The sequence below is a fragment of the Peromyscus maniculatus genome, chromosome 8 (assembly GCF_049852395.1).
Source record: "Peromyscus maniculatus bairdii isolate BWxNUB_F1_BW_parent chromosome 8, HU_Pman_BW_mat_3.1, whole genome shotgun sequence".
Taxonomy (NCBI): Eukaryota; Metazoa; Chordata; class Mammalia; order Rodentia; family Cricetidae; genus Peromyscus; species Peromyscus maniculatus.
Window position 1 is genome coordinate 80,675,259 of NC_134859.1, and position 243,793 is coordinate 80,919,051.

The window sequence follows — 243,793 nt, forward strand, 5'->3', positions numbered from 1 at the left end:
TTTTTCAACAACAACAACAAAAAGACAAATCCAGGCATGATGATAAATGACTATAATCCCAGCACTTGAGAAGTGGAGGCAGGAGAATGGAGTTCAATGCCAACCTCAGTTACATAGTGAGTTTAAAGTCATCCAGGCTATACGAGACCTTGTCTCAAAGAAAGAAAATTACAAAAACAAGCAAAAAATATATAAATTAATGATTTTTGTGGACTAGAAATACAAATATAGCAAATGACTGCCATTGGCAGTTTTTTTTTTAACTGCATAATTACAAACCTGCAGAGAGATGGTGTGTAATGAAGTCACTGGTACAACCTTAACTGGCTCCATGCTAATAGGAGTCACTGTCAACTTGCAAATTATAAGCTGAAAAATGGTGGCATGCCTGGAAAACAGTGACGGGAACTCATGAAGCTTAGCACCGAGAGTCAGAGAATGCCCACGAGAAGCTATCACAGGCAGATTTATTATGACATTAGGTAACATGCATATGGCATTAATTATACCCTCCGAGTTTTGCTAGACTGTAGCCCCAGACAGGGTGTCAGGCAGTACACCCCTTCCACAGTGTCACATAGCCACTTACCAGTGACATCTTTGTCACAGGCATCTTGCAGCACTAGAAAGCCCCAGGTCTCAAGGACAGAAACACTAAGTGTTTCATCTTGCTTTGGTTTGGTGGGCAGCCAGGTGACCTAACCTAATGATGAGTGAGTGGGACCTCTTCCCCCTCCCTCAAAGAAACCAACACCTCAAGATTGAAGGGAAAATGGAGAAAAACTAAAAGGCTGAAACAGGACCAGAAAAGGAGTTTTTTTTTTTCTAAGACAAGAAAATGCTAGAGATGGGAATAAGTAAAGAGGTATGGGAGAGGGGGTGGTCATGTCTGTCTTTTCATCTTTGAATCATTGACTGTCATGCCCAGGAGCAAACAAGAAGTTTCACAGCTTTGATGTTAGAGTTGATATAGCATCCTACCAAAAGGGACCCAGAGTCCCCACCCCCTTCCTGCCACAAACAAAAACATACAACTTCCATAGCAGCCTATCCTGGAATGGATAGCACTGATGATTAACAAATTCATTTTCTTATTGAGCTAAGGTCTATCTCCTCATGACTGACAGCTGCCAGAGGGAACAGGGAACCTCACCCTCTCCTTCTAGTGACAGCCTGTGAAGTGTTGGATAAGTCTCCACAAGCCACCTTTCCTCAAGGTAGAAGAGATCTGTCTATGACCCACTGAAATCTCATTATCAGACAATAATTTTACATATTTATAAGATACTGTACAATAGTGAGATATGTATTGTGCAGTGTATCATGATCAAACTAGGGCACAGCATTTTCAACGTGTTCAGGCAGAGGCCAGAGGAAAATCCTGGGTGTCCTCCTTTATTGCTCTCCACCTTGATTTTGAGACAAGGTCTCTCACTAAACCTGAAGCTCACTATTTCCAGCCAGACAGCTCCTGGCATGCATTTGTCTCTGCTCCCAACGGGGTTACAAACATATGAAGCCATGCCTGGCTTTTCACATGAGTGCTAGGGATCTGAACTACTAATTTAATAGTAAGCGCACTTCTACCCACCGGCCATCTCCTAGCCCCAAACATTTCCCATTTCTATTTCTTTCAATTTTATATGTACGAGTGTTTTGCCTACATGCATGCCTGTGCACCATGTGGGTGCCTACTGCCTATGGAGGCCAGAAGAGGCCACGGATTCCCTGGGACTGGGATTACAGACAGTTGTAAGCCAGTGTGTAGATGCTGGGAATCAAACCTGGGTCCTCTGGAAGGGCAGCCAATGCTCTTATGTACTGAGCCACCTCTCCAGCTACCATTTCTATATGGAGGGGATCATATGACTATTTTGAAATGTCATAAATTTTTGTAGACTATTATTTCCCTACTGTGCTACAGAATAGCAGAACTAATTCATCCTCTAGTAAATGTATTTGGGCTTCTATTACCCACCATTTACTTCATCTGCCTTCTTCCAGAATGTCCCAAGTCTCTAGTGACTACTATTAAAGTAAAAATATTTTTACAAATTAGAATTTGTTTAATTAATTAGTATATAAAATAAAATACATGAATTGTCTTCATTAGGTTTAATATTGCTATAATGAAACACCATGACCAAAGCAGCTTGGGGAGGAAGGGGTTTATTTAGCTTATGCTTCCACATCACAGTTCATCATCAAAGGAAGTCAGGACAGGAACTCAAACAGAGGAAGGGACTTGGAGGCAGGGGCCGATGCAGAAACCATGGAGGAATGCTGTTTACTGGTTTGATCCTCATGGCTTGCTCAGCTGGCTTCCTTATAGCACCCAGGGCCACCAGCCCAGGGGTGGCACCATGCATACTTGACTGGACCCTCCCCCATCAATTAAGAAAAAGCCCACAGACTTGCCTACAGACCAATCATAAGATCAGAGGCATTTTCTCAATTGAGGTTCCCTCCTCTCTGATGACTTTAACTTGTGTCAAGTTGACATAAAACGAGCTAGTACATGGATAAATATATGTGAACATGTTATAACTTTTACTTAACTCACCACGGAATGAGGGAACAAAGGAGATGTTACAGATGATTCAAAGGACAACATGAAAGAACAGACACGTTTACAAATAAAGAATATTGAACTAATGCGCGAACAGAACAAAGCTAGCTCTTTCCACAGTGGGAGAGGGACTAAACAAACATCCATGCAGACAGGACGAGATGCATCTCACTTTGCATTGCTCTCAGACACTTAGAATTTACAAAGTTTGCTTGCCCACACTGTGTTAAATTGCCATGATCTGGTGACGTAAGCAGAACACTGTGGCTGCTCAGCTGTGAAGGTTCAGAGTCCACTGTCAGTGCGGACTCGTGAAGCCTGTGGGGGAACCCATGTTGCTGCCCCTCCATTGACTCCTGGCAGCCTTTGGCATCCCTTTACCCTCACAGCCTCTGACCAGTGCCTTCATTTTCATCTACAGGTTTTTCTCTCTATGTGTGTCTGTGTCCATACTTCCCACCTTCATGGAAACACCGGTCATCTTCAATTAAGGGTGTTTCCTACGCCAACCTAACCTCATCTCTTAATTATATCCGCAACGACCCTGTTTCCAGACCAAGTTACATTCTAAGGTGCAAATAGTTAGAAATTCAACATAGAAATACAGGGGGAACACAATTCAGTCTGTAATAGCTAAAGAAACCCCAGAGAATCTGAATAAAACCACCCAAAAGTGTATATTCTAAAGTGTTTAAAATTCCCCCCTGAAGCACAAATTCCTTCCTTAGTGAACCTTATAGAGAACGTCCGTAAAACAATTCCAAGAAGCATTACAAGAATATATGTGATAGTCTGGATCTTCAAGTTTGAAAGTATTCTGCTTGGGTATGCTTTCCCTCTGAGATTACAGTTATTATTTGTAAATCTTGGTAGATCTGGATGTTTAAAGTCAGGTGTTGTGAACACTGGGGATGTTTTGAATCCTCTACCCTTCACTTGTAGAGACAATCTAGCTAGCAACTTTTATTAAATTCCAGGTTCTCAACCAGCCCACTATGTTCTGCCTTGGCTACCCATTAGAATCGGATGAGGACAGCATTAGTCAGCTCAGTCTGTAGAGCAAAGTACCCCAGACCAGGTAGCTTTCAGAACAAATATTTTCTCACAGACTGCGTTGTTTCCTCTGAGGGCCTGTGTCTCTATGGTTTGTGATGGCCGTCCTTGTTTAGTATCTTCACATAATCTTTGTTTCATGTCTGTGTCCTAAACAACTCTTCTGATGAAGATCACATTAGCTTGGGGTCCAGACATGACTTCCTTCTACACTCATATTCTAACAGGTTAAAGTGCAAGAACTTCAATATATGAATTTGGGAACATAATGAAAAATAACAATTCTGTCTAATAAAAAGTCCTGACCTAGATAGGTCCAGCATTGGAATTTCTTTCTTGCTTTTTTTTTTTTTTTTTTTTTTTTTTGAGACAGGGTTTTCTTTGTCTCCCTGACTGAACTTGAACTCGCTCTATAGACCAGGCTGGCCTTGAACTCAGAGATTTGCCTATCTCTTCCTCCTGAGTGCTTAGATTAAAGGCATGCACCCCCACCACCTGATCTTGGAATTTCTTTAAAAAGCTCCCAGGTGGGCCATTGAGATGGTTCAAGAAGTAAAGGCATTTAGCACCAAGCCTGAGTTCAACATGGGAGCCACATGGTAAAAGAGAACCAACCATACGAGTTACCTCTGACCTCCACATGTGTGCTGCGGCACATACATCCAAGCAGACCCATACAAATAAAAGAAGTAAAGAAGTGTACAAAATTGAAAAGCTCCCAGGTGATTCCAGTGTGCATCCACCAGGCAGGAGCTGGAGTGCTGGCTCTGTAGTTAAGAACACTGGCTGCTCTTGAAGAGGACTCAGGTTCGATTCTTAGAACCTTCATGACAGCTTACAACCATCTGTAACTCCAGTTCCAGAGGACACAGGTCCCTCTTCTGGCCTTCAAGGGCACTGGACACAAACATGGTGCACCTTCATGCATGCAGGCAGATGCTCGCATAAATAAATAAATAAATAAATAAATAAATAAATAAATAAATAAATAAATAAATGTTTTTAAGAGCACAAAGGGGACCATCAATGAAGATTTTCATCCCAGCTCAAGCTCCAAGTATGTGTACTGTAGTTCTCCAAGTTATAAAATGAACCAGGTGGATGAAACAATTTTAAAATCCCTTTCAGTATTGAAATTTCAAGACCACAGAGGGGAGAAAATAACACATAGCCTGATTCTTCTTTCATCCTGAACACTGCAACCTTTCATGGCATCCTGATAAGAAATGGTCCATTTGGGGTTCAAGAGGAAATGTAAAGAAAGAGGAAAGTTACCAGAGGATCAACTTCTAGCCAATCGGGCGCCCTGCAGTAATACAGTTGGGCAGGATGCTCATGGCATTCTGCCTAAGTGCTTTTGCAGCTGAAAGCTATCGGGAAAACATCAAGGGGCACCGTCATTAGCGTCTGCATGCAGCTGCAATGGGACTCCTCTGAGAGCAGATTTGCACAAAGAGTGTGGATGCTAATTAAAATGGAATTCTGTGTGGACATTTTGCTGGTGGATTAGTTAAATGCAATTAGCATCTGGGGCAGAAAGGCACTCTGGGAAAGAGACTGAGCTAGGTGCATTTTGGGTGGATTGGAAGAGTTAAGATTTGACTATGGTGCTTAAGGGAACTGATTCTGCAACTCTCCTTAAGGGCTCTCATCTCCCCAGTGAGATGACATTTTGCAAAGCATTCCAGGAGAATCCCTTACATCAGGCCACACAACAGACTCACTGCTTCTTGGCCTTACACCACCATTATGTTTCATGTCTTCCTCACTACCATTCGAGACAAAAATGTAATAGAAGGAGATGAATGTCATGTTCCTTGGTAGACAACCAGTTATTTGAGAAAACAAGTTGTACTTTTATAGGAAATTCCTCCATAGAAACTTCCAAAGTTAGGAAGGGAAGCAGGTTCCAAACTGGGCAGTAAAATACACTGCATTGACCAGGCAAGACAAATTACAGGAAAGAGTATAAGCTGAAACAATTGATTTTCTTTTCCTTCTCCCAGATGCAAGATGAAGAAGTCTAGAGTTAGGAGACAAGATAAGAAACGGAGGTATAACTCAGAGGCAGAGCATTTAACTGATGTGTGAAGCCCTGGGTTTGATCCCCTGCACTGAAATCTTTTTAATGTTGAAGAGTTAGAGGCAGATAGAGCAGGTTAGGAAAACGATAGTGGCTGAGAGTCCTGCAGATAATGAAGGGGAAGGAAAACATAAGAGGATCTCCCTGGAAGTTTGGGTTAAATGAGTGGGTTTCTGCTCTGTCTTAAATAACAGTAGGAAGGGAGCCTCACCACTGCCACACACGACACAGGACAATGACACAGAGGACAATCAAGAGACACAGAACACTGCCCGCTGTGGTGGTGCACACCTTTAATCCAGCACTTGGAAATCAGAGCAGGAGGATCTCTGAATTCAAAGACAGCCTGGTCTCCATAATGAGCTCCAGATCAGACAGAAACATAGTGAGACCCTGTCTTTAAAAACAGAGAGATCCAGAAGGTCCCCCACATCCATTGTGGGGTACACAGAAGGTAAGAATTTGACTGACACTGGCAATGGTTCAGATATTCTAAGAACATCCCCAGAAGTCCATGTGTTGGAGGCTTAGTCCAAAGAGTGATGACATACAGAGGTATGTCATCTTTTAAAAGGTGAGTCCTTGCGGGAAGTTCCTAGAACAGTTAGGTTTGCGCCATTAGAAGGGACATCAGTATCTCTGGTTTCATGTTTGAAATATGATCCTTTCTCCCACATGTGCTCTCCTCCATCTAGTGAGAAACCCTCGTTGGAGCAACATCATTTCAACTCAGCCTCCGAAACTAAGAGACGCATGACCCTCTTTTCTTTACAAAGGTTAACCTGTCTTGAATATTTCAATACCATCATGAACAACAGGCTTGAGCGCAGATTTTCATGGCAAGATGTCAAACAACCCTAAAGTGGAACACTTGAAGCATATCCTTCTCCAGACCCAGGGGATCCCCAACTCCAGCCAGAACCAAGCCTAAAATCCCCCCCCCAAAAAAAAATACCACTAAAGAGACTGTTAGTGTGTTGGATAGAGTATAGCCAGGGAACAGAAACCACACAAGTTACTTAGACACGAAGAAAAAGAACTGTTACCTGGGTAACTATAGATGCCAAGAGAACCCTAAAGTATCATGGAAGTCCTGAGCAGGGGAAAGTCCTGGGGCTCAGAGGACAAATCTCCTTAGTGTGATTACAACTATTTAAAGGCTTGAAGAAAGAGTCTTTCACAAATCTGAAACTTGGATCCAGAGGGATGGGATTTCATTTGATTGATAAAATCCACTGTACAGGAGGAATCTGGTTCTGCAACATTGAAAAAAAAGTACCAAGTGGATTCTGCTGCCACACAAGGCATATTGCTGCTGCCAGGGAGCAGAAGCATGGCTTGGGACAGAGACAGACAGGAGGCAGTCAGGAAGGACCACTGCCTCTCTCCCTGCCTCCTGCTGGTAGCCAAGTGGCAAACAAAATGGCTCAGAGTCCCAGCCCCAAGATCACAAATGCAGAGCACAGAAATTTAGGATCCAAGAGACAATAGCTTTCTGACAGCAATCATTAACCATAGATCCATAGCCAACAATGGCTGGCACAAGTCACAGCCTGAAAGAGGACCCAAGCTACATACTACAAATCACAGCCAACCTTCTCTAGTCCATTAGGAGTAAAGGAGACTTGTCTCTTGCTAAAGCCTACCCTTCCCTGGTCACAAAACTTCTCAGCAAGAGGTTCACCATCAGTTTGCTTTCAGTGACCAGCTAGAAATGTAGAACCCTTTGCTGCAAAGCTGGAAGATGGAGGTGTAAAGTCAGGCCACATGTCATTTGCGTGCTGTTCTGAATGGTTCCTATGCCCTAACTTTTTACAGCACCATCAGCATAATTTTATTGAAGATTTATTGATGGATAAGCAAGGAAATTTACCACATGAACAGGAAATGGCTCAAAATTGAATAGTAGATAACAGCGGTTGCTAAATTTTATCAAGTGTGGTCGATTCAGAGAGCCTGTGTCCTTGACAGCTGCCCGACAGCCTCAGGCACATAATTTCCCATTTTCTGTCCCCCTTCAGTCCCAGACCCCAAATCCATTATGAACACTGAAAAGTTCTGGCATATTCTTTGTTTCTCAAACCCAGAATTCACCTCAAGTCTCACTTGGCATAAGAAAAAAGCTCATATCAGGCTTCCTTGTGTGTGTTAGCTGAGGTTCTCTGAAGAAGCAGAAATAGTAGAACACCGGGCGGGCACACACACACACACACACACACACACACACACACACACACACAGAGTATTTATATATGTAATAACACGTGTGTGTGTGTGTGTGTGTGTGTGTGTGTGTGTGTGTGTGTGTATATATATATATATATATATATATATATATATATATATATATATATATATAATTAGATTGGCTTATACAATATGGTCCAGGTAATCCAACACTGAAGAGACTAAGAATCCAGGAGCTGTTCTGTCCACTAGGAGGGATGTCTCAGCAGTCCTAGTCTGTCAGTGAAGGCCCGGAGGATTCCTGCAGGCTTCTGGTCTTCAGTTTATGTTGGAAGCCTGAAGAAACTGCTTCTAATATCAGTAAAGGAATGCTGTTGCAGCAACAGAATAGATGAACTTGCCAGTAAGTGTGAGAGCAAGCAGGCAAAAAGCAAAGTCTTCTCCTTCCCTGGCCTTAGATTTGTGCGGCCATCCAAAGGTGCTACCCACATTTAGGATGGGTCTTTCTGTTTCAGATAACCTGATCAAGAAATTCCCTCATGGGAGTGCCTACAGCTTGTGTTTAGATCTAGATTCAGTCAAGATGACAACCAAGATTAGCCATCATACCAAGCAAATAAGCATTTTTTTCTTTAAGGAATATAATACCAGAAATAAAATACAGATGAATTTACACCCATTTTTCAATGTTTCTTCTTTCTTCCTCCTCAGTAATTAACCTGGGCCAGAATTTCCTAGCACATCATGTCTCAGAGCCTCCTGAATACTCTGAATTAAACAGATCACAAGCCAGTTACTTCTGCCTACTGAGCTTCTAACTCCTTCTTCATGAAATAATGATGTTGGGTCAGATTCAATCCAAGATCTCTCTGGCAATACAGCTCCATGATTATGAGTATAAATTGTGAAAGTGGATAGTTTTTCTTCACTCTTGGTTTTCAAAGACCTCCTAAAATGTTGACAGGTGCCAGATCTCAATAAATGTGTACTGCATTAACAAATGAATGAAATAACAATGGCAGTAATTATGTAGTCTTTCTAACATCTCTAAGAAAGAAGTGATCCAGCTATGAAAGTCAAGTATATGTGCTAGGCTACAGGGAGTCAGCCAACAGAAAGACACATCAGTGACCTAAAAAGAAAAACTGTATGATTACATCAATGGATATGTCAAAAAGTATACTATACAAACTACACTGATTCACTAAACAAGTAATTTGTGCATTAGGCAGTATTCTAAACATAGGGAACAAAAAGAGACAGAAATCTACATTTTCATTGGATTTTAGTACATTCAAAAATTAAAGTTTTTCACAAACTAGAAAGAAGAAACCTCTTTAACCTAATAAAATATTTCTGACCAAACATCCATAACAGATATTACAACCTTAGGAGTGTTCATGCTAAATTCCAGAATAAATCACTCACTATTTGCTTTTTCTATTGAACACTGTAAAACAGACCCGAGTTGACTATGTCTTAGTCAGTAGTTTCTATTGCTGTGATAAAATGCAATGACAAAAAGCAACTTGGGGAGGAAAAGGTCTATCTCATCTTACACTTCCAGGTAACTGTCCATCATCCAGGGATGTCAGGGCAGGAATTCAGGCAGTGCAGGAACCTGGATGCAGGAAAAGATGCAGAAACTACTGAGGATAGCTGCTTACTAACTTGCTCTCATGGCTTACTCAGTCTGCTTTCTTATAGCACCCAAGACCACCTGCCCAGGGTGGTACTACCCACAGAAAACTGAGCTTCCATCAATCATCAATCAAGAAAATGCACTCCAGGCTTGGCCACAAGCCAGTCTGATGGGAGCATTTTCTCAGCTGAGCTTTGATCTTCCCAAATGACTTTAGCCTGTGTGAAGATGACATAAAAGCAACCAGCACACTGATGAATTGAGAAAAAATAAACACATAAGAAAAGGAAAGAAAGAATTAAAGAAAGAAAGATGACTTTACAGATTGCCTACACAAACAATCCACTGTGTGAAAACATATTGCTATGATTGGTATAATAAAAAGCTGAATGGCCAATGCCGGGCAGTGCTGGCACACGCCTATAATCCCAGCACTCAGGAAGTAGAGCCAGGTGAATCTCTGTGAGTTCAAGGCCAGCCTGGTCTACAGAGAGAGATCAAGGACAGGCACCAAAGCTACACAGAGAAACCCTGTCTCGAAAAACCAAAAAAAAAAAAAAAAAAAAAAAAAAGCTGAATGGCCAATAGCTAGGCAGGAAGTACAGGTGGGACTTCTGGGCACAGAGAGAGGAAGGAAGAGGAGATAATCAAGATGCACATCAGACACCAGGAAGACATGGAGGAAGTTGGACATACAGAATGAAAGAAAGGTAAAAAGCCATGAGGCAAACATGTAGATTAATATAAATTGGTTAATTTAAGTTAGAAGAGTTAGTGGGACAAGCCTAAGCTAGGGCCAAGCATTCACAATTAATAATAAGTCTCTGTGTATTTATTTTGGAGTTGGCTGGCAACCCAAAGAAAATTTCAACTACAAATGGCATCCAACATGAGTTGCATACACAGAGACCACTGCTTGCAGTGTACAGAGGTGCTCTTAAAAGAGCCCCTACTGTGCAGCAGAGTCCTTGAGCTGCCAGTGTGCTGGGTATAAAAACACCTGCTGCTCCAACCCAGCAAATTCCCAGAGCTAGGGCCCTCAATGAGGTTCCTATCAGCTGACATGAGGCTAGACCCTCAGGAAACTGGGGGTGTTCCAGCTGCTAGAGCCAAGGTAGTGACTGCTTAGCAGTTTAAGTTTTGGCTCACAAGTCAAAGAATGCTGCAAGTGCTTAGTAAAATCAGGTCCAGATCGAGAAAAATCTCTGAACAGATATAGTATGTTTAAAAATATACTTACATGCTAAAGAAAGAAAAGAAAATAGGTATAGACAGTCATAGAAAAAATAGTTTAAAATAATAAAGCCTTTAAGGAAAGAATAAAGTAATATAAAAAGAATAAGCCTCATAAAGATGAGACATACACAGGGTGTCTGGATCCCGTATGGTGCTTTGTTGACTGAACTTTTTAAATGCTAATGTACAAAACACAATAGCTGCTGAGAGACATTGATTTATGGAAACTGCTAAATTAAACCAACCTATACATTTTAAGACTGTCTTAACTTCAAAGTGGAAGTCAGAAAATGTGTTGAGGGAGAAATTATGTCTTTGTTTCCACAGTAAACAATAGGTTATGGTTCTCTTCAAAATTAATAAAGATCAGATTTGATCGGGGAGACCTCTGGAGCATCTTGGCTACAGACATGAGGGAAAGAGTCAAGAAAGACTACGTGACAGGTGACATATGTGCTGATCCCTCGATACGGGAACAACTCTGAGACTGGATGAGACATGATAAGTCTTGTTGGTTAAGAGTCCTCATGACTTATTGTCACATGGCATCCTTTCATATGGCATGGACAGAGGTTTGGTTATACAGTCCAAACAAAATTATAAAGTTGAAGGATGTCTTTTACTTGCTCAAATATACAACATAAAACAAAAAAATCATCTTTGGCTGGCTTGTGTGCAATACAAAGTCCATATTTGCATTAATGCAGATATGTTTGAAAGTTTGTGTGTTTTCAAAGCAGACACCAACAAAAATGGGTAGCCCAGGTGATCCAGCCTTTCGGAGTGCTTTTGTGGCAGTTTTCTCAGAGTTCTGCATTCAGAACAACTTCAAGGCTGCTGGCTGAGATGGCCCAGCCTCACAGACTATTCTAGCCAGGACTGCAGAAAAGGCTTGTACAGAGACTAGATGACAAATGTTATGGCTAGTTATCTTAGGACTTGACCATTATCTCAATTTTTCTCAGGATCTCCTGGAGATGCTATCACCCCCAGATAACAGGAAGTAGTCTAGAGAAAACAGCACCCACATTCTCTAGAGGTGGGGTGGATAGGTTTTGGTCATTCAATGTATTATGGATGTTTGTCATCATTTAGGGGGGTTAGTTATAAGTTGTTATTGGTCATGGTCAGGAAAAAAGCTGAACAGAAATTAGATTCAAGGACCTCTTTCTAAAGGGGAAAGTGCAGGGATATAGCATAGAAAGAATGGGATAAAAGAATGGATTGTTGAGTCTACTTTTGAACAACCACTAGTCTCAAATATTTTACATTAGTATGGTTTTTTGTATATTGATACAAATTTAAGGTTATTCTTGTTATACTGTATATATGTATATATGTTTCTACTCTTGTTTGTGGTATTGTACCTATGCACTTCATTTAAAAATGTAATGTATAACTAAGAAATATAGGTTAGTAGTTAGTTGTCCATAATAATCAAATTTGTTATGTTAGATATGTTTTCAAGGTTAAACAGAGATATATTTTAGATAGATAGGTGGTCTCCAAATACTTCAGAGATCCAGAAAATATGTCATTTAAGATGTTTCAATAACCTAAGGCTTTTCATGACAGTGAGACATGTCTGTTCCTAGCAGCACTAATTTACTTCAAAAAAGGATGATGGGCATCAAACAACCTCCATATGGAGTTTGCTATTATTGTGGCAAAGTTGGCCACTGGTATGGTGATATTTTATTTGTACTGAAATGTGATTTTAATTTTATGTTAATAAATAAAGTTGCCCTGGGGTCAGAACTATTAGAGCCATAGCAAGAGCGTGGTGGTTAGAAGAGCTAGGTAGATTTCTGTGTGTTCAGGGATACAGCCAGTATTGGAGACATACGCCTTTAAGACCTGGAGGGCGGTACTTACAGGCAGTGACGAGGCAGTCATGTGGTTGGGTTTACAACCAATGAGAAGGCAGAACAGAAAGACTATTTAAAGACAGACAAACAGGAAGAAGCTCTCTCTCGGGGAAGCTAGGAGCACTGCAGGAGATAAGATTTTATCTCTGAGCTCTGACCTCTCGGCTTTCTCTTTTACATTGGCTCTGTGTTTCTTACTTTAATAAGAGGATTGGTTACATCTACACACTGGGCAAGAAATCACCCTTGCTTTGACTGCTGACAGTATGCTGTCCAAATTGGAAAAGCAAGACATAAAAGGAAGGGATTGTCGAACTTTACCAACACAAGGTAGGATAGTCCTTCAAAATTCCTGCTTCACAGAAAATTCTGTCTGATATTCTGGGCCTGTAAGCCAAAGATGGATGTCCCAACATTGCAGAGGAAACTTGGGTGACAATCTAGGCAGCCAGCTGCTTCTGTCATTTCTATAGTTTTGGGAGTTGTTTGTTCTGCATTTCCTGTTTACTCAGGTAGTATTACATCCTTCTTAGGTCTCTAATGGAGTTGAAGACAAGATCGTTAATAGTTACAGTTTTCATTGTTACCAAATTCAGAAAAGAAACTCACAAAAGAGATATAAAGTGTATAAGGTTGAGAAACAAAAAAGCTTAATTTTTTTAATCTAAGAAAATGTTTTCAGGTCTAAAAAGATAATTTTGGGCTGGTAATGCAAGTTAGGATAGAAAGTGAATTAAGTACAAAACTTTGGACTCACCAAGACAGGATAAATAACAGAGTAGTTACTCTGAATTTGCCAACACAAATGAACTAGACATTATAAATGTAATCCTTAATTGATAATTGTTCTTATTGCATATAATTTTACTGTGTTAGAGTTAAAACCTTGCATTTTTATTTAGACAAAAAGGGGAAGATGTTGGGGAATATTCAATCACACTGTAAACCCCAAGTTTACAAAATATGTTAATTAAATAAAATTAACCTTGGGTCAGGAGGCTGAGTTAGCAACTAGTTGACAGAAAGTAACCTTAAGAGCATCAGAGGGCATCCAGAAAAATCAAAGAGATACACAGGAAGTAGCTGTGGGGGATTTGGAGCGGTGCATCTTTTTACACTTTGGTGGAGTGGAAGAATTCTCTCTTTCAGAGATGCCATCAAGGAGAGAGGGTTAGCTAGTTGCTACTCTGCCTCTCTGAGCTCAGGTTTTCACCCCAGCCTTTGAATCTTGAGTCTTGTTTATAAATAAAACAATAGAGATTTAGTTAAAGCTATCTTTAGTGGCAGCAACAGGGCCAGTGCCTACAGGAACAGAATTCCCACCAGGCTGCAGTTTGAGTGGACAGGCCACTTCTGGAGAAGCAGGTCACTAACTGTGGAGACGTAATTGCTGACTGAAATAGCAGTAGATTAAGGCACAGCCACTGTGCTGAAGTTAAAACAATACATAAACATACAAATCATAGAGTAAATTAAACTTGATCAGATGGACACAATTGGTGACAGAATGAGAGAAAAACTTAAGGGACTAATGTAAATACTAATGGGTTTTCACCAGGTGATTCACGATTTTAAAAATTGCTCTAAACATCTTCTTTTTTCCTAATAATAAATCACTGAATGTCGACTGCAGATCACATGCTAGGCTAGAGACCAGAAGTTCTGAAGTAAGTAAGAGAATGTCTCCACCTTCAGGAGGAAAAGAGTCCATAAATGTAGCTCTTTGAGGGTCCAAGATGTTATCATTATGGGGAACAAAGGAAAAACACTTTTCTGAAAATAGACCTTACTAGAGTCATTTTTGATGAAGAGAGGGCATTGTGTGTGTTGAGGATTGAATGTTAGGTGAAACCTGTAGACAGCTCTTAATGCAGAAAAGGAGGGAGGGAGGAAGAGAGGGAAGGAGGGAGGGAAGGATGGAGTGAGGGAGCAACCTTGGGTACCTATGAGGACTAGGATGGGTAATATGGATTGAACGTTTGTGTCTCCATCAACTTCATATGTTGAAATAGTAATCCCATTGTGAAGGTTGAACTATGAGTGGTGATGATGTCATGAGTGAGATTAGTGGCCTTCTATAAAGATTAGTGAGCTTGTTTATTTTCTCAGCTCTTTACCATGTAATGGTATGATGAAAAGATGGCCATCAGCAATCAGAAAGTTTTGAGATCCAGTGGGTTTAGCCAGGGACACCAATACGACTTGTGGGTTTAGAACTCTTCATGTGAGACTGCCAGCAGACTCATCAGTGATTACTCAATTGATGGCAATGACTCTGTTTTCTAGAATCTATCAGTGCCACTAGTTCAGTAGGAGGATAGCAGGGCCTCTTGATCCCCTTCCCCATTCATGGTTGGCTGTTGACAGGCTCATTCTTGTGTAGACTCAGTACAGGCAGGCAAAGTTGCATTGGGTTCATAATTGGAATGGCTGTCTCATGCTCAGATGATGGCATTCCATAACTGATTTCATTTCCTTCTCTTTCTTTGCCCTTTGTATGCTCTCTCTAGAGACATAATCACTGCCATAAGATTTTGGATTACTTAGTAACTTATGTGGGGTTGTGTCTTTCTATCCATGAACTTGATATATTTCCTTATTCAAGTTTCTTGGGGGATTTCAATTTCTCTGTGAAACTTTTTCACACCTTGTTTATTCACAGATGTACAAAATTTCTACTGTGAGTGGTAATTGTTTCTGTTATAATTTCTTACTGATAATTTTTGGCATAAAGGATCAATTGATTTTAACATTTTTATTTTGCAATTTGGCAATTTTGAACTAATTTCTTATTAGTTCTTATATATTGTGGAATATTTGTTTAACTGTGCAAAGATGTGTTGCATTTGTTTAATTATATAAAGATGTGTTGCTGATTTACCTTGCCTGCTAAGGCACATGATTGGCATAATAAAACGCTGAACAGCCAGTAGAGAGGGAGGAGGTATAGGCAGGACTTACAGGTGGGAGAATAAGGAGGAGGAGGATTTTGGGCTTGGGGAAGAAAGAAAAAGACATTCCAGGGAAATGTCAGGTGCCAGACAGACAGACATAGAGGAAGCAGAATGAAAGAAAGGTAAAAAGCCCTGAGGCAAAACATAGATGGATAGAAACACGTTAAATTAAGTTAAAAGAGGTCATGGGACAAGCCTAAGCTAAGGCCAAACTTTCAAAATTAATAATAAGTCTCTGTATCATTATTTAGAGCTGGCTAGTGGGATAGAGAAAGACTCACTACAAATGGCGCCCCATGTTGGGTATCACTAATAGTTGGAATTTTCTTTGGGTCCCCAAGCAGCTCCCAAATAAAGACACAGAGACATTATTAATTATGACTGCTTGGCCTTAGCTTAGGCTTGTCCCATTCACTAGTTTTTATAACTTAAACTAACCCATTTATAATAATCTATGTTTTGTCTTGTGGCTTTCTACCTTTTTTTCATTCTGTATATCCGACTCCCTCCCTGTCTTGTCGGCATCTGATATGCATCTCAATTATCTCCTCCTTCTTCCTCTCTGTGCCCAGAAGTCCTTCCTATACCTCCTGCCTAGCTATTGGCCATTCAGCTTTTTATTACACCAATCACAGTAATACATTTTCACACAGTGTATAAATATCCCACAACATTTATGAGATCCCTCCCCAATATTATATGCTGAAATCTCATCCCCTAAGGTGGTGATATAAGGAAGGGTGTGAATGGCGGGGCAGTAATTAGATCCTGTAGGCAGAGCTGTTGTTAAGTAGATTGCTGCTTTTATAATCCAGGCCTAATGCAGCATGTTCTCCCCTTAAACCTTGCAAAACCACAGTGAAAGCTACTGTTATGGGAAACAGGTCCTTACAGCCCCCAAATCTTCTCATGCCTTGATCTTAGACATTTCAGTCCCCAAAACTGTGAGAAATAAACATCTGTTGTTCATGAATCCCCAGTCTAAGGCATTTTGTTACAGCAATTCTGAACAGGGTAAGATAAAGTATCAGCATCTTCTGTCATTTTCCACCATCTTGATGTTGAATGTCTAAACTCTCAGCCCTGAATTATTTCAGGAGCGTTAAGTTTAATTTTTTTAGAAAGCCTGCAAATAGTAAGAGCCACTTGTATGAAATTGTACATTTGACCAGTAATTGTGTCCTAAATTGATTTGGCTATTGCATTCAAATAAAGAGTACTCGAACTACCTGGCTTCTCCAGAAGAGCAATTAAACCTGTTGATGAGCTGATTCCCATGAGCAGGCTCCAAGGATTCAGAGGCAAGTTGGTGAACGCAAAGGCATCTTCCTAGGTGACAGCAAACACCCAGGTGTACCTTAAAAGGTATACAGCAAACACTTTTTCCTGAGACCATGGTGGCGGTGACCGAGTCAGACAAAGAGTTAAGCCTCTCCTTCCTCTCTGAAGTTCATGCAAACGTAAATGGGAAGTGGAGAAGTTAATGTAGCAGCTCATGATTTCCGTCATAAATCACAGGCGTGAGCAGCAGCCTTTGGTCTGGCAATTTGGGAGCTTATTATGTACTGACTCATGTAGTCGGGGACAGCACCAGCGCAGTCTCAGCTTTGATATATAAGGTGGTGACACCCTGACGGATGCCCACTCTTAGCTTCTCATCTCTGAAAGCCTAAATGTGCCCTTTCTCCCTCCAGATGCAGTAAATTTACATTGACTTAGGAGATGCCCTCCCAAAAATGTCAAGCTGTATTTAAACACATTTCTTTTGAGAGAACTGGGTGCCATCCAAGCCCAGCTGCTCTGCCCCTGTAGGCTTCTATGTGACTTGGACTTGCAGCCCCTTCTTAGCAATTGCAACTCTTGTTCTAAGGATGCTTTAAAATTCTTAAACAGCAACCCAACTGCCAGTCAGTGGAAGAGTTTTACCATCTCCACTTGCCCAAAGGCTGTGGGACATGAGGGAGTATCCTCCAAAAAAAATGCCTATGATCAGACTGAAGAGATAGCCCAGTCAGGAAAGTGCTCACCATGCAGCTTCACCATATGAGTTCAGTCCCCAGAACCCACATAAAAATGCCAGGCATGGTGATGTGCACTTGTAATCCCAGCATTTGAGAGGGGGAGGAAAAGACAGGCAGAGATCTCTGGGCTCACTGGCCAGCTGGCCTAGGCCTCTACAATCTCCAGGCCTGTGAGAAACTCTGTCTCAAAAATCAAGATGGGTGGTGCCTTAAGAACAAAACCCAAGGTTGACCTCTCTGGCACTGGCACACACACACACACACACACACACACACACACACACACACACACACACACATACACACATACACACACACACACACACACACACATACACACATACACACACACACACACACACACACACACACACACAGTGCTCATGATTAAAATCATAGCAGCTTACCTTCAAGATGGCCATCACTACTCTCTTACCTTTCTGCACATGTCCTCCAAGGGGAAGAGACTATTTCAGAATGCAGAAAACGCTTCTCTGGGCAGTGACTCAGAAGCAACGCTTACACTGAGTCTTTCAAGCTGCTGAATTTCCTCCCCAGGACCCAGACACACCATTCCTTCTTCCCTGGCAGCACTTTCCTTATTAATGCACAATTTTTCTGAATCCCCAGATTGCAAACACCTTGAGTTCCAAGAACAAGGGCTGAAAGGGCTGGAAAGTAGAGCACAGTGGTTAATATTTTTTAATTGTTTTTATTCATACATGTATAAGTGTTTTGCCTACATGTGTTTCTGTGTACCACATGTGTGCAGAGCCTGCAGAGGCCAGAAGAGGGCTTTGGATCCCATGAGATTGGAGTTAGAGTGGGTTGTGAGACACTAAGTGGGTGCTGGGAATTGAAAGAACCCAGGTCCTCCAGAAGAGTAGCCATTGTTCTTAACCCCTGAGCCAACTCTCCAGGCCCACGGTGACTAACTTTTAAAGTGCTTCTTTTAGACATTCAATGACAAATTCAAATCCTAACTCTTCCACTTGGTTTTGGTAAGTTATTTAACTTACCAAAGAATTCCCAAATTCTTGGTGTCTTTATCTGAAAATGGGGGTATGCATTATCTACCTCATGATTCACCAGAAGCTAGGAATGAAAGGATGGAAGAAAAGGAAGGAAGAGAGAGGATGGAAGACGGTTATCAGGTTATCACAATATAGGAGTTCCCACGTCATGAACAACTATCAACTAGATTTCAAACAGCTGCAAAGGGAGGGAGTTGGATGTGACCAAAAAAAAGGACAGATGTTTGAAGTGACAGAAATGTGAAACATGGGCTAGAGAGACGGCTCAGTAGTGAAGAGCATTTGCGAATCTTGTGAGGATTTATGTTTGGCTCCTATGTATCAGCTTGCAACCACCTATAACTCCAATCCCAGGGGATCTGACACCCTCTTCTGGCATCTATGGGTACCAAGCACACCAAGTCGCACACTTCCATACATTCAGTCAACACTCACAAACACAAAATTTTTTAAATTATATATTTAACAAAAAAATGTGAATTTGCTTGACTTGATCATTATATATTATATACATATATCAAAATAGTATGCCATATCTCATAAAGGCATACAACTATTATGTTTCAATTTTAAAACTGTAAAGTATCTTCTTCATAATGTTGTATGAGCATTCAATAAAATAATGTCTGTAAAGCACCCAGTCTGATCCAGCACAGCCTCCAATAAATGGTAGCTGTGGTTATTAGACATTCAGAAATACTATAAACCAGAGAAAGCACCTCATTTCTCACCTGCAGTCCTCTCCAGTTGCCCCTTAAATTATCTGCTCTGCTCCATAACCACATAGTGTTATTACCAAGGGGAGATTTTTAAAATTCTAATAGCTAAATAAAAAGTCAAAATGTAGATGTATTTATTTTATGTGTATGAGTGCTTTGCCTGCCTGTATGTATGTACATCACATTCAGTCAGTGCCCTCAGAGTTCAGAATAGGGCATTGGATCTCCTGGAACTGGAGTTAGGGATGGTTGTGAACCACCATGAGGGTGCTGGAAACCTAGCCCTTCTGCAAGAGCAACAAGTGTTCTTAATTGCTGAGCTGTCTCTCCTGCCTCATAAATAATTTTTAAAAGAATTCATACACACAAAAACTCTGATGCCCAGCCAGGGGTGAGCACCATGACCATAACCAGAGACACATTCTAACACAACTACTTGGTCCTCGTCTCCTCCTGACCCACAAGCTCTTCCTGCCAACTCTCACCCTGCCCATGCCTCCCTGCCATCCCTCGGGATTCTCTTGATCTCTCCTCCCTTTAACTCTAAATGTGCACCTCCTTCTGCTTCCTGACTCCTGCATCAGGGCCTCTCACAAAGTATGGCATCCCTGCCACCAACACAAAGGACATATGCAGTCTGTATGCAAACACTGTGACAATTTATGCAAGGGATTTGAGCGTCCATGGATTTGGGTCCCCAGGGGATGGGAAGGGTACTGGAATGTACCCCTGGGGATACTGAGGGGTGGCTAGACACTGTCAGAGAGCCAAGCGTACACACTATGAAGTCAGAGAACAAGCAAAAAGCAGTCCCTGGGAGCTGGTCATGAAACTCAGCATCTAAGGGGCTGGAAAGATGGCGCAGCAGTTAAAACCACTTGCTGCTCTTGCAGAGAACTTGAGTTCAGTTCCCTGCATTTATGTTGGGCCGCGCATACCTGCCTGTAACTCCAGCTCAAGGAGAATCGGACATCTCTGACCTCCAGGAATACCTGATGTGCAGAGAGGGAGGCAGAGGGATCTCTTCTACAAAAATTTAAAAAAATCAACATCTAGAAACACAAGATTTCTTTTAAAGTTAAGGTCTGAATGCTTAAAAACTGACGGAAAATCCCAACTGAGCTCCCACCCAGGCAAAAGCCTAAGCAGAGCAGATGATACAACCCGGGAGGAAACTGGAGTGTGGTGAATTCCCTGGTAGGAACAACTAGGCACAGGCGCAATCTCTCAGAAAAGGCAACCTTGTACTGTGTGGTGAGACACTGGCAGGCCCTGAGGCAGAGGACAGACTGACAGTGAGTCTCCAGGTGTCTGCTTTAGAAGCCAGCGGCTGCCTCAAAGCATCAAATACCTTATCCCTATGGCCAACTGCCTAACAGCACAGATACACACACACATACATCACCACCACACCACACCACACACACACATACACACACATACACCACCACCACCACACCACACCACACCAAACCACACACACACACACACATATCATAACACACACACACACCACCACCACACCACACACACATATACCACATACACACACATATCATAATACACACACACACACTACCACCACACCACACCACACCACACACACACACACACACATATCATAATACACACACACACCACCACCACACCACACACACACATATCATAATACACACACACACCACCACCACACCACACACACACATATCATAATACACACACACACCACCACCACACCACACCACACCACACACACACATATACCACACACACATATCATAACACACACACACACCACCACCACCACCACCACAGTACACCACACCACACACACATACACACACACACCACCACCACTACCACCACACTACACCACACACACACACAAAACACACAACACACACAATACACAATACACACATATACACACAACACATGCCATAAACACACACCACATACCATACCACCCACACAACACACACATAATTGGAACTGCAGGGAGAAGCTGGGATTTTAGACCCTGGGGCTTTGATTGTGCTGCAGAAATAGGAAGCAATCTCTCCAGCTGCATGCCCCAGAGAAGGCACAGGAACTCTGAGCTAGCCCCAGAGATTGTTTCAGCGACGAAGGTCTGACCTCTGGGGTCAGAGTTTAGGGACACGGGGTCAGCCCCCACCTCTGCCTAAGGTTCTCCACATAGATGAGCCATGGTCAGAGTCCCATTAATGAGATAAAACAAAGCAGCTCTGGTCTCAGCAAGGAGGCAGCATCAGGCAGATCCCAGAAGGAGCAAGGATTGTCAGCAAGGCAGGCGGTGGAGACTTGGGGTTCCGACAGCTGCCAGCAGGCATGCTTGGCCTCGGGCTCTGCGCACTCCAGAACTGGGGACACCAGCTGAGCACCTGCAGCCCTGGAAACCAGAAGAGCCTCCCAACACAGCGCTGTCTTCTTCCTCCAGGTACAAGTCTGTGTTCCTTGCTTTTCCTGTCACTCAGAAAATGTCCTTAGTTACAAAAGGGTTTTAAAGATTTTGTCTTTATGTGCATGTGTGTATATATATGTGTATGCCTATATGTGTGTATGCATATGTGTGTGTATGTGTATATATGTGTGAATGTATATATGTATATACGCGTGTGTATATACGTGTGTGTGTGTATTTGTGTGTGTGTGTGTGTGTGTGTGTGTGTGTGTGTGTGTGTGTATTTGTGTGGCACCTGTATGTCTGGTGCCTGCAGAGGCCAGAAGAGATTTCAGATTTACTAGAGCTGCGGTTACAATCTATTGTGAATCACTGGATCCTCTGGAAGAGACTCTTAACCACTGAAAATGTCTCTCCATCCCCACAGAAGAGTGTTCTTAATCATTCCTCGGGGATCTTTGGAAGCAGAGAACATGCAGGAACATGGTGATGGGTGGCTTTAAGGGACTCAGGTAGAAGTCATGGAAGGTAGGAAGGAACTTGTGGAATTCAAACTCAGATCATCATCCCCATGCATCCTCAATCATAGTAGGCTTGCCGTTATCATGATGCAGCAATGGTACTCGTTTTGCTTTGTGGGGCATTAAAGCTAAGTAGCATGTGGCCAGGTGACCTCGCTCTCCACCCTCAGGCATAAACCAGGGAAACCCACATATTCATAACGCTAACATCTAAACCATTCAAGCTGAACCAACAGTCCAACAAGGCCCCAAGCAGCACTGGTGTAGCAACACTTGAGTCATATCATGGTATCAGAGCTGCGTCACACACAAAGCTGAGTATTTAGCACAGACGTCTTCAATACTCCTCACGGGAAGCAGCCATTGTTCTAATCCCATTTTCAGAACCAGGAGTCTGAAGTCACACAGCAAGACCTTAAGGGAAAGAGTCTCCAAAGCTATACTCTTTTCTTCTATTTTTTAAGACAGGCTCTCATGCAGCCCAGGCTGACCTTGAACTTGATACATAGCCAAAGATGACCTTGAATTCCTGATGCTCTTGCCTCCACCTCCCAAGGGCTGGAATTGTAGGGATGCACGACCACACCTGATTTACGCTTTGTTGGGACGGAGCCCGGGGCTTTGTGCGCACCAGTCAAGCACTCTGTCAGCTGAGCCATACCCTCAGCCCTAGATCGATACTTTTAACCATTCCTCTGCATTGTCATTCCCTGAGCAGAGACAGAAAGCAGCCGCCATGTGTCAAGCATTCTGTGAAAGCTGGGCAGACACAAGTGAAAATAAACACTCTGCTGTGAGGAAGCGTAAAGTCTCCTGGAGAGAGCTGTGCCATGAAAATGACCACAGAGTAATGTGGCTTATGGAGCACTCTGCCTACCCTCTGATCAATGACCTTTCTGTCTTCCCTACTGGATTCTGAGCTCGGTCAACATCATGCAAACCCGCCACCTCCTCCAGACACTCATGTACTAGAGGGGAACTTACATACTGACTGTGTTTGTTCATTGAGGTGTAAGAATGGAGCAGAGACACCACGGGTGTGCAGGAAAGAACAAGAGCGGCAAGGTGGTCTCCCCAAAGCTCTCCCCTCTCGTTCAGAAGCAAGTGTAAGCACAGGTGGACAGAGCAGCAGGTGTAAGTCAGGGCCCCTGGCTAACCTGGGCACCTAGCAAGAGGTGCAGTCAGTAAGCTAAGCCCTGGAACCTCACTTCCCTGCTCACTAAAATGAGAACAGTCTCATCTACGCTGCCTACCTGGTTAAAGTGTGGTAAGGTTCACAGACCTCCATGCAGACAGGGAATTCTAAACCATGAAGGGCTACTCAAGAATTGGGAGCTGCCAGAGTGCTCATGTTCTCCATCAAATGGTCATAAAGGTCCCAGCAGGGCCATAAGTGGATTCAGAGCTGACTGAGACCAGACAACCTCTCTCAGCAGTACCCAACTCATGCTGGCCCCAAAGAGAACCCACAGTGCCCCTTCCTCACTGGGTCCTGGGCCTCACGGATAGAGTCAACTTGAAGCATTTTCCCCTAAAGTGAGACCCAGAAGATCCTTCACCTGTCTGGGCTGCAGAGATACACAGCAACAGTTCTTACATCAGAGAACCTATTCCTCCCTGCCTTGACCAAGGCCACTCCATGTGGCAAAAACATCACTCATCTGGTGGAGCAAATCTGGGCTCTGATCTGGTCTTTACCTCGCCTAAGCTGTGTTTTCTGGAGGAAGTACCCATCTTGTGGGAACTTGGTCCCCGCACCTGTAAATAAAGGGTCTCTGGGGTCAGTCTAGGCACTATTGGCACTTTATATCAGACGACTATTAGGAGAATGTGTAGAGTGTAGCCTGGGCTTCACCCACTAGAAGCCAGCCGTGTGTCCTCACCCTGTTATGACATCCAGAAAGTCTTCAGTAAAGAGTCCAAACCAAGATGATTCCTAAGGGCCTCCAACCTGCTTCTGCTTCTCTGATGCCAGCACCACATCTTCAGCACAAGCTTGCCATGCTGCCACCCTGGCTCTGCTGGGCCAGAGGTGTTCGATGCTGTCTGGTTGCATCATTCTTTGTGTTATCAAATAGCATCAGTGACCAGAAATAGCACTCATGCCACAAGACCCAAAAGACGGGACAATGGTGGGGTCCAGCAGGTCTGAATCAGAATCCTGACTCTTCTAGATGTCTTGTAGGATCCCCTTACAGGGTTGCCCTAAGAATTAGCGGTTAACAGAGCCTGTTGGATAGCTCCATGGTGTGGGGAGGGAAAGTAGATGCCTGTTCCATAAGGTAAGTCAGGCAGCCCTGGAGGAGAAAATAACATAAAACTTGCCTCTCTACCCTCAGGACAAGCCTGCAGCCCTCACAAGCCTCAAATCCAGTTTTGGGGGAGACAGTGATTGCTCCCGCAGATGTGCCAGAAGTAAAGATGAATCCCATTCTGACACTGACTCAGGGGACAGTAGCTGGGCATTATCTTAAAGAACCTGTTGTTCAAAACTGAGTGGCTCTGAGGGCTTGAGAACAGAAGACAATGAATGACTGAAAAGCAAGAGCCTTGTACTGTGGTAGATGCACATCCTTCCCCCATTGCTTAAGTGTGTCTGTGGGGAGGATCTCAAGGCAGGGTGTCCTCCGGCTCCCTAGTCTGCTTCCTTATTCCAACCTGACCTCAGACCCTGTCTGCTTCATCCCTATTGGCTGCACCTATCTGCATCCCTATTGGCTACACCTATCTCTAGCCAGTTTCCTTCTGCCCTGGGTAGTAGATACCTACTCTATGGTGAAGCTTCCCAGAGGAGCCCTGTTCATTGTAATGCCTAGTTTTATGTCAGCTTGACACAAGCTAGAGTCATCTGAAAGGTGGTAACCTCAATTGAAAAAAATGCCTCCATAAGATCTTGCTGTAAGCATTTTCTTAATTAGTGATTAATGGAGGTGCTCACCAATTAGCTCATTGTGGGTGGTGTCATTCCCTAGGCTGATGGTCCTAGCTTTTATAAGAAAGCAGGCTGGACAAGCCATGATGAGCCAGCCAATCAGGAACACCCCTTCATGGTCTCTTCATCAGCTCCTGTCTCCAGTCTCCAGCCTTGCTTGAGTTCCTGTCCTGAATTCTTCAGTAATGGACTACCATGTGAAAGTGTAAGCCAAATAAACCCTTTCCTCCCCAGCTTGCTTTTGGTCATGTTGTTTCATCATAGCAATAGCAACCCAAATTAAGACACTCATCTTCAGGGCTCATCAGCCAGGGTGGAGCAATTAAGTCCATCTTCCCATCAGCTCAATACATCCAGCTAAGTGGGAAACACCTCCAGGGAATCCATTACTTGTTCAGTCCTCTTTTCAAACTTGCTGCCTCTCCATTCCCACCAGCCCTCCCAGATCCTGGCAGTTCAGAACAGAAAGGGAGGCCCATCAACAGGACATGGGGCTGCCTGTCTATTTGTGATAAACACGACGAAATCTCACTTCAAGAATAAATAAATCTAGAAGCACAGCTGAGCTATGTCATGCCTACTGATGAAGCAAGTGCCTCTTTCCCTGCCTTGCAGCAACAAGGCCTTCCCAGAGATCAAGAGAGGCATGCAAAGGAAGCACAAGAATTTCACAGGGTGTGTGTGATATTGGCCTGGCTGCCCAGCCTTCCCTCATCAGAACCAGACAGAAAACATCAGAGCCGAGCCAGCACTTCTGGAGACAAATTATTCAACTGCTTTCTGCCTCAATCACTCATGCTCTAAGTAGAGTAATAAAAGTGCTGTGCCATGTGAGATGGTTGTGGGGAATCAGTAAGCTAATGTGTAAATCATGTAGGACAGCTCCTAAGCTGGAGTAAGCAGTGAGCAAGCATACTCTGCTGCTATTACTATCATTTTCAGTTTCTGCTCCCAGTTACTTACAGCCCCTAGAGACAGATGAGACCCAACACAGCTCCGTAATCCGAGCTTTCGTGATTGCAAATGCAATCAAAAGGGATGCTTATTGAGAACGCATTCTGGGTTTTCTTTAGCCATTAGAATCATTCTCTGTGGCTGGTCTTATTTTCCTCACATTATAGACTAGAAAAGTGAGGCTTAAAGAGTTTGGGGGAGTTACTCAAGGATGCCAATAAGCAAAGGGGCCATTGACATCATATCTGATTTGGCTTAAGTATGTCCACTCCAAAGCCTAAATATCAGAGGATGTCTAGAATCACAGAGAAAAAACTCTAGTCTCAAACTGACATTTAAGTTTAAGAGGAAATTCTTCAATATTTAGAGATCTGTGGTTGCAAACAGTACAAGTTTATTTCCCTAAGAGATGCAAAAGGAGATACCATGGGAGGAGATTGATGCTCTCAGGATCAACTGGAAGCCGGCTTCCCCCCACCCCATGCCTGGACCCTGATTAGGGGTACAAATAGTTCCTAAAAGGAGAAAGCCCAGGAATGGATGATCCCACTTCAAAACCAGCAGCTGAGTCAAGAGGCCACCTGTGGATGGTGCATCACCAGACACTTGTAGCCATCTCTGATTTACTTAGATTACAGGAAGACAGGAGTCATTTAGTTTGGGTCACAAGTCAGCTCCTTATATATAGGAGTTCCAGACACTGTCAGACTTGCCACCTGGGAAAGAGATACTCCCCTCCACCAGATGGTGTTAGGATGTTGTTAGGAAGAATTGGGGGCTGGATAGACCCAGAGCACACTCACCACTACTCTGAGTCTTTCCAAGTCACACACACACACACACACACACACACACACACACACACACATACACACACACACACACACACACTTTCAGAAACTAAGCCCGTGATGTCAGCAGTGTGTATGATGTTGACCAATCTGTCCAGTCTTTCCTGTCTCAGAGAAAACATTAGAATATGTTTCTTCGTGCATTACTGAATGAAATGTGAATTTCTTAGACTTTGAATTGAGCCATGGAATTGTCTCATGCACCCTCCTCCTTTTCTTTTCACAGACACAGAAACTAGATAGTATGTTATCTAAACTCTCACCATGGACAGTGCCAGTCAGAAGACAAAAGCCTTCTCCAGCCTCTCCAGTCACATTTACGTGCTCAAGTTTGCTTACCCTGTGTCTTAGTCACTCTTCAATTGATGTGAAGAGACATCATGACCAAGGCAATTTATAGAAGAAAGCATTTCATTGGGGGCTTGCTTACAGTTTCAGGAGTGAGTCTATAACCATCATGGCAGGGAGCGTGGGAGCAGGTAGGCAGGCATAGCACTGGAGCAGTAGCTAAGAGCTTGCAGTTTACCTACAAGTTGGTGGCAGAGGGAGACTGGGAACAGCATGAGCTTTTGAGAACTCAAAGCTAGCGAGCAAGGTTAGAGGATGTGTCTTAGTTATGTTTCAATTGCTGTGACAAAACACCATAACCAAGGCAATTTATAGACAAATACATTGTTTAATTTAGGGCTCACGGTTGCAGGTAGTAGAGTCTATAATCATCACGGCTGGGAGCATGGCATCAGGCAGGTAGGCGTGGCACCAGAGCAGTAGCTGAGAGCTTACATCCTTCCTGTTCCAGAGCTGAGGAAGGCAATAGTGGGTAATGTTAGTTAAGTTTACACAAACATAGGTCCCACCTCAAGGCGGGTGATATCTCCCTTTCCTTGTTAGTGGGTGGCTTGTCACGTGGGAGGTGCTGGGTAAATATAACAATGGTTTGGGGGATTTGTTTCATTTTGCTGAGGCAAGATCTTGCTTCCTGACAAAAGTTAACCTTCATCTCACAGCTTCAGCTTCCAGAATGTTGGGATTGCAAGCATATGCCACTTCTGCCCAGCAAGAAGCTACTTTTATAATGGTCACTGCACTCAGATGAAAAGATTGAAATTGCCCGGTACAATTCACTGGAACACAAATTTTCAAATAATTAAATCTAAGCCAATTATAGTATAAAATGTTCTTGGACTTTCAATGCAAATTTCAATGGATTCTTCAAATATAAAAAGCATTATCTAAAGGTGCAGGTGGGGAGGTGGGGAGGATCTTTGAGGAGTTGAGGGAGGAGAAACTGATCAGAATATATTGGATGAAATTTTTCAATAAAAAAGAAAAATGAAAAAATAAAATAAAAATATATTAATAACATAAACCTAAAATATCAGCTTTTCAGCAGAATTGAAGAGACATAGCCATTAATTAATTTTTGAAATAGAAATATGTTGAAGTATGCATATTGCATGATAAGTGTAAACACTGGATGACTATGAATTCATATTGACCTACCAGTTCACTGGAGTGGGGAAAGTGTAATGAACAAACTTCCTCAATTTAAGAGGCATTAGCAAAGGAGAAGTGGGGAGCTGAGAGATGACACAATAAATAGTACATAAAAAATTAAATGGCAGAGACAACCCTAACATCCTGGATGCTATTACGTGTGAGGGGGTTGAGTTCTACCATGAGAGACAAAGATCCTTAGAATGGGTTTTAAAAGGAAGGTACAGTTAACTACATGCTATTTGAAAGTAAGAACACAAATGACACCAGCAAGTTGAAAATTTAATTAGCAAACAAACATACATCAGACCAATGTTAACAAAAAGAGGTAGGAATAGAGACACCAAGGGCAAAGGACAGAATTTATACTAAAACTGAAAACCTTTTTAAGAAGGGCATCGTAGTGCCTGGTGTTGTGGGACATGCCTGTAATCCCAGCACTTGGAAGGTCAAACAAGGCGACCAGGAATTCAAGGTCATCCTTGACTATATGACTACATGAAGCTAGCCTGGGCTAAATGAGACCTTGCTTTAACCACAAACAAATAAATAAATGATCATTAGTGCAAATGAAAAGGATATGCTACATCAGGGCTTCTTAAAGTTTTCTGACTCAGAAATTTATTCTGAGAAAAAAATATTAAGGTTATATAAGGATATAAAACAAGCATACAAATCAAACATTTACTGATAATAAACCATAAGGAAATTTATTTTAAAACAACTCTTTGACATAAACATACAATTCAACCATTTATTAAATGCAAACTCAAATTCACAAACTAATGAAATGAGTATGTCTGCTTATTTTTACATGAAGAATTAAATATTGAGTGAATATCTGATAATGCAGAACATAGAGCATCTTCAGTAATTTTTAAGAGTTGATCAATATTTTAACTTTGTAATCAGCAATGCTGAAAACGTCCCTTTGCACAAATACATATTATAAAATGGCAGAAGTATATTTAGGGTCATTTCAAACATTGTTGGACATTCTGTCCTAATCCCAAACCAAAATTCATTTAATGTTATTTTATGAAACTCAAGCCAGCAACTCAAACAGCAATTTTAAAAGTCAAACATTCTGGCATGCTACACTCCAAAGCCATAGTAATTTGATACTTACCTGCTGAGGAATGACAGTAAGGAAGTATTAAAAGCTTTTGTTTTCCCTCATTAAAACATTGTATTTCTAGAGGATCAGAAAACACTGTGTGTACAGTAAAAAATGCTGCAATTTTTATAACATATAACAGTCTCAGGTACGAGCCAAGATGCTTCAGGAAGCACTCACGGGCATCGTGGGGCATGCACAGAGTAAAGTGGGCACAATATATGTTCAGACTCAAGGCTGTAGTGAGGTTACTTGGCACAACACAAGTGACCCCCTGCCAGAAACACCTCAAACTCATTGCACCTTTGATTCTGAATTAGTTTTTGGTCACTGCACATTCAAAAACCTTTAGCTGCTGCCAATTTTTTTCATGACCCCACATCCATTTACACAATTCCCAGATGGAGTTGTGAAGCGCGGTTTAAGAAGGTGGGTTCTAAATGAGAAAAGGCCACTCCGTGGAAGTTCGTGTCCGAACAATCAACACTATCAGATCATCTCTCAACAACACAGAATGGATGAGGGAGTATCAGAGCACAGGGTAACATCAACTGCCAACAGCAATGATTCCATCACTTGGCAGATGCACACATTTCTCCATTTTCAGGCCCTTTGGCTCATGTGGCTCTGGTTCAATTTTACAGCAGCATAGCACAGACTCCCCCAACCCCAGACACTGTACCCCACTGCCCCCATGAACTCACAGCCACCCCCTCCAATACACTCATCTGTCCATTACACCGAGCCCTATCCTGACCTGGGATGGGACACTGATTCTTGTCCAACCCTAAACATATACACATCTACAGCTATGTCTACTTTTGTGGAAATATATACTGTTATGTGGCATATCTACTTCCATAGGAGTATCCTGTGGAAGAATGCGTATGAAAACATAGGTATTTCTTTTGTCAGAGTTAAACAAAAACAAAGAGATGAATCTCTAATACATGACCTTTCACTTTAGGATAAATGAATAGGACCCGCCGGGCAGTGGTGGCGCACGCCTTTAATCCCAGCACTTGGGAGGCAGAGGCAGGCCGATCTCTGTGAGTTCGAGGCCAGCCTGATCTCCAAAGCGAGTTCCAGGAAAGGCGCAAAGCTACACAGAGAAACCCTGTCTCGAAAAACCAAAAAAAAAAAAAAAAAAAAAAGAAAGAAAGAAAAGAAAAGAAAATGAATAGGACCCAATGTAACACGAATCTTAAAAGGTCTTATTAATAAAAACAAACCTGGAGCCAGGTACTGGGGTCAACACTGGAGAATCAGAGAAACAGAACAAGCCACAGCCACCTCACCTTGCCAATTCCTCAGCTGATCCTGTTTCCTCAGGCTGCAAGCCTCTGAGTCCTCATCCAGAATGAATCTCAGCTGAACTGCTGCTAAAAGCCTAAAAGCTTAACCAGGCTCTAAGTCCCTGCTCCTCTTCCCTTTCTCCTTTCTGCCATCACTTCCTGGGATTAAAGGCAGGAGTTACTATGCCTGGCTGTTTCCAGTGTGGCTTTGAACTCACAGAGATCCAGATGGATCTCTGCCTCTGAAATGCTAGGATTAAAGGGCATGTGCTACCACTGCCTAACTTCTATGTTTAATATTATGGTTGTTCTGTTCTCTGACCCCCAGATAAGTTTATTGGGGTGCACAATATATCAACCACAACCCAGGATCACCATGTTCAGGCTGGGATGGGCCCCGTATGTCTGGACCACAAAGAGAAGGTGGGGCTTGTATTAGAACAGAGAAATCTATAAAGTTATTGTGAGTGAAGGTTGTTGCTTGGCACTGTGGTGATTGTGGGAGCTAGAGATCTTTGATTGGAAAGCAGTGGCAGCTGCTGTCCAAAGCTAGTCTTAAGGTAATAGCTAGCAGGTCTGTCATTACATGCTAGAGAGTCTTAAAGACAGGAGAGCTGGGGGGGCTGGAGACGAGGCTCAGTGGTTAAGAGTGCACACTACTCTTGCAGAGGACCCAAGTTCAGTTTCCAGGCTTGTTGACCCAAAACTTCCTGTAACTCCAGCTCCAGGAAATCCACACTACCTTCTGGCCTCTTTGGGAGCCTGCACTCATGTGCACATACACTCACATAGAGAGTGGCTGTTTGTTTGGGCAGGCATCCATGACACAAGCATGTATTTCCCTTTCTCTCTCATGGCCCACAATGCTATTTTAGTGCGTGTGATAGTTAACTTCTCCCGTTGCTGAGACAAAAGTACCTCTCAAAAGCAACTTCAGAAATTAAGTTTTTGCCCAATGGTTTGAGAAATTCAATCCATTGTAGGGAGTGGGGATGTCTCTGCAGCATCCACAGGAGGCAACGGGTCACACTGTCTCCACAGCCAGGAAACAGAGAGTGGTGAATGCTGGCACTCAGCTAACTTTCTCTTTTGTTTTTACCCAGTCTGGGACGCCAGCTCTTAGAATGGTGCCACCTATATTTATGGTGGCTCATCCTACCTCAGTTAACTCAGTCTCAAAAATCCCTCATTGACCTGCCCTGAGGTTTGTTTCCATGGTAATTCTATATCCATCAAGTTGACAAGATTAACCATTTCAGGGGCTATGACAAGAATGACTCCATTTTGTATACTGAACAGAGATGAGGGGACTATAGATGTGTGGTGTATCCCCTCCAGCAAAGTGTAGATGCCAGAAGTACAGAATTGTATTTGTCCTATTTGATATAGAAGACACTTGGAGCAGGAGAGACGGTTCAGTGGTTAAGAGTACTTGTTGCTCTTGCAGAGGACCTGGGCTCCCAGAGTCCTAGGCACCCACGTGGCAGTTCACAATCATCTGTCGCTCCAGTTCCTCATCTGACAGCCTCTTATTCCTCCAAGGGCACCAGCCAGGCATGTGGTTCACAGACATACATGCAGGCAAAACACCCATACACATGAAAACTGTTTAAGAGGGCACTTACTATGTGCCTGTTTTACGAAGGGTTGTGAATGGCACCCTTAGGATGGCCCCCAATGCTCTCTCCTAGAATATCTAACCTCGTATAGTTTCTCTCCTTAGATGTAGGTGGGTCAGAGGGTCATTGCAAAAGGGATGGAATGTAACTTCCAAGATTAGTTTACCAAAAGAGAGTAGTTAGGAGTCCTTGCAGACTCTCTAGGTCACCAGCTGAGGACATTCAGCCAACGTGCAGAGAGCACATACCACCGCTTCTCTGTAGTGAGAAACCACTCCTAACCAAATCATGGTCCCCTAGAATCCATCCATTGAAAGCCTACCCTCCCCAATGTGACTGTATTTGTAGATGAGTCCTCTAAAGAGGTAAAAAAGTTAAATGAAGGTATGGGAATAATCCAAGTCTAATTCAATAGAACTGGAAATTTCATATAGACAAGAGACACCAGGTGTGCTCAGGCACAGATAAAAAGGCCATGGGAGAGCATAGCAAGAAGCCACCATGCAGAAGGCAGAGCAGTCTCAGCTAGCAGGCTGCTGGCACCTTGGTCTTGGATTTCAAGACCCCGGGCCTGTGATAAGAACGCTTCCTGTTGTAAGTCCCAAAGTCCATGCAGCCACACTGGCAGAATAGTAGAGGGAGCAGGGGCATGGAAGTGAACCTGAAGGTGGCTGAAGCCACCATTGGGCCTTGAAAGGACTGCATCTTGGTCACAGCTTGACTGCAGGCCCCTGAGAGACCCAAGGCCAGCAACATTCAGCTAAACCCTGACCAGGTTTCTGACCAGGAGAAACAGGAACACAGTATTTGTTGTTTTACACTGCTAATTATAGTGTAATAACATAGTCATGGGTTCAACATAATGTGGGCTTAATTCTTTGAATTTGGTGAAGATGAAATTTTTACTACCCACTGTTTATTTGGCAAAAAAGTGAAGCCTCAAAGAAGTAGTCTTAGCTAAGGTCAAATAGCCTGGCAGACTCTCTCAAGAGAAAGTGGAGGAAGCCAAGAGTCATCTTGGCCTGCATACAAGTTTGCCTTGGGTCACCTGCCAGGCCTTATCAGCTGTAGGGACACTAGGCTACACAGAAGGTCCCTGAAATACCTCAGTGTCACCTTAATGGTCTCCTTGGAGTCTTTGCTGCTAAACAAAGTTTCTGTTTTAACAAGGTCCACCCTGGCACCCGACTTCATGTGGTAATGAGGTCCCTTGAACACATCCTGAAAGAACCCCTCTCTTATACAGAAGTGTGTCATTGAGGGTCAATGTCAGATAGACTCTGATGTGTAGGATATCATCCGAAATTCCAATAGCAAACAAAGACACAATACCGGCTGGAGTCTAGGCAGTGTTCACCTCAGGCTCACTTAATTCTCCGAGGTGCTTCTGCTACTGCCTTCCATTCTATAAAAGAGGAAACTGAGGCAGCCACAGGTTGGCTGGTTTATTCAAGGTCATACCGTTAACAAGTGGTAGGACCAAGACTGAATGCCAGGTTGGGTAGCTCTGGAGTGAGTATGGCAACAACCCTTCCTCTAGGTCTTCCCACTGTTTAATATCCTCAATATAAGTCATTAGTTGACAACTTCTTTAGCCCATTGCCTCACTAGTTTACAGATCAAAGTGAAAAACATCATTACAACACATGAAGGACACCTTGCCAGGCCCAGTGGAACACCATCATGAGCTCCCCACTTCCTCCGTGTGCCTTATAACCAGACAGATAGATGCACCTTGCCCCAGCCCAGGCTTCTGCTTTTGCCTGCAGCCTAAACTACCACTCCTTCCTCCACTCTTGAAAACAAATGTCCTCTTTGCTGTAACCCAGCCAGCCACAGTCCCGTGTCTCCCTACCCGGACACAGGCTCTGCCAGAGAAATAGCCCTCACTCATCTCTCCTGCTAACCACTACTTGGCCTTTACCTCTTCTGGGAATTTTGCTTTACCCTCACAAGGGCCAGCCACCGAGGCTCTGCCTCCACTGCCTCCATCCCTCCCTCTCCCACTAGACTCTGGTTTCTGCAAGGGACACAAACAGCTTATGTGTCTTTATCCTCCCAGCAATGAGCACAGCACCTGGTGCCTATTAAGCCCCAGTTTGTTGAATGAGCACACGGCCTCCAAAGCGTAAGTCACAATGCCTGGTTACTCACCCCACTGTCTCCACGAGACAGCACTGGGGCAGAAGGGCCGTACAAACACTTCACAGGAAGAGGCCCAAGAGAGAGCCTAGATTAATCCACTATCTTCAATACGCAGATGGAAAAGGGTGTTGTTGAGAGGAAAGAATTCACTTGCCTCAGCTAACCAAAGGCACCGTGGGACACAGGGCGGCAGGGGATGGGGGGTGTTGAAGGTCTCCAGATGTTTAAGCGCCTCTTCTAAACTCTCAGAGTCCTCTGTAGTCCTTACCTGTGGCAGATTATCCACATGTGGCACAGTTTATTATTTTATGATTCTGGATATCACACCTCTAAAATGGATCTCCCTAATTGAAGATCAAGATGTTGGCAGGGTTGCCCTTCTCTTAAGGCTACAGGGTCGATCTTCTTGCCTTTCTCACCTTCTAGAGGCCACCTGAATTCCTCATGACCCACTCTTTCTTCAGAATCAGCCATGGGACAGCTTCCAGTGCCCCTGCTCTCCAGTCTCTGTGCCTGTCACCTCCTCTCCTGACTCTTTTCCTTTACAAGGACCCTCATGATCTTCTACCAAAGTCTCTTGACCACATCATCCTGTTGAGTCGTCCACAAACTTCTATCACCACAGAAAGTTACACGTTTATACGTCCTGGAAATTAGGAACTGACCATCTCTGAGGAGCTGCTTCAACACAGCAGCCTCACAATCCTAATACAAAAATGCTCTGATCCGGTAACCCCTTGCATGAACAGGATGACAAACAGAAAGAAATCTTCACCAATTGTTTCCACTGTCCTTGGGAAAATGCTGTTTTCTGGAAGGGTACTGTGAAAGCTCTGTCTTTCTCACCATTGCCTTTCCAAAGAGTTTGCACTGTTACACCTAGAGTGCCCCAACGGATGGTGTCTTGTCTTCAGCCCACCTTCCTACTGTTCCTGTGCAAAATTCATGGTTTCTCTTCAATAGCATCAATCTCTAACAATTAGATAGGTTCTGTTCCCATCCACCCACACCTTCAGCATCTTTAAACTTACTCAGGCTCCTTTCCTTGACAAGCTTACACGTTTCACATCTTTCTATTCCAATTTTTGCTTGCTCTCTCTCTCTTTCTCTCTTCCTCCCTCCCTCCCCCTCACTCCTTGCCTCTCTTTCTCTATAAATGAGTAATAACCATGCCACAGTCTGAATGCTAGGCTATCTTAAAATTTCCCCTGCCAAATAAATTAGTTCATTATGTCTGAATTCATCCTCACTCAAATTTTTTAGGATACAGGAATAATATAGCCAGATGCTTTGCTAGGATGTACCATAAATAGCCTCTAGTCCAGTTTCCAATTGAGTCCTCTTTCTCCTCTGAAACCTCAGGAGCACAGCCTTGAATGACGGTCCGTATTTCTACTGGCATTCTGGTTCTCCACACTTTCACCAGGAGATGCTCTCAAGCTCTACTTACACATTCTAGGGCTTCTCTAACCTACAGTCCCAAATGCTTCCACATCCCTCCTGCCAACCAGTTCGAAATGCCTATGAACCACACGGTCAGGTTGATTGCAACCAGAACCCAACTACGCAGTACTAATTTGCTACACTGGTTACTTTTCGACTTTCCATAAACAAAGACCCAATAAAGGACAACATAAGGGAGCAGGGATTTATTTTGTCTTATAGTTGGAGGAAAGCGGGCAAGGCATGGCAGCAAGTGTGGCTAACAGCTCTGGTGGTGGGAGTGTCAACGGATCAGGAAGTCTAAAATACAAAATTATGTGTTAATAACCACCATATATTTCTCTGTAATATTTGTATTTTATGTTACTACGTGATTGAGCCCATGAGAAGAAATGTCAAGAAATACCAACATACACCAAGCACTTTGAATCTCATTTTATCTTAACTCCATGGTAACCTTCTGAGCCCACCTCAGTGGGATGGGAGCTGCTAATGCATCCATTTTACTGGAGAGAACCTGCAGCTCAGAAATGGTAAGTAATGGTGATGACTTGCCCAGAGGAAGTAGACGTTAAAGACAGGACCACATGATCAAATTCTATCCATGCTTTACTTCCTAGTTCATTAATGAAGACAGTGACTCTTAAGTGAGGTAAATTATTTAACTCATTATGGCAGAATGGTTTGGAAACTCAGATTTGATTGGCTGCAGAACTCATGGTCTTTCAGGTAGATCTTGTTCTTTCACAGAAACTCCAGCTTTCTTTCACCTGCCTGCTTTGTTAGTTGGAATTTAAAAAGAGTGAAAAGGAGTGAGGGAGAGATACACTAGAGAGGGAGGGCATCATAATGTGGATGGAAATATTCCATGAGTAAGCAAACTTGGAGGAAACCCTTCACAAAGCAGCAAGAACGAGGGCAGTCAAAGTATATGGCGAGGTCTAGGAGAACGTTGGTTGCTAGGAAACTCCTTCCAACCATATTCCGTATCAATCCAATTAGCAGATTTCACCTGCGTTCCAATAGTTGCTAGGTAACTCTCAAAGGAAAAACAAACAGCAACAAAATAGCTGGGTATAGTGGTGTCTACCTTCAAACCCAGCACTGGGAAGACAGAAGTCAGCAGATCTCTAGGAGTTTGAAATCAGCCTGGTCTGCATAGTGAGTCCCAGGACAACCAGGAAAAGTAAGCAAGCAAACAAAACCAAACCAAAACACACACAGGGGTGAAAAGGTGGGGTGGAGGGGGGTGGGGGTGCTACACCTCCTCCAAGCTAATTCTGATCCCAAAGGAATAAGGACATGGTGGTTGTGAAAACTCTGTTCAAGATATACCTCTACCTAACACTTCCTTTTTTGTTATTTCACTACATTTACAAAGAGTAAGAAATTCAAGCAGATGAGTTACAAAGACATCTTGATAGATAAAATGCTTGTCCCATAGATGTGAGGATCAAAATTCAAATCTCTAGAATCCACAAAATGCCTGACTTGGTTGCATGAGGATCTGGAATCCCAGCCACCATCCCCCCATGGGGAGATAGGAGGTGAGGACAGGAGACTCTCACAAAACCCATGAACATCTCCACTGAAAAAGCCAACGAGAGATTTTGTCTCAAACTAGGTGGGAAGTAAGAATTACCAACACCTAGAGATACACACCATGGTGCATGCATTATTCACATGCACAAATATGTGCACAGATATTACACACACACACACACACACACACACACACACACACACACACACACACACGTTTTCTTTTAAATGAAAATCCAGGACATATAAGTCAGTGTTGATGGCATTGTAAAAGAAGGGGTTCCATAAACAGAAAACTGGTTCTTTAAGAGCAAAAGACATGGTAAAAGAAGAGCCAGGGGTCAGGATGAAGCACCCCTGGAAACCCTGCCAACAAGGGCTCTCACTAGAGAAGCTGCAGGGCCTGCTCCTTGCACAGCCAAGAAGGGAGGAAAGGGGACTGAGGCAAGGGGAGCACCTGCTGTATACATGGGGCTGGGCTCAGTCCCTCTATAAGCACCGCATTTACTCTTTATGGAATTCCAGAGAGGTGGTCGCTACTGCCATCCACATTTTACCGATGAGGAACTGACATTTGAAAACAGTAAGGAAACGGAAGGCAGGACCGTATAACCAAAGTCTGTGCAGGAACTTCCTGCTGGCCCAGCAGAGTCTCAGGTCTCCACGGGCATCTCCAGAGGACGGCAAGTATGTAGTAGAACATTTTAAGGTGTGTTACTTTTGTTCATGTTGCGTTTGTTTAACTCTGTGAACTTGTGTTACTGTGCCAGTATAAAACACCTGTTGTTCTAATAAAGACCTGGCCAATAGCAAGGCAGGAGAAAGGATAGGCGGGGCTGGCAGGCAGAGAGTATATATAGAAGGAGAAAACTGGGAGGAGAGATCTAAGATCTAGGAGCCAGAGGAGGAGGAGGAGGACTCCAGGGGCCAGCCACCCATCTACACAGCAAGCCACGGAGTAAGAGTGAGATTTACAGAAGTTAGAGAAAAGGAAAAGCCCAGAGGCAAAAGATAATTGGGATAATTTAAGTTAAGGAAAGCTGGCTAGAAGCTAAGCCAAGGTAAGACCAGGCATTCATAATTAAGAAGAAGCCTCCGTGTGTGGTTTATTTGGGAGCTGGGTGGCGGACCCCCCAGAAAAAGACCAAAGACCAACCAACAACGCAAGTACTCTCATTTACTCCATGTAACCTCAGTATTAAGGCAGAACAGTGGAAATGGAGGTGCAAGCAGGAAAAAAAAATGTAGATCGCCTCTGCTTGTGCATTACTAAGGACTTAAAGTGACTTTACCACAGAACTCTCAAACTGTCTAGTCCCAGGATCCCTTTACACTCTTAAAAATCAGTTAAGAACCTAATGAGCTTTTGTTTATGTAACTTAAATCTATTAATACTTACATATCAGAAATTAACACTGAGAAATCACTAAAATATTTATTTAACTAATCTTTAACAACAGTAAACTTATGACACATTAATGCAAACAATTTATTTTATGTAAAGTAACTTTAAAAAGCAAATTTCAATGGTGAGAAAGCGTTATTATTATTCTTTGTTTTTGCAGGCGTATTTGATGGCGGACTTCTGCAATCTGTCTGGAGTGTTACCACATGCCAGGCAGCTCCTAGAACGTTTCCCTCTCTCCCACTAGCACGCTCATGAAAGGATGAGAGTGAAACAGCACATAATGGCTTATTAAGAAACTGGTTTTACTTTGAGGACCCTCTGAAAAGGGTTTCAGAATTCCCCACGCATCTCTTGGCCACACTCTGAGAATCACTGGCTTGAGGTATGATAGATTAAACGCCCAGAATGTGTTTAGAATTTAACTGTGTTCCTTCTGGGTTTTTCAGTCCACTATTTAAGATTATTCCACCTCTTTCTTGCCTGGAGCATTTTATGGTCTCTGGGAAGCCCAGTCTACCTATCTTGTTTGCAATCTTTGCAAGGCAATTTGGGAGAAACAAGATACACAGGCTCTGTGCTGGGCAGAGTAGACAGAAATACAGAATGAATAGCCATTGCCTGTCCTGAAATCGTTCCTCCCTGTAACTGGTAGAGAAAGAAGCGTGAGAACCTCTGACCTTTGTGATTGGTGTGAGGGATAAGCATCAAATTCTACCCAGCCAATCAGAATATTTCTCTGCGCTCTCTCTCTCTCTCTCTCTCTCTCTCTCTCTCTCTCTCTCTCTCTCTCTCTCTCTCTGTGTCTGTCTGTCTCTCTCTCTCTGTCTCTCTGTGTGTGTCTGTCTGTCTCTGTCTCTGTTTCTGTCTCTCTGTCTCTGTCTCTCTCTCTCTCTGTGTGTCTGTCTGTCTGTCTCTGTCTCTGTCTCTCTCTCTGTGTGTCTGTCTGTCTGTCTCTGTCTCTGTCTCTGTGTGTGTGTGTCTGTCTGTCTGTCTCTGTTTCTGTCTTTCTCTATCTCTCTGTCTCTCTCTGTCTCTCTCTCTGTCTCTGTCTCTGTCTCTCTCTCTCTCTCTAACTTGCAGGGGGTTTTTTTTCTCCTGCAGTGTTAGCACATTATACTGGATCATAAACTTTTATGATGGTGCTTTAGAGTTATACATCCTACCTTCACACTTGAACCCCATACTATGACTCCCATAAGCTCACTTCTAATAGTATTTTGCGTCTGTCTGGGTGGGTTACAGGGTATAACTGTGACTGTGTGAGTGTGTATGTGCTTTGAGAAAGGTTCTCACTCTGCAACCCAGACTCTCCTAGAACTCATTATGTAGCTCACAGCAATCCTCCTGCCTCAGTCTCACAAGGGCTACAATTACAGATACACACCACCAGAGCTTGCTTCATTATGGTGCTCTTAACCCTGAGTTTCTGCCCTAAGTTTTCTGCTGAACATGTGCCTCATTTTTCCCTGATAAGTCTCACCTTGGTGAACTCACCTATCAACGTCCATGGTGATTGGCTCTCCTCCCGACCTCCCACACATTTGTCTCAATTCCTTTTCCAGGAGCGCAAGCCCTCTTAGCAACCAACAGAGTTGAACAGCTCAGGATGCCGCCACCCCACAACCAAGCACTATAGTGGAGTGTGCCTTTCATCCCCACACCAGCCATTCTCTGTGCCTCAAACTCGGTGTAGCCTAACCAGCATTTCTTCAGCACCGGCCAGGAATGTGACAGACAATATACTGAGAAGACAGAAATATCAAATGAGTCTTGACTCTCGAAAGACTCACACTTAGTCAGGAAGACGCCGTAACCAGAGAGAATAAGGAGAGCCGGCTCGTAAGACGTGTGCATCCGGCAGCATGAATGACAGAACAACCACCCAGTGCTGGCTTGAACAAGAAGGGGCAATGCTGGCTCTCTAAACTAGCAACACTACCAGAACATCAGGAGCATCTCGATGCTGCTTTTATCCATTTGTCTCCTCCGTCTGCCTCAGACTGTCTGTCCTTTTCTGCTAGGCTGCACACCCAACAGACAGAGCTTCATCTCTAGCTTTGACTTTGTCCATCCATGACAGGCACCAGCAGGAGATGGGAAGAACACCCAGAGAAAAGGCTAGATCATTGGCTTCCCCCAAGCCCATCCCATTTCCTCCTTGCCTTATACCTGACTGTCTGCATTCCACAATAGCCAGTGGACCTCGTGGGTCAACTCTTGCCTGTCTCTAGTAACACTGCTGTCTCCCCCTGCAGGTCTGAGGATTGCTAATAGCTCCCCACCACTGGTGGTCACCAGGTGCCTCCCTGTGCTTCCTCATTCCTTTCATCCTTTGTGAATAATCCCAAATCATTGCTCCTTCAAGTGTGCTTCTGAGTGTCCCATCTTGTAGTACAGCTGTTTTCTCTGGGTTTAATATATGATCAACACTATCCTGAAGCAGAGACCTTTGCCCACAGTCACGGCAACAAAATGAACATGACTAGACAGCAGAGAGCTAAGTCTATGGTAATGAGGCTGTTAACATTTCCTCTTGAAGAAGCAGAGAGAGGGTCACAAAATCTTCACAAGACCTTCCCCTGAGATTTCAATCAGCACTCCTTCCCGCTCCAGCTGAACACAACCAACGATGTAAAAGGTAACAACTTGACGGGGAAGACAGGACCTCTCTACAGTGCGGCTGCTGTGAGTCCTCCATGCCCCTGTAAGGAAATCCAATAAACCCCTCTGTTCGCTTAGTTGGACCTCACCAACTCTTTCTTTGTGCCGTCATCTCCTTCCCTATTTGTTGTGAAGAGATCATTCTTTTACATTTCCCCAGAAAGCTTTAGACACACACCTGTGTCCTACTAGGACCCTGGCATAAGCTTGATGCAGGGGCTCAATAGATGACGTCAGAAACGAGTCTCTTTCTCTAGGTTGTGTGACATCTCTTGGCTCTTTTCTCAAAGAAGTTCTCCCCCTCATGGCAGCAAAGCAGATGCTGGTGGTGAGAGCCTCTTATTTTCCCAGTGTCCAAACCAGAGGAAAGAAAGAGAGCCCTTCTCTAGAGCCCTGACAAAATCCAAGTCATGTGTCTACCGGTGAGCCAATTACTAGGACTAATGGAATTCAGTGAGTCCAATTGGCCACTGATGATCATATGGCCCACCCGCTCTTCATTCACATCTTACAGCTCAAGTGTGAGGGGAGAGTAGTAACCCAAATGAAACCCTGCATCCTGCTACCATAAGAAAAATAGCTATGGGTTTGCATGACTCCCAAACACAGGATGTCTACAAGAGAGAAGCAGATGAATGGCAGAGAGGGTTAGACGTGAGAGATGCCACCAGTAGTAGATTGTTTCTCTATTGTCTGTCTTTGCCAGAGAGGTCTTGTTTTTTTCCCTTGGCTTTAAAGGTAAGTCTCAGCTATTCATTCTCACCAAAAGGGCGCCCAGCCCATGCTCCTCTGTGACTCTCTGTAGATTTTTCTCTCAGTGCTGTTTACAGAAGAAATGCCTGCTGCCATTGTGTTCCAAGATCATTTGGTAGACTTCCAGCTGTGCCATGGGGGTTAGTTACTCTTATGAACTTCACAGCAGCTGTGGCTATCTAGACAAGGCCGGCACAAGACTGGATAAATCAACATTGGATCATGGATGAGGCCAGGTCCACAGGCTCCTTCCTACCCCTCCCTCGGGAGCTATAGGCAAGTTGGTGGATGCCCGGGAAGGATGAGTCATCTTTCTTAGTAGTGTAGCTGCTAGTAAGTTGCCCTTGCTCAAGTAAATAACCCCTCACCCCTGCTTATGCAGGCAGCCCTAATTAAATACAGTGAGCAGATAAAAAAGACAAAGTTGGAGGGGAACTTGTTGGGATAAAGAAGGAATTCAGTGAGAGGGAGAAGAGAATAAAAAAGGATAATGGGAGGATTATAATCAAAGTACATTTTATATACATATGAAACTGTGAAAATGAATAATTTTTTAGAATAAAAAAAGGACATAAGCAAACCCAAAAGTTAAGGCTGAATTACATCCCAAACTTGAGCCGAACAAAGAGTTCTTCCAAAATGCCACAGTGCATGTGGACATGCCGGAACCTCTAAGTCACACATGGCAGCAGGGTTTCCTTCCATCTAATGAAATGAACACTGACGATTGTAAACTGAGATGCACTGTGAACACTGCAGACATCATAAGGTCGTAGCTAAGGCATGTGATGGGCCCTATCCCAGTGGTTTAGCCCTTTGAGAATGCAGTCCTGTTCCTGTGCCCAGTACCGCCATAGAAAGCCTTCATATCTACTCTCCACTCAGAATATCAGAACTGCCTTCCACTCAGAATATCGGAACTCTATCCATACCACATCCAAGCCTGTTCCAAGCATAAGGCCTTGTAATATTATTACTCTCTTGCCTCTCCTGAGTCTTCCAGACAGGACCTTTTCACCTGCCCTGTGTTTTAAAGATTCCCCTGGCTATAGTGTGTCACACCACTTCAAAGATATTTCCCTCTGTCTCAGAACAGGCAAATGCTCCCTTTTAAGATGGGTTTTGGAGTCAGGCTCGATGGCTCACACTTCTAATCCCAACATTTAGAGGGCTGAGCCAAGAGGTTCACTTGAGCTCAAGAGTCTAAGACTAGCCTGGCAACAAAGTGAAACTCCAACCCAAAAATAAAAATAATGTTAGTCCTGTGCTCTCTTGACTCCTAAGAAAGGGAAGGAACACAGATGGACACGCCTGTAGTCCTGGAAGGGAGACACAGGAGAATCAAGGTATTCAAAGCTAGCACGGGTTTCATAGTGAGTTGGAGACCAGCAAGAGCTACAAGAGAAAGCAGACAGAGACACAGACAGAGAGAGAGACACAGACAGAGAGAGAGAGAGAGAGAGAGAGAGAGAGAGAGAGAGAGAGAGAGAGAGAGAGAATGCTAAAGTCTTGGCCCAGAAGAATATATGCACTATTTTCCAGGATACTCATGATGTCACAGAGTGGGAAAACATGAGACACTGTAACCTCTAAAGAGAAGAGCTTGTCATGAGACTTTGGCTCCCGTGTCCATCGGCTCAATCGAGTGTCTAAAATGGATAATCTCATAATAAATTAAACCAGGACCTTCTCCTGCCAGCCTGTTGCCTTTCTGCCCTCAAGCAGCTCCCTTAACCTTTCTGAGCCTTGGTAGTAAAACAAGAACAACTACAATCGCGCTCTGTCTCCTTCGTGGATGCCTGAGGAGTGAAGAGAATACAGCAGGTCCTCTCCAAAAAAACAATGTGTAAGCTTTTATTATTTTACAACTAGAACTACTATTGGTTCAACCCAGTGGATGTAAGTTCCCTTTTTCTCCTTTTTGGATAACCACAGGACACTCCTCAAACCCAGCCACAAACTCCACCCAAGACTTGGTACCTCCCTGACCAAGGGGCGGGGATGAAGCGGGGAGCAGCTGTTTTCTTCACGCATCCCACTTTAAAGGATCACCACTCAGAGCTCCGCTCTCCATAGAAACCCACAGAATAAATAGAAACAGCAGGTTTTCTGCGGTTTCCACTCTGACTGTTTCAATTAAGTAAGCCCACGCGGCTCTTCCATTAGCATGGGGGTGGAGAAGCCGGCGGTGGCACAGCGACCCTCGTTCCATGGTTGACAAGGACCTTCCAATTATTTTCAGCCAATAAATCATCGCCTTGGACTAGTGTGGTTACAAGTCACCTCTGCGAGGTCCGCATGAAGCGATGCAGTTGGGACAAATCTACTGTCACCTTCACATCTCTTTCAAGTGCTGAAATGAGAAATGTGTTTTTTCCAAATCCTTTTTAGAGTCCTTTGCTTTTTTTCTTCCGGTGAGCTCTCTCCACCGTTTCCTGTGGTAGACTGAGCAGTAAATGAGCGAGAATGCTCAGCTTGAAGGAGTGTTCCCAACATAAGAAGTGCACTCAGGATTCCAGGGCCGGGGTGGGGGAAGGGACGCCAGAAAGCGGTCCCCCAGAATGGAGTACAGGTTCCAAGCTCTTTGTTCCCATGAGACACAGGTAGGTGAGTACAATCCCAGCATCCAGAAGGCTGGGGGAAGAGAATCCAAAGTTCAAAGCCATGGGGCTACATAAGGAGACCCTGTCTCAAAATTAAAGAAAAAAAACAAACAAAAAACCAATAGCTTACTGGCTGCTAGGAGGAAGTTAACCTGCATGGACCACAAACTCTAGAGAATAAGATGAAACTCCCGGTCTGAGAGTCAGCACGAGCTGAGAGGGAAATAAGTCTGCATTTGGATTCAGAACGTTTGCATGTGAGTACATTTTCATGGGAGGTAAAGAAGCCAGTACCTTAGGGGTGTGGGGGAGGAAATGCAGCCCTTTAAAAAGAATGAATCAGGCCATGGCACTCTGACAAGCACCTATAGTCCCAGAAGCCATAAGGCTGAGGAGTGAGTAAAACTGGTCAGGTGTTCAAAACCAGCCTGAGCAACACAGTGGGAACCTGTCATAAACTATTTAAAAATATATACATAAAAAAAGAATGAATCAGTTATATGCAAAGTGTTAGGGTCCAACCTCCAAAAAATGCTGAAAGGGGGAAAGTCTGATACAGTTTTTCCCTAGTGCTGGGGTTTGAACACAGGCCTTTGTGCCTCCTAGGCAAACCCCATGGGCTTTATCACCAGCTCTAATATTTTTCTAAGACAAGATCTTAGAAACTGCTTAGCCCAGACTAGCCTTGAACTCATCTTGCCTTGATCCTCCTCCCTCAGTCTCCTAAGTGCTGTGATTACAAGCATGAGCCACCACACCCACCTTCAGTTATAACTCATGCACAGTGTCCCATGCATGTAGAAAAGGCAAGCATGCATGAAATAAAGCTTTATGCATCCATAGAAATGTGTGTGTACACATGTGGGGGAAAATCTGGCATGTTAAACACAGTTAGCAATGGAGAATTGGGAAAAAACTAGATTTGGGTTGAGGAGAAAAGAACTCAAATCCCCCCCCCCATTTCAGACACTGGCATCAGGTTCAAGCTGATAACCTGAATTTTCTCCTTGGGACCCACATAGTAGAAAGAGAGAACCAACTCTTGCCATGGCACACGTGCCCACACACATACACACATGCCTGCACACTCCCTTGAATGCACACACAAAATAAATAAATGCATGAATACAATAAAAGTCCTCTAAAATATTTTTAATTGCTCAGTGTGGGCTAAAAACATGACTCACTAAAGCACTTGCCTAGCATATTCAAAGCCCCAGGTTCAATCCCCAATACCACATAAAAACCAGGTGTGGCCCTCACATCTGAAATCCCAGCACTTGGAAAGTGCAGGCAAGAGGATCAGAAATTCAAAGTCATCTTCAACTACATTCAGGGCTAGCCTGGTAACATAAGACCCTATCCCCCAATCAAAAAAAAAAAAAAATCACCCAGTATCTCTAGCAGTCTCTTGCCTTCTTTGTAAAACTTGACCATCTTTCCTCTTACAACTGCGCCAGTGTCTTTTGCTCTCTGCTTGAGCACGTATGCACAGTATATATGTACTGTGTATGCAGACATCCTGTTAGCTGGTTCTCAGACAGCTGTCCCAGTGTTCACTCACAGACGGCTGCTACTCGGGTCATAGCAGCATCTATGCATCCTGCCTTATCCTTCTGTGACCAGATTGTCCTCAACTACTTACCAGTATTACTTCAAGAGCCTCCCAAGGGGTCCCCTGCCTTTATCTTTTCTACCCTATGTTCTGCTGCAGGGGGAATTGTCTAGAGCACAGATTTCAGTCACTTGAAACTCTCCAGTGACTCTTGTCTCCTTCTGTAATAGTCCTTAACTTCAGGCAATGGCAGAATCCCGAGAGCTTATTTAAAATACAGGTTCTGGGTGCTTTCTTCTAAGGTTCAGATGCAGAACGTCTGGGCTTTCTAACTGCCACTGCAGACAGCTGTGATGTAAAGACAATGAAGATGGAACTTGCTAAGCACTAATTGTGGGCTAAAGGTAACCCTGGACCATCAGTATAGCCTTCGGGGCTCTCTCTCAGCACCTCAGCTCCTGCCCCACCTCATACATTGGCGGCCAACACACAGGCAAGGCTCTCACTGTCACTCCCTTACTTCCTTCAGTGCTATTTCCAACTATGCATCTTGTCCTCCTTGTTCTAAGATCATTCTTCTTCATTTGGCTGGTGTCTACACATTGTATGAAACATCCCAGGCACTACCTCCTCAGAAACCTTCCAACCACTCCTAGGATGCACATCCCATGTCCCTGTCTCATAATTATGGTAAGCAAAAGGATGTGTCTAGCAAAGCTCTTACTTGACTCTGTGGATTTTCTAGATATTGCTACTGACATCCTTACAAGACTAACTCTTGTGTCACCTCCCCCAGGAGATGCACAGAAACTGCAACACCAAGTGCAAACCACACGGGGACCTTCAGATATCCTGCTGGTGCTTGGATGAGAAACAGCAGAGGACAGTTTTCCAAATGGCAGCTCCTTGAATCCACAAGGGCAAGTTGGCCAAGCGAAGACACAAACATGTGTGCCCAACACTTTCTCAACCAGAGGATGCTATTAGGAGGTGTGGCCCTGTTGGACTAGGTGTGGTCTTGTTGAAGGAAGTGTGTTACTGTGGAGCTTTGAGGTCTCACATATGCTCAAGATATGGCCCAGTGTCTCAGACCACTTCCTGTTGCCTGCAAGTCAAGATTTAGGACACACGGCTACTTCTCCAGCACCATGTCTGCCTGCAGGTCCCCATGTTGCACCATAATGATTATGGACTAAACCTCTGAAAATGAAAGCCAAGCCAATTAAATGTTTTTCCTTTATAAGAGTTGCTTTGTTCATGGTGTCTTTTCACAGCAGTAGAAACCCTAACTAAGACACCCCCTTTCCCCACAAACAGTTATTGCTACTCAATACATGGAGTAATGGGAGTAGAAATGGCACTAATGGTTTGCCTCTAAAAAGTCAGCAATTGTTGCTACTGAGGGAAAAAAAAAAGCATTTCACCCATCCCTCTCATTAAAACGGCCTTTCCCTGAATGAGATCCTTATGCATGCAGGTTGTTGCCATTCTGTCTACTGATCCCATCCTCAGATTCTGGTAAGCAGTCACACAGCCTTCACTGTCTGAATAGCAAGTGCTACATGTAGGGGCAAAGAGAAAGAACCATCTCTCTTCCCTCTCTCCCAGCTTAATGGTCCTGTGTGGGATCTCATTACTCAAAGATTGGCACTAGCCAATCATAGCCCTATTCAGCTCCAGGTCAACAGCCTCTGACTTTCTGCCCCACCCTGTCAACAGAAGACCCACATTGTGTTTACTTATTATCAGCATAAAATGTCTAGACTTCTTCAGAATATTAACTACATCTGTCTTTGAATAAGACAAAGGCCTTAGAACACTTCACTTCCAATAACTCTTCCCAGCATGTGTGCTCTGATTATCTGGCTCGCTCACTGTTCCTTGCTGTTTTATTTACTATTCATTCCTTCTTGCATCTCAAATCCTTTTCTGAATCAGTTTCCAGAAGTATATTCATTAAGTGCTCTTCTTTTCTTCAGCACACACAACTCCTTTCTGTTGTTTTGGTTGAAACAACCATCTATAGCACAGGTTAGCCTAAAGAGATTCACTTCCTCCGACTAGGCTCCACCTCCCAAGAGTTCCACAACTTCCTGGAATAGTCTCATGCTGTGGGATATCTTTCTGTATGCTATGAATGTGTGTTTCTCTGATTGGTTGATAAATAAAGCTATTTGGCCAATGGTAAGGCAGAATAAGGTTAGTCAGGATGTTTGAACTGAAGAGAAGGAAGAAGAAAGGAGAGTGAGAGGAGACACCAGCCTGCTGCCCAAGGAGCAACAAGATGCCAGGACACCGGTAACGCCACGGCGACATGGCAACATATAGATTAATAGAAATGGGTTGAGTTAAATTATAAGAGCTAGCTAACAAAAAGCCTTACCCATAGGCCATACAGTTTATAAATAATAAAAATCTCTGTGTGTTTACTTGGGACCAATCGGCTGTGGGATGTGGGTGGGAAAGATTCATCCCTACCACCTGTGCGGGGAAGGGCAGGACCAGAGAAACTTCCGGCTACAGTCCCAAGAGGTGGAAACAAAATATTCAGAAACATGAGCCTCTGGGGAAACATTTTACATCCAAACCATAATAATTCCTACTCATAATAATTCTTAAATGAGTGAATTTCATCTCCCAGGAGTGAGTTCCCCTCTTGGGACTCAATTGTTACCATAAGAGGAGGTTGTTACAAAGTGTCCATTCCCCTTCCCCCTTCCTTCTGAAACCACCTGTTCTCCCTTTTCCCTTCCTGAGCCGATGAAGCATGAATCTCTCACCTGACATTTAACAGATATCCCACCCACAGTTGGACTTCTGGCCTCCAGAATCATTAGCCATAATAAACCTCTTGTCTTTACAAGTTACTCAGACTCAAGTATTCTGTCACAGCAACAGAAAACAGGCTAAGACATTGCCGTAACAAATGACCACAACCTTGGTCTACCTTTTAGCTCTGGAGTTTAGATATACAAAAGGCAGTCTTGCAGGGAATCCATTTCCTGACTTTATACTGATTCCAGGTATCACTACGGTCCTTGGCTCATGGCTCCTTTCTCCATCTCCAAATCCAATTGATTCAAAGCAAGTTAAATGGTTCTCACACTGCACTTCTTTGACCATTTCCACCTCTGTCTTCCAGTTTTAAGGATACCTGTGAATATGCTGAGGTCACACAGTCTGTAATAAGCTCCCAAATTAGAGATCAACCTTATTTAAGATGAGTACCAGAATTCCATCTACAACTGAACTCCCCTCCCCTAGCAAAGAAGGCAACATAGTCACAGGTGCCAGAGATTAGGATGAGGACATCTGGGATGTGGAGAGCATTTTCTAACCGTCACAGCATCTTTTCCATCTCCTTTCTGCCATGGTACCCCCTCCAGTCCTCACCGACGACTCCTGTTATCTTCAGAGAACAAATTTATTATTGTGCTTATATTTTCCTCTGCCTCTGAGTCCTGTTTCCACCCTCACATTGTCATATCTCTCTGGTGCATTTCTAGCTATCTACTGAAGTCTTACTCAGATTGCACTGCCTCTGTGAACATTACCCTCCTCTGGGTGCCCTAGCACACCTGGACACTGTCCTTTTATAGCATTTGACCCATGACACCAGGATAACACTCATCACACTACACTGTACTCATGACAGTTAAGCCTAACCAGCACTTACTGATGTGCCCAACACTAGCTGCATGCTTTACCTGCACTGTCCCACTTACTCTCCACAGCAGCCCCATCAGGGAAGCCTCACTGATTATCCCTCTTTCTCCTGCCCCAGCCAATGAGTACACAAACCCTCTGGGTCTTGTTCATCTCACATTGCCTTACTCTAGGCCCAGCACATGATTCCAGCTCATTTGGATCAATCTAATGCATGGTTGGTTCTCAGAGACAAAACAGCGCTACTGGCTATTCTTTCAAGTGATGGATCAAAGGTTTCCCAAAGGTCAAACTAGAGGCATGTGACTTCCGATCGGTTGCAGTCTTGGGGGTCTGTGTTTGGTGCATGATGGCTCACAGTGCAGCCCAGCTGTTGGAAGGTGATCATGCAAAGTTCACAGTGACCGAGAGAGAGCAGCTTGCAAGGCAAGTGCTGTGTCAGAAGCAGGCTCCTGCTGCAGCATCAGCAAGTACCACAGGATGTCCAGCTGGTCACGGACTCATTCTAAAAGAACAAGCCACTCATCCCTAGCCACATCCAGCGGGTGACTCAGTTCTTAAACCTCCTGTGGGGATAAACATACTTGGTGGGTATACTCCATTATGAATTAATATTAAGTAAATTCACCAATTGATAAACATATTAATAGCCCGTGGCTACACAGGCTCGTGCAATAAACAGTTCCTGAGACTTTGTCATTATTTCAGGCATAAAAGATGAGTCGAACCAGGCTCCTGCCTGAGAGGGGCTCAGGGGTCCATAGAACAACAGACTGGAAAAAGATTAGTACAACAGACTGCTACATAATATTAAAGCCCTTGAACATTTGCTTTACCTCACAAGCCTCGGGTTCCTCCTCATCTTTGAGTTGGGGAGGACTGACCTCATGAAGTGTCAGTGCTTGTGAAGAGATCAGAATTGCATCTGGCACATGGAAAAATCTGGCTGACGCCAGCAAGAGACAAAGAGCTATGGCAGCACAGGAGGAAGCATGGGCCACCCAATGCTTTCCCAGGCATAGCCTGAAGGGATGAGCGAGGTTCACGTGCCCAGAAAAGCTGAGGAGAGTGAGTCCGTGCAGAGAAGACAGCCAAGACAAAGGCACAAAGGTGTGGGAGATAAAAAGACACCATTTGTCCATCAACCCTACATCTGTTCTCTTGGGCACACAGCTAAACATTCCCTGGCCTTCCCTCCAGTTGGCAGCAACACACAATGAATTTGAGTCAATGAAACAGGCCAGAGTGACCAGAAGATAGGACTCCTAAAATCTCTTAAGCTTCGCTCTGTGCGTTTGTGCCCCTTCACCCGCTGGCTGGATGACTCTGGGATGAACCTGAACTCACTTTTAGAGATGGAGGGATGTTGGATCCCTGAGTCATCACACAGAGGAAAGCTACCCAGGAAGGGCACCCAACCAGAAACATCACATTGGACTGAGCAAAAACAGTATACAAAATATCATTGCATTAAAGCCCTGAAACTTCATGATTTATTTGTTACTGTAGCACAGCCTACTGTTACTGGCCCTAATATAGTGTGAAAGCTCATGATAAGCTTGAACAATAACAAGGATTTTTTTTTCACTAAAATGTAGGTATATGGGAGAAAAGGCAAAGAAGTAAAATGGAAATTGGTTTACAAAGATACTTAAATTCCTCACTAAAGACTCTGGACCCTGTTCTGTAGATGATGGAAAATTATTCAAGAGTTTTAACAAGGAGACCAGCAGAATCATATGTGCACTTTTGAAAGATCACACCTGGCTTCCACATGTGTACCTACACACATACACACACACACACACACATACACACACTGGAAGGTGTGATGTGATCATCCTGCAGAATAGGAAGAAGAGCCTGGGTAGAGTGAGGCTGAAAGTAGAATTCATTTATAAAAGGCCTCTAGTTAGTGAATCCTTAGGGGTAAGGCTCATGTTATGCTCAGCTTTGTGTCTCTGGGCTTAGCCCAATACATGGCCCATGTCAGACATGTAGTTCAAGTAGGTGATGAATGTAGGGGTGGATGATTATATAGAGGGGAGGATGGATAGGCTGGTGAGCAAATGGGTAGATAGTTAGGCAGATAGATGAGTGGAAGGGTGGATGTACCAATGAGCATGGGTTATCATAGTAATCCTAGTAAGATGCTAAGGTATGAACTAGGACTAAGGCAGCAGAGGCGAAAAGAAAGGGACAGACTGGCAGTATATTTAAGGAGTAGGAGTAGGCAAGGCTTAGGGACCAATTGGCCATAGACAATGATAGATTTGCAAGTAACATCAAGTTCCAGATCTTAAAGTCAGAGCCCAGAGGCATGGAAGACAAATAGTGGACGAAAGCCTTGTCGCCAGCCAGCTTTCAGAAGGACCATCTTGAGACCTGGCCTTTTGCCAGCTACTCAACACATATTTCCTCATAATCTCTGCAAACGGCTTTGCATCCCCCACAGAGACAAAGAAATTAAAGGAATCAGATTTATTGATTTCCTAATACTTGCTGGCTCGTCTTTTGGGGCTCTTGCTGGGTCTGTGGAAGTCTATATTCTTCTTTTAGTTTCCCTCCTTTCCCTAAAAAGTGCCGTTTCCTCCCAGATCTTTTCTTCTCTAACCTCTTGGTAGTTTCTTTGCTTTTATGGCTCTATGATTCCCCCACTCTGAAATTCCTCCCATCTGAGTAGGAATTAATGTTCTTCACCAGGGACCACTAAGCTTTTTCTATAAAGGGCCAGGGAGCCACTTTTTAGGCTTCATAGGCCATGCAGACTTCCACGACTACTCAGCTTTGTTGCCCTGGGCAATACATCAGTGGAAGGATGTGGCTGTCTGCCAATAAAACTTTATTTTAAAAATATGAGCAGTGGGCCATATTTGGCCCCTAGGTTATGCTTATCAACCCCTGCTCTAAATAGACACAAAGGTGTATTGGAGAAAGCAGGGAACAAGACCAGAGTAGTTTTGCTGTGTCCGCATAAACAAGGACTGTGGTTTCCCTGGATTATGTTATTCTTGCCTTCCTTGACATTGTGGACAAACAAGAGGGAATTGCTATTCCACACACAAAGCAGGAACCTCATGCCCTATATCTTATGTGATCCCTAGAGGACATGATGTTTTATTGCGTCCACTTTACAGATGAGAAAGGCTAGTTTCAGGAAGATTAAGTCAGCAGCTCAGTGTCCATTTGCTAAGACATGGCAGAGCTAGGATCTGAAGAAGGGCCTACTGACTTCCAAATTCAAACCCCTTCCAGCATATCACACTGTCTCCAAAAGAGAGATGTCTTGAGGGAAAAGTCAGCTGACCAGCTCCATACAGAGAGTCCCTCAACCTTGTCACCATATCCCTGGGGTCTTACCCTTAAAAATCACAGGCCCAAGAGTTGATTGATAGGTCACTTTTGAACAGGCTCCCATTCACCATGTTCAAAAGGAACTCACTATACATGACCGCCAAAGTGACTGTTTCTCACATTCAGCAGAATGGATTTGCCATGACATGATGGCCTCCATGTTGTGTAGGTTCACCATGACGGCTCAGGAACAACCCTGGCTAGTTTTCTTCCATAGTTTCCCAACAAACCATAAATAAATGAAACAGAATAGTACAGAGTCCCCAGCTCTGAGTTTGCGCCTAATTCTTTGATACTAGCTCTGAGCCAACCAAATATCAAGGATTAAGCCTGCCCCTACTTACCCAAATCACTGATCTAGCTGCTGCTCAGAACTTGGCTTCCATAAGCAAATGCTTTAACAAAGTACACTCTGTCCAGTGCTAAATCTACCTGCTTGTCCTTCTGCTGCCTCACAGCACCCTGAGGCCAGTCCTACACCAAGAATGGGTTGCCATAGGGGTGCCTCTTGTTCTTTACATAACTAGAATATTCCCTATGTCAAGACATTATAAAGCTCAAATTAAAAATCCCAGTGAATATGGACTTAAAACCAGGAGGCCAAGGTGAGGCCTAGATCATGATTCATCGCTAGACATGACAAGGCCTAGAATTCTCATGGCTCCAAATTCAAATCTTAATGGCCAGGACATTGCAGTAAATAGCTATTTTCTGTTCTCTCTCTGTGGTTCTCTATTTTCCTGGAGTTGGTATTAAGTGCCTCCTTTTTAGTAATTTGTTCTTATTTTCTTTAATGAATGTTTATCTGATTCCAAATTCAGGTTCACTACTGAAAATTTAAAAGTAAATGCACTTTTAAAAAAAAAAATCTAGGGGTTGTGGATTTATCTCAGTGGTAGAGTGCTTGCCTAGCAAGTGCAAGGCCCTGGGTTCAGTCCTCAGCTCAAAAAGAAAAAAATCTAAACCATTCACAAACCTAGGATAAGCATACTGAATATTTAGAAATATAAATATCCAAGTTGTTTTCCATACATAATAGTGCATGAACAACATAAATAAATACTACACATATGTGTATATGTACTTTTATAAGAATGGCATCAGATGGTGCATACTTGGTGGTCATACTAAGTAATATATAGCAACTAACTTCTCATGTCACCAGATATCCTTCTTATCATTAATTAGTGGTTGCATGATGGCCTGTTATAAGTAGTTGCCTTAATTCATTTAGTCTATTCCCCTGTTGCAAGACTCGCTCTTTTTTTCACTGCATTAATACCCACCGATTAGACTACGGCTTGGCTTGGGAACCATTGAGTCTCTTAGTCCCTTGGCTTATTTTTGTTAGTCATGCTCCCTGCCTCCCCTATCTGAGCCCATTCTTCCCTCGCAGTACGCTCTATAGTCTAAATGAGGTGTGTGCATTAAAGCTGCCCTGTGGTGTGGACCATGGTCCCCAAGGAAGGATGTATTCAGCCTGCATGTGAAGAGCCCGACCGAGAGCCTGAGATGAAAGGCATCTGGAATGAAAGATGGAAGAGCTGTAGGGTTGGAAGTAACCTTGAGTCTTTTCTCCTTGGCCTGCCCTTCCAAAACAGCTCCAGAAACCCACGTTAGAGAATGGACAGAGGGACTGGGCAGGCCAAGCCCAGGATGACCCAGAATCCAGACTAGCAACCGGGATGACCCCCAATGTTTCAATACTCAGAGCAGCTGCCCTTGGACATCCGTGTGCATGGGTGCTTACACTCATGTGCACACACAGCAAAATGTAGGCTTCGTCAATGTCAAAATGAGGATACCCTCCTCTTCCTGTGGCTGTGGGAGAGCTGGGAGCATTTGAACTCTGGATTCTAACTGTCTAAATTTGAATTCCCAGCTCAAATCCTACCACATGTGTGGCCTCCAGGACACCATTTAACTTCAACCTGCCTATTTCCCCAGCCATTCGTTTGTGGTAAAATGATATCCACCTTAAAGGACTAATAAACAGAACAAAATAATGTATGGTGAGTGTTAACATATGAGCCAGGCACATAGTAAAAGTTAAGCAGGCATGGGCCATTTCATCATCATCATCATCACTGCTATTCCTGTTGTTATTTGCACCATCTACTCAAAAAGGAACCTGAGCCTTGATAAATTCCAGCTCACTAGGGCCCATAACAACTCCATTATCATAGCCATAAACCACTGAGGGCACCTTCAGCACACTGGCTGATATAATGCTGTGCTCTGGGTGACAGAGGCCAACCCGTAAATACATCAGACCAAGCCTCAAAGCCACAGTACTCAGACTCTTAAAACTCAGTGATGTGTTCTCTTCTCAGTATATACCCTCTTTCCAGAGGCAGAGTCCCATGGCCTAAATTCCCATACCTCACTGATATTCACAGATTTAATCCCAAGAGGAGACGGGAGGGATCAGGATGGAAATTCAGTGTTATTGGTGGCACACATGTCTGAGGACAGAGTGATCATAAGACAACAACTATCACAACCTTTTGAAGGCTCAGACCCATTGCTATTCATTTCCATGGTAATGAGAATGTGCAGGAAGAAACCTGAGCACAGCATGAGAGATGTGAGTTAGATCTAAAGCAGAACAGAGGAGGAGAAGAGAGAGAAGGCAGCGAGCACAGTGTGAGGTATGCAACCCATACCTCTTAGTCACATTCTCACTCTGCTTCGGAATCAATTGCATAGCAAGTTTATATGCTCCACGGTCAATCATGACATTCATTCCAAAAAGAGATTTATTTCCTCACCCATGCTGAAAGTCCCGTATTGACACATGTCTGCTACTTGGCACCTTTGTTGTAAATTAGTGCCTCTCTCCATCGGGGTCTGCATACTGATGAGAGCAGGTGGTTTTTAGTAGCAGAGTCAGGCTCCTGCTTCATGGTCTGAAATCACAGTCAGGGTGCAGCTGGATCCCAAGCTGTTTGCTTGCTCCAACTGACATCACACCAGCCACCTCACTGCCAATAGCTTGATCTTCCTGGGCCCTACAAGATGGAGGTGCTGTCCTTACCCGTTTCCTTACCTTCTCTTCCCACACCCACCCTTTCCTGAGTGACGGTCTTAGGAAAAGCAGGACAGGACTGAGGACAGAAGCTTTCCAAGTTCTCTTGTAAGAGGCTGACAGTAACAGCAAAGTAAGGTTTAGGGTATCATGGAGGTTTTATATCAAGGACTAGGCAGACACGGAATGCCCAAAATGTGTGTGGTGAAGTCCTTCAGGGTGGAGCCTTAACTCGAGGGGGAGAAGAGAGAGCCTGGAAAGACCAAGGGGCTCCTAGATGGACAGGAGAAAGGAGGACAGTCACACAGGGTCTTCCCAGCAGGAAGTGTGCATTGCACACTGATGGGTAGTTGGGTAGAACAGCAGAGAAATGATTTGCTCTCTCTGGCCTCAGTGTGATCTTCCTGGTTGGCTGAGGTTAAGACTTTCTTTCCGGAAATAGCCGAAGTTACCACACTACTGAAAATGTCACGGACATTGCAAGGATCTGTCCTCTCTGAGATTGCCTGCCTTTTCCTGACAGCCCCCGAGAGCCCAAGGACAGAACAATCATACTCATGTGCATAATCATAACTGTGGCAAAGAGGTGTTTAGTCTGCTCTAAAGACTCTATTAATCCACATACTCTTCTCAATGGTCCTCTGACAAACACAGCCCATGCCCTCATTTTACAAATGAGGAAGCTGATGAGAAGCTACGGAATTTGTTAGACTATAAAGTCATACGTGAATGAGGCTGGGATTCAGATCCAGGCATATGGCTTTGAGAAAGACCATGGCCATGATGAATGCACAGGAAGGGGAATTGTAATCAAATCAAGGACCTTGGGGCAGGAAGGAAGATAAAGGGGAGAGGTAAGGTGCAAAGCAGAGAGTTATAAGCCTACCTGGAACACCCTTGAGCAGTATGAGGATTCTGTTTGAGGGATATAAAAAATATGGGTTGCGGGAGTGTCTGAAAACAACACGCCCAGCAAAGTGTCAATCTACAAGAGGCAAGAAGGCAGTTCGGTTCAGCATGGCTCAGTACCTGAAGTCGGTTCAAACTTCAAGAGTCTGACTCTGGGTAGTTATTTTAGGCATATTTAAGCACAGCACAATTTGCTGAAAAAAATTCCTGGTGGTAATTAACTCAACTCCGTATGCACAACAAAGCTTAGAACATGACTACATTGAAACTCTTTATAAAGTACAAATGACTTCTTCCACAAGGTTCTGTAGATTGACTGAGAAAAGGGCTCAAGATAAGAGTCTAGGGGAGGACAGTGCTATAAATTGACTAAGACAAACAAGTTCAAGAAAAGAGTTTAGGGGAGAATTCCTGTGTGGCCTGGCCACACAGTTAACACAAAGGTCACCAGGCTATTAACCATGCCCACTCCTAGCCTTCTGGGCAAATTGGTTATACGCCTCACCCTTTGAAGAGACAACCCTGTGTGTTTAGCATTCCTGGTTCTTCTAGTGCTTATCTGTAAGTTCAAGGACCTACATGCCTCCTACAATGGAGCATGGAATACAGATGGCATGGTGAGTCAGGAGTGGTAGACAAACCATACAGACAGAATCTACCTCCTGGGGTTTATATGTTATAGGTTCCCACATCCCCACCTGTACCTTTCTCCCTTCCCATCTGATAAATAAGAGAAGCTCTGCCAGTTGGTATTATCACATGCCTTTGATTCAGCACTCAGGAGACAGGGGCAGATGGATCTCTGTGTATTCAAGGCCAGCCTGGTCCTACAGAGCTAGTTCTGGGACATCCAAGGCTGTTACACAAAGAAACCTTGTCTCAAAAAAGGGGGGGAGGGGAGAGAAATAAAAAGAGATGGGCCTCTCTCAAATATTAACCAAAAGTATCCTATGAGCTGTGTACTGTCCCAGGTACATGTTGCGCATAGCCTGGGACAAGGTATTGTTCCTGGTCCCCTTCATCTTCCTGCCCACAAATGGACCTAGGGGAATCAGTGTGGGGCAAGAAAAGGAGTAAGTGAATAGGTGAACCCATTATAGAGAAGCTTTGAAAATAAAGTTCAAATGCTACCCAGAAACAAAGCCACATTATATATCCCTTCCATGACTGTGTGCAGTGAAGGTCAGTGTTAAGGAAACCAATCAGAATTTTCCTGCATGTAGTAAAGTAAGTCTTTTAAAGTTTTGCTGAACACCAATAGTTTGTCCCAATAAACTCATCATAATCTGTCATTTGTATCATCCTTCATGCGTTCTAGATTTTTTCCCCGTTTCACCTTTATATGTGAAGTTGAAAACACCAAGCCCATCATTTGGGGTGAAGGGAATAGAAGTGACAAGGTGACACCAGCATACATATGTGTTAGATATGATGGCTTGGGGCTCCTCCATCCCTCCATATTCAACAGGACAAAGCAAGCAGGCATACAGATGCCCAGAGACTCACACAGATGTGCGCACCACACACCATGGACTGCCCTCTCAAACGCCCAGTACCTAGAAGTAGACAGCATTCTTGATGTTTCTTGGGGTGTGTATGAAGGGATGATGACAACAGAGAAGAAATGACCTTGAACTCCGGCTCTTCACTTCCTGAGGTTTTACAGATTTTTAAATGATATTTGGATATACTTTGTGAATTACAGGGCTATCCCCAAATGGTACCTAAAGTTCATAGTAATTCTCATGACAATATTCAATAAACAATTATGCAGAGTTTTACTTAGTGCTAGACACTCATCATGCACCCTTTGCTCTCAAGAAACCACTGCATAGAGGGACAGGCAATAATAGCATCATGTGATGATACATGCTTGGCTTTGTGTAGGATGAGCACCCAGTGTAAGAGAGAACCTAGAAATAAGGAGTAGGCAAAGAACACATAAGGAGGTTGATACCTAAAGGATGTATGATGATCAAACACTCAAATAAAAAACAAGGTCTATTACTTACTTTTCTCACTGTTGTGATAAAAATGACCAGCAAAAGAAAGTTAAGGAAGCAAGGACTTAATTTAGTTCATAATTTGGGGGGTATACTCCATTGTGGTGGGGAAATCATGACTCCAGGAGCTTGAGGCTGCTGATTAAATTGCATCCACAGTTAGAACACAGAGATAAATGCTAGAGTTAGTGTTCTCATTCTCATGCAGCCCAAGAACCCTGGCCAGGTGATAGGGCCACTTGCATTCAGGATGGGTCTTTCCACTTCAATAAACCTAGATAATCCAGACAGACATGCTGGGAGTCTTGTTTCTTGGGTGAAGTTGACAATCAATATTAACTGCCTTACATGGTATCATCAGGTATGGTGAGATGCACTTGTCATCCCAGCACCAGAGAAGCAGAGGCAGGAGGATCACAGGTTTGAGGTGAATCTGAGCTATAGATTAAGACTTTATCTCAAAAAACAAAAATTAAATTAAAAACATCTGAAATCAGAGCTCAGTGGTAGAGGGCTTTCTAACCATATACAAGGCTCTGGGTTTAATCCTCAACACCTTGAAAGGGAAGAGAAAAAGAAAGAATAAAGCTGATCCCACTTCTAAAAGGAATAAAATCGCCAAGGTCAGAAAACCCTGGCTTTAAATCCTAGGTCACGAGTTGTTTGTTCCTATCGTTTATCTGGGCCTGTTAGCAAACAGATTTGTGAGGCAAGCTAGCAAAGTTTGTTTGTCGTGCTCAGCTTCAGGGTCACTTGCAAGTGGCCTAGCACAATGCCCGGCACAAAGTGCATGCTTACTCCATAGAAACCAGAAGTCTGATGCTTGTAGAAAGTCAGTCAACTTGTATTCCTTCAGCAGCGCAGGAGTAACCCTGAGCTGAGAGGCATAGGCAGCCAGGGAAAATATAGTCAAAACATTACCCTATTTCCTCATTAAAGCCTGAATTTGCTTTGGACACAGGAACCACTTCCCTCCCTCTTCTCCCATATATTATGATTAACTAACCTACTCCAAATCGAGAGAAATGCTGCACTCTCTCCAATAAATAATAAGGTGACATTTCCTTACATGCTCCAGGCCATGCCTGGCCTCATCTTTGTGAGCCAGCGGGAAGCCTCTCTTGAGTGCTGAGGGTGACTGTAATTGAATCATTTTGGCATGAAATTGGGGAGTGCTCCACAATAAATCAGACCCACTTCTCCATCCTAAAATAAGCAGGCACCTAAGTGATCCTGAAGCCAGCACTAGCTGGGAAGGGCCAGCTGCTGCGGCTCTGGGGGAGTGGGGGGGTGGCTATAGGCATTTCTACACAGTTGTTGACAGGAAGAATATTGAAAGATCATCCTGCCTAGCCTTGTGGCTCCAGATAACCCACTAGTTTCACACAGAGTCTTTGATGTGTTCAAAGGTGTGCTTGGGAAGCAGATGATGGAAAAAGCAGAGGTTCTGAATCTGACAGTGTTCGGCCAAATCTTTGGTCCATCTCTCTTACCTGTGTGATCTTGGACAAGTTACTCAATCTCATTGAGCTTCCTCTTTTGTAAAAATGGGAAATGAAAGAACATTGTATCACTTTCCATTTGATACTATTACAAATACTACAAGTTACTGGCTTGATATTAGATAACAGGATTTATTCTCTTATGATTCAGGAGCCCAGGAGTCCGAATCCAGCCACACTGAGCTAATTAAGGTCATCAGGGATGTTTTGTCTGGAGGTTCTGAGAGGAGAATCAGAGAGCCCACTTCCGTGCTTTCTGATGCTTTTCATAGATGCTCCTATTTCTTGCCTCATAACCCCTGCTTCCATTCTCAAAGCACATGTGCCAACTTCTGCTTCATCATGTCACCTTTTCCTCTGAATCTGGCTCTTCTAAAAGATCCCCTGTGGTTTCACCTGGCCCACCAACTAATCCTGGAAAGACCCCATCTTGATATCAGCTTTCAATCACATCTGCAAAGTCTCCTTTGTCATGCAAGATGGACATTCTGAGATCCTAGAGATTGGGATTTTATATTGATTACTTTTCTCATCACTGTGGCAAAATATCTAACTTAAGCAACTTAGGGAAGAAGGGATTATTTCAGCTCCTCGCATCATGGCAGAGAAGCATGGCTATAAGAGCCAGATGAATACCAATGCTCAGCTGGCTGCCTCCATTGTCCCTTTTATTCTGTTTTGGATCCTGGTCCATGGTATGATGCCACCTACACTCAGGGTGGATACTTTTTTCTTTTATTTCTTTAGCAAGTTAATACAAGTACACCATATAACTTGATCTACCCTCAACTCCCCCCTTGGATCCCTCAGGGTGAATCCTCCCCACTCAGTAAAACCTCTCTAGAAAATGCCCTCACACATACACACACAAGAAGTGTGTCTCCTTAGTGATTCCAAATCCAAGAGAGCTGGCAATGGAAATTAACTATCATAGATGTGAACATAGATTTGTGGGATCACCATCTAACCTACCAGAACTACCAAATGACTGCAAGATGCACATGTAAAGCAGCTAGCATGCTGTCTGGCCTGTAATGTCTGCTGTTGATTTTCTATCCTTTGTTCCTCAGGCTTCCAGGACATTTTATACCCAGAGGAACTATTTCTGTGGCATACTTGGGCTTCAGGGAAGATTCATCTAAACCTAGCTCTACACGTCTTCTCACTTGGACCTGTTTTTAACTCTGTGATGAGTCACCTCCAGTCTTCATGGGTCATTATTCGTGTTCAGGAATGTTGGCAAGAAAAAGAAACCCTCTTAGGATAGTTAGAATCATTGCACACCAAGCAACAAAGCATTCAAGGGTAGAAAGCCAGTCATAGACGGAATATACTCTTATGATTCTCTCTCTCTCTCTCTCTCTCTCTCTCTCTCTCTCTCTCTCTCTCTCTCTCCCATGTCTCCCTCACCTCCATATCTCTCTGTTCGTTCTCTTGAAGAGCAGCTTCTGGGCAAGCTTCTGCTTGCCAACATGGCTGGCTACCCTTTGCACCAATTCTGGCCTCAAATTTCATGATTGTCCCTTGTCCAACCCCAACTCAGCCAGCTGGTCTCTCTATATTTTTATTTAATTTATCAGTAGAGAGAATGGATTCACTCAACACAACACAGATCCTCCAGGGCTAAGTGTCCAGTCTGCTTCAATCAGCTGAGTTTTGGTTTTAAGGGCTAAGCTCTCACAGCATAGACCTAGGCTCTTAGGTCCACACCTGGGGAAAAGAGCAATATTCAAAAAGGCAATTTGTTGTGGGCAGTCACTCAGTGTGTATTTCCAATCACCTATTTCTAAAAGGACCCAGAACTCTACTAATATTCAAAAGTAATAATCAGGACTTACAATATCCAACAACCATTAATAGCAAACTGCTGGATCATTAAGAATGAGAATTCCATGAACTGATAAGTCATGAATTTCCACTTTTGGCTGGTTTGGAAAGTATAGAAGGTATCACATTCACCTCACTAATTCCCATCACTCGTCCTATAGCTAGAAGCTTCGTATGGTAAAAGATACCAGACCGGTCCAGAATCTAATGTTACCATATGCTGTGCCATTAGGGGCAAAACATGTTCATTTCCTCTAAGGGTGTGGCAAGGCCACACCTTCAGAGAGCACACAGACTCCTAAAGCCAATAGAAAGTCTTTATTTCATGACCCATGGGCTACACGGGGAAACTTGCCCAAATCATGTAGCCACAAGCCTTACCGTTCTTGGCTTCTATGCACAAAAACCGTATCCTGGTTGACATGCTTCAATTAGCAAGAAGAGTTAGCAATGAGCAACGCTACAGAAGCCTAAAAGCAAGGTGAGTACATTTAGAGACTGTCTTCGCTAGGGTTTCTATTGCTGCAACAAAACACCATGGCCAAAAAGCAAGCTGGGAGGAAAGGGTTTATTTGGCTTACACTTCAGCATTGCTGTTCATCACTGAAGGAAGTCAGGATGGGAACTCAAACAGGGCGGGATCCTGGAGGCAGGAGCTGATGCAGAGGCATGAAGAGGAGCTGCTTACTGACTTGTTTCTCATGCTTGCTCATCCTGCTTTCCTATAGAATCCAAGAGTACCAGCCCCAGGATGGCGGCACCACCCACCATGAGCTGGGCCCTCCCCCACTGATCACTAAATGAGAAAATGCCTTACAGCTGGATCTCATGGAGGCAGTTCCTCGACTGAGGCTCCTTCTTTCTGACGACTCTAGCTTGTGTCGAGTTAACACACAAAACCAGGCAGTACGGAGACTATGGACTATGATGGATTAGGTATTTGGTCTCATGTTGGCAAGTGTTGGGATCTGCATGCTGGGTATTTAGGTGAGAATGGTGTCTTGGTGCCTCTAGCATGGCAACAGTTGTGCTAAGGTCGGCAGGGGATGGTTATAAGGGTTCAGGTGGCCCAGAGTGTACATGAGAAAATCTGATTGGTGACTTTCAAGTGTATTTCTAATTGTGATGTCCAAGACAACTCTTCAAGGCAAATGACACAAGCCCTGTTGTCTGAGCTTTCAACAATTATGAAAAAAACTTAGTCCCCCAAATCTAAGACTTAGAAGGCAGGCAAGAAAAAGAATCTGAACAATGAAAGACTTCTGCCACACCTTAGAATTATGAGGGTCAGGGTTATCAGGTCCCAGAGCTATCACCATAACCTAGATCTTGTGGACATTGTGACATCCTTTGATGTCCTCTTGAAAAGGTGAGCCTTTCCCACCCCAGGCTCTAGGGAAAAGGAGCCAAGTGAATATCATCTTCCTCCCATCAGGGCCCCTCTGGATGCCATCTACCAAACACACACACACACACACACACACACACACACACACACACACACATGTTTAGGGGAGTCTTCCCTGGGATAGGGGGACTCCTACCCAGGGCAGGCAGGGGAGGGGTGATCTAGGCCCCAGTTGGCTGAGTTCCACTTGACTGCCGAGCCCAGCGTAACGAACACAGAGGGGATGAGAGTGAGATTCGTGCTGTGTATGTTTATCAGCCCGTTTCCAATTTTGTGTCTGAAATCAAACAGCCAAGGATCTGCATGCTTTGAATTTTAATCTGTCCCTTAAGGGCAGTCACAGGTTATGAATACAGAGAACTAGCTCCAGGCATGGTAAGCCAGCTTGGTACACATACTTATCCCATGTGCTCCTCTTTGCCATCAGCCTCAGCAGAATGGTCCTGCTGGTCTTAGCCAAAATTCTTGTGCCAACAAAATAGAAGCATTTTTATTTCCATTCAATAAGACCATCTGACAGAGCTCTGGAGGCCACAGGGGACCTGATGAAGTCTCATTTCCTCTCTTAAACACTCATCTACTCTGACATCTCAGGCCCCAGGTGATGATGAGGAAAGAACTTTGTTTATCGCTGGAGCTGGGCCACCATGAAAATGATTCTTAGTTTAAAAAAAAAAATCTTCTCCATGATGGCAAGAAGACACCAAACATGCATTCTATGATGTCTCAAAATTGCAATGGAGTCAAAAATGATCATCAAAAATAAAATCCGAGAACCCTGTGAGTGGCCATTGGTTTTAGATACTTTGAATTTATTCATTCCTTTTATAGCACCCTGTGTTGCTCAGTCAAGTGTCTTTGGCCATGCTCTGCATGTTTGAAAGCTGTGCCCTGTCCACCCATGTGAGGGTCTGAGTTCTACATTTTGAGGATTAAAGGATACCTCTTACCAGCAGGAAAGGATGATGTTAGAAGCAGTTCTGAAAGTTTCCTATAAATCAGAGCAGCCGATGCCCACCTTGGACTTGATATTTGATGCTCAGCCAAGTCTAAGTGTACATATTTGACAAGTGTGGAGTGAATGTCTGATGAGGATTTAATCTTGTTTAACTCGAAGATACAAAGAAAAATAAATTGAGATAACTTTTTTTTTGAGGCAAATTGGTTTGGTTCTGCAGAATCCAATCCAAGGCCCATCTCTAGCTCTATTGGAGATGTCCCTGTAAGTCAATCAGAGGCTTCATGTTCAAAAGCATAAAAATGTATCCTGTGTTGTTGTTGTTGTTGTTGTTGTTGTTGTTGTTGTTGTTGTTTGCAAGTGTTTATAGACAGGGTCTCCGGCCAAGCTGGACTCCAACTCACTATATAGCTGAGGATGATCTTGAATTTCTGATCCTCCTGCTTCAACCTCCTGGGTGCTGGAATTATAGGCATGTGCCACCACTCCTAGTTTATATGGTGCTGAGGATCAAACCCAAGAGAACTTCCTGCATGGCAGACAAGAACTCTACAAACCAAGCTTCATGTACCTCAGCCCTTGATTTGCTTTTGAAGCTCTGGTTTGGTAAAGTCATGGGTGAATCTACAACGTTCGTGTCAGCTATACTTCCTCTGAGAATGCTAACAAAAATAAAATCCTTCTGTGGAGCAAAATCTGGCCATGAGACATTTGCACACAGACATCTAGCTCTGTACCTTTCCCACTTTAAATCAGTCTCAATGCTAAACGGATCTCTGAAGTTCATTGATGCCTTTCTGTATTGCCTTTAAGGACAAGAGCTGCTATAAACAGAGCCATTAAGAGACTCTGCTCCACCAAACAGACTGAGAAAGCTAAGAAAAGTAGATTCTCAAAGGGGATGGGCAGCAGGGCACAGAGCTAGACTGGGTGGATAATCTCAGTGGACACAGACACACTGGCAGCCAAGCCCAGGTGCATAACATGTAAAAGATTTATATGCAAGCTCCCCCTCGCTCTGCATGTTGGCTAGTTTTATGTCAACTTGAACAAGCTATAGTCAGTGATCTGAGAGGAGAAAGTGTCAGTTGAGAAAATGCCCCCATAAGATTGGGCCTGTAGGGCATTTTTTTTTAATTAGTGATTGATGTTGGAGGGCCCAGTCCATTGTGGGTGGAACCACCCCTGGGCCACTGGTTCTGGGTTCTATAAGAAAGCAGCTTGAGCAAGCTATGATGAGCAAGCCAGAAAGCAACGTTCCCACATAGCCTCTGCATCAGTTCCAGCCTTCAGGCTCCTACCCCATTTGAGTTCCTGTCCTGACATCCTTCAGTGAGGAACTATGATGTGGAAGTATAAGCCAAATAAACCCTTTCCTCTCCAACTTGCTTTTGGTCATGGTGTTTCATCACAGCAATAGTAACCCTGACGGAGACATGCTGCCTCCAATGCCCTTTTTTTAGTCTCTCTCTCATCTTCTGCAGTTGAACAAGAAGAAATAAACAGCCTTCCAGACCCAGCCAAATCAGCACCTTCCATTTATAGACTATTGTACTTGTCATCACCAGATGACTGGAACCTCATGAGGATGAATGAGAAATAGTCTGAAAGTGGCAGGAGGTTAGGAGGAAGGCTGGCATTTGTGCTGTACTCCCTGTGACAAAAACCACTAGACGGGTGTATCCACCCAGGTGCTTTGTATCATGCCATGACTTAGATCATCTTCCCCACCCATTCTGTTCTGTTCACTCATCACCTTAATAGCCATATCTAGAGCCCCAAAGTCGAGAACCATATTCCCAGATTTCATATATAATAGAGCCTGGGACATCATCAGTTCTCAGAAAATGGTGGAGTGGTTGGATGCTGAAGGTCCTTACTGAGCAAAAAGAACATCTGTATGTCAGGAGCTCTTGAATATCCCAGCATCCAGGATATATCCAAAGGCAAGAACTCTTAATGAGTCCACAATTACCCCACCATAAAGCATCATTTGACATGTAAAGTGATTGTGACCTACTACTAAGACATTCAGTCTTCCTTTCCCTTTATTCACCCTCCCTCCTCATTTCAAAATTATGTATCTAAGCCAACTATATCCAAATACACCAGCCATAACACAACTGCTACAGCTGGATTCTACACCATTAAAATCTATTTGAAAATGCAGGTTCTTGTCCTTGCCATTGAAACGGAGCCAGGTATTGGTGAGTATCCATGTAAGACCTTCAATTCTGAGTACCTCTGGCTGAGCTCTGGATTCTAGAATAACAACACTCCAGTCCTTGGGAGAAATTTTTATGTTTTAAAATTTAAAAAAAAAAAGCAAAAAGAAAAGAATGTTGGCATCCACTGCTCCGTGCACCCAGTGGGAAGGTTGGAGGGTCTCACAGTGGTTCTCAGGAAAGGTGAAGTAAGAATGAGAGTCTCCACATTTCAGGCCTAAGAATAGCTCCCTGCCCCCTGTGATTCCCCTTCCCAGCTCTCCAGTTCTCACTGTCCACACATTCTCTCCACAACCGCTGCTGTGGTACAAGTGTGCGTATGTACACATATACACACATACACCCACATGCACTCTTAGAAGTTCCTTGCAGCCAGAGCTGCAGCTGAACAAGAGCAGTATGTCAGCTCTATGGTGTGTCAGCTCATCTAGGCTGAATGTGATTTCATAAAGTTTCATTCCCCACGTGCTTCTAATCCAAGTAAACTCCACGAGAGATTCTTATGAATGATTTTGGGAATGAGGGAAGAAACCATCATACTGTGTTTTCACACCTGGAAGGCTGAGGTCATCACCAATTGTATTGTTCTCTACATCAGGAGCTCTTGAATATCTGAAGATCCCAGAATATTTTATTATTTTATTTTTATCTCAGCAGATTGTCACCTGGCACAGGGACAGCTTTTAGATCTGCAACTGCCCTCACCTTTCCCTGGATCCTCTGTCACATCCTCCTACTCTTAGCCAGCATCTATCTAGGTCTGCAATGCAGAGCCCTGCTTCTCCTACGAGATGCTCATATCACCAAGGTTGGAGGCCATGAGGATCGAAACAGGTTCTAGTCTATCCTGAGTTCCAGTGCAGGCTCATGGGCTCCATATTGCCTTTACTGTCCCCACTTCAAGCTCATCCTCCCCTCTCTCCCTCCTGCATTTCTGCCCCGAGAACTTCAAGCTCTAGTGTGTGATGTTAAACTCAAAAGGAAATAGCCTAACTCACCGGTAAAGCCACTGACACAATTCAGAGATGTTGAATCCTGCAACATTATGAACATCTCCAGGGACTCTGGGTCTCTGACTGAACCCTGTGTTCCTTGTGATTTTCATTTGCTGTGTATGGCAACATCTTGAAACAACTTTCTGGCTAAGTAGGGGTTGTTTGTAGCTGGAGGTTTTCTGTGTCCCACCCAGTCCACAGCCGCTCAGACCCAAGCAAACATACACAGGCTTATATTAATTAAAACTGCTCAGCCATTAGCTCAGGCCTACCACTGACAAGCTCCTACATTTAAACTCAGCCCATTTCTGTTAATCTATATGTTGTCACATGTTCTGTGGCTTTACCTGTGTGCCATTACATGCTGCCCCCGGGTAGTAGGCTGGCATCTCTCTCTCCGTTCTGCTTTTTTTCCAAGAATTCTCCTTGTCTGCTTATTCTGCCTATACTTCCTGCCTGGCTACTGACCAATCAGCGTTTTATTTACCAACCAATCAGAGCGACACATTCACAGCATACAGAACACCCCACAGCAGTTGTTTCTCCCAGAGATAGTCAGTTCTTAGAGACAGCAAAATGTTCAGCCCTAAGCACATATCTGACAATGGACTTACCAGTCCAGAGCTGTACCTAGTCTACCTGGTCCATAGACTCCAAAGGCAACATTCATCTGCCTTAGACATCCCAGGGCCATGTACCAGATAAACAGGTGCCACCCCATACCTTAGAACCTTTAATAATTATTCAAACTAGCCAAGCCCTAGACTTGTCACCTGCCTGCTTTGCTGGGCCTTGCCTTGTCTATGGAAATGCCAATAAAGGCATGACTGAGGCACTCCCATCCTCCCTGCCTCTCCCGCTACCTAACCACTCTGTTGTTTTCTCATGCAGCTCTGCATAGTGGGCAGTGCCTCCTATTTGTAGGATGAAGTTAACTTTTCTAATCCTCTGCTGTGGCTTTTCTCATAGCCACACTTGATTGACCATCACACAAAAGGACAGGTAAGATACGGATACTAGAAGACCCTGCCCTTCCGTAACAGCTCTGCATCCCCATGGGCTTAGGCCTTCATCTTTTGCTTTGATGGTCATAAAAAAAAAAATGCCAGTCAGCTTGAAAAGGAATGAAACCAAACACAGCTAAGCAGAAAGAGGTTGAAAAGATGGAGAAAAATTGAGACAGAGACAGTGACTGAGTCCCATCATACACTTTTGATTTCCATGACATCCCTGAATAGTAATGGATAGTCTATGGTCTTTAGTATAAGTCTGTACCTCTTCACGGCTGTGAGCTTTTTATATTATTTTCAGAAGACTGTTCCCTAAACCACAAATTTCTCAATATTTTAAAGTTCCTCACCAACACTAAGATGAGGAAACACTATTATTTATGGGCTAAATTATGTCCCTCTGTAATTCATACACTGAAGTCCTGACTGCCTAGACTTAAGCGTGATTACACTTGGATATAGGACCTTTATGATGTGTTAAGTTAAAATGAGTCCTTTGGGAATGTTGCTAGTGTCCTTTTAAGAAAAAATGTGGACGCTCAGATAGACATCATGGATGGCTATGTATAGAAGAAAGATCGCAAGAGCATGGAAAGAAGATGGCCATCAGTGAGCCAAGGAACAGATCACAGTAAACACCAACCCTCCCAGGACCCTGCTCTTACACTTCCAGCCTCCAGAACTGTGGAGAGATAGATGGATGGATAGGTGGATGGATAGATAGATAGATAGATAGATAGATAGATAGATAGATAGATAGATAGATAGATAGATAAAGATGTGTACTATTTGAGCCATCCAGTATGGAGAAATTTTTATTTTTTCATGACTATGGTGTATGTGCATGTGTGGGCACATGTGTGGAGGTCAGAGGTTGACAACAGATGTCTCCCTCAATCACTCTCAGCTTTTTTTTTTTCTGTGTCATGATCTCTTCCAGAATACAGAGTTTCCCAACTTGTATTTTCCAGCTAGCCAGATTGCCTTGAGAGTCCCCAGTCTCTACCTCCTGAGTGTTGGGATTCCAGGCAGGCCTCCACACCTGCCTGTCTTTTATATGGGTTTTAGAGATCTGTGCTGGGTCCCCAAACCTATACAGGAAGCACATTTTCCATGGAGCCACTTTTCAGCCCAATAGTATCTTTTGATGCTGCCAAATATGACTCATATGCTGACCACAATGTCTCCATGAAGTACCACCTTGACACAGCAGAGGGATGGCTCTGAACCAAGACCCTGGAAGCATCAGGAAGGACCTGACAACCAAGTCAGGAGGAAGGTGGAGAAGCACTCTGGTAGATGAACATCCCAACTGTGGATGGATTCAGGGCACAGAAGATACACAAAAGGGCCAGGAGACAGGTCAGAGGTTGAAGGTGCTTACGGCACAATCCTGGTGATGAGTTCAATCCTTGATACTCACAAAGTAGAAAGAGAAAACCAACTCCACAAAGTTGCCCTCCAACTTCTACACACCTGCAGTGGCACACACACCCAAACACACATCATATGTGCTTTCTTTCGTGTGTGTGTGTGTGTGTGTGTGTGTGGTTTTGTGTGTGTGTGTGTCTATGTCTGTGTCTGTGTGTGTGCATGCACAATGCATGTGCACATATACATACACATGAAAGAACTACATGTTTAAAAAATTAAAGAAGTTAAACAAAGAAGATAAAATTTGGACTAGCCAGACATTTCCCAGAAGGACATCTGGTTCAAGATGGTTACCATCTAATTCCTTCCACCCGCTTCCTGCCTCATAAACCAACCCGAAATAACATGCAGAAACAAAAACTCCAAATGAACGAGGCTAGCTTTCAAATCAAAACATCACATACAGAAACGGAAGAGTAGAATGAGAAGGTCTACAGTCGAGCAAGGTCACAGCAGGGCGTCCAGAGACGGTCATCATGAGAAGACAGTGAACTTGGAGCCTCAGGGAAGCAAACAGAGCAGAGACGACATGTAGCCTGACAGCTGAAGCTCTGAAAGTGAGAATAGTGGAAGGTTGTGGTAAGAGCAAGAAGGTGGGACTAGAGGTGTAGCTCAATGAGGGAGCACTTGCCAAGCATGCTCGAGGGCCTGGGTTCAGTCCCCAGAGCCGGAAAATAAAGAATGCATACCTTTGACAGGCTGACGAACAGCCCCTGAGAGGAAACCCAGTGATTTCACATTTTCCTTGTTTCCTCATGGCACCACGATCAGGCTGCGTGACCCACAGAGTACAGAAGAATCAATGATAAGTTCCCCCTGAAACCAGGCTATAAAAGCCATGGTTTTATCTAGCTGGTGCTCTCTACCTTCCCCTTTTTTCTTCTCCCTCTCCTTCTCCTTTCTCCTTCTCTTCTCCTTCCTCCCTCACTCTTTTAACATTAGCTGTATCAAGAAGTGCAGAAGCTCTCAAGCTGAGGAGATAGATCATTCAATAAGCACAAAGACTTGACTGTGATCCCCAAGACAAAAGCTGCCTGTTTATAATCCTAGCACTGAGATGGTAGTAGGCCCTGGGGCCCACCTGCATTTGCACACACACACACACACACACACACACACACACACACACACACACACACACACACAAGGCTTCTCATGAGCAACACTGGAAGCTAAAACAGAATGAAGCAACAAATTAAAATTCTGACTGAAAATTATTCTCAGCCTAAAAGTTTTTCACTGGCCAAATTATCAATCAAATATGACTCTAGGGGAAAAGAAAAAAAAAAAGATGCTGTCACACACTCATAGACTCAAGAAACTTACCTGTGTGCATCCCTGTTTTAAGAGGCTGCCAGATGCCATCCTCCACCAACAGGAACAACTTGGTCAGAAGAAAAAACATGGAACTAAGAGACTGAGAAGGCAGAGGTTCCAACACACAAGAGAAATAAGGAGCATCTCTGAGTGAGGCCACTCAGCAGGTTAAGCACCAGGACAGTCGGAGAGGAACACCGAAGGTCCCAGAAAGATATCTAGAGTAGTGCAAAGAAATATCTGCCTACATGGAAATCTGTACGACAGATTGTATGTCAGATAGGAGGAGACTTAGCCAGAAACACAAGAAACAGAAAAGCTAATAATGTCAAAATGTCACAATGAGTATCATTCTAGGGGAGCTGATTCCGGAAAAAAAAAAATCATAATGCATTCAAAAGTGACCAAGAGTAGGACAATTATGAAACACAAATATTGACCAAAGCATATGACACACTGGGTTGGAAAGATGTGAGAATGGAAAGGGTTGAACAAAAGGAAAAAAATTCTCATCTTCCACCCTAAGAGTTAAACAGAGAATGTCTTAAGCAAAGAAGTCAAGAGAGAGCTGTGTGCACGTATTATTTATGAGCCTGGGGAAACAGCTTTTTAAAAATGGAAAGGGATGGTTCTGAGAAGAGAAGGAGTGAAGGAGGGGGAGGGAGTGGCCTTGTTGCTCGTTTTTACTACAAGACTTCGAGTATTATTTGTCCTTCATGGATCAATAGTCAAATGAGGAGAAGGACATCTCGGGAACAATGATAGGGATGGTACGAAGTCCTCCAACCCCAAGACCTTAGCATAACAGAAGACTCCTAAAATCTGTACTACCACAGGGGGAGAGAGACAAGGTCCCCAAGACCAAAAAGTACCTCTCACCTAGAACAATATGAGTCTGAAATAAATACTAAATTTAGTTATAAATATGAAAATCACACTTCCTGATGACCTAAGTGAATGTATGTTCACATCTCCTGGGACAGTTCTGGAATTGGCCACTGAGATGGCTCAGTAGATAAAGGTGCTTGCCACCAAACTTGCAACCTGAGTCTGATCTCCAGGACTCACAGGGTGGAAAGAGATAAGCAATGCTAGCAGGTTGTCCTCTGATTCACACACACACACACACACACACACACACACACACACACACACACACACACACACACACCAAATAGAAATCTTTAAAAAGAACTTTATGGAATAGAGAAGATGTTCTGCTCTGCCCGATGCAGTGACAGCAGAGAGGCTGCAAAGTGAAGAGATGAAGACTTTCAGGGGTTGCTCAGGGGCAGTGGGAGGAGACACAGAGGCCTGCCTTCACCAACCTGCGAGAAGCCCAAGGAGTGTGTGAGTGGGTCCCAGGTGTTTGGGAGAAACCGAACAACAGAATGGTAGGTGGGATGTGGAAGCAAATAGAAAGAGTAACAAAGGCAAATGCTGAGGGGGCCATGAGATAGGGAACGAGCAGGAACTGATCCCTCCAGGCATGTCCTCCAGGAAGGGCACAATCTTGAACACTGGGCTCCATTCTCCGCCCAGTCCTGGAAGGAACCAGAGAAGCGGGGCTCATTCCTTTCAGCTCCTGATGGGTCCTCCAAGGGCCTCAGTACCTGCTTGAAGCTCATTCCCTCCACAGCTGCACCTCAGGAGGCCCAGCTTTCTTCCCTCCCTCCTCTCCCAACTCCCCTGTTACCACTCTAATTCCAGCCTAGGTTTTCACACAGGTTTATGCCTTATAGCCAGCAATGGCATCCCTTCACATCCCATCTCCTCCTTCACGAGTCTGTCTTGTGCTTTCAAAATGAAGACTCCATGCTCAAGACAGGGCTGCAGGCTCAGAGTGAGGCATTGGTCCAGAGTGGGCTGGATTCAGAGTCAGGATAAGAGTGTGATTGGATAGATGAGAAAGAGTCATTCCCTTGGAGTCCACCACAGAGAGAATTGAGTCAAAACAGAAGCCGGGACCAGTGAATGTGGAGGAGGCCACAGACACAACAGCTCTTTGAAGGGAGTCCTTAGGAAGATTCCTCAGTTGGTAGAATATGCACAACACAGAAGAGTTCTGAGCTGGAAAAGAGACACTAGCACAGCCTCAGAAAAATGCCTCCTGGTTAACTTGGCAAAGCTGGGATGTTCTGTACTGTAGGCACTGTGCCCCCAAAGCCTCTTAGCAATGGGCAACATAGCCTCCATATCTGAGACCCAAATGAGTTCAGCATGCTTGGAACTCTAGGGATACCCATCACCCACTATATCTTTCAGATCCAGCCAGTCCACGGGCACAATTGTGACCCCAAAGAATGCCCAGGGCTCTCCACAGGATCCTCCTCAAAGTTTTTTGAATTTATATGAGTCTTTTATTCTTCCCATAACCTATTGAATAGTGGGATCTCTCAGGTCTATATACTCTCTCCATCTAGAATGGAATCCCCATCTGAGTGGCTACCTTGAGGGAGCCCTAGAATTGAATAAATTCTGAGGAGTTGGAATGATCACTCCCTATGTAAATTGAAATGGCCAAGATCACTATGCCCCATGGAAAGCAGAAGTACAATATATCAATGTTTAGAAAGAGGGTTTTTTTTTTAAATATTGGCAAGGGTGGGATGACTCTACCACAGTGATGGGAAGATGAGCTGACTAGAACAGCAGCTCCCATGTTCTAACAATAGCACCTTGTACACACTATCCAAGGTGTTATGAGTGAAAACCTGCCTGCTTTACAGCCTATATCCCAGGCTGCCCATGAGACCCAAACAGTACAGGCATCAATGTCACCTTCTCCATAGGACCTCCCAGAACCCAAGACAAAGTAAAATCTCCTAGTATATATTCCTTCAAGGTCCTGTGCACCTCTCTCTCCACATCTGTGAAGTTACTAACAGCTTTCTGTTAGTTACCAATGTCCCCATTGGATGGAACGACCATGAGACCAGGGACCAAGTCTGTCTTGCCCACTGTTGCATGTCCAGAACCTGCAGTGGACCTGCCAAATCATAATACAAGAATAGGGACTTTCTCTATTCAATAAAGAATGAAGGTCTGACTATGTAACTCATTGGTAGAGGACTGGCAAAGCCCTGGATCCAGTCTCCAGTACAGCATAAACCAGGTATGGTAGAATTCCAGCAAGATTTAAGAAGTAGTAGCAGGATATCCAGAAGTTCAAGGTCATCATAGTTACATAGCAAGTTTGAAGCTAGACTGGACTAAATGAGATCTGGCCTCAATTTTTTTTTTCAGTTTACGTTTCTTATTTATTTGGGTAGGGTTGTATTCATCAGGCACATTCATGCCACAGCATGTGTGTGGAAGTCAGAAGACAACTGTCAGAAATCAATTTTCTTCTTCCACTATGTGGGTTCTAGGAATCAAACTCAGGAGGTCAGGATTGGCCCACAAGCGTTTTTATCCCCAGAGCCATCTCAAATAAAGCTTCTTTAAAGCTGAACAGTAGTGACGCAAGCCTTTAATCCCAGCACTCAGGAGGCAGAGGCAGGCAGATCTCTGTGAGTTCAAGGCCAGCCTGGTCTACAGAGCGAGATCCAGGACAGCCCAGGACAGCCAGGGCTACACAGAGAAACCTTGTCAAAAAAAATAAAATAAAATAAAATAAAACCTTTTTTTAAAATGGGGACCAAGTTCTTTTTTCAGGAAGACACCTTTGTTAGCCACTGCCCTCCAGTAGCAGGGACCTCACTGAGAAGCTGTCAGGAACTCAAAGGCTGCTACAGCCTCCATGGTTCTGCAAGCAGGAATAGAAGCAAAGAAAGCCAGCAAGTGTACACCCTGAAATTGACCAAGCTAGGGTACCACACACACATGAGCATTCTAGGGCAAGGCAGAGGTTAGGATCCGAATTCTTCCCATTGCAGGTTAAATAAGTGTGTGCTAAAGGGCTACAGGCAGTCCTGTATTTAGGTGGAGGTTCACAGCGGCAGCATTGCCTAAGCTTTACATGCTGCCGCATGTCATTACAGTATTCATTGTCTTTCCTTCTGGCTTAAATCATTTCCTCAGCCTCTAGTCCAGAGTCTGACGTACAGCTATCAGAGAGAATAACAGACACTCGCTGCTCCAACCTTGAACCCTCAAATATGATAATAATTCTTCCACCACCTCAGAGAACATTCCATCAATTGGTCAAATATGAGTGAAGGCATCCAAATATATATCCAGGACTTAGCAGGAGCTGAGTTTAGCACAATTGCTTTTCTTTTTTAAGGGGGAGTGGAGATGGCTGATTCTTAAACCCAGAGAAGTCATGGATTTACTACTTGGCTGCAGGCTAAAACCATATTAATTTTCTTTTAAATGTATGTATCCAAGCTAAAAGAAGTTGACATGAAAGGTTTAACTCTTAAATCAAATGGTCTTTCCAATAAGGTCAGTAATGACAGGCTGAAATGTTGCAAGGGATGTATTACATGATGAATGTTTGTCATTTATTCAAAGGAAAATGCTATGGTGAGCCTGAAGGGTCATTTCCTCCAACTACAAGGTAGTCACAAAAGGCAGAGCTCCAAATGGTGGAGTCCAAATTGCTCTCCTCCCCTCTGCTGTGTTAATTACTCTTGAATTTTGCAAGGACAAGAACCTTTCACATTGCCTAAGCAGCTTGGAGACAGCATAGTTGATCACCAAACCCTGAGAAAGGGAAAGGAAGAAATGGTGCTATGGACATTGCTAGATTCTTCTGTATGGGAATAACCAAGGATAGCACTAAGCCAGAAGTGGGTGTGGATTCAAGTTCCTCCAGGTGGGATGAGACTGTAAAGTAACGACACCATTGCTAGACTCCCAGCATCCTCACAGTGATCCGCAGAATCCCTGGAGTCACTTTGAACAAGCTAAAGTTGCACAGAATCAAGGTCAAGGTCATTGAGGAATGTGTTTACATGGGTGTAGACGGGTTAAAGCTTGCCCCTCCACTTTCCAGAGGGTGACTACATATAAAATGTATAACAAGGAGCTGGAGAGGCAGCTCAACAATCTAGAAAACCCATTGCTCTTACAAAGGACTCGGGTTTGGTTCCCAACACCCACACAGTAGCTTCACATCCATCTGTATCTCCAATGCCAGGGATCCAGGCATGCACATGGTGCACATACTTACATGAAGCAAACACTCATACATTTAAATTTTTAAAATAAGTCTTTTTCTAAATGTATAACAAAGTAAAGACCCTTTCCTTAGTGAGCCCCCCTCCTCCCAGCACTGGTGACATGTGTGTTTTCATTGATCATTGTTCATTATTAACTATAATAATCAACTAGCAACCATGGTTGCCATGACCAGAATGTTTCTCATATCCAGAGAGGAGGCTATATTGCTCACAAGCATTTTAAACTCACACTGTGTCAACCCTCTTCCTGGCAGTCTTGCATAGTAGAGAAAGGACACGGGGATACTTCCTTACATTACAAACCAACAAGTTGACATTCAGGGGGATAAAAACAAGTAGTCCAAACCCACACAGCTCCAAGAGAGACGTGCCAGGATGGAGCCTGGAAGTGCCCATCCCTAGACCCACTGTTATCTCCTCCACACACTGCCAACCTTCTCACTTAGCACCCAGCAGTAACTGCAGGTCGCTCAGCACACACACACAAGTATATAACTATGCCTTGTGTACTCCAAGAGATCTACAGGGAAAAAACCTCCTGCTTAGCTGTCAACAGAGCCTGCAGCGGATACTACAGACAATCGAAGATGCTAAAGCCATTCTCCTGACCATTTCTCAGAAGGTGCCTTTTTCAAATAGCATCACTGGGAGTCTCCATCATTAACCTGTCACTATCATACCTTAGCCTCTTTCCTCTGACTTTAAGAGACCAGCCAATTTTCAAGACTTTTTTGTCAGGAAAGTGGAAAAGAATCTCCGGAGATAGGAAATGGGGCAAAGATCTAAGAGGGACATGAGATTCCAATCCATATGACCCCCAACTGGCACAAATGCCCTCCAAACCACCTGCCTCCCTTAAATCACAGGCACCAATGCTTCAGAAGACTGCTTGCTCACTCAAAAGAATGGCAGATTGCCTCTGTGTGCTGGGGGAAAGGAAAGCAATTGATTTTGTTTGGAAGAATTTTACGTTAGTCCTTTTTATTATCTCAAGAAGGGCCATGAAATCCTCTAAAGCAAAATCAATTACAGCCACGCTTGGGGAGGCCAGAGCAGCCCTCTGGCTTATGAGCAACAGGCAGGTCTCCAGAGGAGACGCCCCAGTCTCAGAGTTGCTGCTGGTCCCACTCCCTGTTAGCTTAGATCCATGTCAGCCTCTGCTGCTCTCCATAAAGCTCCTTCGTCAGCATTCAGAGAGCACTGCCCTGAGACCTCAGTATGGGGCAGGGGTGGACACCAGTCAAGCTGGACCAGTAGATTTACTTTCCCAGAAGTTGGGAAGTGGGGCCCAGGGCCAGTTAGCCTCTGAATGTGGAAAGAACAGAAGGGACATTACCCTACTGATTAGGGAGAAGGCACTCTGCCATGTGTTCTGAAACAATGGAAAACCCCATCTGAGCAGAGAAGAGCAGTCAGCAGGCAGAAACAAGTAAAAACAGAAGACCGAATTCCGGTAAGTCTTCAGAACCTGGTACCAGATTACCCAATTTGGCATGGCTTCTAGGAAAGAACTCAGGGAGATCCATAACACTTCTTTTTCTCAGTCGAGCTAGTCCAAGCTGGCTGGTGTGTGCTGTTTGTCACCAAATATTAGGGGCTTGGTGTGTGTGTTTTCTGTTTGTTGACAAGTGTGAGAAGAAATATTCATTGGATTTAATTGCTTTCATTAAGGAATAGTATGTTATAGGAAATACAGGTAAATCATAAAAACAGAAACCATACTGGTGGTTGCCAGGATATCAGGAAGAGAGAAATAAAGGCCAACTGCCTGAGAGCTTGAGGGGTTTCTTGGAGATTATAAAAATGGTTTGCGAATTGAAATAAGTGTCATTTGCAAAGCAGTGTGAATACACCAAATACTATTGAATCATGTATCTGTAGATAGGTTTAGTTATGTCAATTTCACTTCAATTTTAAAAAAATAATATTGCTCCTATAAACATCCAAGAGCTCCAGTAGAGATGCAGACATTGCCAGTTAGCTTGCTAAAGAATCTAATATATTTGTTTATCAGTGGGAACATACACACGGACACGCACCAAGCACTGGGCTAAAAACAGTATGATGAACAAGAAAGATAGTTCTTGTCTTAGAAAGCTAAAAGTGGACAGTTAACATTGAAATACTATAAGGGGTACTCGTTGCTGTCACCCTCCAATACCTACTCCTATCGTCTACCACAGACCATTCTCTGTGGTTCAGAAAGGAGGCCAAATCTACCCACTCCCTCCAAGAGGTCAGTCAGGATACTGTAATCCTCCCAATTGGTCAAAATGAACCAATAAGGCATTGCTGAACAAGAGGATGCAGGTTTAAGGTAGTTTTAGTCATTTTGGTGGAAGTTAACTAGAGAGACACAGAGAGAAAGAAAATAAACTCAGAGCTCAAGAAATTACCCTCTCTTTTGTTTAAGCTTCTTTGAATATTCTATTGCTTGTGTTATGAGAGTCTTTCATTCCAAGGACCAAGTGCCAAGTACCATGGATGTCTGTAGCTAATAGACACATCTATTAGCAGATGGCAGGTTCTATAATATAACTTAACTTTATTAATAAGTAGTATGAGGTGTCAACATTGAGTGACTATAGGACCTTTATACCAACATTGTTGTTACTGAACATCATGAATCATGATTTCTAAAATGTATCATAGTCATTGCTTAGAAAATACTACAACACAACACACTGTCTTGGAGCCCTTAGAGGATAGTCTGTCTATACAGGAGATATTCCTGTAGCCTCTGTTTGCAGAACCCTAGAAGGAACAGCAGATTGCTAGTACCCAATGGTGGTATTTGAGCTGGTTAACCCCCAGTAGTTGGCAACTCAGATAAGCCTGGACTGTTTGTGTACATTTGGCATCCTGCATCACATCCTTCATCCCTGCAGGCCTGCAGCTGGTTCCCTAGCAACTCTGTGCCCTTCCTGTCCACCCACCCAGAACTGCTGTCTCTTCTTCTCCCCTAGGCCATGGGATCACTCCTTAATGGTTGGATTCTCCTCCCCTTACCACCCACCAGGAAGGGAGTTCTCACAATCCTCACATACACCATTTTCTCAGAGTCCACAGTATGATGTATGCTACCACGTAACCTTGTTCCATCAGATATCCATTGCTGCCCTGTGAAAAGGGAATTATGCTCTCCATTTTATAGATGAGGAAACTGAGGCCCAGAATGTTTAGATTACTTGCCTGTAGTCATATGGCTAGCAAATTAAAGAACTATGGTAGAACAGCTGAAATAAAAAATTTACCTTAAGCCGGGCGGTGGTGGCGCACGCCTTTAATCCCAGCCCTCGGGAGGCAGAGCCAGGCGGATCTCTGTGACTTTGAGGCCAGGCTGGGCTACCAAGTGAGTTCCAGGAAAGGCGCAAAGCTACACAGAGAAATCCTGTCTCGAAAAACCAAAAAAAATAAAAAAAATAAAAATTAAAATTAAAAAAAATTTTACCTTAAACCATCAGATTGCTAGCCACATGAATACTCATAAACCAGATACTTCCGTTTGTGGGCTCTACCATATCTTCCTATTCTCAGTCTCAGTAATTCTATGCTGCCAGAGAGAGAGGGGGGAGGGGGAGGGGAAGGGGAGAGGGAGAAAGTGATTTTATGCATATAGAGGCCAGAAGTTGACCCTGGGTGTCTCCCTCAATCACTCTCCACTTATCTTTTGAGACCAGGTCTCCCTCTAAATGTAGACCTTGCCACCTCAGCTAGACTGGTTGGCTAGCAGTTCTCTGAGATCCTGTCTCTACCTTCTCGGCTCTGGGATTACAAGCATGCATCTCTGCATCTCTGTGTCCAGCTTTTTGCGTATGTGCTGGGAATCCAAACTCACGTCCTCACATTTGTACAGCAAGCACCTTACTGACTGAGCCATCTTCCCAGTCCCATGCTTTCTGTTTTAACGGATATGAGATCTGGCTCTGTTTCACCTTTCCTGGATGCAACTTCTACATGGAGCCCACACTCTTGAGGATGACTAATCTCTCCTGCTCTACTTTTCCACCTCAGGAGACCACATGGTTTGATGATCAACTTAGTCAACTTGACAAAACCTAAAAATTTCCTGGAAAGAGAATCCCAAAGAGAAACTGTCTGCACTGGGTTGGCTTAAGGGCATGTCTTGGGGGGAAGGGTATCTTAATTATGTTAATTGGAGTTCCCAGCCTACTGTGGGCAGCACCATTCCCTAGACAGAAGGTCCTCAACTGTATAAGAGAAAAAAATCAAGCTGAGCACTACCAAGTAAGTGAACATGCATACATTCATTCCTCGCTGCTCTTGGCTGCAGAGGTGATGTGACTAACTGCTTCAATTTCCTACTGCCTTGCCTTTCCTCCAGGATGGACTGTAACCCAGAACTGTGAGCCAAATAAGCCCTTTCCCCTAAGATGCTTTTGTTCTGGTATTTTATCATAGCAACAGAAATGAAATTAAACATAGGGTCATAAGCATAGAACAATGGTTAAAAAGCATTGAATCCAAGAGGGCTACTGACAATCAGAAGGTTTTTTAATTATTTTTATTTTATATGTTTGGGTATTTTGCCTGCGTGTATTTCTGGATCCCCTGAAACTGGAGTTAAGGGACAGTTGTGAGCTGTCATGTGGGTGCTGGGAATTGAACCCGGGATGTATAAGAGAGCAGCCAGTGCTCTTAACCACTGACCCGTCTCTCCAGCCTGACGATCAGAAGGTTTAAGCATCTGCAGGTGGTTATAGCTAATATGTAACGTGACAATACTGATACTTATTCAAAAGAATGTCAGGATGTGGCTTATGATTTTAAAATTAATTTGTATTTGAACATGGTCCCAGCAGGACTCTGCCCTGGCTTTCTGGGGTGTACCAAGGGTGCTTGGAGTGCCACCCAGACTTGGGGAAGAATCTTCTGGAGCAAACAGGCTCCAGATGCAAGGAGATGCTCTAGGATAAGGTACTGAGCAAGCAGGAGACAGTGGGAACTTCTTCAGTTCAGTTTTAAAACCCCCAAAAAAATAAAAAATAAAATAAAAAGACTCCAGAAGGTACTCTCTCACCAGCACAGCCACAGCATATGACTGTGACAAGCCTGGCCACAGTAAGCAAGGTCACCAGCCCCTGACAACAGGGTCCATGCACAGCACTGTGTGTTTTCACACCGCATCATCCAGTGTGTGCCCCTAGTTTAAGGGCTGTGACATATTTCTGTTTTGTAAGCCCAGCGCCACGAGCTATTGGCCATATCATTTGATTCGACCTAATGTTTTGAAAACTGGAAAATTCCATATTCATGAAAGATTTATTCACCAACCTTCACTGAAAATGTGCTTTTCAAAATCAACAAGCTGTACAGAGGGAGTATTTTGGATTTTCAGTCGGCGAGTAAAAGAGATGGGACCTGAGAGGATGGCACTTGCTCTGAATACACCCAGCTCTAGGCAGCCCCTGGGGGCAGGCTCACCCTGTGACTATCTATGGTGTCATCTGGTGGAGCCATGTCACTCTTTTGTGCTCTGCTCTGAACCTGTCTGCCTCATTTCCTGGGAAGATAATCCTGCTCTCCACTTCTGTTTGCCTGTGGATTTCAGCACTTTCTGCCTCCCACCATAAAGGCTCAGGGCTCTGCCTGCCCCTCCACCCCAGCTTCCCAGACTGAAGTGGCTTTCCCTTCCTGCTCCATGATCCTCTTTTCTCCCCAGCTCCCTTGCTATGGCCCCCACTCAGCCCCAACTCAAGGCAGAATGGCTTTCACATATGTTTTTTTAAATGTCTAGGAAATATATTACCAGGGAGAAGCTGGGGCTCAATGACCTTGTTGGGAACCTGAGGAGAGATCAACTTAGAAATCAGGTGTGGAGGCACATGCCTGCAATCCCAGCACTCAGGAGGCTGAGGCAGGAGACTGAGGCCAGCTTAGACTACATAGTGAGTTCTAGGCCAACCTTGGCTACAGTGTGAAATGCTATCTCAAAAATAGAACAGAACAAGACAAGACAAACCTTGAGAGAGAAGATAGCAAGGGCAGAGTTGGCCAGGACAAGAAGGATGACCCCCAAATGGGAAGACACCGATAAGCTACCTACTTGAATTTGAAAGGTCTGATCCACCCCAGGCAGGCTTTTCCAGGAAAAACATCCTTCAGAAACCTACCTTAAGACTGGCAGAACAGCCTTGGGTAGGAGAGTGCTGTGGCCAGGCCTGTGGGAGGGAGGCAGAGGAAAGAGGTGGATGGCAGTCAAGGCACTAGGGTACTGACTATGTCTCTCCACTGCTTACAAAGTGCCTCACCAAAGCCAAGCCCTTCCTTTTGCTAGTGATACATACAGTGCAGTATCTGTGACCTATTTATCCTAAAATAATTATTTGCTGTTCATCTAAAATTTAAATTTAACTGGTAGCTTACACTTTAGGATTGCCAAGTCTTAGAAGGATGGAGAAGCTCCCAGAAGAATTACAGAGCCAGTTGCCCAGCCTGTGATGCCAACTATCTTGTCTCCTAAAACAGGGACAACAACAAGGCAAAGAAATTATTCCAGCCAAGTATAACTTGGAAAACATGGGGGAAGAGTTGCTTGCAGGAACATAGATGATTGGCACAGCCATAGCATCAAAACAACTCAACCCTTCTAATAAAAAAGGTGCATCCCTGGATTCCCCCTGCCCAACCTGCAGGCAGCTCCATGAAGAGTCTCCTCTCTCCTCTAGCAATCGCTCACTGATGACATACCCAAGGCAGGAGGCCTCATAAGCCCAGTAACTGTATGAGCTTCCTGTATCGGGTTTTTTGTTTGTTTGTTTGTTTGTTTGTTTGTTTTTGTTTTTGTTTTTTTTTTTTGGTTCATTGCTGTTGTTGTTTGTAGTATTGGTTGTGGGGTGTATGTGGAGTGTGTGTGTGTGTGTGTGTGTGTGTGTGTGTGTGTGTGTGTGTGTGTGTGTGTGTGTGTGTTTTGAGACAGTCTTAATATGTAGCCTTAGCTGTCCTGGAACTTGCTATTACAGACCAGGCTGGCCTCAAACTAACGCCTGTCTTTGCCTCCCCAAAGGAATGCCTTCATCCCTTTGCTGGGATGAAAGATGTATGTCACCACACCCATCCAGCTTCCTTGTCATATGAGCCACCTTCCTTCTTTCAGAGGAAATGTTTCCATTTAGAGGGGATGGCTACCCTACACCTGTCATCCTGGAGAAGAGACATGCTTACATCCCCCCATGAGATTATCAGAAACCCTCCCTGCTGGACCCCTGGTCCCCCCACATCCAGTCTGTCCTACTTCTCAGACAAGGGTCTGAGCATAGGCGAGGGAAGCAGCTCCCTCAGCACTGTCCATCTCTACCAGGGACTGCCCCTCTGCTTGGATTCCTTCCCCAAGGCACAGGATCAGAATCATTTTATGGTCCCCGCAGCAACCTTGTTTAAGTATGACTTTTTCTTTTAATCTTGACTGCACACAATAGCTGTAAATGATTATACAAATGATTCGCTGTAGAAGAAATGGAAAATGGAGGAAATTTTTAATAAAAGAGCATGACAGGACCCTATCATGCTGAGATATTCTCTTACCGTCTTTCTACGGCGTGTGTGAACTTCTCACATAGCGGCCATCACCTTGTGTGTTCACTTTTTTCTTGCTTTTCTCATTCTTGTTTTTACATTTGACATGATTGGGGCTCAACTCAACTTGAGCTAATAAATATTTACCAAGTGCTTATTCTGGATCCCACACTGTGTATGGAACAGTAGACGAGGCTGACACAGTTTCTGCCCTGTGACGCTGTAGTTCAGAGTGGGGAGTCAGACATTGAACCAGGGAGATAAGAAGTGAATTAAACAGTCGCCAACCAAGTCTGCAGTATAATTCAATCACAGACTTTGCTTTTGGGGAAATGTGTTCCTAGAAATACAGAGAGACTATTTCATGGGATTATATTTAAAATAAATGTGTTGTGCATGATCCTAGGTAGTAGAATATTTCAAAGAAAATAGATAATGCCTCTTTGTTCTTTATTCTTGGTTCACATAAACCTTGGAATTGCCTGTGATTACAATTAATAAAGCACTTTAATAAATAATAAAAACACTAGATGCCTTAATAAAGAACAATCATGACTTAATAAAACACCATGGTGACTTAATAAAGCACCATGGTGACTTAATAAAGCATCACAGTGACTTAATAAAGCACCACGATGACTTAATAAAAGGCAACGATAACTCAATAAAGCACAGTGGTGACTTAATAAAGCATCACAGTGATTTAATAAAGCATGGTGACTTAATAAAATAATAACGACTACTCAATGGAGCACTGTGATGACTTAATTATACAACATAATGACTTACTAAAGCACCACGATGACTGTGGAGCCAAAGCATTCTTCCACCACACAATTTTTGGTAGCTGTATAGTATGCCTTTGAGCAAATAGACCGTGTAGTCTTTAATCCATTATTACTAAGTATTTGGTTCTAAATATTGGCCTTTGTAATGACAGCAATGAAGAAAACCTTTGTGCATGAACACAGATATGCAAGCAAATCTGACGATTTTGGGGGGGATAAGCTCCATAGTTGACTTAAATGATGAGTCTGATGTTACACAAACGCTGTTTTCTTAATCCACCTAAGCACACACAAAACTGTATCTCCCAGCCTCCCTTGTAATTAGATGAGGCCATGCTACTCATCTCTGGCCAGTGGAACAAAGTGGGCCTTGGTCAGCAAACCTCCTATGTGTGCCTCTATCTCTGTGTTCTTTCTCAGAGTCCTCCTAAGCTGTGAGTTAAAAAATAAAAATAAAAATGGGGGAGACCCTAAGGAAAGTGGTGCCCCTGAGTTGCCCTGTGGAAAGGAGCTTCCTTCTTGCTGTATCAGGTCATCCCGTATGAGCATTAGAGGAGCCGATTTGTCTATGACAGCAGCCAGTGACAAGTGATGCAGGAATCCCTCTTCAGTTCCCTACTGAGCACTGTGGCTGGTAGAAAGGCAGTAAGGAAGCCTAGTGTTCCACCGCCTTCATCTGGAACCTCCACAATTTCACCACAACAGCCAGGGCTAAGCGTCTTTTTGACTGGCCTTCCTCCCTGGAAGTTCAGTCCAAACCCTGGGCCTCAGTTGAAGCTGTCCCACTCAGTAACTCACCAAGAAATACCCCAAGGAAAGCTACCAGTTGCCCATCCTGGACTTACCTTGTGGTCTTTGCAACTGGAAAGCCAACACCCATTTCTTCCCATGCAGCCAAACAAATCAACACAAGTCATGGAATAAACAACTTCATAGATCATGAATAACCCGTTTTCCAGGCACTCTGGCATTCTATATCATTTTGTCTCTGTCTTCCTTCAGGAAAACTATGGGCAATGCCCACCCTACTCTAAGAAGAGCCATGGTTCACCCAAATGCAAAGGTCCAAATATAACCACTCAGCTGCCTAAGCTTTGGATCAGGAGGGGATGTAGGTTCAGGGGTACTCTAAAAGCCCCTTCTTCCCCTGAAACACTGGAGAAGCTTCTCTGTATTTGGGAGACAGATGCTCAAGAGTCTTTCGTAGAGGGTGCAAACTGGTTCATCATTGTGCTATTATTGCCATCTTGTGGCAGAGATGGAGCAAGGCAGCATGCATCTCTGGTAGACACTTTTAGAACTCCACAGCACAGTATCATACATAAGTACTGTGAGAACTCCAACATATGATCGACCTCTGATGTATGTCATGAGATGATGGTCAAAGTCTAACTGCTTCCTCCCACTGCTTCTCCAAGTTCTTTCCTATGCCTGCCAAAAGATAATGTAATTAAAAGCCCCTGCTTGCTGTTTTACTTGGTGCAAATTATATGCTTCAGAGGTTGTATGCAAGTAGTGCTTTTATTCCATTATAAAAAGATGCATGTAAGTTGTTTTAAAAACTAAAACACTATTGAAAACTTTAAATCAGCCACAAATCACCTCAAATACAGGAACTCTGAACCAGCCAGTATGGGTGCTTAGTCACCACAGTGCTAGGGGCAAGTCACTCTGTGCCACCCACAGAGGTGAGAAGCCATGTTAATTCTGGTGGCATGGTATTAGGGCTCTTTCTGGCTCTCCACTTCTTGGTTGACCTGAGACAAGGTACAACTCCATGTATCTGGGTTTTTTAATCTTAGAAACAGGGAGGGGAGAGAGAGATAAGAATAATGCAAGCACTACTCTCACGATGTCATGAGGAAGCATTTATCTGTAAAGACTGCCTCATGCCTGGTACATGGAAACCCTTTCTTCCAAGGTATGTTTCCCATGTATGTTCATCCCACTATGATGATGAATGAGTGAATAGGCATTTTTAGAGAGAGGATATTTAAGTATGCATGTTAATTTTTTAAAAAGTATTTGTGCCTGGGCATGGTAGTGCACACCTTTAATCCCAGCACTCAGGAGGCAGAGGCAGGTGAATCTCTATCTGTTCGAGGCCAACCTGGTCTACAGAGTGAGTTCCAGGATAGCCAAGGCTACACAGTGAAACCCTATCTTGGAAAACAAACAAACAAACAAAAGAATTTGTGAAAAGAACAGGAAGAAGGAATCCGTAGTGGTAGAGATGCAGGATTAAGTGGGTGGATCCTTTTGGATTCCCAGGTGATCAGCAATGTATCTCTTGAATGGTTCTGACTCTCTGTCTGTTTTACTCCTGCCACCAGGATGCTCCTAGGGAGCCTGCCTCTAGCTGTTCTCACGCAGTTCCCACCCAGGAGGAACAAGGACACTAACCACCAACCATAAAGGAACTTAATGAGAAGAAAAATCTCATCCTGCTGAGAACAGATCACTCTCAGGGAGACAGTGATAGCTTTTACACTGCACTGCCCCAGCTCCTCTTTCTCATCTGGCATCTGTAGATACTAAATCACATACCAAAGGAGAAAGTGAACACTGGGGTTAGAAGGCCAGATCTAGAGAGCCACTCCCAGCAGATGCTTATACCAAGAAATCAGTAAGGAAGATTTTCTGATACTATCAACAGATGTGGTCTACAATAAAGCACTTGCTCCCTTGACCATGCCCACAGGAAGTATCTGAGATGGGCCTGCACCTCATCTAGGTGGGTGCTATCATTTCCATTTTACAGTTAGGAAAACTGAGGTTTAGGAATTCAGACACTTTACCTAGGGGCCTTTCGCTGGTAAGCTGCTGAGCTGGGTTTAGATTCCAGTTTCAAGACCAAAGTTCCTTCAAGCCCTCACAGTAAACATGAGGCAATAATTGGCTACTTGCTTATCACTTCCAAAACCTTTCAAGAAAACTTCATATCTAGTCTTAACCTTCATTCACTCCTGCCAATAAGTCCCAGACAGAAAGTGAGAAATCTGAAGTTTACTTTAAAATGTCTACGTTCTATAATAAGCACCAAGTAGTGTAAACTCTTGGCCATCTAGAATCCTCATGAAACCAGGGGGGGGAGGTAGTAATCGGGATGGTTATTGGGTCAGTCAATTGGCCAGTTGACCCTAAAAAGGTCATATTGACTCCCAAAGAGCCATATTTCAAAACCATCATCACAGATCATCCAGGAAGTGTACGATGCAAGAGTGGATGAGAGCATGATTCCCTCCCTCCGGCCTCTTCTCTACAATCCGCTGTCAGTGCAGCTCCAAAGTCTGAGCTTAAATAAGCAGATCGTTAGCCTAGATCCTTTGCTACTTATAGTAACAAACCATGACCTGCTACCGTACACAAATAAAATGAACCCTAGCTCGGGAGTACCTTTCTTGCAACAAATAGACAAGTTTCAGTCACTTACAAGCAGCCAAGCTTTAGCCAGTCACTGACAGCCAATTGATGAGACTAGGCCTGTCATGGCCAATCAGATTCTTTCTTTAATGTGCTTCCGCAATTAGCTTATGAAAGCTGTCTGCTCACACTGCTGGACAGAGCTCCGAGTCTCTCCTGGTTCTGAGTGCTGTCCAATTCATGAGTAGCTCTTTGATCAAATAACTTCTATTAAATTTGCTTTTCCTCAAGTCTTGCTTTGAAGTGACTAACCTCTCCAAAACAAAGCCAACCCTGACTGGTTTCTCCCCTAACACACTCCTGTGGCACTCTGTCAGCACAGAAGGGAGTCTAGAGCTCCCGGCACAGCATATAATGGCTTAATAGCCAACCTTTAGCCACTCTTCCTCAGAATAAGTCCACACCCTTGTCCATCTGTTCCTTCTACCTAAAAGTCCATTTCCATTTTTTTAGGTCAAGCATTCATTGAGAATCCTGGCAAGGTGACTCATACCTGTAATCTCAGTACTGTGGAGGCTAAGGTAAGAGGATCAATCACCACAAGTTGGAGGGTAACCTGAGCTATGTACTATGTACTATATAGTATGTATTATGTACTATGTACTATGGCCAACCTGGTTTATAGAGTTGGGCACTATATCAAGACAAAATGAAAAGGGCTCAGAAGGACTGGAAAGATGGCTCATTGATTAAGAGAGCTCAGTTCCCAATACACATGTCAATAGCTCACAACTGCCTGTACCTCCTGCTCCAGGGGATCTGACCTCCCCACCCAAGCCTCTACCGGGAAAAACATTCACATGAACATACTCAAGCATATACACACATAATTAAAAATCAAACACATCTTTTAAATTTTTTTGAAAGGCTAGGGAGATGGATCAGGAAGTCAAGTGCTTGCTATATAAGCATGAGGTCCAGAGTTCAAATCCCCAACACCCACTTAAAAGTCAGTACAGTGGCACACATCTGAAACCCAAACACTGGAGGGGAGGGCAATAAAGACAAGAGGATCCCTGGAGCTCCTTGGCCAGCCAGTTTTGCCAAATCAATGAGCTCCAGGTTCAGTGAGAGATCCTGTCACCAAAAAAAAAAAAAAAAGAAAAAAGAAAAAAAAAACTGAAGCTCTAGTGAAAGAGGAAAACAACTGATGTTGACCTCTGGCCACACATGTGCACAAGAACACACACACACACACACACACACACACACACACACACACACACACACACAGAGGCGTGAGCAATTTCTTTTAAAAGTCACATGTCTATAATCCTAGCATTCAGGAGGCTGAGGCGGAAGAATTAGGAGTTTTTTTCTTTTAACTCCCCAGGGATTCTAATAGCAGCAGAGTCAGGAAATGCTAGCCTAGGTGCAGCGCTTGGGAAACAGGTGAATCAGGCAAGACATCAAGATGCTCATCCATTCCTCTTTCCCTGAGAAGTTGTCTCTGGAGTTGAGCATGGGTTAGTAACTTCCTGTTGCTGGCATCCAATCCCCAAGACCCAGAGACCTGCCTTGTAGGTATCAAGAGAGGTCAGTGACAGGAACCATCACCTTGAGTGACCACCTTCCCTCCTTCGGTGGTAGAATCCCAACCTCTAGATACAAAGTCTATCACATAAACCCGACTTTCCTTCTCTGTGTCCCCCCACAAAGAAGGGGACACTTCAGAGGAAGAAAGGAAAACAGTAAATCAGACAAGGGTGAAGACTGACTGCATTTTCACTTCCTGTTTAACTCTCCTCACTGTCTATAACTGCAGGGGTCATCTCCAGCCAAGTACCAGCATCTGTACCAATTAAGAACCATGGCGTTCACGAAGGTATAGATGGGTAGTTAGGTTAATAGGCTAATCAATGGGTGGGTAAATTGCCAATAAGTAGTGCTGTAAGGAAAGGTAGACAGAGACATAGAGAGTGATTTTCAACAGTCAACAGTGAGGTCAGCCCTTGAGCAAACTCCGATGGGAAGAAGAGTGTGGCTTCTGACAGCCTATCGGGGTATGCAGTGAAGAATGTCCAAACTGCCAGAAAAAAAAAAAAGCAATGACAAACCTAACAGTCACCCAGGTCCAAACGGGCAAAGAGAATAATTATAAACTTCAGTGAATGAGAAATAGGAGAGGAAATGAAATGAAAAGAGAGACTTACGAGGAACCTTAGCACCTCTATCTACCACCAGGTTCAAGGCAAAGTTCAAACCAATCAGCCAAACTCTTGAGAGGAGCCTGCGGCTGCAAGAAATCCTGCCTAGGTCACTGAGTCCCTGCCCTGCCTGCTAGAGGCTGAGATGTTCATAACCCACCTCCTCTACATGGAGGCTCCCCATGGCTTGGGTCTCAGGGGCCAAATGCCACAGTTTAGAGAAATGAACTTGGGGGAGAGGGGGGTGTTTTGATGGTTCTTTTAACTTCTCTTGTCCAGTTAAACACTACCCAAAAGAAGATTGGCTGCGACTGTCAGATCTAGTAGCTCCACCCTTAGTCTAGGAAGGAGCTCCGGTGTGCCCTTGAACTTCCACCTACTCATCTTCCCAAAGGGATAGTAGTACCTATTCCTGGATATTGTTTTGAGATTAAAGATGATCATAAAAGAGTCCATCCCACAAATAATAAGGTTGGCCCTGAGTTGCTAGAACTTGCCTGGCTCCTAGCTCTGTGTCTTGTTCTGGTTCTACCTGAAGGTGAGACCACAGACTCCACACACAGGCTCTGATTCTTCTTTGACCCTCCAAAACAAAGGCAGCTGTGGGCTGCAATTATGGACTCGTCATCCACCTTCCTCGCTACTGTTTCCAGCTAATCGAGTTGTTCTAGCATCAGAGGTGGTCTTTGCCATGGTGTCCACTTCTAATTTCTTGTTCTTAGAAAGAGCTCAATGGTCCTAGCATTTGCTAAGTACCTGCTAACCTGGATCTGCCTGACTCTTGCTGGTTGCTCCCCAGAAACAAGAGCCCGGCTCCAAGCTTCACCTTGATGACAGATGTTCCGTTATCCCAAGAGAGACCTCCACCCCCAACAGAATTCCAAGTAACCCCTATACCAAGGTCTCTCTTGATGGAATCTGCCTACTTGAACCCCTACTGTGTCCTTCCATCCCCACCTCTGATATCGGCTGTCTGTTAGAAGTTTCCAGACACCTCCAACCTTCCTGCCAAATTTTTCTCCCTCTGCAGTGTATGATTTAGTAGCGTTGAGTGCAATAATAAAATTGACTTCCCTGTGCATCTCTTGTGTGACTTTGGGAAGATTCTTCACCTCTCTGGGCTTCATCTACAAAATAAGAATAATAATAGCCCGACATGAGAAACTCAAGGGGTAAAGTATGTTATGAGCCTAACACAATGCCTGGCCTATGACATAGCCCCACCCCCACCCCTATCCCCACCCCCAAGGAGCCCAGTCTCTGTGCCTCCTCCCAGCCCAGATGGCTTACAACTGAATCCAGTGATATGACAGTGGTCATTAAAACAAATTTGTCACTTGGTTCTATAGCCAGGTGGTACATGACAGCCATTAATTTTTCACATGAAAAATGGCTCTGCTAATTGAAAAACATCAAAAAGATTGAGGTTTACACAAATGTTCAGCTCTGTTTATTTTTTCTAATTTACTTTTCAGCAGTCAGTAAGAACTTAATGAGCTCTCATTTATGGCTTCCTCCCTATTTATAGATATCAGCGCCTGTGGCATTCTAGATGTATGGATTGAGAGCATTCAGCCTGGGCTATGTGGTCAGCAGGGAAAAGTTAACACAACCAGGTGGATTCCAGATGGGAATTATCACTCCTCGAGAGCTGGCACGGTGCTCATTAGGACCTTGGCTGGTGCAGTATGTCAGCTGGATTCTGCCGTCCTCTTTTAGGGACAGATTCTTCTACCTTGAAGTTTGGGCTTTTGTTTTCCTTTGTTTTCATTTGGTATGAAATGAAAACAGGTAACATTCAGTGAGTAATTACCCAGTTCTGGACATTGAGCTGAGCACTTTCCGTGGATGAATTTGTTTAATGATTACGATACAATGAGCAGAGTAACGTGACAGCCCTGTTTCAAGATGTGAAGAGTGAGAGGTAGAGATTAAAAATGTGGAAAGTGGCTCAGGAGATGCGTCAGTCAGTAAAATGCTTTCTTTGCAATCATGAGGACCTAAGTCTATCCCCAGACCCAACATTCAAAAGGCCAGATCCAGCCGAGTGGTGGTGGTGCACACCTTTAATCCCAGCACTTGGGAGGCAGAGAGAAGAGAATTTCTGTGAGTTTGAGGCCAGCTTGGTCTACACAGTGAGTTCCAGGACAGCCAGGGATATACAGAGAAACCTTGTCTCAAGAAAAAAAAAAAAGGCTGGGGGGGGGGGGGGGCGCAGGTCCTAGTAATGTGTGCTCGTCATCTCAGCACTGGAAAGGCCAAGACAGGTGGGTCCCTGGGCCTCATTTGTAAGTTCCAGCCAGGTCAGTGAGAGACACTGTCTTAAGAAAGATGCATAGTGCCTTGAAAACAACACATCTGAGGTTGCTCTTTGGCCTACACTACCTCCCCAAGTGTGTGTGTGTGTGTGTGTGTGTGTGTGTGTGTGTGTGTGTGTGTGTACACATAGATATTCTCTTTTTCCTGGATCAAGAACCTATATCCTCACCACTATGTCCATCCAGCCATATCTTCTTTTCAACAGGCATGCTTTTTTTTTTTTAATTTAATGTGCATTGGTGTTTTGTCTGCATATATGTCTTTATGAAGGCATCAGATCACTTGGAACTGGAGTTACAGACAGTTATGAGCTGCCATGTGGGTTCAAGAAATTGAACCTGGGTCCTTTGGAAGAGCAGTTAGTGCTCCTAACCATTGAACCATCTTTCCAGCCTCCCAATCTCTGCCTCCCCAATTCAGGGATTAAAGGATTGCTTTTTTTGTTTGTTTTGTTTTGTTTTTTCAAGATAGGGTTTTTCTCTATGTAGCCCTGGCTTTCCTGGAACTCGCTCTGTAGACCAGGCTGGATTCAAACTCTGAAATCCACCTGCCTCTGCCTCCCAAGTGCTGGGATTAAAGGCATGCGCCACCACCACCTGCTTCAATGGTTCTAACGGGTGAGTTCTGCCCACTTGAGGAAGAGAGAGTAATGAAGAAAAAGGGCACCAGACCAAGAGTCAGGAGGCCCAAACTCAAAGTTCTGCATCTCACACAAGTCCTTATGATGAGATCAAGCCCCTCACCCTCTCCACCTTGAAGCTGAAGAGTCTGGGTGAGCTTGAAGTCAGAATACTAGCACTGGCCCTTCTGTTCAAGCTGACCAGCCCACAGCAAACATTGGCAGCCAGTTTCATACTCAATTATCTCCAAAAGGTAGGACCCCGTGACCAAGCTGCAATTGCATGTGGGGTTTGAGCTAAAACTAAAAAAAAGGAAGAGCTCACTAAAGTCTAGCCCCTCACCAAATCTAACCCACAGAACCCACAGGAGCACAAAAACTGCATCATCAAGCATGGTGTGCAAACAGCTCTTTGAGTCCAGAAGTAAACAAACAGATACATACATACATACATACATACATACATACATACATACATACATACATACATACTAGATAGACAGATAAATAGATAGATAGATAGATAGATAGATAGATAGATAATTGATTGATAGATAGATAGATAGATAGATAGATAGATAGATAGATAGATAGATAGATAGATACAGGTAGGTAGGTAGGTAGGTAGGTAGGTAGGTAGGTAGGTAGGTGGATAGAAAGATAGATATAGATCAGAAAGAGAGAGAGAGAGACAAAGAGAGAGAGAGATGAGTTAGTCAGCTTCCTGTTGCTGTGACAAAATATCTAAGCTAATCAACCTACAGAAAGGAACCGTGCATTTTGGCTCACAGTTTCAAAGGTTTCAAACCACAGGCCATTGACCTGTGGCTTTGGAACCTATGACAGCAAAGTATATCATGTGGTCACACATGGTAGAGGAAATTATTTACCTCACAGTGGCCAAGAAGCAGAGAGAGGGAAGAAAGAGAAGCCAAGGTCTTATCAGTTCCTGTGAGGGGACACCTGCAATATCCTAATGTTCTTTCGTTTGGGTCACACTTCCTAAAGGCTCCACTGCTTCTCAGTAGTGACAAGTCTTTAACCCATGGATCATTTGGAGGATATTTATCTCACCTATAGAAACAGCTCACAAGAACTACACAACTAACCCAATCCTCTGGTGAAGAGGGAACAGGTGAGAGTCGGGGGAAAGACCTTAAGTGGATCACAGCCTTTCTCTGAGAAGGAAACAGGAACAAAAGCAACCCTTCTGCAAGTCGGGGGAAGGGAACCCTGAGAAGAGAAGAGAAAGTCTGTCACCTCTAAAACAAGGGGCTGGAGGAGACACAGAAGAATTAGTAGGCATGTCCATCCAGTAGCCCACAGTCTGTGTGCATACCAGGACAGCTATGAATGAGAATCATACATTCACAGATGACAGATGACAACATGATGTCATGATAACAAATGATTGGACAACTGATTGGAGCCTGAAAGCAATGGCTGCAGCCACAGAAAGGGAATAGACTCGGAAAAACGTGACTACACTCGTACAGATTCTGTTTGGAGAACAGAGGATGACTCCCTGGCATATAGCCCCTGTCTTGTTCATTCTGTATCCCTGGCACCCAGCACAGATGGGAGCCTAGCTCAAGGCCAGGCTCAACCAATATCTGTTGAGTGGATGGAAGGATGACTAGAAGGCTGCAGCTTAGCATCACCCTGAGAGCGGGCTCCTGGGGCTGCTCTGAGCCTCAATTCAGAAGCCTGATGGTGCTGCAGGGATGTTAGCTCATGTTATACTCATTCATTTTGACTTGTAATCACATAATTAACAGCCAAGGTGGTGGCAGCTTCTATAACAGCCTTTGTAGTAGATCATAGAAATAGAAATGACTTACTCAAGAAATCAGCATCTTGCAGGCCTGCATAATTACAGACCACAGGCTTTTGGAATATATTTGACATGTAACCTGAACTACTGATCCTCATTCTGAGGCACTTCCCTACATGACAGAATGGGGCAGAGGCTTCTGTGGACTCCATGAGGATCACAGCTCTAGCCAGAGTAAATGGTTCGGTTAACTTCCCCTAATGTAAATGTCAGGAACACACACAAAGGCACTTGCAAGCACCCTTTCAGGCTCATTCTGAAAATTAATCTAATGCATTCATGCAACCAGTAAGTTCCTGAGCTGAGATGTGGTCCCTCAGGACCAAGCCAGGGGCAATGCCCCTTTAAGGATTTGATGTTTAAATTGAGCTCCAAAAGATGAGTAGGTGCAAGTTAATTCAGGGAAGAGGAGTAGATGGAAGACCCTTTGAGGATAGAAAGAAACACTTCCAAGTCCTTGACATGACAGAACCCACAGTTTTTCCATCAAATCCCACTGCCTCTCAAAACCCCATTTCATGAATGAAAAGTGGACCTTGGGAGAATAATGTTACAGAGTCCCATCAATGGAAAGGTCATGTCAATCAAGAGAAGGGAGGGAAAGGAGAAGAAGGAAAAAGCAAGGAAGTGTGGAGAAAAGATGGGAAGGGGTTAAAAAAAAGAGGGGGGAGATCTAACTCTCCCTTTTCCAGTATTCTGATGTCCTTTTCGATAGATCACCAACTCTAGGATAAAACCAGATCCAAGGAATGCCACATCCTCCTCTTGGCAATTTATATAGCTCATTAACAATGTAAAGACCTTGAAAAGTCCTACAGTAAAGAACAGGAGTCCCCCAACTTACCTGACTACTTTTTCAATCATCATCTACTTAACATTTGACAAAACATACATCAGGGAAGGCTCCCATAAATTAAGTTCAGATCTACGAAGCAAGCATCAACTCCAACGTCAACCCCAGGGAGCAAACGCTCTTTAATATGACAGTCTATTGTCACACGTGCTCCTTGCAGTCCCATGAGCATCACAAAAACCCTGGTTAAGACCTGGGTTAAGGCCACCACCCCCAAGACAAGGAGCAGGTGGAATAAAGCACATGCTCACCATTTGATCCCTAAGAAAAAAAGCGAAGGAGGCATGACTGGGGCTGGCTTAGCAGAGATTTACTTCCCAGGCATCCTTTGGAATGGATATCCTGCATGATTGAGCCGAGCTTTGTTCAATTCTCAAAGCAATTTGCCAGGAGTGAGAAAGGGGCGCTTAGTAAAGCAAGTTGGTCAGTCCTGGATGATTACTTCTTATTCCAAAACAATTACTATAAAGGTAAAATGGGTTATGTTGCTGTAAAAAAAATATGACTTTCTCCAAACAGTAGCACATGAATTCCCAACCAGAGCTGTGAGGCCACGACCAAGTGCAGGCCAGACATAGGACCTGTGGGAAGATGCTTCTGTGCTCAGTTAAAATAGAATTAAAACAAGCTAGACAAATGGGAGGAGGAGGCAGGGGAGAGTGATGAAATGTTCAGAGACAGGAACCTATTTATCAATGGAAGCCCATCTCTAAAGAGTATCTGGAGGGGATGATAGTGTCGACACCCAGCTGGCTTCTTCCACCTGGATTCCGCACCCATCAAACCTCCTAAAAGAATAAAGCTCAGTAAGATTGTTTAACCTTAGCAACAATGACATCATGTATCTGATAAATCTTTGTGGTAAGGGGATAGATATACTGTTCATCACAGAACAGTTAGCAGCAACCATGTCTACTACCATTGGAACAAAGATTGAAATCCTTCCTCCTTGCCAAGTGGTAGCAAATCAAATTGTTGCCAGACATCGTGAAATATCCTCAGCCACTAGGGAGTGGGGGTGAGAAATCTCCCCTGGCTGAGAACCACTGGTCAAAAGCAACATGTAAGTGGGAGAAAGAACCCATCAGGTCTCTGGATCCATCCTGTCTCCAAGAGAAAATTGCTTGAGACTAGCCTCTCTCTCAGAGAGCAAGAGAGAGGTCTTGAGAGGCTTGGGTTGCTGGTCCCTTCAGGATACCGTAGAACCAGAACCTCTGTGAGTTCCCTGAATGTGCTGGCCCATAGCTAGGACCACAGCCTGCTCTGTAGAGGAGACAGCATGGAAGATATGGAAGCCAATAGACATCAAAAAACATTCCTCCAAAACAAGGAGTCCATTTCCCTTTCTACCGCCTGACTGCTATCATTCCCACACCCTTTGTAGAAGGCAAGTACAAATTTAAGGCTATCGTTCCAGGCTCAGGGTGTCCCTGTAGGAAAAGCTTGGGAACTCTTTCACCAGCTGAAGATGTTCACTGTTTCTCCAGCACGTAGTGCAGACATGCAGCGGCCTGGGTCTAAGTGCCACAACTTATGAAGAAGCTTCGCTTTATACCGCCACCTGCAGGTGACAGCAGGAGGAGCAACTCAGCTTGGGCTTGGATGCTGGCTCTGATCTGGTCACTCCACTTCAGCTGACCTAGCAAGCTGACCCACCCCAAAATGAAGAACACGGCAGCCCTCACTTTACCACGTAGTTGCGGGATTCAAATGAGAAATTGAATGTCTGCGAAAGTACTTTGCAAATACAGAGCACTAGGCAGCTGTCGGCTGTTTTTATTAACTCAAGAGGCATCATGAAAGTCAAAAAGCAAATCAATTTTAATTTGCTTAAAAGAAGACACCAGGCAGCCATTTGCAGAGAAGCAGACTGGGGAAGGGTTGTCTGCTGTGAATGCAGTACTGAAGAGGAGTTAAGATAAAAGAAGAAATGGACAGATGTGACGATGTAAGGAATGACGGGTTAGAGAGACAGCTCGGTGGTTAGGAGCACTCATTGCTCCTGAAGAGGACCCAAGTTTGGTTCCAAGCACCTGTGTCAGGCTGTTCACAGCTTCCTGTAACCCAAGCTCCAGGAGATCTGATGCCTTCTTTTGGCCTTTGAGGGCATCTGCATTCATGGGCACATACCCACACATAGACACACTCATATATACATAAATAAACATAAAGTCTTTTTTTTTTAAGATGTAAGGAGTGGATTACAAACCTCAAAACTCTTAGATCTACAAAGAAAAAAAAAAACACCATTGCTTTTCAAAGTGGTTCTTCATGAGTCCTGTTTTTCACTTTCAAGACTTTTATTCTCCAACCCCCCCACCCCACCCCCATTTACCTCCTTTCCTTGCTCACTCTGGCCTCTGAAGTGCACCTAATTGTCATCCTCAGCCTGATCCAGCACTATGAAGCGTTTAACTGCTCCTGGCACCATCCCAGCTGTTGTACTGAGAACATGACTCTTGGTGGAGGAGAGAAGGAAGGCAGGAGGAGAAGGAGAGCACAGGAAGGCAGAGAGAGAGAGTGGATGGAGCAAGAAAGGGCCCCCAACTGCTCTGTGGCTTGAAATCTCAGCCCATACTCACGAATATGGAGTAGGGGGTGGGGATGACCTTGCCCAGGGACCAGGCTCGTATATCCTCCACACGAGTGACTGCAATATCCCTAGATGTGGCAGGCTTTCCCAGAGCCTGGGGCCCGCCACTCAAGTTCTCTCCTTGATACATTCCCTCAGCCAGTACTCGCTTTGCTGTCTCTGTGTGCCAGACACTGGCCTAGGTATTAATAGGAGCAAATATTTATACAGTGCCCACTATTTGCCAGGTTTTGATATACATTAATTCTTGTAAGTCTCTTCCCTTTGGGTGTGAGCTGGTGTAGTGACCACTTCTAGCCAGTTGAATATGACAAAAATGACAGGTAGCCACTCTGTGATTAAGCTGCATAAGAGCGTGGCTTTTAGGTGGGCAAAAAAAGCTCAATGGGTAAAAGTGCTTGCCAAGGAGGCCTAATGACCAGAGTTCAAATCCCAGCACCAACACTCCTACAACGAGATGGGAAGCATGAAGAGAATATCCAGGAAATCTTCAGGAGCACACAGCACATCAGAAACAAGAAATTATTAATAATAATAAATATTTTTAATTAAAAAATAAAGAGAAAAAAAAAAGCCGGGCGGTGATGGTGCACGCCTTTAATCCTAGCACTTGGGAGGCAGAGCCAGGCGGATCTCTGTGGGTTCGAGGCCAGCCTGGGCTACCAAATGAGTCCCAGGAAAGGCGCAAAGCTACACAGAGAAACCTTGTCTCAAAAAATAAAAATAAAAATAAAAAAAATAAAGAGCGTGGCTTTCATCTTGCTAGCAGATTCTCTCTTCCTGGCTTTAATGGGGTGGGCTACTGGAGGGGCCCACATAGCAAGAAACAAAGAATTCTCTGCCAACAGCCCACAGGGAACTGCTTTATGCTAACTCTCTAGTAGGCTCAGGAGCAGACCCTGGCTAGATCGAAACCGCAGATGAGAGCAAACCCTGGGCACGCAGTCACTAACACCTCCTGAGAGACACTAAAATGATGACCCAAATCAGCTCTCCTGATTCCAGACCCGCGGTTTCCAGGTAGCGAACAGTCCTTGTTTCTCAACCACTGTGCATATGGCCATTGACTACACAACATGACTTATGATATTCTTTGTGACAATAGCAATTAATATCTAACACAGTACTAAGTGGCAAAGCAGGACTTGTATGTATGTCGTCTGCTCCCTAGCCTGTGTCCTTAACCACTAGATGGCATCACCTTTCATATCTCAATGGATACTCTGCTTGGAAGCAGGGGGAGGGGAGAGATATGAGTTTGGAAATATTAAAGATTCATGTTGCAAGAAACAAAGTCCTATAGTAAAATTTATATGTACATTTGAGATGGCTCAGTGAGTAAAGACACCTGCTGCCAAGCCTGATGACCTGAGTCCTAATCCCAGGGTTCACATGGTGGAAGGAGAAAACTGACCCTTGCAAGATGTTCTCTAACCTATACATGAACACAGGCAGACAGGCAGGCAGGCACACGTACACGTCTCTCTCTCTCTCTCTCTCTCTCTCTCTCTCTCTCTCTCTCTCACACACACACACACACACACACACACAAAGATAGAACATATTGCCATGAAGCATAATTTTTAAACAAAATTAAAATAAATTAAAATATCTACCAAGATATCTCTTTCATTGATCACCCTCACTGTCCCTCCTTCCACTCAGTCTCTCCTGTTCCCATCCCCCATCCCTTCCCTTCTACCCCCCTCCCAGTTTACCCAGGAGATCTTAACCATTTTCCCTTCCTGGGGTCCTCCTTTTTACCTAGCTTCTCTGGGGTTGTGGATTGTAGCCTGGTTATCCTTTGCTTTGCATCTAATATCCATTTAAGAGTGAATACATACCATGTTTGTCTTTCTGGGTCTGGGTTACCTCACTCCAGATAATTCTTTCTAGTTCCATCCATTTGCCTATAAATTTCATGATGTCATTGTTTTTTATTGCTGAGTAATACACCATTGTGTAAATGTACCACATTTTCCTTATCCATGCAGTAACTGATGGAAGCAGATGCAGTGATCCACAACCAAGCACTGGGCTGAGCTCCTAGACTTCAGTTGAAGAGAGGGAGGAGGGATCACAGGAGCAGGTAAGGTCAAGATCATGATGCGGAAAACCACAGAGACAGCTGACCCAAGCTGGTGGGAGCTCATTGACTCTGGCCTGTCAGCTGGGGAACGTGCATGGGACTGAAGTAGGCCCTCTGAATATGGGTGACAGTTATGTGGCTAGATCTGTTTGGGAAGCCCCAGGCAGTGGGACCAGGACTTATCCCGGGTGCATAATAAAATAGCTTTTTGGAACACATTCCCTAGGGTGGGATACCTTGCTCAGCCTTGACACAGGAGGGAGGGGCTTGGTCCTGTCTCAACTTAGTATACCAGACCTTGTTGACCCCCCAAGGGAGGCCTTACCCTGAGGAGTGGATGGGGGGTGGGTGGGATTGGGGGAGGTGGGGAGGGGCAGGAGAAGAGAAGGGAGGGGAAACTGGGATTGGTAAGTAAAATGAAAAAAAAAACTTTTTTTAAATAAATAAATTTTTAAAAAAATAAAATAAGTATCTTTCTTCTTGCCTGGCCCTCTGTTATCCATCTTCATCTGATCGTGTAACTGTCCATGGGGCATCCCATAGCTCAGGACTCCACAGAAGACATGTTGGAGAGTAAACATTGGTGCAGCTCCCTACCTTATTCTACAGTGCACCTGTCTAACATGCACAAGGCCCTGAGTTCAATTCCCAGTTCTTCAAGAAGTCATCACATAGGAAACTCTGAACATGCAGCTTAGTGGCAGAGCACTAGCCTAGCATGTCCAGGCCCTGCAGTCAAGCTGCAGACTAAAAGCTAGAAAAGTCGCGCGTGATGGTGTGGAGCCTGAAGCTGTGGCCTATCTGGGAGATCCATGCTCCGTGTTTCTCCCATTTATCCACTCTCAATGTAAGGGCCAAGTGGCATGGAGAGCAGGGTCAAAATCACCTGACATTGCACAGGCGTCAGCCGCTCAGAAAGAAGCCAAGCCCACACCTGGAAGTTCTCAGTGGCCAGAGAATGTCACCTGCACACTGGGAGAGACGGCTCACCGATGCAGCCACCGACTGCAAAACGATCGCTGAGAAGTGGCACAAGGTGTGGCCAGGGGAGCTAGTGAAAGCCCACCCTGAGACCCGCGATCAGGGCATCTGCAAGCCCCCTTCCTTTACGCCTTGCTTTGCATAAACAGTTGCCAAGCCCTCAAGGTGCTGCCTCCAAGTGACCTCAAGACTTTGCTGTCGTCACTGCAGACACTGCAGTCTCCAATGACTGGGCTGAGAGAGCTTAGCATTATCACGCCTAATTAACTCACCCTTTAAACAGACCTCTGAGAAAATAACAGGAAGGAGGGAAGGACGTTGCCAAGCCGCTCTGCTGTTCCAGGCCAGATGCTGAGCCAAGACTACGGCGTTTCATCCTATCAACCTTCTGAGGCAGTGACTTTCCTCCCACTTTGAAGATGCCTAGAGCAGAGATTTCAAAAGACCAGGTGTCTCTTCCAGGTGAGTAAATGTCAAAGCCATGTGCATCTGACGCCAACGCCTAGGATTCATTTAAAGTCAATTGAGAAGAGACAGGAGTGTGGTAGGAACCTTCCTATTCTGTCTACCTTTCACACAAAGGTGGTGAAAGTGAGGTTCATGGGGCACTTCTGGAGAACAGACAATGTGCACAGAAGATTCCATCTGTTCACACATGGAGCACCCAGACCTTTCCCTGTCTCCATGTGCTAAGGACAATGCTAAACAGGATCACATTACCGCATGTGTAGACAAATATAAGAAACACCCTCGGGAGGAAGTCCAGAATGTGAGGCTTGGGGTTCCTTTTTTTTTTTTTAATTTGCATTAGTATTTTGCCTGCATGTGTGTCTGTGTGAGGGTGTCAGAGCCTGGAGTTAGAGACAGTTGTTAGCTGCCATGTGGGTGCTGGGAGTTGAACTTGGTTCATCTGGAAGAGCAGTCAGCACTCTTAACCCCTGAACCATCTCTCCAGCCCCTGGGGTTCCTTTTAACAGCCATTTTTATAAATGAAATGCCAGGAGCTACATTTCCTGACATAACGGAGGGAGAGTTTTGTCATTCAGGGTGTCTGGGAATCTGCATGGCTCAGACAAAGCCAGTCTTTTGGCAACAGAGGTTGGGCCTTGTACCAAGCTGCATTTTGGCACACCACTGGCATACCAACTCAGGCGTGAGTCCAAGCAGCCCTCTGTACAGACAGGCTGTGAAAGCAGATGTCTTATTTAATATTCTTCAGTGCTACTCCCAGGCTCACATTTCCTTCTGAGGGAGAGAGAGAGACTATGCTTTGGGTTTTGTTGTTGTTTTGTTTGTTTGTTTGGTTTTTCAAGACAGGGTTTCTCTGTGTAGTTTTGGTGCCTGTCCTGGATCTCACTCTGTAGATCATGCTGGCCTCGAACTCACAGAGATCTACCTGGCTCTGCCTCCCGAGTGCTGGGATTAAAGGCATGTGCCACCATCACCCGGAGACTATGCTTTGTAAAACTCAATCCCTTCTTGACGTGCAAATAACTGAATAATGGCTCCATCAATCCACAAACAGAGACAGAGCAGGAAACCTGCCTATGGTGAATCTGCCCACACTGTTCCGGGCATTGTACATGCATTACCCTGTATGATTACCAACTTTTGAGATGTGCCCTTCCCCACCACTACACCCAGTTTATGGCTGGCAAAAGAGAAGATCTGAGAGGCTGAGCTACTTGTAGAAGACTCGACAGCTGGTCCATGGCTGAGGAGGGACCTGCCCCAGGTCAGATTGGCTGGAAATCCCATGCCTGTCTTCTGCACCATGCTACTTCCGAAAGGAGAGACAGGAGAGCACAAGAAGCAGATACTAATGGCTCCATACACGGGATGTGCAGTGTCTGTCCTGGCTATCTCGAATGTCAGTTCTTACAGTAATCCTTCCAGGTAGATCTTACTATACTACTTCACAAATGAGACCGCAATGGCCCGGAGAAGTGGGGTATATTATACAGTCAGCTGTGATTGAAACCCACATATGCCTGACTCTAAAGCCCGGGGTTCTTCCACCAGAGTCTTCCACCATAGACGTTGTCTACGCAGGGTGACACAGCTCTTCCCATCACTTCATCCGTCCAATCATGCTCTGGAAACAAAGACAGGGACATAAGAGCAGGAACAGGAGCACACAGAGTGGGTGCTGGTCTCAGCCTGCTGTGACTAATAAGGGGGTGAGGACAGACTCAGACGCCAGCTAGGAAAGGGAGCATGTGGAGCACACATGTGGACAGGGTGGAAGATGCCTCTGTGCTAGGACATGTGTGTCATCTCTCCCTCCTTACTGGGCTTCCTCTACTTCCTTCACTGGCCCCTTCCATAAAATGGGGTCTACTCTATTGCCCCTGAAGGCAGCACACCCTACAGACGCACAGGTAGAAAGAGAAGTTTCCAGAGAAAGCATCCAGAAGCAGGTACCTTTGAGTCAAACTTAATGAAGTCCCCAGTGGCCCAGAAAAGCTCTCATTCCTCAACACAGACCCCATCCAGCATCCTGCTGTTCCCAGGTGGCTACCTTCCTCTTGTTCTTAAAGCTCTATAGATGTTGTAATGACTAGTTTGTTCATTTTTGCCTAGTGTCTTAGTTAGGGTCTCTATTGCAGTGAAGAGACACCATGACCATGGCAACTCTTACAAAGGAAAACATTTAATTGGGCTGGCTTACATTTTCAGAGGGTCAGTCCATTATCATCATGGTGCGACATGGTGGTGTGCAGGCAGATATGGTGCTGGAGAAGTAGTCGAGTGTCCTACATCTTATCTTGCAGGCAACAGGAAGTGGTCTGTCCCACTGGGTGTGGCTTAAGCATAACCTCAAAGTCCACCTCCACAGTGACACACTTCCTCCAACAAAACCACACCTCCTAATAGTGCCACTCGCTTTGGGGGCCATTTTCTTTCAAACCACCACACCTAGAGAGGAGCCAATTTGCTTTTGTTGTTGCTTTTGTTTGTTTTTGTGTGGCAGGGTGGGGGATGGGGGGTGTCATCTCACTATGGAGCCATTGCTGACCTGGAACTTACTATGTAGACCAAGCTGGCCTTGTCACAGAGATCCACCTGTCTTCCCCTAAATGCTGCCTGCTGTATGTGTGTGTGTGTGTGTGTGTGTGTGTGTGTGTGTGTGTGTGTGTGTGTGTTGGGTGAATACCAGTTTTTGTTCACTACACATGCTCGAGGAAGCACTTTGAAATAACAGAGCATGGGGAAGTAAGAAGTAATACACACACGTTAGTGTAAAAGCTCTCCAGCAGAAGTGTCCTTCCTCCCTTTCTGCTGGGTGCCGGCTACTTGCTGTTGAAATGGGCAAGTTCATGAAACCCGGGAGTGTGGTGCTGGTCCTGGCTCGATACTCTGGATGCAAAGCTGTCGTCATGGGGAACATTGATGATGGCACCTCAGACCATCCTGACAGCCATGCCCTGGTGGCCAGAATTGACCACTACCCCTGAAAAGTGACAGCTGCCATGGGCATGAAGAAAATCACCAAGTGACCAAAGGTCAAGTACTTTGTCAAACTTTATAACTACAGTCACTTCATGCCCACAAAGCACTCACTCTGTGGATAACCCCTTGGACAAAAACTGGTTTCAACAAGGATGTCTTTAGAGACCCAGCTCTGAAACGTGAGGCCAGGCAGCAAGCCAAGGTCAAGTTTGAAGGACAAGTAGCTTTTCCAGAAGCTTCACTTTTAGGTATATTTCTGTTTCCATCATTTAAAAAGCTTTTTAAAAAAGAGTTCTCATATTTGAGCACACATGTGTGGAGGCCAGAGAAGGATGCCAGGGTCTTCTTCTAGACAGGATCTCTGGATGAGTCACAATCATACCAATTTGGCTAAGGTGGCTGGCCATATAGCTTTTGGGAGCCACCTGTTTGGGAGCCCTGCTGAGTCCATGCTGGGGTTACAGGTACATGCAGCCATTCCCAGCCTTTTACATATGTGTACTGGAAACTCAAACTCAGGTCCTCATGCTTACAGAACAAGTGCTCTTATACACAGCTATAATAAAACACCATGGCCAGAAGCAACTTGGGGAGGGAAGAGTTTATTTCACATCCTGATCACAGTTCATCATGAAGGGAGTCAGCAGGAACTCAAGGCAGGAACCTGGAGGCAGGAACTGAAGCAGAAGCCATGGAGGAAGATGCTTACTGGCTTGCTCTTCATGGCTTATTCATCCTGCTTTCTTATAGTACCCAGAACCACGAGCCCAGGGATGGCCCCACCCACAATGGGCTAGGCCCTCCCACATCAATCAATAGTCAAGAAAATGTCCTCAAAGACTTGCCCACAGGCCAACCCGATGGGGCCATTTTCTCAAATGAGGTTCCCTCTTTGCAGATGACTCTAGTCTGTGTCAAGTTGATAAAAAAAACTAGCCAGCATACCCCCGAGCTATCTCTCCAGCCACAAGGTGTTTCTAAGTTAAGTGATTCAAAACTGAATCTCCGTTCTCTTGCAAAAGATCTCAACCCGGTGTTCTATCTTGTTCTGTGTTTCCTTCAATACATACCCGGCAGTAACTTGTTATTCCTTGCTATTTATTAAATCCTTCATTCACTAAAATGGATTTATTTATTTGCTCATTTACCAGCTACCAAGTTATAGGTTGTCTTGGTTGCTTAGGAAACATGGTTATGGATGAGGAAAAAATAGACACTGTCCTTTTCCTTGTGGAATTTAGAGCCTGGTGAGCAGAAGGAAATTAATCTATTAATCACATGCAAGAATTGCATAATTTAAACCATGATAATTGCTTGGAAGAAAGAGTACATGATTCTTTGAGAGCAAATAACAGACGGGCCTGACCTGATAGGAAAAAAAATGTTTAGAGTGAGATCTAAAGAATGGGGCAGAAGTCGGAGCTTGCAGACACACTGGCTCTGCATTTCGGAAAGGTCTATGGATAGAATATGGAGAACAGGCTAAGCATGGTAGCAGTGGGAGAAAGTGTGCACTCTAAGGAATTTGGGGAGAGAAGACAGGAGGCTGTTACAGGATGCCAGGGAAAGGGAGATGTGTTGGTCCAGGGCAGGGGCTATGAAGAGTGGACCAAACCCAGAGCTATCCCAGTTGACAGCATCCCTGACAGCCTTGGTGACCTGAGGAAAGCAGAAGCAGGTGTCAACCCTGACTCTTGGTTTGAGGTCTGGAGATGGCCTGTGATGCCATTCACTGAACTTGGCATTTGCTGTGTGCACAGCACAGTGCAGCACTTCATCCTGTGAGGAGCAGTCCACAAAAGAAGTACTGGTTCTTCTCCTTCCTGGTGTCCATAGCCAAAGAAAGCCATCTCCTGCAATCTCTCATACAAACCCCACTCAGTCCTATAGGTCATTCAGATGTCATAGGTGCTCCCTTGACTGTGCTGCAAACACCAGCTATAGTGAGTCCCACCAAGAAAATGCTGCATACACACCCCCCATTCTAGATTCAGTTGTATAGAGGCAGACTTCCTCTCCTACACAAACAGAGGTCCACATCTGCATGGTAGATTTCTATGGTTTACACACTTTAAAGAGAACTATTGAAAGTCCTGTGGAGGCCGAGGATGAAATTCCATGTACCTCAAGTATATGCAAGGCCCTGGGTTCAACTTCCTGCACCACAAAGACTTTAAAATCAGTGAATATGGCCAGTGAGATGGCTCAGCAGGTAAAGACACTTACTGCCCAAAGATGCAAGGCTGATGATTTGAGTTCAGTCCCCAAAACCAACATAAAAGTGGAAGGCAAGAGCCATCTCCACCAAGCCATCCTTTGATTTCTACATGCACATCATACATTCATACATACACTAGCCTCTGGCTAGCTAGGTATCTCTCCTTACACACAATAATAAATAAATAAATAAATAAATAAATAAATAAATAAATAAATAAATAAATAAAAGCCCAACAGCAGAAAGCGTGAGCATCCTGGTTCCTGGAGGGATGAAAGGGGGATCTGTCGTTGGTATGTAAAATGAATAAAAAAATTCTTAAATAAAAAAAATAAAAATAAGAGAAAGAAAGGAGAGATGTACTCAGTTCAGGGGGAGGAATGTTTTCCTTGATGAGGCCCCATAGTCTTACCCATCTATCTATCAATCCATCTATCCATACATCTATACATCCATTCAATAACTATTTAGAGTCAGTTTGGGAGTAGGCACGGCTTTGAATACTGAGAATATAGAAATGAAAAGGAGAGCCTCCTGCGGTTGGGGACTACCTAGCATACATGAGGTTCTGGGTTTTATCTTCAGCATCAAATAAACCATGAGTGGGAATGTCACATGCCTGTAATCCCAGCACTTGAAAGGTGAGGTAGGAGGGTGCTGGAAATATGAATATTAAAAACCAAGATATCACTCACAGACAGAAATGTCTGTGTAAACAGACAAGTGTCCTGAGTCGAGACACATACCTTAAAATTGGGTAGGTGCTTGAATTCGATGGGAGGACTATGAGGAGAAAGACTCGGCCATGAATGCAAGAAGTTCACAGAACAAACAAAGCTTGTTGGGAGCATGGGATAAATCCACTGAACCTGTGACATCCCAAGGATCATGAACAAAAGAAGTTGTTGAGGACCAGGAGCCTCAAAAAGAACACTGACAAATATGATCTTCCCCTTCTGCCACTCTCTGAGTAGTTTCCTGTCAGGACAGAGAATCATCATCACAGAAAATCAAATATTCTTGCATTGGAAATTGATATAGCTTGTTTGTGTGTGTATTCCATCAAAAGCCCATTTCAGTAAAACAGCAGCCTCGCCACCGTCCACACAGGCTGTCTTTCTACTTTTGCTTCTGTTTACCTGAAATGAACAAACACTATCTAGTCCACACCAATAAATCAAATGTCTACAAACTCTAAGCTGAGCAACCCTGGGGATAATAAACATTTTTTCTCCTTTTCCCAGTAATTATGCACATGATAATCAAGGGACAAAGAAATTATCAAGCTATTCAAGAATATCCAAAAGCCTATCCTTGGTGTTTACTTGAAAATATTAAGTACCTGTGTGGCAAATCATGGATGTGGCTGAGCAATTTCTCCTGCGGTACCGAGCAATGCTTATAAACGCCAGCCCCCTGTGGGACCATTCCTGACTGGTGGCGGAACAGAATTTGATGTTTCTAAAATTACGTATGTTAATTATATCTAACAAAGTTGTTTATCAATAAAATGTGCTTCCATGTCTGAACTCCGCCATCTTTTCCTGTCATTCAGGATAACCAGGTATTAGCTTGAATAAGCTTGGCAAACTTTTCCTCTAAAAGCCTACAAATAAACATTTAGGTTTTCTTCCTATGGTGTCTCTGCTGCAACTATTCAGCTCCATCACAATGGAGCAAAAATCAGCCCTAGATATCCTGTACGTGAAAGAGCAGGTCTGAGGGTCTCAATCAAACTCTTCTGATAGACAACACCAAGTTTGAGTTTCATATTGTCACACATCATGAAATCTAATTGTTGCTTGAATTCTTTAAACCACTGAACTAGTGAAGAAAACGAATCCAGGTTGCAAGCCATAAAGAGGGAGTGGGTGGATTTAGCCTGTGGGTCATAATTCACTGAGCCCTGATTTTGCTTGATGTGGTTGGTAGGTGTTAGAATAGTAGAAAGGACATAAAGTTTACCTTCTCACAACCCTTAATCTTAGCAGCCAGGCAAGATCCTTAACCTCAACAGTTCTCTCTCTTCCTTTCCCTTCAAAAAATAAAGATAATCACAGAACCCATGCTAAGAATAAAATGAGGGGTTAGGATAGATAATAAGGATAATATGTGCCGGGTGGTGGTGGTGCACACTTTTAATCCCAGCACTCAGGAGGCAGAGGCAGGCAGATCTTTGTGAGTTCGAGGCCAGCCTGGTCTACAGAGTGAGATCCAGGAAAGGCACAAAGCTACACAGAGAAACCCTGTCTCGAGAAAAAAAAAAAAAAAAAAAAAAAAAAAAAAAGGATAATATGTAGAGTACACAGAAGTTCTGGCAAAATCCAGATGAACTGAATTCAGAAAAGAACCAAGCATTCACTCAATACCATCTTTCTCTCACTTCCTTTACAGTTGCCTTACCACATCCGGGCTTTGCTTATTTCTCTTTCTTTTCATTTGCTCTTCCCATACTGGAACTGAAGCATGAGAAGGAAGGAAAATGGCTCCTCTTCCCACTCCCTTGTGGTGTGAACCCTCCAGCCTGGCTCTTCCCCTTGTGGTGTGAACCCTCCAGCCTGGCTCTTCCCCTTGTGGTGTGAACCCTCCAGCCTGACCCTGCCCCTTGTGGTGTGAACCCTCCAGCCTGACCCTTCTCCTTGTGGTGTGAACCCTCCAGCCTGACCCTTCCCCTTGTGGTGTGAACCCTCCAGCCTGACCCTTCCCCTTGTGGTGTGAACCCTCCAGCCCGACCCTTCCCCTTGTGGTGTGAACCCTCCAGCCTGACCCTTCTCCTTGTGGTGTGAACCCTCCAGCCTGACCCTTCCCCTTGTGGTGTGAACCCTCCAGCCTGACCCTTCTCCTTGTGGTGTGAACCCTCCAGCCTGACCCTTCCCCTTGTGGTGTGAACCCTCCAGCCTGGCTCTTCCCCTTGTGGTGTGAACCCTCCAGCCTGACCCTTCCCCTTGTGGTGTGAACCCTCCAGCCTGACCCTTCCCCTTGTGGTGTGAACCCTCCAGCCTGACCCTTCTCCTTGTGGTGTGAACCCTCCAGCCTGACCCTTCTCCTTGTGGTGTGAACCCTCCAGCCTGACCCTTCCCCTTGTGGTGTGAACCCTCCAGCCTGGCTCTTCCCCTTGTGGTGTGAACCCTCCAGCCTGACCCTTCCCCTTGTGGTGTGAACCCTCCACCCTGACCCTTCTCCTCCCAGTGCAGCTGGCCTAAGCTAGCTTCTTGCGGCCTTGGGAGTCAGAAATTATTAATATCAAGGAGAGACTAATGAAGCCACAATTGATTCTCCAAGCTGGATGCCATCTCTTTGTGAAGGTGTCCCACAAGAGACAAAGATCTCTGGAGGGGATTTAGAGTGGCAATTATATTCATCTCTTCTCTCTTCGCAGAACTACCACCTATTAACCTCCTCCCACGAGTGCCCCGAGGTTTATTAATCACAAACTTCACAGCTCACAGCACCTTCCCCAAGCTCAGCTGCCCTGCAGGCGGACTGTGGGCAGGCAGCACACCTCCCCATCATGAGAAGAAAAGTGATCAATGGGACCCAGGAAGAAATGAGGAGACCTGGGCTTCCTGGGAACTGAGAAATGGGCTCTGAGGGAGTCTTCAGAACTACCCAGCTGAGTTCTCTCCAACTTTTTAAATACCCAGACACTACTGAAAAGAAGGTGTTTTTTTTTTTTTTTTTTAAACTTTAAAGATGACGCTTGCTGTAACTTACTGCATCCTGAAGAACAGGACCTGGACCTCTCATAGTAAATACTTGATGCCAGAGCTTTAAAATGTCCAGAGAAGTCTATTCCCATTGGCTGATATGCCAAAGCTGGCAGGTGCCATCAGAAGGAGCTGACACACTGTGCAGAGACGATCGAGATTGGTATTCAGGAACCAGTGCCCAAGCCTCTGCTTTCTGCCTTGAAACCTTCCCTCTCTGGGCCTCATTCTCCAAGTCCCTAAAGCTAGGGGAAGCTGTGTTAAGGATCCAGTGAGATGAGCTGAGACAGCAGCCATGCAGCTGCTGTGTTTCTTCTCACAAGCCAGTTCTGGTTTTTGCAGTGCTGAGGGCTGAACCCAGAGCCCTGCACATGCTAGGCAAGCCCCCACCACTGAGCTACAAACACAGCCCAATTCTGACCATTTGTGGCTCTCGGTAAGCATTTCTAGCACTCACACATATATGTTTAGGACCTACTTCAGGAGGAAAACAATGGCCTTTGTTCATGGTTTGCTAGGGCTGTCTCTAGAAAACACTAGACTAAGAGGCTTAAACATGAGAATTTTCTTTCCTCACAGTTCTGAAAGGTGGGAATCAGTCAAGGTGACAGCAGGATTGATTTCTTCCCAGGTCTCCTCTCACGGCTGTGTCTCACAAGATCATCTCTCTACCTGTGTGTCCGTGTCCAAATCTTTTCTTATATAGTGACAGTCATCAGCACCCGCCCACACACCATCTCATTTAATTATCTTTTTAAAGATCTCATGTTCAAACACATTCACATTCCAGAGTTCTAGGGAATAAGACTTTGCCCCTCTTTTTTCTTCAGTCCAGTGCTTGACTCCCTCCTCTTGGTGAGAACTGGTGAGACTTACTGAGTCCAGAATAAACAGGGAGTAAGGGACATCCACAAGTCAGGTCCTAGCTCACACATATATAAGTCTTTATTTCTGTTCTCATCTCACTGAGTCATCGTGGACCGACTGTGCCCCACCTCCAAATTCACATGCCGAAGTCCTAACCCCCAGGGTGGTACATTAAGAGAGGGAGTCCCTTTGAGTGCTATGGGTAGAGCTGTCACAAATGAGATTAGTGTCCTTAAAGGACACTTTAAGGGGGATGCAGGGACTGTAGCTCAGTGGTAGGGTGCCTGTCTAACACAGGAGACTCTGGGTTTCTCTCTAGCACAACAATTTTTCTCTTTTTTATTGAAAATAGATTCTTTTCTCATGTAATATATCCTGATTATAGTTTCCCCACCCTCTACTCCTCCTACTTCCTCTGTACCTTTCCTCCTCTCAGGATCCACTCCCTTTCTGCCTCTCAATTAGAAAAGAGGTTTCCAAAAGAAAACAACCAAACACGACAAAATAAAATAGAATAAGATGAAACAAAAATGTTCATATTGAAGTTGGATACGGCAACCCAACAGGAGGGAAAGAGTCCCAAGAGCATGCACAAGAGTCAGAGGCCCACTCGTTCTCAATGTCAGAAGTCCCTTAAAAATACTAAGCTATATTATTTATGCAGAGGACTGGGTGCAGACCCATGCAGGCCCTGTACTTGCTACTTCAGTCTCTGGGAGCTCATATGCGTCTTGCTTAGTCAATTCAGAGGGCCCTGTTCTCCTAGTGTCCTCCATCCCCTCTGACTCTTAGACTCTTTCCAACTCCTTTTCCATGGGATTCCTGAGAGGAGGGATTTGATGGAGACCTCCAACGTACACTCTTTCCACCGAACATCTGGCTGTGAGTCTCTGCATCTATTCCCATCTGCTGCCAGAGGAAGCCTCTCTGTTGATGACTGGATAAGGTATTCATCTATGAGTACAGCAGAACATCATTAGGAATCATTTTACTGATTTTTTTAGACCATTTAGTCTCTAGGCTATCTAGTTTCTGGTTCTTGGTTACCTAAGCAGCGCTGGGTGTGGGCTCCTTCTCATGGAGTGTGCCTTAAGTCAAATCGGACATTGGTTGGTTACTCCCTTAAGTTCTGTGCCACTATTGTCCTAGTATATTTTTTTCAGGCAGGACAGATTGTAGGTCAAAGGTTTTGTGGCTGGGTTGGTGTCCATATTTCTCCATCAGTAGCCTACACAGAACCTTCCTGCACCACAGACTAGAGCATAGGGGTAAAGGCTCCATGTAGGCACCAATTTGACCTCTCCGTGTTCAATGAGTTGTGTGGATATTGTCCTCAGCAATCCCCTGCCCTCTGCACAAACCTGTCAGTTTGCAGAGAGCTACCCTGTCCTAGCATCAGCCTGGGTTGTTTGGGATTCTCCACAGCCAACAACTCAACTGCATGCAACCCAGTCCCTCTATTGGAAGCCTTGCCTGTCTTCAAGAGATGGCCAGTTAAGGCTCTATATCCCCCATTACCAGGAGTTCTCATTAGGATCACTTTCACAGATTCCAGGAAATTTCCACAGCACTGTCTCCACAGCACTCCCCAAAAGCCCCCAATTCCAGCTGTCTCTTCCAGAACTCACTCCAACCCAACCCCCACACACATGATCCTTCCCACTCCTGTCCCCACCCACCCCAAGTTCACTGTAAAACTTTTTCTATTTCCCCTTTCTAGGGAGATCCATACATTCTCACTAGACTACCTCCTCTTTACCTAATCTCTCTGGGTCTACAGATTGTAGCTTGGTTATCACTTACTTAATGACTAATATCCACTTACAAGTGAATATATACTCTATTTGTCTTTCTGGGTCTGGGTTACCTCACTTGGGGTTTTTTAAAGGGAGATATTTAATCCCAGTGCTCAGGGGGCTGAAACAAAAAGATTGCCTCAATCACAAGGCCAGCCTGAGCTACAGAGTAACTCACTCTCTCTCTCTCTCTCTCTCTCTCTCTCTCTCTCTCTCTCTCTCTCTCTCTCTCTGTGTGTGTGTGTGTGTGTGTGTGTGTGTGTGTGTGTGTGTGTGTAAGGGAGACAGAGAGACAGAGAGAGAACTTGCCAGTTCTTTCTACTATGAGAGAGTACAAAAAGTCAGCTGTCTGCTACCCAGAGGATGCTGAATTTGCACCCTGACCTCAGACAGTCTTCAGAACCAGGCAAAACAAATGTCTGTTGAATAGTCAACCAGTCTACAAGGCTTGCTTGCTTGCTTGCTTGCTTGCTGGGGTTCTGGATTGTAAACCTAGGGCCTTGTGCATATTAGGTAGTAGACATAGACATAGAGCCTGTCTTATTTTTCACATTTACCAAGCTAGATTATATCATAATCCTTTCTTTGGTCTGTTGATGTCCTGTCTCTCTGAAGTAAATCTGCAGTTCTTTAAGGGAAAAGCCATGCTACTGACACTGTCTTAGCACCCACCAGTCCGCATTCGACTAGCTCATGTGTTCATCAGCTCTCTGCTGGATGTAGGCCTCACTTTGTATTCAGAAGTCATCTCAAATCTGGCATGTAAAATGCAGAAGGAATGAAGGCATAGGTGAGCAAGTCAATGAGATAACAAGCTTCCTGAAGTGCAGGACTCTCTTTATCTTAGGTTTTTCTCCTTCCTCTGGTTCTCACATTCCAACAAGGGACAATTCTGAAGGGCCTTCCCAGCTCCAGCTTCCCCAGGGCTGGTTGAGATTAAGCTCCATCAGCTAGTTCCTTCCCCAGGTGTGGATCCCCAGCACACTCATAGGGCTGCGCACTAATCTCCATCCCAGAGCCCGCTTCAGGAACCTGCAAGAGACATACATTTTAGACATTCTTTTTGTCGCTGTTTTTGTTTTTTCAAGACAGTGTTTGTCTGTGTAGCTCTGGCTATCCTGGAACTCACTCTGTAGACCAGGCTGGCCTTGAACTCACAGAGATCCACCTACCTCTGCCTCTCGAGTGTTGGGATTAAAGGCATGCACCACCACCACCTGGCTCATTTTGGACATTCTTAACACCCCTAATATGGACCCTACCATTTCTACTTACTCCTACTGCGACCTTGACAAAAACTGCTCAACTTCTCAGCAGCCTCATCTGCAGTAATACTTAACTGACTGTGCTGTGGGAGATAAATGAAATGTCACCTGAAACACAGCACAGCACAGAGCATATTCATTAGTAAATGCTCAATAAAAGTTTATTTATATGATCATCAACTGTACATGACCCAAGGATTATGGAAAGACCTTGGGGTACAATGAGGCCTTTAAATGAACTACCTGGCTCCAAGAGAGGCAAGTAGATATCTATGATGGCAGGCAGGCGTGCACCACACACAAGTGTGGATAGACCTATGGATGTATAGTGGAGATATGCAAAGTGTGAACACTGCAGTGACTATGTGGAAGGTCCTTGTCGTTGGTGAAATTTCAAAAGGAAATCTAGGAACTAGATACTTCTCCAGCCCTCAAGGAGGTTCCAGATACCAAAGAGGAACTAGAATTTAATCAGCAACTAAAGAAAAGGGCATATTTCCCCAACAGCACAAGTGATGTTGTCCTAGAGGGATGCAACTCTAATGCTGTCTGAGCTTGGGAGGGAGGTACTGCTGTTCTGTCTGGGACACTGGGGACCCAAGCATGGACATGAGGCATGCTTTGAGGACATTTAACTGGGTTTAGTCTCATCTCTTAGAGACCATAACTAAAAGATGACTTTTGTCTTTAAAGTATTGTTAAAGGTGTTGGCCTTTGCCAGCACTAGGCTCATACGTGAGTCTGTGGAAAGGGCTAAGGGTTGTCTTCTAGGAAAACTCAGAATCGAGAACCTGGGGGAAAAAACTGAAAAGAAGAAAACATTTCAGAAATAGAAACTAAGCTAGGGAAAGGTGTGAACACCTTTCTTAGGAGAAATGAAAGGTAAAAATCAGGGTGAGAGACAAACGAAAAGAAATGCATCAAGAGATCAAAAGACACAACAGACACTAACAAACAGTGAAGCCAAAAAGACAGTGTACACATTAATGGAATCCCTCAGGAAAGCCAGGGCTGGGGATGTGGCTCAGTAGGAGTGTTTGCCTACCCCAGACAAGGACCTCAGTCCAAGCTTTAGCACCACAAAGAGAAACCAAAACAAGGGAACAGAACAGTAGTAATTCAAGAGAAGTTCCCTGCTGTAAGACACGTGTAAAATGAAAAACATGGGGGTGAAAAGGGGACTTACATGGAAGGAAGGGAGTCGGCCAGGTAGGAGGGCATAAGAGAGCATAAGAGGTGAGCACAGTCACAACACATTCTATACATGTGTGACATTGTCAAAGAAAACTTCCCTGAAATTAAAAAAGATTTGAAATTTTCATATCAAAAGAAAAGACCTATATCTAAGACTATTGATCCACAAGGACCAAGAGATAAATCAGTGGTCCCAACTCTTCGAGGTTCCTTATCAGATATTTACATTACAATTCATAACAGTAGGAGAATTATAGTTATGAAGGAGCAATGAAAGTTTTTTTTGGTTGGGGTCATCACAACATGAGGAACTGTATTAAAGGGTTGTAGCATTAGGAAGGTTGAAAACCACTGAAATAAATGGTGGCATATTCCTGTAATCCCAGCACTTGGGAGGTAGAGACAAGAGAATCAGAAGTTCAAGGTCATCAATAACAAATAGTGAATTTGAGGCTATCCTGTGCTACATGAAACCCAGTCTCAAAAACAAAGAAAAAATGCCACTTCTTTTTCAAATGGGTAGATTACACTATAGTATCTTAGCATATTCATTTGGATTTTTTAAAAACTGGTTTTTGTTTGGTTGATCAGTTGGGTGGATGAGTGAGCAGTTTTTGTCTCGTTATTTTATTTTGTTATTCTTAGAAAATTTTACACTATAGTCCAGATTGTCCCTGAGCTTACAGCAATTCTCCTGCCTCAACCTCCCAAGTGCTGGGATTATAAGCATGAGCCACCACACCTGGCTTCCAGAAACTCTGAAAAGCAAACAAGTCAGGAGAGTGATCACTTACAGGGAAAGAAAAGAGATAGTATATGCTCAATGCACAATATATACTTGTATAAAAATGTCCTTATGTGACATGGCACCATGTACAATAAATACATCTGATGAAATTCTTTCTTAAAAGGCACTGGACTGGGACAAGGTTTGTGGCAACTTTTGAGGGTGAGTAACAAAGCCAGTTCCTCAGTTTGGGTTCTCATCTCGGGACAATCCAGTAACCTATACAAATGCCAAGTGTTGGGTTTTGTATCTATTTCATTCTTTTCAATATAAAATGGTAAAGTGTGCTTAAGTAATGCTATGACACATTGCAACACTTCATACAGAGTTGATGGGAATAGAAACTGGTGAGTGTTTATGTCAGCCAATTTAGCCATATCTATCTACATTTCAAATTATACCCAGTCCATATGTCACACAGGTTAAAGAACAGATAAAATAGGAAATGTGACTATGGATTGATAAGAATGAAGGATCTAGAAACATGGTATTTAAAACTGTTCTTTCAAGCCGGGCGGTGGTGGCGCACGCCTTTAATCCCAGCACTTGGGAGGCAGAGCCAGGTGGATCTCTGTGAGTTCGAGGCCAGCGTGGGCTACCAAGTGAGCTCCAGGAAAGGCGCAAAGCTACGCAGAGAAACCCTGTCTCGAAAAAAACAAAAAAACAAAAAAACAAACAAAAAAAAAAAAAAACCTGTTCTTTCAAAGGCTACCAATCAACTCTTGCCTAGCATACGCAAGGCCCAACGTTCAATCCCCAGCACCTCAAAATAAATAGATAAAGTCAGGCTGGCAAAGCATTTACCAATGATCAGGGGACCATATTATGCAAGGCCCTTCACATCTCAGTGAGCTCCTTATAATTATGAGATTATTATCATCATATCAGATGTAGTGAGTGAGACTCAGAAGTATACCCACAGTCGCCAAGCCAATCAGACAAAAGAGTCCTTCATTTCAGAAATTAATATTCCAGAGAAAAGAGAGTAAGAAACTAGCAACTATCTGCCATGCATTAGACAGCAAAGAGAATGAAACTCAGTGGTTTTGTTGAACAAAATGGACTATTCTTGGTAACATATGAAAGCAAGAAACACAGGGGCCATGCATGAGAAGTTATCTTTTGTATTGGGTTCAATGGTGCAAAACCTTATTAATATCTTTTCAATAGTATTATATACCTTATAAAACCTTTTGTAAAATTAAATCATCCTTCAGTTTTCAAATGCATAAACATATGACTGGTTTTCGTGCAAGTTGATGGGATTCAAAGTTAATTCCGCTCAATAGACAACTAAGTTAACTTCCAGTTGAAGATTGGGCACAGCATGAATACAATCCACCAGGTTTATGATGCCTGAGTGGCCCTCCTAAGCTTGGCTGGCAGGCCTGTTCATGTCCTGGCCTCACAGCAACAGGCAGAGGCCTTCTGTAGACTAAGACCACGCAGAATTCTGACAAAAGGAGCTGCAGCTGGAAAGAGAAAGAATTCACAAACATGAAAGGCAGGCAGGCAGTTCCCCAAGGGAAATATCCTTCATTTCAGAGCCCGCAGAGAGAGGGGGAAAGGATCACTGGACTCAGAGGCCACCTGGGGTCCTGACTGCCATTTGCTAGCTTTGTGACCTCAGATCAAGTCATTTAACATTTCTGGAATCCGTACCTCCCAGGGGTATAAAAGGGTTAATAGCATCTACTCCCTCCCACTCCCAAGGCTGCAATAAGGATTGGAAGAGCAACTAATAATAGCTGACAGACACCAAACTCTTGCTGTGTGCCAGTCAGTGGGCTGCATGCTTTAGAACCCTCCACCCTCTGAACCCTCCACCACCCTGCTGAAGTAGCCTCTATTGTTCTCTCACTCTCCAGGGCGAGAAACGGGGCTTGCAGGGATTAAATGACTTTCCCAAGTCCATTATCTCCAGATTCTGTGTCCTTAGCTCTGGTATGCCTTCTGGAGCTCATCTCTAGAATAACCCTATCTATGCGCTAAAAATTACACACGCAGTGGGTACCAACTGGTACCTGGAGGACCGTTCTCCCATAGGCAAAGTAAATGGGATGCTTCAAGAACACCTCCAAGGACTGAGAGATGCAGGCCCATAGATATAGGTCTGTATTAGTCAGGGTTCTCTACAGGACCAGAACTGACAGACTGTGTGTGTGTGTGTGTGTGTGTGTGTGTGTGTGTGTGTGTGTGTGTGTGTGTGTGTGTGTGTGTGTGTGTGTGTTTATATAGAGAATGTGTGTCTGGTAGTCTAACAATGGATGTCTCATTTTAGAGGGGCCAAGAATCTAGTAGGTGCTCAGTCTGGTAGGTGCTCAGTCTATAAGGCTAGGTGTCTTAACACTCAGTCCCATTCTGGTGCTGAAGGTCTGAAGAATTCCTGGAAGCTGCTGGTCTGCAGCCTATGTGAGAAACCTGAAGAAACTGCTTCTAATATCAAAGAAATAATATCACAAAAACAGGATATATGAACTTGTCAGCAAGAGTTAAGGCAAGCAGGCAAAAACCAAAGTTTCTTTCTCCCTGCTTATGAGATTAAGTCATCATAGGCTACTGCTGAGATGCAGTGTCGGACTTGGTTGGGTTTTGTTGGTAGTGGTGGTTTTTATTTGTTTTAGGGTTGCTGTTTTTATTTTTTTTATATATATATAGAGAATAGTGAGAGTTCTTATAATTAAACATCTGAAAAGGTGCTTTTGGAAATAGATGGCATTTTTGAGGGCCAAGCTCAGCCATCTTGCTTGAGGAGCTTTTCAGAAGCCCTCAAGCCCAGTGAGCTCCCTTGCTCCGTGTTCTCAAAGGGTTCTGCCCATCACCGTTCCCCATACTCATCCAACTCAGACCTCGTCTAACAGGATCCTTCCTCCCACAAGTGCTTGGGATCGTGCATGGAGAACACAGTGCCTGGCAGAAAAGATGCTCAGTAGATGCTCACTGGGTGGACAGGTGGGTGGATGGATGGTCTGAAAATCCAAACGAGAGCACAAAATGGAAGATACTGCACCAAAGAAAACACAAGCATGTTTAAAAATAACAGCAAATAACCTCAATGGAATTTCTGGGAATTTGGTTTTACTATGCCAAACCCATCTAAGCTTTCTAAAAAAGAGACAGGTCCAACAATGAGGGAATTTTATTGCTGCCTGAATGTCAATAAGAAAAGGCATTTACCAGCTGCTGGCTGACTCAGAGTTTTATAGTTTATTTTCAACTTATCTTCTATTTTTAAAACTGACTTGAGTTTTGCTTCTGGCTACCTACAGTCCATCTCTTCTTAGGCTTCAACATTCCTCCTTAAGCTCTTCTCTACAACTTAACCCCTAAACGAGTCCCAATCCCAAGCACTCCTGCCTGCTGTCTGTATAAATCACACCTCAGAGACTTCACTGCTGCAACACTCAAATTACATCCCCAAGAAGATAGCTCTCACATCTGGAAGTAGAACGAAACTCCCATGTCAGCCAAGATTCTTGATTCTAGATTTAGAAAATGTGGCCTTAGTCCTTACCCTATATCTATATGTTTAAAAAAAAATCAATTTTTGAGCTCATAAAATTACATATTTAGCATATGGACCAAGTCTAGTGCTAAGTGCTTGAGAAGCAAAGTTGAATAAAATTCTAGCAAAAGAGAACTATATTAAGGGGGTTGAGACTGTGCTTGCCTAGCAAATGCAAGGCTCTGGGTTCGGTCCTCAGCTCTGGGGGGGGGGGGGGAAAGGCAGAGATAAATATATTAAAACTACAATATCGGCTGGAGAGATGGCTCAGAGGTTAAGAACACTGACTGTTCTTCCAGAGGACCTGGGTTCAATTCCCAGCACCCACATGGCAGCTCAAAACTGTAACTCCCATTCCAGGGGATAACACTCATGGCAAAACACCAATGAAAAAAACTACAATATCAACATGGGGAGATAGGTTCTTGCTTTCCCTAAGGAACCAGTATAAACTTATTTATTTTTATTTTAATTATGTGGTGGGGGTTTGAGATGCCCTTGGAGGCATGGTGCTGGGTTATGAGAGGCCAGCCACAGGTGGTTGGAACTGAATTTTGGTCCTTTGTGAGAGCCGTAGGTGCTCTTCATCACTGAGCCATCTCTTTAATACTGCTTATAAACTTCTTATAGACAACATGAGTCTTATCTTTTGTTCTTTTCTCAGTAGAATCAAAATCACAGCTCAGACAAACTACAACACTACATACCACTTTTCATTTTTTTCAATTATGAACAATAATATCTAGTGGTAATCAGTAAGTACAATAAAAAGTATGGGTACTATATAGTAGATACCCATCTAGCCTATCATTTTAACAAAATGATGTGTGTGAGGAGTTCCTACTAAGTCTTTCTGAATGGGTATTTGAAAGGCAGGTAAAGAAAATGTCAGAAGAATACTTGAACAACAAAGGCACAGGGAAAAACTCAGATAGGCTCCTTCTGGGAGATTACAAAGTACCTCAAGACTTGTAGAGAGAGAGAAAGCTGGATAGGAAAAAAACTGAGTCACGTGGCCTTCTACCAAGCTAAGGAGCTGGCCTTCATCTTGCACCTGACTATATCATTATAGTGATGGTGGCTAACATTCAGAGAATGGTCCAGGCATTGGTCTAATGCTTACACAGCACAGAGTTGCTGCAGGGCTTGTGAACTGTGTTTCTTTATGCTCTTTCTAGAGGGAAACTAAAGGCTGTGGAAGAGATGAGCTGTTGACAGATTTTGAGCAAGAGTACTGTATGTATGTATATTATACATATTACATATATGTATAAAATGTATACATATTATATATATATATATATATATATAACTAATATGTTCATAAAAGTCTCCCTATGTAGCTATATAGCCCAAGTTGGCTCCAAGCCATCAATCCTCATACCTTAGCCTCCTGGGTGTGAGATTACAGGTATGAACCACCATAGCCAGTTTGAGATTTATTTTAAAACACATCTCTACACATACTGAGTATTTACTGATGGAATAATTTTGCCTTTGCTTCAAAATAACCAGTTCAATTGATATGAGCTGTTAATTACTGAAGCTGAATGATGCATACATGTCCCTTATCTTTTTGTATGTTTCAAGTTTTCTACCATAAACATTTTCTTAAATCTCTGGCTGCAATATGGAGAGCTGATGGAAGAATGTGAAATAGGAAAAGATGCAATAAGGAACTGTTCAACTTGAGAGCAGATGAGAACTGAGAAAGTGGCAATATATTGGAGAAGATATTTTAAGGAAAAAAGACTTCATAACTAGGTGTGACAGGGAGAGAAAAATCTCAAGTTCAAAGTCAATCTTACTGCTGGGTGGCAGTGGCACATGCTTTAATCCCAGCATTTGGGAGGCAAAGGCAGGTGGATCTCTATGAGTTTAGAGGCCAGCCTGGTCTACAGAGCAAGTTCCAGGACAGTCAAGGCTATTATACAGAGAAATCCTGTCTGGGGGGACTGGGAGGGGGAGTTAGCATTACTACCCAGCTCAAGTGACTGGGGCAATACAGCTGTTGTCAGCAGCTGTTTCTTAAGTAAAGCATATTAAATGCAACCCAAGTGCAAATGTATGTTTATAAATTATCTACACAATTTACAGTATGAATACATTATAAAGCAAAATACTTCGGCAGAGCACATAAGCTCTAGGACTTGCACAGCTCACACTCAGGGATGCACTCTTTGCTCTAAAGACCACTCACTGGTCTGGGGAGACAATGGTTGTAGCACTGGATGTGCAACTGCCGGAAACCCCCATCTACTGTCCTCTGAAATCAGAGTCTTGCTTTTCCTACAGCACTGAGAATTACCAGAAATCCAATACATATGGATGTCAGTCGGCACAGCTCCGGCTTTCACCCCACATTCTACCTTTTCCCTACACCTGCTCAGCATCCGTTTCCCCCAGTTCAGAGTAACAATGCTTTGTTCATGTTTTGAAGATATGGAGATGCATTTGAGTTGATTGCAAGAGCCTCAGAGTTCTTCGGAGGCATGTGCAGGCTTTAACACTTGCCTCTATTCTAAGCTGAAGCCACAAGGGGACAGAAATGCATGTCACAGCCCCTGCAGCTCGTCCATTCATTCTATGCAGCTTGAAGGGGGTTACATGTCCTCATCAAAAGCACATTCAACATCCATACACTTTATTTCTAGAAAGGCGCACAACTTTCACCTAATTTAATTTAAGCACAGGACATTTCTTTAAAAGATCAGCCATTCTACACAGCAAAGCATTACTTTGCAGCTAATGATGGCTGCCCCCAAAGCAGGGACTGAGTGGCAGTCATGCTAGCAATAGCAACTGCAAATACAGACTAGTGTGAAGGAAGTCCTACGTGTATCTTCAATGTCCTTCAACAATTAGCTTGTTTCTGGTGGTACAAAAAAACAATACGAGCTTGACTCGAATGCCCTCAAGTCCACTGAAGGAAAGAAAATGGTAAAGGCAAGAAACAGGTTCGATAGTATACCTGTAGAACAAACAGTACCTCTGCCTTGGAGGTTAAAACAGAGATTTTTTTTTAACTCTCTTAGTAGAGTACAAAATCAATCTAGAGGTCTTAATGAAGTACAGTTAAAATTTAAACTCTGCTTCCATCGTTTTCTCTATACAAATAAATTCCTATACATCTTGAAACTCCTGGTACCTGAAAACCACACACAAAATATGCATATACACAGCTTGGTGTGCATTTCTAAAACAAGCCGTAATTTTACTGAAAAAGGGACAGCGAAAGGCTACAAAATGCCTTGCCTTTCAAGACTGACATAGTCCACTGCTGCCCCCTGATGGCTACAGAAAAAAATGGCACAAGCCCATTCGAAGTTTTAGCTTCTATGAAGTTCTTTGCTAAAAGGGGAGTGGGGAAAGGGCTCACCACACCCAAATAACAGCTCATCTTCATAGAACACATAGTTTGAGAAGGATGATGGAAACTAGACAAGATTCTAACAAGTTTCTAGAAAGGAACATTTCAAGCTGACTCCACCTGAGCTCCGGAAGTCATCGTCAGTAGAAACCCTAAAACACATCTCAACTGGATGCCGATCCCACATTGAGTCATGTAACTGCTGACTCCATCAGTTGAAAAATACTTGGCAAGAGTAAATGTTTCTGAATGTAGAGTGACCAAAAAAGTAATTCAATGTGTAACAAGTCAGGTGTTTCTGGCAGTGCTCGTATCCACTGCATGACACAACTCCGCTGCAGCCTCAGTCTTAACCACACATGCACTGTGCGAAGTGTGCCACCATGCCATCCCATGCAATGGTGCCTGAAACACTGGCTCAGTCAACTGGTGTTTTTACTGTACAGACAAATCTTCTGCTTCTATAGAAATGCAATGGCTTAGTTAAGAAAAACAAAGACCCAATATTCTCCTATTATTTTTCAGTATGATTCAAATTATTTTATCTTTGGACTGTATTTCTTACAATGAGTGTTTTAAAAACTGAATTGCTGACGTATTTCAAAAAGAAACCATTAGACAATTTGCATTTTCCTTACGGCTAAGGATGTTGAACATTTCAAAAATGTTTTCAGCCATTTGAATGTCATCTCTTGAAAACTTAGTTCCATGTCCTATTTTTTAATTGGGTTTTCTTGACATCTAGTTTGAGTTCTTTGTAGTCTAGATACTAACCCTGTCAGATGTATAGCTAGTATATTTTCCCCATTCAGTAGACTGCCCCTTGCTGTACGGAAGCTTTAGTTTCAAAAGGTCCATTTATTGTTGATTATTGGTCTTAATATCTGCATTGTTGGGGTCCTGTTCAGCAAGTCCTTTTCTTGGCCAGTAAGTCCACATGTATTCCCTGGAGTACCAGCTCTTAAGTCTATCTATCTGGAGCTGAGTTTCGTGCACTTGTTGGTCTTAACACCTGTTCTGTTGGGAGGTCCTGTTCAAAAAGTCCTTTCTTGTGCCAATGAATTCCAATGTATTCTCTAGGCCATTGGGTCTTACCCTGAGCTCTTGATACATTTGGAGTTACATTTTGTGCAGGGTGAGAGACAAGATCATTTGTTCTTCTATGTGTAGCTATCCAATTTGACCTTCATCATTGAGAGGCTCTTTTCTCCAGTGTGTATTATATTCTAAATGCATTGCATGCTAAATGAACTTTGTATTAAACTGACTCCTAATGACTCACCATCACACCCACAGATTAATGCCTCAACACACATCCGATAAGCTTCTATTTGTAGTAGATGGTAATTAATAGAGAACACAACTAGTCAAGTAGTCAAGGTGCAGAGAACAAGAGAATGCAGAATGCTCCCTCAACAGAATATATATACTATACCCCTTCCTGTTGAGTTTCGTCAACCTAAACAGATCTGTCTGCGAGACCTGGGATTTGAGGACCTCAAAGAATAAAGTGGACTAGTCTAATGCTGTGGATACTTCAGTTTCAGTGTACTTTTATACATGAATACAAAGAATGCAGTCATCTTGGGAAGGATGAGTTCAGAAAAACATGACAACATGTAAATAAATGCCAGTAAGCACATACTAAATATTAATAGAACAGCCCTTTCACAGAACTTTCTCAGGACAGACCAATTTAAACACAATTATCTGGCATGTGCTATATATTATATCCGGGATAACACAAAAGCAAGGCAGAAGGTCATATCCACATTCAGATAAACTGATCAGATTGGGTTCTATAGTTATGTTCTGATATCTAACAAGAATAAACATGCCTTATAAATTGAGTATTTGTCACAGAAGGCATAAAAATCACGTCCAAGAACAATGCAGGGAACAACACACATTTGAGGTAAAAAGACCCTCTGCCTTTTTTCCTGGATCCTCTGTTTCCCCCAGGTATTGTTCACCATGCATCATTCCTTTGATTGTGTTCCAACACCTTCCTTCCAAAGTTTGAGGACTATTCTGAAACTGGGACAGAAAATGTAGAGGCAGTGAAAACTATGAAGAGACCATGTCTTCTGAACACAGCAGGAAAGCTGCATGTTATGAACTCAGTAGTTATGACAGCATGCACACCCCCCACCCCCGTCAAAGCTCAAGCCAGAACAAATGCCAACACAGAGGAGGTGGGCACCAAATCCCACTCGTAGAGGTGCTATTTGCAATTGAAAGCTACTGGGAGAGGAAGAGTCCATTTTATTAAAAGTGTAGCCTCTGGGAAGTGGGACACACTACAGTAAGAGGAGACACACCCAAGACTACAGGAGCAACACAAACTGGACATGATGGGCTTTGTTTCTGAAGAGAAGAAAAAGAGGACACGAAGTGAGGTGGGTAAGGAAGAGGGACCAATCTGAGTGAGTTGAGAGGAGGTCAACTTGATCAAAATAGGTGTGAATATCTTAAAAACAACTAAAAAAATTGGTTTAATAATAGATGCACTTTGGTTTATGATTAGGACAGAATTTCTAATAACTCCTGAAACAGTCCTAAATATACTTCTACCATTTTCTATATTTATATAAAATATCCTCAGCAGTAATTACAAAATTAAATTATCAACCCTGAAGAACAGTGAAATGCACTATGTCTTGCAGTATCAAATATTTAGCCAAGAATAATTCTTTTTGGAGAGCAGGGGGATTGAGACTGGGTTTCTCTGTTTAACAGCCCTGACGGTTCTAGAACTCTCTTTGGCCTCTAACTCAGAGAGACAAGTGTGCCTCTGCCTCCCCCCATGCACTCAGCACCCACCCCAGAGTGCTGGGATTAAAGGTATGTGCCTGGCTCAAGAGATAATTATGTAAAAATAACACACAAATTCATCTCTTTAGTATACAAACTTGCTTTTACCCTCAATAAGTGGTAAAATGGTATGTATACCAAATGATTGTTTTAAAATAAATTTACAACTACCAGTAAATGCTTGTATACTGATTTTATATACCTATATATACATAAGGTTGCACAAATTTCTTGAGTAAACAATTGGTGCTGGAGCCAGGTGTGGTGGCATATGCCTTTAATCTCAGCATTCAGGTGGCAGAGGCAGGAGGATCTCTGTGAGTTCAAGGCCAGCCTGGTCTACATAGCAAGTTACAGGACAGCCAACACTACACAAAGAACCTGTCTCAAATAAAACAAACAAAAGAATAGGTGAATGAATAGTCTTATAAAGCCCTGCTCTGAAACCTAGACAGATCTGTGAAGGGGGGTTTGGAGGAGGGGGTGGAGATATAAATGAAAATAGCTGCCAATATTTTTTTTTTATTACAGACAGATGTTCCCAATTTCTCACATTTAGTTTTAAAGGAAATGCATCCAAGTTGTGTGTGCATGTGCGTGCACACACGTAGAAATTGGAAAGAATTATGTACACTTTTTTAACAAAAGGTATGTATTTATTAAGACATTGCTGCTAATTTAAGCACAGATTCCACAAGTCATTATCCATATATTATCACACACACTTGGAAATTTCTGGGAAGATGTATTGAGATGGGTTCAATCGTATCTGAAAAAGAATAGAAAAGATTATACAGCTGATTTCTAACTGCTCATCACAAGCAACATGTACTGCCATTGTATTTTTGAGAGGTAAGATAGTTGAAATGCATTCTTTTTCTGCTCAAAATTCTAACTTTAAAAAACTTTATCTCTAATTAAATCTTATCTGTAGTCTCCTAAACATTCATAATTCTAAGAAGGCCAGTTAGCTGTGGTAAAAAGATTAACTGCAAAGCTCAGTCAGGACCACCCCTGTGCCAGGTCCAAGATGTAGCCATACAGGAAACACACTTTGTTTTAAATACTGTCCAGCAAAAATCTATTATCCAGTCATTCTTGAGCTCTATGCAGTAGTAGGGCAAGACACTTAATTATCGTCCAAGTCAAAGATTTTAAGTTCACACATCTCTGTTGATTCTTCTGTGACACTTATCCTGTTTTGTGGGTTACATGCTCAGTAACCACAGTTTTGATGACAATTACTGAATGCAGTATTAGAAATGTGTGTGGTGAAATACTGTGTCCTCCAATATATTGTGCACCCCAATAAAGCTTATCTGAGAATCAGAAGAAAAAGCCAGCCACTATAGTAAACACAGAAGTCAGGCAGTGGTTGGTGGCACATGCCTTTAATCCCATCACTAACCATAGAGGTCTGGAGGTCTGTACAGACACAGACAAGAAGTGATGTAGCTGGGCGGAGAGAGAAAATGAGATGGCAGGGACAGAAAGGCATATATGCGTAGGTATACAGGAAGTAGGTCTCTTTGGAAACTGAGGAGTTGGTGAGGTGAGGTTGACTGTGACTCGTCTTACTCCCTGATCTCTCAGCTTTCACCCCAATATCTGGCTCTGGGTTTTTATTAATAAGACCATTTAGCAATTCATCTTACAAATGTGACCTCAGAAGAGGAGGCAGACCACTGTGATTGGGGATTAGTAATTCCCAAGGAAGGCTCAGGTCATTTGGCCAGCTCCTGATCTACTTGCACCCAACTCCCCTAAACTGAAGATATAAACCTGGCCTGGGGCAGAGAAGCAGAGCTAAGTCAATATGGTACCTCTACCAAATGACAGTGGTACAACCCCAAACCCATGGTATTTAAGAGAATTTTCTTACTTTAAAAAAACATCTTTAGAAGTCTGAGTAATGGTGCAACCTGAAAAACAAAAGATAATTTTTTAATTACCACAGAACAGTTAAATGTGATCATAGAGCAGCACTCAGAAAGCTGGTGGTAGGGGATGGGAGGTGATTCCAGTCATTCTCAACAAGCAGATGTATTAAGATCCCTACATGCATAAACTGCTATGATGGTTCCAGAAGACTGACAAACTACCTCAGCAGCCACACTAAATAAAAATGTTGTCAATCCAAATCACTAGCACAGCCAGGACAGTTTCATTCTAAAGTTCTCAAAAAGCTACTCATTTAGTTAGTAAAATATATGCTTGATCCCAAACTAATCTGAAGTAAGATTGACAAAATTACATTTTGGCATAACTCATTTTCCTTTCAAAGTAGGTAGCAGCTTAACCCACAGTCTGCTATATTCTCATTTCACACCTGTCTTCAAAGCCAATCCCATCCCTTTTCTCCTCCCTGGACCATTCCCACACAAGCACAGGCTCTGTGCAGCACACCAACCACCACAAGGGGAAGGACTGTCCCAGCAGGGCTGACTCCCACTGCAAGCTCCAGTTCTCCCTCAACATCCCCCTGCCAACCTCTCTATTTTAGCAAAGATGCATATAAATTTTGCTTGCGCCTATTTTAAAGACAAGTATGTTGGGTAAAGAAAAGAAACTTGGTTAGCTGACATAACTTTTTGCTGTCTTTGTGGCTCACACCTTTATTTTAGCTTAGAGCTCCAAGGAAAGAAACATCTATTGTTTTTTAAAATTCACTTAAGTCCAGTGGAGTAAATAGTGACTTCAAATCAGCAAAAGTCAGTGTCAAACTACCAAGGAAGTGGCAGTATTATTAAAGTGACGACTTTTCCTTGATTTGGCACTCTAAAAAAAAAATTAAAGCTTTCTGGGGAAAAATAATAATCATCATACAAACTAAAACACACACACACACACACACACACACACACACACACACACACACACAGAGTTTTTATTCCTTGGATGAATTTTTCTGCTAGTGACACATTTATGGGAGAAAAAAATGCAGTTAGATAATGAGGATGGGTTAGGCTGAACATGCTATAATTAAAGAACTAATACATTCTTTACATAACTGTAGAATTGGGAATACATATTATTCTCTTCACATTTTCAAAAGCAGTTTATCATGTATCTGACTTTTAAACATAAACAATACCTACCTATACAACAGGGCCTTGCCTTGCTCATTCCCCAAGGCAAAGTATCCACCTCTGGGAGAAAAATCCATGGTTTGAACACGAGAAACAGCACTCTTTTTAAAGACCGGAAAGTTAGAAAATACTGTACAGGAAGGAAGATGAACCTGCAGGAAAGTGTAAAAAAATCTTACATTACAAAAACTAGGAACCATCTTTCTTCAATTTTTCATTCCATTCTATCCTGATATAAAACACAGGTCACTGGACTGTGGCATACGAAGCACTGCTCCATAAATGTAGCCAAGTAGTCCAGAACTAAATCTGGGTGTCTGTGTCCCGCACGCTCACATGTATGAGTGTGAGCAACCTGCATGGAAGTCAGATGACAAGCTCCGGTGTCAGTGTCAGTCACTGCCTTCTACCTTGGTGGAGACAGTCTCTAACCCCAGACACTCCTGCATCCAGGGCCATCTCCACTGAGTCTGGAATAAGCTCTGGGGGTTTGAATTCAGGTCTTCACACTTGCATGGCAAAGACATTACTCACCAACTCATCTCTAGCTTTGTTTCTTTAAGTTTTTCATTACTGGGAAATTTTTGTTTTTTGTTTTTTTCTTTTTAAACTTGACAGTACTCTCCATTTTCTGTTTTATGGTCACTGGTGATCTGTCAGTGGTCTTTAATGCATTTTAAGTATAGTTCTACATTTTTCATTTTGGTGTAACCATTACAACAGCTTAGTTTCTCCTCTCTCAGTGGTACTACATAGATTCTAAGTCCTCAGGAATAGGCTGTTCAATAAAATCCCTAAATAAAACTAGAAGAGACTTTGTCTAAAGCACAGATGCACAAACAGCAACACAAAAGCATGAACATGAAAAAGGACAGCAGCATGACTCATGCTGAAAGATAGACAACTTCTCCAGCATTCCTGAACTCAAGATACCAAAACAGGAAAGATACCTGGAAAATATTTCAGAAGCTTACTAAGCAAAAGACGATAAGAGAGCCAGCCAGGCACAACAGAGCATGCCCTTAACCATAGCAGTACTAAGGAGACAGAAGCAGGCAGATCTCCTTGAGTTTGAAGTCAGCCTAGTATACAATGAGTTCCAGGCCAGCCAGGGAAAGGTGGTGAGATCATGTCTCTAAAGAAAAAAAAAAAAAACAGAAAAGTATCACCAACAGATTTGACCAAGTCGAAGAAAAATATCACGAGTAGAGGACAAGGCTGACAAAACACTACACTCAAATATCTATAAAGAAAATAAGTAGCTGGGCAGTGGGGCGCACACCTTTAATCCCAGCACTCGGGAGGCAGAGGCAGGTAGATCTCTGTGAGTTCAAGGCCAGCCTGGTCTACACAGCGAGATCCAGGACAGGCACCAAAACTACACAGAGAAACCCTGCTGGGGAGGGGGGAGGAAAAGCAAAGTAAGGAAGTACAACAATAACACTCAGATACAGGGGGGCTGAAGAGTTGGCTTAGCGGTAAAAAGCATTGCCTGCTTTGGCAGAGAACCTGGTTTCAGTTCCCAGCACTAACATGGTGTCTTACAACAACTTCAGTTCCAGGGGACAGATACCCTCTTCTGACCCTCACAGACACCAGGCATGCATATGGAACATAGCAAAAGACTCATACACATAATTTTTTTTTTAAAGAATTAATATATGAGCCAGGCAGTGGTGGTGCACGGCCTTAATCCCAGGCACTTGGGAGGCAGAAGCAGACAGAGACAAGTGAATCTCTGTGAGTTCGAGAACAGCCTGGTCTACAAATTTGAGTTCCAGAAGAGCCAGGGCTACACAGAGAAACTGTCTCAAAAAACAAAACAAACACACAAACAGAATTCAGATATGATCAAGAGGGCAAACCTAAAACCACAAGCAGAGAGAAGCCAAGAATAAATTCAGCACAAAGAATCTATCCAACAAACATGAGGGCCCATGGGCTCTGGATAGATATGCCTGCATAACAGAGGCAGTTTAGCCTCTTCTTCACCCTGTCAAAGAAGCCCTGTACAGCTGTGTAACAAATAGTACAGAATCTAAGCAAGGCGATGGCAGTGCATACCTGTAATCCCTGCATTTGAGAGGTGGGGGCAAGAGGAACAGGAATTCAAGGCTAGCCTGTGCTACAGGCAACCTTGCCTCAACAAAACAAAAAGTATAAAATACGAAATTACAATTCTGCCCTTTACTAACTGTAAATCCTCTAAAGGACTGTGATCAACACGAAATTGTTTTGAGTTCTTTGTAAATCTTTGTAAGATACACACTATTATCTAAGTTCATACTCAATGAAATATATGTAAAGCTTTTTGTTGAGGGAGCAAAATAAAAATAAGCCTTTGTACAGTGGGACCAAGTCCTATGCTCATTGTATGAGTTGGCTGTTTGAAACCTGGGGCTTATGCAGTGACACTTGGCTCAGTCTGGGAGGAAGGAACTAGACCTGCCTGGACTGAGTCTACCAGGTTGATTGCAGTCCTCGGGGGAGGATTTGCCCTGGAGGAGGTGGGAATGGGGGGTGGGCTAGGGGTAAGGGGAGGGGGGGGGAGGGGGGAGAATAGGGGAACCCGTGGCTGATATGTAGAACTGAATGGTATTGTAAAATAAAATAAATAAGCCGGGCGGTGGTGGCGCACGCCTTTAATCCCAGCACTCGGGGGGCAGAGCCAGGTGGATCTCTATGAGTTCGAGGCCAGCCTGGGCTGCCAAGTGAGTTCCAGGAAAGGCGCAAAGCTACGCAGAGAAACCCTGTCTTGAAAAAAAAAAAAAAAAAAAAAAAAAAATAAAATAAAATAAATAAAATTAAAAAAAATAATAAGCCTTTGTAAAACACACAAACCACCAGTGTACAGTAGCATAACTCAATATTGCTATTCAAAGTTGGACAAAATCTGTATACCTGAGTCTAAGAGCAAATAAGTATTAAGCGAAGAAATTGGTTCTGAGGAGTAGGAAACTTCTAGAAATGAGAGTGACTTTTAAACTGAACTCTAAGGGTGAACCAAAAAGAGTTAATGTGGTCCTGAGGCCAGTATTCTCAGGAAGACTTGTAAGAGCGGCCCTTGGATGATGTCTGAGTAAACAGTGCCCTACTTTCTATGAATGATTAGGATAGTAGTACACTTGGGCCAGGTAGCCCAAATCAGTTGTGTAAATGAAGTGATTTATGCTTAATACCTGGCTTTACTCCTGGGCACCTAGAACTCAGCAAATGCTAAACAAAGGATGTCCACATGAACCCTCAACCAAAACTCTGGGCACTGAGTCAGTCTCTAACGAGTCTCATAGGTAGTAACCACTTAGTGTGCAGTCTCACCTCACGGCTGGAGGTGTTACATGAATCCTGTGCAACTCTATGGAAAGGGACTCCCAGGCTGCTCCACACTTTACCTGTGTAGCTCTTCCCTTGGCTGATTCTGCGTAGTATCCTATGGCTATAATAAATCTTAGCCATAATATAGCCAAATACTGGGTCCTGTATCATCCCACTAAATCACCAAAACTGAGGGTGGCCTAAGGCATTCTTGACACAGGTATTCATAATCCCTGTCTAGCTATTTGAACTGCAGCACCTTGACTTACTTATGTCAAGTCAACTTACTTTTAAAAATCTAAAAACTGCCTTCACTCCACTGAAGCTACAGGCTTTTGGAAAATAATTAAGAAACTGTAGATTAATGAAGTGCTTTCCTTAAATATGTTCCTGAATTTATGTGCTGGAAGAAATCTCTGAAAATGAGGACTATAACTTAAGAAATGCTAACAATGGACAGCTCAGAATTTCCAATAAAACAGAAACTGCAAAATTTGGTGGCTACTGGACAAAAATGCAACAAACAAATCCAAAAGCTCCCAACTAATAATTTCTGCAAAACAGAACTGAAATGACTAACCTTTTAGCATTTTGTTGCTGTTTTTGACTTTTTAAGACAAAGTTTTCATGCATACCAGACCAGCTTTCAACCCACTATGGAGCCAAGGATGACTCTGATTATGGGCATGTGTCACCTACCCAGATTTGTTTTGGTGCTGGGAATTGAACTCAGGGTCTCATGTATTCCTCCAAGCAAGCACTCTACCAACTAAACCACATCTCCAGCCCAGAAATCACTCTTTAAAATAATCCAATACTACTTTCCTGTTATCATTCACTGTTTCAACATGAAATGTTAAATTATCAAGATAAAGGGGAAAGGTAAAAGGAGTTATTACCAATCTGACAGCTTCTTTCATTTTTCTTGAAGCCACTGCCAAGATTTCTGTAGTGGGATTGAAGGCCAAGGAAGTGACACCAGTGACCAGGTTCATTATAGCTTTTATTGGCTTTGGGTTTGTTTGTTGGAGGCAAGAATCTTGACTGTATATGTTTACCACTCCACTCTTAGAACTGCAAAAAGAAAAGGAAATAAAACAGATTTAAAACAGTCTTTGCAACCTAGATGAACACAAACTGGTATCTGTGGGAAACAAACTGCAAAGAGCCCAATGACTGAAGAGTTGAAGGCAAGACAAAAGCCATCCTGTCAGTGCAGCTTCAGTCTGGCTGTGCTCTTAACTGTCAGCTTTTCAACTGTAGTCTACCTACAAACTCAAGAAAGCACAGAATCTGCACTTTACTCTCTGCTGATAAATCAAAGAATAGAGCAAATGTCCACTCCAAGCCAGGTACTACTCGAGTGCTTGAGATGCAAGGCAAACTAAGGAACTGAGACAAGCACTCTCCCAGAGTGCCCACTGCCTAACTTCCAGTACCACTACTTCGGGTTTTTTTGTTTTGTGGTACTGGGGATTGAATCTTAGGCCTCACAAACATGCTAAGCAAGTCTACCTCCAGCCCTTTTGCCCTTTCCCTCCTAGTATAGGGTCTCACTATATTGCCAAGCTGGCCTGAGTTCCTACCTGGGAGTAAAAGCCAGCACCAGCAGGCCTGGACATTGCCTACTATTCTAATATGGGAAAGACAACTGACATTGCCCACTGACAGTTGCTGCTTTTCTTTCTACAGTAAACACCACCATTCCCTTCTGCCATTTCTAGCTCTTCTTTTTTTATTCTTTGAATGTATTTGTGGGAACTATGAAGCAAAGACAGTAAAATTGTACACCTTAATTTGGCTTTCCTGGGAATATCCACTCGGAGTTTACATTAATGTTTACCAACAAAGAAAGATATCCAATGCTCTTAAAAGGTAAATTAAGGGCCTACTGCTAAATCTATCACTAACAGAATCATTCACAGATGAGTACTTTAAGCCAGGAAGGGCAGTTCATGCCTGATTCAGGAGGCTCAGATAGAAAGTGGGCTACTTAATTTGGGGCGGGCGGGCGGGGTGAGACAGGGTTTCTCCGTGTAACAGCTCTGGCTGTCCTAGAATTTGCTTGTCCTAGACCAGGCTGGCCTCAAATTCAGAGTAATCCACCTGCCTCTGCCTCCTGAGTACTGGGATTAAAGGAATGCACCACCACCCTAAAATACAATGTGAGCAATAGTTGAAACACAAAACAAAATAAAACTTTAAATACTTGTTTTTTTTGTCTCAATGATCAGACATTCTAATGTGATGTGCGTCAAGAATGAGGCACATAAAGCTGGAAGCAGAGTGCCCACCTATAATCTGAACACTCAAAAGCTGACACAGAAGTTCAAAGGTAACCAAGCATGGTGGTCTGAATAGGAATGGCCCCTCATGTGTTTGAATGCTTGGCCCACAGCAAGTGGCACTATTAGGAGGTGTAGTCTTGTTGGAGGAAGTGTTTCACTGTGGGGGTGGGCTTTGAGGTCTCCTTTGTTCAAGCCACACTCAGTCTGATATATAGTTGCTCCTGCTGACTGCAGGTAAAAAGATGTAGAACTCTCAGCTCCTTCTCCAGCACTGTGTCTGCCTGCACACTGCCATGTCCTGCCATGATGATAATGAATTAAACCTCTGAAACTGTAAGCTAGCCCCAACTAAACGTTTTCCTTTGTAAGAGTTGCCATGATCATGGTGTCTCTTCAAAGCAATAGAAACCCTAACTAAGACACCAGGGCTACATGGAAGACTCCATCTCGCTCCTCCTCCACCCCCCAAAAAGTAAACTAATTAAACATGGTACAAATAATCCACAGATAACTTAAAACTGGCCCTAGTGACTTATAGCAAAGAATAACCAACCATAAAACTAGAGTAGGTATGGTGTCCCATGCCTATAATCCCAGCACTTAGGAGGAGATAAAAGCAGAGGGAACAAGAGTGCAAAGTCAGTCATCTCAGCTACAAAGCAAGTCTGAAGCCAGGGTGGGATACATGAGAGTCTGCCTCAAAAAAATTAAACAAAGACACAAAACTAAAACAAAGGTATATATACCAAACAAAATGTTAAAATGTCCGGAATATGCCGGGTGTTGGTGGCGCAGGCCTTTAATCCCAGCACTCAGGAAGCAGAGGCAGGCGGATCTCTGTGAGTTCGAGGCCAGCCTGGGCTACCAAGTGAGTTCCAGGAAAGGCGCAAAGCTACACAGAGAAATCCTGTCTCCAAAAACCAAATAAATAAATAAATAAATAAATAAATAAATAAATAAATAAATAAATAAATAAATAAATAAATAAATAAATAAATAAATAAATAAAATGTCCGGAATACAAGACACAATGTCATGCTAAAGCCAAGTATTTATAACCTGAATGACAAAATCTCAACTAGTACTGCTGGAAGCCTTGCTCCAGATGGTTCAATGACCAGGGATGGATGTGTGAAGTTGGCGCCAGGAAGAAATTGTTACTACCTATTATTCAAACAAGTGGCCCCAGAGAGCCTAGGCTATTTTTATTATACAGTTTCAGTGGTGTGCATGAAGGTTTTACTTCCTTAGTTTCTAAAAATGATTACAGTAAATACCAGTTTGTTCCTTGCTTCCTTCCCCTTCTGTCCCCCAGCTTTTTCACCAGTAGCCATTACCTTTTTGATCTATCTCTCTCCTGTTAGAAGCATAAGCAGCCTTGCAAGCTACAAAGGAGCTTTTCTAAGTAGGCACACTTACAGGTAGAACAGTGTGCCCAGCTGGCAGCATATGCAGTTACAGCATTATGCAGGGTGAGACAGTTCTGACTCTAATGGTTAAATTAATATTTACATCTGGTAGAGTCTGGGTTCTCACAGTCAACTCACCAGCCAAAGCTAGATCAATCCATTCTACATTCTGTAGTACTCTATCTCCTCTGGGGATATACCAAGTTTTTCCATTTATCCTTTAGGCAACATAACCGGAAACTTACTCTTAATAGCTGGCACTGTTCATCCCTTGTCCTTACGTCCATCTCTCTTAACTTAAGGTATTGGCACAATTATTAGAAATGAGGGAACTACAGGTTTTTATGATTCTGCTTCATTCCCTGTTCCCATTAACTCCTGATATCATCTGTTTATTAACATTTCTCAAAGATTAGTGGTTAAAGTCATTCTTTCCAGAACAGTTATGCAAATATGTAGTATTAAACTTCATGACCTCCTGTGACTCGTTCAGGCCAGCAGTATGGCTAGCACAGTAAAAGCAAGGAGAGCAGGCAGCACATATGCTCCTGGGGTCATGCCCGGAATTATGCAGCCAGCTGGCCACAGGGTTTTGTCAAGTGGGTCAGGGTCTTCAGGGCCTTGCCACAAGGACAGCCATTCATGCTATTCTCAGACATTATTCCCCAAAGAAGTCAAATGGCTCCCATCATAGTACCAATATCAAGCCAAATCAGATGCTAGAAGTGTGTGACAAGAATTTTAAAAAGAACATAATAGTGCATGCCTGTAGTCTCAGCTACCCAGGATAAGAAGATAACATGAGCCTGAGACCAGCCTGAGCAAACAAAGGGACCCCAAAAAGTCAACTGTGGGAGCATACATCTATCCCAAATCTCAAGAGCATGAGACAGGAGGCTCTCAAGCTTGAAGCCTGCCTGTATGAGAAAGCAAGAACCTGTCTCTTTTAAAAAGTTAAGACATAACTACATATGTCATACAGACCCTCAAACAAATAAGTTAAGCACAAATACGAAAGACTGATTTCTACCAGTTCCTTCAGTCACCTTTCTCTATTGTCCCCAAGGCTGATTCCAATCTACTTCTAGAATCTCACTCATCCTTACTCCTACAAACACCAACCGTCCCTCTCCAAACAACCTTTGTATTTATTATAAGCTAATCATGACTAAAGTCAACAAATTTCTAATCACCTGATAGAAAACTGATTAGAGAACAAGAAACAAGTGAAACATGGTATTACACCTACAATACCAGCACTCAGGAGGTGGAAGCAAGAGGATCAAAAATTCAAGACCAGCCTCAGCTAGCAAGTATGAGGCGCCTAACCTGGGATACCAGCGAACCTATCTCAAATCACCCTTTACTCCCAGCACTTAGTAGGCAGAGTCAGGTGGATCTCAGTGAGTTTGAGGCCAGCCTGGTCTACAGAGCGAGTTCCAGGACAGCCAGGGCTACACAGAGAAACCCTGTCTCAAAAAACCAAAAACAACAACAACAAAAAAACATTTAAATCTGATTGCTTCTACCTCACAAATGCTGAGATTACAGGCATGTACCATATCACGCCAGTTTCCAAAGCTATTCAAATGACAATGTAAAGTAAAAGAACTCTCTTTACAAAAGTATTCTTAACTATTCTATCACAGCAAAGTTGTAAATAGAAAGCATGTACTTAAGAACTAAATCGAGTTGACAGATAGTAATAGGAGTTCTGAGATCAAAGGAATTAAGTGCCAGGAGCATAGACCAGAGAAGATTCCAGCTTCTCCCCGCTCTACCCTGAGTCTACAGCACCACCTATCAGATGATATCAGGAATTCTAACAAGGGTTAAAGCTTTTCTTAACAGATTTAACTATAACATAAAAATGATCTCTGGCCAACAACATGAAAATTCAATTACACTGAAGAGCAATTAAAATAAGTTTCAATTTCTAGTATCAGATTTTTTGCTCAGACCCTTCAAACTGGACTAATAAAGAGTGAAACAAAAGAGAAGGCAAGGACCACAAAAATACTAACTGCACTGACTTCACAAATTTGAAACAAGGTCATTTTTGTACACTCGACCTTGCCTGACACAGGAAGAGCAGATCTACTCAAAATCACTTGTATCAAGCACTTTCTTCTCAGTCCTGCTAATTGGGAGCTGTTGCGAACTGCATATTACTCTGGCAAAGCTTATCTAGTGCTGAGATGCATCTCTCTACAGCTACAGCATGTGCTGACTAGCAACAAAGGAAAGGCAATCACACTGAAAGCTGCCTGTCAGTATCCTACCACCTAAGGAATACCAGTTGTCTCCAGCTCTCCAGCTCAGTGCTATTTGCCTTCCCAGGCCCCAAACCTGCTGGGGATATTCATAAGCAGTTTCCCAATTTTAATGTTGAAGAAGTATGCTGCATATCTAGACACCTAGACCCCTTAACTTCCCACTCAGGGAAAACCTAACTATAATTTCTTTACAGCTCAACTGTGTTTGGTCTAAGGTCAGACAACATCTTGAACTACCAAAATTATGGATGCTAACAAGGTTTTGTAAGTTAGGTTAGAACCACCACTAATTATTCAATTCCCTTCTTCTACCTACATATTTAAGAACAGATAGGGAGATAAAGTCATCTTTTCCCAAGTATAAACCATTTTTTCCACTAATAACCCAATAACATGTTTTATAAAATCTTAAGTGCCTACTGTGATAGTTTAAATAACAATGACCCCCACAGGTTCATATATTTGAATGCTTAGTCATCAGGAAGTGACACTACTTGAGAAGGAGTAGGATTAGGAGGTGTGGCCTTGTTGGGGGAAGTGTGTCACTGGGGGTGGGCTTTTTGGTTTCAAAAGCCCAAGCCTGGCCCAATGGGTCTCCCTTCCTGCTGCTGCCTATGGATCCAGATTAGAACTCTCAGCTCCTTCTCCAGCACCATGTTTGCCTGCATGCCACCATGCTCCCTGCCTTGATAATAATAGACTAAATTTCTGAAATGATAAGCAAGCCCCAATTTAATGCTTTCTTTTTATAAAAGTTGCTGTGACCATGGTATCTGCCTCTTCACAGGAAAAGAACAGTGGCTAAGACAGCTACCATACTAACAAATGATATTTCCAAAGAATATGTTTTTGATTTACACTACACTTAAAAGGACTTAAGAGATTTAAATCCAAAGTTGAATTACTGTATCTCCTCATCAATGGCAAGAAGCTAAATACACTAAGATAGAAACCTTGCCATCATCAAATGAGTATTCTAAACTCAGGAAAACATACAATGATTTAAGGTAGTCTAGTTTCTTCTTTGATTATTAATAAATGATGCATCAAGACCATTTTCAAAAAAGGCTCAGCTAAGTTTACTGATTTCATAATTCTAAGTTGTCAATAAAGCCATGTACCATCTAGTATATTTAACTGCAAACCATTTTCTCATTAGCATGATGTGATTCTCTTCACTCACCCACAAGCCACATACTGTCCATTCTTTGAAGTAGCAATGCTTAATCCATATAAACTGCCTTCATCAAGAAATCTGTTAACACACTTCCTTGAATTCACATCCCACACATAAACTTCTCCATTCCCTGAAAGTCAAAGCCAAAGAAGGATTCAGCTAATCTTGCTTTAAAAAGCAAGTAGACTTACCACTCTTTAACAGCACAAGGAACTCAACCCTATTTCCAAAAAACTAAAAATATTTCAAACATATACAAAAGTTCATAGGTCATTCAAAAAAAAATGTATCCTTAGATTTCAAGTGAAAAAAAAAAAAAAATCACACGAGTTGATCTCCCAAGTAAAAAGTGCTGTATTCCACTAAATTATTAGAGGTAATATATTAAAAGGGAAAAATTACCAACAAGCATTAGAGTATTTAGTATATATTAAGGCTAGACAGTGTAGATAAGCCAACTTTTAATGATGGTGAAGAAAATAAATGAACTGATCCACACCACAAAACGTTTATAATTTAACTAAGAAGTCATATACTGTTTGTTTCAAGTCATTCACAAACTATGAATATTAAAGGTAAGCAATGAGCACATATTAATCTGGAGAATTAATGTGGGCAAGATAAAAGATATTATATACAAGAAATGACAAATATTTCCATGATGAAAATAGCCATCTAATTCTCAAAATTGATCAATTCTTTTTCTTGTTCCTACAGCACCTTCCCATCCTGATACTTATTTTTCTCTATTATACTTATAATATTAGCTCACTCACCTCAAAGATGGCTCCGCACTCCCTCTCATCCCTTCCTTTTCTGTAGATACTGTTCCAAGATTTGCCCTGCCACGTACAACCTTATGCTCCCAAAGAGAATTCAGCAAAACTCGTTTTAACCATCTCCTTGAAAACTGACCCACATTGGAGTAAGAGTACACATAGCAAGCATGTTAACACTGTATATCAGATGGCTAACCCCTCACTGTTATTAGTTTTTAACTGACCTGGCAAATGAGAGAAAATTAGTACTAAATATATCTAATTTTCTTACTAAAACAGTAAGTAGAAAACCAAGCAGGGTTTATTTTATAAAATTTGAAACATAAATACATCCAAACTTACCAGAAGAAGTATATATCCTCTTACTATCCGAAGAGAATGTGGATGCTGCAATTCTTCCATTAATCTTCATGCTACCAATTAGTTCTTTGGTCTAAGAGTAATTAATTATTTATTAGATGTTAGAAGGCTGTTATCTTTCTTCCAGAAAGCATTTGACTCTAACTTTTGTTTATTAATTTTATTTTATGTGTACAGCTGTTTTGTCTGCATGGATGTCTGGGCACATTTGTGTCTGTTGCCCATAGAAGCCAGAAGAGGGTAACAAATCCTCCGGAATTAAAGTTATAGATGGTTGCAAATCAACATGTGGGTACGGGGAACAGAACCCAGGTGCTCTGGAAGAGCAGCCAGTGCTCTTAACCACTGACCCATCTCTCCAGCCCTGACTCTATTTTTCTCATTGTCAAAAGTTTTCCCTCAACTGCCCACAACTCCAAAGTTCTACTTGAGGTATAGATTTAAGAATACACTGAGTGCAAGCCTTTGATCCTATTACTCTGGAGGCACAGATAAGTGGCTCTCTATTAGTTGGAGGCCAGCCAGGACTATATAGCAAAACCCCATCTCAAAAAAACAAAAATAAAAAGAACACACTGAGTTCAAGACTGTCCTTAACTCTAGCCTTAATATCTAATGAAAGAATTAAGAAGCAACTATTTCACCTTCATTGACAGCAAATGAGAAAACCCAGCAATGCCACTTATGAGCAAGAAGGATCCGTCTGGGGAGACTTCAAAACGCTTCACTATTTTCTCTTTCAAACCTAAGAAAGGAGATGAAACAATAGATTTAATGACTTTTAAGAAGTTTACCCTCAACTGGGCTGCAGTGGCACACACCTTTAATCCCAGCACTCGGGAGGCAGAGCCAGGCAGGTCTCTTTGAGTTCGAAGCGAGCCTGGTCTACAGAGCGGGATCCAGGATACGCACCAAAACTACATGGAGAAACCTCAAAAAACCAAAAAAAAAAAAAAAAAAAAAGAAAAGAAAAAAAAACTACCCTCTATTAACAATTAAGTTCCCTTACCTTTTAAAATGTTTACAAGCTACAAATTAAGCAAAACCCAAGCTTTGAATAATTCTGATTGCATGAAACACCAAAAAGAACCCAAATGTTTCAAAAACCGTTGCAACTTCATCTTGGTTAACATTCAACAGGTCAGCTCTCCAAACAGTAAACACTCAACTCATTTGCCAAATGTAAGCAGTGATACTCTAACCAAAAGGACTATTTAGTTTGCTGTTGCACAGATCATTAAAGGAAAGGAAACCCACTGCCAATAGAGATGGCCAAACTATCTGGTTGCCATCTATGATGAACGGGAAAATAATCTTTAAATTTTGTACTTTAAAAGTATAAACTCCTAACTTTCAAGTGCATTTAAGAATTGATTAGGTTCTCATGATGGCATGCATAGATGTAATTGAGAGTCTGTTCACCCATTTAAAAATCCTTTCACAATGACCCTATCAGAATGCTAAGAGCCAAGCTACTCATAAAGTGATCTATAGAAAGGACACATAAAAATGGTACAAATAGCTAACTAAAGGGAAGGGAAGGAGGTGACCAGGGAGAAGGAGAATAGATTTCCCATTATTTGTACATACTGGCGGGGAGGGGAGAAGGCAGTGTGCTTTTCAAATCCAGGACAGCCGCTAACTCACTATGTAGCCAAGGATGACTCTGATATGATCCTCCTGCCTCAAGTGCAGGGATTACAGGCATGTACCACCACACCCAGCTATATGCTGGCTTTCTATATCATGCAAACACAAACATGCTGCCTAGTCAAAAAAAAAAAAATTTTTTTTAATTCAAGCTGCTCAAGTGCAACTACTGATTAGACAGACCAGAAGGACTTTTTTTTAAAATGTGGTAAAAAGCCTTTATTCTATAAGGAAGTGCTTGGTGAGGCTGCTTCAGACTACCTCTAACTGCTTAAGTTATAAGCCCTGATAGGTTAATGGAACATAAAATCTGAATCAATTGTTTTCATTTTTCAACAAGCATTTATGACAAGAATTTGCATACAAAAGTTTACATACCCTAGTCAGAAATTTCCCACCTTAATGAAATATCCTAAATTTCTCGAAGTATTTTCATAGGGCTAGGAATATAGCTCAGTGGTAAAGTACCTGCCTTGCAGGATCAAGGCCCTGGGTTAAATCCTCAGCATAGCAAATAAATTTCTCAAGTATGGTATAGTTTTGTTTTCTTTTGCTTTCTTCTTCTATCCTGAGTTATAAAGACAGAACTCAGGCCATCAAACTTAAGCAGCAAGCAGCACCTTTACCCGCTAAGCAATCCCATAGAGCCTGCTTTGTTTTTCGGGTGTTTTTACATGTGTATGGGAGTTTTGCCTACATGTATGTCTGTGCACCATGTGTGTGCAGCACCCTTAGAGGCCAGAAAAGGGAGTTGGATCCCTTGGAACTGGGCTTACAGATGGTTTTGAGCCATGGGTACGAGGAGGTGCAAATACAGGAGTTATCAAAGTAAGTTTTCTGTTTCAATATAAGGCATTAGGAAACAGGAAAGAATTGACTAGAAACACTGAAGATAAACATAAATGCCTCTTTAGTTTGGTCTTAGTCACTGTCACCCATTAACAGGAATACAGCCACACAAGTGCAACAGGAGACTACCAGTGACCCATGCATGGCCTGTGCCAACACTTTGGCCCAAGTATGTTAAGCCAGCCAACATCATTATGTTGGAGCCCAGTAGGTTTCCTAGTGGCTGTACCCAGCAGGATTGCATAAGAGGTTGAGTGGACCATGGTGACTGTAACTAGCAAGGGGAAGTCTTTTGCTCCACCCCTTGGCATTGTTATAAATAGACCTCTGGAATAAAGTTCTGGGCCAGTGGATAAGGATCCAGGCTTACCCAAGTCTATCCTGTGTTTTCTCCCTCTATTTCTAACTAAGTCTCTTATCCCTCATTCTTCAAGAATTCCTGGGGTAAGTAAGTGTGCTGGCTGGTCCACCACATCATTATAGTGGCTTTCGTTTCCCAAAGGAATCATGAAGGTGTCACCTGTATTTTCAGATAGCCTAAGCAGGACAATACAGAGAAAAACTGGTTAAGAGGGTAGGTAACTATATCACCTGATGAAAATAGCTCATTTTGGTTTTGCCTAGGTTGTTCTTTAAAATGCATTACATAAGTACTTCTCAAAAGTGTTTTATATCAAAAATAAATCAACATTTAAAATAAACATTAGAATTAAAGTATACAATGCCCATCTATCAGAGCAGTGAAACAAGTTATCCAAGGAAGTAGAAGCCAGGTCTTCTATATCCCTAGCTAATATTCTTTCTACCACCTCACCTGCTACCATTAAAGCCAAGTATGAGGGGCTAAAGAGGTGATGGCTCACCAATTAAGAGCACTGGTTGATCTTCCAAAGGACCCACGTTCAGTTCCTAGCACCCACATGGTAGCTCACAACCATCTGTAACTCCAGTTCCAGGGAATCAAACACCCTCTTCTAACATCTGCAGCTACCAGGCTATACATGTGGTGTCCATACACATGAAGGAAGGAAGGGAGGGAGGGAGGGAGGGAGGGAGGGAGGGAGGGATTTTAAATAAAGGGGAGGGGCTACAGTGGTAGTTCAGCAGTTAAGAGCACTTGTTCTTGCAGAAGACCCAAGTTCAGTTCCCAGCACATAGTAGAAGAGCATAACCATCTCTATCACTCTAGTTCCAGGGGATCCAACATCTTTTGACCTCTGCTGGTACCAGGCAGGTACACAGTGCAATACATACATGCAGGCAAAAGTCACATATGTATAAAATAAAATAATCCGAAAGAAAAAAAACTTTTTAAATAGAGTATCAGGGGCTAGGGTTTAGCACAGTGATAAAATCCTAGCCTACAAGCACTTGGCCCCCAACACACAAAAAATAAAAATAACTTAATTAACAAGGACAAATAAAGCCAAGCAATAGCATCTGTGGTCTAGAAGAAATGTATACTTATAAATTATGAACCTACTCTAAGTACTTAACTAAAGAGTCAGTTCACTAGCTTCATTCAAGCATACTTCCTCAACACAAGACAACTGTCAAATACTATTAACTGAACAAACTCTTACTTTTAAGAATACTGTGAAGAGGGGCTGGAGAGATGGCTCAGCAGTTAAGAGCACTGTTTGCTCTTCCAGAGGACCAAGGTTCAATTCCCAGCACCTACATAGCAGTTCACAACTGTCTGTAGTTCCAGTTCCAGGGGATCTGACACCCTCAGACAGACATGTGGGCAGACAAAACACCAATGCATATAAAATAAAAATAAATAAATAATTTAAAAAATTAAAGAAAAAAAAGAATAAGTACTATGGAGAGCTGGATGTGATGGTACATGCTTTAATCCCACAATTTGGGACACAGAGGCAGGTGAATCTGTGAATCTGAGGGCAATCAGAGATAACAGTGAGACTGTGCACACACACACATCTGGGATTAAAAAGAATAGTTATAAATACTGGTAAACTCAGGTTGAGAGAAGTGGTAAGATAAGGATGATCGACTCTGTGTACAAAATAAGTCTTACCTCTCACTTGATGTACAGGAATTAACTTGCCAGCTAGCATATCATAGACATAAAGAACCTTGCTGTGCATACTTGTGGCTAAAAGCTCCTCTCCATTAGCACTGAAACAAGCCTTAAAGATTGGAAACTTTTCCAAATAGATGCTCTGGATTTTAGGGTTTGTTTTGCCATCAACCTGTAAGAAAGTACAAATGTTTTCTTTGGTTATTTCCACAGATCCTGTGTTCTGGTAGTGAACACTTTCACTACATGACTTCATTTAGAAATTCATACCTGAAATAGTGAGATGGCATTATCTACCCCAGAGACCATCACGACCTGTGCACCAGGATGGAACTGCACTGATGAGATCCGAGCAGTGGTAGGCCGTTCAGCATTGGCAGGCCGGCAGTTCTTCATCTGTGGAAATACAAAGCTGGAATTTTATCAATTGGGTTAGCATTGCTTACAGTAAAAGTCCTCAACTTGTGAGTCATGGCCCCTTTCGGGGCAAACAAGCCTTTCACAGGGTTTACATACCATATATCCTACATATCAGATATTCATTACAATTCATAACAGTAGCAAAATTACAGTTATGAAGTAGCAAGATAAAATTAAGTTTGGTGGGGGATCACCCCAACACAAGGTACTGAATTAAAGGGTTGCAGCATTAGGAAGGTTAAGAACCTCTGTCTTAGAGAAAAAAGAAAAAACATTGTTTATAATGCAGAAGAACTGAACAGTTGGACACTAGCAGTGCCTAAGGAAGGCACAGACAGAAGAAAGCAAGGACAGGGTTCAAAGGAAAGAAAGGACCCAGTATATTTAAGAAACACAAAGGCCTATATGGGCCTGAGATAAAGGAGGTCTGAGATGAAGCTAAAGATGTGGGTATAATAAGAAAGACCATGGGCTGGGCAGAGGTGGTGCACGCCTTTAATCCCACTTGGGAGGCAGAGGCAGGCAGATCTGTGAGTTTGAGGCCAGTCTGGTCTACAGAGTGAGTTCCAGGACAGGCACCAAAACTACACGGAGAAACCCTGTCTGGAAAAAAAAGAAAGACCATGAAGGACACTGTAGACCATGACAGAAATACAGAGGGTTTAAAAAGCAAGTGAAAGTGATATGACCTGAAACTATTTTTAAAAGCTCCCTCTAGGGGCTGGGGAAATGGCTCAGTGGTTAAGAGTATACAGTATTCCTACAGAGGATCCAAGTTCAAATCCAAGATCTAGCACTCCTATCAAATAGCTCAGAGCCACTTGTAACTCCAGCTCCCATGATCAAATGCCCTTCTCTGGCGGGACTGGTATCTGCACTCCCATGCACATATCCCGATATACACAGGTAAGTAAATAAAAGCTCCCTCTAGTATTACTATATTAAGAATAGTTCACAGGATGAGGTACGGTGGATGTGGAGAGCCAGTCACCTAACCACTGACGCAGGCTGACTGAGATGGCAGCAGCAGGAGACTGCTACCAATGGAAATGACAAAGAAACCAAATAGGATTCTAGAAGTACTTAAGTAGGACATACTTAAGTAGCTCTCCATCATCTCTGCAAAAGAAAAGAAAAACCTAACAAATATTAAAGCAAATAACAACAAAAACCCTAGCCCAACGTACAAGCAGTATCCATACTTGCACAATTTAGGAAGCAGAATGGATTTCAGTAACTGGATAGGTCCAACTTCAACAACTCTCACCTTCAAGATGCCTCTTGGAAGAGAAGTGGATGTGGATATGAAATTTCCAGTCCTTTGCAACAAATCATCTTCATCCTCTTCACTTTCATCTAAGTCAAATAAACCCACAGGCTCATCTTTAGAATCAATCAGAAGGCCCTTTCCTAACCCAAACTTCTCTAGTTACAAGTCCAACTCCCATCCTAGCTTTACAACCTCAACTGCTTTTCGAGCTGAAAATGGTAAAATCAAAACACAGTGAAAGACAAAAAGATGACACAGCACTTTATATATATGGCTAAAATTAAAGCTTAACTGGGAAGACGACTCACACAGATGGTTACTAAGATGAAAGGAGATCAAGTTTAAATAAAGTCAGCGTTTCATTTAAAAAGAGCAACTCATAATTACGGCAAAATTAGCAACAGGGTAGACAGAGATACAGCCTAACACCACAGTGGAAAAAGAAAGATCAGTGCCAGCCAACTGTACAAGCACCTCAATAAGGAATAACAGGATGGCTAAGCGGGCAAAGGCACTTGCCACCAAGCCTAACAACCAGTTTGATGCTCAGGCCCCACATGATGGAATGAGAGAACTGGCTGCCACAAGCCATCTGAGTTCAGGGCCAGCATAAGCTACATGAGAATCTGTCAAAGAAAAAAAAAAAAAAAAAACCAAATGGAAATTCTAGAACTAAAAAGCACAGTAATTAAATTTAGCCTTCAATGGATGTTAACAGTGTCCCAAAATTAGCTGACAGATCCAAAAATACAGATGGCGTGAACATTCCAGAGGCAGAGGCAGGCAGATCACTGTAAGCTCAAGGCCAGCTTGGTCTACATAGCTCACTCAAGAGTTACCTGACAAAATCCTGTCTAAAGCATGCTTGAGTAGCATCTATCATTTCCAGGTGAAACCAATAAAAAGATGTTAAGAGCTTCCCAAGTAAGTGTGAGGCTACACCAGACTTTATAAATGTCAATTCTAAGTTTTGTAACTGTGAACACAAATCAGATCTTGATGAAGCCATCTGTACTTATAGTATCTAAACTCGGAGGGTCTAAACTAGAAAACATTTAATAACACAAGCTAGTCTTAAATCCTGCAGTTCTTTTACGTTATCATCTGGGCTCCACTGACAGACACCCCATTTCTGGATGGACAGCTAGATTAGTTAGAGGTGTCTTCAGAAGGGGCTCTGAATGAAGTATTACTCATTTTTCCTTAATCCTATGTCATAAAACAACACAGGCCTGTAAAGACAGAAACAATCCATTCCCCCTCTCATTTCCCTTACAGTAAGTAATATGCTACAGGTTGACTATCCCTCATCTGAAATGCTTAGGTCAGAGGTACTCTGGAGCACAGACTTGGAGTACCTGCAAGTACATGATAAGGTAACTCAGGAATGACCCAAAGCTAAACATGAAGCTCATTTCTTTTAGACCACCATTCACATGTTGCCTGATGGTCATTATAATGATACTTCCAGTAACTCTGTGCATGATACAGTTTCACTGTGTAGAATTCCCCACTCCTGGCTTCAAAAAGCCAGTGCTCCAGAAGTTTCAGACTTGAGAGCTCCAAAAGTTTCAGATTCTAAAACATTTCAAGTATCAGTCTAGGGATATTCAACCTGTGTTGAATAAGCCTATACTATCAAAAACACTTCATTTTTAAAAGCTTGGGAAAATTTCAATAAAAGCAAAAAGAAAGGGACTTACTAGCTCACAGACATCAACACTCACCATCTGAAGATTTTCTCCGCTTGCTCCCAGTCTCTGCCCAATCAGGTACTCCTCCCATGGCATGCTGGAATCTGAGAGGAAAAACAAAAATGTTGTGGTAACACTGCTGAATGTTCAGACTCTATATAGATCTTGGCACCCTGTAGAGCATACACAGAATCTCTTCCAAAATTAGTGTCTTTACTCACACAGCATGGTCCCAAACTCTCTGTACTGGAAATTCAGGAACCTCTGCCCACTGAAATCAGCATTGGCTACAGTGCACTCAATCTATATTTGTTGTTAAATTTACATCTAATTACATGGCTATCCTGTTTGTTCTTATCAGTTCATCCTACATTTCTGGAACTATGTAGTTAATTGTGGTTATAAACTAATGCCAGAATACAGAGATACATGAAAACCACATCTAAGAGGAGTAGTCTGAAAACAAATGACTTAGAATATACAAAACCTCCTCAGGGCTGGTCGGTGGTGGTGCATACCTTTAATCCCAGCACTCGAGAGGCAGAGCCAGGTGGATCTCTGTGAGTTAGAGGCCAACCTGGTCTACAGAGTGAGATCCAGGACAGGCACCAAAACCACACAGAGAAACTGTCTGGGGGGGGGGGGGGGGACACGGACGGACACCCACCTCCTCAGTCTCATTCAGGCCCAGTGATATAAGCCTGTGATGCCAACTGCTTGCGGGGGCTACGGAAGAGGATATTACGTTTGAAGCCTGCCAGCATGACAGAGGGAATTCAAGGTGCCCTCCTGGTCAACTTAGGAAGAGTCCATATCAAAATAAAGAAGGAAGGGGGGCAGAAATACAGCAGTATAGCACTTACCTAGCAAGCCCTTAAGTTTCAATCACCATAGTAATTTTTAAAAACACTAACTAGGCCAGGGATGGTGGCACACACTAATCCCAGGACTTAGAGGCTGAGACAGGAGTTTGAGGCCAGCCTAGTCTACATAGCAAGGTCCGGGATAGCCAGGACTACAGAAAGAGACCCTGTCTCAAAAAGCTAAAACATACATACATACATACATACATACATACATACATACATACATACATAAACAGACAGACAGATAGATAAATGCTATATTTAGATTTTTATTATTAAAGTCCTAATGTGAACAGGACCTTGAGCTCAATCCCTAACACCACACAAAAATAGGTGTAGTGCCAAAACACCTGTAATCCCACCACTTGGAAAATGGAGACAGAAGATCAAAGTTCAAGATCATCAACAGCTATATAGTGAGTCTGAGACCAGCCTGAGCTATAAGAGACTGGGGGTGAGGGGATCCTTTGGGCTGGCTATCAGAAGTAATAGTACTCGACACCAAGCCTAAGTTTAATCCCTGGAATCCATATGGAGGAAGGAGAGAACTGACTCCAGAAAGTTGTCTGCTGACCTCTCACATACAATAGTGTACATATTTTTTTAACAAGAAAAAATAGTGAAGTCAAAAAAAAGTAATAAAGTATGCTGGTTTAGATTATTAGTCTAATAGAGAACTTAATATTGACTGGTCAGCTACTAATTTCTTAGATATGACACTATAAATATGCAAGAAAATCTCCGTCATCTTGTGGTGACGGGTGCACACTGAGGAATTCAGGCATTAAGTACACATTACCCACAGCGTACTCTCACACTGATCCCGAACATTCAAATACTCAAATAAAAAAAGCAAATAGGGTAAAAGGATTATTTTAAATTGAATCCAATTGTAAAATAAGTACTTACATTTTTGTAATTTTTCGTATTCTGGTGAAAGGCAAGCATTGTGGTGTTTACCAGTAACTGCAGTACTTAGTAGACTGAGGCAGGAGAACCCAGAGTCTTACAATGAGAGCCTTGTCTCAGAGGAAAAGGGTTTGGACAGAACTGACTTACATACAAATGAATGAGCACGGTACCAGTATTACTGACTATATTTAAGTGGTAGCATTTCAAACTTGGTTTTTTCTTCCCCCACTTCAAATTACCTTTGTTTGTTGTATTCTCTGCCATAAACACTTGCACAAAAATCACCCAGCAAGTTGCCTACTTTTTCATGGTATATGTGATTATCCGAAAAGCTGTTCCAAAGAGAAACAAGTGACTGTTTATACACCTCTTGGTAAACCACAGAAAAAAGGATACTTACTCCTCTTTAAGTCTCTTCTGAAGCTTCTCTTTAGAAAGTTTACTTTCGCTGGCATTTTTCATTATATCTTTCCGAAACCGATTGTTCATCATGTCAACTCTGTGAAATACAGAACAAGCATATTTTAAATGATCTGCAAAGAGCCATCACGAAATGCTGCTGCTGCCTTTAGTATTCTGAAGGAACATTTACTAAAATAGTGAAGTTAAAGAATGTAAGATGTGGAGTGTTTTATACACATGTTCTCCATTCTTCCTCCTGAGTCTCTCGTATACTCTGGAGAGCTAACATTTACGAAAACTCATCCTAAACTATCTAGACACATTTCAGGTCACTCTCTACAATATCCCAGGCAAGTCAAATATACAAAAAGCAAACCATCAAATACTGCCTGTATTTTATAAGCAAACAACAGTCTAATAAAATGCATTTTACTGTTAAAAAACAAAAGTACAATGAATCAAAAGATTCAAAGATCTGACTATGTAAAACTTGAAAATCTCTGTACATAAGAAAGGTGAAAGAAAGCATGCACAGACCCTGGGTTCAATAAATAAAAGTTTGAAATTTTTAGTATGTAAGAAATCTGAGACACTAAGATCTCTAATCAACAAAGATAATAGAGAACATGCATAATACGTATAACTAGTATCAATTTCCCTAACACAATTTAAGTAGGGTTATTTTCCTATCATCAAACTTTAGATAGAAAAAAGTCAAACTTAAAATGAGTGTGCAGTATACACTCATATAATATGGTGCACTAGCTTTATTTATGTGAAGCCTTCACTGAGTTTCAGGCACCATGCTAAAAATTCTACATGCATCATATAATCCAAACGGCCTTCTGCTACAGTCACTATTCTGACACTCATTTTACAAATGAAGAGGTAGATTCCAAACTTGTCCGTGGTAGTCAGGAACCATCCAGTTAGGAAGGCAAGCTAAGATCCAACTCCACTGTCACTTAAGCAGTCTATCCTGCACACAGAGACAAGGAAACAACACCTTTCTCACAGATGCAGAACTATGAACCACCCTTTTCCTACACTTCCAAATGTTCTTCAATTCTTCATATACTTTCCAAGACAGTGACTTGTAAAAATCTAGAGGTTAACTTTAAATTGTCCAGAGGGATTCTGAGAGGAATGGGTGACTTACATTTCCTCATCTTCATCATCTTCATCCACCCAAACTGGCTGCTTCTTCTGAGGAGCAAGATTATCGTCTGCTTCATCTTCCACTTCAGAGTCTTCTGAGCTTTCACGTAGTTGACCCTATGGAGACACAGCATCTTCAAGCCACTGCGATTCTCCTGTGGGGAGGTGGCAGACACCCCCACCTGAGACTTGGATGGCTTGTAGAATGTTTTGCTTTCCTGGTCTGCTGATGAAATAATGTGATGGAATACCATCGTAGCACATTCTGAAGGAGAAGGCAGGAAAGGAGATCAGAACCATCAGGGGGCAGGAGAGGCAGGATGAGCAGCCAAGGAGGGCCAAACACACTGAAAGGAAAAGACCACAGTAGACCAGGGGAAAAGGTAAGTGGACAGGTCAAGAACAAACATCTGAACTTCAACTACGACAGAACCCAGAGCCATCTAAAATCCCACACAACATAATCATAACAAGGATCTCTGTTCTGTGTGCTTGGTCTCAACCTCCTTAAAACTTTACACCACAGCCAAAACTAAACCTAGCCCCCCGCCCCCACACTCACACACAATCCCCTTGAAATGAGCTGGGCTTTCCCCCAACCCACACCAGTGTCCAAGAAGTCAAGCACAGGATCCACCAGCACTACTGAGGTAGTAAGATCGAAGCCTACCACAGGATGACTTTCTGATACAGAACGGCCACACAGCTCGGAAAGTAACTGTTCTCCACCTCCCAAAGGAGACTGCTACATCCTTCCATTCAAGCACCACGCCAAAGGTCAGCTTCATTCAGCAAATGCTGACATTCTTATTGAGGCGTTTTGTCACCCTATCTAAAGAGGCCACCGCATAATTTAACTCCCTTTCCCAAATGTTTTAATTTTAACTTGACTAGTCGTCTCCCTTGTTTTGCTACCACTACTAACACAAGCTCCAAGAGAGCTGGGTTTTTGTTGGCTTTCTCCATTGCTGTGTCTCCCCTCAAAGAGTGCCTAGTCCAATACCTGGGCCTCTCTCTACATTCGATGAGGGGCCAGGTGTAAAACAAAAGTAATGACAGCGCAAAATTTATCAATCACGAAGGATTTGCAATTGCTACGAAAGGCAAGCCTTCAAAAAACGTTAGAGACGAATACACTGGTCATTCTCAAAAGTTGGGCATGTGTATCACACGGAGAAATTGTTGAAATGCAGCTTTACGCCTTCTGCCCACGTATCGGTTCCATCCACGAAATGGAATCGCGACAAGCGATCAAACGGCCACCCCTGTGGTTCCCGCAGAGGGCACCCGAACCCGAAGATGCCCGACTCCGGTTTGCAGGCAACCTTCTTGCAAATCAAGCCGGCAGGCAATGGAGCGCCTGCTGGATGCGAAGTGCTGCGGCCCCTGTGGGGCGGAGAAAAAGGCAGCGTCTCCGCCCTCGCCAGCCCGCGGGAGAGCGCAGCGGTGCCACTCGGCGCCCGCGGTCGCCGGTCCCTCCCACCTGAGCGCTCGCCGCCGCAGGTCCCCCCAGGCTCCGCCCCCGGGGCCTCGCCTCCCGCTCCCGCCCGGCGCGCGGCGGGAGCGGGTGCCCGCTCCGCGCGAGCAGGCCTCCCTCACCCGCGAGCTCCGCAGCCGCCGCAGCAGCGCGTCCTCGTCGTCCTCGACGTCGCCGAAGACCAGCTGCTCCAGGCACCGCTCGGCGGCCGGCCTGTCGTCCTCGAGCGTCCGGCGGTTCCGCTGCCGAAGCCGGCTCTCCTCCTCCTCGTCCGCCACCGCGGTGACCGCGCTAGGGGCCGCCCTCTGCCCGGCCTGCGGTGTCCGTTGGGATGAACGGGCGGCCTTTCGGGGCGTGCCGCCGCTCCCGGGTCTGGCTTTCCTCCCCGGCATCGCGCCGGCTCCCCGCTCCGGTTTCGTCCGGCTCCTGCGCTCCGGCGGCATCCTCAGGTCGGAGGAGAAACGCAGGCGTTCACGTGGAGCGCCACTGCGCATGTGCCGGGGCGTCTAGCTCGGCGCCGCAGCCCAGCCCGGGGGAGCCGGAAGGAGCCTGCGCCGCCTCGCGCCACGTGACCGGCGCTCGCGCGCTACGTCACTCCCACTCCGCTCGGCGGCCCCGCCCCGTGTGGGAGTTCCTCTGGGAAGGCCAATCTTCCGGGTGTAGGGGGAAGCGGCGTGACTGGAGTGGAAAATTTTCCCAGCCCAACTTCTCAGAGGCAACATATTGGAAGGGACTCCCGGGGGCCGGAGTGCCAATGAAAGCGGCTGGAAGAAACTTCTCCTCCTGCTGACTCTGGGGCCCCCACGCCTTGCCGCGAGCCCTCGTTACCTCGTCGCCTGCTGGTTTTGGTACGGTCCTTGGAGTACGGAGCCTGCAGAGGGTCCCACGCTGGAGGGGCGAGAGGAGGGTACGTGGGGAAGTGGGCCAATCGGGGCGCGGGTCACGGCGCAGGCGCGCTGGGGAGGGAGGGCTATGCTAATGTTGTTGATATCCTGGGGCCACCCGAGTTAAAGGGGGGAAATCCGGGGGCTGCCACTGCCGCCACTGGCCCGGGCCCAGCCGGGGGTACCCCCCTGTAGTCGCTGCAGTCCCGGGGAGAGGCGCCCGCCCCCTGCTCGGGGGGGGAGGGGGCGCCGCGGCCTCGGGGAGCACGGACGGCCCCTACCCATGAGGCCCTGATGGAAAACACAAAGGATCTGGTGAGAGCCGAGCGCAGCAGCCGCTTTGTGTGCCAGGTGGGGGGGGACGCCTGCAGCTGCCCGGCCCCAGGAACCCCGCAGCTCCGGGACCCCCCGCTCGCGGGCCTGTTTCTTCATCCCACGCCCCCTCCATCTCCAGAGCTCCCCTCCCCCTGCTGGCCGTTAAACGTTCAAGGGGTTCCCCTCCCCCCTCAACCTCTGACTTGGGGGTTCTCTCTACTCTTCTGGGAGGGGAAAAAAAAAGAGAGAGAAGAAAGTTTTTCTCTGCCCCTCCCCAGCCCCGTTCTGGCTGAAGAGAAGGACTGGATCGGAGACTTTTTCCTTTTTTAGCTGCCAAGGGTGGGAGAGTGGTGTCCTCACTTCTCTGGGGTGTGGGGGCAGGCGCATACAGAGAGTTTCAGGGCTTTGCAGGGGAAGGAGCCCACTAGCGTGGGGCCAGTGCCGTGAGGCATTTTGCACGTGGAGGTGCTGCTATTGCAAGGGGGCGGGGTGGGCACGTGTGGGAGGAAGACGTAGGAGTGCTGTCGGGGAGTCAGCCGCCAAGGCTGCTGCTTGAGAAGAGTTCCAAGTCGGTGGGCTTCCATCATCCCTCCGTTCTCCTTTGTGAACTAGAAATCCTAACATTTCAGAGTCGGAAGAGACACTAGAAGTCACCCAAAGCAGCCGCCCCTGTCCAGCTTCTGACAAGTGGTAGGTAGTCTGACCTCTACTTAAACCTACATACATATAACACACTACAGCCCAGGAAAGCTCCTTCCATTATTTTCAGGCTTCCTGATACTTGTTGGTCTGCCCTTATCAGACCCTTCAGTCTCATTCATGTCCTGGTTAAGTTGCTCCCTTTTTTACTTCTCAAAATTGTTCTCACATCCTCCTCATCCACCCACTGCTCATTGGCCTATATTTTTTGTGCCAGGAAAGAAGAGCAGGGAAGTGGAGGAAGGGGGTGGGGAGAGTTAAGAGATAGTGAAGGCCAACTGAAAACTTTGCTGGGTCCGTTGCAAGTGTGCTATTTACATGACCAAAGATTGTTGATACTCTCCTCGGGAACCTAGACAATTGCTCTGTGGGGATTTCATGGCTGTCTCACTGGTGTTCCTCTTTGAGATTAGGAATTTTAACGCCATTTCCTTAGTACCGTTAGTGTACATTTGCCTGTTGCCTGAATCACTTTTCCTAAGAATGTTTAAAATTGGGCCTGGGGAAGGAATAGTATTGAAGCTGATAAAGGCAATACATGGAAGACAAATGATAATCCTTCCCGTCAATTTGACTGTGGTCTTTGCAAACCCATGTTCCCTCCAAAAAAGGGAAGGCCCTGCATCACAAATGCTGGTTTGTTTGTTTGTTGTTGTTGTTTTTAACATTATTTATGAAGTAGAGCATGCTACATTGTGTGCGTGTAGGTCAGAGAACAGACAGGTTGAGCTCATTATCTCACCTTCTGCCATGTGGGGGACCCAGGAATCAAACCCAGGTCATCAAGGTTGTCAGCAAGCACCCTTACCTATGAGCCATCTTTTTTTTCTTTCTCCTAACAATTCTCTTATATGAGATTTAAAATGTTGATAACACTTCAATGTTTACTTTTGAGTTGTCAGTATTTTTAATCCTCTCTACATTAATATGCACCAGAATCTGTCACTTAGTAGTTCACTTGCAAATACATATTGGCACCCACTGATGTGCTTAACTCCCAGTAGCTCCTGATACTGTTAAAGCAAACTTTTTCCTGTTTCCCAACCTATGATAGAGACTGTTGCTTTGCTCTTGTGTGTTTCAGACTGTTTCCCTCAACACCAAAGAGCATTTAGAAAGAAAATAGCTGGTTTTTGCACCACCTTCTCTGAATTACAAGTAGCTTCTATTTATATAGAACCCCATGTTCAAAGATTGCAAATGCTTTGCAGATTAGGGCAAAAGCTGTCTTGAATAAGTATCTGTTCATAATGTCTTCTGGTGAGCCAAGGTGGGTTTTTTTTTTTGTTTGTTTGTTTGTTTGTTTGGTTTTGGTTTTGGTTTTTCGAGACAGGGTTTCTCTGTGTAGCTTTGCGCCTTTCCTGGAACTCACTTGGTAGCCCAGGCTGGCCTCGAACTCACAGAGATCCGCCTGGCTCTGCCTCCCGAGGACTGGGATTAAAGGCGAGAGCCACCACCGCAAGGTTTTTAACCATTTTGTAACTTGATGTGAACCTCAGCATACAGTATTTTCTTCCCTCAGGGCTAATCACTAGAGTTTAATGTAGATTTGAATCCTAGCTGTGAAAATTTACAGAGCTCTTTACTCACGTCTTCAAAATTTGATTCAGTATGGAGTTCCAAGTTTTTTTCCTACTAACTTTCAACATGAACTGTCATGACATAATTTGACTGACTTTGGAAGCATTTGCATTCTGAACATACTAGACAGGAACAACTGGTTTTTTTAAAGAGGGCATTACTGTATTGTTATGGCTGACTATACATGGATCTTACCACCTCAGTCTTCCCAGATACCCGTAGATGCTCCTCCTTGTCCCTTAGTTACTTTTGTAAATAAAAACAAAGCAAATTATTTTAAATTGTGTTGAAACAAAGCATAATTATAGTTTATGAGTAAAAACAGTGTATTCATGTCATATGCATTAGAGTACTAAATTACTGAAAGCCAGGGGTAATCTGAATAACCATATTTTAAAATTAGAGAAGTTATTGTTTGGAATTGCTCCTTATTTCTCACCTTTTCATCTTTAAAATTGTTTTCATGTCTATCTAAGCTAGTCATAGTGATGTTTGCCTCTTAATCCCACCGCCCAATGGACAGAGTATACAGCTTTACTTGGGCTATATAGTAAACCACCCCCCTCATTTCATAAAAAACAACCGAAGATTTAACCTTCCACATTAAAATTCTAAGACAGTAAGTTGGTTTTTTGTTTGTTTGTTTTTCTGGAGCTGAGGATCGAACCTAGGGCCTTGCGCTTGCTAGGCAAGCACTCTACCACTGAGCTAAATCCCCAACCATGTTGTTTTTAATCTCAGGGTTTCAAATACATGACAGGAAAAATCATAAAGACAGAAATGATTTTAAGTATAAGCTTAGATTTATCTTCTAACAGTTCCTTAATAGGATATCCTTAATGGTCCCAGGTAACTTTTATTACTAAAGGTGCATGTTTTACTTTTAGATTATTGTGGAGTTTTTGTTTTGAGGTAGGGTCTCAAGGATTGCTTCCAGGCCTGCAACTCACTATGGTTCATAAACGTGTACCACCATATCCAGCTTAATGCGGTGATGATGAGTGAACCCGGAACTTCCTGTGTGCTGAGCACTGTTATCAACTGACACTCCATCCCCAGCCAAGAGCTTACTATTTCTTAATCTTTTTTATTAAGGATCCTCCCATTAATTTACAATTTCTCTTCTGGCTTTGCTAAAAAGCAAAAGGCTATAAAGTTAAAAGGCTATAATTCTGCTTGAATAAACCCTGAATGTAAGAAAAGGGTGCAGTGATAGTCAGGGGAACCCTGTCAGTAGAGGCTTGAGTTGCACTTTTGCCACTGTCGAGGAACCATGGCCTTGTGGGATGGCATCAGATGTCTTGATTTTTCTCCTCATAGTTGAAGGATTGGTATAGAATCATTTGTTGATATCTAATAGAACTTTTTGCAGTGATGGAAATGCCTGTTACCTGTGCTAGCCGTTATGGAAGCCACCAGCCCCTGGCTAGTAAGCTCTTAAAATGTAGCTAATGGGAGAAAACATTCAGTATTTTATCATACTGTTTTTACTTGATGTCGACTTAAACAGCCATATCTCTCCAAATTGGACATGCAGGAATTAGAACAATGTAATCACTGGGCTCATCTCTTGAAGACACTAGTTAAAAACACCCCTTTCCTGGAAGTGGTGTGTGTGTGTGTGTGTGTGTGTGTGTGTGTGTGTGTGTGTGTGTGTGTGTGTGTGTCTCACAGGCATGCATGTATGTGGAAGCCAAAGGTTGGCAGTAGGTGTTTTCTTCTTAATTATTGTTCTCCGCTTACTTTCTGAGACAGGGTCTCTAACTAAAGACCTCAGGGATCTGCCCATCTTCCCCTCTTTTATGTGGTGCAGGAGAATCCGAACTTGGGTCCTGGTGTTGGGCAGCAAGCACTCCGCCATCTTCCCAGCCCAGTTTGGTTTCTTGAGACAAAGTCTCGTTTCATAACCCAGGCTGTCTTTGAACTTGTATTTGCCTCAACTTTCAAATTGCTAGGGTTTTAGGTATGTGCACCAAACCCTGCCAAGAATCTGTTTAATGTGTGTCCCAGGAAGTTTTTCTTACCAAATTAGTTAGGGAAACACTTAAGTTTAGTTTTGAACTCCTTTCTGCTTTTCACTCTGACTTGAGTGTTAATTCAGAATTTAGTGTAGTAGAAGTACAAAGTGGATAAGCTAGCTTTGCTCTCGCTCTGACTTTGTTGTTTTATTCTTAGGGCAGATTGCCTACTCTTAGAGCTTTGTTCTCTTCATCTGAAATATGGGGTGAGAATCAAGTCTTAATCTTTTCATAGGGTTTCTGTAAGCCTCCACCCAGAGATGTGATGATCACTGCACTTAAAAAGTGAGTAGTTTTGTCAGTGTCTTCCCAGATCTCCTTTTCACTGTATAATTGCCACTCATATTGTAAAGCTACTTGTATGTAATAGTTTATTTAAAGCATTATAGCTCAATTATTTGACCATACTTTGTAGTCTAGTCAAAGAGCAGACACACCAAGTCTAGTAGATTTTTGTATTTTCTAGTATTTGGCATTGTAATTTATAGGCTAATACCTATTAATTTACTTTCAGACTTTAAAATTTTTAATCTGTGAAACTATTACACATATAAGGAGAGATACCCCTTATATACATGTATGTCTCTAACTTGGTATTGGTTAGCTTCTATTCGGTAATTACATGGCTTTTAATTCCATTTTTTTTTATTTATTTATTTATTATGTGTTTGTATTTGTATTATGTGTAGAGGTCAGAAAACAGCTTGCAGTCTTCCATCATCCAGGTCCCTGAGATCGAACTCAGGTCATCAAGCTTGGTGACAAGTTTCTCTCTATCCATCTCATACATGCCTTTGAGCAGCCTATTCCAAATATATTTTTAAAAAATGAATGCACCAGGGGTGTAGCTAAATGCTGGTGCTTGCAATTAGTATTTCAGGTTTATACTTAGTTGTTTTCCTGAAGAACTAAAAGCCCATTTGTAAGATGTTTTATCACACATCCTTCCTTTGTAGTAGAAAAGGAGGAAAGTGAGATCAAGTGATTGTGGCATCCAGATTTGTAATACTGATCGAACCAGAAATTGGACTCAAAAATGTAGAAATTTGGACCTAATCACTAACCAGACTATGCATTTGATCCTGGTGGTGTAATGAGACAGAGGCCAGCAGGAGTAGCTTCCTAGCTCCTAAATCGGTCATCTCTTGAGTTCTCGTCTGAACTTTATAAGCTCACACAAGTTTAAGATTTGAGAAAAATAGCAGGGCAGTGGTGGCACACGCCTTTAATCCCAGCACTCAGGAGGATTGGTAGGTGGATCTCTGTGAGTTTGAGGCCAGCCTGGTCTACAAAGATCCAGTACAGCCAGGGCTATGCAGAGAAATCCTCTCTCAAAAGAAAGATTTGAGAAAACATCTAATATCTCACACCCTCTCAGGTAGTTATGTCTAGATCATGAATTAGTCTTTGTCCAACTTAATCCATGCTTTGCATACTCCATATCCAACCATTACTTCTTATCCATCTTGAATATCAGGTTAACTGTCAAGGTGTCACAGACTGTGTTAAAATACCTTTATGTCCATAACAACCTAGATCTGTATCATCCCACTCTTGATCCCATTGTGTAGGCATTGTGTCATCACTAGAAGACTAAGCTCAGTAAGATTTTGTGAAAGTACATTCACATAACTTTCATTAGTGTTAGATAATGTGTACCTAGTATATAAATTAAACTTCATTTTAGGTACTTACTGTATAAGAGTACATGATGTCTACACAGTGTTCAGAACTATCAGTTTCTGCCATTCTTAGGGGGTGATCTTAGAAGAAATCACCATAAAGAGATGCATCATGTTTGTTCCTTGTACAAAAACTTAATGACATTGTTATTCATAGTCAAATCTGGATGGAGAGAAGATCAACTAATACAAGGATAAAGTGGAATACTGCTTAGTAGTAAAAGGCAATGGACCATTTGTAGATGTAGTAACAGATGGGACTCAAATATGCCATGCTGATTGAAAGAAATTAGGCACAGAAATGTTCATACTTTCCAATCTTTTCCTTGAGACAGGATTTCTGTGTAACCTAAGATGACCTTGTATTTCGGTCTCCTGTCTCAGTCTCTGGAGTGTTGGGCTTACAGGTAGGTATGCACTGCCAGTGCCCAGCTCTTAAATCTTAAATACAGGTTGACCTTCCCTGAAAAAAATCTATAAAGGCCAAAGTATCTCAAATTCAAAATGTTTTGAGGACCATACGACACCACACAGGTAGAAAATTTGAGCTGACCTGAAGTGATAGTCCACAGTCAGAACAGGTGCAGGAGATGAAGAAACGGCTTACCACTTAGGAGCACTGGCTGCTCTTCAGGGGACCCAGGTTTGGTTCCCAGCACCTACATAGTGGCTCCAGGAGTACACAGACATACATGCAAACAAAATACTCATAAAATAAAATAAAAATAAATTTTTAAAAAGGAGGGCCAGGAATGTTAGCATATATCTTTAATCCCAGCACTTAGAAGGCAGAGGCAGGAGGATCCTTGGAAGTTTGTGGCCTGCCTGATCTACATACCAAGTTCCAGGTCAGACAAGACTATATAGTGAGACCCGTCTCAAAAACAGAAAAACCGTAAGTGCGGTAAAAATAAGATTACTTCTCTGTAAAGACAGGTGCATGGTGATACTCAGCTGTAATACCAACACTCTGAAGGCTAAGGTGGGGGATTTAAAGTCCAGCTTTAACTAAGTAATCAGACTTTGTCTTACAGAGGTGAGGTGGTAAATAATCTAGGTGTGGTATTCACACCCAAATGCTAGGAAGATTGGCCCAAGGTCAAGACCAACCTAAACTACAGAGTGAAACCATACGTGAAGCAAAAAAAGAAAAAAAAAAAAAATCAGGCCTGTAATCCCAAATGAGTTCAATGCCTGCCTGACCTACAAAATGAGTTTAGGGCCTGCCTCGATAATTTAATGGGACCCTATATTATAATAATAATAATATAAGCCAGATATGGTGACTCACACCTGTAATGCCAACATTAGGAACTCTGAGGCAAGAGGACTGAAATACTACAGAATGAAAACATCTCAAAAGACAAATGATTTTTAAGTACTTTTATGTATATGGGACATATATTAATTTTTCTATGCTTAGATTTGGGTCTCTGGGTCTCTCCACAAGAAAACTCATTTTTTGTACTTGAAATTTTTGTACTCCCAAGCATTGTAAATAAAGATATTTAACCTATACCATATGATATATTCCATTTGGGAAATTGAAACTTTTGTCTAAGGCATTTAAGATAAAGGATACCCTCCAGGCAAGGTATCCTTTAATTCCATCACTCCAGAGGCAGAGGCAGGCAAATGAGTTCAAGGCCACACTGGTCTACAGAGAAGTTCCAGGATGACCAGGGTTACACAGAGAAACCCTGTCTCAAACAAACAAAAAAAAAAAAAAAGATAAAAAATTCTCAACTTGCATTTATAAAAACAGAACTCTGGAACAAAAATAGGAATTGATAGGAAAGGTACATGAGAGCTTTTCAGATTTGACAGGAAAGTCTTAAATCTTAATATACATTCAAAAGTGTGTCTTTCATTAATAAAAGGCTTCATGGGGGTTTAGAGGGAAATACAAATTGCAATTTTTTTGTTGTGGTTTGGTTTGGTTTGGTTTGGTTTTGGATTTTTCAGACAAGGTTTCTCTAGGTAACAGCCCCGGCTGTTCTGGAACTCACTTTGTAGACCAGGCTGGCCTCAAACTCACAGAGATCCACCTGCCTCTGTCTCTCAAGTGCTGGGATTAAAGGTGTGTGCCACCATGCCCAGCTACAAATTACAATTTTTTAAAATTAAATTCCTTGTATGTTTATGCACATGCATATTCACAAATGTGTACAAAGTTATCGGGGGATAACTTTGTGAAGTCCGTTCTCTCCTTCTACCTTTACCCGGAACTCAGCTGTCAAACTCGGGCCATCAGGCTTGCATTGCAAACTCTTTGACCCACTAAGCCATCTTGCTCTCTCCATACTTAAATTTGTAGAAAGTGCTAATGAAATTATAATAATCCTAATCTGTGGGATGCACTTCAGAGCAGGGAAGAGAGGAACATTGGTAACCCTGAACACATCAATAAAAATAAACTTCTAGCTCAAATAAGAACAAAATAAATACAAAGGTGGGAAATAGTATTCCCAATGATACATTAATATACAAAATGAAGAAAAACATGATTGTTTTTATAATGCAGTAATAATATATAACTTCTAAACTGATAAAGATAGCACAAAGAAATGAAAAGTGCAGATAAGACAGGAATATGATTGTAAACCTTGAATATGTGGTCTCTGGTTTTTAAGGAAATTGCATCTTAACTAGGTGAACTTACTCTATAGATACAAAGATGATTGGAAATTTATGTAACTTAATCTAATACTAGGTCTAAAGAGAAAAGTTACCAATCCTGCAAAGGCCTATAAACACCTTTTTTTATTAGAAACATTGAAAAAACCAGAATGGATCCATACGTGATTTTCATTAACATTTTGTCTTAATAAATGTGCACCTTACCTAGTATTCAGTGTCTAACTACTTTTGTCTATAGAAAATCATGAAGTAGTCTCTAAATACTAGAGAAATAGTCAGACTCATGAGAATACATGCTTGTTAATCCAGTACTTGGTTGCATGGGAGGATTGAGAGTTCAAAGCCAGCCTCAGCTATGTAGAGACACTGACTAAAACAAATAAATATGCACCTTAATCTTAAAACCAGCATTTTAATAGGAATAGATACAGAGCATTTAATAAGAATGATAAAGAGCAAAGTAAGTGTCCTCACTATCTCTGTTGTTTAATCGTATATTGAAAGGATGAGCCCATAAACAGAAAGGGAGAAATAGAGGTGTAATAATGGAGAAAGAAGAAATAAAAGTTTCTTTTGTGGTAATGTGATTGTTTAATATGAAAAGCCCTAGAAAAGCAATGGCAAAACTATCTTAAAAGAATTGGACAAGATAGACTATAAAATAATGAATGTCCATGCACTGTAAAAATATTCAGTTATTGACAGAACTGTGCTAGGCATGGTATATACTTATTAGCCAGAGGCAAAGATAAGAGTTCATCCTCGACCACATAGTAATTCAAAACCAGCCTGGACTGACAAGACAAGACCCCTTGTCAAAAACAAGAGCAGGTAAGGTGTGGTGGTGCACTTGAATCCCAGCAGACAGAGGCAGGTGGATCTCTGTGAGTTCAAGACCAGCTTGGGCTACAGAGACTTCCAGGACAGCCAGGGCAACACAGAGAAACCCTATCTCAAAAAATCAAAAGGAAAAAAAATTAGGATCTCAGAGGTGGGTTTAGACTTAACAAACATCAAAATATGCTAGAAAGCTTCTAAAATTATAAAGACAGAACCTTGCCACATGAAAGACTGATGAAACACGGTCATGTGTACCATAACAATGTTTCAGTCAATTAACTACATGTACAACAGTAGTCCCATGAGATTATATGCCGCTGAAAAATTCCTCTTGCCTGGTGATACCACAGCTGTAGCTGAAACAGTATAACACAGCACTGTGTGCTTCTCGTAATGTTGGTACCAACAAACCTATGCCGCTAGTCCTAGCAAAGTGGCACATGTCAGTGTATATAGTACATAGTGCTTGATAGTTAGTTAAGGTTTCAGATTTGTGTTTTGTACTCTTTGCGTACTGGGGATTGTTAATTAGATTCTCTGTGGTGGGACTGTTAGACCATTTCTGTGTGTTTTTATATGGACATTTTGATAAACTCTTTTTTCTCATGTGTGTTAAATACCTAGGAGTGGGAGGGTTACATGCATAGATTTAGCTTTAGGAAACTGTTTTGCATTGTGCCATTTTATATTCCTAATAAGTTTTCTCCCCACCCCCATAATAAGTTTGTCTACCAACAAAGTAAGCCAAATCAAGCCAAAGTGAAAAAGTATAACAACAGGTATATTGAGCAAAGAACCTGGTCCCAGAGATTGAGGCCAGAGAAGTTGTATGCCTGTCTCAGGGTATTTTGTTTGGTGGTGGTGGTGGTGGTGGTGGTGGTGTTTGAAGGATGGTGGACCTGTCGGGCGATGGTAACACACTCCTTTAATCCCCACACTCTGAGACACAGAGGCAGGCAGATCTCTTTAAGTTCAGGGACAGCCTGGTCTACAGAGAGAATTCCAAAACAGCCAGGGCTACACAGAGAAACCCTATCTTGAGGGGGGAAAAAGAAAGAATGATAGACCTGGAAACAAAAAAGTGATTCAGGAGCACAAAAGTAAAAAAATGAATGGTGGTGTAAAGCTCGCCATTCAGACATGACCTGTTCTATAATTAAAAGCTTGAGAATCTTTTGTATTGAAGGCAGCAACACCAAATTCAAGAAAAGCCTGGTATCAGGGATGGAGAAACTCAATGACCTAAGTGGAAGATGAAACAGAAGCATATTCTTAGGCACCGTGATGATGAAAACTGAATAAAAAGGTTTTAAATGTTGAATCGGGGCGGTGGTGGTGCATACCTTTAATCCCAGCTCTTGGGAGGCGAGACAAGTGGATCTCTGAGTTCGAGGCCAGCCTGGTCTACAGGTGAGTTCCAGGACAGCAAGAGCTGTTACACAGAGAGACCCTATCTCAAAAAAACAAAACAGAAAAAACAAAATACAAAACAAATTTTTTTTTAAATGTTGGAAAGGCAGGCTTGCCCAGAGTTGAACTAACTATTAACTCTGAGGGAGTGAGTGGACCTATGTTGGAATTTCCAGAATATATCCCTGTCATTAGTGACAAATGACTAGGGTGAAGTTCAGAACACACAGAAGTACATGGTAGAAACATAGTACTTTAAGTGGTATTTCAAATCAGAGGTAAGATTTAATAAATGATGTTACAGCAGCTAGGTAGCCATTTAAAAACAGATGTTAGATCCTTCTACACCACTCATGAGAATGAAGTCTAAATGGCTCAGAGACTTAAAAACAGAAACAAGCCGTACAAACACGGGGAGAAAATAGAGGTGCATTTTTCTGTGTTGCAATTTAGGGAGATTTTTCTGATGTTGACTCATAGAGGTCAATGGAAGGAAATGCTAGTCCTTAGTGAGTGCATACTCTGCTAAAATACTCTGCTCACCATGCCCAAGACCCTAAGTTTAATCTTCAGTAATAAAAAAATAAGTAACTTGGTACATTTTATCACACCACCCACCAAGAGAAGGTCTCACTTTGCAACTTTGACTCACTATGTAGACCAAGCTGGCCTTGAACTCAGGAAATCTGCCTATTTCTGCCTTCTGAGTGCTGGGGTTAATCAGATTTTTTTTTTTTTTTAATTGCATGCTAAAAAGTTCCATAAGCAAAACCAAAATTTGTAGATAAATCCATACTAACTATAGACAACTTTGGGGGGAAAAGTTTTTGACTAAAAATTCAAAAGAGAAAGGTCAAAAGATGGATAAACAAAAGAAAGTATGAAGGTCTGGTTGATGGTGACTGCCTTTGATCCCAGCCCTAGGGAAGCAGGCAGATCTTTGAGTTCAAGGCCAGCTTGGATCTACATAATGGTCTACGGCCATACCACTCTGAATGCACCCAATCTCATCTGGATCTACATAATGAGTTTCAGGACTATATAGGAAGACCCTATTTCCAAAAAAGGGGGGAAACAGTATAAAGCTATCCTATGTTGAGATAGGAGATGCTGGTTTAATGCTGACCACTAAAGAGGTAGAATTCCCTAAAGAAATTGATTTTAGAGCTGAAGTGCACTGTCAATGTAAAGCAAGCCTGGGATTGTTAATATGCTAGAAAGGAAAGAATTACCCAAAAAGTAAAGGTAGCATGTCAAATGGGCAGATTCCTGGAGCCCTCTGGACAGCCACTTTACCTGAATCAGTGAGCTCCAGGTCAGTGAGAGATCACATCTCAACAAATAGGATGGAAAGGGAATGAGGAAGACAGCAGAAGTTGACCTCTGATACATGCATATTCACAAACATACACAAAAGCATATGCATATACCACACACATACTAAGTAAAGGGCTTGAATGAGTACATTGATTTTTGTCTAGGGACACTTGGGAAGAAAAATACATACAGACTGGAAAGAGAAAGAAAAGGCTTTGGGGGAGTAGATTAGGAAGTAAAGGTGTGGATTCACAATTTTCTTAAATGTGCCTGTATATACTTCTGTATTATGTATATGTGTGTATAGATTTCTGAAGGGGCTCAGGAGTGAAGGTGGTGGTGGTTCTTCAAGAGATGCTGTGATTCATCCTTAGGATGATGGTGAACATCTTTGCCTCCCAAATGATGGGATTACAGACATGTGACACAACACCCAGTTTATGCTTTGCTGAGGATCAGACAAACCCAGGGCTTCAGTCTTCCTAAGCAAGCACTTTACCAACTAGGGAACAATTTCCATCTATTTTTTGTTTTTTGAGAGAGAATTTTTTTCCTTGGTTTTTGGTTTTTGGCTTTTCAAGACAAGAGTTTTTTTGTGTAGCCCCATCTGCCCTGGAACTTGCTGTATAGGCCATGCTGCCCTTAAACTCAGAGATCCACCTGCCTCTACAGGAATTAAGTCAATTTGTTCATTTTATGTATGTTTTGCCTGTGTGTGTGTGTGTGTGTGTGTGTGTGCGCGCGCGCGCGCGCGCATCCTTGGTGCCGAAGGAGATCAGAAAAGACATCAGATCCCCTACAACTGGAGTTACAGGTGGCTACAAACTACCTGGTGGGTTCTAAGAATCGAACCCAGATCCATCTTCAAGAGTAGCCAGTGCTTTTAACCACTGATCCATACCTCTAGCTGCTTCCACACAGAATCTTGCTATGTAGTCCAAACTGGCTTCAAACACTGTTCTTCCTCTGCCTCTTCAGTGTTGGGTTTAAAGGCATAAATGCTGGGATTACAGGCTTCCACCATCCAGCCAGTCATTCTCATGGTTTTAATTTACTTTTTACAATAGCTAAAAATATTAAGCTGCTTTTCATGTCTTTATTTGCCATCTGAGTATCTTTGAAATGTCTGTTAAGTATTTTGCCTCATTTTTAAAATGGATTGTTTTAGTCACTAAAGTGATTTTGTTTTTTCTTTCATTGTTTTGGGAATGTGTTTGTTTTGTTTTGTTGTCTTAGATAAGGTTGCTTGTACCGTAGGCCGACTGACCTGGAATTCATTTTTTAGCAGAGGGTGACCTTGAATTCCTGATGCCTCTAATGTAAGTTCTGGTAGTGTCACCACACTGTTTATGTTTCGGTTTGTGTTTTGTTTGGTTTTGGTTTTTTGTTTGTTTGTTTGTTTGTTTTTTCACTGCTAGGTAGGGTGAAGTACAATCTAGGCAAGTGCTCTACCATGTAACTATATTATCAGTCTTTTTTTTTTTTTTTTTTAATTCTTTTATGTAAGACAAAGTCTTGGTAAATTGCCCAAGCTGTCTTCCGACTTGGAGTGCTCTGTCTTGGCCTCTCAAGTAGCTGGGATACAGGCTTAATGTCACCACACCAGGCAATCATTGAGGAGATTGGGGATAGGGGTGTTTGTTTTGTTCTTGAGGTAGGGTCTCATTTAGTCCAGGATGGCCTCAAATTGGGTTGTAGCCCAGGATGACCTTGAACTCCTCCTTATCCTCCTGACTTCACCTCAGTGTTACATGCAATGTGGGGGACCAAACCTAGGCCTTGTACATATTAGGTAAGCACTTGAATACTTGTTGCTGCTGTTATCTAAGTACAAATCCTTATCTAGTACATGATTTGCAAATATTTCCTCCCAGTTTGTGATTGTCTTAGTCTTATTCTATTAACTATTATTTTATTTTAAATGTTGTGTATATCAACAACTTCCAGCATGTAGCTGAATATGGAATATGAATAAAAGTATCTTGTTTTCATTGACTTTATGCCTATTTCTGGATTATTCTACTTTATTGATCTCTCAGTCTGTGGTCATGGCAAAATCCCACTGTCTACATTACTGTAGCATTATAATGTAATGAGGTTGTCAGTTTCTATCAGTCTAGTAAGATTATGATTACACTTTTAAATATGTAATTCAGTTTTGAAAGAACTGACATTTTAGTGCAAGATATGGGAGCTTAGCCTGTAGTCCTAGCACTCAGGAGGCTGAGGTAGGAGGAGTTCCTGGTCTACCAAGCATGACCTTGTCTCAAAAATCCAAAAGAAAAACAATTGGCCTTTTAACAATAGTAATTCTAGTTCATGAACATGATCCTCCTCTCCATTTAAGTCTTTATTTTGTTGGCACTATTTTCTCATTTTTAAGATTCCTGTCTCTTCTGCAACATTTATCCCCAAGTATTTCATAACTTTTGATAGTATTGTAAGTATTTTTGCATTTCAATTTCTAGTTTTCTACCTGTCTTTTCATGTGGTATAGATTAGGCTGGGCTTGCATACCCTTTTAGAGTACAGAAATGGTACTTTGTCCTTAGGGAGGAGGATTATTATGGCCTTAAGCAATTTTGTCCATCTGATTCATTTTTGATTGTATCTGTTCATTGGATTTTGGATCCTGTCTTGAACTCTTCAGGGGGAAGGGTGACGTGGGATACATGCCTCTGTCTGGAAATCGGAGGACAATCTACAGGAGTTGCTCTCTCCTTCCAATGCTCTCAGTCCTGAGAGTCTATTTTCAGGTGGTCAGGCTTGGTGACTGACTCACTGGCCCTGGTTGAACTTGTCCACTCTGGAGTTAAGAGCACTGTTCTTGTAGAGGACCGGATTCAGTTAACTAGTACCCACTTGATGGCTTATAGCTGCCTGTAATTCCAGTTTCAGGGGATTTAATAACCTCTTCTGACTTGCATTTTGTTTCTGCTGATAGTTGGTGGTTGCATGTCTGATACTTGGTTTTTTTGGTAATATTTGACAAATCTGAAAATACCAACGACCTGAATTGTAGATCATTGTCACCTGATAACATGTACAGTAATTTTAGCTTTGGAGGTACTGGTAGACTGCCACCACTTTTTGCCTTGGGGAATTTTCAGACAATAGAAAATAGAGAAAATTACTCAGACTTAGCAGAATAGGCCTATGTTATTTTTTAAAAAAGGAAAAGAAAAGAAATTCTGTGGGTGGAGAGATGGCTTAGTTGTTAAGAGCACCGGTTGCTCTTCCAGCGGACCTAGGTTCAGTTCCCAGCATCCAGCCATCCGTAACTCCAGCTACAGGGAATCCATTGCCTTCTTCTGGACTCCACAGGTACTTGGCATGCGTGTGGTGCATGTATGTCTAATACAGGCAGGCAAAACACTCATATAGACACAAAAAATAATAGAATAATACCATATATACAAAAAAACAAAATAAAAATAATTTTTTTAAAAGCTGGACGTGGTAGCACACGCCTTTAATCCCAGCACTTGCGAGGCAGAGGCTGGTGGATCTTTGTGAGTTCAAAGCCAGCCTGGTCTACATAGTGAGTTCCAGGACTGCCAGTGCTAAATAGAGAGACCCTGCCTCATTTTAAAAAAAAAAAAAAAAAAATCTGTCCACTCAGAATGCATAGAGAAGACTCCTTTGTAGGTCCTCTTTGCATGAAGTCAAGATTCTTTTTCCCATTAGTTCTTTCATTGACTAATTAATACAGCTGCCTTCTTAATAAACAAGGTAATTTACATAGAGTAAAGCTGTTATATCCTATATGTAAATTCACCAATAGACTACCTTGTAGCTAGAGTTTTTCTGGTCCTGCCTGGACCACGGTCAGGACAAATCTCTCCACCCGCCAGTCCCATAGCCGCTTAGACCCAACCAAGGAAACACATAGATACTTATATTATTTATAAACTGTATGGCCATGGCAGGCTTCTTGCTAACTGTTCTTATATCTTAAATTAACCCATTTCTATTAGTCTATACTTTGCCACGTGGCTCGTGGCTTACCTGTATCTTAACATCTTATGGCAGTGGCTGGCAGCTCTCTCTCAGCCTTCCTTTTCCCAGCATTCTCCTCTCTACTTGTCCCGCCTATACTTCCTGCCTGGCTACTGGCCAATCAGTGTTTTATTTATTAACCAATCAGAGCAACACATTTAACATACAGAACATACCACAGCACTACCTTAATGAAAAGGTACTTAGAGAACAACTCTTCCTATGAATATAGCTTCCCAAGAAGTGTGACATAAATTATGATGATACTGGGTTACAGAGATGGCTCAACAATTAAGAACACTTGCTACACTTGGAAAAGATCAAAGTTCAGGTCGCAACCACCTGTAATCTCAGCTCTAGTAGATAGGAAATCTTTTGGCCTCCATGGCACCTACCCTCACACAATATACTTAATAACTAAAAATAATTAAAAAAATTTTAGGTTACAAATATGTCAAATATTCATATGGTATGTTTGTGTTGGCATAGCCAGATTTCTCAGCCTGGGTGTGTCCAGGGAATTACTCTCTCACATATTTATAAACATCTTTTCTGTGTGTAGTAGGACCATAAGAAAAATCACAGAACATTCCTCTAGAACATGAGCCCTTCGGGATAAATTTACTGCATACTATATATTCCTTTTTAATAATGTCCAAAGCATATTAACGGTTCTAAAAGACCTTATAAAAGCACAAGAAAAAATTCCTTAATGATCATGGTACTTTATGTAGCAGATGCTAACCTTGAACTTGTGATCTTCCTGCCTCAGCCTGCTGCAGTGTTGGGATTACAGATGTGTGCTGGGTAGCTTTTATTGTCAACTTGGCAAGCCTAGAGTCACCTTGGGAAAAGGAACTTCAGTTGAAGAATTGCTCTAGTCAGATTGGCCTGATGGCATTTTTTAATCACTAATTGATACAGGAGGGCCCAGCCCATTGCAGGGGTGGGGAGAAAGCTAGTGGATCAGGCCAGTAAGGAGTGTTTCTCCACAACTTCTGCTTCAGTTCTAACTTTGAGTTCCTACCCTCATTTCTCAGTGATGAGCTGTTACTTCAAATGTGAGATGAAGTAAACCCTTCCTCTCCAAGTTGCTTTTAGTCATAGTATTTATCACAGCAACAGAAGGCAAACTAGAGCAAGGTATATGCCACCATGTCTGGCATGAACTCTTAAAAAATTTTAATAGCCTATAATTATTAAAAACTCGGCCATTTGGAATCATAATCCCTTGAAACTTCAAGGTAATACTTTCTGAAAGTAGTGTTAGAATAAGCTATCTTGAGTTGATGTGTATTACTTGCTCAATGAACTAGCTGTGTAGTACAGGCAAGCATATATGGAAAACTTTGGGAGTCTTTATTTGGGGGGAGTAATTTTTTGTTTGGGTGACTTTTGCAAGGGGTGATTTTTGTTTGAGGGGATTGTTTCGTTTTTGTCATTGTTTATTTGAGACAGGGTTTCTCCCTGCCTGTCCTGTAACTCAGGCTGGCCTCGAACTCACAGACTGCTAGTGCTAGGTTTAAAGGCTATGTGAAATCTTTTATTATTGTTCTATTTGTGTATATAGTGTGCACATACCATGGCACATGTGGAGATCACAGAACAATTTTCTCTTTTTCCACCATGGTGTCCATGGACTAAAGTCAGGTTCTTAGGCTTGTGCTACAAGCACTGAGCCATCTCACCAGCCCCCATGTCGAGTCTTCATGGATATTTCTGCATCAAAGTAGGCTGTATGAATTTACTAGAGATTCGGAGTCTAGCTGGTATTAGCTAACATTGTCAACAAGATACTGCAGATACTGTGGTAAATCATTTGTATCTTGCCTTCTCTTGGCCCTGTGGGGAAGAACAATCCTGATCTGAGTTAGCCCAAAAGGACTGCTTTGATCTGACTACAAATCCCCCTGTCAGTTGTCGCCATTCCACTCATGCTAGGCATAGCCACACTGTCAGTGTATCTAGGTTATTAGAGCCCCAAATCTTTTATCTTTTAGTTTTAGTTTTGCACAGAGTTCTCTAATATATAACCCTGGCTGTCTTGTAACTCACTGTGGAGACCAGGCTGACCTCAACTACAGGGAGATCCATTTGCCTCTTCAATCACTCACACACACTCTCACACTCAAATGCCACATTGCATCCCACCCTCCTCCCGATGCTGGGATTAAAGCATGAGCCACCATGCCCAACTCAGTCTTTTATCCTGACCCTTCCTGTGCCTGTTCCAACAGCAGATATTCAGGGGTCATTCTTAGTGACCTCAGGGTCTTACCTCATGTTGTGTGACACTGTTCCTGGGGAGACATGAGCAAATGTCTTCTTACCTCAGATAGGAACTGGTGACAAACCAAAGTAAGGGTACCACCAGATTCCAACTTGGTGAGTCAGTCAGCTTTATTGGGGTTACTTATAGGAACAGAAATGACTCACAGACAGCTGCATCACCAAAACACACCCCAATATGGGTGACAGCTCACAAAAGCTGGAAACTGGAGCGCACTGCACAGCCTACATGTAGCTTAGCTGGTCTCTTCCCTCTTCCAGACAAAGTCTCTGGGCAATCCTTAGTACTTAAATGCTTAGGGAGTGGGCATCTAGTGTATCTGGTCAGTTTCAGAGACTTCCTGCAGCCTTTGAGTTGCTTACTTCCTGAGTTTAAGGAGTTTCCCTAAAAGATGACATTTTACCTCCCCTTTAGAACATCCTGTATGTTAACAGGCTTCCTTCCCAAAAGGAAGACCTTATCTCCAGAAGAAAGTGCTATGCAACACTTCGCTGAGGGTGAATCACCACTGAATATGTTACCAGCCCCATCTTTGTTACTCTGTTGCCACACAACTACTCCATCTCTCAGTCCATGGCACCATTTATAAGAACACTATCTGCTGTGTACACAATTACAGTGTGGTACACAGGTGTTTGATAAGTAGTTGTTGGGTGACTAAGAAAAAACTTAAGTTCTCAGGTAATATTGGCATGTTGGTCAGAATTCTGTGTTCATAGCACCACACTATCAAATGAAAATTAGCCCATTCCCTACCACCTACCTTATCAGGGTAAATTAACAAAGCTTTTCTTTTGGAATTGCCTTTAGAGTCTGATTTTTTTTCTTTTCAAATATTCCAATAGTATCAAATTTTGACTCTTTAAAGATAGATTTAATTTATGAAACTATCCAGAAGTTGCTCAGAACAATAGACGAGTACTATAAAGGGGCTGGGAGTTGTAGCAACATTGGTGCATGCAAAATTTTCCAAGGGAAGCTCCTAAGTCACTATTTTTGAGGGTATAACATTATGTGATCTGACATACTAAATTGGGCACTGAAGACACACCTGTGTAATCTCAGCCACTCAGACTGTCAAGAGGATTGAGGCCAGCCTTAACAAACAAACTTTGTCTCAAATTAAGAAAGAGGGCTGGAAAGATGGTTCAGTGGTTGACGCTCTTGCAGAGGACATAGGTTCAGTTTCCAGCACCCACATGGCAGCTCACAACTGTCTGTAACTCCAGTTCCAGAGATCTAACAACCTCTTCTGGACTTTATGGGTACCCGGCATCCAATTGGTGTACAGATATACATGCAGACAAAACACCCATGTGCATTTAAAATATATATATATATATATATATATATATATATATATATATATATATATATATATATATATATATTCTTCTAAAGAAACCCAGAATTTTATAAATGAAAGGCAAATTAAGAATTAATGTTTGAAGCCGGGTAATGGTGGTGTGCACCTTTAATCCCAGCACTTGGGAGACAGAGGCAGGCGGATCTCAGTGAATTTGAGGCCAGCCTGATCTACAAAGCAAGCTCCAGGACCAATCAGAGATACACAGAGAAACCCTATCTCGAAAAAACAAAAAAGAAAGGAAATAATGCTTGTCTCTCTCTTTTGTACTTTTGTTTTTCCTCGAGACAGGATTTCTCTGTGTAACAGCCCTAGTTGTCTTGGAATTCACAGAGATCCACCTGCCTCTGCTTCGCTGCTGGGATTAAAAACGTGCGCCACAACCACCCAGCTATATCTCTTTTTTAAAATAAAAGATCTGATGTAAATTTTTAGAGGGGAGGAGAGACATGCCTCATTAAATACACAAATCATTACATCAGTCTCAGTTCTGTCATCATTAAATTTACTAGTTACTGTACACATAGTTTGTGTCACATAGTAGAGAAGTGCGTTTTGCCATAGTGTTTAGTATTTCATTATAAAATAATGTCGTCTGCTAGGCCTGTACCTTGGGAGACTGAAGTTGGAGGATCACATGAGTTTGAGGCCAACCTGACCTGTAACAAAGAGATCTTATCCCAATAAACAAACAGAAATTATCTGTTCTCAGCACTAGATTTCGTGGTCAAATCCCACTTAGCAGAATTTGTGTGAAGGGCTTGTGAGCACTGTGTCACATGTCACTGGTTTCTTCTACAAAGACAGAACATTCTTCACAATCCAGAAGAAAAAGAAGACTCGTTCGGGATGTTTGACGGCTATGATAGCTGCAGTGAGGACACAAGTAGCAGCTCCAGCTCCGAGGAGAGTGAAGAAGAAGTTGCTCCTTTACCTTCCAGTCTCCCAATTATCAAAAATAATGGACAAGTCTACACATACCCAGATGGTAAATCTGGCATGGGTGAGTGTCCACACTTTGACCCACTGCATGAGGGTGTTTTGTTTGAGAGTGTGTTTTCATTTGACTTTATTTTTAGACAGTGTCTTGCTGTAAAGCCCAGACTGGTCAAGAACTCACAATCATCCTGTCTTTGCTGGGGTTATAAACAGTGTCACCATGCCTGGTCTCTCCTTAGCACTTTTAAAGGATTATTTGAAGATACAGAGCCTGAAACTCCTGAGTTCCAGATAAGATCGCAGAATTTGTCTTTGCCACCCTACCTTCTAGTGGGAAGCAAGTGGAACAACAGCAAAAGCAAAGGCAAAATTCAGTTAATGACTATCCCTCCTGTAGAGGGGAAAGTGGGAAAGATCGTAGAGTTTTAAAAACACTGAGGTAGGGCTTCTCTGTGACAGTTCATCAAGATTTGTGGGGTCAGGGAGGAGTTGAGGGCTGGTTGGTTCACTTTCAGAACAGGTTGCTGTGACTCACAGACTGGCCTAGAACTTGGTACAGTATTCCTGCCACACTTGCCCCACCATGCCTGGCACATAAGTTATCACCTCCAATAATAAGGTGCTGCCTGTCTTACACAGAAAGTGGTCTCATTTTGTAGTGGTTCTCAGCACTAGAATATGCTTTATATTGAACCAGAATATTTTGACTTTTTTTATTTGGGTTTAATGTTCCTTTTAAGGATAAACTAGGGGCCAAGAGGTAATGCTTCCCTAGCATGCACAGTGCCCTAGGTTCCATCCTTGGGACCACAAATAAAAAAAGTGTGTGCATGTATCAAGTGACCCCCTTTTTTTTTTTTTTTTTTTTTAAATCAAGCTGCCAGAATATTTTGGTCTTTTTATAATGACATCTCTCTACACTAGACCACTTACTTTGGTGTATTTCTGAGGCCTATCAAATAACCATAGTCATTTCCTCCACTTTTAGTATCAGAGAAATTCCACTCACCAATATCCTGGCCACTTTTTCCTGGTAATATTCAGATTATTTGCTAATAGGAACAGCTCTTCCTGATTTGCCTAGTGCTATTATCAGTCCCACTGAAAGCACCCCATCCTCAAAACACTTCCAGCAAATGGCTGGTTATACTGGGACCAAAAGATATTTCAGCCTTGCTGTCTTCTTCAGGACACTGCAGTTAAGTCACTGGCTCTTTCTAAAATAATGCTGAGCTTAAGATAATAACTATTTCTTCTAGCATCTTTTTTAAATTGGAAGGTGGGGTGAAAGGTGGAGGTGTATATGTTGGTGCACATGCCATAGCACACTAAGAGAGATCAGAAAGACAGCTGTGTGTAATTCTCTTCCGCCTGTATGTGCGTGTGAGAGATCCGGTTCAGCTTGCCACACTTGCTTGGCAAGTGCTTTCACCTACACAGCCAGCTCACTGTTTGGTTGTTGCTTCTGTTTGGTTGGGTTTTGGTTTTGGTTTTTTGATAATAGGGTTTCTCTGTGTAGCCCTGGAACTCACTCTGTAGACCAGGATGGCCTCAAACTCAGAGATCCACCTTCCTCTGCCTCGAGTCTGGGATTAAAGGTGTGCGCCACCACCACCTGGCTTTTATTGTTTTATGGCATATATAAACCAATCTGGGGCTTTGATCTCTTATAGAAGCCTCTTTCTTACTGATCTTTGATCGTAGAAATTTTTTTTTTAATTCTGTCATCTAGTGTTGGACACTATGTCATCTTATTTTTCAGCTGTGTATCATTTACAGATATGATAATCCTATTTTGTGCATCCTACTGTCTTTTAACTAAGAAACTGAACGTGGTAAGCCTGGTACAGAGTTCTGCAAACCATATAAAAAATTGTACTTAAGTTAAGAGTGGCTGTAGTGGCAACACTTGCAGAGACTAAAAAGCAGGAAGATCCAGCATGGACTACACAGGGAAGCTCTCCCAGAAACAAGTATTTTACCAACTTTAGTGTTTGAGGCCATCGCTCAGTCAGTAAAGTCTATGCTGTGTCAGCATGAGGACCTGTGTGTGCTCGCCAGATATCATGTAAAAAGCCAAGTATGATAGTGTCCACTCGTAAGCCCAGCCAGCACTAGGGGGCTGGGGATGGATGCATCCCTGGAGCTCCTGGCAAGTCAGCCTAACCTACTTGGCAAGCTGTGAGCCAGACTGTCTCCACAAAACAAGGTAGATGGCACCTAAGGAACAACAGCTAAAGTTGACTTCCACACATACTCAGACAGCAGGTGTGCGCGCACACGCGCGCACACACATACACATGCATAGTGCATAATGCATACACTGTCACAGAACTTCATTTACCAAAACTCACAAGGTCATCTGTGGTGATTCATCCAAAAATCCCATCACTTGAGAGGCTGGCAGGAAGCAGGTTGAGAGTTTGAGGCCAGCCTGGCCTACTTAATATGAGACCTTTGTCTGAGGAACAAAACAAAAAGATTGCTCAATCAATTAAAATGTACCTAGGACCAGGGGTGATGGTGTACTCCTTTAATCTCAGCACTCTGGAGACAAAGGCAGGAGGATCTCTCTGAGGTTGAGGCCAGCCTGGTCTACATAGCAAGTCCCAGGGCAATCAAGACTTGATGATGTCTCAAAAAAACAAAAATCCATGTACCTAGGGAACGCTAGATGTGTGGCTCAGGGTAGAGTTCTTTCCTTGCATGGAAAGAAACTATGTTAAATCTGGCACCACAAACCAGAAAAGGAGGATTTCCTAGGTGTTTTCTGTCCCACCTGACATTTCTCGGTCACAGTTGACAAAGCTACATGAAAACTTTTGTCAGCAATACTGAACTTGGTATGGTGGCACACACCTTTAATTCTAGCACCTAGAAAGCAGAGGCAAGCAGAGCTCAGTGAGTTTAAGGCCAGTCTAAACTACATAGTGAATTCCAAGCCAACCAGGGCTACATAGTGAGACCCTGACTGAAAAAAAAAAATACAGCTTAATTCCTGTTGTTAATTATTCTTGCTGTACTTTGGTGATGCCCTACCAGTGTGGAAATCTTATAACAAAAGAGCATTGTAGTTTGATGTTGTATAATTCTTGTCAAGGATTCATTGTCCACTTGACTAGTTTGGTTTTGTTGGGAGACAGGGTGTTGACCACCAGGCTGGCCTAGAACTCATTGTGGAGTCAGGGCCTGTTTTTGCCCTCCAAATGTTAGGATCAAAACAGAGCTCTACTGTGGCAAACTTTTAATGATCTAGAATCTGTATAGAACCATTCTTTTTTGTCTCAAATGGGACACCGTATATTCATTGGCAGTGTCTTGTAGTTTTGGTGTTCTGACTTGTTTCCATTTCTCGTGGATTTGTAAGTGCTGGTTATGCTACAGGTGTCTTCAGTTTAACCATTGGGTGGAACGTTAACCTATGGATTTTTTTCTTTTATTTTCTCTCTCTCTCTTAGGTAGTACTAAGGATTAAACTTAGACCTCATGCATGCTAGTGCTCTGCCACTGAACTGTATCCCAGCCCACTTTTTACTGAGACAGGATTTTACTTAGGTACCCACACTGGCCTTGAATTCACTCTATAGCCTAGGGAAACCTTGAACTCTTAACCCATCTGACTTGGCCTGCTTGCATAGCCAGGCCCAGCTCTGTTTGAATTTTTTTAATTTTGGTTTGTGTAACATGTGTTTATGTAATTCTGCCTTTCAGGCTATTGGTCATTATGTAATGCCCATAAGAAGCTAAGTTGTCTCTTAGCCTGACTTCTGCCTCATACTTGGAGCCTGCCCCATCCTTCTGTGTCCCCTGGACATAATTTGAAAGAGTCTTCTTAATTTTTCTAACTACTTGATCTTTTTTGGTTTCAACCTTTGCAATATTTTAAAGGCTTTTGCTATAATTTTGTTAATCCTCAATTATGTTGTACTCCTTTTAGTCTTTTGTTCATAATCCTTTTAAAAGCTGAAATTCATAATATATCATATATATATACATATATATATCAGTACATACAAAAATGCCAACCACATAATAAGCATTAGGAAAATGTTAGTTGAAAACAAGCATGCGTGCTCACTCTCACACGTGTGTACACGCCCTTCCCCTCCCTTCCTTCCTCCCTCCCTCCCTCTCTCTCCCTCACTCCCTCTTTTCCCCCCTCCCTCCCTCTCCATACACTCAGTTTTGGGATTACAGACATGCCTCTTGACCTTTTTAAAGCCTTTAGGACTTCAGGAAATTTTCAGGCTTTATAGACCCCCACCACCACTACCACCATGTATAAGAGAGGGAAGAAAGCTCGTTGCTGATTTTTAGCTAAATACCTCTAGACAGGTAGAGAGATTTGATTTTACTATATGATCTTTCATACGGATGTTCTCGTTTTATTAATTAGCTACCTGTGAGATGTGTGGGATGGTCGGTGTACGAGACGCTTTTTACTCTAAAACAAAACGTTTCTGCAGTGTTTCCTGTTCACGAAGTTACTCGTCAAACTCTAAGAAGGCAAGCATTCTGGCCAGACTTCAGGTAACGGTACAGAAACCTTCTTATTCTTCCTGTTTCCCACGGCTTTCACTTCCCTGTGATCTGAGTGTGGTTCACTGCACTCCACCTCTGTCCACTGGCCAGTGATTTTCAGCCACACTTTTAGGAAATGTATGAGGCACGAGTAATATAAATTGGAGTATCCTATATGATGGAGACAGGCTGTCCAAAATGAGCTGTAAATTAACTTTATAAATGAACTAAAAAGACCTTTTTCCACATAAGTACAATTAAACACCTTGTTCTATGTAGACAATACAGCCATTGTCTCTTATGCTCCCTCCCCAGTGTTTCCTTGAGTTAATATCAAGGTAGAATCACCATTTTGGTGAAAATGATATATTTTGGGGTTTTTCTGTTTTCTTTTGTTTTTTCCTCATCATGTGCTGTATTTTGGTTTTTGTTCTTTGTTCTTGGGATTTTTGTTGCTGGTAATAAACCCCAGCTTTGTGCGTGATAGGCAAGTTCAACTTTATACTTTTGAGTGCAGCCAATTTGATACCTTAACCAAATATGTTTGCTAATATAACTCACATTTTTAAAAACATCCATGAAATGAAAAAAAAATCGTCTTTTAAATGTATATTAGCACCTACAGAACCCTGGAGTCTTGACTACTTGACTAAGCTGTTACCGTACCATCTAAAAATTTCTTAAGGCATTAGAATACTGGTTTTTGTAATTATCTTTTGTATGGTCACAGTTTTCCTCTCATTTAACTTATTGTGATCATTACATAGCACTGAAGTTACTTAAATCCCTCAGATGAAGGAAATACATCACTTAGATGTATTTCTATATTTCAGATAGACAGTTATCCTGACTGTACCCAAATGGATGGCAGTTTGTCACACTGAATTTGGCCATGATCATTATGTCATTGACATTTTGCGTTAGCACTAAAGGTATAAACCTCAGTCACTTGCTCTTTGAACATTCAGTTGTCTTCTCTTACCATATCAGTAGCAATGCTTCGCAGCTGCATGAGTGAATAACACTGATTCTGTCTACTCTAAGAAGAGGTCAAGTATCCACCACAGCCTATATTTTAACATTTTGTGGGATATAATTTTTATTAACATATTAATTCGCATATTGCTGTTTTAGTCTGCACCAGCTCTGCTGCCCATATTAGATAACTACATTGTAGCAGAACAAAAAGAAAAACCTCTCATGTTAAAATTCCTTGTATGTTTCCTCTGCTTTAATAATTTTCTAAACCCTCAATATTTAAGCACAATGAGTAGTATGCAATCATGTTAAATTTCAGTTGTGGAGGGGTGAAGAATTCTATTTACTTAACTTTTCTTGTTTCAGGGTAAGCCTCCAACAAAGAAAGCAAAAGTCCTTCAGAAACAACCTTTAGTTGCTAAATTAGCTGCCTATGCTCAATATCAAGCTACCTTGCAAAATCAAGCAAAGACAAAAGCAGGTAATTCTGGTGAGTGTAATAAAAGAGAAATATTATTCATCTGACTGGTTTCAAGTAATAGCATTTTAACCTTGGGTTGCATTTGGACTGTATGTTTTTTTCTGTTAGCACATTAAGACTGTGTGCTTCCTGGTATCAAGTGGTTGGTTGTTAATAATTGTAGAAGGGAATAATTGACACACAAAGACATTCTAATGGTGGTGGTAATGTGTTTGTAAATCCAAGTGGGACATCCCCAATTAGAAATAGGAAATTAGTTATTCATATTTATATTCATATTATTTGGTCAAGTTCTTTAATCTTTATGGGAAAACAAAAGTTATGATGAGAGTAGGTTTTGAAAAGAGGGTCTTACTATGTGTCCCTAGAAGACTCTGATCTGGGGAAGGCACTTGTTTAGTGGTGGAGTACTCACCTAGTGCACAAGGCCCTCATTCAATTGCTAGCACCACCAAAAAAGAAAATCTGAAATCGAAAATAGTTTGAAATATGTGCCATTTAAGCACCAATAAAGTCGATGCAAATGCCTGAAAATCCACGGAACTCTGAAATGTGATATACTTTTGGTACCAAGTATTTAGAAAAGGTTTTTAACCAGTAAAAGCTCATGTTATTTGGAAAAACAAAACTTATGATGAGATATATGATGGGTTTTGAAAAGAGGGTCTTACTATGTGTCCCTAGAAGACTGACCCCGACCCCACCCACCCTCGCCACCACCTCTCAAGTGTTTGAGTACTTTTCACCAAAAAACTTTCTTTTGGGTTTGTTCTTTTTGGGTTTTGTTTTTTTTTTGTTGTTGTTGTTTGGTTGGTTGGTTGGGGTTTTTTATTTTGTTTTGTTTTGTTTTGTTTTTTGTTGTTGTTTCTTTGAGACAGGGTCTCTCTGTGTAGCTCTGGCTCTCCTAGAACTCATTTTGTAGACCAGGCTGGTATCAAACTCAGAGATCTGCCTGCCTCTGTCTCCAGAGTCTCTCAGGTGCTGGGATTAAAGGAGTGTGCCACTACAGCTGACTGGGTGGTAGTGTTCACCTTTAATCCCAGTACTCAAAAGGCAGGTGGAACTCTGTGAGTTCGAGGCCAGCCTGGGCTACAGAGTGAGTTCCAGGAAAGGCTCCAAAGCTACACAGAGAAACCTTGTCTTGAAAAACCAAAAAAAAAAGAAAGAAAAGAAAAGAAAAGAAAAGAAAGAAAAAGAAAGAAAGAAGGAAGGAAGGAAGGAAGGAAGGAAGGAAGGAAGGAAGGAAGGAAGGAAGAAAGAAAGAAAGAAAGAAAGAAAGAAAAAGAAAGAAAGAAGAAAGAAAGAAGAAAGAAAAAGACAATAAAATAATAATAATAACAACAACAACAGGCTCGCAAAGTGTAGCTAAGCAGGTAAAAGTTTAGAAACCTGAATTTAGTCCCTGGGCTCCCCACATGTTCCCCAATAAATGTTAAATAAACAAAGAACACTTTTTTTGGAAATCAAATGTTGGAGAATTATATCTAAGCTTCCTTTATTTCAGCAATCTCCGTGGAAGGCTTCAGCTGGGGTAACTACATCAACAGCAATAGCTTCATAGCAGCTCCAGTCACCTGTTTCAAACATGTGAGTATGGAATTTCTCCCTTACCATGAAATGTGTGATCTTTAATTCTGAAGAAACATAACACCTCATCATCTTATCCTTAGAAAGATTGTGTTATACAATAAATAAAAAATATTTCTCCTTTACTAATTGTTATACCTAATAGTTAAGAATAACTTATGTTTTACAAGTAAAATCTTCATGTTAGCCCAACAAAAAAGCCCTTTTTGAAGGCTTCTGAAGTGTTGTAGCTCAGTGGCAAAGTGATTGCGTAAATCATTCAAGGTCCTGTGTTTTGCCTCCAACATTAAAAAAATTTTTTAGTTGCAGGCTGGTGAAATGACTCAGCAGTTAAGAGAACTAGCTGCTCTTCCAGAGGACTAGGGTTCAATTCCCAACACCTACATGGTAGCTCACACTTGTCTGTAACTCCAGTTCCAGGGCTTCTGACATATATGCAGGCAAAACACCAATGTGTTTTTTAGTTACAATATGAGTGATTTTGAACAATAAAAATTACCAGGTGGCAGTGGAGCACACCTTTAATCCCAGCACTCGGGAGGCAGAGCCAGGCGGATCTCTGTGAGTTCAAAGCCAGCCTGGACTACCAAGTGAGTTCCAGGAAAAGGCGCGAAGCTACACAGAGAAACCCTGTCTCGAAACCCCCCCCCCCCAAAAAAAAAAAAAAACCAGTTTGAGGGCTGGGGGCTGGAGAGATGGCTCAGAGTTAAGAGCACTGGCTGCTCTTCCAGAGGTCCTGAGTTCAATTCCCAGCAACCATGTGGTGGCTCACAGCCATCTGTAATGAGATCTGGTGCCCTCTTCTGGCCTGCAGGCATACATGCAGACAGAACACTATAATAAATAAATAAATCTTTTTTAAAAAAAATAAGTTTGAAAGGTGTTGTTTTCAGAGCATCTGATGTAAAAACAATGTGTCAATATCATGTTATTTCACTTTGATTTATCTTTGGTAATTTGCCCTAATATTTCTTAACCTGACATGATTAATTTATATTTAAAGACTGTCTACTGTGCATACATAAACAGAAAAGAAATCAGTGCAGTTTTGTTCTCAATTAGCATTTGCTAAGGGTTTTATTAAATAATAGCATGTGAACAAAACTGCACATACTTTCTTGCCAGCTTATTAATTCTCTAGTGTAAATGTATATTAAAGCCCGGTGCATTAATTTGTTTGTTTTCTTCCTTTAATATACAAATGTTAAGCTCTTTGTCTGTGGCATGCTGTCTAAGAGAACCTAAAATGCAACTTTTAGGTGCCTAGCCGAGAGTCAAGTGGATGATTTATGCTATACTCTTGATAATACAGACATCCTGGGAAGAACAGAGTAACACATATGGTTGCATTATGTACAACAGCTACAAAGAGAACTGCAGAGCTGGAGTGTCACTCACAGGACACCTACCCAGCCACACAGATCCTGTACTTAGCACTGCAGAGCATAAAGCACAAACTCAGTTCTCACAGTGTTGCTCTGTGGTGCTGAGATGCTCAGAATTCCATAGTAAGTCTTCATCCCAGATTCCTGACACACTTGTCTGTTGTCTCTTTTTAAATGGCTTTCATCTTTCTTTAGATCTTCTTTTTAATGTTTTATGTCATAAACTAGGTCAAGCCTTTTTATATAAGTAACCAGAATATTTTAAAAATAGCATTCAAGGTCCTGAAAGTGTATTTCAGTTCCTGTCCATATCTTTTAACAGTTAATACTGAATGAAGTTGAGTACATCTCTTAAAATAATTGTTGGTTGATTTTGCTTACAGCTTTGCTATTTTAAGATTGAAATGGTCATAGGGCAGGTAATTCTACCTTGGAAATAAGTACAATTCCAGAAAGGAATGGAAAAATGAATGCTAAATTAAGAGTTGTGGTTATGTCAAGGGGAGCTGTTTGAATGGGGTTGGAGATAGTAATTAGTAATAAAGGACCTATTTTATGATTTAAAGTTCAGTTCAGGATCTGGGTATGGTAGCATATACTTATAATCCCAGCACTTGGGAGGTAGAAGCAGGAGGATCCAAGAGTTCAAGGCTAGCCTTGGCTACATAGTGAGTTCAAGACCAGCAGTAAAGGATATTCTATGGCATAGAGTGGAGCAGCTAACTTATTAATAAGGATAATGTGACATCTTCCTTTCTCACTCAGAATGAAGCATCTGTCGGTTATGTGGAGCCCATCCCTGTTCCACTCACTTTTTATTTTATTTTATTTATTTATTTATTTATTTATTTATTTTGAGACAGGGTTTTCTTTGTGTAGTTTTGGTGCCTGTCCTGAATCTCGCTCTATAGACCAGGCTGGCCTTGAATTCACAGAGATCCACCTATCTCTGCCTCCCAGGAGTGCTGGGATTAAAAGTGTGTGCCACCACTGCCGGCCCACTCACCTGTCTTTACTGCTTCCTCCTTACCAGAGAGGAAAAGCTTTGTCTTAGTACATTGCATTTGCTCTGTTGCTTTGATCAACATTTCAGGTGAAGCCATTTGATTTAAGAGGTAGAACTCATGCTAAACTCGATTTTATTCTTCAGAGTTGACTCTGCAGTCTTCTCCTGGAGATCATTTTCTATCTTGTCTCTAAGAGAAGTTACTGGCTTGGGCTGTGGAAAGTCTCTTACCAGGAATTACTGGGAGCAGAAGACCCTGTCTCATAGCACCATCTCTCTAAGACTTAACATATTCTCTAACAGGTTTTCTTCTTAAGAGACCCACGTCTGCTCTCTAACCCACTTGGGTATCAAATAGGAACCTTCTTGCTGGTAGAGATTCTTTTTCAAACCTAATTTATAAATACTCATCTCTAATATATGATGCAGAAGCAAAGCTGTTCTGGTTGAAATAGGAGTTATGAGTGTGTTAACAGAATCCTGACTGCCTAGATTCTCCAGTTTAACCAACCTCTTCTCAAGTAAGGGTCCATATACCCTATTGTCAGCACTTTGTTTTAAGTCAGATATTTTCAAGTATGAAATTCTTTAAATTTCTGTAAATGAAGTTCCACAACATACATTGTAAGACTAGATAGCTCAGCAGTTAAGCTCATACACTGCTCTTTCAGGATTCAAGTTCTGTTCCCAGTACCCATGTTGAGTGTTTCAGAACTGCCTGTAACTCCAGCTCCACAGAGATCTGATGCCTATGTCCTCCATGGGCACCTACATACACATACACAAAGCCAGAAATACATAAACATAATTTAAAATAAAAATATCTTAGAGTCAAGCATTGGTGGTACACATCTGTAATCCCAGTGCTCAGAAGGATAAACCAACGGGGCGGCCATCGTATTGGCAGCCAGCCTAAGATGTGTACTCAGTACCAGGCCAACAAGGTGACATAGCATGACTTTGTCTAATAAATAAACAAAGACTCTTTGGAACCAACCTTGATTCTGTAGCCCTGTAATCTCAGCTACAAAAGGATCACAAGTTTAAGGCAATTTGATGAGACCTCATTGTCACCAAAAGAAAGAAAGATAAGTTTACAATGAAAATTGAGTCCCTTTTGTCCTTTCCCATATTATTGCTTACCTAATAAAATCTGACTCAGACTTCAATCACAGCAAGAAACTACATTGATTGGTTTCGCAGAGCAAATTGGTCTCTAGTCATTATCTGCTTAACATTGGCAGTCCTGAGTTGGAAATCACTGAATTGGATAATAAAATTTTTACTAAATCATAAATTAACCAGATACAATGGCACATACTTGCTTTCCCAGGAGTCAGAAGGCTGAGGCAAGAGCACTGTGAGTTCCAGGCCAACCTGGCTGCAGTGTGAGACTATCAAAAACCTCAAAACAAGGGAGGAAAAATATGATCTTTAATGTGTAGTCAGAAAGCTGGCAGCTTCTTCAAAATCCTTTAGCTTACCTAGACCATCTCTTAAATAAAGCTTTACTACTTTTTTGAGAAGCTGGGTTATAATTTTAAACTTATTTCATTTTCGTAATTTAAAGTCCTTAGTTCTTTTTCAGGTTACTTTTGTTATTTTAATTATGTATATGTTTACATGTGAGTATGTGCACATAAGTACAGATGCCCATGGAAGCCAAAGCTGCCAGATTCTCTGAAGCTGGAATTACAAGTGGGTATGAAACACCTGGAGAAACAAACTAAAGTCCTCTACAAAGGGAGTATACACTGAGCCCTTTCTTAGTTCTTGGGTGGTAGTAGCCACACAAGGCAAAATAAAACAAACGAACAAAAAGAACTCATAATTATATATTAACTATATACCACTTAGATAATTCTGTGTAGATTCAGCAGATTCGCAGATATTTATCTGGGTGGGGGACGGTTGGGCAGGGAATTGAGATGGGTCTCTCACTATGTAGCCCAGGCTGGCCTATAACTTAATCTTCTTGCTTCAGCCTCCTAAGGGATTATAAAGGTGTGCCATCGTGTGTAGCTATGTTATGACTTGGGACTGGGGGTGTGGGGGGCAGTGCCAGGTTTTGTGGTAGCAGGTGGGGGTGGGGATGATTTATTGATGGGTTAGTTTTCAAAGCAGGATCTCTGTAGACGAGACCACTCTGGAAATCATGGCAGTCCTCCTGCCTCAGCTTCTTTTTTGTTGGTATTAGAGACATGGTTTACCACACCTATGACTTTAAAACTGTTAGTTTGACCTTTTCATTCTGCCTCCATGAGTATACCTTGTATCACTTATATATCACTGTTAATATCACTGTTATTTTTTTTCTCTGACCTGAGTGCAGCTTTTTTGAAGAAATAAGTTTTTATTCTTTACTTGCAACATGTGTCAAATATACTTGTTTTGTTTTAATGGAGAGACGGCTCAGTGATTAAGAGTACTGGCTGCTCTTCCAGAGGTCCTGAGTTCAATTCCCAGCATCCACATGACAGCTCACAACAGTCTGTAACTGCATTTCCAAGGGATCCAACACCCTCACCCATGCATGAATGCAGACAAGACACCAATCCACAGAAAATAAAATTTAAAAAAGAAAGAAAAGAAAAACAGAAGGCCTTTGTAGTAATTTTTTTGTAGCAAAATTCATGGTATGATTTCTCAAATACATGTTTATTAGGAATATTATTCAACTAAAATTACCTTTTAGGTTGACTCACAGAAAGAAAACATTAGAAAATGCATGATATAACTTCATATCCTTTATAATTAAAGATAGAAGCTCCATGTGTCATCTTAGATTATAAAAGAGGTGGCTCAGCAGTTAAGAGCACTAGTTACTCTTTCAGGGGACCCAGGTTCAATTCCCAGCATCCACATAGTGGCTCACAGCCTTCTGTAACTATAGTTTCAGAGCATCCAAACCTTTCTGTCTTCTGAAGGCACCAGGAACAAACACTCATGCAAGCAAAACATTCATGTAAATAAAACAAAGATAAATAATTCTAATCTTTGTGGCTGGAGAGATGACTCAGTGGTTAAGAGCACTAGCTGCTCTTCTAGAGGTCCTGAGTTCAATTCCCAGCAACCACATGGTGGCTCACAACCATCTATTATGGGATCTGATGCCCTCTTCTGGCATAAAGGCATTCGTGCAGATAGAATGTTCATATACATTAAATAAATAATAGATCTTTAAGAAAAAAGAAAACTTGAGTTCATTTCTGGCACTTAGTGTTCCACCTAAGCTAACACTAACATGAAATACATTCTCTACAAAGGCAGAGAGCCCCCATACTAAAAATCACCTGCCATAGGTTTTCAGGAAAGCCTAATTTAAAAGAAGCCTAAGTAAACTAAATGAATGTCTTAACTTCAGACTCTATCCCAGAGTGGATTTTGTTTTTCTTTTGGTATCTCATAATGATTAAACTACGTTTTGTTTTATTTTAATTCGGCAGTTTTAAAACCCAAGTGTGGTGGTGCATACCTGTAATCTCATCATGTAGAAGGCTTCCTTGTTTGGGAAGCTGAGGCAGGAGGATCACAGCGAGTATATGGCTAGTTTGGTCTGCATACTTCCAGGCCAGCCTAGGCTACAGAGTAAGACCTTGTCTCAAAAATAAAAAAGACTTCAAATTAGTGACTTCTGCTTTCTTTAACCATATGTGTAGCCTTTTTCTCAGGCGTTCTCAAACATTCCATTTTCCTTTTGTATTTTCCTTGCACTCCCCATCTCTATGCTGCCCTCACCCCCACTCCACCCCCAATAGATCCTGGTGTCAGATCAAAAGGTGAGTATGATTTCTGGAGAGAATAGGTTGGAGGTTTTGTTTTGTTTTGTTTTGTTTTGTTTGGGTAAGGGCAGAAGTTGAGATAGAGCCTTGCTATGTATCCCAAGCTAGCTTCAGACTCAAAAAGTTCCTGCCTCAGCCTCCCACGTGCTGCGATTACAGATGGGCAGCACTGTGCCTGACTTTTTTCCTTGTCTTTTTTGACCAAACATTATTTCATCTTTTTCTAATAGGTATACTTTAGTAATCAAGTACTTTTTTGTTTGGAGATACAGTAATGGTGGATTTTGCTTTATCATGGGGATAAATTCTTTCTTGATTTCCTACCTGCAGCTTCAGGTCTAACCTCTGCTCATTTATACTCTCTAAAGATTGAGTGTGGTTATCAAAAGTTGGAGGTTAGCAGTGCTGTAGAAGGAAATTGTTATTTCTGTATGCATCATGTGTGCCCTCTTACATGTCTGAATACCAGTCATCTGGGCTATTGGACTAGCTGGGAATATCCTCAAAGTGAAGGAAATAAGACTTCCTGCCAGGTTATTTTCCTTCAGATAGATAGGTTATCATACATTTGTGTTGGGGACCCCTCAGCATTTGGATTTGGCCATCTCTACAGGACCTGATGACAGCTTACTTTGCAGGGAAGGAGAGTCGCTCCCAGATAGCTCTCACGAGTGGCCCTGGAGCAGGAAGTGGTGGAGCAGATCTTCCTTGTTTGGGAGGAGCCTGAGGTAGACCTCGCATCCTGAGTCTGGAAGGTAAATTTGTTGTTACCTGTAAATGATGGTTCTGCTAGTTCATGCTATACCAATCCAGACTTGAGAGGTATCCCTCCTGCCAGCAGGAGAAGACAAATGACTTAGATGAAGATGGCTGTCAAGCCCTGGGTCATTCCGTCTTCCACACTTCAAAGAATTTTTTTTTTTTTTTTTTTTTCAAAAAAAGGGCAGATTTATCTATGAAATCACTATCATTTCAACACATCGAGCACATACTTTGTTATAACTGTAGTGCTCTATCTTGTTGATGTTTGTTTATTTTTTTTTTTCATAGAGTGAACCATATGGATTGGTTTAAGAGGGCCTAGCAGAACCACAACCTTACAGGCAAGAACAAATGTCACTTTCTGCTACTTTCTCCTATACCAATCCAGACTATAGGGACCAAACCAAAGATCTCCCACTCAAGTGAGCATTGCCTTTTTTTTAAAGAAAATACTTCTTTAATAAATAGCACTAAAAAGTATTTTCTTCAAAGATAATACTGAAGCTTTAAAAAAATAATCAGCACAACAGATTGTCAAGTCTAGCTCAGAAAGGAGTCCTGTATGCAAATTTCATTTAGCATTGTGCCCAACTAACCTGTACCTTCTCAGCATAACCACAGCTCTTCTCAATAAAAAACAAATTAACAGATTTGGCAGTCAAGCAAAGAGTAGCTACCCTCCTTGAGTTTCATGCAGCTTTGTGCATGCAATTACCTGCACCAATCTTCTCTGATTGCTAAGCCTTACAAGAAATGAGTGGTCTTTGTATTTTGTATTTATATATGTTAGCTTAGTTTGTGCTACATGTCTTCCTTCTAGCCTCTCCTTTTCTGATCATATCTGCTGGCAATAGGGATGGCCCTACAGTCTAGAATGATGTAGGGGGAGGTAGCAGAACCTGAAGGGTCCAGTCTTCCTGTTTAAAAAGGAAAACCAGGCATGGTGGCACACACACCTATAACCCTAGCACTTGGTTGGGGGGAGGGCTGTGGCAGGAGCATTGCAAAGTGGAGGCCAATGTGATAGAATGGCAAATTTCAGGCCAACTTGAGTTACATAGCAAAACCCTGTGTCAAAGGGGGAGGGGTAGTTTTGTTTTTTCCTTCCCTCTTGGAAAGATGTATATGTGTTCCTTCCCCCATAATCACAAATAATTGAGATCGGACGTGTCTCTAAGTTGTTAAGGTATACTCATTGCTTGCTACTCAAAGAGTTAGCCATTAACTGATTTTGTCTTTGGTTTCTAGCTCTTAGTTCACTATTATTTGGCATTCTGTTTCCTTCAGAAATTTGTAACTGTTTGTAGAGGGCAGGAGTTAAATATTGCTTTAGACTGACTCTATTTTGGGTTACCATCAAGGTATAAGGGGCATTCCTTCTGTGGAATAAATAACATTTTCCCAATATCTATATTTGCTAGTTCATGTCTATGCTTGCGTATCTTTTAATTTTGAGGCTGTTTTGTTTTCACCTGATTGATTCATATTATTAGGCCTTCTGGAACCTCACCTTATCCTTTTATTTATGTCCAGTGTTCTACATTTCATGGAAACCTAATTATCCAGGGCCACAGAAACTAGAATTATCAGCACTAATGAATAATTATAAACTCGTGTACTTGACTTAATTTACTATTGCATAAAGCCCAAGTAATTGTGTATTGCCTTGCAGTTTAAGGACTCAGGAATGGGAACGTTACCTTTTGGGGAGTGTGATTGTTATACTCTTAGGTAGTTTAGCCATCTTAACCAGTAGTATGGAGACCAATGATCAATATCTCCAACATTGGAAGTATTCTTTTCATAGTAATTGTTGCATAAGAAATTTTGAGATAATAAGTTATTTAACAATTTACTGCAGGCCTCGTTTCCCAAATCCCTTCAACTTCCCCCTAATGACTTTCCCGCTGCTTTTTCCTGTCCGTCTGAATAGACTGTATTTACATTCTATGGATTTAACTTAAATTTGAAATACAGATGCTTGTTCTATTTGTACAGATCACATTGAAACCTGTTAATTGTAATTAATTTTTTCCTACTCTTGGGCAAGATCTTTAAAAGTTGAGGGTTAAAATATTTTCATTCAGTACGCATTAAAAACACTAAATTCCTCAAGTCACCTTGATTTTATGATGTTGGCCAAGTTTGTAATTTGGGTTTTAGAATAATTATTACTTAAATGTCACATTGGGGCTTGAATTTTGAAGTCAATGTGGATCTAATAAGTGCAGATTCTGTCTTCTGTATTGAATTTGTTCCTTATTCTGGCTTTCTCCAAGTAGAATTCTTGACAACAAGGAATAGAAACTATACTTCAAGAAAAGATGAATGGATTAAAGTGACATTTTTATGTGAATATTCCATTATTGATACTATTTTAAATGGTGTTTTGTGCTTATGTTACTAAGATAATAATTTAATAATTTTTGTATGACAGGCACCTATGGGGACCTGCTGGGGTGATATCTCAGAAAATGTAAGAATAGAAGTTCCCAATACAGACTGCAGTCTACCTACCAAAGTCTTCTGGATTGCTGGAATTATAAAATTAGCAGGTGAAAAGCATACATGATGATTTACTAGAAAATGCCAGGGATACAAACTTTTGTTAAATTAAAAAAGAGTATAAATTTTGCGGGTATTACCAAATAAATAATATATGTGTAGTAGGAGTTGGCAGATTTTTTTTTTTTATAAATAGCTAGACAATAAGTATTTTTGGATTTGTAGGGTTTGCAGTTATTACACTACCATTTCCCCCACTTTAACATGTGAACAGCTGTAGCAAGATATAAACAAATGGATATAACTGTAGAATTTTATTCATGAAATTGAGTCTCAGAGAGGTATCACATCTTTAACTGAAGGAAATACTGTTCCTTCAGTTCTTTCTAGCCATTTAAAAAAAAAAATCTTCCAGGCGGTGGTGGTGCCTGCCTTTAATCCCAGCACTCAGGAGGCAGGCGGATCTCTGTGAGTTTGAGGTCTGGTCTACAAAGTGAGTTCCAGAATAGCCAGGAGTGTTACACAGAGAAACCTGTCTCAAAACAACAACAACAACAAAAAAAAAAAAAAATCAGGCAGTTGGCCAGACCAACTGGGTGAGCTTTATCTCCAGTTTGTCTCCCTATAACACTCTGAATATTGCTTTACTATACAGCCTATAGAGTTACCTAAAAGTGGCTTTGGTGCCATGTGTGATGGCCAGCACTGGAAGGCAAAGGCAGGTGGATCTCTTAGTTTGAGGCCAGCCTGGTCTATGGAGCGTGTTCCAGATCAGCCAAGCCTATGTAATAGAAAGAAAGACCTTGTCTCAGAAAAAAAACAAAAAAGTGTCCTGGATGGGTGAGGGGATAAATTCGAGACCTTGTGTGCTGCTGGGCAAGGCCTCTGACAGTAAGCTGCATCTCTACCCCCTGAAAATAATTCTGATTACACTTTCCTCTTCCAGCGTCATCAGTAGTGTCTTTGTTCTTTAAGGTAGTCACAGCTTGCAACTTCACCCTGACAGGTTTTTTTTGTTTTTTTAATAGCTTCCCCAATATAAATGATCAGTTAACATGAAGCTATTCTTTCTTTGGAAGTTTTTTTTTTATCTCATCCATGCCTTTGATCACTGTGGCAAGAGTCCAGGCTGTGTCTTCTCCTATCCACTTCAATCCTAGGTCTTTTCCTTAAGACATCTGTCTACATAAGCATTCTTCTGTTGTTTGCTGTGCTATAATTCACAACAGCATTTATGTCCCAGATGTTTGAGATACCTGCCTGTAAATAGTTCAAAAGATCAGCACATTAACTGTCAGAATTTTACCTAATTACTGATACTGGCTTTATATTTCTGTGTTTTGTTTGCCTCATATATCTTCTAAGTCACTTTGCTATTTTGGTAGTAAGCCTCAGAGAAGGCAAGAAAATCCCCCAAAAATTTATAGCCCAGCTAGCCTGGCATACCATGGCAAACAACAGAAAGACCCTATCTCAAACAGGGTAGAAGGAGAGGACTAACACCTGAGATCGTCCTCTCACACAACCCAAAAACAAACCTGTAAGAACTGTTTCAGACATTGATCACACTTAACATTCTAGCACTTGGGAGGTAGAGGGAGGAGCAGAAGGTTGTCTCCAGCCATGTACTCAATTTGATGCCAGCTTCATCTACATGAGACCCTATCTCAAAAGAAAAAGAAAACTACACATTCCATTTGTTTTCACTGAGGTGTTCCCCCTTCTTAGAATTTGAGAAATTATAAATTGAAATGCAGAGGGAGAAGCTACGCTCTGAAAAACTGTCTTTGGATTATTAAGGGATTCTCAAAGTTGGACCATAGTCCAACAGGATCAGTATTCTCAGGGACTTAGAAGTATAGATTGTCCACACCAATCCCTGGCATGGGAGGGAGCCCCTGGAAAGTACTACCCTCTGCTTATAAACAACGACAGGCAGTTCTGCTACAGAGGGAAAGCAGAGTTTGACACCATCACCCTAGGGGCTGGCTGAATCATTGTAGTTTCATTATCTTACTATGTAATGATCATTTTGTGGGTTTTAGGTTACAATGCCCTTTTGAGATATGAAGGATTTGAAAATGATTCTTCTCTGGACTTCTGGTGCAATATATGTGGGTCTGATATTCATCCAGTTGGTTGGTGTGCAGCCAGTGGAAAACCTCTCGTTCCTCCTAGAAGTGAGTAGCCTCATGACCATTTTATTTTATTTTAAACTTGACACTCATTGATTTTAGAGGTATGAGTATTTTGCCTGCATGTATGTTTGTATGTATTCATACATGCCTGGCCCCACAGAGGGCATTGGAGCCCCCAGAGCTGTAGTTCTAGGCAGTTGTGAGCCACCTTGTGGGTGCTGCGAATCAAACCCCAGACTTCTGTAAGAGCTGCATGACAGCGGCAACAAGTGCTCTAAACCACGGGGCCAACTCTCCAGCCCTGTGGTCATGTTCAACGTGTATATCTTAATGGTATTGTACACATAATATCCTCAAGTGATAGAGAAATTAAAATATTTTTATGTCAAATAGTTTTTATGTTAGCAAAGCATACATACTTTCTCCACTCTTGCTACTTTTCAGCACCTTAATTCATACTCATGATTTCCAGAGAAACTTGTTAACCTTGTTTTGTTTTAATTATTTTGTAAAACAGTTCTGTTTACTAAAGGATAACTAGCTATTTCTTTTGTTTTAGCTGTTCAACACAAATACACAAACTGGAAAGCTTTTCTAGTAAAAAGACTTACTGGTGCCAAAACGCTTCCTCCTGATTTCTCACAAAAGGTAAAAATAGGATTATTATGAATTGAAGAGCTCTATTAAAAAAATTACTTAGAGGAATTTTTAAAGAATTATAATTTCTGAACCGTTAAATATCAAGATATATGTTCAGAAAGGATGGCTCGTACTTACGTCAGTACTCTAGAGACTGAGGCAGAAAGATGGCCATAAGTTTACAGTTAACCTCTAGACTAAAAAATGAAACCCTATTCCCCAAAACAAAACAAGAGCCTGGAATGGTGGTGTGCATGTTTAATCCCTGTACTTGGAGGTAGAGGCTGGTGAATCTCCATGAGTTCAAGGTCAGCCTTATCTGCATAGCAGGTTCCAAGACAGCCAGGGCTAGTGAGATCCTGTCTCCAAAAAAGAAAAAATATATGTGTATGTATGTATGTATGTATGTATGTATGTATGTATGTATGTATATTTAATATTGACAGGGCAATATTGAAACTACTTGTATTCCTTTGTCATGAGTCTCAAATGGGATTTTTTTCTGTTTTTTGTTTGAAGGTTTCAGAGAGTATGCAGTATCCTTTCAAACCTTGCATGAGAGTAGAAGTAGTTGACAAGAGGCATTTATGTCGAACGAGAGTAGCGGTGGTGGAAAGTGTAATTGGAGGAAGATTAAGGTTAGTGTATGAAGAGAGTGAAGACAGAACAGACGACTTCTGGTGCCACATGCATAGCCCCTTAATCCACCATATCGGGTGGTCTCGAAGCATAGGCCATCGATTCAAAAGATCTGGTAAGCAACTATCACAAAAACTTGTAAAAGTATCAATGAGGTTGAATAAACTACTTGGTTGTTTCTACAAAGCTTAGATCAAAGATAGCGTTCTAGTTTGACTGTTATACTGTAATTACGGTACTAATTCCCTGTGTCCCTTCCTCTTCCTACCCAAATAATAACATTCCATGCATGAGGCCATGGATTTAATTTCTAGCACAAAAAAGAAAAGAAAAGAAAAATTTAAATCTGTTTTTCCTCACAACTACAATTGTCTCATTCTTTTCTTGTCCAGACCATTTAAAGATGTGAAAGGATCTCATTTCCACTTGTTATCTAAATGGCAAGATTAAGTTTAACTAGACATGATACTAAACACACAAAAACATTCTTCTAGAAATGCCTAACGGTGCAGGCTATGCAGGAGTGTCAGGCATGATCATCACTAATTCAAGGACAGCTTCAGCAATTTAGTGAGCTCCTGCCTCCAAAACAGCTGGGGAGATCAGTGTTAAGAATATTTGGCAGCTGGGTGGTGGTGGCACATGCCTTTTTAATCCCAGCACTCAGGAGGCAGAGGCAGGGGGATCTCTTGTGAGTTCAAGGCCAGTCTGGGCTACAGAGTGAGTTCCAGGACAGGCTCCAAAGCTACACAGAGAAAACCTGTCTCGTAAAAATATATATATATATATTTGGCGTGTGTGAGGCGCTCTGTTCAATCTCCAGTACCACACCAAAAGGGGAAAAAAGCTTCTGATGTTGTAATTCCCTTACTGTGAAATTACCAGCATTGTAATTAACTGAAATGTAATAGCATGTGTACATGTGCTCTGAAGATAGAAAAGGCTATTAATATTACTCACCATCATATATGTAGAAGACATGGTTTTTTGTTTTTGTTTTTGCCATATTTTAGAGTATTACATACCTTGTGAGTTTGAACCCTTCAAGGAAGCATGGGTTTTTTTGATCTTCTCACAAATGCTGACAGATTAGTATGTAACTTTTCTTTGTAGATATTACAAAGAAACAGGATGGACATTTTGATACACCACCACACTTATTTGCTAAGGTAAGAAGTTTGTACAAGAGCCCTCATTTGTAAATTAGGTGGAAAGAGGGTTGTGGGGTTTTTCCTAAGACTATGGATATCACATATGCTCACTTAAAAAATTAAAATCTGTAATCCTTAGATGTCACAAATTCTTATTGTACTCATTCCTAAATTATGTGTACCTGTGTAAATTCTTTCTGTTCCCTAAACAAAGGGAATTACAACATTAGGTACATAGGAAAGGCATCCGGTAAATGTTTTCAAGTTGGAAATTATGTGTTTGTTTCAAGACGGGGTTTCTCTGTGTGACCTTGGCTGTCCTGGAACTTTCTGTGTAGACCAGGCTGGCTTTGAACTCAAAGATCCACCTGCCTCTGCCTCCTGAGTGCTGGGATTAAAGACATGCACCATCATCACCTGGCCAGAAATATTTTCATTATTAAAATGAAAACATTTAGGAGGCTGAAGCAAAAGAATTAACCACAAGTTTCATGCCAGCCTGTGCTACAGAGAATTACCCTGTCTCAGGGAGTTGGGGTCAGAGGCACATTTATTGGCCAGGTACTATTGCACATCCTGATGCTCTGAACATCTGTAAAAAGCCTGGTGCCGATACCATGGAGTGCATGTGTAATCTAAGCTCCCTACAGCAAAATGGGAGATGCAGATAGAAGAATCGCCCAGAAGCTTACAGCTCATACAGCCTGCAGTACACAGTGCAGCAGACAAGAGAGAGACCCTGCCTCAACACACTAAATAAATAATTCTAAAGGACATGTATAATAGTGTTGTATATGCTTTCTATAGGTAAAAGAAGTAGACCAGAGTGGAGAATGGTTCAAAGAAGGAATGAAATTGGAGGCTATAGACCCATTAAATCTTTCTACAATATGTGTTGCAACCATTAGGAAGGTAAGAGAGAATTTGTTCTAAATTGGATAAATTCAGTCAGAACAACCAGGTGTAAAATTATAAGGGAGCCTCAAGCAAATGTATTTTGAAAAAAAAAAAAAAAAAAAGATATGTACGTCTGGATCTTCATTGGGAAGAAAGTTACTAAAACTTTTCTAATGTGTCAAGATCAGGACTTCACAAGCCCTTTTCACCCAGAACTTTAATGCGTAATACAACCCATGGCATACAGGTGTTTGAAATACTTGTACAAATCAAACACCTACAAGTATCACAAATTTATTTTAAAACAATTCTTTGGTACATATATAATTTTCCTGTTTATTAAAGACAAAATCAAATTTACATTCTAATGAGATGGATATGCTTGTTGTCTAATAGAACAATCCAAATATAGGTTAATTTGATACTTACATGCTGAAGAATGAGGTAAGAAATAATCTCAGAGCCAGGCAGTGGTAGTGCACGCCTTTAATCCCAGCACTTGGGAGGCAGAAGCAAGCAGATCTCTGTGAGTTTGAGGCCATCCTGGCCTACAGAGTGAGTTCCAGGAAAGGCGCAAAGCTACACAGAGAAACTCTGTCTCAAAAAAACAAAAACAAAAAAAAAATACTCTCAAATTCAGGTGTGAGCTAGGATATTTCAGGAAGCTTCTGTTGTAATATGAATGTAACATGAGGAAGAGTTTCTTTAGCCTACCCATATAGCCCATCATTGAAGCCAAGGCAGGAACTTCATGAAAGTTTTTTATTTTATTTTTTTTTTATTTTATTTTATTTTTTTTTTTTTTTTAAGACAAAGTCTCACTATTTAGCCTTGGTTGTCCTGAAACTCTGTGTAGACCAGGCTGGCCTGGAACTCACAGACATCCATCTGCCTCTGCCCCCTGAGTGCAGAGCTTAAAGGTGTGTGCTACCATGCCTGGCTATCAGCTGCTTTTCTTACAGAGCTGGGACCTACCTTCCTAGGGATATAACAGTCAAGAGAATGTCCCACTGATGTGCTCACAGGACAATTTAATAGAGGTAGTTCCTCAATTGAGGTTCCCTCTTTCCTGGTGATTCTAGTTTGAGTCAGGATAAAGACTAAATCAGCACATTTAGGAAATGGCAAGTGGTTAATATGCATATAAAAAATTGGGACTGTAGATGTGTAGCTCAGTGGTAGAGTGTTTGCCTAACATGTGCAAGGCTTTGGGATCAGTCCCCTGTACAAACAAAGAAACAAAAAGATGTCAACAGGGCAGCCAGGGCTGCACAGACCCTGCCTTGGGGGGTGGGGGAAAAATGTCAGACTTCAGAGTTGGTTCCACAATTAAAAGCACTAATTGCTCTTGCAAAAGGACCTAAGTTTGGTTCCCGGCATCCACATGGTGGCTCACGATTATCCATAATTCTAGTTCCAGGCAGTCTGATGCTATTTTCTGGCCTGTATGAACACCAGGGACATATGCTACACAGGCATATATATATACAGGCAAAAGCACCCTTATACATAACTCTTTTTTAAAAAATTAATAAGTACTTTAAGACCTTTTTTTAAAAAAAAAAAAAACAAGAACCGGAATGTTTTCAATAAGAGTTGTGAACTGAGTGCTTGATTACTTCTGACAGACTAAAGAAGGAGCTGATGGCATGAGACAAAGACTAGCTCTCAGAGAACATGTTCGGCATAGAGATAAAATAAATACTAAGACTCAGGAAGAGAGGCAAACTCCAGTTGGTCCTGAAGTTGATAGTATCTGAGGTCATTGAAACAAAGCAAAGAGCTAAAATCAGAAATGTAAGGGTTAGAGGTGAAAAGCCAACTACCAAAAGAGTTATAGAAGGAATAATAGAAGTGTGAATATTAATCAGTAGACTAGGACATGATAGTCTGGGTTGAATGCTTTTAATCCCAGCATTCAGAAAGCTTAGGCAGACTAATCTCTGAGTTTGAGGCCAGCCTGATCTGCATAGTGAGTTTATCTCACTAATAAGTAATAGTTATTTGAGGAGGTAAGTACTATGAAAAATAGACCACTGAATTGAGAAAATAAGGTTGTCGGTGAATTTTGCAGTCTAGATAAGGATTGAAATGGGAGAATAACAAATTGCATAGTATGTACCTTGAACTAGTTCTGAGAGTGCAGTCTACTGAATTCAATGCAAATAATAACCTTACGCCTTTTGTGTTTGAACCTGTTTCAATTTTTTTGCTTTTTTTTTTTCCTGGTAGTTATGCAGGATATAAAATATTCTCAGTGTGATTGAAATTAGGAAACGTTAGAGTATAAAACACGTGTTTGGAGAAGATCTTCTTGTGATAATTAGGCAAGATGTAGAAGTTGCTCTTGTTTTTTAAAAAAAAAAATGTGAGGAGTTGGAGAGATGGCTCAGAGGTTAAGGGCACTGGCTGCTCTTCCAGAGGTCCTGAGTTCAATTCCCAGCAACCACATGGTGGCTCACAACCATCTGTAATGAGATCTGGTGTCCTCTTCTGGCATGCAGGAATACATGCAGGCAGAACACTGTATACATAATTAATAAATAAATAAAATCCTTTTTTTTTTTTGGTAACGTGGGAGGAGCTAGACAAGATGCTCTATAAGTCTGTAATTCCAGGCTTGAGAAGTTGGAGTGAGAGCATCTCAAATTTTAGTCCTAGTTAGTTTAGAAGGCAGGCGTGCTACTTACTAACAGCAGTCTGATGCAAAAGTGGAGTTAAGAGGACCCTTTGTTGGGCCAAAGCAGCCTTATTGTCGTAGAAGAGCGTGGTTAAAAAAAAGGCAGGTTGAAACTTGAAGAAGGTAGAGGTTCAGCAAGATTATTCGCTATAAAAAGTCAGAAGAGAAGGAGAAAGCATTACATGTTAGGACTAAGATCCTGACATTCAACACTACATGGTTTGGGGGGGGGGGCTGTTGTTGTTGTTGAAGACAGGGTTTACTGTGTAGCTTTAGCTGTCCTGAAGCTCACTCTGTAGACTAGGCTGTCCTAGAAGTCACAGAGATCCACCTCCTTCTGCCTCCCGAGTGCTGGGATTAAAGATATTTGCCATCACTGCCTGGTTTTAGTGCGTGCGTGCGCTCGTGCCAGTCAACTTGAGGGAGTTGGATCTCTCCTTCCACCAAGTCCTGGGGATTGAACAATGATCATCAGACTTGACAGCCAAACATTTCACACACTGGGCCCTAAATGGTCAAATTCTTAATAGAGTATTTCAGCCAGGTAGCAGTGGCGCACGCCTTTGATCCCAGCACTCGAGAGGCAGAGTCAGATGGATCTCTGTGAGTTCGAGGCCAGCCTGGACTACAGAGCAAGATCCATCCAGGACAGGCACCAAAACAACACAGAGAAACCCTGTCTCGAAAAACCAAGAAAAAAAAAAAAAGAAGAAGAAGAGAGAGTATTTCAATTAGTTATTGGCCAAAGACATTGGTTTTTTCAAATATCTGAAGTCATCTCTATGTAAACTTGCTTTTCTGAAATCACTTCTGTATGGTCTTTGTTTCTGGTACACATTAACAGTCTACATCAGTTTCTCTTTATTGAATCTATTTAACATCCAGTAACAAAGTGTTTTACTTCTAAAGTGCCTTTATGTAATAGATTTTCCTTTCTTTCAGAATATCATTTAAAATACCATTTTTTTGTAATAGAGGTGTTCATATTCAAGTACTTGGGATTCTCTTGATTTCAAAGGTGCTGGCTGATGGGTTCCTGATGATTGGGATCGATGGCTCAGAAGCTGCAGATGGATCTGACTGGTTCTGTTATCATGCAACCTCTCCTTCTATTTTCCCTGTGGGTTTCTGTGAAATTAACATGATAGAACTGACTCCACCCAGAGGTACTCCATCCCGGTATAAATACTCAGTTTTTAGTCTTGCTTTGTTTCTGTATGGCATCTGCTTATATTTAACACAGCCCTAATTTTCTTGTTGTGTGTGTATTTATACACAATATGTGTGAGTATGAATAGACAGACTGAAACATGCAAGAGCTGTGGGATACTCTGCAGTTGGACATGATGGTACATGTCTGAAATCCCAGCACTTGGGAGCAAAGGCAGGAGGATCACTCACAAGCTGGAGACCTGCCTGCTCTACATAGTGAGTCTAGGGCTACACAACAAGACCCTGTCTCAAAGTTAATACATTAATTAATTAAAATAAAGACATAAACTTTATATTCTAGCTCATTTTAATAAATTACAGTGAAAGTTTTTCCTGAATCTGTTCATGTTACAATGTGTATCTATATTTATAGACCCTCTAACATAGTGATCTCAATACGTTACTGTGCATATAGCTTTTTTAAATACTTTTTATTATTTTATATATATGGGTGTTTCACCTGTATGTATGTATGTCTATGCACCATGTGTGTGCTGTGTGCCTGGTGCCTGAGGAGTCAAGAAGAGAGCATCAGATCCCCTAGAACTGTAGTTACAGACAGTTAGGAGCTGTAGGTGCTGGGAATTGATCCATCTCTCCAGCTCCCACATGAGCATTTTTTAAGTGGATACTTAGCCTTCACAGAAATGAGGCCTCTCTCTTTAGATCATCACATGGCTTCTATTTTTGTTTCTTTTGTTGAGACATAGTCCCTGTATTCTTAGCTGGTCTAGAACTCACTATATAGACTGTGGACATTCTCCTGTCTCTGCCTCCAGAGTACTGGGATTAAAGGCGTACGTGACCACGCCCAGCTGTGTACCTTTTAAAAGAAAGTATGTCTTTAGCAGCTCTCATGGTTTAACCAGTACCTTTGGCTTGGGTTTTTCTCTAAGTGGAGTTAGGGCAAAGTAAAGATTTGTTGAAAGTATTTGCTCAGCTAGTCTAATTTCTTTCACAAAAAGAAAAATAATCCGGAGTATTAAGTGTTAGACTGTTTTAAACCTAGTATTTTAGGGAGGGGTTGTAGCTCTTGGTATTAGGAGCACCTTGCCCAGTATGCTGAGGCCATGGATTAGATCTCTAATGCCACCCAGGGGAAAAAAAGGCAGAAGTCTATCTTGGTAGTAAACAAGAAAGAATCACTTCTGCATTAGGGTAAGGAAACATACACATAGGTCTGCAAAGGAAGACATCGTCATACTAGGAAGCCAATATGCTCAGTAATGTTAGAACGTGAGTTAGAAGTTTGTTGTATCACCAAGTGAAATGTACGCTCTTTCAATCCCATACTTAGAGATGGAGAAGCAAGAGAGAATAAATAAGGTTACGTTCTGCTACATAGCAAGTTTGAGGCAAGCCTGAGCTATTTGGGACCCCAATTTCAAAAATAAAGATAGAACTTTTAAAAAACAGATTAAGAAATCAAATCACCTAAAACCTACAGAGATTTCATGTACTGAGTTATTTAAGACTATGCTAATTTTAAATGAACTGTTGCCTAAACCAGTTGTATTTTTTAGGTTACACAAAACTTCCTTTTAAATGGTTTGACTACCTCAGGGAAACGGGCTCCATCGCAGCACCAGTAAAACTATTTAATAAGGTAAATTTGAATGTGGCATGATCTTAACCTAAGAAAGGAAGTTGTTCTTGAGACAAAGTTCTTTGCCTTGTATTAGAATTTCTTAGTCAAGATTAACAAAAACAATAAGTATTTTCTTTGGGGAAAGACTGATGTGTAGAGGTCAAGGGGCAAATTTGTGGAGTCAGGATTCTGGGGTCAAATTCAGGTCACCAGTCTTGAACCATTTTGTCAGCCCCAACTATTTGATCTTTAGCCAGAGAGAAATGAAGATAAATACTTTTCCTAACTAATTCTTATATTTTTGGTTGTGAGCCTAGCCTTTAACAGCTGAGCCATCCCTCCAGCTCCCTTGACAAATGTTAAATGCCTCCCTGTTGCCTTATAGTGGCATTACTAAAGAATTGCTGGGAACTTTGGGAAATGGTTTTAGATGTGTCGCTTGCTGTCCTGGTGGTAGTAGACTGCACTCTCTTGAGCACCAGTCTTAATACTTCGTTTCTCTGTGTCAGGATGTTCCAAATCACGGATTTCGTGTAGGAATGAAATTAGAAGCTGTAGATCTCATGGAGCCACGTTTAATATGTGTAGCCACAGTTACTCGAATTATTCATCGCCTCTTGAGGATACATTTTGATGGATGGGAAGAAGAGTATGATCAGTGGGTAGACTGTGAGTCCCCTGACCTCTATCCTGTAGGGTGGTGTCAATTAACTGGATATCAACTACAGCCTCCAGCATCACAGTGTAAGTTGCTAATTCAGAAAACATGTCGTTTTATAAAAACCAGCTGTCTCATATAAATCATCTTAGAAGCTCACAGGACAAAAATATATCAGTGTCTGAGGAGTTGCCGGGTAAGATACTAAGACTCAGTGATACCACAGAATTAGACCATGTATGCCATGGCAGTGTGAACTCAGTATCAGTTACGTAGTAAATAGAGAAAACCAGAAGTCACCAAGTTAAACTACACTATTGTCAAATTTAACATTGCAGGCTAAAAACGTTATCATTCATACATGTTGTTGAATAGATTCTCTCTAGTAGTGAGGTGAATAGTTTAATAAAGACCAAATATACCCTTTAAAAGCAGTGTGTACTTCTGAAAGCATAATGATCTTCATAAAGATAATTCATCCAATTTGTGTCTAGAATTGTAAGTCATTCTGCATTACCAATTTTTCCCTTTTTCTTTTCCAGCATCAAGAGAAAGCCAGTCAGCTTCTTCTAAACAGAAGAAAAAGGCTAAGTCCCAGCAATACAAAGGACATAAGAAAAGTGGGTCACCATGTGTTTACATATATTTTCTAATTGTTAAGCAATTGAGGTCACAGTATTCTTGCACAGAAAAGTACATCCCTGTGAGAACTGATGCTTGTTCATTATGTATTATGCTTAAAGGTGCAGTATGACATAAAAGGCAAAACTTTTTGATACTAAGAAACACTTTTATTGACAGGAGAAATCAGATATTCTTTATCTGTGTGTTTAAAGCATCACAGATAAAGAATAAAGCCTGAGAATGATTCTTGAAATAATTATAGACCTACTCAAAGTTAATCACTTTTTTTAAAACTTTTAATGAAGCAAAAAAGTCAGTGCTTGATGCGTACAGTAGCCATCATTCCTACAAAGTACAGCTGTCTAGAGTGATAATCCTGAGAAATGCACATTGAAGGCCTAGGAAGAGCTCAGTGGTCAAAGGCAAAGGTGGAAGCCTGATGTGGGGGCACACACCTTTGGTCCTAGCACTCGGGATGCAGAACCAGGCCAGTCTCTGAGTTTGAGGCCAGCCTCGTCTATAGCACATGTTCCAGGACAGCCAGATCTCCACAGAAAAACCGTCTCAGAAAAACCACTAAGGTAGAGAATGATAAGCCTCCCCAAGGAAGAACACCTCCCTCATACATGGGTATATTACATGTCACAGGCACACACCAAAATAAGTGGGGGGAAATCTGAGTTGGTATCTAGCTAAGTCGGTTTTTAAATGTTTCCTGTAATGTAGTTGTTCTTCCAGTAAATTGTGGTTGTCATTATTAGCCACAATAATATAAAATGTTTTTCACTGCCATAGAAAGCCACAGGTTTTTCTGTTCAAACTTGGTGTAGAATATCTTAAACAGTGTTTAAGATGCTTTTTATAGTAAAAAGTACCTAAAGATGAACCAAGTATTCTCTGTTCTTCCTGATTAACAGTTATATATATTTTTTTTTTTAAAGTGACAAACCTAGTTACTATGCTGATACTTTGAAAAACAAGTTTCCAAGCTGGGTGGTGGTGGCACACGCCTTCTATCCCAGCACTCTGGAGGCAGAATTTGAGGCCATCCTAGTCTAGAGAGCAAGTTCCAGGATAGCCAAGGCTATGCAGAGAAACTCTGTCTCAAAAAACAAATTTTCTCCCATCATAAAACGCCTTTAATCCCAACACTTGGGAAGCAGAGCCAGACGGATCTCTGAGTTCGAGGCCAGCCTGATCTGTTTAGGACAGGCACCAAAACTACGCAGAAAAACCCTGTCTCAAAACAAAAAAAAAAAGTATCTAGCCTCAAGTAGTGATGACCTGCATGACATCATCACAAAGCAGGCTTATCCCTTGTCCTTCTGTGGGCAAAACCTCCCTCAAACCCAGAATAACTTTGCCCATCAGGAGCTTGGTAGTACAGCAGTTCACCTACAGGAGCCTAGAGAGTACTGCTAGACCATTCACAGTCAGAGTGAGATCTGCTGATTTGCACGTGCTTAAGAAGAATTCACATGTGAATTTCGTGTCCCTAAATTAACTATAGCAGGTATGCCCACTCAGCTTTCTGTAAAGTGAATTTAACAGACTCATTTAAACTATCTACCATTTTGTTTTGGACAAGAATTTGAGGAAGATTTCAGAAGTTTCTAAGACATTGAAGTCAAACAGTGGTTTTAGCCAGGCATGGAGACATGTCTGTAATCCCAGCACTCAGCAAGCAGAGGCAGGAAGATCAGGAGTTCAAGGTCATTTTCAGTTCCATAACAAGTTCAGGGCCTATCTAGGCAACATGAGACCCTGACTTAAGGGGCAGGAAGGATACATACACACGTAAATATGTGGTGTCTGTGTGCAATTATATATACACATGTGTCTATATATATTCCCTCCCAAAGTTTATGAAGAGTCTTTTTACTAGCTGGGTATGGTGACTTACACTTGAATCCCAGCCCTCGGGAAGCTAAGGCAGAGAGATTACCTCAGGTTTTAGGCCAGCCTGGGCTGTAGAATAAGACTCTCTTCAAAAACAGAAAGAGGGGGCTGGAGAGATGGCTCAGCCATTAGCATCACTTGCTGCCCCTGCAGATAACCAGGTTCCCAAGACCTACCTCAGGTAGTTCACAAATGCTTATAACTCCAATTCCAAGGGATCCTAGGTTCTTTTCTAAATTAGAGGTCACCTGCATCCCTGGGGTGCATATATATACACTCAACTGCACATGAATACATATAAAGTCTTTTTAAAAACAATCCTTTTTAGTCACTAATGAGTATTATATGCACAGTCTTCTTGCCTCCCTCCTTGTGGTCCTTGCAGGGTTTGTTTCTTTGAATCTTTGCATTCCTAGCTAGGAATATGGTGATAAATGAACAAATTGACAAAATAAGAATATTAGTTAGCCAAATTATAGTGCTATTTAACATTCCCAGATTTCTGAATTAAAGATTGACTTTAGCTATAAATGGAACTACCCCTTAACTCTGACATTTTGATCTTAATACTATGGCATCATCTCTAGTGCCTTAAAATTATTTGGATGTAGAAAGGAAAATAAATGATGATTCCTTACTAGAAACCCTTGGGACCAGATATGTTTTGGTTTTGGAATTGAGAATTTTTTGCATTTCAGAAAATAAATAAATAAATAGATGTTGTAGCATATACTATGTAATACTCTGCAAACTCTGGAGTACTTTCTGGAGCAAAATACAAATGTTGACAGTAAGTGGACCGAGTAAAGATAATAAGTGTATCATCAAGTGAGGATGGTTTTATTGCCAAAATCTTAGAAAAACAGTTTTTGAATGTTGGAATTGAAGAAATATAATAAGAAGCAGTAGTTTTACATTATTAAGGTACTATCTACTTCGTAGGGTGTTTTTGGTTTTTTAGAGACAGGGTTTCTCTGTATAGCCCTGGCTGTCCTGGAACTCACTCTATAGATCAGGCTGGCCTCAAACACAGAGTGCTGCAACTAAAGGCATATGCTACCACTGCCTGTCAGGGTTTTTCCCCCTTTACACAGACTTTAGAAATCTTTGCTACAAGGCTAAGTGTGGTGTAATTCCAATTCTCGGGACAAAGACAGGATTACTGCAAATTCAAGGCCAGCCTTTGCTGCATAGTGAGTTCTAGGCCAACCTAAATTACGGAGTGAGACCCTGTCTCAAAGGAGGATGGGGGTGCAGTGTGATGCTGGAGGGCTAGTTCAGTTGATAAAGTACTTACCACACAATCATGAAGACCACAATTTAGTTCCCTGGACCCACATTTAAAGCAATGTGGCACATGCTTGTAAACATGCTGCTACAAGGCAGAAATAGTACGATCCTGTGGCTCTCTGGCCAACCAGCCTAGCCTAATTGTCAAGTTCCAAAAGTGTATGATACCTAAAGTTGACCTCTGTCCACACACACGTACACTGTTATCAACATATATAATACATACACAAACACACAAATCCTTCCTACAAAATGTTACCAAACATGAAAGAACTTGGGGTTTCAGCATTCAGGGGGCAGAGGCAGATAGATCTCTGTGAGTTAGTTCAAGACCAGCCTGGTCTATAGAACGAGTTCCTGGAGAACTGAGGCTACATAGAGAAACCTGTCTTGAAAGAAAAATGTACAGTGTCTGGGAGCTGGAGAGAGCATTTCCTGCTCTGGAAGAGGACCCAAGTTAGAATCCAACACCAACATTGGGTGGTTCGTAACTTCCTGTCACTCTAGCAGGTATCCAACAGCCTCTTGGCTCTGATGGCACCAACATGTGAGTGCATACTGACACAAAGGCACACACATACATGTAAAATCAAAATCAAAATCTTCAGTTAGCCACTGCAGACAGACTTGTTCGTAGCCGATGAGCTTCAGAACCTGGTGTGTGTGTTTATGTTTGCTGGTGGGTTGTTGTGTTCTGGCTCTTGGTTCTTCAAGCTCAGTGTCTTCTGTATTAAAGTTGTTGTGGTAGTCCTTATTGTCCGTCCACCAGGGTAGTTGATGTCTTCATTGTCTGGAATGGTGAGCAGCGAGCCGGGTTTTTGTGCTATAGTTGTGCTACATAGGGACAGTTGTTAACTAGCCCTTTGGAAAGTAAGAGTACAGCTTTACCAGGAGGGCCTTACAAGCTGTTCAGCCTCCAAGAACTTTTTCTCAAACCGTAGAGATTCTGGGGCAGTTTCAAGTTTCACCGTTTTCAGGAGCTGCTGTGTATAGGACTTGGTGGTTATGCATGGTATTTACTCATAAATGAGTTAGGGAAAGTTGCTGTACGTGACAGTGGCCTGGCAGTTGAGAGCTGAGTGTGAACTCATGTAGCTTTCAGATTTTTTATGGCAATACTGCTGACTTAGATTTATGCGTTTCATTTTGATTATCTAAAGCTTAGCGGATTACTGGGTCATTGTACACTTAGGAGGAAAACAGATTAAAATGTACATTTATAAAGATAGTTTCAGTTTGCACTCTTAATTGCACTATGCCTGGTGGTTCAGTGTTTGCAAAGTTTAAAGCATATTTTAGTTTGGTAAAAGCAGTTTGTGAGTTTTGGAATGTTTATGTTTGCTTTTGAACCTAAAATTATAAGTGGTACATGTCTTTAACCCTAGCACATAGGCGGTAGAAACAGGAAGATCAGAACCTCAAGTTCATTCTCAGCTACCTAATTAATTTAAGGCCAGCCTAGTCTATGTGAGACCCTGTCTTGGAAACTAATTAATTAAGAAAGCTGAACAAAGTGGTGCACACTTGTGATTCTAGCACTTGGGAGATGATCAGAAGTTCAAGTCTAGCTTTGTCTACATAGTAAGTTCAAAACCAGCCTGGGCTGTCTGAGATCTTGTCCTCCTTTGTGAGATTAAAAACTTGTAAGCAGTATGTAGTAAGGTTTGAGTTTTAGAAGTACTTTTCTGGGTCAGAATTACAAATGCTGTTTGAGTGCACTGCTGACACAAACTTAGGGGAGCACACTATATAGCAATGAAATTGTGCCACTCGGTTAAGACATAGGAGGCTATTTTTGTTTGATTTCTCCCCTGAAGGGCCATAATGAGGCTTCTGTGGCCAGGGAAATGCTGCCTTAAAAGTTAACTTCAGAGACTTGGAATCAGTGTGCAGATGATGGTAACACTGGCCTAGCGTGCATGCGAGCCTCCTGTTCTCCAGCTGCCACAGGGAAGTAAATGAAGACCGTCTCCTTCCGTTGGCTTTTCACCCAGTAGTCAAGCTGGGTTTTCTTGAATGAAATTAACCCAGCAGTTGTCTTTACTAACTACTACTCGGCAGTTTGTTCTGCCTTATTCATTTTAAGCTTGAGAGTCAAGACCAGGATTGTCAAACCTGAGAAGTTAGAAGCAACCTGCCCCCAACATGTGTGTACACTGTGCATGCGTGCGTGTGTGCACACGCACATACACAACACACACACATATTTGCAGAAGTTAAGCCTTACACATTCAAGTGACTGCAGTGTCCTATACAACCCAGCCTTCCTAGTAATACAATGCACTTTTCTTACCACACACCTAAGTCAAAGCTTACTTCAGTCTGACTTGATGTTTAGAGAGGAAGATGCCAGTTGGGAAGAAGCCTGTCAGTTTGTCGAGCCTGCCCATGACAGGCGGGGTGCGGAGGAGCTTCTCTGGGGACGAAGAGTTGACTCCTCCTCCATATCGAACCCTGCCAGCACAGACAGCCCTGGAGGCCTTCCCACCTCCCAGCACTAGCCGAGAGTTCAGGCCCAGCCTCAAAACAGGTAACTAGTCACGGCAGCACCACAGGTACTACAGAGGGTCAGGTGCTGGGCAGGGTGGTGGGAGACAAAGCATGGTCTGGCGCGACAAATGCTGACTCATTGGGTTTTTTGTTTTTTTTTCTTTTTCTTTTTTACTAAAATACCCATTTTCACTGGTTCTTGGTAGTCATTTCACTAAGATGAGTTATCAGGAAAGGAGTTTTTGTTGTCTTTATGGAGCATCTGTGAAAGCTGTCACTTTAGCTTTTGGAATTATGAGGTACCCTCTATACTTCATGTTTTAAGTAAAATTGCTAACATATTACATTGTAGACTTCCATGTGACTTGAGGGAGAGAAAGATCCTGAAGAACTCATCTAATTAGTCAGACCTAAAAGTGAGACATTTTTCATAGCATTCCCATATTGGTTTGTTCTTGAAAATTGTGTGTGTTGAGTTCAAGGAATTTTGGTTTTGGTAGTAAATCTTATCTGAGTATCATCACAGACTTGAAACACATTACCTATATATCATAGTGTTGAATTAGATTGAAATTTTTTTCCATAATTCCATGTTGCAGTGTGCACAGTGATTAAGTAAGTGACATTTCTTGGTGTTTGGTTGGTTAGGCCAAGATTTGTAGAGTCAGGGAAGACTGCTCAAGGTTTTGCCTTGTAATTGCGAAGACCAAAGCTTCCTCTAGACTGGAGTCCTGATCTTGGAGCTTCAAAGCCAGAGTGCATGTTTGATTAGTGTGTATCCTCCCACAGCTTAAGGATCGCTTTTCAGCTGACTTGCTCTAGCCGATCAGCTTTTCCTAAATGTTTGAAAGCTTTTCCTTCTGTAGTTTGAAAACCTGCATGGAATTTAGAACTTTGTTCCCATCTTTTTCTCTTTGCCAGGATGTCTGTACCTGACATTATCAGCCATTTTTTTTTTTTTTTCACTTCCATTGAAGATGTTCTCCTTAGCGTCACAGCTCTGACAGTGTATGTGGCCATCTTGAGCTTTCCACCAGTCAGTTTTTCTGACAATCACTATGGTAGCCTTACATCAACGGAAGTTTCTACGCTTCATTTTATATGAAGAGCAGATTAGGGTTACAAATCCCAGATTTTGTCTGCTGTGGCCAGGCATGGTGGTAAGACCTATAAACCCAGCAGGAAGATCAGGAATTCCAGGCAGCCTCCTGAGAGACCCTGTCTCATCAACACCAACAGTGTTAGCTACTCTGCTAAGCACCAACCTCTAAGGACTGAGAGTATTCCAGTTCGTTTTTAACTTTTCTCTTTTCACACGTGCTATTTATAAAATAGTTGATACAAAATATGAATATTCTTACTTTTTAAAATTTGTATTAGCTCTTCAGAGCACTTTATTTAAACAGACTAATTTTGGAAGTATGTGTCATGTTTTGATAGAGGTTCCCATTTACAAGCTAAACTTGACTTGTGAGATGCTACAAGGAAAAACCTCGTGGCTTTGACTTCCTCCTTTTTTTAGTGCCTGTCCTCTGAGCTCTGGGGTGTGTCCTAGGGGCTGTGGTATGATCTGCTCAGGGAAATGCTGTGGAAACTACTGCCTTCATGTCTGAAAGTCATGGTTGGATTAGCTGTTTGGAGAATTTATTATTATTGGCTTTGTACCTATGAGATGTGACTTCCATTTGTTTCTCTTGTGAATGTTCGTGATTAGTGTCACTAAAGTGAATCCCTTTTGAAAGCCGAGTTTAGAAATGGCATTGGTATAGAATGTGACACTGAGCCACTTGACCTAGTGCATTCTTTGTCACTAGTTGAGAATAAAGGCCAGGAAGAAAGGATGATACCAGACAGACTTTTATAGTTTCCATGAAAAGTGAAAGTTTGCATTAAAACATTCCATATCTGAGTGAATGTTCCACCTTTATCTTGAATGATTTTGAAGTACATCATTTCCATATTTTAACATGATTCTATCCCAGATACTTGTTTTGAGTACAAATGCATACAGCTTTAGGATGTGCTTTAAGACCTCAGCTTATCTGTCTTACATAAAAATACATCCATTTGAGTGAGACATCTTTGATCTTGAAGCATGGTAATTCCCATTCATTTAGCCATCTAATCATCGTATAACAAGATAACGTTCAACCTTTTATTGTAGGTACTGCACCTTTAATGAAATGTGGGCTTTGTTTCCATGTTTATCTTTGGGATAGTACTGAAATGTCTCTAATACTTGCTGCATGTTGGTTAGATCTGAAAGACAGCTGTTGCATATTTGCTGCTGTTCATTAGAACACATTTATATTAAGCAAAGAAGGAACTATACAGTTGTACATGCTTTGCCTTTCATCAGTGTGTTGTTTCTTCTGTTCTTACTATACACAGTATATTCACTTTTTTGTCTTTGGACTATTAAGTTTTTTACCATCGATACCAAAATAGGAACCAAAGTAAGTTGAATTGTCATCTCTCAAAACATTATTCCTTAAAATTAGTAAATAAGATGTCAGAAGTGCTAGCTATGATGGTGTGTGCCTTTATTCTGAACATTCAGGAGTTGGATCTTTGTGAGTTCAAGGCTAGTCTAATCCATCTATATATCAAGTTCCAGGCCAGCTAAAAAGATGTCCTAGGGCTGGGTTTTGTATTTATTTGTTGGTCTTGTTATATAGTATATAGTCTTTGCTGGCCTCAAACTCACGATCTGCTTTCTTCAGCCTCTAGACTTCTGGGACTATTAGTGTGAGCCAATACACCTGGACTGGGAGAGGGGTCATTAATTTTTTAAAGATAGCGTCATAACTAAAATCAGCACACAGAGTCGGGAAGTGTAGCCCAGTGGTAGAGTGCTGACCTAGCATTCACAAAACTAAATTCAGTCCCCAGCACCATGAAAAAAAATAAAATAAGGCTGAGCATGATGATATCACACACCTGTAATCCTAGCACTTGTGAGGTTAGGCAGGAAAATTACAAATTCTAAGTCAATCTGGGCAGCCTATGTATATGTGTGTATATATAGAGAGAGAGAAAAAGAGAGATCATGTGTACTGTATGCTATATTTTTTTCCAGTAAGCACATACATACATATAATAAAGCTAATTTGATAATTAGGTATATTAAAAGATTAAAAGTAGTTTACTGTAGTGGCTTACACCTATAATCTCAGCACTTGGAGGCTGAGGTAGGAAGCTAGCCTGGGCTACATGAGCCCTTGTCTTAAAAGAAAAAAAAAGAAAAGAAAAATAATCGTAGGACTCATGTAAGAGGAAGGAGGCATAGCTAGTAAGCTCAGATTTATCACAACTAAGTTGGCTGAAGAAACATTAGCTAGATATGGTAGTGTATACCTACAATCCCAGCCCTCTGGAGGTAGAGGCAGGAAGATCACAAATTCAAGGCCTTCTTGGGCTGCATAAGCAGACACTGTCATGTTGAGTATTATACCTCCAAATTTTCAAGAAATATGTTAGTTTCTATAGGCATTGACATAAAAATGAATATTTAATCCTAAGAATTTCAATTATTTTAGTTGAATTAATGAACACTGTTACTTGAGCATTATTTTGGAGATTATTAACTGTATAATGTCCAGTGTATAGCATTGTTCCTCTCCTAAGCATTTCTTAATTGACAGTATACTTTAAAACTAAAATTAAGATTGAGAGGTATGGCCCAATGGTAGAGTACATGCCTAACATATACATAAGCAAGGCCCTAAAAACACACACACACATACATTAATATTTTTTAGGACTTTGTTATCATTGTTGTCTATTTTGCAGTACTGGGGTCAAGTCCATCACCTCATGCGTCCTAGGCAAGCATTCTACCCTTGAGTTCCACCTAGCCTCCCATGGTTTCATCTTTATAGGTATTGAAGAAATGGCGTCTTCTTAGCTGTAAAATTGATAGAACATGAAGATGAACAACCAAGGCACTCCAGAAGACTTGGTAACATCCCGTGCCTTTCTGTCTCATACAGTGACCACATCACAGCTGAAGGAGGAGCTGCTAGATGGAGAGGATTATAGCTTCCTCCAAGGAGCATCTGACCAAGAAAGCAATGGCTCTGCCACCTTCTACATCAAACAAGAGCCATGAGGTGGCTCAGAAACTAGGGGTGGGAGGGACTGTTTTACAGGACAGGTTTGTAGTCACCCAGCTGTACAGCGGGCTATTCTACTGGGACATTTTGCTAAACACAGAAAGTTCAGTTCCAGATTTTTCAGGTGGGGGGGAAACTATTTTGGTGGGGGGGGAATTTTTCAATTTATAAAGATGGACGATTTTTGTGTTGTATTTGAAGCTTTTGAAAGAATTTTGTAATATTTTCCAAGTTTGGATTTATGTGCATTGTTAACAAGAACTGAAATTCTAACTTTTTTGGTAAGATTAAAGCTTAGGTAACAGGATTGAAGGAAATGATTAAGAAGGATATAGTTGTAAATGCAAATGAACTGTCATTACAAATGAACCTTCTTGGTACCTGTTGGGAGATTTTTGGATTTTAGAGTTAGGCCAGTCACATCTCCAGCTTCCTTTGCTGCAGAAATATGCAACTGAACCCCTCACCGAGGGCTCATCACCATGTAGATCACGAAAGGGGTCATTAATTGTGCTCGCTGACATTTTATTGCAGCCCATTTAAATGTTTGTACAGAAATTTTTTCATTCTGCTAAAATTTATTTGGAGTTGTATATGAAACTAGGAGAACTCTGGATACTTTTATATGCTCTCCTTCGAGTAAAAATGATTTAAATTTTCTAACACTAAAGTGTTAAACTGGAATGGTTAACAAGATAAACAGGATTTCAGTCTACATAAGGGGTTGGGGAAAATGAATATTTTCCTAAGTTTATTCTATTTTCCTTGCCAGAGAACATCCCATAAAAGGGATATTCTTATCAAACCTCTGCCATTTCCCTCTATCTGAGAGAGAGCAACTTAATGTAACCACACCTGAAAACAGATGTTCTGTATTACCAAGAGAATCAGATGAAAAAAGTGTTAACCAGAAGAAGCTTAGATTTCAGAATCATTCCAACTCTACTTATAACTGTCTTGGATTTGTTAGAAACTGATTTGAGGAAGGAAAAAAAAAACAAAACTTTTCTTAAAATTCCATATACACAGACACATACTATAAATTGTCCTTAATTGTAGTCAGAATTTATTTTAACAATAACTGATTTGGACCATTGTAAACATTCCCCATTTTAAAATTCATATGGCTTCCTTTAAAAAATAGGATAAAAGGGTAAATTGGTGAAAGGTTTGCTCTCTGCATTTTCTCCCCTTCTACCGAGTTGTGACTGAATGAGAGCTCTAGAATTTACCAGTGAGGTTCATAAACTAAACTCTCAGGAATTCATTGCATCTGTTCTAGAAGTGCTTCTGGGTCTGAGCCTGGCCTCTTCAGAGTGGTAATACTGCCCATCTCCTCTGGAAAATAGGCAGGGCTAGTGAGAAATTAATCAGAATGATTAACCTCTGCAGCCCTTCAGCCTATGGAATGCTTTAAAAAACGCTAATGGAAAACCCCAGGAGACATTTTAGGTAAGATTTTTGTTTGACTTTTAAATGCATAGAACGTTAAAAACCAGCAATTTATTTTCTAAAATATTGCTCTACTTTTGGGAATAATAGCATTGGTAATACGCACAGGTTTACCTCATTCTATGCAAGAGGGGTTAATATCATAAGGTTTTGTAGTAGCTACTGGAAGTAAATGTGTTACTTTATAGTGTAAAAATGTATGGAATCGCATGTCACCATTTCTTAATACTGACTCTGGGGGCTAAATGCTGATCACATCAATGCAAGTTGATTCTCGTGTCAAATATATGTGAATTCAACTGTAAAATTACTGGATATTTATCTTAAACAACATTGCTGAGGGGGACCTACTGTAAATGTGACATCCTCACACTTCCCAAATCTTTGACTTTGAAGGATCTTCCCAGGAGCTTAAAGCCTAGAAGAGGTCCAAAGCAAAGGTTATAGCAGTCTTTATTCTCAGGCTCAGCGGATTAGCCCAGGACTGTGCTTCCATGGTACCAGCACAAGAAGACTTGTCTGGGGTGCTCTCCTCACACCGTAGATGTAGGAGCTCTCCAGAGAAGGAACTGTAAGCCAGGAAGGATGTGATTTCATGCCAGCCAGTCCTGGTAATTAGTTCTGTGAAGTGCTCATATGTAGCCAGGTTTTAAAGCTTCCAATTCTACACCAAAACCGGGCTTGGCTTGGTTAGAATTCCCCACCTAAACATTCATAAAGTGTTCATTATGTCCACCAACAGTGAAGGGTTGGTAAGGACTTGTTAGTCTGAACATAACCTGAAGCCCTCTACTTTGTTAAGACCCTCCCTCCTGCTGCTAACACAGAAAGTTAACCAGAGGAGGCTTCCATTGTAGCCATAATTCCTGTCGTCATACAACTCAGTAGCCCCGTGCTCTCACGGTTCAAAATGTACTGCTGACCTTGGGTTTGTTTTTGTTTTCCTGTTAGGAGCCTGGGAACTTTTAGTAGTTTAAACTTTTTAACCTTTTCCTTGCTGTGTATGAGGAAAGCTAAAGCTGTTATCAACTTTATTCTGCGGATACTAACACGGGTTTTCAGTGTTTGTTTGTTTTTATTATTATTAATTTTGTGTGATGTGAATACCCTCGCCCATCAATATTTGTATTATGGTGCTATATATTTGGTAATGATCCTTTAATATTGGGGAGGGATTTTAAAAATACTGTGATTAAACTGGGTATCTTCCTTTGATTTTCATATTTTAAATAAAGCCACAGTCATTTATACAAAAAAATAAAAATAAATAAATAAAAATGCATCTGTCCCTGGGCAAACATTTCAAGGACAGAGGCCAAAGTAAAATACATAAGGTTTTTACATCATTTCTGTGTGCGTTTGATATATAGATCAATATCTGGACAAATTTAATCTTTTATTTTCTGGTAACTTGTGATCATTGAGGAAGTGTTTGAAGCTTTCTCGTGAAATGTATATAATGGCGTGAAAAATTCCTTCAGAGAAATTTATGTTCCTTTCATTTTTACCAAACGCAAATTTTCAGCATGGATGTGAAAAGCATTAAAATTATAACTTTGTGTACAAGATGAAAATAATTCACTAAATTTGCCCTTTTTTTACACAAAATAAAATGTTAAAGTTGCCGGGTTTTTTTTTAGCATTTGTTTATTGGGGAGCACAGGTCGATGTGCCTTGGTGCCCATGTGGCGGCCAGACATCTTGTAGAAGTCGGTTCTCTCCTTCCACAGGAGTCCTGCGGTGGGCTTGAGGGCCTCAGATTCGGCAGCAAGCCTCTTTAGAGGGCACGTGCGTGCGTGCGTGCGTGCGTGCGTGCGTGCTTTCAGGAGCTGATTCTTTTCACTCTGAGATCCAAGAATTGAGCTAAGTCAGGCTTCCCTATATACCTGACCTCCCTGAGGCCACATGCATCTAGGCATGAGTTATCCAGCAGGTGGTAGAGTGGCAGGGAGGGTAAACAGTGGACAGTAAGATGATTGTTAGCAAAAGGCACAGCTGACCTCCAGGATGGCTGTTACTTGGCTCAAAGGATAGTCAGGATACAAAGTAAAGCAAAAGAGGGTACTGTGAGGAGGAACTTCCCACTGTCCATGGGAGCAGGAGGCCACAGGTCAGTGTAAGCAGTTGCATTGGAGCTGAGATTTCCTGGCTAAGCAGGAGAAGGGTCACAACCTAGAGTAGGAGCAAAAGTAAGTGTGTCATTTGTGGAGAAATGGTCTAGAACCTTTGTCTAGAACATTGCTTTGGGGTCCATACTCTAGGTGACTGTGTTTGTGTCAAGTGCTGGGGATCCAACCCAGGGCCTCAGGTACATTTTACCAGAGACATGTCCCCAGCCCCACTTGAACTAGATCTGTGGAAGTTTTTCTCCCCACACCAGGTAGAATTCCAGTAGACAGCAGCTGGGTGTCTTGGCAAGCTGGCTCAGCCGGTAAAGGCACTTGCCACCTAGCCTAACAACCTGAGTTTAGTCACCAGGATCCACATGGTGAAAAGAGAAAACCAGTTCCGAAAGCTGTCCTCTGGCCTCCACTCCTTCAGGATATATATCTCATGTGTGCCCTCACAGAATACAGCTTTTTTGTTGTTTTTAAAAGGGGGAGGGGTGGGGCTGACACTGTAGAGGCAATGGATTTGATTCCCTAACATCACAAAAGACAAAAGGATACAAGGTAGCAGGTAAACATATAACAGGAATAATGTGAATGGCAACCAAACGCTGTCCTTTGGACTTCCTCTGGATGTCATTATCTAGACATGATTGGTTGTGTTTGGCCACTAGTGACAGTTCAACCTTTAGTTACTACTATCACCCTCCTCCTTTTAGTGTGTCCTGGAGCTCTCTCCATTCTCTCAGCATACACTTTTCATCAAAGGAATTAGTGGTGTTTAGGAGCTGTATGCAGACAGGCAGAGACAAGATCACGTGTTGATTAGATCATTGTAACCAGTATACATGAAGGAAAAAAAAAAAAAACAGCCTGGTGGTGACACATGCCTTTAATCCCAGCAGCACCAGGGAGGCAGAGGCAGGCAGATAGTTTCAGGACAGCCAGGGCTACACAGAGAAACTCTGTCTGGAAAAAGCATATTATTTTAGCTAAGAGTGACAGTTTTCACCAACTTCGTTTTGAGAGGTCTCAGGTACCCCAGGTTGGTCTCAAAATTCACAACTCAGCCTCCTGAGTGACAAGACTACAAATGTGAACCACCAACCCCAGGCTTTATCAGTTTCTGAATAGTCAAGGCACTTGCTTGTGTCTTAAGCCAGACTTTGAGAGACGGAAGTACTAGGGGAAAATTAGCCTTGAAAATGGAACTACTTATGTGCTTTTACCCTTCCAAGAATACACTGAATAAATATCCCATGCTGATGGTTGATGAGCCTAAAAATTCTTACCCCAGGAAGCTGAAGAGGTGGTTCAGAGAACCCAGAAGTTTGGCTCCCAGTACCCAAAGTGGGCAACTCTAAACCACCCTTATCTCCAGCTTGAGGTCACCCACAACAGTGCACACACATGCCATCACAGGGGAACATGTTAAGGGAAGAGATGGTCAGGGATTAAGAGCACTTGCTGCTTTTGCAGAAGACCCAGGTTCAGTACCCAGCACCCATGTGGCAGCTCACAGCATCCATAAATCTAGTTCCAGTCAATCAGACACCCCCTTCTGACCTCTGTACACCAGACCCACACATGCATGCGATCTTTGAGAGGGAATGAGGCTGCAGGCGTCTGTACAAGCTTCAGCCTGGGAACCATGTTCACTGCCCTTTCTTTAACCTTTCACTTCAATGGTGTCTTTTTACCTTTGTCTCGAGACTTTCTCCTGAGTAACAGACATAAATCTGGCCTGCTTGGCTTGGTTTCACTGTCACTGTTTTCCCACACCCATCTTGCAGAAATACACATTTCTCTATTAGCTGATGCAAATGTGAGTTACTTCCTTCAAGAGCCAATGTCATACTTTGACTCTCCCCTAGTACCTTCCCTAGTAAATGTCTTGAACTTTAGCTTGTTTCTGAGAAGATTCAGATTTTTGTTTATAGTAAATAAGACTACTTTGTTTAATGCCATCATAGTCATGGGACAAATTTACTTTCGGTTCTAGCAAATGAGCACAAGGCACTGCATCCAGCTCCAAAGTCTTTATTGTTTTAGAAAAGATAATCCATTCATTCTGTGGAATGAAGAGCTATGTCCAGGGATCCATCAGTAGCTGGAAAGGACCCAGTGAACCACCTCTACTCATACACCCAGTCGTGAGCACAAGACTTGTAGTCAACCAGTTCTTCAGACTTAAACCACAGACTGATCTCCTTCTGTGCACTTTGCACTGAATCACTGCCATGAATGATGTTCCTAAAAAAAAAAACTCATTTGTTAAGTGGTGTTTCAAAGTGCCAGAGTCCATTTAATAGATAACAAGGCACAGACACTACAGACCTTTTCAGTCAATGGCCCACCTGACACTGAATTACATTCCCCTAATTATCCCAAAGCCAACTGTAGGACTGAGAGTGCTGGTCTAGAATGTATGAGGTCCTACATTCAATCTTCAGTGTAACAAAACATTTAACTAAAATCCATTAGATAGGACTGAAGAGATTGATCATTGGTTAAGAGCACTTGTTGCTCCTGCAGAGGACCCAGGTTTGAGTCTACATGGTGTCTCACAACCATACATAACTCAGTTCCAAAGCATCTCATAATCTCTTCTGACCTCTGTAGACACAGGGCATACATCATACATATGCAACCAAAACCCTCAGGAAAATCTTTAAATGTTACACCAAAAAAAGCTGTAAAGTACTCAAAAGCCTTAGTTCAACTTAAAACTTCCAAGATTTCCCTTCAAGAGTATTTATAACCCAAGATTGCTACAACTGCCAAAGAAAAGTTCCTTAAATTACTGGAAAATAGAAGTGGGCAAGCCTCCAAATCTAAAGGCAGACAAGAGCCAGTCCTAAATCTTTTTGGGGGGTGGGGGGAGGGCAAAGGGGTAGGGCTAGTCTCAAACTTCCTAGGCAGCTAGAAATGACTTTGAACTTTCTGATCTTCCTGCCTCCACCTCCTAAAAGGGCTGTAATTGAACACATGGCCTCCATGCCAGGCAAGCAATCCACCAATTAAGCTACAGCCTCAGCCCTCTGCATTAGCTCTTTTTGGTTAGTTGGCTGGATTTTCAAGACAGGGTTTCTCTGCATAGCCCTGGCTGTCGTGGAACTGTCCCTACAGACCAGGCTGGCCTTGAACTCAGAGATCTGCCTATTTCCGCCTCCCAAGTATGGAATAAAGTCGTGCACCACCATGCCTGGCACACATTTTCTTAAAAGTGATTTGCAAACCAAATCATGCCATCCATGCTTATTCGTAACAATCATTTTATTCCACCTGAATCTACAAAGTTTGGGTACAAATTATGGATTAGGGAATCAAAAGGTTAGGTTTCACATCCATACACAGTACCAAATTTGGTGAGGTTAAAAACCTTGGTTTCCCACATAGGAACTATCACATGCAGCTCTCTGTATAGTGTCTCAATCACAATTTTTAAGCAATCATTTGTGAAAGTGTTTAGTGATAATTTCCACCTTATATTAAATTCAGGTTTTCCTATACTTGGGATATGCCCAAAATGTTGTATACTCGGAGTTAAAAGTGTATTACTTCCCTTCACACACAACACACTCTTACCTGCCAACTTGAATGCAAAAATCCCCTCGAATGGTGCCTGGCTTTGAATCAGCTGGATTGGTCTCTCCCAGCATCATTCGGCCTGTCTTTACCACATTGAGACCCTCCCAGACCTTGACAGATGAAAAGACAATTACTGAGAACCATTAATTACACTGATTTCCGGCACTGTGGTCAGATAACCCCAGCAAAGAGCAAGAGCCTATGTTTTAAACACAAGTAGGACATAGGAAAAGACTACTAAACTTGAGGGTAAATAAATCACCAAAAAAAAAAAAAAAAAAAAAAGAGGACAAAGTCTGGGGAAAGATCAGTGATCAGTGGGAAGGGCCTCTCTGGAAAAGCAAGAGATGGCAAGGGTTAATCATAAAGGAGCCAGTACTGCAGGGAAGAGAAGGAAAGAACTAGTCTAGGAACTGGAAGTACTCAAACAATTTCAGTACCTTTTCCTTGCACTCTACCATCATCCCCAGGGGACAGCAAAGCCACCCAGAAGACACTGCACCCATAGTGCAGGGCTAGAGAACTTTTGCATGACAGATTACATACTTACAAATACTTTCCTGGGTCTAGGAAATGTAGCTGGAGAGTTTCTCTCCAGCTCCTACCAAGCCCCAGCAGTCCCACAGCCCACTTATAAAATAAACACACAGACTCTTACATTATTTAAACTGTTGGGCCTAATGGTTCAGGCTTCTAACTATCTAGTTCTTACATCTTTTTTTTTTTTTTTTTTTTTTTTTTGGTTTTTTCGAGACAGGGTTTCTCTGCGTAGTTTTGTGCCTTTCCTGGAGCTCACTTGGTAGCCCAGGCTAGCCTCGAACTCACAGCGATCCGCCTGGCTCTGCCTCCCGAGTGCTGGGATTAAAGGCGTGCGCCACCACTGCCCGGCTTTTAGTTCTTACATCTTAAATTAACCCATTTTTATAAATCTACACCTTGCCAAATGGCTCATGGCTTACCAGTATCTTACATGTTGGTACTCATGGCGGGGGCTGGCAGCATCTCTTGACTCAGCCTTCCTGTTCCCAGAATTCTCTTCTCTGCTTGTCCCACCTATACTTCCTGCCTGTCTACTAGCCAATCAGCATTTTATTTAATATAGACTGGATCTCCACAGCAAGGAAACACTGCAGCCAAAAGTATTTGTCAGACATAGTACTTCTTTGAAAGCCTACAGGGATCTGCCTTAAGCTCTTTTCATTTTCTTTATTTGAGACAGGGTTTCTGTGTAGTCCTGGCTGTCCTGGAACTCGCTCTGTAGACCAAGCTGGCCTCAAACTCACAGAGATCCATCTGCCTCCAAGTGCTAGAATTGAAGGTGAGCATGATACACTACCAACCACGTGGTTCCTTTTATTTTTTTAGCTATGTGTGTGTATACACATGCACATGTGAATACTGCTGCCTATGGAGGCCAGAGGCATCAGATCCTTGGAGCTGGAGTTACAGGTGGTGTGAGCCAGCATGTGTGGGTGCAGGGAACCTAACTCCAGACCTTGTCAACAGCAGCATGAGCTCTTACCACTGAATTCTCCAGCCTAGAGCCATTCAAAATCAGATTTCATTTCCTTTCCCCTTCCAAACACCTAATTAACTAACTCCTGCCTATCTAGAACCGCAGTACTCAAGAGGTAGAGCTGTAGATGAGCCTGGGCCACAAAGCAAAAGCCAATCCCAAAAGAGAGAGGACAAAGTAATTCATTCCCCTGTTAGTACATCACAAACACTCACCATAGCCACCACAGGCCCCGAGTTCATGTACTTCACCAGTCCAGGGAAGAAAGGACGGTCTTTCAGGTCAATGTAGTGCTGCTTCAAGTGTTCCTCAGAAGCCTGGCAGACAAGAGGATCCCATTAGGGAACAAGCTGTATCCCACCTTGTAGGTGGGGAAGGGCTCTCCAACATGGCAGGTTCTTAATTCCAGGTTTGGTATTTCAGTACATTAAAAAGGATCCATTCTATGAAACTGACACTGTTATGGCACAAAAAAACTATTCTGATCATAAAGATACCCTAGAGCTGTGAATACAGCTCAGTGGTGCTTGCCTGGCAGGTGAAAGATCATGTGTTCAGTCGTCAGGACCAGTTTTTTTTTTTTTTTTTTTTTTTTTTTTTTTTTGAGACAGGGTTTCTCTGTGTAGCTTTGCGCCTTTCCTGGAGCTCACTTGGTAGCCCAGGCTGGCCTCGAACTCACAGAGATCCGCCTGGCTCTGCCTCCCGAGTGCTGGGATTAAAGGCGTGCGCCACCAACGCCCGGCGTCAGGACCAGTTTTTAAAAGGAGGATGACTGCAGGGAAGCCATGCAGTCTTGTAGACCTGAGTCTGAATTCCTAGCACCTCCCACCCAGAGATGAGAGGTAAAGACAGGAGATGCCCTAGAAGCTCACTGGCCAGCTAGCCTGGAATATGCAACTGTGAACAAGAGACTCAAACAAGATGGACACACACACACCATGCACAAGACGAGAAAATGTATAACAACACTATGCATGACAGCTCGTGCCTGTAATCCTAGCTCTTGGGAGATTGGCAGGGGGAGTCACAGGTCCAAAGCTTCCTGAGATAGAGATGTTGTCTTAAAAAAATAAAAGACTCAGCTGGGCGGTAGTGGTACACACCTTTAATCCTAGCACTTGGGAGGCAGAGGCAGGCCTGGTCTACAGAACAGAGCTCCAGGATAGCCAGGGCTTCACAGAAGACTCTCTTGTATTGTCAGTGATGTTAATTAAGGATTTATAACATTAAACAAGTGGTTTGAGGCAAGATTTAGAAAGTGAAATGTTGGCTGGATGAGCCAGATAATAGATCACCTCAGGTTCCCCTGGTGAAGTGAACCTTTTAAACATTTCAGATAAGAACAAACAAGATTTGTGTGTATGAGTGGTTTGCCTGCACGTGTGCCTGGTGCCCAGGAGGCCAGAAGTTATCAGGTCCCCTGAACTGGTTAGAGATGGTTATGAGCCACCTTGCAGTGATGGGAATCAAACCCATGGCCTCAGCAACAAGTACTCTTTAATTGCTGAGCCATCTCTCCAACCCTGAGAAATCTTTTTTTTTGTTTTGTTTTGTTTATGAGACAGGTTCTCTATGTAGCCCTGGTTGGCCAGGAACTGCTATGTAGACCAGTCTGACCTCAAACTTATAGATCCACCTGCCTCTGCTCCTGAGGCTTTCCTGGTTTTTTTTTTTTGTTGTTGTTGTTGTTATTTTTAAATTAACTATGTGTGTGGGTGTTTTGCCTGCATGTGTATCTCTGCATCCTTTGCATATCTCATACGGACTGAGGCCAGAAGAGGGTGTTGGATCCCCTGAAACTGGAGTTTCGGTTCTGAGCTGCCATGTGCCTGCTGGGAATTGAACCTGTCCTCCCCAAGAGTAAGGTGCTTTAACTACTGAGCCTTCTCTCCAGCCCCAAGAACTAAACCGAAACCCTTTGTTCAATTCCAGTAGATATTTATACTTTAAAAGTAACCTTTTAGGGCTGGAGAGGTGGCACAGAGGTTAATAGCATTGGCTGTTCTTCCTGAGGTCCTGAGTTCAATTCCCAGCAACCACATGGTGGCTCACAACCATCTATAAATGAGTTCTGGTACCCTGTTCTGCTGGGCAGGGGTACATGCAGACAGGACACTGTAAACATAATAAATAGCCAGGCGGTGGTGGCGCACGCCTTTAATCCCAGCCTTTAATCCCAGCACTCGGGAGGCAGAGCCAGGCGGATCTCTGTGAGTTCGAGGCCAGCCTGGGCTACCAAGTGAGTTCCAGGAAAGGCGCAAAGCTACACAGAGAAACCCTGTCTCGAAAAACCAAAAAAACATAATAAATAAATCTTTAGGGGAAAAAAAGTAACCTTTTATCCGTGGGGTAGTGTGGCACACTCTTGATCCCAGCACTCGGTAGGCAGAGGCAGGAGGATTTCTGAGTTCCAGGCCAACTTGGTCTATAGAGAGTTCTACATAGAGAAACCCTGCCTCAAAAAACCTTGGGGAGAGTAGTGGGTGGGGAGGAGAGTAAATTTTTTTTTCTTTTTCATACTGTGTCTCATGGAGCCCAGGCTGCCCTTAAACTCCAGGCGTTAGCCCAGGGTGACCCTGAACCTCTGATCCTCTTATCTCGACCTTCCAAGTGCTGAGATTACAGTATGTGCCACCACACCCTACTGTTTGTGCAGGGCTGGGGATCCAACGCAAAATATGCTAAGCACTATACCACCAACTACACCTTCAGCTCATGGGAAAATAGTTACTATCCAACTCCAAGGAGGGATGCAGCCTTTAACACCTCCGTGATCCCAAACTTTCTCCTAAGGCACCAAAGGATTGCAAGACCTCACCCACACATTCCTACAGTGTGGGCCCCAGGCTGTCTCCACTCCTTGCTGCCCCAGGAGACACACAAGGAGAGTGGAGGTCCTTTGCAAGGCGGAAAGGACCGAGACAGGACCAGGGCGCAGAGCGGGAGGGAAGCCAGGCCAGAGTCACGTTACCTCAGCTTAACCTTCCCAAGGGCGTCTGTCCTCCCCGGCCTGGGAAGGGACCGGCGGGCCACCACCGTCTGGTGAGGGGCGGAGGTCAAAAGATTCTCCTGGGAGCGAAATCAGCCAAGAGGCGTGACTCCAACTCCAAAAGGCGACGTGGACAAACCACTGGCGGAAGGGAAAAACACCGGGGACCCAACACAGAGGGGTAGGGGCGAGGGACGCGTTACCCGAAGGAACTTCATGGCCACTAGGCGGAACCCCTTCTGCTCGAAGCGCTTGATGATCTCGCCCACCAGGCCGCGCTGCACGCCATCTGGCTTGATAGCAATGAAGGTACGCTCGAGGTTGGCCATGGTCCTGCTGGGACAAGAAGTGCAGTCGATGAGGCTCGGCCCAACCAAGCCGGCCCAGGAGGCCACGTGGGCTGCCGCCACCGCCGCGGAAGACACGTGGCTTTCCGGGTATTCTTCTCCACCCGGGAGGTCCGGGGAGGGAACCCTGGTAGCCTGAGGTGGGGTGATGTTGGGGTAGAGGGTGCATCCCAGCCTTACCGAAAGTTGGATGGTCGGCTGGTGTCTGCGAAGAGCGACCCGAGCAAAGAGAGTGGCAGAGCGACCACCGATGGTGCGGGTTAAGAGAGGAGGGGCTCAGGGCGGGACAAGGGACGCCACACCCCGGAGGACCCGCTGCCCAACCGGGACGCTCAGTCGGTCTGATCTGCCAGTCGTCTCTGTCCCCGCCCAGCGTCCCGCAGTGCACGCCCTCGCCTTGCAAGGCTACTTAGGACTAAGAAAAAGGCAGGAAGTGATTTGTTCCCCACCCAAGTCAGCTTGTGTTTTGCCTACTACATGCTCCAACACAGGGACCTGCTACTGTTCCTGAATTCTTTATTCTTGGAGACATCTGCATTCACCCTTCCCTGGGGCACTAGCGCCCACTGGACTCTTCCTGCTCTAGGGTACCCCAACTCCTGACCACCTCTGAAATTCAACCCTGTATTCCTTCCTCTCTGCTTGAGTTCTTAGCCTTCCTCATCCAAAATGACAGCTTCCCTAGGAGCCAAGTGTGTCCTCAGCCCCCTCCTCATAAGGCCATCTGTTCATGTCGGTCTCAGAATGACGTTCCAATTCCTAGGGTAACCTTTGACAACAGGATCTGCCCCCACCTACCTTTCCAGCATCCTTTAGCCACACTGTTCCCACCCAGAGACTGGGATCCCTGCCCGCCCAGCACTACCCACTTCAACCTGAGCCACTCCTGGCGAGAGTTTTCAAAAGCTGACAGCCTGCCAGTACTTCAGAGAGAAGTCAAGACCAGCCTGGTCAATTTAGTACACGGTACTCCGTGTCAAAATAAAAGCAGCAAAGCCAGATGTGATAACAGATGCCTGTAAGGCTAGCATTAGGGAGATAGAGGCAGGAGGATCAGGAGTCAAGGACAGCCACTGCTACATAGTTCAAAATCAGCCTGGTCTATGTCTCAAAATATACAAAAGGAGGTGTTGGAGAGATGCGCAGCAGTTAGAAGCACGTGCTGCTCTTCCAGAAGACCAGAGTTCGGTTCCCAGCACCCACATATTTCAGGTAGCTCACAACTGTAACTCCAGTTTCAGGGGATCTGATGCCTCTCATCTCTGAAGACAAGTGCCTTGTGCACATACTCACATCCAACACATACACCTACATGTAATTAAAAAAACATACAATAAAAGCCGGGTGGTGGTGGCACACACCTTTAATCCCAGCACTCAGGAGGCAGAGGCAGTGGATGTCTGAGTTCAAGGCCACCCTGGTCTACAGAGTAAGTTCCAGGACAGGCTCCAAAGTTACAGAAAAACTCTGTCTCGAAAAACCAAAAGAAAAAGAAAGAAAGAAGAAAGAGAAAGAAAGAAAGAAGGAAGGAAGGAAGGAAGGAAGGAAGGAAGGAAAAAAGAAAGAAAGAAAGAAAGAAGGAAGGAAGGAAGGAAGGAAGGAAGGAAGAAAGAAAGAAAGAAAGAAAGAAAGAAAGAAAGAAAGAAAGAAAGAAAGAAAGAAAGAAAGAGAAAGAAAGAAAGAAAGAAAGAAGGAAGAAAGAAAGAGAAAGAAAAGAAAGAGAAAAAGAAAAAGAAGAAAAAAAAAGAGGTGGGCGGTGGTGGTACACACCTTTAATCCCAGCACTTGGGAGGCAGAGCCAGGCAGATCTTTGTGAGTTCAAAGCCAGCCTGCTCTACAGCACAAGATCCAGGACAGACACCAAAACTACACAGAGGAATCCTGTCTTGAAAAACCAAAAAAAAAAAGGAAACAAGCTGGGTGTGGTGGCAAAGGCCTTCGGGCGGGTCTGCAAAGTGAGTTCCAGGACAGCTAGGGCTGTTACAGAGAAACCCTGCCTTGAAAAACCAAAAAATAAAAAAGTAAAATAAAAAAATAAAAAATCTTTAAGCTAAGTGGTGGTGGCACATGCCTTTAATTCTAGCACTTGGGAGGCAGAGGCAGGCAGATCTCTGTGAGTCCAGCCTGCTCTACAGAGTTCCAGGACAACCAAAGTTACACAGAGAAACCTTGCCTTGAAAAAACAAAATAGCCAGGCGGTGGTGGTGCACGCCTTTAATCCCAGCACTCGGGAGGCAGAGCCAGGCGGATCTCTGTGAGTTCGAGGCCAGCCTGGGCTACCAAGTGAGTTCCAGGAAAGGTGCAAAGCTACACAGAGAAACCCTGTCTCGAAAAACAAAAAAAAAAAAAAAAGAAAAAAAGAAAAAACAAAATAAATAAATCTTTGAGAAATATATACATAATGGCAGGCTGGAGACGGAGTTTCTTTAGTGCTTGCCTAGCATACACAAGGCCCTGGGTTTGAACACCACATAAACTGGGTGTGGTAGTAGTGTGCCCTTGAAGATTGAGCTCTGTGGTAGGCCCAATTGTGTAGCATGCACAAGGCCTTAGGACCAACCTCCAGTATTCCAAACAGATTCTGTATTCTGAGAGGCCAGGCCAGGCAACTTGCAGACATTCCTCACCTCCTGTCTTCTTTGAAAACCACCAGTACCCTAAAGGTCCCCACCTCCAAAGTCCACAATGGCTTCATTTGTGTCCAGACCAAAAAGAAAAAAAGAAAAAGTTACACTGCCTTGACCATTCTGTGAACCAGCTGCCTCTTCTCCCAGTAGGCTTAGAGCTTGAGCTGGGGCCTTGAACATCCCCAGTAATATTGCCCAAAGCATTTGAGACTGGCCCAGAGGAGTTAAAATGTCTAAAACTCTCCAACTCCATTGCATCACCTCTGGCTAAGTACCTGCTCAGATTGAACATCTCTTTGCTCTCTGACCATTAAGATGAGCGATTATACTCTAAATTTGCTTCATACAGGCTTTGGACTGGGCACACTGGCCTACATTTTCTTTTTTCTTTTCTTTCTTCTTTTTTTTTTTCTTTTCTTTTTTGATTCCCAGCGAGTACTATGGTTTGGAATGACTCTGGCCCTGGTTTAATCAAGAGGACATACCCTGCTTTAACTGTTCCCTGCTTCTCTGAAGGAATCAGCTAGCTCTTCTCTCATATTTTTTTTTTTTTTTTTTTTTGGTTTTTCGAGACAGGGTTTCTCTGTGTAGCTTTGCGCCTTTTCCTGGAACTCACTTGGTAGCCCAGGCTGGCCTCGAACTCAGAGAGATCCGCCTGCCTCTGCCTCCCGAGTGCTGGGATTAAAGGCGTGCACCACCACGGCCCGGCTTCATATTCTCTATACACCAACATAGCAGTGTTCACTACCTGGGATGGGAGCCTCCCTCAGGCTGACCTCAAAACTGAGGTTATCACCGTCATGGCTCCAGCCCAACTGAACACTTGTAACTAATCAGGTGGATAAACACCCATCATACCTTATCACCATCCCAAACCTCAGTTAACAGAGCATCAGCCTAGGAACATTGGCAGTGAGTGACACCAGCCCTCATTCTGGGGCCGTTTCCTTCATTCCCAGTCTGAAAGACGCTATTTGCCTGTTTGTTCTGCTGGTTAGTTTTTTGAGATGATCTTATTGAATAGTGCTGGCTGGACTATATCAGTCTAGCCTCAAGCTGGCTACAATCCTCCTGCCTGTTTCTCCTAAATGCTAGGATTACAGACATGTACCATCACACTCTGGTTTTGGAGTTACCAAATATCAACTGTCCCGAGTCTGGAAATTCCACTGGACGTATCTGTTGTGGAATATTAGTTTAAGATGTGTTACATTCATTTATGCTGTGGAACATTTAATGATGGAAAGATGTATCCTTTTATGTTACATTTGTTTAACTCTGTAAAGTTGTGTTACTCTGCCTGTCTAAAACACCTGATGGTCTAATAAAGAGCTGAACAGTCAATAGCAAGGCAGAAGAAAGGATAGGTGGGGCTGGCAGGCAGAGAGAATAAATAGGAATCTGGGAGGAGTAGATCTAGGATCAAGAGGAGGAGGAGGAGAACTCAAGGGGCCAGCTACCAGCTATACAGCAAGACACAGAGTAAGAAGTAAAGAAAGCTGGGGCGGTGGTGGCACACACCTTTAATCCCAGCACTGGGAGGCAGAGGCAGGTGGATCTCTGTGAGTTTGAGGCCAGCCTGGGCTAGAGTGAGTTTCAGGACAGGCTCCAAAAAGCTACACGGAGAAACCCTGTCTTGAAAAACAAACAAACAAAAAAGACAAACAACAAACAAACACAAAAAAAGAAGTAAAGAAAGATACACAGAAATAGAGAAAGGTAAAAGCCCAGAAGCAAAGGATAGGTGAGGTAATTTAAGAAAAGCTTGCAAGCCAGGTGGTGGTGGCACACGCCTTTAATCCCAGCACTCGGGAGGCAGAGGCAGGTGGATCTCTTTGAGTTCGAGGCCAGCCTGGTCTACAGAGCTAGTCCAGGACAGGCTCCAAAGCTACAGAGAAACCCTGTTTTGAAAAACCAAAAAAAGAAAAAGAAAAGCTTGCAAGAAACAAGCCAAGCAGAGGCCATGCATTTATAAGAAAGAATAAAACAACATGTGATTATTTGGGAGCTGGGTGGCAGGCCCCCCCAAAAGAGCCAAGAGTAAAAAACAACCAGCTACAGGATCTGTCCAGTAAAGAGTCATTTACCCCTTAGTCAGGTCACATACCTCCCCTAACCTACAGTAGTAGTCACTACTACTTCATATGACACCAACTGATGATCCCAGGCCTACAAAAGACAAGGCTTTTCTTATTTGAGGGTAGCTACAACTTCTCACAACTCCCTCTTTTTGATTTTTCAAGACAGGGTTTTTCTGTGTAGCCCTGGCTGTCTTGGAACTCACTCTGTACACCAGGCTGGCTTCGAACTCACAAAGATGCACCTGCCTCTATATCTCAAGTACTGGTACTAAAGGCATGCGCCACCACACCCAGCTACAATTCCCCATTTCTTCTTCTGAGAGCCTCTCAAACAAGATGGGCATCTTTTATTTCTCACTTTTTTTTTTTTTTAAAGTACTTGTATAGCCCAGGTTGGCCTCAAACTATAAAGCTGAGGACGACTTTGAACTTCTGATCCTATCTCCTGAGTGCTGGGATTACAGTGTCACCATGCCAAGTTATGTAGTGAAGGACAGAACCCAGGGATTCATGCATGTTAGGCAAGCACTCTTTCTGTATCTAGCTGTATCTCCAGTCTGGGAGGGGGTGGGGTTCCTATTTTTATTTTTTTTGAGACATGGTCTCACTATGTAGACTAGGCTGAACTTGAACTCAAGAGATCCCAGTGCCTCTGCCTCCTGGAGTGTTGGAATTAAAAGGTCTTCTCCACCACACTCAGCTGGTTTGTTTTGATAGGTTCACTCTGCAGTCCAGGCTGGGCTAGAATTCATAATCCTCCTGTCTCTCTTCCTGAGTGTTGGGATTACAGACCTGAGTCAACATGCTTGAGTTGGCATCTTTATTTCTGATGGATCCTCTATTTCCAACACAGTTTTAACAACCTCACACTTCCTCTGCAGACACTGCTGACTGGCTCATTGCCAAGAGTGAATAGTGAAGAGAGAAAAAAGATAGGCAAAGAAATGCCTGTGAATCCCAGGGTGGTGGCTCAAACCTCAAGGACAACCAAGAGTCTCAATGTGTATATGAGGCTAATATAAGTAATTTGCATACCATTTACATTCTGTCAGCTCAGGTTATCCAGAAGCCTGAGGAGGAAGTAAGGCATGCAAAGTGATACAGCAATACAAAGTAACTAGCTGACCCAATACTGGAGATAAAACACTTTAATCCACCAGTGGCACACACTTAACACTGCACAGGGAGTCACAGCTTCCAGAGACTCCTTCCAGGACAAAGGAAGTTCCTGAAATGTCTAGAGTTGCTGGTCCCTTGCCTGTGAGAACAGGGGCAAGTAGAGAGGAAAAGCAGGTGCCTTCTGTCACTCATAGATCCAGTTTTGTGCACAGCTCTTGTAATCCACCAGCTCCTCAGGCTGAAACCACAAGCTGATCTCCTTCTCTGCACTCTCCACAGAATCGCTGCCATGAATGATGTTCCTGGATAGGGAGAGATACAGCACCATTACCAAAACCAGAAAGATGAACCTGCCCACAGTCCCCTGCATTCCCACTGCTGAGAACCGAAAGCCACGGCAACAGAAAAGCCAGAGTCTCTAGTACTTCAGAATACATCAAAAGAAAAACATTAAAAGAATTACTTCCTGTGAGTGGCCCTCCCACAGAAACACTGACACCAGAGTGTGAGCCTTTGGAAAGGCTCTGGCCAGGCTCTATATTCAAGAAGGTATAGGCAATGGGATGAAGACAGCAAACACAGGGACCCTCTAAGTCAGCCTCCACCTTCAGAGGCAGGAAGACCAAACTCCAAAAGTGACCTGAGCCATGGCCGGGTGGTGGTGGCACACGCCTTTAATCCCAGCACTTGGGAAGCAGAGGCAGGAAGATCTCTGTGAGTTCAAGGCTAGCCTGGTCTACAGAGTGAGTTCTGAGACAGCCAGGGCTACACACAGAGAAACCCTGTCTGGAAAAACCACCAAAAAAAAAAAAAAAGTGACCAGAGCCATGGCCAGGCAGTGGTGGCACAGGCCTTTAATCCCGGCACTTGGGAAGCAGAGGCAGGAGGATCTCTGAGTTCCAGCCCAGCCTGGTCTACGAAGTGAGTTCCAGGACAGCCAGGACTACACACAGAGAAAAAAAAAAGAAAGAGAAAGAAAAGGTCATCAGGAATTCAAGGATAGCAATATTGAGGCGAGCTATCACACTTGAGAATTGTCTCAAAAAACAACTAAACTTGCCCAGTGGTTGGCACACGCTGATCTCTGTGAGTTTGAGGCCAGCCTGGTCTACAGAGCCAGTTCCAGGACAACTACACAGAGAAATCCTGTCTCAATAAACCAAAAACAAGAAATGAAAACTAAACTAGGGGCAGAAGAGATGGCTCAGTGGTTAAAAGCACTAGCTAATCCTCCAGAGGACCTGGGTTTAGTTCCCATCATCCACATGGGGTACAAAACTATCGGTAACTCTAGTTCTGGGGGATCCAATGCCCTCTTCTAGTCACCTCGGGCACCAGGAAATGAAAAGTGGTACACAAACATACGGGCAAGAAAACTATCCATATACATAAAGAAAAAGTAAAACTTTATTTAAAAGCTAAAATAAAATAAAACGGGGTGGGGGTGGGGGGCTGGAGAGATGGCGCAGAGGTTAAGAACACTGGCTGCTCTTCCAGAGGACCTGAGTTCAATTCCTAGCAACCACATGGTGGCTCACAACCATCTGTGCCCTCGTCTGGTGCCCTCTTCTGGCATGCAGGGACACATGCAGGCAGAATACTGTATACATAATAAATAAATAACCTGCAGATAGTATCATGTCCATTTTTAGCCTCAGAGGCCTAAATTCTTATGGCAACTAACTTGGATTTTGGAAAAGGGTGAAAAACACCTTTCTTACCTGCCAACTTGGATGCAAAAGTCTCCTCGAATGGTCCCAGGTTTAGAGTCTGCAGGGTTGGTCTCTCCCAGCATCACCCGGCCTGTCTTCACAACATTCAGCCCCTCCCAGACCTCCAAGGACAAGAGAAGACACAGTCAAGGAAGAAAAACACTCTCAATAGAAAACTTAGCATCTGATGATTCAAAACAAAAAAGGTCCAGAATAGTGCCCTCTCATTCCCTAGAAAAACAGAATGCCTACTTGTTCCAGTACTAGGGATGCTGGTCACCCTGCCCCTACTCTCTTCCTCCCCAGATCCATTCACATGGCAGCCAGTGGCCTTTTTAAATGCTAAATATTGTCACTGAGGTAATCCCACCACTCCAGAAGTAGAGGCAGATGGATCTCTGTAAAGCCAGCCTGTTCTACATAGAGAGTTCCAGGATATAGCCAGGACTCCATAGAAAGACCCTGTGTTGGAAACCCCAAGATGTTGGAGATGTCAGAGTCGTGGGAAACCTGCCAAGGAAAGCTGCAGAAGGGGTGTGGAACCAGCTCAGGAGCTAGAAGTGTACTGCAGTCAATAAAACTAAAAGGAGTAAGAGACCTGAAGAGCACTTTGACATCAGACATGGAGATGCAAAGTCTGGAGTTTGCCCTGCTGGTTTTAGGTCCTGTTTTGGTCCAGTATTTTTTCACTGTGCTCTCGTCCCTTTTGGAATGGTAATGTATATTCTGTGTCATTGTATGTTAGAAGTGTGTGATCTGCTTTTTGATTTTTATTATACAGGGGGTTATAGTTAAGAGATTGCCATGAGTCTCAAAAGAAACTTTAAACTTTTAAACAATGCTGGTACTGTGACAGACTATGGGGACTTTTGAAGTCAGACTGAATGCATTTCTGCATTATGCTATGGCTACAAGCCTATGGGGGCCAGGAAATGGAATGTGATCATTTGACTAATAATGGCCCCTACAGGCTTATATATTTGAATGCTTCATCATCAGGGAGTAGCACTAGTTGAGAAGGATTAGGAGGTGTGGCCTTGTTAGGGTGGGTGTGGTCTTCTTGGAGGAAGTGTGTCACTGGGGTGGGCTTTGAGGTTTCAAAAGTACAAGCCAAGGGCTGGAGAGATGGCTTAGAGGTAAAGAGCACTGGTTGCTCTTCCAGAGGTCCTGAGTTCAGTTCCCAGAAACCGCATGGTAGCTCACAACCATCTATAATGAGATCTGGTGCCCTCTTCTGGTGTGCAGACATACATGCAGGCAGAACACTGTATACATAATAAATAAATAAATCTTTGACCAAAAAAAAAAAAAAAGTACAAGCCAGACCCAATGGCTCCCTCTTCCTGCTGCCTTCATATCCAAATGTAGGACTCTCAGCTACTCCTCCAGCACCATATCTTCCTGCATGCTGCCATGCTCCCTGCCATGATGATAAATGACTAAACCACTGAAACTATAAGCAAGTCCCCAACTAAGTACTTTCTTTTATAAGAGTTGCTGTGGTCATAGGGCGGTGGTGGCACACGCCTTTAATCCCAGCACTTGGGAGGCAGAGCCAGGCAGATCTCTGTGAGTTCAAAGCCAGCCTGGTCTACAGAGCGAGATCCAGGACAGGCACCAAAACTACACAGAGAAACCTTGTCTCAAAAAAAAAAAAAAAGAGTTGCTGTGGTCATGGTGTCTCTTCATAGCACTAGTACAGTGACTCAGACAGACCCTGTCTCATAAAAACAAAATAAATAAAATGCTAAGTGTGGTACTTCCCATAACTTCCCAGCACTAGTGACATAACAGCATAGTGGAGACATTACGTAGTCCCTGAACACTTGGCATCCTATCTTCCTTCTTACCACCATCCATCCTAGCCTTCCTTCTGTACTTTAAAAAGCAAAGTTGTGTCTGATGCGGTGATGCATGCCTATAATCCCAGAACACTGTAAGTAGGAGAATCATAAGCTCCAAGCCAGTCTGGACCAACTGAGGCTAGCCTGAGCTTCATAGTGAATTATAGGACACAAGGCTGGGCTACATATTATTGTCTCAATAAATCATTTTCAGAAAGAAAGAATGAAAACAGATACCTATTTCGTCTCACAACTGTATCTAAAGTGTTTAGAAAGGCGCTTATTCTTGAATAAGTATGTGGTACTGTAATAAACCAAGCTCCCTCTCTTTCATGGGAATTTAGACAAGCAGATCGCTCCTGATTTCTCCCAGCCTTGGGTCGTCAGCTTGGCAAGCTAATGGACACTTGCTTTGGTGGATCAGAAAGCCAATCCTCATCCTACCTGGCTATCCTACTAGCCTGTCTCCTCTGCAACAAAGAGCGCCTTGGCACCCAACACAGGACACGCAACACTCATCCTGCTCTACTCCCAAATGAGTCACTCCCATCACCATCCCACACAGACACTCACCATAGCAACCACTGGTCCTGAGTGCATGTATTTTACAAGGCCAGCAAAGAAGGGACGGTCCTTCAGGTCGATGTAATGCTCCTTGAGAAGGTCCTCTGAAGCCTGTCACAGGACAAACAGTGAGAACTAACCCCAAGCCCGTAAGAATCAGCAGGTTAGTTTCTTCCCGTCCCTCCTGACGTTCGAAACATGCATGAGCTCACAGCTAGCTTCTGAGTTATATCCAGATTCATCCTCTACCTTACCAGAGAGGAGCAATAACAGGGATACACAGAGAAACCCTGTCTTGAAAAAAAAAAGAACTCACTTGTTAAAGAAACAATACAGAAAACACCTCAACTAAAATGTTAGATGGAAACAAGGAAAGTAATCTCTGTATTAGATGAGCATTAAGCTGAACCTGGCCATCTCCCAGAGACACCTGACATTTATTCAAAGGATAAAGGCCCAATGCGGTGACCATGTAATTTCCAGAGGTACTTACCTCTAAACTATCTAAAAGTATATGACATATAGCAATAATTTCGCTAAAGGTAAAGATGGTTCAGTGGTTAAAAGCATTAGCTGTTCATCAAGAGGACCCAGGTTCAATTCCCAGTATCCACATGGCAGTTTACAAACATCTGCAACCAGTTCTGAGGGATTCAAGGCCTTCTGACCTCCACAGGCAACAGGTACAGACGTGGTGCACAAACACACGTGCAGGCAAACACCCATACACATAAACGGTTTTACATTTAAAAAAGAGAATGGATTAGAGTAGAGTGTGGTATCACACGCCTGTAATCCTAGCACGCAGGAGTCAGAAGCAGGAAGATCAAGGAATTCAAAGCCATCCTCAGATAGATGCATAGTGAATTTGAGGCCAGCCTTGGAAACATAAGACCCCTATCTCAAGGTAGGAGGGTTGGGGAGGAGGAGGAGGAAGGACAAAAGAAGATATATTTGTTTGAGAATTGGAATTCACATCTCACAGACTTGTTTGAAGAAGAGTTCTTGGCCAATGAATCCTTGGTATTTACTGGAATATTGTTATCTGAGTGGGTGGCTCATGCACAAAATCCCAGGACTCAGGATGCTGAGAAAGGAGGATCACCAAGAGTTCCAGGCCAGTTGTGCCAAACATATATGTATATATTTCATAGGTGTATTAGAATTGTTTCTTTTCTCTGTTCTCTCCAGAGCTCTCCACAGGCAAAACTGCAGTTTTCCCCCACAAAACCCCATGTATCATGCCTGACTCGTGTTAGATACTATCAGGTAGTAATTAGTAAAGTAAAGACTTTCTTCCTGACAACCTACCTCAAGGGGGATGGGGGAGGAAGAATAGTCAGTCTCTAAAATTATCTATTTAGGAGGCTAGAGACCAAGAGCTCCAAAACACCCTGAGCTGAGTCAGAAATTATAGCTCTGCAGCAATATGTGGGATTCTGCATTGTTAGGGGGAAGACAGACTATTTTTGAAAGCCCCAAATGACTTGGTTTGTTCCAAGATTCAGCCAACATGCTTAGTCACCGAGAGGTTTTCGGGTTCCAAGACACTCTACCATGGAGAAGTCTAGACAGGAAACAAAGCAAACATAGAAGTTACTCTGCAACATTCTTCTATGCTCTGAATAAACAGGAAGCGTGAGATCCACTCACCTGCATAAATTTCAGACCAACAAGGCGGAATCCCTTCTGTTCGAAACGCTTGATGATCTCTCCCACCAGCCCCCGCTGGACCCCATCAGGCTTGATAGCAATGAAGGTACGCTCGCTGTTGGCCATGGTCCTGGAGAGAGGCAAGCAGGGAAATGACCGGACCAAATCTCTACCATCATCATGATCCTTCTCAAGCGGATTACGCTCTCATAAAAGTGGCTTTAATATATTATGTCTACCCCAAGCCTCTCTAGTAAAACCCCAATCCCTGCCCAGTTCACTCGTCAATGAATTATGATCCCAAAGTGGCAAAGGGCTCAAAAGCAGGAACTGTAATTTCTATTCTTGATTTCATAAGCTCCTATTGAGCTTCTACTGTGTACTTAATACTGTGATGGAAATAAGAAAGGAGATATAAAACTAACACACACACACACACCAAAAAGACACCACTTTTTCAGCAATACCAATTAGGGGACATTGCACTGATATGGTTTTCCTAGTAAAAGTTATATCTTGCCGGGCGGTGGTGGCGCACGCCTTTAATCCCAGCACTCGGGAGGCAGAGCCAGGTGGATCTCTGTGAGTTCGAGGCCAGCCTGGGCTACCAAGTGAGTCCCAGGAAAGGCGCAAAGCTACACAGAGAAACCCTGTCTTGAAAAAACCAAGAAAAAAAAAAGAAAAAGAAAAGTTATATCTGGTACAAGACAGTTGGACCTATGGCACTGGAACCCACAAGAGTTTTAGAGACTATGTCATGACGACCACCTTCATTTTACAAAGAATGAGATTTCCCAGCCCTATGCAATTTGGGGTACACCTTAGGATATAATGAGAAAAAAACAAAAACAAGCTTGAGGATGCATGCCAGTAATCCCACCACTAGGAAGGCTAAGGCAAAAGAACAGAGAATTCCAGGCCAGCCTGGGCAACCTAAGACCCTGAATCCAAAAAAAAAAAAAAAAGAAAGAAAAGAAAGAAAAACAGAGCTGAGTGTAGAGGGCTTGGTGTGGTGGCCCATGTCAATGATCCCGACCTGACCTGGGCTGCATAAGACTCTGTTTCCCAAAAATAAAAAATAAAAAAACATGAAAAAAGATGCCATGACTATGTTCCATCATGGAAGGGGAGGGACTCAGAAGGCCCAAAGCCTTAATCATTTTGTTTAGTGGTGTAAGTCCTCCATCCATGAAGCAAGCAACTCCAATTAAACTCACAGAGAGAGAGAGAGAGAGAGAGAGAGAGAGAGAGACAGAGACAGAGACAGAGACAGAGAGACAGAGAGAGGGAGAGCACGAAAGTAGGAGGGACTTGCTGGGAAGGCGTTCAGCAGGAGAGCAGAGAGTAGAATGGGGGTGACTATTACATGTATAAACGTGTCAGAGAAGAAGAGGACAAAAAATGTGAAAGTCCATTAGGTAAGAATAGCAATTAACATTAAACTATGTATTGGGGGAAAGTGCAATGAGTATTGTGACCAACCAATGAACAGTGGCTTATGAGAGAACCACAGCACAATAGCTAATGTAGGACATCGTCACTGAAGGAAGACACCTGGAGAGCATCCATTCCAGAACGTTCCATTTCTAGCGAACACAATCTCACAAGAATGAAAAGAAGACTCCACCTTGAAAGACAATACCTAAGAGGATAGCCAACACCAGCTCCCGGCTCTGCCCTTCTGAACATGAATCAACCTCTAATTTTACACCTTAAGAGTAGGGCCTGAGCCACTTAGATGTCTTCCGGTGTTCACATGTGTGCTAAGGCGTGTATGCAGAAGAACCCACAATAATGCATAATCTTTTAATGATCATTTCTGTGGGTGTCTTCCTCCCCGGTGTGTGACCGGCATAAAGAATTCATCTATTCCAGTCCCTATCTATGATACCAAGGACAGGGCCTCGCAGTCAAGGGGAGCAGAGAGGATGCCTTAAATGTTCAATCTCGTCTTCCAAAGAGACGGAAACCGGAGAGGAGCTGGAGAATCTCTAAAGGAATGTGGAGCAAGCATAGATTCCTCAGAAACGCCCTACCATGCCACAAACAGCCCCATGAAAGGCTCTGCACACCGATCCCTCTCCCTCTCCCTCCCCCTCCCCCCCACACGTCTCATTCATTCGGCAAGCACTGTGGGGGCTCCAGCTCTGTGCCCAGGACCGGGCTGGAGATGGAATAAGGCACCGGCCTGCCGGCGCGGCTTGACAGAACTGCAGCCGCAGACAAAGCCGAGCCCACGTGGCGGGTCAGGCTGACAGGTCTGCACCTGTTCCACAGCCGAGCCCGCGATCTTCCTCAGCGCCTCTCAGAGAATGCACCCGGATCCCTCTGTTTAACGCCCACCTCCCTCTCCGCGTACCTGGGCCCTCAACTGCCCCCTTCCCCTCAGCACCGAACCCCTCTCACCCCTCCAGAAGCCGGGTCTCTCGCTCCGGCTGCGACTGCCCGCACCGGAAACGCGCCCTGGCCTCACGTGGTTCCCAGCAGCGGCTCGCACGGAACCTTTTCGTACAGTTCCGATTCCGGAGAGCCCTTTAGGCGGGACACCGCCGGTCCCAGCTTCCTCCGGCGAGTAGGAGGGCATTCTAGGGAGCACTCTCCCAGGGTTTAACTTCCGACACTGGGTGTGGCTTTTGTTTTTGTTTCCCTCCCCCTCTCCCCCGCCCGCACCCCTCCCCCCGGGGCGCTTCCGGCTGGCGGCCATCTTTTGTTCCTATCCAACGGGTCGTGTGGCCTCACTTCCCGGGAGGGGGCGCTCACACTGCATGAAGTCAGACCTAGAGTCCCGGGAGAACCGTCCCTCCCGCTTCCCTTCCACCGTCAAGCCACTAAATGTACTAAATACTACGTGCCCAGCAGGCACTGTTCTAGAACCTAGGGATAAAGCAGTAAGCTCACCCGAGGCTTCTGGTCGGGTTGAGAATTGGGACAAACAATAAAAAGAAAAGTGACAGTGAATACACGGTTATGTAAGTGCTGTGAAGAAGAACAGAGCAGGGAGGAAAAAAAAAAAACAAGGCTGAGAAATCTCTGCAGAAGTGATAATCAAATAGACCTACGCGAAGTTCAGTCATGAGGAACAAGCCTATTATTACCAGAGAGCCGAGAATTATAGTGAGCGCTGGATGGTAGGAAACGCAGTAGAATTTTTTTTAACTGTTGTAGGAGGATTTTTTTCTCAATTATTGTTTTTTTGAGGCAGGGTCTCACTATGTAGACCAGGCTAGCCTCTAACTCACAGAGATTCACCTGCCTCTGCCTCCTGACTGCTGGGATTAAAGGAGTCAAGTCTGGCATTACTATTATTCATTATGTATGTGTTCATGTGTATGTCTACGTATGAGGTAGTCAGAGGGTGTGATAGTTTGAATGTAATTGCCCCCCCATAAGCTCATAGGGAGTAGACATTTTAGGATGTACTGCTTTGTTGGAGTGGGTATGGCCTTGTTAGAGGAAGTGTGTCACTGTGGGGGTGGGCTTTAAGGTTTCGTATGCTAGGATACAACCTGATGTCTTAGTCAACTTCCTGTTGCCTTCTGATCAAGACGTAGCTGGCACCATGTCTGCCTGTATGCTGCCATGTTCCCTGCCTAGATGAGATTGGACTAAACTTCTGAACTGTAAGCCACCACCTCGATTAAATATTTTTCCTTTATACGAGTTGCCATGGTCATGTTGTCTCTTTACAGCAATAGAGACCTGAACTAAGACAGAGGAGTGTCAGGTCCCTAGAAGCTAGAGTTGCAAACAGTTGTGAATAATCGGATGTGGGTCTTGGGAATTGAACTTGTTCTCTGAAAGAACAGTATGTGCTCTATAACCACTGAACCATCTCTCCAGCCCCTTTTTTCTTTTCTTTCTTTTTTTTTTTATGAAATGGAGGGACAGGGGTGTTGCTCACTGAGAAAGGTCTTGTCTTCATGGACTCATAGCACTGGGAAGGCTGAGGTAGGAGCATCAAGACTTCCAGGCCACCTGAGTGACAGAGAGAGAAGTCTGGATCACACCTTTAATCTCAACACTCAGGAGGCAGAGGAAGGTGCATCTCTGAATTGGAAGCCAGCCTGGTCTAGAGTTCCAGACCAGCCAGAGCTGTTACACAGAGAAACCCTATCTCAAATACAAAAAAGAAAAAAAAAGA

At 42.8% G+C, this 243,793-nt stretch overlaps 3 protein-coding genes and 1 long non-coding RNA gene across 43 annotated transcripts; 2 read left to right on the plus strand and 2 right to left on the minus strand.

Moving 5' to 3' along the window:
• The first annotated feature begins 37,202 nt into the window (after positions 1 to 37,202).
• LOC121831659 (uncharacterized) lies at positions 37,203 to 41,848 on the plus strand. The gene is made up of 4 exons (XR_006075172.2): positions 37,203 to 37,348; positions 38,230 to 38,391; positions 39,270 to 39,494; positions 40,675 to 41,848. It is a non-coding gene; the product is annotated as an uncharacterized LOC121831659 (long non-coding RNA).
• An 86,393-nt stretch (positions 41,849 to 128,241) lies between these two features.
• On the minus strand, positions 128,242 to 155,536 carry Utp18 (UTP18 small subunit processome component). Its single transcript, XM_076543163.1, has 14 exons — positions 155,165 to 155,536; positions 153,567 to 153,682; positions 152,406 to 152,504; positions 150,261 to 150,331; positions 148,531 to 148,619; positions 147,114 to 147,239; positions 146,841 to 147,015; positions 142,945 to 143,045; positions 142,283 to 142,373; positions 141,168 to 141,291; positions 134,911 to 135,085; positions 130,706 to 130,848; positions 129,490 to 129,529; positions 128,242 to 128,376 (listed from the first exon to the last, which is right to left on the minus strand). The coding sequence occupies exons 1-13, from the start codon at positions 155,534 to 155,536 to the stop codon at positions 129,505 to 129,507; spliced, it is 1,707 nt and encodes a 568-aa protein (XP_076399278.1). The 3' UTR covers positions 128,242 to 128,376; positions 129,490 to 129,504.
• Positions 153,823 to 219,124, plus strand: Mbtd1 (mbt domain containing 1). 38 transcript variants are annotated; one of them, XM_016008468.3, is made up of 19 exons: positions 155,808 to 155,949; positions 156,871 to 156,931; positions 160,775 to 160,824; positions 176,887 to 177,086; positions 181,419 to 181,558; positions 182,888 to 183,011; positions 184,507 to 184,589; positions 193,962 to 194,079; positions 196,075 to 196,209; positions 196,727 to 196,815; positions 197,326 to 197,560; positions 198,559 to 198,614; positions 199,404 to 199,508; positions 203,192 to 203,339; positions 204,909 to 204,991; positions 205,483 to 205,717; positions 206,174 to 206,251; positions 211,783 to 211,974; positions 215,927 to 219,124. In XM_016008468.3, the coding sequence occupies exons 3-19, from the start codon at positions 160,805 to 160,807 to the stop codon at positions 216,043 to 216,045; spliced, it is 2,160 nt and encodes a 719-aa protein (XP_015863954.1). In that variant the 5' UTR covers positions 155,808 to 155,949; positions 156,871 to 156,931; positions 160,775 to 160,804; the 3' UTR covers positions 216,046 to 219,124. The 38 variants fall into 38 exon arrangements, with proteins under 38 accessions (XP_076399260.1, XP_076399269.1, XP_076399274.1 ...); XM_016008470.3 differs by lacking the exon at positions 155,808 to 155,949 and adding an exon at positions 156,099 to 156,241; XM_076543137.1 differs by lacking the exon at positions 155,808 to 155,949 and adding an exon at positions 156,099 to 156,241 and having other exon boundaries at positions 182,888 to 183,002.
• A 2,509-nt stretch (positions 219,125 to 221,633) lies between these two features.
• LOC102928554 (nucleoside diphosphate kinase A) lies at positions 221,634 to 242,194 on the minus strand. Of its 3 annotated transcripts, XM_076543165.1 has the most exons (8): positions 242,059 to 242,194; positions 239,653 to 239,782; positions 238,009 to 238,110; positions 235,601 to 235,713; positions 227,909 to 228,038; positions 224,932 to 225,033; positions 223,198 to 223,310; positions 221,634 to 221,862 (listed from the first exon to the last, which is right to left on the minus strand). In XM_076543165.1, the coding sequence occupies exons 2-8, from the start codon at positions 239,776 to 239,778 to the stop codon at positions 221,745 to 221,747; spliced, it is 804 nt and encodes a 267-aa protein (XP_076399280.1). In that variant the 5' UTR covers positions 239,779 to 239,782; positions 242,059 to 242,194; the 3' UTR covers positions 221,634 to 221,744. The 3 variants fall into 3 exon arrangements, with proteins under 3 accessions (XP_076399280.1, XP_006972065.1, XP_006972063.1); XM_006972003.4 differs by lacking the exons at positions 235,601 to 235,713; positions 238,009 to 238,110; positions 239,653 to 239,782; positions 242,059 to 242,194 and adding an exon at positions 228,233 to 228,395; XM_006972001.3 differs by lacking the exons at positions 221,634 to 221,862; positions 223,198 to 223,310; positions 224,932 to 225,033; positions 227,909 to 228,038 and adding an exon at positions 233,894 to 234,181.
• Positions 242,195 to 243,793: the final 1,599 nt, after the last annotated feature.

Bases quoted from the DNA above. Each gene is read 5' to 3' on its own strand.
- LOC102928554 (XM_076543165.1), bottom strand. From the start codon at position 239,778: ATGGCCAACAGCGAGCGTACCTTCATTGCTATCAAGCCTGATGGGGTC. The intron at 235,714-238,008 runs GTGAGTGTCTGT...TTGTCCTTGGAG, and splicing joins CAGGACCAGTGGTTGCTATG to GTCTGGGAGGGGCTGAATGT. The intron at 225,034-227,908 runs GTAACGCGTCCC...CTTGTCTGCCAG, and splicing joins TGGCCATGAAGTTCCTTCGG to GCTTCTGAGGAACACTTGAA.
- Mbtd1 (XM_016008468.3), top strand. From the start codon at position 160,805: ATGATCACTGCACTTAAAAA. The intron at 160,825-176,886 runs GTGAGTAGTTTT...TCTTCTACAAAG, and splicing joins ATGATCACTGCACTTAAAAA to ACAGAACATTCTTCACAATC. The intron at 206,252-211,782 runs GTGGGTCACCAT...CTTGATGTTTAG, and splicing joins ATACAAAGGACATAAGAAAA to AGAGGAAGATGCCAGTTGGG.
- Utp18 (XM_076543163.1), bottom strand. From the start codon at position 155,536: ATGCGCAGTGGCGCTCCACGTGAACGCCTGCGTTTCTCCTCCGACCTG. The intron at 147,240-148,530 runs GTGAGAGTTGTT...GTATTTCCACAG, and splicing joins TTCCAAGAGGCATCTTGAAG to ATGAAGAACTGCCGGCCTGC. The intron at 129,530-130,705 runs GTAGGTATTGTT...TTTGTTTTTCAG, and splicing joins GGCAAGGCCCTGTTGTATAG to GTTGCACCATTACTCAGACT.